The sequence below is a fragment of the Melanerpes formicivorus genome, unplaced genomic scaffold (assembly GCF_026170545.1).
Source record: "Melanerpes formicivorus ecotype bairdi unplaced genomic scaffold, bMelFor1.0.p_v2 SCAF_3, whole genome shotgun sequence".
In the NCBI taxonomy this organism is placed as follows: domain Eukaryota; kingdom Metazoa; phylum Chordata; class Aves; order Piciformes; family Picidae; genus Melanerpes; species Melanerpes formicivorus.
Window position 1 is genome coordinate 17,628,153 of NW_027142355.1, and position 288,358 is coordinate 17,916,510.

Here is a 288,358-nt window from a genome sequence, read left to right on the forward strand (position 1 = left end):
TTCATAATGTTGTTGAACTTCTCACAGGCACTTGCACAAATTTTAGTTAACCAATTTTAATGAACACTGGAGATGTATAGTAAATAGTATATATGGATTACATGTTACATATGAATGAAATTGTAGCTGTGTATGGGTACAGCTATGCAATTTGTACTTACATGATATGAACTAGTACACTTGGGAAGAATATTTGCAAAGATGGTGAAAAAGACAGAGTAAATCTGTTAGTTCACATGTGGCACTTGATTGTTTTATGGTAATTGCAACATATTATTAGTGCAACATATTATTATTGCTTCGTATTATTGACAGTCAAGAGCTGTACAGAAAAATATTAGAAGTGTTTTGCAAAGGTTCAAACAAGAGCTATGTACCTTGCACTCACTGTGAAACAAAACAAAGCACCTTATTATTTGCATAATATCTATCTGTTAAGTGATTTTCTTAAAATAGCATAAGAAATATGAGTCTAGGTTATCTAAAATTGATCAGAAAGAAAGACAGGGAAGAACAAATATGAAATTATTGTTCTCACTAAAAAGAAAAAGGTATTTCAAAATTCCTCTATGCTACGGAAAACCATTTAAGATGAAACATGAAAGATGATGTTGCCCTTTATCATACATATGTTTCTGAGTACTATTATTCAGGACATACATCTCAAAGTCATTGGTGAAGAGGTAGATTAAAATTTCCTACTGTTCCCTTATTTTCAAGAACAGATTAATGCAATCTGTGAGCAATCATCTAAACTGGAATTTTAATTTACATGAACACTGCACACTGCATTGAATATTTCATTCATTGAGTGTTAGCTGTAAGAATAATAAAAGTACGATCACCTCCCAACTTCTGCTTAGGAGTCTTTGCATCAACTTCTTTCTAAATAGAAATAACACAACCTCCATGAGCAACCTATTCCAGAGGCTCACCACCCTTGTACTGAAGTTCTTCCTAAGACCCAGTCTAAAGCTACTCTCCCTCAACTTCAAACCATTCCCCCTTGTCCTATTGCTAGATATCCTTATGAAAAATCCCTCTCCAGCCTTCTTGTAGGATCCCTTCAGGCACTGGAAGGCAGCTCTAAGGTCCCCCCAGTGTGATTCACTAGCCTCACAATCATGTTTCTTCCTTTGTTCAGCTTTCATTATCAAAACACCCCCAGCCTGGCTGTGTTTCAGAAAGCAAAGGAATGGAATGAAAAATACACAAATCACTGAGTTACAAAATCTGATGTCTCAGAGCAAATCCACGTTTTCAGGGCTTGATGTTAATCATTAATTAGCTCCTGCATAATCTTTCAGCAGTTGTTCTAACTTAAAATACTTTGTTAAAAGGTGGATTTCTTGAGTAACATAATGTGTTAATTAATCTACCCAGGTAAACTACAGGCTAACATTAATTCTTCCTTCTTCAACTATCAGCTTCATAGACTGTTCTGATGATTATTATTTTCTCTGGACAATTTTCTTTTCCAATTTTTTTAATAGGATGTTCAGCTTCTTTACTCACTGCAATACAGAGTTTGACATCTTCATGTCTTCACATCTTGTTCATTCTTCCATGAAAGTCTCAAAGATATAATGTTATATCTCAAAGATGCAATTTACTGTAATTTTTTAGTTCATTACATAGTTTACTAGAAAATTCAATATGAAGTCTATATGATCTCAATATGATCACCACAGAGATGCAAATGCACCAGCATTATTAAAATATGGTCAATGATAGCTAGTCAGAGGGTAGTTAATGATGGTTAATTGTTTTTTAAATGTGCAGATCTCTCTTCTAGTCCAGCTTGATATGATTTTGCTTTCCTACCAGCTGTTGGCCCCAGTGTGCCACAAAACATGCCTCACAACCTTGAGAGGTAGCTGGATCTTATGCTGATTGTATACATTCCCATATAGTAGCACTGAGAGGCCTTCTTAAATTTTTAATACATTCTTCATGTACATTTGGTCACAATGAAAACTGAATTTATGCTATCTCTGTTTCCCTTTATGAGACAATCCTTCCACCTCCTGGGCTTACTTTACAGGTCATGATGGCCCTTTGCATTGGCAGCAATTTGAGCTGAACAAACACTGCTTCCTTGTATCTTTTTCAAGTGGGAATCGGTACAGTGCAGTTGGCTGTTTTCCTGCTGCATCAATAGCATCCATATGTTGACTTTTTTTCTGCTCTATTTAATATCTTCTTTATTCTGGGATCTTTTCCAGTTTAGCTGTGTAAGAGGTAGCCTTCTTTAGATTGTTGCTGTGGCTAACACTTAAAAAACACAGCTTTTAATAATGGGAAGTGTGGAACTTGAATGAAGAAAAGTCTGAGGAATAAGAAATGTAACACAGAAAACACATACTGCTGCACAAGAAAAATCAACAGAAAGAAAAACTGCCTAGACAGAATCAATCATAAATGGGAGATATAAAATAATTAAATAGAAGGCTCAGACACGTGTTTTAATTACCACTGCTCAACAAGTTTCTGAGTATACACTGAACCAGTCTAATTGTCTGTTTTCTAAGCCTATGGCAACAAAACTTCTAGCAAAGCTTAAGCCACTTTCATTTCATGTTCAATCAAATTGCATTATTTTACTTTTGTTGTGTGGTAAAGCCTTGCACATTAAAGGGATTAAAACTGTCAGACATTTGCCTATTAATCTATGGGAACATATTTTGTTTTCTGATATGTTAAATAGGGACTTTTTCTTATTAACTGTAGCATACTGCTTTACCATATATTGCTTTACTCCTAACACCCACTGACTGCATATAAAGCTGAACTGACAAAACGCAGACATTAAAACCCAACCTTGAGTGGCAATATGGGTTATTGTACTGCCCCAACAATCACTGGATTACTGTATGTGAATGTTGTGACTGTGTGCTGGTAGAAAATGATATTAGAATCCTCATTTCCAAGTAGAAAAAGGTGAGATATTATGTTTTATTCACATTTACAGAGAGAGGACATGTATGTCTTTGTCAATGGACCCAAAGCTGAGGTTCAATCCAGACTAATCTTTTTCAGAGGTTGCTATGTGCTTAATTCTGGTTTTCATACATATTAATAATCTGAGAGTATAAAATGTGTCTGTCACCTCAAGACTCAGCAAATGAGAACAAAAAAAAATAAACTGAAATAAACAAAACAAAAACAAAACCCAAACAAACAAAAAAGAAAAAAATTGAACCCTTTAAAGAATAAGGGCAATGCCTTTAAAACTGAATCCTCAAAGGAAATGTAAGCATTGAAACAGACCTCTTGTAAAATTGCAAAATTGTGTTACTTAAGCTAGTTACAGTCACATTAGTCTTTTTTCCTGAAAAATGATAGTTCTTTCAATGTGTTTATCTAATTTCTGTACTGGAAGATGAAGAAATAGAATATTTGAGTAAATTGCATCAATAGCTTACGTATCTCAGTGGTCATATTGTGGTGGGTTGAAATTTCCACACACCCCCCCAGCATTAACTTTCCCAGATCAACTCAGTCAGAAGCAAATGGAAGCTGTATTTACAAACAAAAACTACACTCTACAATGGAATGCAATGAATATGTACAAAATATACAGTATTTACAATATTAGACAAATATTTACAATTAGCAAACAACACGAAAATTCCAAAGAGAAAGAATTGTTTTGGCACAACCAATCTTATAGCTGATATTCCTCCAATGAATTTCCTTAGAATAATCTTTTGTTTTCCTTTTTACACCCAACAGTGATTTGTTTATATTTTTCTACTTTTCTGCTCAAAATCTGTAACTAAAATTTAAAGGCATAGTCTAAAACCACAACATTGCATGGAGGACATTAAGGAGAGAACACCTTCTAGTGGAAATCAGAGGTTAAGGAATTTCATCAAGCTCATCATGATCAAAAACATGACTCAATCTTACTGAATGCATGGAAAATGTGCTTTGGAATTGTGGGGTGGAATAATAACAGTCATACCATCTACTCCTTAATCTTATAAGTGGAAAGTATCCCTTTTGCCCACCCTGGTTTTTGCTTTGGTTTTATTTTCCTAGCAGTTTCTGTTCATTATTATAAGTTCATTCATTTTATGTGGGTAAAAACTAGACAGAGTTGGCTGATAAAAAAAACCAAACAAACCCACAAACAAGCACATTAAGGTAATGCAACCCAATTTTAGCTGACTGAAATAACAAATCAGACTCTTCTTTTGAACTGGGATTGTGTCTGAGCTGCTGCTTTGATATTTTTCTTTTATTCCCCTTCACTTCTCCATTCTCTTTTTCCAATTGCCTGACCAGAACCCAACTGTATATCTTCATTAAGACTTCAAATAGTGCTTCCACAATTAAGATATAGTTAATCTAGAAATGTAGAAAGGAAAATAAAGCTGAGGTTGAAGAAATTTACAGTGCCAGGGAGGCCACATACCAGCATGAGAAATTTGCATGGTAAAGTAAAAATTGAGTAGGAATCTCCAGAAGGGTATAGATCAGATCTCCAGAATAAACCTCTACATAGCTCACAAAATGGGCTAATTGGCATGTGTGGTAAATATGAAGCATTGAGGATGTGATGGACTCATAATGCAGAATAGTTATGCATATGCAATACTTTTGACATGATTTAGAATAGAATAGTTTAATTTTGACAAAGTTTAACAACTGCCATGTTAGTCAGTGTTGGCAAGTATAAATGGGGCATAGTCAGGCTGAGAAAAAAATCTTTATGTGGGACACAACAAATTTTATTTTTATCATGTTAAAACTGAAATATTATCTTCCATATCAATTTAATCCAAAACTTATTTTTGATAGGTTTGAAAGTTATCTTTGAAAGGTCACAGATAACAGGAGAGGTGCCTGAGGATCAGAGGAAAGCCAATGTCACTCCAATCTTCAAAACAGGCAAGAGACAGACCACAGCCTCAGCAAATTTGCTGAAGATACAAAACTGGGAGGAGTGGCTGACACCCCAGAAGGCTGTGCTGACATTCAGCAAGACTTGGACAGACTGGACAGCTGTGCATAGACAAACCTAATGAAGTTCAACAAGAATAATTGTAGAGTCCTGCATGTGGGAAGGAATAACACCATGCACCAGTACAGGTTAGTAGTTGACCTGGTGGAGAGTAGCACTGTAGAGAAGGACCTTGGAGTCCTAGTGGGTAATAAGATATCCATGGGACAGCAATGTGCCCTCATGTCCAAGAAGACTGATAACATTCTTGTGTTCATTAAGAAGTGTGTGCCCAACAGATCAAGGGGTGTTCTTTCCCCCCTCTACTCAACCCTAGTTATACCACGTATGGAATATTGTGTACAGTTCTGGATTCCCCATTTCAAGAGGGATAGGGAACTACTGGAAAGATTTCAGCCAATAGCTATAAGGATGATTAAGGGACTGAAGCATCTCTCTTACAAAGAAAAACTGAGAGACCTGGGGCTATTTAGTGTGGAGAAGAAAAGGTTGAGAGGGGACCTTATCAATATCTACAAATGCCTGAAGGGTGGTTGTCAGAGGTATCTGTGTGTAATATCAATTTTCAGAAAATTATGCAATTCAACAGAAAGAATTAAGAACAACTGTTGGAAAAAGAAAAAAATTGGCTGATTCTTACTGTACCACTATATATATATATACACACACACACACACTTGCAAAGTTTTCAATGTTATCCAAGCTACATGACTGAAAACTCAACTCTACATATTTAAACCTTTTTGTGAGAAGGGGTTTTTTTTGGCCTTTGTTAGTGTGAGGGATTTAGTGGATTTCCCCCACCACCACCACTTTATTTAAAATCTGCTTTTGAATTTAAGGTTCTTTTAAAATGCATACTAGAATAATTAGATGCATCATGAAGCAGCTTAAGCTAATTGAAGTGGCCACAAAAAACTGTCAATGCAAATTGAGCCATCTGGATGAACAGATAAAAGCTCTGGAGACATTCAAAAGACAGGTGGCATTCAGTTACTTTCTATCTCTTCTTCACAGTATGGTTAGAAAACCAGGAGAAAGAAAAGTAAAGTTCAGGCCACTGATATAAAATCTTATGTCAATAGGATATTTCTGAAAAGAACAGAATAGGTTGCCTGCAGTGTTAAGGAAAGTTAATGTGGCACCACATAGTAATAAAAAAGGATAAACCCAAGTATATAAAACCAAAGCAGCAAAAAGCTATTATTCAGTGAACAAGACAGGATGAGTGTGAACTGCAAAATAAATCACTGTCTTTATAGAGTAATGATCATTTTTTTTTATTTAGGATACTTGGCAGGATGCAGAGTACTGACATAAGTTTCAACTCATTCATATATTTTGTGAAGGACTAGGCAAATACCCTAAGTGCTAATTTTCAAAAAAACACAAGCATCTGTTTTTCTGTTTCATGTCTGTGAGAATTATGTGTGCTCAAAGGTTGTGCACAGTCAGGCTGGAGGGATTTTGAAATCTCATTTGAAAATGATAGTGTAATTTCTTCTTCTCTTCTGTATTATATATCATACCTAATCAGAATTCCAGTGATTGATTTTTTTTTCTTGCATTATTGGTTGAGTTGTTTCTGGTTTGTGGGGGTTTCTTTGTTTGTTTTTATAAAGGATGATAATAACTGTAAAATTATGGGGGTTTGTTTATTTGGTTTTGTTTTCTTTCCTTTACAGTTCAGTTTTCAGCCAGTATACTGTACAGAAAGATACCAGAGTGGGGCAAAGTTGTTCAAGACTCTGGTTCCATGCAAATGAGCTTTATGTAAAAGGCAAGTACCTGGAGGGAATGTCATCTTCATAAAACTTGTCTTTTACATACAAGTAGATTGCACTATAGATTATTTTTTAAAAGATTCATAGAAATAGTTCCATGACATTTTCATAGAATTTCTTCTTAAGATACTTTGCATTATATTTTACCAAAATATACAACCCCCAAATGAGCTTGACTTTTTAGGTTATCATTAGTCTAAAATTTTTAGCCTTAAAAAAAAAAAAAGAAAACATTTTAAAAAATAATTAGGCCTAACAATAATAGATCATAATCACAGGAATTACTTAGCAGGTCTCGAACAAATAAATGTTCAGTTCTGATATGCTTATGGATAATATTTGAGCTCACCTGGAAAAAGTCCCTGTTGAGAAAAGTCAGTGTTTTTACAGCTGCTGTTTTTACTCAAAGATAAATAGTTCTTTTATTGCCACTTTTGTGTATTGGAATAACTACATTTCAAACAAATTTGGTTGTTTCACATGTACTACTACACACATTTTTTTCTATGAACTATTTTTTTATACGTGGAATTTCCTTCCAAGTCATATCTGACCACTGTAGAACCATCAGTCTGTTAAGTACCCTAACCCTTGGAAATCCAATAAGAAAGGAACATCCTCTCAGGTCTTCATACTCTTTTCCACATATATCATGGGTCTCTTCTGGGAAGCATTCTACCAGATGGCCTCTGAGGCTGTATGGAGATTTACAACAGAAATAGATGGGCCTTCAGATTCTGTATTTGATGTCTTCACTGGGCTAATGCAGCAGGTCTGGGAAGGTTCAAAACCTGTAATTGGTTTTGACCAGCAAGATCCCGAGATCTTGTGCACGCCTCAGCCTTCTGTTGCTGGGGGTAGAGAGGGGGGGCAAGTGTTGGGAAAGCACAGCCTTGGTGCTGTGTGAGCATTGCTCAGCAGTAGCCAAAACACTGCTGAGTTATCAAGACCATTCCAGCTCCCACTACAAAACACAGCACTACAAAAGATGTTATAGGAGAACTTACTCCATCTCTGCCAAACCCAATATAAGTGGATAAAAAGGCATAGTTCTGGGATGCAAAGGGGACACGCAGCTTTCAGACAGCTACTAGGCAGTGTACTTCCAAGCTGTGGGAGGATATATCACAGGGCGTTGTTTGCCTCATGGCCCTAGTTAGAAGGCATATGAAGAGAAGCCTGGGTTGTGCTAAATGCATGAGATATACTAGACATAGACTAGACATAGACATAGATAGATAGACTAGAGATGTACTAGATGCCACAGAGCAGAGGCAGAGGCTGTTGTATGAGTTTACACAGGTAAGATGCAACAGCTCTCTCCCTGTAAATAACCAAGGGTTCCCTTGTGTTAACTTGAGAAAGAAAGTTTAATTGAGAAAGACTGACAAACAAGCACAAGTCTATCTGAGGTTATAAATTGCCACTAGAGGGTATTCTCGCACTCTGTAATAATTTCTAGCTGAGACTATCTCAGATCATGCATGCAAGGCATGAGACAATAAAGAACAATCAGTGAAGAAAAAGTATTATCGAAGTGTGACTACATCTGTTAACAGTCTTGCTATTGAAAAGCTTCCCCAAGTCAGCTTTTTCACAGAAAAGATTCCATTCAGCTAAAATTCTGCATACTATTAAACCAGGGTCTGCTTTAGGGCATCTGTCCTTACTCAGGTGCACATTCTTTTTTCCAGAGCTCACCTGGAATAGATAGCTGTAACAATTGCACCACCCCTATACTGAAGAGATCAGGATGGATTGTGGGTGTGTTTGGGTTTTTTTTGTTGGTGCTTGTTTTTTTTTTTCTGGTTGTTGGTTTGTTGTTTGTGTGTTTGTTTGGGGTTTGTTGTTATTGTTTTTTGTTGAGTTGGTTAGAGTTTTGTTTTTGTTTGGTTTGTGGTTTTTTATCATCCCCACAACTTTTTTACTGTGAAGGTGATGGAACACTGGAATAGGATGCCCAGACAGGTTGTGAAGTCTCCTTCTCAAGAGATCATCGAAACCTGCCTAGACTCATTCCCATGTGTCCTGCTCCAAGTGGTCCTGCTTTGTGGTGGGCTTGCACTTGATCTCTGGAGGTTGCTTCCAACTCCTATCATTCTATGATCTGTGGTTCTATCATTCATTAACTAAGTTCTATCTCCCAATAAGGAGATGCCATAGTAAAAATATCTCTCTGCTTTCTTTTGGTGAAACTAAAGACATTAATTCATGCTTACTAGAAAGTTTATTGAAACAAGAGTACTTGAACTTAAAGGACAATCCCTCACATTCATTAGTGTCCTGGGATTGACAGGACCTGTCAGGGCTCCAGGCAACCTGGTCTAGTTGAGGCTGTCTCTTCTGACTGCAGGTGGAGGCTGGACTATATGACCTTTGGAGGTCCCTTCCAACCCAAACCATTCTATGATTTTATGATTCTTAGGAGCAGCTAAGAAATATTATCTGGGGAGAGGATGAGTGAAAGAAGTCAGTCAATGTAGCCTTCTTCAAGTCTGTGATAGATTTATGTCTTGTATAAACAGTATCAAGAAGTATACACATATCCTTGTTTCAGAGGAGCTCAAAATCCCTTGCAATTCACAGTGTATTGAATCTCACATCTTTCCTCCAAACTAGATGAGCATTATCCCTGGTTTCTGTAGAGGGAAATGGAGGCAAAGAGAAGCTTTATGATTTGCCTCAGGAGAAGATTACTCTTCTGCCTTATTCAACAACCTAAGCTTCAGCTTTTTAGTGGATAAAAACATTTATATTTGAGTGGGATCTGCAAGGGGATCAACATCAGGAAATTTCCTTTTAATGTAGCCTATTGATCCGTCAGTTCCTAGAGATGAATGTTTGTAATATTCTTGGTAGTTTTTCACCAGACTGCATAACTTCGTATTTCCTTTTTATTCAAATGTGGTCTGATTCTGTGCCTGTTGAAACATTAAATAGTTGAATATGGGTTTTTCTCAGTATTACTTTTAGTTTTGTGGGGTTTTTTAGTATTTTATTCTTACCTACAGTTTCATGTAGGAAGAATGCTTATCAAATTATACATATAAAATCCAAGTCAACAAGAACGAAAAGCTAGTGATGACTTAAAACAAGTTATTTTATCAGTTTAGCTTGTAGCATGTTCTATAGGTTAAGGTTAAAACAACAGCAACAAAAGAAAAAACTAAAGAAAAAAGGAATACATTTACAAAATTAATCAAGACTTTAAGAATGTTTTCTCCAAACTGATGCTATTAAATTGAATTTTGTACTAGAGAACAGCCGCTGGATGGCAGCCTTGCTCCTTACAAACTGGTGGATAAAGTCGGTTAACCAAGCTTTCTTAGAAACCCACATCACAGCCGCGTCCTTTGCCTGCGCTCTAGTAGCTGAGGTGCCTTTGCCTGATTGTTCAGAGGGATAGGGATTCTTCACGTGCAGGTGCACTTAATCTTTTCAAGATGTAACCAAGCCCCATAAAGCCGCACTCTGCTGTGTAAAACGTAATATGTCTGCTGATCTTTTATGTTTATTCAGCTTTTTTGAGGGGAGGGAGAGGGTGCCACAACAAAAGAGAGGTAAAGGGAAAAGTATGCAGCTTGAATGTTTAAGCAATAAGGAGATTGCTTCATTGTCTAGCGTAAACCCCACCAGTGTGCAATTTCCTTTTTCCTGTTTCTCAAATTAGTTGGTAGGACCAAGTTCCCCCAGGTGGGAATAAGTTCTGCGGACTTGTTGGAAAAAGTTGAGAAAAGGTTCCCCATACAATTCCACTTTCTCCTTAAAACAGCTAAGGAGTTTTGCCAAGATACCCTGTATCCTAAAGCTGCTGACATCAAAGTGGAATTTTACCTTACTGAGATTGAATCTTTTGTTTCTGATAAATATGCTTCAAAACAGTAATAATCTTCTGCTTCTAAAATAGCCAGATTTACTCATGCTTCTCAGGGATGTTTTTTCACCAGGTGAATAAATGGAGACAAAGGGTATGTCAGAGCACTTAGATTAACACACTGAAACTACAAAACTTTTGTAGGATCCAGGTGCCCCAGTACTAAATGTGATCTTGGTACAGTTCTCAGCATGTCAGTAAGATGATAGTGGAAGAAATCTCATATTTCCTGCAGTGAACACATAGCAGATTCAGTTACCACTCCCTAGTTCTTTTCCTCTGCCATGACCCTCCTAAGACCCAAGGTATCCCTGCTCTGTGATCTGCTCCTGCCAGCTGGCACAGAATCATAGAATTATAGAAGCTTTTCCTGTTGTGTCTGTCACCCTGTAAGTAGCAATATTATCACTGTCTGTGATTTAGCATGCTGCTGTCTGCTGACCTCTTGCTGCTGGGCATTTCAGCCTCAAGGAAGTAGAGACACTCTGATACCTTCCATCTCTGAAATACTACAACAAATCTATGATCAATAAAGATTTCTACTGTCACACTGTAGCTTAACATTCCTATTTAGAGCTTAATGGAAGAACTTTTTAACAACAATAAGGCTCCTGCTTAATCATTGAGGATTAATAAGGAGACTTCTTTCCTGTGTCCCCATCCATCTCCCACTGAAGGAACAAGTAAGCTGCCTGTGAATAGGCTCTTGACCCACCTTTGTTTGCATGTGGCATGTTAGGGAAATTCATTAGATGTTTTAGTACCAGTTGTAATTCCAGAGCTGATACCTGCATAACAAGGCCAATACACACCACTTAGGCAATCTCATGAAAAATCACAAGAAAATCTCACTGATTGTTTACGTGTTCCTGAAAAAGCAGTGCTCCAAAAGCATCGTTCCCTCCTGTTTCAAGTAAAAGAGAACCTGCATCAAAGAATGGGCATGCAAGTATCCAAGCTTCAGCCTAAGTTAAAAACTGCTGCATACATACCTGTTTCTGTTTGCAGTGACCCAGTGTCACAGAAGCATAATTCTTGGCAAGATAATATTTTCACAAAACAGTGTGTGTGTACTGCGTAAGTATGTTCCACTCTCACTTAGGTCTGTCAATAAAACTGGGAGAGAAACACTGCAATTTAAAAACGTATTTCTTATCCTGTGTTTCATTCTTCTGGTACAGCGTGAAGGCCTGAGACAATGTAAAGAATTCACACCATTTCAGCTGAGCTATGTAGATGAGGTGCTTGAAGTGGTGAACTGGTGACCAGGAGCTCTGCTTAGTCGAGAAGAGCACCTAGGGTATCATTTAGTTACCTAAATTAGATGTCAAAAGCCACAGTGTGAAGAATATTTCCCTTTTCACATATTTCATTAGGATGTCAAGATCTGAGTGTTTATACCAAAGCATACTACATATTTCTGTGATATTTACTGATTTTCTTGTTCCTCTACATTTGTTTTGCACATGGTAAAGCATTGTACTACACTGCAGATGCAACATGTTCAAAACTTCAAGCCCTGCCAGGTGGCTGCCTCCTAAGAGCTTTAGATTTGCTTGCAGAGTATGCATCTATCACCTCTGTTACTCCAGAGGGAGCCTCAGTAGAAAACAAAACTGGATGAAGATAAAATCCTTCACAACAACTTACTATAACACTTCTACACAGCTGACACTGAGAGCAAACAATCCTCTTGTGTGTTATCAATACATTCTGAACACAAGACACCCTGGAGCCTAACTCTACATTAGCAAAGTGCAAAAATACACTTCTTAGAGAGTAGTTACCATATCTGAAATACCTCCCCAGACAGCAAAACCATCCATTGAAGCATGGTCAAAACACATGCCAACTTCTTTCCAAGTAAGTATTTAGCACACCAGATAGGTGTATAAGAAGTGCTAAAGGAAATTTGAGTCACCATCACTGTTTTAGGCTCATGCTGATCATGCCTGGTGAAAGATGTCCATATTCTTAGCAACTTTGTTGATAGACTTTGTCAACACCATATTTAAAGAGGTAAATCTATCACCCACCCTGCAGCCTATCTAAGGCTAAAAGAATCTCAGCAGATTTTATGCACCATTGCCTTGTGGCAAACCATCTATTTATAAATATGATAGGTGATAAACTCTTAAAGAAATAACAGCAAGTCTCTCTTTACACCTTTAATATCCTAGTTTGCTCTAAACATCACCTGTGACAAGCCAAAGAAGAGAGGAAGCTTGGGAAGTGATAGGAGACAACTTTTTCTTCAAAATAGTTATAAAAGTGGTTCCAATGTTTACATAACAACAGCAAATAACATAACCATTCAGGAGAACGACTATAAAGGACAAATAACTGAGTGAACAAGTATTTATATGATAGCTTTTCATAGTAATCAAATAGGATTCAAATAATTATAAACAACACCACAGACACCAAAAAAAAATATTAATTGAATTACATATTCTGCTTATTTCTGGGCAGCATGAAAACCCATTAATATTTCCATAACATTTCTGAACCACATTCTGAGCACTTATTTGAAACACATTTTGGGGTGCTGTGTTTTTTTTTTTTTCTTACTTCTGCTGTTATATTTATTTGTTTTTCCCTTGATTATTCCTCATTTGCACCCAAAAAAAACATTCAGAGTCTGGAATGTAAGGTGTCATTAATATGTCATTTGTTTGGGCAAAGGCATACACCTTTACTCTGTATGTGTGAGACTTTATTATTGTTTCCACTATTTAATTAAGTGAGCTAATTTACCTGCAATTTATTTTCAGAAGTGAAATATACTTACTATATGCATCCTGTAACAAAATGTGGAACTGAAAAACTATTCTAAAATTGAAAATACTTTTTTTTTTTTAGTCCTTCCAACAAAGACCCAAAGACCCTTACAGGGAACTGGTTGCCAGCCACTTCTCATTTGTAGTTGAAAGTATTTTTCAACCAGATGCTATACTTCCATTCATAGCCATTTCAGAGTGCTTAACAGCAGAGCTTCTTAACAGGCAGTGTAAATTACATGTATGTTCAGTTAATAAAAGATAGTGCAGTATCTTGCTGTGTCTTATACCCTTGACCTTCTCCCTCTTCCCTACAGTGTCCCTGCCTGTGATTTCTCACATCTCAGTTGATTTGAAATACGGATTATCTGTGCATTTTGCTTTCAATGGGCAATCCTTCTGAAGGGATGTATGTTATCTGATTATATGTGATAAAAATACATTCCCTATTCCTCCCCTCAACCAATATTTTCTATAAAACTCTGGATGCAGACTTCCCAAACAATAATGTGAAAATATCAAAGACTCCCAAATGCAGTGCCGCTGAGTGAGCTATCTGAAAAGCATTGTGCACCTGTACAGCGTTCTTAATCTATTACCTCTATGAATCCAGAAAGTAGTAATATTACAATGCACAATCAAAATAGTAACATCAGCATTCATTAATCTTCACAAGCTTTTCCAAGTCTGATGTGTTAAGTATGAGAAATAGCACTAGTAAAATGATCAAACAAGGTGGTTTTATTTGTTTCACAGATCTTGTCACTCAGACAGTTCCCATAGTGACTGCATTCTCTTTTTTTGGAAACAGTCCTTGATTGAAGGTTGCTGAGGACACCAGTAGGTGAAGGATAATTTACAAAGAAAACTCAAGGTGGAAGAAAATACCAAGCAGTTCCTTCTTTTGGATCACAACCAAAATTGAATTGCATAAACAGAAAAAAAGGTAAGACAGAATAAAACACAACTGACAAAGATCAACCAACTCATCTGGATGGAAGCCACCACTTTGTGGAAAATTAAAAGCAGAAGTGACCCAAAAGTATTCCCTTTATAATGGGCTGACATCACTTGGTTTTCTGCTGGACAAGGATATCAAATTGTCTGTGCTCCCATAAGGGCTTCAAATTGTCTGTGGTCCCAATTAAGGACAGTGGGAAAAGTCATACCTGGCTGCAAATTTTACTACCATTATATTTTTGTTCTCTGGAGATTCTAGTCTGACAGCAGGAAGACCAATATTGATACTTCAATGATTGAGTATTCCTCTGGGTGATGACCTTTGTGAATACTCTTGTTCTGTCCTAATAAATAGTAATCCAGAAAACTGTTGCTATTCAGTCTGCTTCTGACAAGCAAAACGGGGAAAAAGAAGGAAAAAAAAAAAAAAAGAAAAGAAAAGAAAATATAAACCCCCCAAACACCCAGCCCTTACTTCCTGAGTCACTGGATTATCAAGAGCAGTAGGAGGTTAGTATATTGGGAAAGGAAGGAATAGCTTTATGAGGATTTGGGAATCTCTGAGACCTCATCACCACCAATGACCTTCAAGACCTTCCTATGTGAAAATCCAGCTGGACACCTGCTTCTCCCAGTCTGTGGTTTGCAACTCTTTACCTATTATATTTGTCTGAGCATATTATGTTCTCCATAGAAACACTAAACTCCCTTATGTGCAAACTAACCCATATGGAAAAATCGTATTTCCCAAATAGCTGATCAAATATATTTCATAGGTTTGAAACACTCTGTGTGCTTTAAACAGAGCTGTCTTGAATTCATACCACATATAACCTCAGCTATGGAACAAGATATGTTTTAAAATTAATTAGAATATGAAAAAAAAGATAGATATTAAAAGGCTATATCATATACCCTAAGAAAAAAGGCAGTTAGTTTTGTATCAGACACAAATTGTGGTAAGGGATTTGGATTATTTTGAAGTTGTCACATATCTGTGAATGATTCTGGGGCGGTACAAGCATGATGCATGTGGAAATACATATTGCAGGACCATTTATTTTAAAAGGATGGATAGTCTTATACTTTCAGACTTGGAAAAGCTGCATTCATTTTCCGATTGGGGCACTTATGGAATGCTACTCAGCCACTCTGCTTATCCTTGGCCTGAGTTCTCAGCTGTGGAGCCAATGCTAGAGCACTACTTCTTACATGTGTCATGAGGAAAAAAGAAATCTATTAATGAAGATGTGACAATATCCCTACATCTAAGTACCTTTATAGATCAAGTCTTATTCTGATTATATAACTGAAAATTTTGCTATGATTGCTTATAATTAATAAAAAAATCAGCTTTGTTAACTTTGTTAAGATGTGATAACTCTAAAATAAGACATACTTAATATTTCTGGGGGAAATCTATGTCATTTAAGGAGTAATGTTTTTACCTGATTACTCTTTTCCTACAAAGAGCGGTCGTCTCTTGTAATACTCAAATGAGCCCAATGAATGAAAGACGATTCATAAGAGTAAGAAAAATAGATATGTTTTTTATGTAAATATTGGAGACACTTTGGCTGTCTCTATAATACATTAGAAAGACTCATGTTTGATAAAGATCTAATAAAGCACCATTCAATTTAGTTTAAAAAATTAGTTGACATTTTATAGAAGAGGTACTTTTAATCTAATAATTAGGAACACATACCATGACAAATAATCACTGTGATTTCAAATATATACAGATGTCTTTCCTTTTCTAGCTAGGTACTCTTCCACTCCAACACTGAATTCTGATTGTGGGCAATGTACTAAAAGTTCACATACAGACACTGACATCCACTGTATACTCTTCCCCTATCACGGAAGACACAGAAGCACATACACTAAGCAAAAGATCTGAAGGCATTTTGAAAGTCACTTAGGTAGGAAAAGCAACACATATAACAAACTACATAAAAAAATCCTGCTCTTTCTGTGCATTCATTTCTAGAAGCAAAGTTGTTTCTTATCAGTATAGTTTCATTTAATTATCCACTGAATTCAGTTGTTTTAAAGAGCTGTTGGAGTGAATTAGCACGACACTAGGCTGCATTGTGCATGTAGAATCAGGTTTATTTTTCTTTCGAGTTATTTCTCATATGGGTAATCTGAAACAAGTGATAATCAGTACTTTTTTAACGAAGACTTATCGCAGCTGTCATCATAATTGGTTTCCCATGATGCTTATAAAAATAAAATGGATAATAATAGAAGTCTACTCCTATTTTTTTGCATTGTTCTTCAGAGTTCAGCTGCGCAGTTGGTTTTCTCATGCAGTCCTTGGTGAAAATGTGTTTTTTTCCTTCTCATTTTGCATGACAGTTCTCAGCAATAGCTGTTGTACTGAAGCAATTGCTTATTAGCCTAATCAGCAGTATCTCAGTATTGTCTGCTACTTCCTCCCAGATGACTGCTATATTGACCCATTCTTTTTTGCTTTAGGCTATAATCACACTTTTGGTATAGGTTATCTTTTTATTTGTGCATTATATGGTTAAATGTTGTAATTAATTTTTATGATCTTACAGCATAAACTAGTCATTATAAAATAGTATTGAATTCTACATATAGCTTTTAAATACATCTTTAGAGAGTACTGACTTTTTAATACCTGATATTTATGCAGTTGTTTTTTGATTTTTTTTTGTCATTTACAAATTAGTATCTTTATTATCTAACTGGAATCCCCGTGAAAGAATATTTATATTAGTCTGATCTGTTTACCTGCAAAATACTTCCCAATTTGGAAGCACAATAGAAACCTTAGAGCCTTATATTCAAGAATGAAATTATTCACTTTGAAACATCTATGCAGTTGCAAAAATACTATTAATGCTAAAATGAGAATCAAGCTATCATTCGATCTGAGCTGAAATACATAGAGAGTATCAGGCAGACAGAATGCAATTAGCAGCCTTCAAAAGCAATTAGATTTTGAAACTACCATGTGTGTGAAAATAAAAAAAAAAAAAAAGACTGAGTGAATCTTCTACTGTAATTATTTAAATGAGGCAAACAGAGGGTGACTACAGACTGATCATTCAATGACTGCCCTAGCACAAATTTGGGGGACGCCATTAAATTAATTTAGCAGATAAGTTCAGAAAATGCAAAAATAATGTATTACGCTTTACACAGTAAGTTAAAGATGTAACACTACTTATGAGTAAGTTACTATATTTGGGAAATTTTGTAGGGATTCAAAGGAGGTTGGACAAGTTCATGGAACAGAGGATTGTACCTACAGACTTACAGAGAAAATTCTGGACAGTGAAGTTCCTGGGCTGCACACTGTTGAAAGCTAGAAGGTTATTCTGTAGTTGATTCTTTATTATAGCCTTATGTGGACATTGACTTTGTCTAGTTGGCAAGGAGGACTCTGGTCTGACTCAGCATACTTGTTCATTATGCTCTTATGTTATGAAGAATTAATAATGATTGGATGTTCTCAGATGGATTTTGTAAAGTAACTAAGAGACTTAAGAGAATAGATCTCCTTAAAACAGTATGAAGCCTATTCTTCAAGGGTCAATAAGAAAACTAATAAGAACTCTCACATTTAATTTAGCTAAGAAATTTCTGTCTTAGATATTATCAGGAATTAATCAAATTCCTGTGTCTTCAAAATAACAGTTTCAAAAGAAAAGCAGAATTCTTGTGATAGTAGTGTTATTTTACGGATGGTCTTTCAGCCCTACATAACAAGAATATTTTCCCATGTCATATTTGGGGAAATATGTTTTTTATTTGCAAGCATAAAATTTGGGCCCTGATGGGAAAGGAATTGAGTAAGGTTTGACTACAGTTTAGAATTCACAAAACTCATAAAATCATAGTATCATTCAGGTTGGAAAAGACCTTTCAGATCATCAAATCTAATCATAAATGTAGCACTGACAAGACCATTACTAAACTATGTCCTTAAGTGCCACATCTACCTATCTTTTAAGTACCTCCAAGGATGGTGACTCCACCACTTCCTCCAGGCAGCCTTCTCCAGTGGCTGATAGACCTTTCAGTAGAGTGTCTGGGGTATAATATGACAGGCTTTATTCAGGATCATCAACTTGCTAGGAGTCACTGGAATACTAGATAATGCATCAGGAATTAATTTCCTTGGCACAGCTAAATTAAACACCACTTTGGGAAAGCAGACTGAGAAGGGAAATTCTAGGACTCTGCCTTGCCTTGGGAGAATGAGTAAGTATTCCTCAATAGGTCACATTACCTCTCTGTGATATATGTGCTTGTTCTACAGTGTAAATCTTACTGACCCAAGTAGTCTAAGAGCCAAGGTTTAGCAATTATACAGTCCATTTTATGGCCTTAATAAACAGTGAATGGTGAACATTTTCAGCTGGCTTATTCAACCTGGCTTGCAGGAAGCTCAGAAGTCTTCAATGCCTGTCACAGAAGTAACTTTCATACTGGTGATAAAACAAGAAAGAATATGTTTAAACATGGGGATTTGAAAATAAAATAAATCAAAATTACAGAAGACAGTGAGACTTGAAAAGAGACTACCATTTTGTGATCTTATTACCTATTAATATTAAAATAACATTTGTGCAGGTTTTCTTACTAAAATGCATCCAGATATTATGTTCTGATATTCATGACTATCTACAGGTCACCCCTAAACCTTTTAAGTGGCCATAGAAAGATGCAATGTGATTTACAATTTGTGAGGACACCATGTCTAGGAATATTTCTGGAGTCTTATTTAATGGTTCAGCTTCTTCCAGATTCAACAGCTACAAAAAAATAAAAAGAAAAGGAAAAAAAAAAAAAAGGATTTAGTGTTAACAATAGCTCCAAATATTTGCAGAAATGTTTTTTATCAGGCAACAGTATCTACAGCTGCCAAAATATTGTTGAAGCATAGTGAATGCCAAACAGGAGAACTTCTTGGCAATAAAGAACCATTATTTGCTGAGCATGCATGTGTTCCACTCACTGTCCAGAGATTTTTTTTCAGCTGCATTTTGACATGCAACAGGGAACTTAAATTTAAATAGTTTAATTCTTCTTTCAACTATTTCTCCCCCTCAAGCTAGTGAAGATCACAGAGATGTGAAATATTTACCATAGTTTGAAGTCCTGTTATATATTCCATTGCTTTGCACTGACATTGAACTGCTCAACTTTTATAACTAACATTTTGAGTTCTAGTGAATGGTACAAATATTGAAATTCATAACTTTCAGTACCCTATTTGATAGATTCCAGTCAATAAGGAGGCTGGTGAAACACAGAGTCTTATTTATCTGGCTAATTATACTGCTTAGTATTTAGGACAAAAAATACAACATGATTTCTAGAATCTGTGGCATGTTTAGAATAGCAGCATGTGCACATAGCTGGTAATGAAGGGAAATAAAGTGAAAATTCCACACTGCTCTGAATAGCCTCTAAATTTCCAAAAGATCCTTTAAATTTCAATTACCACAGAACTAAAAAGATCACTTCTCCTTAACTATCTGGGATGGAAAACAGCACAAAAAGTTTTTCTTCTGCACTGGACACCTAGACAGCTATTAAACTGGGATATGAGTTGAGTCTACATTATCTTTACACAGACTAATAATTAAAAATCAAATTGCATGAAAAGACTGAGAAATGAAGCAAGAAAAATTCTGCTCCAGAGCATACCATAGAAGCATCAACATGTGAATAAGTCATGAATAACTGTATGGGAATGTGCTTAAGCAGGTGTCTGATTCAGGGCCTCTGTTGAGCATGCAGATGGTTCAAAAGCAACACAAAGTCCAGTGAGGTGAGGAGCTTTCCATTATGCTCACTAAGATTTACTCAACTGGTGTTTCTTTGGGTTTTGTTTATTTGTTTGTTTAGTACAGATACTAGAACAACCACCTGACATGGCTGAAGCTGTAAATACTTTGTTTATTTTTTAAACTGAATTAAGCACTTTCTTTAAACAATTTTCTTAAGCTGTTTTCTTTTACGAAGTGTAAAAGTATTTCTTGGATAAAAGCTGATTTTTAAAATGTTCACCGTGTAGCAAATTACCTTAGGCAAACAGGACTTTATAAGAGAAATGCTGACAAAGCCCTAACAAAAAGAGGACCAGTGGCTCTACTATAATAACAAAATAACAAACAAAAGAGACAAGTTTAGCTTTATTCAGAGGAACTTGTGCAGTCTATCTGTTTGCTCTGGTTTATTGAACTATTAAAAGTGGTACTGTTCAGTGAAAGCTGAGTTTATAGGAATACTTATTTTTTTATGTAGTGACACAAAACCAGAAAAATGTGATGTGAATATAAAGGGCCTAAGGGGACTGGTCGTTGCAAAAAATAGCTGAAATGTCTGATTTCCCTTTGTCTGCTCTTTTCCTCTCCTTCCTCAGCTATAGCAAGAAATTAGAAGTTTAAGTCATATTTGATCTTTACTTGATGCACTGCATCAAGCAGAATTACTATAATCTCTGTATCCTTTTCCCATGCAAAATCATACATCTCCATTTCTCTCTTCATAAACAATTATAATTCTTGCTAACACACTTACAAGAAAAAAAAAAGGTGTGAAACTCTCACAGAAATAAGAACAATAGAATTGTTTGAAGTATAAAGGTAAAAGAGGCTGCATGGCTGCCCTGTGTTGTTGAAGGATGTAAAAAGGAATTTTGTTGCCAGAGCAGATAATCAGATTTGAAACATAACACAGTTGTAATGTTGGGGTATGGTTTATTATTGTAGGCTTTCAGAAACCTGAATACTATCGCTAAATCTGAAAATAAAAATGTCCTTACACAACCAAGAGAAATTCAGGAAGGACTGGGCAAGACTCTTGAGTTACAAATGCTAGGACTGAGAGCCTTGTAGATGTATAGAGCAGTATAGAGCAGGACCTCCCTCACACCTAAAATAGAGGGTTCTTTAATGTTAGCCTGCACCACCAGTGAAGGTGCACCATTATATTAATGGTGCCTGTCTTGCTTGCTAAGACTTCCCATCTCAAAGGGGTGGTCTGACATAGCCCCACTTTCCTCAGTCTCCACAGAGGAAGTGAGACTTAAAAGGGTATTTGTTGAGTCACTGACAGTGCCTAAGTGCATTTGGGGGCACTAATGTCCCTTTGCAACCATGGGCCTTCCCCACCCTGCCTGTGACCCAGAACTCCATTGCAACCTCTAGAGCCATCAGTGCCTGTCTAACTGAGGGCACAGGATGGCATCTCCCGTCCCACCACAGCTCTGCCCATGGCTGTGCCAAGATCAGTCCTCCTCTGGATTCATCTTCATTCCCCATCCTCAGGGAGCTGGCTGATGCCCTGGGCTGGTGCTGCCCCAGCTGACACCAGCCTGTCCTGCTCCACACTGAGGAGGATGGAACATGACTGCCAGGACCTGCCCTGCCACCCCCAGGAAGTCCTCACTTGACCTCAGCCCAGGAAACTCTCACCCCTTGTGATTCCCTGACAGATATTGGGTTGTACCTTGAATTTCAACTATAATGAAGACATGCTTTCAACTTTCCACCAAGGCCTGATTTTAGACCTCTTGATGAGAAAAGAACATTTTTAGATCTAGTAGTAACAGATATGGTAAGAGTAGACTGCACGCTGGTTTGTCTGGAGTGCCTGGATACAGAGTGCTCAGTGAGTGCTGGTTACCTGAAACTGGGTTCTCCATGTCTGTGGAAGAAGAAATTACTGTAGAAACTATGTAATGACCTTCCTGGCTTATTATTGAGGCAAGAAGAAATGCATTTTCTAACAGGGTGAAAAACTGCTGTGAAAGAAAGGGAAGTTGTTCTCTTAACCTAAGAGAAAGTTTTTTCAGTGTGGAAATTTCTTCACTAGAGCTTAGGGATTTAGCTCAGCCCATACTAAAGTTCTCTAAAATGTCAGGCTGATAAACTCCAGGACAAAAATGTCCCAACCAAGTTTCTAGCTTTTTTTTCGATGAATCTCCTCCAACCTTTCATGTTTTATGGGGAGTAAAGAAGCTGGTAGGTTCACTAATACTCTGATCTACTTATATCCTGTTACTGAGCGCTATGGGAAGAATGGTCCTTTTGTTTTAGGCTTTGGAAAAAGCCATCCTAATTTTTCCTCCCTTTAAATATGCGCTTGATGGGGAGCTCAGTGAGTGTAACCTGTAAGGAAACAGAATAGTGCATTTCAGTCTTTGCAAAGGAAACATTTATTACAATATATAGCTGAAACTGCAAATAGTGTTCTTCAGAGATGCACTAGAATTACATGTAGAGCCTTAAATACTTCAGGAAAAGAAGATTTAATCTCAGTGAAAGCTAGCTGTTTAAATATATATGTATGTATATGTATACATATATATGCATATATAGTTATGTATGAACAGACAAACATGAAACCCCAAATGTATCCTCTTTCTTCCTACTCAGTGTCAGTAAAAGTTGCCCCTAGACATTGCACATTCCTAGCAATCCAGCAAAGTAGTAACAGAGGGCAACCAGTTTAGCTGTGCTCTGCAGGCAGTTCTAGCAAAGGACAAAAAGTGGTTATATCCAGAAACAAATGTTTTCCTTTATGAGCACTTATAATCCATGCACTGGACAGGAAAAAAAAAATAGTAACAGAAATACTTAGTATGGATTTGTGGCTTGCCAAATCCATTCTGTCCTTGTATCTGCAGGTATTTTTGTATCCCACAGAATTGTCTTGATGCTGATGAGGGCTGATTTTCATTCTCAGAGGACAGTAGTAACCACAAAATATCCTTATAACATTCTTTCAAACTGGACATCTCTAGCCTTGCAAAGCTGAGATGATTAAGTACTACTGGTCATTTCCTCAATTCTGTATGTGCTAAATGAAAATAATGATACTTTCTTCCATTTCTTGTCTGGTATAGGTAAAAATCTATGCTTTCCAGGGCAACATTTGTCTCAGTAGCTGTTTTCACAGTGCCTAGTGCCATGGCATAATATTTTCAGATAGAGCCTTTAGGTGCTTACAAACAGCTGCTAAGTTTACCTAAGGATACAAGGGCATATCGATAACAGACAGAACCTGATTTATTCTACTTGCTGCCTGTGCAAGCCAGTTCCCAAAAGGAAGCAGCTGTATGAAACCATTAGGGTGAGTTTCATCAAGTACAGCAACTTACTGTCATTCACATGGCTTTGAAGCTGATGTACAATTTGGTTAATGGGCAGTGGGGGAGGGGCAGGAGATGTATATGTGGCTTCATCTGCACAAGCCCATGCAATTGTGTCAAAAGATAGGCTGAAGTTAAGTTTATAGCTTTCATTCCAGGCACTTTTAGTTTGCAGTTCTCAAAAAAAAGAAACAATGAACGACATTAATAAAACAGCAACCCTTCTGGAATACCAAACATAGTTTGTATACATACATAGCACTATATTAGCAGCAATGCACTCCATACACTCACAAAGGTTACAGAGAACAGTTCCATGTAAATAGTCATGACAGTGAACTTCAAATATTTGGAAGAAATGTTTATTTAACAACTGAATGCATGCTAAAAGAAATAATTTACAGCAGCAGTTTCATTACATTTTTTTATTCCCTCTCCAGTTTTCTAGTTCCCATCTGAATTGAAGTGATAAATACAGAAGTAGAATTATTTACTGCCCAGTGAGGAATGTGCTTAAAGAACAAGCACATAACTTTGGCACTGATATAGCAAATAAACCACCTTATCACCCGTGTGGCAAAGTCTTGCAGGTTAGTATTACGCTGAACACACTGAAATGGAGTACCTCTAGATAACAGTACTTTACACTGTACCTCCTTAGCTAGTCCAAAATATTTACATCCCTTTTGGCTAATGCGTAGGTAGCAAAAACTGAACTATTAAACACATACCATTGATATTCACTAAATAATACATAAAAAGGATCAGTAAATGCGCATTCACATGCATTTAATTTATTTATTTTTTTATATTTTTGATTTTTTTTTTACATAGTGATTCTATTCGGTCATGAAGATTAACTCTGTTCTGTGAAGATGCACAATTTTCTTAGTTTGATGTTATTGTTTAACATAACCATACAGTTTATCGGAGCCTTTCAACAAATTCCCATCTTGAGTGATCCACGCAAGTGCAAAGTTTGGATGAGGAAGAATAAGATTCAATGTATTTTTGTTCCTTGCAAATGGGTATCTTAAACCAAAATAGATTTTTCTGGTTATAAATTAAACCCTTTGCTTTTCTCCAGCTTAAACACAAATTTTTACTTACTCTTTTTCTGAGGTTTGAACTAGAGGTTTAGAGCAGTTTATTGACGATTTAGTGAAATACCATTTTTACGTTTACCTTCAAACCTTAAGTTGCTTTGTACAACGAGTTTAATAGGAGCATGAATTTTATTGAAGCTGCAGGACAATCTTCTGTACATTAATTCATTAAGGCCTATGTTAATTGGAAAAAAGTTCATTTCACATCAGTATTAAATGCTGTTTTAACTTGACCAAAATATAAACTTTAAAAAAAATAAAAATCTACTTCTGGCTTGATCTTCTGCCCTCTAATTTATATAAGCAAAGACAAAGACATTTAGCAAGAATGCTTATGTCAGTGAGCACTGGATTGAAGTTTGTATTCTCCAGTTAGACTGTGGGGTTATGGTGAAAACATTGCAACTTCGGTAATTTTATTCCCACAGGTTATCCTTCTCTGCGTAGTAAAGCATATCTTTGAATCCTGACTTCATCTGTTTCTTCTTCAGAGGTGGTGAAAGAGGTTGGTTTTGGTTTGATTTTTTGCATCAAGCTGCTATAGAAGCTATTGCTACGAGCATAGTAGAAAAAAAATAAGTTAGCAATTCTATTAATATGCAAAAAAGGAAACAAAGTCATTTAGGATCTATTGAAATCAACATGCATTTTCTCCACTGTGTGCTCTGAAGATCATTTTGAAACTGTTTCTTTTTGTAGCAAGGATTCTCATGATTTAATAGTACATAATAGCCCTAAACAAAAGGCCAGAGAGTGTTCTGTGATTACAATTAAATAATTCAGCTGACAACAATGCTCAGAAATCAATCATTAAGATGATCTTAAAAACTGATGCTTCTGTACAGGAAAGCACATAGTTCAACCTATGCTTTAATTCATCCCTATTCAGCACACCATGACAGCACAGAATATATTGGCATATTAAATTTTTAGGAGTCAAGTTGAACACAAGAGACTTAAAGATGCATGGCCTTTCAGAATTGTCTTGGTCTATTCAGAGAATTTTTTGCTAAAGAATTAAATGACAAAACATCTTGCAAGTTCATCCCCTTGCAAAAGATTCAAGGCAGACTAAAGTGACTGAGCCCTTAGTGGCTATGTGCTATGGAGGCAAGAAGCCAAGCTTTCACTAACTAGAAAGACACTTGAATTAGTGACCTGCAAGGAGACTGGGACATATTGTGAGAGAAGCTGTCACAGCAGTTGTGTTATACTGTATCTGATAAGGCTGATAGTGTAGTGATTGATAAATAATCTGGAGTGCATAACAACAAAACAGACCAGTCATCAATACAGACACATTTTTATATAAAAGCTCCTTTAACAAACTAAGAACTTTGTTCTCATAATTTTCCCCACAATGACATTACCTGAAATTATGTCATTTACAGATTCTACCAAGATAAAATATGGGAGGCTGGAGAAAGACGATCTCAAAAGAACTGGACACCATAGAACTGGGGACCAAAGGCACGTCTGCTGAAGTGAATAAATCCACTACTTATGACCCTAAACTGACACTTATGGCGCAAATATATTGTCTGGTTTACCCTGTTGCTGTCCTCTGTACAGAATAAGACAGAAGGACAGGACCAAATTATCCCTTTTTATAAACTAGTCTTAAGATGAATTTCACCAATTTACTACTGTAGCAGACTTCTCCCATATATAAAAGTATCTTTTAGATCTTAAAACAGAGAGATGGCTTTGAGTTATGAGTTACTAGTTATGTGGCCTAGTGCTGTTTTTTTGCATTTGAGTGATCTGGTCCACAGAGAGAATGGAGCACTGAGAATCTGTAGTGTGGACATGTTTCTACCACCAAGCTGGGAACAAAACTCCTTAAACTGCTACCTGACAGTCTATGAGCCGTAGTATTTAAATATCAGCATTTGCAAATATTTACGAACGCAGAAAGCAAGTGTAATTAGTAGAGGGTACTTTAATGCTATTTAATTTTTTTCCCTTTAATTAAAAGAAAATATACAACTGAAAATCAATGCTCTCGTCTTCATTGGTTGGATCAATAGCAAGGTATTATACAGGTTGAATAATTTCAAATACCATACTCAGAAGAAAGAATGCAGACAACATTCATGCTATACAACAACTTTCATGTTAAAATAGCTTAGTTTTAGATTTGTTTTACAGTTACTTGTCATATACATTACTGAGAGGGGAGGAAGTTAACTTCGGTGTGACTATTTGCCCTGGAAGATATTCCAAACAAAAGAGTAAAGCAGGTCATAATTGGGAGTTGTATTTTTTGTCCTCTAAACCAATAATTATAAAGTACAATATATCTAACACAAAAGGGCTAATCTATTTTAGAAAAGAGCTAATGTTTGCTGCATATTTTTCATGGTACATTTAAATTAGTTTTAATAAAATACATCTTTAGATCAAAGCTGAAAGAAGTCATCAGTAGTAGGCCAGTGTACTCCACATTTCTTGTTCTTCCAGATGATGGATAGCTTATGTTGTTCAGATTTCCACAATCTCATTCAGTATTGGTTTTCCTCTTCTAGTACATCTAAACAGAAGAACTGGTAGACAAAACAAGACCAAAATCCTTGTGTCCAATCATGTGTTTAGATGTTCATCAGCTTAATGAGTTCATGCAGTTTTGTACGTAAGTCTAGAAATGGAAGTGCTGATGGTGAAAAGTGGGTTTCATTTTTCTTTTCTTTAAGATGACAGCACAAAATACATCTTTTTGTTTATATCTCAGGCAAAAGTGAAAGCAAAAGTTGCCTGTTGAACACTCGCAGAACTTCTTGAGCAGTAACCTAGGTCCAGATGAGTTGTCATCCATGAAACCATGGTCCTGGTCTTAGAATCAGAGTAGAGAGGAAGGATTTACTAGGAAAGTTAGAAATGGATTTTATTTAAACCCGGTGGAAATTGTTTGAACTTTCCACTCTTGTAAACATCCACATAATGCCATGAAAAAGTTAATGAATATTGCATTTTTTTCCAGTTATCTGTCTATATAAGTTTCTACTTGGATGAGGTTCCTAGAGGTAATGTAGCTCAGACACTCCGTGGTGCCCTCTCAAATTCATGGGTCCTCCTGTTCCTACCTTTTTTATTCTCTTGTAGGTGCTTCCACTTATTTGTATTCACCTGTGCATTGGCAGGTCTTTGCCGGCGTTGCTTGCGGTCTCTTTTCCAAACCTGCTCACAGAACTCATCCATTGTGTTGAGATTGGGGTGATTGATTAACTGCATGAAGTCTCTGTACCAGATCTTTTGACTGGGGGTCATGCTACTGGTAGCATCCTTGATCTTGGAGGCATCACCATCTTCTTCTTTATGGAGCAACTCTTCCAGGTGGTCAGTATCAATCACTTCCAGGGTCACTTTGAGCAAAGTTTGAATGAAGCCATGTTCCACAGCATGACAAAAATAAGTACCAGAGTCTCTCCGTTGAAGGCTTCGCAGAAGTAGGCCCTGTTCTGTCCGGATCATGCGATCATCTGTTTTTATCTGTATTTGAAACAAGTGGTAATTTCAATAGTTATCTTTCATATACATGCAACATTATCCTCTAATTGCACTAGTTCCTTAGGACTGCTCCTTTGAGGTGGTAAAACTTGGCCAAAAATTCCAAAAAACACATGAATGGAAACCCCCTCACCAATCATCTGTCTTTATGGAAAACTCTGGTACTCTGGAAAAACTCCTGATGTACTACAAAGAGTGTGAGGGGTTAAGAGTTTACTCCTGAGTCACTGTTGATGCTGAACAAAGATCTGCATCAACCCTGCCAGATGAACTTGTTGGAAAGACTGTAGAAGATGCAAGCCTATAAATAAGCATAATCAACATGGAAGCATTTAACTATATTACCAAGGTCATATTTATCATTACTTTTTAGTCAAGCCCAGATACATTGCTAAGAAAGGTTCTCTGTACTTCTACTATTCCTAACTACAGAAACCTTTATGCACAGAAGTGGTTTCTGCATAGCTGGAGAATTTACAAAGAAATAATAAGGATTCAGACTCAAAATCTTAATATACAAAAAGCTGCTGTCCAAAACACTGTATTTTTCTGAACTAATTAATAACTATAATATAACTTAATTCTTTCAATACACATGTTGCTGCAAAGAAGGCATAAATATATATGCTGCTCTCTCCACCAAGAATAAATTCTAAATAATTTACTACCTATGCAAACAGTATCACAGTATCACTAAGGTTGGAAGAGACCACGAGGATCATTGAGTCCAACCTGTCACCACAGACCTCATGACCAGACCATGGCACCAAGTGCCACGTCCAATCTCCTCTTGAACACCTCCAGGGATGGTGACTCCACCACTTCCCTGGGCAGCACATTCCAATGATGAATGACTCTCTCGGTGAAGAACTTTCTCCTCACCTTGAGCCTAAACTTCCCCTGGCACAGCAAATAGCAAATAGTTAAAAATATCTAAATATGATAACATAACCAAGTATTTAGTACATGCTTTAAAAAACACAAGAGTAGTTTGGGAATAGTCACAAATAATTTAATACAACATACAAATATTTGTTTCCCAGCTTCATCTCCCTACCTACCAGAGTAGTTTATTCTCTTAAGATATGTATGAACTAGCTTGATAGTAACATCACTTGGGAATCTCTGTGAGTAATAACATAAGCATGTTGGTGACAAGAGGAGGAGAAAAATAAAGTATCAGCTTAGTGTAATGTCAGCAGGGAAACTCAGTGGGTTTACCTCTATGAATATTACTTTTGATGAAAAAAAAGGTATAAATTTTCATATTCTTGTGTCTGTTTCAGTTTCCAGTTCTTCTTTCTGTCTCTGCCTTATCCCCAGTAAAATCTAAGTGCATACAGTACATAGGAAGAGCTTCTGTTAGACTTCATCCCAGCCAAACAGTAGACTACTTTTCAGAGGTAGTTTTAAGGTCTTTTACTTATTTTATCCAAGATTGAGGTGGTACTTAGATAGCATGCCAATTTTTTTGTATTTTTCAGATATCTAATGGAAAATCAGTGTGTTTGCAGAGATCTGGCTAGGAAGAGCATATGAGTTTTTCTAATGTAATGGTCTGTCAAAATCTATTACAGAACTTACAGGATTTCATGGTGATGAGTAAGAATATGGCAAACAACAACAAAAATTATAAGATTCCTAAGAAATTCTGCTAAACTAAAACAATGATGGATGTTATTCTGGGAGCAGCTTAGGTTCAAATATGTATCTTCATAGAAAAATTAGTTACACCTCTTTATTTTTCTACTGTACCTCTTCTTTGCGGTCATCACTCTGCTTCTGGAATTGCCAGTAGACTACAGCACGTTGAGATTTTGGACTGCACTCAAGAAAAGTACTGCTGTTTTCTACTCCATAGATAATCTTTTCCTCCAAGGTCTGACCAGTTGGATTATCTGTAAACAAGACCCCCCCCAAAAAAAAAAAAAAAAAAAAAAAAAAAAAAGAAATGAAAAGAAAAATCTTAATTGCTAAGTGAATTTGTTTAGAAATAAAAATTTCCCCATACCTTACGTCATTTAGAAAACCTCAATCAACATAGAATCATAGAAACAATAAGGTTGGAAAAGACCTCAGAGATCACTGAGTCCAACCTATCACCCAACACCTCATGACTAAGTCATAGCTTCAAGTGCCATGTCCAGTTCCCTCTTGAGCATCTCCAGGGACAGTGACTCCACCACCTCCCTGGGCAGCCGATTCCAATGGCCAACAACTCTTTCTGTGAATAACTTTCTCTTCACCTCAAGCCTAAACTTCCCCTGGTGCAGCACTAAAGGTGTGGCCTAACCAGTGCTGAGTACAGGGGCACAATGACTTCCCTGCTCCTGCTGGCCACACTATTCATGATGTAGGCCAGGATGTCATTGGCCTTCTTGGCCACCTGCGCACACTGCTGGCTCATGTTCAGTCAGCTGTCAACCAGTACCTGCAGGTCCCTTTCTGCTTGGCTGATCTCCAGCCACTCTGAACCCAGCCTGTAGCACTGCATGGGGTTGTTGTGGCCAAAGTGCAGCACCCGGCACTTGGACTTGTTGAACGCCATCACCTTGGACTCTGCCCATCTGTCCAGCCTGTCAAGGTCCCTCTGCAGAGCCTTCCTTCCCTCTAACAGATCAACACCTGCTCCCAACATGGTGTCATCTGCAAATTTACTAATGATGGACTTAATCCCCTCATCCAGCTCATCAATAAAGATATTGAACAAGATGGGGCCCAGCACTGATCCCTGGGGGATGCCACTAGTGCCTGGCCTCCATCTTCTATCTTTGTAAGAATCCTAACAGTTTTTAACATATCCATATGTGAAGTTAATTGATATCATCGTGAAATTTTGTGTAAACCTCATTATTGTTCATCAAGGAAATCATCTAGGACACAACAAGAGTTTTTAATAGCAAACTGCATGCAGTGAGAAAACTCAGGGCATAGTTGCAGAATGTCTGTAATGATGCCTCCTGGGCTCTATGATCATAATACTTTAGCGTAAAGTAATAAAACATGAGGCTATTTAAAAGTAGTATAATGTGTTTAGCTTATATGGCACTGCAGCTTGCTGAAGCTGTTAATGACCAGGAATAATGTTTTTGAGGAAACTATCTACAATTAATCATTTCCTCTCATACTGCTATAATTTATGGAAATGTAATGAGGTTAATAAACCAGACATTATGGGAGGGAAAATAAAAAGTTAAATAAATTAGTTCCTTTTGTAACAACAATGTTTCAAGATATTCATCAACTTGCTGGAAATATCATACAGCCATAGGACTATGGCATTTGATTCTTCTCCAATACCACAGGGGCTACAAGGCATCATATTTCAACCCTCCACTTTAGCTCTTTAAAATGCTGTTATGGACTTAAGTTGCAACAGTACAATAATCCTGGAGAGTAAATGGGCAGGAAAGGGTTGGTAAACTATTTAACACTGTGTTAATCTCATGGGGTTTCCTGACTCTATACCATTATTTGTTGTTCTTTCCATTTTCTGGTTTTGATCTTTAGCAATTGAAGTCTTTAGAAAACTTTTTTTGATATATTTTAACAGGAAAATTACGTTCAATTACCATCCTCTCCAAGAAATCCTTTGTCAAGTTTTGTTTGTTCCTTTATCATATTGGCCATGCTGTTTAGCAAACATAGATGCTAGATGACTGAGCCAAAGGTAAAAACAAAATTGAGCTCCTGGTTTATGTTGATATAGCAATCATGTTTTTCCATAATGACTTGCAGCCCTGAGAGAGGATGAGAGAAAGGATACAGGACAGAATAGGAACTGGTGCTTGCCCAGTTCTCAGTAAGGAAACATCAAATGGCCTGTTAACACTAAACAAATAGGAATGGGATGGCTTGCTTTCCTCTGCTGGATTGTGAACCTTTCCAGCAAGTAAGTGGGGTGCTATATAAACAACTCAGTGAAACAAATTTTATGACATCTCTGAGAAACCACATCCCCATAAAGAACGTCAGTGAAGTATCGGGCCAGGAAGATGGGGAGCAATGGAGTATTGAACTAGAGAGCAAAGCAGCAACAAAAAGGGTAACATTGGTGTCATTTGATCCAAGGAAACAGTCTCCTAGATCCTAAATATAAATATTGGTACAAAGGGCAGAAATAGATCTTTCTTTGCCAAGGGTCCTCCTGCTCATGAGCAGAAACATATTTCTAAATATATAGAAAAGTTTCTAGTGGAAAATGTAGATACCTGGAATATCCTTAGAATCAAAGAATCACAGAATATTTCTATTTGGAAGAAAGCTTTACAAGTCATCTAGTTCAACCTCCCTGCAATAAGCAGGTACATATTCCATTAGTTTGCTCAGAGTCCTGGCCAATCTACCCTTGAATGTTTCTGAGAATGAGACATTTACCACCTCCCTGGGCAACCTGTCCCAGTGTTTCACCAACCTCACTGTGAAAAATTTCTTCTTTACAGCTAGTCTAAGTCTACCTTCCTTTGGTTTAAAATTGTTACTCCTTGCCCTATCACAGTAGGCCCTGCTAAAATGGTTGTCCCTATCTTTCTTACAATCCCCTTTAAGTACTGAAAGGCTACAATGAGGTCTCACTCAAAGCCCTCTCTTCTCCAGGCTGAATAAACCCAATTGTCTCAGGCTTTCCTCACAGAAGAGGTGTTCCATCAATTTGAGCATTTTTAGTTTCTAAGTATTCTATTATTACTATCTAATAAGCTAGATACAAGTTTTAATAGAAGTTACCTTGATGGTGAGCACGCTGATATAATTTCAAAATTTGGAATTTTCTCCTGGATCTGTCTATGGCATTCTAGAGTGTTAGAGGTGACCATAGAAAGTGGAGGGAAACCCCTTTAAATTTCTTTACAGCTTTAGAAAAGATAGTATGAATGACAGTTATGTGATGAGAGAGGAAGGATTTAACAGATCCTTCAAATTCCATTTCTGTTTTTTAATGGAGCAGAGAACAGATCCAGAAATGTCTGCAAAGTTTATGTAATATTAAGCATGTGAAGTGTAAGAAAGTAAGCAGAGTGATGGAATAATCACAGGATCAGAGTGCAGATCTGGGACTGAGGGAAAAACTGAAGAGACTAGGAGGAAGAATGAAAGTCTGTGAAGTTCAGAAGAGCAGCTGGAGGAATTAGAAAATTCCAAGTCATGAAGTTGCTTATGAAATCCAACCCCAAATCCTGTCTGAGAGCTGTAGTTCCCAAAATGAACCCAGCCACAGTATCAGTTTACTAACCTGATAAATTTCCTTTAAATATATAATTTGACATAATTGAAGAAGTATGAAACGCTAAATACTTCTACCAAGACTGCTTTGCAGAGGAATGAATCTCTCTACACAGTTAAATTCAAATTAATTTTTGAACTTCCTTTGGGATAAATCATGTGAAAAAAAAGAGGTGCTTCTTGATTTACAATTTCTTAAAAGTAAGAAACAATAAAAAAAGAACTTGATTAATTTTGTTGATAGTGTGAGTATAAAACACTTTAAAAAAAATGTCCTTTAGCTAACACAAAGATGGCCATGCTTTTAGCTTTAAGCATTAATACCTGGCCAAACATCTGTACAATTAAAAATCCTCAGCTCCTAATGTTACTGCATAGACATTTTATACTACTTACACATTTACATAGAAAGGCAACATAAAGAGCTACGAAAACTTTATTAAAAGTATTATTGTTTCACATTGATGTCAAAGTAAGATTCTGCAAAATCTTCAAAAGTGAGATATACACTACAAGATTTTTGCTTTCTTTTATTTTTCTTGCTTGTGTTGCTTCACATGAAAATCAGCTGGCAGTTACTGCAAAAGAATGATTGCTGGAGCTTCTTTTCAGCTACAGACAAACCCAATTCTTCATCCCTTATCAAGAAACTACTTGTCAGAACCAAGTTAAAACTCAGAATAATTTGGCACAGAAACTTTATGGGCTGTGCAACTGTCTGTATAATAAAAAAATATGTGTAAATTAAATATATATATATATATGATAACTTTATACATTTACAATTATTTAAAGTAAACTTCACTCAAGAACAATCTAAAACATTCATTAAGTATTTTGACAGCGCATCCTTAAAGTCTAGGATCCAGAACTTCATTCCATTAGTAATTTTTTAAGTTATGGATTCTTTTAACCACTTGGTCTTCATTTTGTCATTATCTCCTACTTGCTCTACTCATTTTGACAAAGCTGTACTAAAGCTCCCTGTGATCAGTTTATTAACACTCCTTGTGATCAGGTGTGCTATATAATAGCTTTTTCCTGACTTTGCGTTCTTATGATGTCACCAAAAAATTGTGCTTGATTACTTTCTTGCCTGTGGACAGAAGACATCTTTTAAGACAAATAGGTTTATCAAATATGGGAAGATATAAAAAACAAATCGTTTTCTTGTCTACGATGGTAAAGAACAGACCTACAGTTGTATTAAAGCACAGCCAGCCAAGAGAAGCCAAGAGAAGGTTAAAAAAAAATGGGACATGTGGTAGCCCAGATCATAATTTTACTCATGAATGTCCTGATAGCATAAAGGTAAAGCTAAGAGCTGAATTTTTGCCAGCAATAAAAATCCATGATTAATACCTGGTGGAATTTTCCTCCTGGTGAAACTGGGGACCTGAAAATAGCATCTGAAATCCAATATACGGATGGTGTCACCCACACTGTAGAAGCATGGCATCATGCAACTGGGAATTTGTCAGCTTTCTAGTAGTCCACATTGACTAGTTCCAGCTTAAACTAGTTGGCCATTCATGAGTTGTCAAAACATGACATAATCATAAGTTATTCATGCACTTTCCAAACTTTTTTCCCTGTGAGTAAATTGGGCTGAAACTTGGGCAATCAAGAACTAACAAGAAAAACTGTAGTAACATTAGATGAGAGTTTTAAATTATTAAAAAGGAAGACAGAGAAAAGTATTACTGAAATGTAGCAGTGGTGATTTACAGTTGAGACAAAAGAGCAACTTTGGACTATTTATCACTCTTGCAATTGCAAAGATTTGAAGGACGTAAGGGTTTTGAGGTATCTTCAGTTTCATCCACCCTTTATTTATCCCAGAAATTTGTCCAGTGATTTAACTGTACCAGAAACATGAGTAATCATTTTTTTCCAGCAGAGGGAAGTATTGCCTAAGTGTTCTCTTTACTTATGGCAAAAAGAGTGAAGGATGGAGGAGTTTGTTAACAAATCAGTAACTGTGAGAAGTTTATCAGTCACACAGTTCAAGAAAGGGAGTTCTATTCAATGCATGGAGAGAATGAAGCAACCCACTAATAACAAACCCAAAATATGTGAAAGAAAACACACGCTGAAAGCACACAGGATGAGCCTACTGTAAGAAACATCTTGATCTTAAGAGCTACTAATGCGGCATCTCCAACAAAGAGCATTTCATATTTAGCCAAGGTAGTTAGTTAATTAGGTGTTTGATTATCATCCTATGTAAACTGTATGAAACAATGTGTACATACTTGGTGTTCTGAAGGAGATGTCCCTGACAGAATGCATGTAAAGAAAAACATTTTCACTGTGAGGGTGACAAAGCACTGGAAGGGCCACCCAGAGAGGTTGTAGAGTCTTCTTCTCTGGAGACATTCAAAACCTGCCTGGACACATTCTTGTGTGACCTACTCTAGGTGATCCTGCTCTGTCAGGGGGTTGAACTGGATGATCCTTTGAGGTCCTTTTCATCCCCTAACGTTCTGTGATTCGGTGACAATGTGCCTAGCCTGACTGTATGGAATTACCTGAGGTAAGCAAGGCAGAAAAGTTTACATGCTTAAAACTGTTAACTTGAGGGAAGAAAAAAAACAAACCAAACAACATAACCAAACAACAAACCAAACCAAACCTTCAGTGTCTGATCCAGGCCGTTGTAAGCAATTCAAATTAGGATACTGATGTATTATATTCATCTTTCCCAGATGTTCAAGATAATTTCACCAACAAATCATTCATGTGCTTCCTGCTCTTCTCATGCACAGTCTGTAAATTATGTACAAATTAATTGTACTTCAGTCATACCCATAACTCACCATGATGCTGCAGATCTGAGCAGTGGGTAAGCGGGTCTCCATTTCGGATGTCTTGTCGTCTAGTACGTCTGCAAATACCATATATGAAAACTGTTAGTGACCTTCTCAGTGGTCAGTGTTCATATTTACCAGGACTGAAGAGGAAAAAATGTCCCATACATACAATTACGTAGGTTACAAGTGTACCTATGCAATGGTATGAAGGAAATCATATTGTTCCTACTATGCTTTATGCAAAATTACAGTTTGTAGAGTCAGCTTTTACTGTTACATCTTAAAGTCCTCAAAAAAGGGTAAATACATCTCTCTCGCACTGAGCCTATAGTTTATTTTAATGGTGCTGGCAGTATTGATCGCAGACAAATTCATTACTTGATTCATAGATACAGAGACTGCTAAAGAACCAAATATATACAGTAAAGATTAATATGCACCAAAGAAAACATAAAGAAGCTATAGCTTTTCTGCAAGTACTGTATTTTCTACAAAGTCTAAATAAAATAAACAGTTCATTTCAGCCACCACAGATACCATATCTTACAAAACCTTTTTCAAAACAGTTGGAATGGCTTTAGTTTTAGAATAAACAATAAAACACCTGGACAGGAAGATTCTGAAATGTCATTTCTTCCATCCTTTTTAGCTTTAGTCTGGGTTCTATCTTTTATTGCATATCCATTTAACATAGTATAGTCTTTCCTCAGCTAGACTTCCACTGGAAAACATCCTAATCTGTGTTAAAAATTGTTGTAGCCAACATTAGGAAGCTTTGTACTTCAATTTTATTTTGCATTTACTTTTCTCTCTTTGTCTGCTCCTATTTTTATGTAAATAGGCATGACACAATTCAACTGAGCTAGAGAAAAGTTTTTCATATAAAAAAAGAACAAGGCAAACAAAGATGTGTTTCAAGTGTGAGCACTTCACTCTAGGAATCACCGAAAGCCTGAGGGCTTGCAAAATTAGAAGAGAACAAAGAGGATTAGGCTGCTGAACAATGCTGTGATTTCAGATTATGGCATCCAGTGACGGATATGCAAAAGTCAAGTAGCCTTGTAAAAAGCACTTTTGGTCACCCTCTGGTGACAACAGCCCACATTTAAAAAAACCCATTGTTCTGCAGTACTGAGAGCACCTCTCTCCTCTTCATTAGCCCTGTTTTGCAGGCTCTCACTAACAGCCCAGCACCAGCAGATACTAAGAGTTCTCACAGAGGCACAGCTGATTCCTCTTGGCTGGAAGATTTTTACCCTTTTTGTTTGTTTGTTGCCTCACTGAAAACTACTGAAATTTGCTGAAACTAGCTGTATTTTTTTTATGTGAAGTATGTCAACAGCTGAAAGGCATTTTAAAAAGAAACAAAACTTTCATTTTTATATATTTTTGAATAAAAGCTTCTTTAAAATTATCCTAGCATGCTTTAATAAGAAAGAATCTTCTGTTAATTGATACACGATTAAAAAAAAAAGGCACTAATGTTATTTTCAGATATCATCTTCATATCACCCCTTACCAATGAATACACATATGCCCAAGAATAAGGAACAATAAAATTTTGTTACTCCTTCCTAAATTTTGAAATGCAGCATATTTGTAGGATAGTACTTCTGGAAAAGAAATCCGTGGAACAACTCCTTACTGTCAATCGAGTTTGGATCATGTTTAGCTAAAATATCAGGAAAATGTGCATGTATCAACATGATGATTTATGAAATGTGAACCAGAACACATCTGCATGGGGTAAAGTTCAGTGGTCACACTACAGGAGCTCTGAACTGTCACTTAGACTTATAAAATACACCAAAAAATAATATTTTTTAAAAAGCCCTAAATTAAAATCATGGTTAATAAAATCTCCTTTATAATAAAGAAGAAAAATTTCAACAAAACAGAAAAAAAAACCCAAACCCCAAACATGTAAAACATCTGTGCAATTGCCTCAGGACTCAACTTTCCCAATATTTACAGAGCCTAAAATTACAAAGATTCATTATTAGGAAAATGTTGGCATTTAAGCTTTTCCCAGCAATGTTGCTTTTGTCATACATGCGTTCAAAGCTGTCTTGTCACAGTGGGCACAGCAGGTACCAGGTAAACAAAGGAACCTCTCCCCCAGTAACTCATACTTTTACTCTGCTGGTGCTGCTGCTTGGGGAAAAATGTAAGAAGTGAAGACAGTAGCTTTTTCTGAGTACATTGTCAAGATCAACCTTCCAGGACTTAGTTTTTCTTTCATAGCAGCCTCAAGAGGAGTGAATTCTGCACTCCAGTGATTTCCTGTAGCCATGCAATCCAGTTTAGTCCCAGTAACCATGCCCCTTAATCCCTGTAAGAAGAGGTCCCAGCCCCTTTACCCCGATAGCAACAAAGACAGATAAAGATAAAAAGCCCTATTTCTTCCATCACTGTAGGCAGATAAATGACAGGCTGATGTGCTCCATGGTTCTGGAGATCAGCTGGGAGTAAAAATGGGTGCTAGTGAATGATAAGTAGAGATGAGGTTCAGGGGTAAAGATTAGTAGGGAGGCAGCTAAGAAGAGTGATTCAGTGATTTCTGACCTCACTGCCTCCTTCAACATAAAAGCAGTGCTAACCACACTGACTTTGAACTCTTAAAACTTCCAGATCAAATCAATCTTTCAGACTCCTTGAAGACCTCACTGTTCCCTCTCCTCTCTTCCTCCAAAGAAATTGCCATTGCCATAACGCAAATTTGAATTTGGCCCAGGCAGCTGCGAAAATCTGACCAGCTCTTCTTTCAGGACGGGTTTCTTCTTTTTAATTATTTTTCTGAAGAACTTCACAAAAGGTTTGTCTCAGATTAACTGTGTTTCCTGTTGGAAAACAGAACCTGATGTTTCATAAGCAGCTTTTTCTTTTGTCATCAGTATTTGTTTAGGATACATCCCAATGAAAACTTTGAAATTTTAATCCTCTCCATCTGAAACATCTTTGATAAAGATGCTACTTTCCACCCTTCACCACATTTCGCCTCATACAACAACAAATTCAAATCTGGAATTTGGCATTCCCATGTTCTCAACTAAGTATTCACCCTTAATTAAAAATAAATAAATAATGATAAAAAGCTTCTTTATGCATATTAACCCTTGAATTCCTTCTTTTCGGACTGGGTTTAATGTAAACACTTCATTATCATTTTAGCCAATTTAACATGGCAATCTCAACACTACACCAATATATGTTCTTATTTGCATGTGCATTCCTAACTTCTAGTTCAGTACCTAAGAGCTGTTCAGCTTATGTACTTTAAAAGTTTCAGAAATAAAGGCAGGCAAAGAAAATATTACTTTAAATCTTGAGATCAGGCAACTGAGACTTTTAAATTTTTGATTAAAATATTTTTTCACATGCAGAGTATGCTTTCCCTTAACCTTTGCATTGCAAAGCTTTAGCATCAGTGCAGAGTGAATGTGAAATGATGGTTCTGATCTGGTAGCATTTAGACATTTATCAGCACATACAAATTATGATTTGAATAATAACTGTAACATTCTGTATCACTAAAAAACAACTTACCCTTCATGACCAAATACTTTATAAATATTTGCTTTGAATTAGAGTTCAAGAAAATGCAGGGTAATTTACTTGGACAAGTAATTTTTTTTGTTTTAATATCAAACTCCCTTGTCATATTAGAGAAAAGGATTTTCTATTTGCTGTGTATTATTGAACATAAAGTTATGAATCCATATCAGAAACAACTCTTTTCTGAATGTTTTCTTACAACAGCTTTTTAAGCCACTCCAAGAAGTAGCAGTGTTCACTTTAAATCAACCAAGACTTCATATTGCTTGTAACTCCCACAACTGTGTTTTCCTTGGAAGAGAAAGGGCTCCAGTTAACCATCCCATGAAAAATCTCCAAAGCCCTCTGGTCATATTGAGACCATCAGTTAAAACAAATAGCAAACCATGCAGACATCTGAAACTGTCCCTACCTCTTAGCAGTGGGGAAGTAACGTGAGCAAGAGGAACCATCCCAGGCACAGTAAGGGTCTCTTGCAAGGCAACACTCAGCACATGCTTTTCCATACACATCACAGCGGTGCAAAGGAAGCTGTGAAACTCCAGTGGCCGAGCCAATGTAGAGCTGTTGCTGTTACAGAAGTTAAAAAAAAAAACAACTCAAAAACTGAATTAAGAGGGTTTTTCTTGGGAAAGTATTTATACATACATACATACATATATATATGTAAAAAATAACAAGTTAGGGCCATTACAAACACAATAAAGGATCATGATCCTGATATACACTAAAGGAATGAGAAGAGAATTGTCCTTAGGATACAAAAAAATTAAATAGGAGGAACATTGATTTTTGTGTGAAGCTCTCAGTGGTTCCTTGAACAGCAAATTAAGTTACTCTTCCATTTATTCTTTTCTATTCAGATACTTGCACTGGGAAAGCACTAGAATCAGGAACAGGACCCATTGGAGAGTATGCTTTTTAGTTAAAAGAAAAATAAGAACAACTTGAACATGACTTTCATTTGTGTATGTTGGGGAGGAATATAAAGTAAATTATTTCATGATGATGCTAAGATATTTCAGTTTGGAAGTGCTACCATGCACATACTTCTCTGCAGGTTTGATTAATTTTAACCCTTCATACTGTTTTCTATAGGTCACATACTTTACTTGAAACATATCTTTAATGAGGGAAGACGATTTACTTTATTTTGGATGAAAAGCACTGCTGAGAGGAATATGGAGCTCAAATGCAGAGAGAAGCCATGAAGTGAATAAAAAAACCATGCATACAAAATGAACTACAGCTTTGTATGGTATCACAATAGAATATCTTGTCTCTCTCAATTTCCTCTCTGATACCAAATTCATGTGGTTCATTAGGGAAGTTGGTCCCCAGAGGGATATAAGGAAACTGAACTACTGATCCCACGTCAAAGTCCAGAGATATTTCAGCTTAGCACTAATTCACAAAGAAAAGAAAGTATGACTGCAGTAAGTAAATACAGTTCCTTCTGAGATACAAAACTACAGAAAGAATACATAACTAGATAATAAAAAATTAAATGGTGTAACCCTTCTGACACTGTTGTATCAAAAAGTCAAACTTGGTCACCCATGGTGGAGCATTTAGTATGTTTCTCTTTAAGGTCTCACTTCAAGCAGTCCCACCAAGGAAATAAAAGCTTGGTGCTTTTGGATTTGTAGTTTGTTTGTTTCAGGTTTTTTTCAGGAAACATAGAACTAGTGAGGAAAACAGGATTTCAAGAAATGTATAAAGTCTTTATCTCCTGTATTGTCATATCCCAGAGGTTCCTTTTCCAAGGAATTCAAGGATGGAAGGTGAATGAGGTCACCTACAAATTGGAAATGATGAGTACTAGATACCAAGAGACCGCAAAACAACAAAACTCATAAAAGGTGTTGTGTTAATTTCTTTCAGAGACAGCAGCTTGGCAGTTTATGCAGACATATTAGTGGTAACAGAAACATGCCATGCTTTTATATAAACACCAGTATTTTCTCAAGGAAACATGACAAGGATAGCACTTAAAGGAAAATTCACCGGTGAACTGAAAACTAAGGGCTTCCTGAGCAGCTGCTTCAAGTCTATTATAGTGCCATAGCTGGGTTATAAACCCACATTCTCTGGGCCAGATTCTCTGACTGCAGAGGGCTCTACACCTTAACCATACACACTGGTCCCAAGTTAGTATTGTATTCTTGAGAAGCAGATGAGGGGCAGCAGGCATGCTAAGCTGATTCTCTCTAACTTAAGTCACTTGACCAAGTGCTCAGCTTAGGGGTACATTCTGCAGTAAAAAGAGCAGCAATTCAAGCCTTAGGTGACCTAACTATTTCTCAAGAGATGCCTTTTCTCTTTACTGATTATGAAGGCAGCATAGGTCAAATTAGAGCTTCAGTTAAGTATCTTAAATGTCCAGATGGTATTGATCTGAGTCCCATGTAATTGAGGCATTAATACCCATATAAGCATGTAGTAATGTGTGGTGCAACTAATATAAAAATCAACCCAGAGAAGGCACATGGGAAAACAAATAGTTTCCTATGTACCTCTGTAACCAATGTAATTTTGTCAAAAGTCTTTCCCTGATTTCTAAAACCAAATATATTTGGAATTAAAGAATGACTGGAATAAAAAATAATAAAAAATAATTTTATAAAACAGGCCAAAATAGGGTTACCTAAAGACTCAGTTCCTTGTAGGTAAGTTCAGAGTTCAGTCACTGAACTACAGCATGCGTTTCAGATGCTGCACAGCCTGAAGGCTGTTGCCCTGTTTGCCACTCTTTTGATCATGATTTTAGACTTCAGCCAGTGATCGTTCTTCTGAACACTAGTAATACATAAATCCACACAATATGCAATCCAGAAAATAGTAATAGAATGATTTGTACCAATGGTCTGACCTTACTTTGCTATACACAGTCAAACTGCCTTTTGGGCAAAGAGTTTCTCTGAAGAGATTGTTAATCTAATAAATCAGTTGATTATCAGATCAAAAGGGGGGTGGGGGGGTGGGGTGGAGCGGAGTTTGCCCTCTAGAATTCTTGCAAGACTATCAAAACTCAAAAAAAGCTGAAGAGATTAATGTTTTCAGCAATATAGTGGTTTCTGTTTGCCCCATAATGGTGTCCAAAATTAAACCATTCCCTAGAAGTCAGATACAGCAGAGAATTTTCTGTTTTCAGTTTAAGTCTTGAAAAATAACATATGCACAATAGTTCAGTGAGCTGTTTAGTGACACAGCTTTTTTTTAGATGATTCTTTCTATGTGTGCTCACTGTGAACTGAAATTGTGATCTCTGAATAAAATTTACAACTTTGTGAAAAATGTTACAAAAGTCATCACTTAAAGACTTTCTGAAAGTCTTCACCTGGCCTTTGATTAAGAATCTTATTGAGGAGGAACAAAAGCTCTTCCAAGCAGTTCACCAGACAAGGAGATGGCATCTATCAGCTAGCAATCTACTTGTTGTTTTTTTTCCCACCTTATCAAAAATCCAATGGGATTTTGAAAGAGAGAACCACAAACCTGACCCTGAGAACAATATGAGAGCTTGCCACAAAAAAGTCACCTTTGATTGAAAGCCAGGTCTGGCTTTTTGGCTTGCTTCCACATTTGTAAATCAAGGGAAAAATTATGGAGGCCCACCTAACAAGTTCAGGGCTCAAAGTCACTCTTGCACAAGGTACTCATAGAGAGAGGCATGGGGGCCTTTAGAATATTATATAATTTAAAGCTTAAGCTAAGTTCTGCACCTGAAGAGTTTGTAGATTTTGGTGTTTAGGATGAAATGATTCCTTTAAAGTTACTCAGTAGGATGTGCTGGTTTTACTGTTTACGTTCTGTGCTCCTGATTTCTACAATGCATAGAATTATCATGCGGTTTATATGAAAAACTCTCTCCTTATCAAGATGCAATGAGTAAAGTGTTTGAGTTATACAATTACAGCCTTTTTAAATCATAAGCATAAAATGGAAACATGTTGCCATATACTTGTTTGATACAGAAACATAAGTGCCAAAAGCTTGTCAAACTGCATCAAGTTTCTGTCAATTTTAGCCTGAGGCTGGTTGATTTTGCATGAGCTAAACTCTGCCTGCATAACTTGTGTCTTATGCTCTTTTTAAGCTTTAGACAATTTTAGCAGTGTAAACTTGTTTTCAGAAGACTCAGGGTAAATTGTAATCTTTCCTGAATAACTAAAAAGGCTTTGAAGAAGTGTATGAAAATGTGCGGTCCATTATCAGGTATGATTGGCTGCTTTAAGGGAATGTACTTATAAAAAGTCCAAAGCAGAGATTTTTGGTGTGATATGAACACACACACACAACCTTCTAGACTGTTTTTATTTGTTTGTTTTTTTTTAATATCTCAGTATTCGATACTACAGGGTTGGGGGTTTTTGCCTGACATTTTTGTTTGTCTCATGTAGTAAACTATGTTAGAACAGTGTCTCTAAACAAAATGTTTTTTGTCAAATACATGAACGGTTTCAGACAGATTTCCTAAATACAGTGAATTATAAATGAAATATGAGTTAAATATGCATTGCTTCAAACATAATACTGGGTTCTGTCTATTACAGAACAAATTAAATTTGTTTAAAAATATATAGAGTGAGGTAGAAGAGTCAATCTACTTTATCACACTAATTTTTTAGTGCACCCCATCCTAGAAGTAATGCCAAATAACGACAATGACATTAGTAGAAAAGTTAACGAGTGTGAATAATTTGCTTGTATTTACTGAATGAGACTTCTGAGACAGGAAATGACAGTGGCTGGGATCCATCTACCTAATTCCAGTCAGAACTCTAAGATACACCTCTAACATTCACCTCAGTCCTAGACTACAACCCAATGTTTTTTGCGCTACTACATAATTCATCATCTGCTTCACAAAGAATAGGCTGCCCAGGGAGGTGGTGGAGTCACCATCCCTGGAGGTGTTCAAGAGGGGATTGGACGTGGCACTTGGTGCCATGGTTTAGTCATGAGGTCTGTGGTGAAGGGTTAGACTTGATGATCTTTGACGTCTCTTCCAACCTTGGTGATTCTGTGGTTCTGTGTGATTTGCCTGTATTTGCCCAGAAATACAGGTATCCCCTTTATTGTAAATCAGACAAAATTTTACCCCCATCCATCAAGAAATCCAACTCATTTTAGGTATGGTTTGGTCTACAACACAGGCTATAATACATTTATTTTCTTAAAGAAGTTAGTTATTAGTTCCTCACCAGACAGTAAGAAATTCTGGTGTCTGGAAACCATATCCTAACCATATCACAGTACCAGAAGGCCATGGAAAATTTGCAGTAAATAAGATCTAGTCTCCAGACAGATGCTTAGCTTGTGTTTAGTTTCCACTCTATGAGTATGTAACACAAACTAGACCTTTCTTTATCCTTTGTATGAGAAACTACTGCTGTTTATGTACAGGAATGGGATGCTGCTGCTGTAATTAATATGTCTCTACTGACAGCCAAGTTAGTGTATCTAAAAGACAGACACCAATAAATATTGAAAAGTGATTTAAAGTTTGTGCACATACCTGTTTTGTGGAAATCTTCATTGCTGAAATAACAGTGGGTTCCTAAGGAAAAAAGAGAGGTAAAATATAAAATAAGTTCTACAAACATAAATGTTCTGCTAGGATACTATTTGCCCAACCTAGAAACTCTGAAATTTAACAAGACACTCCTTAAAAATAGTGTTTCCTGTTGTCTTTTGCAGTGGAATAGTTTCCAGCTGTAAATGAATCAGAATTCATATCAGACTGTATCTTTGATTGCTATGTTGATTGCAGACATATCATCATTTTCTATTATTTTTACAGTTTGTGATTACTTTGTTAGTAGTCTCACATCTTGAAATTACTTTATACACTTAGTATTAAAACTACATTTAATGAATGTCACAGGTAATAGTAAAAACAATGACTGTATCAAAATACATAGATACATTAAAGGTGATAACACTGAAAGAAGAAATGTTTTAAGCATATCAGGATGATAAACCCATTCCTGTAGATTTTTTTATATAAGAACAGACCTTAATACTAAGCATAATCTTGTTGACTGTACCATGCAACTGTACCATGTGCAAAGAAGTTAACTCATACTTGCAGAACACGGAACTGGAGGGGTTTTGCACCCTGGAAGACCCATTATTTAATAAGCCAAATGTGCTGCTAGAAAAGTTCCTGTTCTCCTACTCATAATTATACTTCTCTGTATCAAGCAGATGTCAAACCAATATCTATCTTCTTACAAGACAGACTGTAAGAAATATTTAACAGAGTATGTTTAGCTCTGATCAAAACCTGTTACATGTCTTAGGCCTAGCTGTTTGAATGAATTTTAATCCTGAGAGTAAAGGTGACATAATACAGCTACAAAATGTTCAAGTCAATTCTGTATGAATTTTATTCCATCTAAAAATCTGCTGTTGATCCCATGCATCATACTTTTGGTTATATACATTAATAAAGTCCTTTTTAAGACGTGTAGCTTTCAACTTGCTTCTCCTGAGAGTTTGATACGGGTCAGTGGATGTGTACTTGCCTTGATAAATGGATTAATAGAACTTATATTAGTAAGCATCAATTAAATGTAACATATGAATGAAAATGAAACTCATTAATTTGTTTGATCAGCTGTTCAGATAAGTATTTCACAAATGGGGTCAAAACATGCATTTGTTATAAATGTAACGGATATGGAAAACTTTCAGTTTCATGGAATTATAAATGAAAAGCCTTGTATTCAGGCTTTAAGCATCAAAATACATTGTTTATAATGCACATACGGTCTTCAGTAACTAAAGAAAACTCACATCTGGTTGAGGTACATGTAAAATCTATTGCAAATTCTCTACCGAAGATCTACATTTTATGCATACAAATTCTGCTTATTCCATTGAAGTACATTTATGCCTCTTTAAAACTTAAATACATGCCAAAGGAGATCAATGAGCTTTCAAGTAAACCAGAACACCAAAATCCTTTTGTGTAATGAATAGATACGCACGTAAAGTAAAATACCAGATCTGAAATTGCCATTAACCATCCCACTTCTGTAAATCCTTTCTGAAATAAAACTTAACTCCATTTATTTTCTTTCTTTCACTATCATATTTCTCTGATCTCCTTTACCATGGCACTTCTATTTGATTTAGGGAAGAAATTCCTACATTATCAACAATTTCAACAATTGCCAAATTACCCTGCATTAATGTAATGACTTTTGCATGTATAATAAAGAAAAAAAAAAAAAACTAAGAGCCACACATTACTCATCCCATTTTTTCCTTGCAGTTTCTACTTTAGTGTTCTGTCAAAAAAAAAAATAAAAAAAAAAATCCCCATTTCATGTGCTCATGAAACTGGATTCTCTGCAAGATTGGTACCAGCAAAGGTAAGATTGCTTGTAGGAAAAAAAGTAAAAATTGAAAATATTAATCAAAATATATACAAGCTCCATTTAGATACATTGCTTCTGTTCAGAAACCAAAGATAAAGGCATGGCAACTTAGCATGATGAGGACATGTCACTGGGCCACCGTGGCAAGCTTGACCCTGTGGTCAGTATATCTGGCATGATGTAATATGGGGTTCTGTGAGCACACAAACATTATCTTCATGCTGACCTCACGCTCTCAGCTAGGTATCAAACCACAAAACTCTGGAGCCTGTGAAATGGGGCTGCAAAAGAGCACTAACAAAAGGAATAACATGGGGAATGCAAATGACTCTTTGTTGTGTACAAAACAAAACATTCCTGGGTTTTGTCTACAAAATGTTTGAAAGGTTTACTCAACCTTGACTTGAACACTCAACCTCAAGTGCCAATGGAATGCTTTATGTTTTAGGTGGCTCAGACAGAAAAAATGGAAGAGATTAATTTTTGCCAAAAAAGTACTAAAGACAAGGGCATGTTTATGGTGTCTCTTGTGAAACCATGAAAATGTGATTCTATAGTCACCTTTGAAAATATAAATACTTTCTTTGTTTCTCAGATTATTAGGCAGACCACTGTTTTTCCTTAAATATCTTCCCAGTTATATTATTGCTGACAGCCTGAATAGTGTGAAGAGTTCATGCAAGTATAATATTTGTGTATTGTATATCTCTGTGGGAGAAAACAAATAAGCATTGTTCCCAGACTTGCATAGATACATACAGCATGTAATGACACAAATATTCAGAGATACTAATTTACTTTTTAAACCACAAAACGAGCCCAGAATGTAATTTCTTTTATCATTAACCTCCAGCTAGCACTGAAAGTTTCAAGGTTTATTTTGACTAGTGTCTGAGTCGCCAAGTGACAAGCTAATTAGAGGATTATGCTAGACTATTCCTTCACCAGACTGCAAGAAGTTTAGTTTGCAGCTGTCCACAGAGTAATCTACAACCTGACACTTGAAATTTAGCTGTACTTACCCGAAAGACTGTCATTTCTTCCAGCAAGACTTCCTCTAATTCATGCCAAGTCTCCTTAGGAATTGAAACCACTTTAAGAACAGTTCCAATATCTTGAAAAAAGGGAGGGAGAGAAATATAAATAAATAAATAAATACGTAAAGAAAACAAACTTTTCAGGTGCATAAGATGCATTCTTCAGCCTCGGAGCAGAGTTTCTTTGAGTATGCAATTATTTCACACATACAGATTGTTAAGCTACATATGTCTGAGCACTCATTCTTCAAAATACCAACCACATTTTAAATAACTTAGGCATTTCAATAGGACATTTCACTAGAAGTCTTCCAATTATGAAAATTCAACAAAGAATATAAATACTACTATAGTTATTAAAGAATGAAAAGAATTGAAATGCCATTTAACTGACAGTATAACATGACAGATATTTCAGTCATTTAATGAGGAATGAAATGCACTAAATGCACTCAGGCATGTTTTACTGTCCATTTTGAGTATGAGGTTTGTCATTCTTAAAACATATGTGAAGATGCTGTCAGAAGCTCAGCATGGATATAAAAATATCTGGACAAATATTGTTAGACAGATGAAGCTGCTAGATCTCTTAAGTACATACCATCTTCCCTGTGTCAAATAAAGTAACCAGGATATATAAACCCCTTAAGACATCTGTATTTCTTTCTGTGTTAGATACTGGTCTTAACTGAGGGATAAAATCAATACAGCTTGCATCTTCTGTTTAGAAATATTGGCAATCCTAGACATCAGTAAAGGCTGGAGGATGATGAAATTGAGAGGAGCCCTGAAGAAAAAGACTTACGGGTGCTGGTGGATGAGAAGCTGGACATGAGCTAACAGTGTGTACTTGCAGCCCAGAAGGCCAACTGCATCATAAGCTGCATAAAAAGAATCATGGCCAGCAGATTGAGAAAGGTGAATCTGCCACTTTACTCCACTGTGGTAAGACCTCACCTGCATCCTGCTTTGCAGCCCTCAACACAGAAAGGACAGAGACCTGATGGACTGGGTCTGAGGACAGCCACAAAAGTGATCAGGGGACTGGAACACATCTGCTCCAGGAACAGGCTGAGGGAGCTGGGGTTGTTCGCCATGGAGAAAGCTCCCAGAAGACCTAACAGCAGCCTTCCAGTACCTGAAAGGGGCCTACAAGAAGGCTGCAGAGGAACTGTTTACAAAGGTGAGTAGATTTAGATCAGATGCTAGCAACAAGTTCTTTATCATGAGGGTGGTGGAACACTGGAACAGGTTGTCTGGAGCTACAGTCCTTAGTTTTGTGAATATGAGTGGAACTTAAGACCATCTTTGGTTTACAGCTTTTGCATCTGTTTTAATTGTTCCATGAACAGAATTTTCAGGGAACAACAACAAAAAAGTATAATTTCTAGGTTGATATACATCACAGCAGGATCTGTGAAATGGAAACACTCTCTAGGTGACTTTTCCTTTTAACTAGCTTAGTGACATGTAGATGCATCAGAACTAACAACTACATCCCTGAGGACTTTTAACATTGCACATTCTACAGCTGTAATAGATTCGGAAAATGTAAGACATTTTAAACAGATAAACTTCTCAAAGTAACAGAATTATAAAGGTCAACTTTTTCAAAACAGGAAAATCAAAATGCACAAAATCAAAAACATATTTTGCATATATATTTGCATGTTAGCTGAGTATCATGATTAAAAAAGATGGCAACTCAACACTTTTGCATTGAAAATACATATAAAATTGAAACAAATAGATTGCACAGGTCGAAAATGTTTTTATAGGGTGACTAAATTAGAAGCTGTGGATTTAATGAAACAATTCTAGTATTTCCACTCCTTTATGTAGATTTTGACAATCTGATTATTATTTGATTGAAATATTTTTATTAAAATATTTTAGAAATCCTAGAATATCCTGTAGCATTAAGATTTTTATTTTCCCAGCTGCTTTCCTTTAAGATTTTGATTACTAGGTATGTATCAAGTTTAGAAAGAAATTACTTTCTTTTTGTCATAAAATATGTACATCACTGTTTTCTTTCATTAGTCACAAATTCATAGATTATTGGGAAGAAAGGAGAGAGAAAAAGAAAAAAATAAGTTCTTTCTTCAACTTCAATAAAGCAAAGCATAACTTTTTTATTTAGGCAGCTACATGTACAAATTAATACTGTATAAATTGTTTGGAAGTGGATTTAGATATGCTACAGAGTGAATATTCAAGAATTCAAGAAATATTGAGGAAAAATATGGAAAAAATGCAATATAGGATTTAAAGCATCAGAAAAAAATCCTTATTTCTGCAACAGAGTAATTCAGAACATCAGATCATTTAATATTAGTTACATTTAGAATTTAATCAATTAGTTAAATTCCTTAATTATCCTAATAAACTGATGACTGCAGTTTTGACAACATACATTGTATGGGAATAGAACTCTGATCTAATAAATATAACAGTGTAGCAATGTGTGTTGGACTGTAACTCTCAGTCAAAATCTACGAAGTGTCATATTCGAGAAATAAAGTGGGAGTTTTGATAAAGCAGCGGAAAGGAAACTGTGGGTACTGAGCAGATACGAGTTCCCCACATAGTGTTTCACACAAAAGGACTTCCTTTTAAGTGGATCTTGCAACAATTACAATTGCTTGTTGCTGGAGAAAATCTCTGAGGTCAAAGATACACTGTGTTAATCACTAAGGCGACTCTGGTCAGGCCACAGGTACTGAAGTGGGGCTTTATCTGAGTTCTAGATCAAGTTTTACAGAGTAGTATTTCAAACAATTTCACACAAATGGAATCGGGCTTTTCCTGGGCTCAGCTCAGTAAGATAAGATTACTGTTATTAATTTGCTTTACTGACAGATGTACCTTGACTGTGCCAAATGATCCCAAACATCAGACACTCAGGATATACATTAAGTGCCTATCTTAAATCCTGTGTTTTTCTGATATAATTTCAAACATACCGATATGATTTTATTTCCATTGTGAAACACACTGGTACAATCACAGTGGGAAAGAAACTGCTCTGCTTAAGATTTCACCCACAGGAAAGGAAAATGTGACTACACTGCATGGCTATTAATTACAATGTGTTCAATTATCATCAGTTATTCAATGAAAAGGGGGGAAAAAAAAAGTACTTCTTCAACATACTGATGCTCAGCAGTATGTGGGAATAATGTAGATTGCTGCAACATTAATGGGAAAACACAGAGAAATTATCTAATCTGATGGGACAGACTTGCACAGAAAAATCGAGTCATATCCCTGAGAGTTTAATTCTGGCTTTGACATAGGTTCAGAGCATCAAATGGGAAACTGGAATGTGACTAAAGCCTGTAATCTGCTTCCCCATTTGTTCATTGCTTGGGGAAGATGTAGTATGTACTGATTGTGTTTCTGTTTCTGGTTCCTTTGACCTGCAAGAAGAGTGCAGCTTTCTGTCAGAAGGCAGGCAGGGCCTCAGTTCTGCCTCTTTTCCTTTCCTTCTGTGTGGGGGATGCCCTTTCCTAGTATTGAAAACAGCAATAAGGATAGTGAGCTCAGAAGAGCATGTAGCATCATTTGTGCCTGAGGCTCAAGCACAGTTGTAATGCCTGTTCTTGTACCATAAGGGTATAACCTCCTGCTGGAAAGAGACCAGTTTATATGGACAAAAGTAATATTTCAAGAAATAATAACACTCTGCACTTAAAAAATCTCATTTGGCAAGTGCAAGTAATAGTCTTTCAATGCTTTTCTTGGGCACAACTCTCAGCAATGTTGGATGGGATCCAGCACACTTACCACATACCTGAATATTAGTGGTTTGAGGAACTGAGTGCCTAAATTCTGAACTCAAAGATAAGAGCTAAATATCATTGAGAGTCTTTCAGGGGAAGACTTTGCCTGATTAATTTAGATAAGAAGCACCATGTCTGACGATCACTATCTAGAAGGTACAGCTCAGGTTTAACCAAGTCTTCCTGTGCTGTCTGAAAAAGTGATAGAAATCCCTGTGAAACTATTCATCTAATAGAGGTCTTGAAGAAAGTACAATGAATCTTTCTCTGGAAGTACTTATCTCTCTTCATTGCAAAAGCCAAGGCATCTTTCTTAGACTGAATGCAAAACTTTGGTGAAATAAATGGCACCTCTTGTGCTCAAGAAGTAGACATAAATCAGCTCCTTATGTTTGTTCAGCATCATGCTCTGGGTGCTGAAGGGCTTGTTCCCTTGCATCTCAGCCAAAGGGAGTACTGCCATTAATTTTATTTCTCAATCAGGTCACAGAAGCCTTGTTGAAAGGCACAAAATACTGCCAATTTTGGATGGCATTGAAGTCTCTAATGTGCAATGGAAAATATATGTGTTGAGTAAAATCATATGAAACTATTTTTCAAGGTTTTATGCAAGAACATATTGTAGTAGTGGTATCTAATAACTCAGTTCACAGCTCTAAAGACCTAGATTATTTTCTTCAGAGCTACATTTCCTGCAGTAAATGTTACGAATCACTGTGTATGCACTGTGTTTAGTACACAAAGCTTCATCAGCTCTCAGTTTACTCCTAGTTTATTTCAAGCATCAACATGAAAGAGACTTTGAGATTTATTGCTTTGGACATCTGACTTTAGGGCTGGTGCATCAGAACTGTACTTACAACAAGCCTAAAACGGGACTGTTATAAGACAGTCAGATATTTTTTGGTCCAAAGCTGAAAACAAACAGTGGGGTTTCGGTTTGATTTGTTTTGACTTCATGATGTCAATGTCTAATTACTAAAAACTAGGTTCAATAGAAGTTGAAAACACTTTTCTTCAACAGAACCAAAACCAGTCAACAAATGGAAAATCTTCAAAGGTGAAGATAAAAGTTCTACCAATTGGTAATCAGTATAGTTCTGAAGGCCTGAAGCTAGGCAAATGTTAAATAAAAGGCTTTTCTGAATACAGATTTCCATTTCTATAAAATTCCCAAGCTGTACTAATTCTGGAAATGCTTTTGAAAGGATATACATTTCTGTTTGAATACCAAATCTTCTTAAAACACTGTATGTGCCAGATATCTTCATCTTAAGTAAAACAATGCACTTTTCTGGCTAAAGAGCTGAACATCTTAAGGCAATACTTAAAAGGCACACAAAACATTTCCCATACCTGGATACATGCTTCATTCATGTTAATACTTCTCATGCTGCACTCCAAAACAGGTACCTCAAAATGCTAAATTATAATTAATAAGACAAGATATTTCTAATAAAATTTCCTAAACACAGTAGTTGAACAGAAAGTGGTTTGATCTTAATCCATTTGGAAAAGACCCTAAGGGATTAAGTTATGCAGGCCATGGTTTGAACCACTTACAGTGAATGTATGTAACCAAGTCTTCCCCACATGCACAGTTTTGACCATTGCCATAAATTTTTACAGGCATACACTGGGACATAAATCAGAGTATCCACTTTTATCTGATCTATGTCTCCGTAATTCCTGGAGGAGCACAGACTCAGGACTTCTCACCTGTGCCAATGAACATCACATCATATTGGCCATCTTCTGCATCTGCTCGATCTACTACTATCTGTGTGAACTGGTAATCCACATCTGTTTTGATCATGATTGGACGGTGGTTGATGGGGTACACTGGGTTGTACATGGCTGGATGACTTCTTGCAAATGTTATAACTTCATCAGGAAGGTCCTTGGTGGAATCAAAGCCTCCAAATGTTTTACTGGGACACTGAAAATAAAGCGGAAAATTATTTTCATTTTTATTATTGATCACTAGAATCATATTAGAAATCCATCTCATCAAAATCATCCCAATTAGTGCAGTCTATAGTTATGTATGGCAGAAGACCTCAGTGTTTCATGACAGACAACAAAAGTTAATTCTGTTACTAAAAGCCTCTCTTTTTTTACTTTTATGCAGTGCAAATCCTGAATTATCTAAAATATTTCAATATGAGACAAGCAAGTTTAGTGTTTGTTTAGGTATACAATGGAAAATTAATTAAGATGCCACCACCTTAGTTTCAAAGTATCGTCCTCAGAAGTTGACTGGAAATAAATTCCTCTCCTAGGAATCAAAACCTTAAATACTGGGATAATTATCTGTCCTACTCACTTTTCAAACTCTTACTTGCCTCAACAAGCCTGTGTCATCCAAGTAGTCCCAGTAACATGGATCCTGTTACACTAAATCAAATCAAATGAGTCATGCCTGAAATGTATCTCTTCTCTCTCCCATGATTCTAAAGAAAGCCTCTTGTGAATGTTGCTGCTCATACTGTCAGTGTGAACAGTTAGATGTCTTGCTAAAGAACCAAAACAACTTCTTGCTGTTGTGTGTTGTACAATAATGGAAAAGTTACAGTCCTTTTGGGATTAAGCTGGCAAACATAACACAGTAAGAGTCCCTTTGCCCCCTTATACTGCCATGAGTAGGCCTGATAATTTTGCTTCTAATCTGTGAGAAGCAGAGAATTTTCTGCTCACATTCTCCCAATGTGAGTAAAGTGCAGAGGCTGAAAAAAGGAGGTAAGACCATGGCTTTGTTATCCACAAAAATATTCCTCCACTTTCACCTACTGCATGTCCCCATGGGCAGACTCAAGGACTTTGGCTAATCACCATGTTTGCCCTCAACTCTTCTGATGAATTGGTAAGTATTTTCTTAACAAGTAGGAGTTACTTTAAAGTAAGCATTAGTTGAATGGATAAAGGAATGAGCCACAATGGTATTATATCAGCAGTTCAAAGGTATTTGGCAAAGAACTTGGTATTTCCATCCTTAATGTGTTCAGCTACCTACTGAAGGTATATAAAACTCTCAAAATCAGTTGATGATAATTGTTTGTGGCATTCAAACTGAAATATAAAAAGCTGGTGTTAAAATACCCTAGGTAATTTGCCCTTTACATCCACATACAGAGTATCTTCCAATTAAACTGAAAATCTAGAGGACAACATCTTATTAGCCAAGAATACAGACCTTGCAGTATGCTCTGCAGAATAAATCAATTGCCTTTGCTATCACCTTGATCCAAATTATTAATAATTCATCAGAAATGAAATTAAAAAATCAATGTTGTCAAAAAGAATAGTTATACTCAGCAAAGGATTGCTTCCAACATGGATATAAAGTGTAAATTGTCCCTTTTTGGCATATTTGTTAGTAAGCAAATTCCTGTATTTTATTCCATCACATGGTATGGAAGGGAGAAAGGGAATGAGGAAGACTTTTTGAGAAATGCATGTGGTGCAGACTAAGCAAAAAGTATATTATCTGCTTTATTGTGGCAATATTATTCAGCCTTTTTATTATGATACCTTCTTGCTCTCTTATACAGAACTACTGCAGAGAAAATCAGGTAAGCTTTCTATAATCATTGGACAAACTGTCTCAAAAATTGTGTTACAAATTCTGCACTTCAAGTTTGCTTTCCATCTTGATTAATATGATAACCACTGTTCAATATTAGTTACTCAGATTAATTAGACAATATATGTAAAGTGCTTTAAGTATAAAAATCACTACACAAGAACTAAGTATTGTTACTTTCAGCTGGGCAAACAGTATAAAAAACATCACTGTTTAACTGCAGTGAGATCTAGAACTGAACAACTGTAAGAAGCTCAGGTTTTGTTTCTCATTTCCCTTTCTGTCTCTTGGAAAAGGAAGCCACACATCTGACAACTAAAGAAACTTCAAAACCTCTATTCTGTGTTCTCAACAGTTCTTCAAAACATTTAAAATACATCCAGCTTTATCACTTTAGAAGTAAAAGGCTTCTTTTTAGTGAGAAATGCCTTTCATTTTAAAATTCAGTTTTATCCCACAAATACAATAGAATGAGTTTAGCAACTGTGAGGGGAAAAAAAAACTTTTTCAAAGTGGTGGGCACCAGGATTAGAGACACTGTCAGTGGGCTAGGAGAAACTGATGGCTTCAGCCACTCTTTAACTCACATCACTTACAGTGGCATGGCCTATTGCACTACATGATACCATTGCAGGGCTATGTAGAATTGTATAATTTGCCCTTAGGCAAGAAAATGATTTACAATGAAATCTACACAACTGTGCACTTTCTTTGTGAATCTTAGTATGTTACAGTGAAATTGTAAGGATCAAATCCACTGTGAGAGAGTAGTCAGAAAATAAAGTGTGTGTAACTTAACTGTATTTCCCTGCTTTCAAAAAGGTCACTTAGCCACTGAGGGGTTGGATTTGGGTTCCTGCTTTTATGCTTGTTCTTGAGAATTTGATCGAGTTATTCTTCTGCTTTATGGATCTCAGTTCAAGACCCTCAAACAAGTCTTGGAATAACCCACAGGCTCTGAGCTGTGTTGTCAGTCCCAAGGGCAAATATTTCGTTTGTGCATTCAGAATACCAATAGAGCTGTTTCAGATCTCTGCTAAGGAATGAATGTAACAGAGCCACTCTATAGCAGTTAGTTCTTAATCTCCGGCTATTTCTGTAATAGAAACAGTCTTCTTCGTTTGAATTTTTCCATAGTATCTATTATTCGATTTTGTTTAGAAAGGTTAATCAATACTGGGATCAAAGAGGAATATAAATTAAAAAAATAAAGAACATTAACTTCTTTAGTCTGTCAAACTGAAAATAAGATGACATTAGCTACACAAGACATACCAAATTTATCTACCCATTCACATTTTCCTCAGGCATGTAAAACAATACAACTTCAAAAAAATCCTCTGGCATATCAGCATTAATTAGAGTAATTAAAAAAAAAAGAAGAGAAAAAAAAGTTCAGCATCAAGAAAGAAATTATACCTCTTCTATGCTGTCCTACGCTGCAGAGCTTGTATTTAAACTCTGGAAAAAATTAGGAATCCCTTTAGCAGTCATAATGAGGAAGTGAAGAGTGCTGAGGAATCTGGCTGTCAGGGAGCCACTGTTTTCTTTTACTTAGATGAAGTAATTTTCATTAGTCTGAGAATATACATTGTCTTAACTGTTGCATATCAGTTGAAAGATCATGTTTGAAAGAACAATTTCAAAACATACCAGAGAAAAATAAAAATCTGATGATTTAAAAGAAAGGACCATTGTTATTCCTGGTTTGTTTTATGCCTTATATTTAAGGAGGCCCTTAAAAGACTATTATAGACACATATTATTTATGTTTATATGTATACACATGTTCACATATATTTAATCTTTAGCAATGACATTTCAGAACTTAAATGGGACAAACTGATTCATGCTAGCTAAGAAGCTATAGCAATGTATACAACTAATGGTTTTTTTTTTTCATAAATGTCCCATCTTCTTAAACTATTGGTAATTTCAGAGGCTATTAAATATTTCTAGAGCGTGATGACATCCCTTGGGAATTGTAAATATCCATGTCTTATATACATTGGTATTTTAGTCATTCATAATCCAGAAGCAAAGAAACAGGTAGAAGCATAAATTTTAAAGAATGCCAGTGGAATTTAGAAATTATCAGAGTCACTCTATCATGCACTGAAGAAATATCTGTCTTACTGTACTAGAGAGTGATCGAAAGTTTCTTAACAGTCAGGCAGATGCTCTGTTTTCTGTCCATTCTCACTAAGAATGGCTCAGCCAATATTTGGAACAAAGACACATTCCAATGCAAGGATAATGCAGAGTAATTTATTAAACATTTGACTTTCAGTAAAGTTCCCCAGCAACTGCTCAAGCTTCTGCTGAAGTTGTTATTAGGAACATTAAAATTAAAATCCAAATTAAATTACTGTTACAGCTTCATACTTTACAAGAAAATCAGTACATTTGGGATCTGGAGGAATTGTTAGCTTTCCCTTCTGCCACTCTACCAACTTTATTATCTTGTTCAGTTCCTCTCCTGAATTTCAGATCACAGATCAGGTAAGTAGTGAAAATACTTTCCATAGCTTTCCCTTTTTAGATTACTTTATTTATTAGAGTACTTACTGTTCCTGGCCGTGGATATGGTACTCGCCCTTGGTAGGGAACCCACTGGTAGTTTGGGCCATCTCGGTGGGCATAGGGACCAAGAAATACCCTCCTCACATCAGTCATGCTATACATACACACTGCTGATCCCTTGAAGATATTACTAAAAATGAGGGGAGAAGAAATCAAATCAGGTTTTTTAATAGTTGGTTTAACTGAGTGGAAGAGCAATGGGAATAGCAGCTTGTTGTTTTTTAATTTATTGCATGTGTTGATTATCAAAACCCTGACATGCTCTCAGAGCAATCCTAACTCACCTCCTGGAAAAATTGAGCATACAATCTCTCAGACATTTTCCTTAGCAGATGGCTGCTATTCCACAGTTTAAAACACATTGTCCCCAGAAAGGCAAAGCCCCAATTTGAGTAAACATCTACAGAGCTGTCCCTAGAGGACTATTCAATTCTTTCCTACACTTCACATTTTTCTATTTTTTTTTTCCAGCAGTCTCTTCTGTCATTTGGGTAGCACACAGAAAAATCTCAGTGCTGTTTTTACCTTGAGATTTCTTACAGAAGACAGTACAGACTTGTAAATCCCCCTCTCTATGCCCAGTTATCACCAGGGACATTCCTTCTGTTTAGAAACTAAATCTTTTGTCCATCATAGAAAAATGTGGCAATGCAGCAAGTACTGCAAACCTTCCTCAGGCCAAAGCTGCAAGTATAATTTTTGTACTTGATGAAAGTACAATGAAACCAAAACACTCACATCACAGTTACATGTGATTCAATAACAGAACTTTTGAAAGATAGCTAAACTTTCCAGACTTTTGCAATATTTCCCAGTAATATCTCCTTGAGTAGCAAATTTCTCACACTATGGATTTTCTATTTTACTCTGTCCCTCAAGCAAGCATATTTATGCTTGTGTTATTGTTCCAGGTCTGTGTGGAAAGGGCTACACATTTTGATCTCCACAATAAAAAGTCAATTCAACAGCAAGAACAGCCTAAGAAACTGGCACTCTTTGTTATTACTCGCTTTAGAGTGATGATGTACATTGCTCATAACGAACCTAATTCATTACTTCTCACTGCCACTGACTTCGCAGTTCAAAGGTTAAGAAACTTTTGTGTGTCTTAAAAACATTTGTAACAAAGAGACCTCTTTAAAACAAGCAGCCACCCAAGTGTCCATGCAAGTAAAATGATACGTTCTGTACCTGGAAGTTGTAAACACTCCATAGACTATTGGATTTTTAGGGTCTTTGGAGTTCATTAGGAACACATCCTCTGTAATAATAACAAGAGACAGAAAAGAAAAATAAGTTAAATTCATATGGATAATACCTAAAAGCATTTCTGCATTCAAAGCCATTTCTGCCACTTACGCAGTTCATCAAAGTGTGTGTCAATACCATTGGGTCCTGGCACAGAACAAATCAGACGTGCTTTGAGGAATGTTGTCCATTTGTTAACAAGGCTCCTGTGTCCACCAAAGTCATTCTAATAACAAAAGTGTTTTGCATTAATATCTAGTTACAGTTTTTTGTTTGCAGTATCAAGTACAGAGAAAAAACACAGTAAAGAACCATGGGATGCTACTTATAGAAAACAGAAAAAAGAATTCACCTTCTACGAGCAACAGCATTATTGTGTTGCCAAAGACACTAATTCTGAATTGCTTTCATTTTACATTGAATTGAAACATGTTTTATAGTAGCATATCATTAAAAAAAAACAAAACAAAATATAACAAAACCAACAAAAAAACCAAAAGCTTTTTATATATTGTAATAATAAATAACACTGGAGAAAGATAAACAGGTAGAATATTTTGCTCCTGAGCTCCCAGGCTGCTAGGTCCTGGTAAAGCCAAAGGGATTTATTCTTAACTGGCTGGCACCAACTTACCTTGCAGATCTGCCCTATTCTGGCGTGAGTGGCTTTTCCGGTGTGCTCTCCATCAATTGCATTTTCACGGAAGAAGAAATAGATTTTGTCATCTTCTGGATTGTCGCTCTCTGGTATCAGGTGAGCACTAATAAATCTAGGATCTGAGGAGACAATGCCATTGTGCATATTAATACCCCATGAACTAAATGATTCATCTTTCTTATGTGAATGAGTTGTGATTTTGCTTCCCAAAAATGAACCCTTGCATCAAGTGGCAAATATATCCACATTAGGCACATCATCAGCATTAACATCTGACAGGTATTTACATTTCTCTTGTGAAAAGATATAGCGCATCAGACCCTTAATGGGAAGGTCGTGAGTTCAAGCCTGCAGTGGGCAGTAGTGTCCTCTCTACTCCAGTCATGAGGTCTGTGGTGACAGGTTGGACTCGATGATCTTTGAGGTCTCTTCCAACCTTAGGAATACTGAATACTGAATAGAGGTGTTTGCTACAGATATTTAATGAACAGATCTTAAGTTTATTATTGAAGCAATTAAATATTTAAGAAATTACTTTGTAAATGGTTATATAACACTACAGCATGACTTCCTAATTCCATATATTTATTACTGGCAATGTTTTATTTCTTTACATATTTTGACTTTGGTCAATAATCTTTCTCTATGTTTCGCAAATAAAATGAGAGAATTATTGAGACAAATGCAATATTCCTAATTTTAGCAACAAGGAAGAATATATAAAGGAAGCATTTTACATGTAGAAAAGTATTAATGTGTTACTGTAAAAAAAAAAAAAAAAGAGCTAAAAATTACACATTTTATAGATATTATCTACTTCTGCACTATGATAATCCAAGCCCAAACAATTTTGTCTCCTTCTAAGAATAGATTTTGTGATTTTCTTGTTCAAGCTGTTGAAATACTTTGTCCTGCTGATCGGGGTTCTTTTGTTTGGTTGTTTTTGGTTTTTTTTTATTAGAAACACTTATTTCTTGATAATTACAGCAACATCATTGTTTGGTGATAAACAGCATACATCAACAAATGAAAACACATAAAATGCAGACATTCTGATTAGTTATGCAAAAAAAAAAAAAAAAAGGTGGAGAAGAAGTTCTGGGAGAGAATTTTGTAGAAATCACAACAGTAAATTTATACCAGTGGTGAATCTGGCACTGTATTATACAGGGATACTTCAGCTGGTACATTTCACTATATTTGGGAAAAAAAAAAAGGCGGCACATCCAACAGATTTACCAATCTGTCTTCTAACCATTTTACATTCTGCTGGGATAACTAATTGTGAACTATATTTAACTACTCATCGAGTCCTGTTCCTATGTGAAATCATAAGCTAGTGTGATGCACTTCAGTGTATGTTTATTGCTATATAGTCATGGAAATAATGAATTGTACTTTGTTTTGTCAGTTTGAACTAACTGTCCTGTGAAACTCATTGCATATATATATATATGTATATATATATGCATATATTTAAGATGTTTGTATTATATGAGTACATATCCCAAAATTTTGTGTGCTTGTGTGCATATATTCTGAGGTAGGCTATGTATGGTCCTGTATCTGGGTTGGGCCAATCCCAACCACAAACACATGCTGGGTGTAGAGCAAGTTAAGAGTAGCCCTGAAGAAAGAGACTTGGGGATGTCAATTGATGAGAAGCTCAACGTGAGCCTGAAGTGCACTCATGCAGCCCAGAAGGCAAATGGTATCCTAGGCTGCATCCAGAATGGTGTGGCCAGCAGGTCAAGAGAGATGATTCTGCTACTTTACTGTGCTCTTGTGAGACCCCACCTCGAATACTGTGCCCAGTTCTGGTGTCCCCATCATAAGAAGGACTCAGAGTTGTTGGAGTGAGTCCAGAGGAGGGCCACAAAGATGATCCAAGGGTTGGAACACCTCTGCTATTGATGATAGGCTGAGGGAGCTGGGGCTGTTCATCCTAGAGAAGACTCCAGGGGAACCTTAGAGCTGCATTCAAATACCTGAAGGGATCCTACAGGAAAGCTGGAGAGGGATTTCTCTTAAGGTGTCTAGCAGTAGGACAAGGGGGAATGCTCTTAAATTGAAGGAGAGTAGATTTAGACTGGATTTTAGGAAAAAGTTCTTCAGTGTGAGGGTGGTAGGACTCTGGAAGAGGGTGCCCAGTGAGGTTGTGGATGCTTCCTCCCTGGGTGTGTTCAAGGCCAGGCTGGAGGACGCCTCCAGCAGCCATCTATTTGAGAGGTGTCCCTGCCCATGGCAAAACAATCTTACTTCTTCCATTTTTAGTGTAGCTGTTTCCCTGAGCTTTGTCGCCTTCCGTGTGCTTAGTAAGTCAATATATTTTTCATCCAGTTATCTCTCCAGAGTCTTGAACCCATGCAAATTTCAAGTATTCACAGTATCATTCTAGAATTTGTCTCTCACAAAGATCTTACTAGCCTCATTTGATGCCTCTTATTTTCTGTCTAGGAAATACCCACAATGTTAAGATGTGGATGAATTGTGCTCTTATACAAGGACTATAGAAATGCTCTTTATTGAATTCTCTGTTCTTTTTCTATTGATTCCTAGCATTTAATATGGATTTGTCAGTTCCTAAGTAGTAATCTGAATTTTTTATGGAACTTTATGCGTCAGAAGCCCTGAATCTCACTCTCCATTGGTGAGGCTCATTCTGCAGCCTATCATTTTATATGTGAAGATAGGCATGTTTTCCTCATGGTTTTCCCCATGGTTTATCACAGCATCATTCATCAAGAATAATTTACTTCATCATTTGATTGCTTAGCTACCCAGTTGCATAAGATTCTTTTGTAATTCTTCACAGTCTTCCTTTGTCTCACTATGCTGAATAACTTTGGATCGTGTGAAAAATGTTTCTCATCCTGCTGCTCAATCACTTTTTCAGATTATTTATAGACACATTATTGATCATCACAGACCACAGAACGTATCTCTGTGGAACTATTTCTATTACCTGTTTTCCACTAAAAGAAATCTTTTTAGACATCTGAAAACATCAAAAATCTGTAATCATCTTAATCTTTCCAACGCAAAACCCCATAGAATAAACTACTAAATTAATGTAATTTCTTTCTAGCATGCATTTTATACCCTTCAAGATACACTGACATGAGGCTGAAGCTAAATGGTATCTAGACTGTACTGTACCATGATAAATATCTATTATTTTATATATCGTCTAACAGGGCTTTCAATGGAATTTGTATCAGATGAGACACAAGGCTACAGCTGGAAAAAATCTGCATCACAGCCTGTGGAAGGATATATCAGAGAAAGAAGATACTCAATACTATTCTGGGCTACTGGATCTGAAGAATCTCTTGTCGGAATATACACTTTTTACAGTCTTAAAATCTTAATTAAAAGGCAGAGAAAAATAAAAATCATTCAACCAAAACATTCCCAAATGGCTGAATGATTTGTTTCTAGCACAATGGGTTTTGTAAATCACAAGATATCGAGTTCTAAAATAAATCACCATCTTACCAGGCATCAAAAAACTAACTTTACATTGGTTTACAAAAATACTACTGTGGGGAGTTCCATTTGAGTCAATAATATTGCTGATAAAGTACAGGTTATATAAACTTGCCCTCAGCTAGCATGTTATTATTCTTTTCTTTCCCTTTCATAATTTTGCAGTTGAACCTAGAAACAATAAAAGAGCCTAGTATTAAAGCAGGACTGTTGCAACAATGACAGCAAAATAATTCAAGAATATGTAAAAAAGAAAAAAATTTTTCAACTAATTATGTCAGACTGGTCAGAGGAGAGAGGTGTGAAGAAGGCAAACATAACTAACACGATAGCCAGAGTGATTGTGAATATGCTCTCTGTATATTTCTTACCAGTGCTCATCTGGGATGAATTCAAATTCTCAATTAGTGATTAATAATCCTAACTACATGCCTCAAATTAAAGTTGTCACACAACCTCATATTAAAGTATGTTCACTGTACACCATAGAAGAGTTTTTGTTGAGTAACACTGGTGTTTGTTACTGAGCAAACCTCAGACTGTTTCACCATTCAGTTAAATAGATATGTTTTAGTCAATAAAAGAGTGGTTCTTAATGTTAACAGGTCCCTTCTCTTGTCACCTGGAAGTGTTTGGGTTTTCCCTCTCATCCATATAGCTGATCTATGCTTATAAAATGAAGCAAATAAAGGAAAAACAGACTACATGTGGGATTTTTTGCATGCAGAAATATTAATTTCTGTTCAAAATTAATATAATGACCATTAAAGCAACATCATAATTATGTGTGTGTGGAGAGAGAGAGAAAGAAATGTTGTTCATAATTTCGTAAGTTATAAAGCTAAGAAGTAGGTGGTGTGAACTAGGGATCTGTAGTGTGTTCTTTGTTGTTTCCTTAGTGGAGGAACTGTTTGACTTGCCTGAGGCTTGATGAACACTTGCATTTAACCCCAGGGCTTCAGACCATGCTTACAACTATCTGTTTAGGGTCATGATAAATCAATCATCCAGATGGCCAGCAGTCACGCAACATAGCCCTCTCTATGGACTATGCAGCAATTTTTTTTTATAGCTGTTCTTTGAAAAAGGGAAGGGAGATGTCCATAGACGAAGTACTTCTCCTTGACTCTCCTAATTGCTCACTCAAGCAGCAGAAGAAAGAATGTCATCCATGAATGTGTATGTTCAAGTATTGAGACTGCTCTGCCTTACCCTGCAAAATTAAACAGGTTCGGTATCAAGGGATCCCCCTGGGAAGTTTAAAATAATTCAGTCAGGGTTGACCTATTTCATACATTCAACACAGCCATAAAAGAAATGCTGGGATGAACTTCAAGCAAGTTTTGCTGAATGAAAAGTAGGGTTTCAATCCAAACCCAGGGGTGACAACTGGAGAAGTTGGTGCACTACAGCTATTGTGGATAGATAGGATGACTTCAAATTTCTGCGTATGAATTATTTGGTATTCTGCTACCCTAAAACTGTCTGCATTCTCTGAAGCACTCAGAAATGCTGCTACAACAGTTCAACACTTTCTTGTTTTAAAGCAGTCTCATGTTTTGAGAAAATTAATTTAAGAAATAATTTGACAGCAAATATTTTGCAATGATTCATTGCTTTATAAAAAAACAAGCAGACAATGTGGAAGAGTGCTTTAAAAAACAGCATACATCAAACAAACATGTCTGAAGCATGCTTAAGCATGATCAAAGGAGAAGCAAAGCCACAGCATAAACATGATCAAAATAAAACTATAGCTAAAAACACTTCTCTGATCTTGCAGCCAATGTGAACAGGCTAAAAACAAAAACTTAGATTTTTATTTAAAACAATCAGACTCAAGAAACAAATTATTAAAGCACACACCTTTTTCAGTCTCCTTTTTCCAGTTGTCTTGGCTGTGGGGCTATTTCTCAGATCTCATGTGACACCTTTGTAGCACCACTTTTTGTGTGCCCTCCTGCAATTACCAGCTCTGCAGATATTTCACTGACAGCAGCCTATTAAACAGTCCTTCATGAGAAATCTGGCTCTTTATGAAAATGACACCTTGGTCCAGCTGCCATTATGATTTATATGCCATTGTTTGCTTAGTTAAGTAATGGAAATATGTTTTGCTTGCCTCAGCACTTTAGGTTGGGAAAAAGCTATGGAAAAATCAATCCATATTTGTTCTTTTACAAATGTTACTCTTTTGCAGCAACAACCACACAAACACACACACACCCCAGTAGCAAGAAACAATAAAACTCAGAAATTGGATTTCTAACTGAATTGTATTAGCATTTAAATGAAGAACTATAAACTTGAAGGCACTGAAATTACTTTTAGCTGTCAAGACTGACTAAGCTGAGGCATCAGAAGCTGGGGTCATTTCTTCATTACTTGACAGGAGCCAAAGGGCAGCTCTCTCCAGAAATGTTTTATAAAGAGTTTAAACTGGATTATTGCATATTTATGGTAAAAATGACTAATTTATCAGTTCACAGTAAGAAAATTCTAGGAAACTAGGGAAATTTTATGCTCAGTAAAACTGCAATTGCTATAATTTAATGAAAAGTACTGGAGGGTAACTGGGGCCCCGAGGAGAGGAAGAAGACTAGGGAAACTGAAATTAAAAATTTAACAACAACAAAAATAGACAGCTATTCAGAAGTCCTGGTGGACAACAAGTAAACAATAGGACAGCAATGTGCCTTGCGGCCAAGAAGGCAAATGGTATCCGGGGGTGCATTAAGAGGAGTGCGTCCAGTAGTTCAAAGGAGGCTCTCCTCCCCCTCTACTCTGCCCTAGTGAGGCCTCACCTGGAATATTGCTTCTAGTTTTGGGCTCCCCAGTTCAAAATGGGCAGGGGACTGGAGCACATGCCTGATGAGGAAAAGCTGAGAAACCTGAGGCTTTTTAGTCTGGAGAGGAGAAGACTGAGAGGAGATCTAATGAATGTATATAAATATATGAGGGCTGGGAGTCAAGGAGGAAGGCTCTTCTTAGTTGCACCCTGTGACAGGACAAGGGGCAATGTATGTAAACTACATCGCAGGCAGGTCCACATCAACATGAGGAAGAACTTCACTGCAAGGGTCACAGAGCACTGGACAGGTTTCCCAGAAGAGTTGTGGAGTCTCCTTTTCTGGAAACTTTCAAGACCTGTCTCAATGCATTTCTGCGCAACCTACACTAGATTCTATGGTCCTGCTCTGGCAGGAGGGTTGGAGTCGAAGATCTCCAGAGGTCCCTTCCAACCCCTAACATCCTGTGATCCTGTGACATCATAACTCCTCCAGTGTCCATTCACTGAGATCCAGCACAAAGAACCAAGCACTGTCCTCAAAAAATCTGAACTTGCAGTCACAGTTAACTCTACTACCCACAGAGAGAAGGACTTGCGGCACCAGTCACAAATGTGCACAGTAGATCTGTCTGCCATGGGCACACCTGGCAATGCCACCAGAGGACAAAGCTCTTAATATGAAGTGATGAGAGAGCTAAGCTGGTTTGTGCTTTTACACGCTTGAAAGTAGTTTACAAAATATCACAGAGTTTAGTGGTGTCCTTCCAAACTCCCTTAATTTTAATTCTTCAACTGTCACATTCCTCTTGTTGCCAATGTCTCAGACAAAGTGGAGCTCTGATGGACTCACTGCTTACAGTGAAGCTCCTCAGCAACACTGAATTACAGAATGTTAGGGGTTGGATGGGACCTCTGGAGATCATCAAGTCCCAACAGCCCTGTTAACACAGGTACACCTAGATCATGTAGCTCAGAAACATGTCCAAATGGATTCTGAAAGTCTTCAGAGAGGGAGACTTCACAGTCTCTCTGGGCAGCCTGTTCCAGTGCTCTGTCACCCTCAAAGATGACATTTTAAAGAGATTTTCAAGGAGTAAATCTATTAAAAATAATAATATATCACTCTTCCATCATTTTCAGATGCAACAGATGCCACATCATAGATGACATAGATGCATAGATGTTTATACAGAGGCAACAGCAACATAACGAGCAAAAAGACATACACAAAGAAGATGCACAATATTTTCACAGATGTAAGTTCCTCCACATCTCAGTGCTATTCTAATATATACAGCAATAGAAATCTAGTCATTGTGGTTTTTCAGTAATTGGCCTTTAGTGTCACCTATGGATCAGTAGCAGTGGGAAAGACATTAAATCTGAAATAAACGAAGTGGTTTTTAAGGAAATACTAATTTATGGCTGGGGCAAAAGCAAAGAAAGGCAAGTGTAGTCTGGAGTGTTAATAGCATATAATTATAAATATTATTAATATAATAAATTATAAAGGGCAACATAACCTTAATCTGCAGTACTTAACGCCTCTGAAGTACTGTAAATGAGCCTGTGAGTACCAGCCAAGGCTTAAATCTCCAGTCAGTGCCAGTACCCGAGATCTCCCTCCTCCCCTGCCTTAGAAGTACAATTTGATATATTTCTTGGGAGTAACATTTTAACTCATTCAAGAAGAAAGAAAATGTTGATCTCTGATGCAATTATCAGTTTCTTAAACCTTTGTTCTAAAAAGACAACAATAATTTTGATTCCCTGTAATGGCTAATTCTATGGTGAAGAAAAGTGAATACTGAAGTTCAGTAAAATTACAGCTTAATTCCCAGTGTAAATCAAATTTATCACAAAACAGTGCTTATGATCTACCCACCCTATTTAATTTAAAAGAGGTGATTATTATCTCTTTACAGAACAACAACCAAAATTAATACCTCTTTTCCATTACTGACAATGTTTTAAGGGATTGTATATCTATGAACACTGTTGATTTTAAACTGATATACCTGTCCTTCAGAGAGAATATCTGGGCACTGAGGAAATTAGTGGCCTTAACAGAACAGAAAGGAAGGCTTGCAGCATATTTTCTCCATTTAGGAATGCTTTAATCTCAATTGTCTGCATTTCATGACCTCTGTGCATAAAAAAGCTAGTAAGAGTTCCAGCTGTGAGTCTGTTCCTCTCTCACTCATTTATCTAAAGTTTTTGACATTGATGCTTGGAAATAAAAACAATGGAAAACCAGAGCCTTAACTGTGTAACCTACATATTTAGAATTTTAGGTAAGTGACAAAAACTAAATATCACAGTCTTTATGTTAAAAAGTGATCTATAAGGGGAGGAAGTGGAACACAGAGACACTGAAGACAAAAGATATTTCTGATTTGGGGTGTTACACACTTTTGGCAATGAAAGTTGTGCTCTGGGTCTGCCTTTTATAAGATCTGAAAATTCACAAGTGGCGCACAAGTCCTTGGAGATGCCCAAGCTGATCCAAAACTCAGGAACCAAACCTGTTCCTCTTCACTAATGTGATTTTCTCAGACCTTCTAGAATGCTGAGAGATGTGTGGTTACGTCTGGATTGAATTCTCTTCCTCTTGGCAACTTGGAAATTAGAGAACATAGAAAGTGTTCTGAAGGCAGAAAGAGCATTCTGCAGCAACAGCCAAACTCCTGATACATTGCAGGAGAGACGTCCCTGGCTTAGTGTGAGGAATAGCTGGGCATTAACAGGGCAAACACATTTCACTGGGAAAGTGGAACAGTCTTCATAAGTATGTTTGGCAAAAGCATGAAACCCCAAACTGAACAACGATGACTTGACAAGTATGTCTTTAGCCTCCATATATCTCCTGAGACCTAAATTCTTAAGGTTTTTCTGTCAGAAATCTGTGCACAACCCTGTCTCTAGCAGGATCCTTTGTCCACACATATAGTACTTTTTTTCCTGCCTAGACTGTGAACAAATACGGCCATTATGTCAAAAAGAATCCATTTTCAAAAGAGGAAGAATTTTTTTTGAACTTTGAGCTGCCAGGTTCAATTTGAGAGGTGTGGAAGGGGTTATGTAGCTGTAAAAACAATCTCCTCTCAACATCATGTCAAAAAAAAAGTGGACAGGGCTCCACCATCATCTCAATTCTCAGTGAGGGATGTTCATTCATCAGGAAATGGTCATCAGTCTGAACCCGTTCCCAAGGAATGATCCAGCAGACAACAGTCCTGTAGCAATTTCCTAACCTGTCCAGTCTCTCTTAAATCCTCTATATACGGCCACAAAATTGAGGTCATTTTGTCAAACTATGAAAAAGGCTTTGTTGTTATAATTAACTTTTACAGCTAGTGTAGAGCAACTTGACATAAAATCCATTAAAGTAAGATTAATGTGGGATGGCAACAAAGACTGAAAACAGGGCTGGTTGAAGAACTGGTTTTGATCTGTCAGTGTAGCCCAGCAACATAAAATGCAGTAAGGCATCTGTAAGAGGAAGCAAAATCCCTCAGCACACAACCTGAGGTATTCAGTATGATAACATCAGTTATGACAACCTCTTTCAGTAGTCATATGAGCTTTAGTAGCATAAGGTATTGACAAGATTTGTACCCAGCTGGAATAATGTACTAGTTTACTTATGAAGTGAATCTTAGAGAGAGATAAAGTATTTGATAGCACAAGTGTGATGAAGACCATGCACTTGCTTAAGAAAAAAATGTCTTGCAATATTATCATTTTACATTTCTTTGTCAGAAAGTTGTTCACACAAGCTATTTAATTAGTATGTACTTTGATTCTGTACAAGCAAATCCTCTTTTTATTTTTTTATTTTTTAATTGACTGACAGCATTTCAGAAATATTTGATATCCTTACTGCAACTTTTAAAAATAAAACCCTTCTTGGAGTAGCATTGTAACAACTCAAATTTTTAGCATTTTAAAAAATGCATTGAAGAAGGAATTTGCAGCACATATGCTTATGACACATAAGCAGCAGGGAGAAAAATCAGCAGAAACTTTAGCAAAAGTATTTAAAAAGTAATGAATGAAATGCAGCTAGGAGAAAAATAATAGGTCCTGTAATAAATGGAAAACCATGGAACAATTTTTTTTAAAGAATGGTTGGGAAAAGGTTTTAAGGAAAGGTTGGGGTGGAAAAAAAGACATGTCAAATATGGAGCAGAACTGACTCTGGAGGTGTTCAAGGCCAGGCTAGATGAGTTCTCAAGCAACCCGGTCAAGTGGGAGTTGTCCCTGCCCATGGCAGCAGAGTTGGAACTAGATGATCTTGAAGGTCCCTTCTAACCTAAACCCTATGAATCTATGAAAACCCATTCACACAATATTATGAAAAAAAGTTCATGACTCCTCCTTGTAAAGTATCTCAGAGAAAGGTTTTGCACCCTTCCCTCTCATGGAGGTTTTTCTGCCTTTGGTGAAAGTTCCTTTGGAGAAATAGGAAGATAGGAAACAGAACAGAACAGAACAGAACAGAACAGAACAGAATAGAACAGAACAGAATAGTCTTGAGACTGTTAGTTTTTACCATGTGTCAAATGTTATCATAGAGCTCAGGAAATCTGACTAATCTCACTGACATCAGTGGATCATTTTTTATACAGATACTGAATTTTGCTCAAATAGCAGTAAAAGAATCAATCAACACCAATTCTCAGATAGATGGCCATATGCACAGATAATGTATTATTACTGAATACTTTCATTTATTTCATAAAAGCTGTGGAGTGAATGGGAATAAAATGTAATCCAATCTTTAAAATAACTTTTTTTCTTTTGTTTTTTCCTTTTTTTCTGAACAATCATCCATTAAGAAAAAAAAAAAAAAAAGTCTGTCCCTGAAAGATAATTTGGTTTCTTATATCAATACATCTGATAAAATCTTTCTACAAATCTTGGTGCATTTACCAGAACAGAACACTTTACAAACCTACGAAGAGGACATGAAGAGCAGGAAGTGAAATTTATTCATATAAACATACGTTATAAAAACTGTTTTCCGTAATCCAGGAATGTAACAAAACCACAGGCCAGCCTATCACTTTAATAGGTGAATCAGAAGGGGAATAGGTGAATCAGAATGGGAACTGTTTTGTCTTCATTTACTTTGTACACTTGAGACAACTCTAAGTGCTCAGGAATATCAAACTCTGATTCTGCTGGATGCTGTACTTTTGGTACTCCCAGAGATTTACAGTTTAATCCTTGCCTGTGAAAGAAGTAATTTCCCTGATAACACTACAAGATTCACCTTTCTAACGTGTGAAACTTTCAGCCTATAGCCACCAATGATACGGATCTGAGAGGACAGGGAGAAAGAGCTTAAAAAGCTGTATTGGGCTGTTACCCTGGTGAGTATCTGTGTACTTTGACATACCTTAAGAGTTATCATAAACCTTACTATGGTGGGGCTTTTTTACTGTACAGTGTACACAAAACCACCTATCTACATACTTAGAAAATCAAATCCAACAGCCAGCTATTCAGCAAGGATAGATCAGTATAAGTCCATGGAATTCAATGAAATAGCAAAGGATGAGGTACATTACACACTGTACATTAGACACCACTTTGAAACCTAAAATCCAGGCATCAAAGCCTGCAATAAGTCATATAAGGTGTTCTGAATATCAAGGGGAAAAGAAATACCACTTTGGCAATGCACCAAAACAGGAAGTTCAGGATCTATTGCACTGTCAAAATCTAAAAGGCATCAAATGAGGAACCATTTGCCAAGCTTTTTTTCTGTATATGATCTGTCCATCATATCTGATAACTGCAGTTCTGTGAATAAGGTATTTGGGGCTTCTTTGTTTATTTGTGCTGTCACTTAGTCAAACATGCAACCTTTACAAGTGAAAAGTAAGTATCCATTTGTCTCTCCCATTTGTCTTCTTTCTGTTCTCTCTTCCTTACACTGCAGTCATAAATAGAGCTCTAAAGGCTAAATGATGCTGGTGGTGACATCTGTTTCACCCCTTTGTTCTCTAGGTGTTGCCTAGTGGAACCTGGGGAGGAACCTGGTGGAGTGGCTCACGTGAGACTGCAACAGCATCTATAATGGAAACTCTGGGTTTGCAAAAGTAAATGAAGACAAATCACTAAAAGCTTTTGTATCAATTAAAACCCTTAAAAGGGTGAAAAACTGTCTGCTGAGAAATTGCATACCGTATAAAATACACAGTTTTGTAACTACGTATTTTCTCTCCTCTGTTATAAAAATATTAAGGTGCCCTTCAGTTACATGGCCTTCATGATTGACGCATCATAGTACTTCAGAAATAATGAAACTATCAAATCCACAAAGAAATTAATAAATCTAAATTTAACTCCAACAGATGCTCTGTTTCTTGACCTCACATGCTCTTTGTGCCTCGCCTACCAAATCACAAAATACTGCATTAAGGCCCAGTCTTGCTCTAGTAAAGTCAAGAGCTAAATAAGTCAGAATATATCCTTGAGAATGGAGCTTAATATTAACTTTACAATTCTTTTGTAGTATGGCTTTTGAATAGTGCTCTTGAACTACCAGAATGTGTTATCGATGTTTTAAATACATCGATGCTTCTACTTTGCTGTAAAAATAGGCTTTTAATACAAGATGGTATTTGGCAATGTAGTACCAGCCATCAGTTTGATATCAGCCATGACATTATTTAATTTTCAGAATCACAGAGGTTAAAGCTCACTGAACTATAAACAGTTGGAAACATGGAGTGTAATCCCAAGGCACAGCTCTGCACAAGCTGTAATTTAAATCATATTGCATGCTAAGCTGAAAAGGCAGTGAAGGTCCCAGAGGGTATGAATAAATCTACAGTCACTGATTTGCCACACACATTTGTGTTAAGATTCTGTAACTGTGCAAATGCGATGTCTTCCTTTAGTGCAGAGGACTTGTCATCCACTGAGATTTGTAATTAAATAAACCAAAGAACAAAAGCAATTACTTACCCTTACAAGCATTCAGACTGGAATTTACATGATTTCATGAACAAAGAGAAGGGCAAGTTATGGAGACAAAGGGAGGCTTTGAGTCTGCACCTTAATTAATCTGTGTCTAATGCTAGCTGAGATTTTAATGTACAGACCAGGTATTCAAATACCTGGCTTACTTTGAACTAGTAATTCCATCATTGCAAACTCACTGTGAAGTGGATGTTTCTCCATCTAAGGAGCCAATTATGTTTCCAGCTGGCTATGTGCCACATCAGGTGCCGGCTTTGAGCAATCAGTTGTGTTAATTGCAAGCAATACTGAATGCCTTTTGGGACAAGCAATTCATGGTTCAGGAATGTTAGTGTAAAGGGGGTAAGGTTCAGCCCTATTATCAAGAACAAATCATAAAGTTTGTATAGGTTGCAGACTAACAATTGTAATTTTATGGAATGGGGAAAAGAGGTAAGAACAGACTAGAGGGCTGTATCCTCACATCATTACCTCTGTTAGGTGTGCTGGGCATCTCAGTTACTTGATTGGCTGAGGGCTATGTAATGGTGGAGTCCGTATTTTTAGCTCAGCAGCTCTGTCCCCCCATTCCCCTGGTTCTGTCAGGTATTCTGATCCATGCCCACAGGTTCAAGACATAAGCTCAAGAGAAAAGTATATCAACTGCCCACGAACAAGGTCTCCTCCACATTTGTTGGCATTTTCCTTTTTTCTTTTTGTTGTAGGGGAAAATAATAATTAAAATAAAAATGCGTAGGAGTTATTTGATGTAAAGGAAATATTACAAAGGCACAAATAACAGTGAATGACATAAATCAATGTTGAAGGGCAGATTTATATAAAAAATAGCCACTGAAGAAATAGAGCATACTAATGAAGCTAGCACTACAGTGAGTAGAAATATGTAGATCTTTCTTGGCTGCACTGGGGATATTCTCATTTATTATCAGCTAAAGATCTGATCTGTGGTATTTTAGTAAGTAACTTTTGTCTCAGTACCTGAATGACTTTTAGCTAGTCTATCTGTTTGCAAGGGTTGATTTCTAATACGTTTGTCTGTGAGTCTTGGCACTAGCACCATTTAAAAGATGAAACCTCACCCAGTGTTGGAGATGATGAATGGAAAGCTTGGATTGAATCTTTAGAAAAAAAGAAAGTCGGTGTGTGGTAAGGAGGAACTGGTATAAGCCTCAAAGTCTGCAGGTGCTTAGAAACAGCATGGAGGCTCAGGAAGTGTCTCTAATACCCTTTAGAGGCTCAATCCCTGGTGTTCCACATGGCTGTATAAAGAAAACTTCTTAAAACAAAGCCATCTTATTTCTCCCTTTAACACAGACTAAAACATTGCCAAACACTTTTGCGTCTGAAGCTGTGAATTCCATTAAATTCAATGCAACTTGCTCAGCACTCTCTATTTTTGTGTGGCTGAAACCTCTAATTCTCCTCCCACCGCCCCACAGCCAGCATGCTCTAGTCACATCACACTTAACCTTTGCCTTGGCTTCTCAAAAAAGAATTTGTTTCACTCTATTCACGGCTTCAACAGTTTGGCAAACTGCTCTTGTGTGCTGCGCTGGGCCTTTATATTGAACACACTAATCTGATTGTTTTTCCACTCTACAAACTTTGGGTCAACAATCAAGCCACTGCCAGAAACTAATTAATTTGCAAACAGGCCCCATTTTCACAGGGGGAGAGCTTTTGAAACCTGTGTCAGCAGAGCTGGTCACACCATGGTGACATGCATTGTCATGGCATCCACTTTTCTGGGTAATTCTTCTCACTAATTTTTCACCACACACATGAACTCAAATTACCCAGTCAACAGTAAATCTCTATTGAATGCCCACCTAACTCTGAACGTAGTGGCCTGAGAAGAGGAAATTGGTATTGACAGGGTCAACACTCATTAAATTGATGGCTAGAGCAGAAGAGAAAAAAACAAAACGAAACAAAACACAACACATAGAAACATAGAACACAGAAAAAAGGCTGAGATCTATGTCATATGTCAGTGAAGAGGGCTGTAACAGATCCATTCCGGTTTTTACAAATCCATTAGTATTCTGCTGTGTGGTTCCTTACAAGTGGATTTTTGCTTAACTTTTCCTGAAAGACTGGTTAGTTACTTTTGTAGGCAGAAAAGAAGGCATAATTTGGTAAATAGTCACTGTTTTCCAAACATTAGAGCTGTGATGAGCTGGTATAGAAATCTCAGAGATCATGAGAAACCTACTTGACTTTGCAAGGACTGTAACATAGGATTTGTCTTTGTCATCCTGCTACCTAATCTAAACCTTCCTTTTCCTTCAGTTGATTCAGATGTTTGCAAAAATCATAATTACAAAGAAATCTACATTGTGTAATTAAAGTGAGGCCTACAACAGAAGTGAAACTAATTTCAGTTTTAGAACCTTAATATGTCACCTGTTCTGGACAAATTACCTTTTGTTCTGTATTGAAGTTCAGCTCCAAGGCAAGAAGATTGGATTCCTATGAACTGATGCATGTGGGTAATATATTTATATTCATATTTATATTTATGCTTATATTTATATTTATACATATACAGATTCGTATAGATAGATACGGTCCTTTTAACCATATGTTAACTGAATGTAACACATGAAGCTTTCCAGCAGAGATCATCACCATGGATACCACTGCTTGAGTTATGTACAGAGTTTGCCAACTTATGCAAATAGACCATCACTTTACAAAGCTGTCCATTGTCAACTCTACTAGTCATCCATTGAAATAAATACATACAAATAAGCAAAACTTCTTATTGTTCTTTTTTTAAAACAAAACCAGAATCACCATGACAACAACTAAAATGAAATAAACAAAAAAATCCCAACCAAACAAAAAAACATCAAAAAACTGTCTAGAGCACATAGAATATCACTGTGACTACTGGTAATCAGACAATTACTGGTGTTGATTAATTAGTATGAGAAGACTACAGAGCTTGAGACATTCAGGAGGAAGAATGTTACTCCTAGAGTGAGGTCATGCAGCTGAGTTTTCACTCAGTTCCTACTGCTAGAGGTGGGAGATAGACTCTAGATTTGTTCATCGTGAGTATATCTATAAAAAGTATGTCACCTAGGTCATTAAATCTGATTCTGATCACCGAAGCACGATTTGCCCTATACAGCCAGGTACTCCGCTTTATCCAAATCTAGCACCTAGCCAGAGGTTGTTACAGCTGATTTGTCCACTTTCTTCCCAGAAAAGTCAGAGCATAGATGATGGGAAGGGCTGCACTTAGATCTCATCCCAGCATGAGACTCACCAGGATTTACTAGTTTGTTGACTTGGTACTGTATTCACCGCTGACATAAACTCCCTAAAATGTAGCAATTCTAAGGAGCATCACTATAGATTGTTTCAGTGTACAGGAGTGAGCCTAGATCCCCAAGCTGACAATCACTTCCAAGTTTCTGTTTAAAGAAAGACTATGCACTAACCTCTTCAGGACTGAGGTCATATTCCATAATGCTTGTTTTGAGAGCTAGGAATTCTTTTCCTAAAAATGTATTATGTGCAGCAGAAAAAATGCTCTGTGTACAAAACACTCTCAGCTCCCTCATTTTTGATCTTATATGCTTTATAAAGACAGTCATGGTATGAATTGTAGCAAAGCATGGTTTTTAATCTACATTCACAGTTGCTATGTTTTGCTGTGGATAATAAGGCTGACTCAGCTACAACCCGGAAAGGATGCCATGGTTAACAATGTAATATACCCATACTCTAAGAAAGAAATTATTATTTCAGAAAGTCTACATTTCTTCCAAGACAGAAAGAATGGGTTGTAATAAAAATGTATAGAGAAAAGACTTGTTAGAGTTCAATAAGAAAAACAATTTACAATTCATATTAAATCTCTCAAATTTGGATCTACAGTTTTAAGGGGAAAAAAAAATCTTGTAAATTGAGTTTGTATGCCATCCTATGCACACTATTATGCCACTACCACCATAGTTTCTGAGTACTTCCTAGCACTGTGTTAGGTGACATTAGCATTTGTCACACATAGAATTTATCACTGTGAAATTATTTATTACTATTCTTAGCAATGAAGATAATGGGACTGGAGGTGGGAGAATGTATTGGGTGAGAAATGAGACTTGCATATATGGACATGTTTTGCTCCTGCAAGGGTTGGAGTTATTCATGCCTGTATAAGCAGTGGTGGGAAAGTGTGGGACTTAGTCCACAGTACAGCCTTCATGACAGGATATGTCAGCTGACAAATTTGGTTCACATATAGAAATACATACTTTAAATGCAACCCCATCTCCCCCAAACCTTGCAGGGAAAAAAAAAACCAAACAGACCAACAAAAAATTGACGACAACAAACAAACCAAACCCCCAAAACAACAACAACAAAAAGCAAACAAAACCCCCAACAACACCAAAAAAGCTGACAATGAAAAATTCACACACAAAAAAATTACCCTTACTGTTTTCATTGGTAAGGTTGTTTAAATATGCCCTTGCAAATTTATGGGGATGCAGATCCAAATGAGACTTCTTGTTCGACTCATTGCAGTCCCCTGTGGTGTCAGGCAAGTGTGCTATATTACAACATATAAAATGTTATCTAAATTCCTCTTAACACCAGCCAGGCTGTCTCACTGACTACTTTTATTGGGCAGCTTTTTCTAATTTCATTCCCCCCATGATTCAAAACTTCTAATTTAAAGGCTAAATATATTCTATGTAATTCATACCCTATTTGGAGAGTGTGGAAGGGTTCTGTTTGTACTTTTTAACATCCTTTATTTCAATATACCTTTTTTGCTGGAGATTTTATTATTTATAGCATTCATCACCTCTTTTCTGCAAGAAAATCTCAGATGTATTTTATGAAGTAATTCCCAGGTGGCAGGGTGGTTGAGTCCTGTCTATGTGGGCAGGCCAGCCATTTTCCTCACCTGCTCACCTTTGATAGCATGTATTTTAGTGCTTTCTGTATATCTGGATTGGGAATGTGTAAGAGGTAAACTGGAAAGTGGGAAACTAGGAAGGCGTTTAGGGACATGGAAGAGGGGGGCATCAGTGGGTATGTATAGGTCACAAAAGGGTTTGGTGTGGGTGACCAAGATCAAGCTACAGATTGAAGGATGCAGCAAATGAACACATTTAAATCTCATCAGAAGTAATTGGAAGAAAGCAAGTATTAATTTCTAAACATCTTGACATTTAACTGGAGAGGTAAAAATCTCATAAACTAGCTGCAGTCTTGTTTTTCTCTTGCCATGCGTCCCTCCACTGTTCAATATACACATATTCAAAATTATCCATGTATGTAGCCAGCACTGGGACATTCCAAAAACCTCCATGAGCAGAAACAACATAAAGTGATGGCTGGAGTTCTGAATGAATTCCAGGAGAGTATCAAGCCTGTGTTTCTTGTCTGCAAAATTTAAGAGGGCATTTTCTTTTTTTATTGAAGAGTCACTCAGCTTCTGTAATTCTCAGCTGTTTATGTAACCATAAAGATTACCAAGGAGAATAACCCAAAGGAAGTAAGCATAGCTAATACACTGCTTTAAAAATTAAGCCATGGATAGTATGTTAAAATAATATCAGAGAGATGGTCTAAACCCATATAAAGCAAAGAAATTCCAAGTCAAGGCTGGAAGTTCAGACTGACAGTCTCCCTCATCTGTCTAGCAAAGAGGGTGAGCAAGGCCAATATTCTCTTACTTTTCTGGGATGCAAATTCGCAATACTCTCTTAAGTCAACTTTTGCGCTTTCATTTCCTTACAGATCTTCTGCAGCCCAACTCTATTTTGCTTTTAAAATAAATGTTTATAGTCCTTCATTTTACAAAATGTTAACAACTTAAATCCAGATCGCCTGTGCTCAAGTCAGGGAAGGTGAGAGTGGCTCTAAGCTTTCCTTCCACTCCCTTAATCTTCACTTTGAAAAGTGCTTTCAGTACAATGCTTTTGCATTGCTTAGCATATGCTTTGGTACACTGCACTGTCATTTCTGCCTTCTTGCCTCCAGCCATGCCCTCAGACCTTCCATGAATGTTAGTAGGATGGTGTACAGCAAAAACTGCATGTGGTTCACCAGGGATCTCTCAGGTACCAGGAAAAGATTCTCCAATCTGCTCAGGCCTCCTAATCATTGTTTAAATATATATATATATATATATATATATATATATATATATATATTTCTGAAGCAATTCATAGAAGCAGGACCTGGTCTACACTTTGGTGAAATAACACTGCTTCTGACAGCTCTGAACTGTTAAGAGGCAATAGTACGTTTAAAAGAAAACATGAATTTTGCCTACAGGCAAGACTGTAAGATGTATGTGTAACATCAAAACCATTGCTATTTACAGTAACACTGAGCATTAGCTTGGGGTTTTTTTGGTTGGGTGTTTTTTTGGGTTTCTGTTTTGTTTTGTTTTGTTTAATTTCAGTTTTTTTTCTCCTTGACCCTCACTGGGACCAACTAAAACTGTCAAAACTTTTTGTGCAGAGAAACTCTGATCTTACCAGAGGAGCCAATGTCCAGGGTGAGCACACATATGGCTTATAATAAAGTATATGATTCAGTCCAGGGCATTGGACTGCAGCTTTTTATATCCAAGATTACTTCCCTCAGCACCAACTTATTTTACTGTGTTTTTGCAAATGCCTCCATATCACATCTGGCCAACACTGTATCAATAATTAAATATACACTGCTACAGTGACTGATGTACGGCTCCCTAGCTTCTAGATGAATGCAGCTACAAGGCTATAGAATCAGTCTCCCTTGCTTTATTTGGCTTGCTGACTGTTTAATTATTTATACAAAATGAAATGTCTTTAGAAGCCTTTGAGTATTTAATATTTTTAAAAGTCTTTAAAAGCCTTTAAGAGCTGCTGGTCAGCACCTTCCCTTGGGCTGGGCACAGTTCAAAGCCCTCTTCCCAGCAACATTTAATTTCTCACAAAGGTGGAGCCTCTCCAAAAAGTGACTGTGTGATCTCTGTAGCAACTCTGTGTTCATACTTAAATCCAAAAACTTAATCACTCTGTGCAATGTTCTCCTGTTTTTACATTACTTAAAGGTAATATTTAAATTTTGGGAAAGGTTTTCAAGTTCTTCATGTGCAACTGTCTCTCCTCTCCGTTTTTGGTACCAAACAGTTGAGTTTTCCACACCCAGTTCTTAGCCTTAATATGAAAAAGAAACAGGTTCAAGTTCCTGCTCTGAATGGAGTAAACATTAGCAATTAAAATTTCATGTCTCACCACCTAGCTTATTAAACTGCATGGGGGTGAGTAGTTTGATCAGGACTGCGTTTCTTGTCCAGCTTTCAGTATCTGACCATTAGAATGGTGGCTTCTATCCTGTGGCTAAGCACACTATAGAAAGCAATTATAAAAACAAACTCACCACTACATAGCAATCTGTTTTTACTACAAACTCAACCTGCAAACTTAAGATTCAAAACTTACAGAGATCTTTAAAAAAGCAGGGTGAATCTCATCCTTCAATGAGAACTTGTTCATTAGAAGTATACACCCTTTAAATATGTGCTAATACAAAGCTGCTTTTAGAATTATGTATAAAATAGAATAACGACAAAAAAAATAATAATCAAAGGACTGGCAAGTCTGCAGAGCTTCAAACCCTAATTATTATCAGTTTTGGATTTCCCTGTTACATGCTGAAATAAGGAGTACTGTGTGGAAAGGCTGCCAGGGTATTATCACTGGGAAATTAAGAGTAGTCTTAGAGCTTTTAAAAGGAACAATGCAGTGCAGATTTTGACAACCTTTTGTCTTAGGAAGGCAAATGTATTAAGTTGCAATGAAGGGATAGATTTCAAAAATGCACTTAAGGATTATTCTCTTTTAAATTATGGACAGCTATGAGAATATTTTCTACAAGCATCAGTTTGATTGTTACCTTTCTTTTTAAATTAGCTTGAAACTTTCCATACAGGAATATAGTGTAAGGAGTACATGTACTGAATTGAAAATCATCTTCACTGTGTGCTATGACAGACACTGATTTTCTACTTCTATGCTCATTTTGGATAATACTTAAATTTTAAAGAGCTTGAAGGTCATCGGCTCTTTATATGCAACTGTCTTCTCCTCTCCCAGAGCACAAAGCTGTGGTGGTTTCTGTACCCTATCAGATGTACCCTTAGTGCTAATTTGGGAAAAGCAGTTCTCATGCTCAGTGCTGAAAGACTGATAACCCAATCCACAAACAAATGACATATTTTCAACAATGAAGTACAGGGGCTGTGGACAGTGGCTGTGCTTTCTCATTATATAAATCCTCCTGACTCAACTGTCACTGTCGAATTCTACTGCACAAAAGCAGATTTTGCTTGCATGATTGGACTTTATGTCATCGTGACTATCATAACAAAAGTGAGTGTTATCTTTAGCATATTACTACAAAGAGAAATGGATATGTCTATAACCTCTGTACTTCACTGTCTCCTGAAGTCCAGAAATCTTGTCTATTATTATAATAAAATAACCCGATGAACAATATTTCTGGGTTACTGGACAAGCGTGAACTGCAGAACTGAAGTATGACAGACTTGAATCTTGTCTCACAGCAGTCTATGTGATTACAGCAAATCTATCAGGACTAAAATCATATTCATACAGCTTATCATATTAAAATGCAGATTCATACACATCATTACATACACATTTACATGATACATATACCCAATGCATTTGTCATATATAGAGTTTATCCAACATGCAATAACAGTTTGTGCTTTCAATTAAGAGTTAGGGACTGGTCTTGCTTTGGATTGTATACACAGTTAATATGATAGACAGTATGATACTAGAAGTTCCTAAATGGAAGTAGTAAGAAACTGTTGTTAAACATGGTCTGCTCTTACACATTAAAAATGTGTGAACAGTTTGCACTAAATTGCAAAACTGCATTAAGAAACCTGGACCTTAGCACAGATATAAATAATGTGGCTAAGAAGTGAAAACTATGTAACAAAATACTTTGTGAATTCAAAAACAGGACTGCAGATGCAAGCAGCATATACAGCAAATGTGTCTAGTTAACTCTTTAAATATTAAACTATAAATTAACTCAAGGTAACTACAGTCAGTATTACTGGCTTACTTAAATCATGTGTCAGCTTTCTCAGATTGATGAATTCTCGTTTCTATAATGATCACATTTTTTGCATAGCTAAAGCTAAGTTTAATTCAATTTAAGTTATTGGAACTTTGACTTCAGTAGAACTTGGATAGAGTAGCCATACACAATTTTGGTACATGAAGCCAAACCCAGATTTTCTCCAAAAACTATCCCTCCCCATACATGCAAACAACCAACTACAGACCTGACTAGCAATATCCATGCAATGCCAGCTATTGTTCCTTATTAAACTATTGAATATTGTGAAACCAAATAGTTTGTGCCCAGGACCCTTTTCACTTTTGCCAAAGTATGGACATCTCTGACCTACTCAGGGAGGTCTGCTGATTCACTTTCTGCTGGACTTGGTGGTCAGCATCAGACTCCCTTCATTGTAGTCAAAAAATATAGCTTGTACAAGGCATAGTCCTGCCCAACTGTCTGTAGTTATTTTGTGTTCATGTGTGGCTGATGCCTTCACAAACATTAAGCTTCCATCCAACTTGCACTCTAGATCAATCTGCTCCTGTTGCAACAGCCATAGTGTCTGTATATGTTTTACATTTACTGACACCCCCCAAATCTCAATGTAATTAAACTAAAAATGCTTCTTTATAAATCACTTTGATTAACTTAACTGGTTTAAGACAAAACTCTGCTCCAAACGACAGAGGGGTGTATATGTCACAGATGTTGCTGGAACAAAGCTGTGTTACTGGTCTTTAAAGACTAGATGAATGTAATTGGATAAATTGGATAAATATATTTTACATACCATTTAGCCACCGGGAATCATGCTGCTCTGTTCTGATTGGATGGTGATGCCCCAGAGTTCGGAAAATGGCAAAATCCCTGCCCATGAAGTCTGCTGCTGTGCCAGAGTACAGTTCACCATCTGTGGGAGGACATAATTGTAAGCAACATTTCTCAATTTTCCAGTCATGGTAAGTCAGAAAAAGCTGTCAGTCCTGTATTTATATTACACCAATAGGGATAATGGGGAAATTACAAAGCAATAACCCATATGAAATGTATTGTCATTGAAAAGAGATTAGGACTGTTTTCTCACTGCAGAGCTTAACTGTAACCTCTCTCAAATGAGCTGTATCTTGTGACTGCTAGTGTAGCCACTTCTTAGAAATATGTTTGGATTCTTAGACTGGAAGAGTACACCCATCCTTGGCAATGGTGTGCAGACTCCAAAAACCTACTTAATTGTGAAGTTACCCTGTTTTGAACAGGAGTTTGGATGGAAGATCTCAAGAAGTTTCTATCAGGCTCTTGGGCTTTTATGACTGTGTTGGGAATTAGAATCCAGCTCATTCACTCTTGGCTCAGAAAGTCCTTCAGTCCCTTCAATCTTTCCTATAAAAAAGTACTTATGGCAGTTTTCTGGCTGTATGCGGTTACTTTCCTTTTCCTTTTTCCTTTTGTTGAAAACATTTTCTTACATTTTTCTTACTTTTTTCTTTTTATTTGTGTGTGGTTTTTTTCTGGTTTTTTTTTTTTTTTTTTTTTTAATAACTTGTTTTTCTAAGTAAGCAAAGTAAGCAGATCCTCAGAAAAGAGTATCTTCAAGGAGAAAGCTAGAACGTGTCTTTCTTCTCTGGCCACCTTTGTAACTGATGTACTGGTAAAAGACAACAGCTAAGGGAGAAAATAAATGAGATCATTCCCTGCTAGCTTGACCTCATGTATATTACAGTGAACAAATGACTTATTTGTCTGTGACACTTTGGCCCGTAAGAATAGAATAGGGTAGGAGAGCTTTGAAGAGTGACCTTGACAGGCTGGAAAGATGGGCAGAGTCCAAGGGCATGAGATTCAACACATCTAAGTGCCGGGTTCTACACATTGACCACAACAACCCCATGCAGTGCTACAGGCTGGGGTCAGAGTAGCTAGAGAGCAGCCAAGCGGAAAGGGACCTGGGGGTACTGGTTGATAGTAGGCTGAACATGAGCCAGCAGTGTGCCCAGGTGGCCCTAGAAGGCCAATAGCATCCTGGCCTGTATCCGGAATGGTGTGGCCAGAAGGAGCAGGGAAGTCATTGTGCCCCTGTACTCAGCACTGGTTAGGCCACACCTTGAGTCCTGTGCCCAGTTCTGGGCCCCTCAGTTTAGGAAAGATGTTGAGTTGCTGGAACATGTCCAGAGGAGGGCAACAAAGCTGGTGAGGGGTTTGGAACACAAGCCCTATGAGGAGAGGCTGAGGGAGCTGGGGTTGCTTAGCCTGGAGAAGAGGAGGCTCAGGGGAGACCTTCTTGCTCTCTACAACTACCTGAAAGGAGGTTGTAGACAGGCAGATGTTGGTCTCTTCTCCCAGGCAGCTAGTACCAGAACAAGAGGACACAGTCTCAGGCTGTGCCAGGGGAGGTTTAGGCTGGATGTTAGGAAGAAATTCTTCAAAGAGAGGTTGCTCATTGGAATGGGCTGCCTAGGGAGGTGGTGGAGTCACTATCACTGGAGGTGTTTAGGAGGAGACTTGATGGGGTGCTTGGTGCCATAATTTAGTTGATTAGATAGTGTTGGACGATAGGTTGCACATGATGATCTTGAAGGTCTCTTCCCACCTGGTTTGGTCTATTCTATTCTATTCTATTCTAAGAGGCACATACCATCTCCTAGCTGGAGATGAAATTCATAGCATTAGAGTACCCATGTGCCTCTCAGCCAGCTGAGAAGTACCATGGAGGAGACAAACAGCCTAAATTCAAAGGTCTAGGTACAGTTAAATACCTGTCAACTATCAGAGAGAAACAGAGTAAGTACAGAGTAATCAGACACACAAAAAACAACTAGAGATCAAAGCATAATATATATTTTTCTGGCATTAACATAGACCTTATTCATCAGATTACTCAGAATTCAAATTTTTTCAGGACTGTAACCATTTACACCTGTATGTGAGATATTTTACCCTACATTTCCAATGTGGAATTAAAGTATATTAATGCTTCTAACTACTATTTTCAACCTACTCATTTTAAATGGGTCTCCTGTGAAAAATACAAGTTTGAAGGTAAAATTACTCTTTCTTCAAGCTAAGGTAATATTTTTTTTCATGGTCATGATGAATTCTACCATATCCTAATTTTAAAACACCCTTTAGGAACAAGTTTATAATTTTCATGGCAATTTTAGGTATTTCCATAGTGGAGCAATCAGATCCAAGCATGCCTATTGGATATCACTAGCATCTTTTCCCAGAACACTGACACCATGAAATTATCAATTGAACCTACAGTGGCTCTCTACCATATGGTAGTCATGAAAGTCAGGAAGGGTGAAAACATGATAGTGAAAAGGCGTGGAATTGAATGAATTCACAGCAGAGATTAGAAGCAAATAGACCAGTCGTGCCCAGCAGGAGGTGTAATCAGAAGTGAAACAGAACAGCATATCATTAATTAACAATTTATCATTCCTCTATGTCATTTTTAACTTTTTTTTTTTTTAAAGTGAGACAATCACTTAATTATAGTGATTGTAATGTGCAGTGTAGGCAGCTGAGATTTTAAAGAACACAAAACCATTTGCTTGTAAAAAGAGCTTTGATGCTATGCTTAACCTTTCTTTAACCTTATCTTCGTCTTCTTGTCTTTCAGTCCCTAGTGAATTCTGATAAATCAATATAAATCAAAGGGGGAAAGAACAAAAACAAGGTCTATTTTGCTTCCTAGTTATCAACACATCTAAAGGTCAATCAAGAAAGGAAAAAAGGATATATATTTAATATTGAATTCTTAAGATTAAATCCAATATAGGTCAGAAACTCATTACAATTATACATTTGCAATACTCTGAATTGTAAGAGGTTTTGACACCTCAGCTTCTAACTCAATATATAAACACCACCAAAAGTAACATGTATTCCAGGTTTGAGTAAGTTCAGGCCAGTAATTTTTCATGCTTATGAGGCTTTTATGGCTTATATTTTTTTCATCTGTGGTGACAGAGTCAAAGTTTTTCTAATAATGGACTTCAGCATGTTCCAAAGGGGGAAAGGTCGGTAGAAAGTAGCTGACCTTTCTTTGCTTTATACCACAGTCCCTCTAAGTTTCAGTGTAGCTAAACCAGTGTCTGCAGTTTCAACTCATTTTCTGTAGTCATGCAAAAAGGGGATTTTGACTTCTCCCAGATAGAAATACCAAGGAATGCCATTTATTTTTGTAAGGGCTTTAGATAATTTTTGTTAAATTAAGGTGAGCCTCAAGTCATGGCCCAGATGTGCACATCCTTTTAAGTTAGTACTATTCAAAAGCTACATGAGAAGCTACACAGAAGTACATTCATCTTTATTACCCTATGCAGATCTTCTTTTTGACTGAAGTTTACTAAATGTTGTTCTAGAAAATTATTTGTTAATGCCATGGATAGTTTTTGCTGCACTATTTCCATTCACAGTAATTTTAAAAGCAGTTTTCACTAACTTTAAGAGAAAAGTGGAAATGAACAAAATGCTGTCTCCTCACCAATTTTTTTCTTGCCTATCCCAATACAACTTCCTTAGACTAACACATTCCATGATATTTTCTCCTATGATTACATTCTTTATGGAATACACACTAGCAGTGCCCAGGGACTGCTTAGTCTCCACATTTTCATGCATTAGCTTGTTCAAATGGAAATTGTTTACTTAGCAGCACATAGATGGGAATGGCTGAACAAAGCCTTACATTTCTAGGAACTAGTTATATTGTGTTCCCAGCTGCCATTTACTTTAGAGTAGAGTAGCAATAATGATCTTTAACAAACAACTCCTAAAAAATATAATGAAAAATGTTTGCAGGTGGATGGAACAAGGAATGTTCCAATGCATGGAAAAATATTGGAACAATTTAATAATGATGAACTGTTTGGTTTGGTTTTGTGTTAGTTTAAAAAAAAAATAAAATTGGAGAATGGGAAAAATGAAAATAATTTTTATAGGTATACAAGTTTATTTAATCTGAAATATAAAATAGGAATTCTGAGTACTAACAGCTATTAAAGGTCCTTTTTTGCAAATTAACCTTGATGTTTTGCCCAAATTCCATCTTGAGTAATTACATTTCACTTACCTAAGATTTACCTTCTAGTTATGGAGTCAAGAACATACTCTTCACTTTGCATAATCTCTGTTTAATGTTTCTGATGAAGAACAGAAGTTATTTTTCCCTTCTGTATTTAAATATATAAAATACTTTTACTTATCAGCCTTCTATCTTCCAGATAGTTATCCTGTGTTGTTAATTATAACACTGCATTATAATGAGTGCCAGAAAATTGTTTTACACACAGTTGTCCTCTTGAACCTAAGGTACCATGGTTGCTTGTGAGGATAAATAGTTCTGGCTCAGAAGGGAAGAAGCAGTCCACCCATGTTCCCTACAGCGTTAGGCATTTGTTGTTGGCTCCTCTGTCCTTCATGCTCTGTTCACTGCTTCACTCCAGTGCTACCTCCTTCAGAAAGCAGCAGGGCCAAACCTCTCCATACAGTCACTGGCAGAGCGGGCCAGTTCATTTCCTGCTCCTCACTAATTTTGAAGGGAGGAAATTATTTTGCCTTGGGTCATCATTCTAACTGTAAACATTTACCATTTATGCTATTTTTGGCAAAGATAAAAAGTAAGTTGCTCTGAACAAATAGTGAATCTGCTGTACACTTTCTGAAATACATGGGGAACCTCTGCAGTAAAGGATTGAAGTAAATGCAACAATATAATCAGTAACACAAGATGACTGTAAGGCAGCTATGAGGAGGCCGAGAAGAAAGGGTCTTCATGATCAGGATGCTGGAATGTTAATTTTAGCATCACCCTGAGCTTTGTATAAGTCAAGTAGAAATCAATCACTGGTTTTGAATGTTGAATTTGTGCCATTTTCTATAGCGTTAATGCACCCAGGGCTCTAACTGTAGCCTGATTCAAAACACAGTATCATACTCAGTCTAGTGTTTATTAGGAGGAAAAAGACATGGGTTGAAAATTATAGTGATAGGAAGTGGGCTCAAGAAAGCAAAGATGTTTAAAAGACATGAAATCTAAGCCAAGGGAAATAAGATAATCATATTTGTGCTGGACTGAGGCAAAAAAAATAAAAAAAGAAAAAAAAAAGAGGAATGTGAAAAGCTAGACGTTGTTGGCTTTGTGCAGTTGCATTCCGGGTATACCATGTAATACTGGCTTGTCATCATTCTCCTTCTTTATTGTATATTAAAGTAAATAGTAAAGCTATTTTCTTGAGAGTAGCTCTGCCACAAATTCAAGCTGCTCCAGGCATTAATTTATAAACTGGCTGTTTACATACACATTTTCTTCCACCCTGTTTGTACAGGGTACAAGTCAGAGCAAGATGTGGACGTCTTTCCTGTTTTTCCTGTTAAAAAGTGCATGTCCCCAGGGTGGCTCATCACCTGTGTTCGTTAGGGGCTTCCAAGATCAGGAAACGAGGCACACTTAAGACTAAATTTTTTTTTGCTACTTTGAATAGCTTAATTTTTAAATGTACTGTAAACATAAGGAGAATAGATGGTAGGCAAGGCCCTGGAATAAGTACAGTTGTGTTGTCATTTCCCACAGCCTTCTGAGATAAGAGAATCTACCGTTTTCTGAAACTCTTGCCCCATTGGATTTGACTGCTAGAAAAGTCCTACACCTGGCCAGAGCCATTACACAAAGAACTATTTATTTCACTCTGAATTTATCACAAAATATCTTTTTGCACTTTTTTGTTTGGTTGCTGAGGGTTTGTTGTTGTTGTTTGGTTTGGTTTGGTTTGGTTTCATTGGTGTTTCGTTTTTTTTTCCACAGGAGAAGGAAGAACAATGATCACAATTAATTTAATTAGATAAATTCAATCAATTAGATTAGTTCAATTACATTAACACATTCCAGGTGCTCTTTACAATGAAGTATTACTAATTTAGAAATACCTAATTTATTGAAATCCCTCTGTTCTGGCCAGGAGTTTAAGTCTGTTCACTGTCAGATAGATCTCTCAGATGAAACAGCATCTGAAGAACAAACCTGTGGCTGCTTGCATACCTGCAGCTCACGTTCAGGTACAGCTGGCTGACAGACCTTCATTGGCAACAAAACTGATGTAAGAAACTACTTATTCCTGCTATCGCTTTGCTCTTAGCTGTTTTGGAGTGACCATCAGCATGGCCAGTCTGTAAATTGGGCAATTAAAATACCTCCACAGTCACCTAGCTCTGAGGAGGAGAAATACTTTGAAGAATCAAGTGTTTACAGAGGTATAAAGCAGCTTTTGTGATAACTGAATCTTGGTTTATACACACCTTGTTTCTCAAGACATCTGGGTCAGCTACATTAAAAATGAAGCCAAAATTACTTTAGCCTGGAATTAAAATGCATAAGCCAAAGCCTATAGCATAGGTGCTGCAAGGAGGAGGAAAAAAAAGGTAGAAAACTGGCAACTATTTACAGCAAACACACAGCTCATTGAACTTTTATTGTGGCACTTACCTATTAAAAGAGAAGCTGTCAGCAGTTTAGGATCATAAGGGCTTTTCCCTCGGCCATTTTCAAAATGTGAATCTCCCATTCTAAAAATGTTGTCCTGTGGTGTGGAAAGAGAAATGAAATAAAAAGCCAACATTATTTGATGAAAGAACATTAAAAATAAAATTAACTAAACAGACTGAGCTATACATGACTTACAGTAAGTTTTACAGCTTCAGGAAAGTCAGATAGCATTAGGTGAGGATCTGGTAAAAGTCCCAGCGTTCTAATCAGTATCGTGCTGAAGGCTACTCAAAAGCACAAATACACATGCACAGCTTGTGTGTCCTCTATTCTACTTCACATAAAATTTACATGGTTTCACTGAATTCTTTTTGTTTTTACTGAGAATATATCTGAGTAAGGGAAGAAGATGGAATTTTAAACTTTTGTCTGAAAAAAGATAAAACCTGACTACTTTCCTGAAATACCCTGCAAGTGCAGATTAGTACACTATATGGTAAACTCTGCTTTTTGTGTCCTGAGTATTTAGTGACTTGTTTCAAACAGCCTCATGTTCATTTTTAAACACGTCACAAAAGCTTTATTTTCATTTTTCAGTACCATACAATGAAACTTTAAATATACACATATATATACACACACACATAGAGAGAGGTCGACTCGATGATCCTCGAGGTCCTTTCCAACCTAAGTTATACTGTGATACTGTGTGAGTGAGATAGATAGATAGATAGATAGATAGATAGATAGATAGATAGATAGATAGACAGATAGTGAGTGAAAACAATGAAGATCTTACAATATTGTATTGTTATTTTATAACCTTGATTCTCAGGTCCCTACAGCACTCACTGCTTCCACAGATTAAGAACTTCCTCCTTTCTTATTCTCATTATCTCTTCCCAAAGACAGATTCATAGAGCTGCTGGCTTGAAGGGCTCTCTAGATATTAAATCCAGGAGGAATTTTGTTAGCAAGAAGACAGTTAATACAGAGTATGGTCAGTGTTGACTTTGTCTTGCCAAGTTGTAAAAATCTTCAGAAATGGACTACAGAACTTTTCTGAGCAACTTCCTTTGCCTTCTTATTGAATTTTCCATAAAACAACTTGTGGCTTTTGGACCTTATTATATCATCTGCAATGGTGGTAAAGAGTGATGGCCTGTCATTTCCAGAGCTGCCCTTCAAGAAGTCATAGATTGCTCCTAAGCTGTCAATTCAGCTTCAATTGGCATGCTGCAGTGCTTTGGAGGATGCAAATAAAACAAAAAAACAAACTCCCAAAAAGCAAAGCTCAAATTTTAATCAGCAATCACTTTAGTAATGTTTATTTAATGTGAAGATCATTCAGACAAATGGCTGGTGTCTTCCTTGTGAGTACAGAATTCAAGCATTTGGAAGAAGCACTCTTGCTAGCAACCTTCCTTCCCTATCTTCCTCATCCATACTGGTCAGGCCAGATACCAAACATGCTTCCAAATGGTATTATTTTAAACCTACTGAGTTCATGTTTCTGTATCACAGGTTACAGTTTTGATTATGGTCTTGTTTAACTACATCATGCAAGCACATATCTCTGTGTGTGTATTACGTATTTTCAAAGGAACGTCTAAAAGACTTCACATGTCATTCCATTTACTGGAGAAAAAGTTGGAGGGAAAATGGACTGTTAGCAAGATGGTCTATCTGGAAGGGTTTACTGCTGTGTAAGAGAAGAAGTTTGGATACAGCTTTGTGAAGTTTGATCCCAGAAGCCAAGCTCAATCTCCAAAGTCCTGTTCTTGTGGATGTAGCCTGCCTGATTATATTTATGCAGTCATCCTGCACAGTATTAAGTTTCTTTCCCTTTGTCTTTCTTTATATCTCTTAATAGTCCAGATGCATTCCTCGCCTCTATCCAGTTTATTGACTTTGTTTCTTTTTAACCAGAAATTCATAAATAATGAAAAGTAGTTCTAAAGTTTTGCTCTAAAGTTCATATCTAGGTCTTGTGCAATAAATAAAAGTGGTAAATTGAGAAGAATACTAGGCCTCAACTACAATAATAGAAAATGGCACTAATGCTACAAGCCATTATTGAAAAATGTTATTATCAATCTATGTTTTCTTGGGATTTCTTCTTAGTAGATGATAATTGATCAACCTGCACACCAATGGATATTTGATAAGGCTATAAAGTCAATGGCATGACAGTAAAAGCAGAATATACTCCAAGGATAATCCCATGTGTCATTATAAGACAAATACGAAACAGATGTGGAAAGTGATTTGGTGTAGGAAGGATCTGATTTTTGACTGAATTCTTCTGGTTTATGTCACTCTAACTCTACTGATATTGGTGTGTAGCAGGCAAGAAAGAGTGGAGAACTGGGTCAGCGTAAGTCAGAGATGACTTACCCTTCTTTTGTGTTTGTGGTATGAAACATTTGAAAGAAGAGACATGACAAGGAAATCCCACAGTGTTTTCATAATTCAGTCAAAATGCAATGTAGAGATATGTACTATAAGTTTCTAAATGTATGGGCAAGTATTAACAACAATAAATACATCACCATTAAGTGCCAAATAAATATATCATGGTTAGTCGGAAACCCCAAGGAGTTTTGATAAACAGTCTAACCTGTACAAACAAAGTAACTTGTCCAAATAATTTTCTGGGTGCTCAGGTCAAACAACCTCCACGTATAAAATAAATATAGGCATAAATTTATTTTTTTTTCTATGTAATTCTTCACCTTCTTATTAAAAGCCTAGGAAGCAATATGACATGTGATACACACTTGTTCATACTAGTCAGTGGTCTATGGCATTTGCACACAAGTTGCGCCCTGAGATGCCATAACAGCAAGATGAGAAGTCAATGTCTGACAGCAAAATTTCTTCTCTTCATCTTTTATAAAAGGTATGCTTGATCATTTTCCAGAGAGCTAGCCTCCACATCAGTCTGAAAATTCAGGCTATGCTTAAGTCCTGTCCACATAAATGACACCTGAAAACCTGCAAGCACACAGCAGAGAGTGAGGATAGCTCTAGGGTAAAGTCACAGTATCAAAATCAGTCTGTCTGGAGATAGCAAAGACTTTGTTTAGAGTCTTAGAAGGACTTTGAACTTTTTGAGTGTGGCCTTCTGTTGCACAGTGCAGACAAGGGTTTTACTTAGAAAAAAATAACCCACTATTTCCTATTAGGAAAAAAATAAAAATCTGTTCAGTTTACACTTTTACTGCCTCTTGAGTTTCGCAGTGAATTGAATGTAGAGAATGGTATTGCACTGAGTTAGCAAATACTTTAGCTACAAACAGTGAGAAAAAGTGGGTATTCACCAAATGCTCAATGTTTTCAAAGTTTTGTGAGGCTATTATTATATAATCAAAGGCAAGAACTCATGAGAAAGCAAGCTTACCAGGGCAGAGGAAATTCTCTATAAATGACAAAAGGAAAGAGAAAAACAAAAGAATAAGAAAACTAAGGGGGGGAAGGTGGAGGGGACAACAAAAAAAAATAATCAAATAATTGCCATTTTACTCAACAAGTTCAATTTATTGTCCAAAACTCCTCTTTATCTGCACTATTAGCCCAGAAGAACATTACAATGTACTTAAAATGTTTTTAAGGATCTTTGTAGTTTAAAATCTTGTTTTATTTAGTTGATGCTGAGTTATTAAATTCTAGGTCTAGATCTCATTGATGCTTCTCTAGAATACATAATAAAACTGGAAATAAGATTCCTTAGGTCCTGAAATTCCACAGTCTGATGACAACAATTGATTGCTGGCTCATGGTATGGCATGAATTGTTCCATTTAGTAAATGGTGGTAGATTATGATTCTGGTTCCTTAAAACATGTTTTTCTGCACAGTGCATGATAAATGGCAAGACTAACACAGAAAGTACCACAGTTTGGTGCTGGTAATGAATGTAGAAGTTACTGTGATTCACATTCTTTAGCCTGATGATCTACCATTTCAAGGTGCCAGAGATTCACTTTCAAAGAGCTGAAATATGGCTGAAATATGATACTGAGTGGTGACAAGACATTGCTATTTGACAAAATTTATTTCCTAACTCACTATTGAATAGCTTCAGGCAGTCAATGTACCAATATATTACAATGTTATAGAATCAAAGAAGCATAGAATGGCTTAGGTTGGAAGGGACCTCAGAGATTGTCTATTCCAAAGTTCCCACTATGGGCAGGGATGCCTCTCAACTAGTCTCAACTGTTCAAGGTCTCATGCAGTTGGGCTTTGAATACCTTCAGGGAGGAGGCATCCACAACCTCCCTGGGCAACCTATTCCAGAGTCCTACAATCCTCACAATAAAGAACTTCTTCCTAAGATCCACTCTAAACCTACTGTGTCTCAGCTTAAAACCATTCCCCCTTGTCCTGTTGATAGACATGAAAAGTCCCTCTGCAACCTTTCTGCAGGATCCCTTCAGGTAATGGAAGGCAGCTATAAGGTCCCCTCAGAGTCTTCTCTTCTCTAGGCTGAACAGCCCCAGTTCTCTCAGTCTATCCTCATAGCAGAGGTGTTCCAGCCTTTGGATCACGTTTGTGGCCTTCCTTTGGACTCACTCCAACAGATCTGTGTCCTTCCTATGATGATGACCCCAGAACTGGATGCAGTATTCAAGGTGGGGTCTCACAAGAGCAGAGTAAAGGGGAAGAATCATCTCTCTTGACCTGCTGGCCACACATCTCTTAATGCAGCCTACCATATGGTTATATACACATTTAACCATATACAAACCAACTATATACCCATATATAAATGTGTATGTATACCCAGTATGATAACTTTTGACACCATTTGTTGTATCTCTTTCAGCAGCTAGCCCATCCAGAACTGTCTCTACAAAACAAGGACAAGAAGACAAAAGCATACATTAGGGTTGTATTTTTTTTAAAGAGATAAAGTAAATAATAATTTAAAAATCTTCTTTCTCAGTTTAATACTATTTCTGGCTTGTAAGAAAACATATGGTTAGTGGGAAAGAGCTAATCTACCAAAATTAATAGCACTGACTGCTGAGTTTCAGAATGATTTTTTTCCTGAAACTTTTCTGGCAACTGACACAGAAACCATCCCAGAATTGCAGGGCCTAATGCAGCGAAACCACTGCTGGTCAGTAATGAATCAATGCAAGATGATCTTTAAAGGCTGTGTTGATGGAGCATGTGCAGCTACTAAGGAGGTATTACTGGTTTAAATTATAAGGCATGGAAGATGTAGAGGGGTTTGACAGCAGTGATGCTCCCCACCTGCTCTATGGCACTTGAAGAAACTCATATTCTTAGTCTTGTAACCCCCAAACCACCATCAGAAAGCATGACATTTCCAGGGTAACTTCCAGTGGCTAGCTGATTTCCACAACAAACTGCCAAACAGTAACACAGCATAGTCTAGAAACATTCAAGATGCCAATAAGCCTTAGGAACTATCACTCCTTTGTTTAATATTTTTTTTTTTTAAATCAAATAAGTAGGTCACTGTTGTTAGCATTATTGATATTAATATTTCACTTGTTTTCACGGACTCATGCAGCCATGAAGCAAGTGAAAGGGAAAGCAAAGAAACAAAAAACAGCAACACCCCAAAACCCCAGAAAAAAATAAACCTGTAAGACTGGCAGCTGAGTGCCTGGAGTATAACAATGCAACATGAAGGAGCTTCCATTTGGAGAACTGAATCAGAAGTTGCTGGCATTGAAATATGACATTCACTGTATTACTCAATGTTGGTAAGAACAAAAGGAAGAATCTTGCTTCCCACTCATAGAAAAAACTTTCAGACTCATTAAGGTTTGGATTTATCTTCTCTATATAGAGGCATTAATTAGGGTGGCTGAATTTGCTGCCCTAGTCAAGACTTAGCAGAAAGCAACTGGTTCCTCTGAATGATGATTCAGACCAGATCAGAATTGCAGTTCCCAAGGGCAAGGTGTCTTTTCACTTGACCACAGAGGAAGCTTCATGTAAATTTAGGTCTGGACTAGGAGTCTGTTGGAAATGAACACTGCTGAGGCAACTGATTGGAGACATCTGACTTTGAAAAAAAGACAGTGATGGCTTTTCTGTTAGCTGTGGGTTGTTTTTGGTTTAGGGGCATTTGTTTGGTTGGTTGTTTTTTTTGTGGTGGTGTTGGTTTAAATTTTTGTTTGTTTGGTTGTTCATTGTTACTTTTTTTCCCCCTTACCCCCAATATATTAAAGTCAGTGGATTCTGATTTTCCACTTGCTCAATACAACTTTCTGTACACACATTTTATGACTATATCAAGAATATTTCACAGAGCCTTTTAAGCACATGAAATGAGATGTGATTTATTTATGAATTGTGTTACATTTCAAGAATAATTTTAAGTGGAACAACTGTGCAGGATATTGTTATGTTCTTATTGTTATTATATTTCCTACTTCACACTTAATCTATTGAGTTATGAAAACTGTTAAATAGGAGGATTTTGGATTCAGATTTGGGAATCATACTGTTATGGAACTTTTAATAAGAAAGTTTTATTAAAGTCATCCCCATGGAATGTTTTATTAAAAAAAACACACCTACAAGTGCAAATTAATATAATGTGATAAATTACCCTCAAAATACAAATATTAAAGCAAATATAAATATTGTGGCAAGTGGTAATCATTGGAGAAACAGGTGAAAAGTGATTAGAAGTTTAAATCATTAATTACTACAAACCATTAAAAGAAATGCACACAATGAACATGCTTCTGACTTTTAGTGTTCAGGTTCTGTATGTTACAGGATTTTACCTGCACTCATGTGAGATATTGGACTCTGTAACACCTGTATTATATTTTGGTTTTCCAACTTGAGGCTTAGCAAAATTGAGTTGTCGGAAACCAGTTTTCAAATCCTGTGGAAATTACTTGTAAGTGACAGTTCTTTAGTAAAATGATGTTCCCAAACAAAGATCTCCAGATTCTGTAGGAACTGAAACTGTTTCAGGCTGCTGTATTGTGCCAAAGGGGACATAAAAGGAACTTTGTTGAAGTGTTTACCTAATAAACAATCCTGAGCTCCTAAGATCTGTCCACCTCTGTACTTCTGCCATCATGCAGTTTGTCTAGTTTCCCACTCACTGAAAGATCTCTCAGTCTCTATATTAATCTGTAACATAATTTACTCAAGAAATACTCTTTCCATTCACTCACTCTGCTTGTAGATATTCACTGACACTTTGGCACTTGGAAATTTTGTTCTTGATATTCAGATAAAAGAGCTGTTGAGATGCCATCCAGCTCCATGCTTCATTCTGTAGATTAATGAAAACAGAAGAGACCTCTTCACTTCTGTATCTTCTTTTATTTCCACATGTCACTTCTACTGGAAAGTTTTCCTGGCTTACAATTTTTAAAATATGCTTTAAGATGCAGTAGACAACTCTGGTAGCACAAGTTTTGAAAACTTATCTCCATAGATAAGTTCAATTTAGACAACTCACTTAATAGCTTACTTTCAGTCAGATACCAAGAGCCCTATGTTTTTCTGCTTTATTCTGAAATTAAATCAATTAGTATCTATTAAGTTACCATACACCTTTTCAAAAGGAGAAATGTTTCACATCTATTTATCTTTCTATCTACCTATCTGTCTACATAATTATAATTCAATTCATGTAGTGAAAGGAATAATACAGCCAAATGGGCTGCTCAGGAACACCTGGTTCAATTTATTCGTTATTTCTAGTTTATGATCTGTAAGTGCTTGTGCTTCAGAATGGAAGACAAATCAAGTGCCAGTGTCAAATAGCGAAGACTTGTTCACACCTGAACATACTACTTTGCATACTAATACTGGTATTTATATGAAGAATAGCCTCTGTGCAACATATGCAAATAAAAGGAGGGCAGGCGCAGACAAACTGAGCATCTGTTCAAAAAAAGAAGTATATGTTTGTGAACTTACTTTTGCAATATTTCACCAGCTAAAGACACCAGCTTTATCTGACTTTCATGCAAAAGTTTCTTCTCATTTTCTTTTTTCCTAAAAATGTCATATACCTATTTGCACCAATTATAAAGCACTGCCTAAATTTGCATTTTGATAAAATATTGTTCTGATTCTAACACAAATAAATGAGCTGACATGAAAAATACCAATTTCACCATAGTGTCATTATATTATTTATGCCTTTAGATAAACAAAACTTGCAAATATAGAGTGATTAGAACAAAATAAAATAATAAAGCCAACCCAAATCAACCATGAATGACATGTAATCCTTGACTGATTATTAAAGACACCAAAAGTATCATCCTAATGGCATACCAGACACTAGGTACAATCAAGGATATTGAACAATTTTCAGACGACACTGAGAATTAGAATGCCTTTGTATTGCAACTTTCTGGGTTGTCAAGTGTAATACATCTCTTAAGATCACTGTGTGGTTCATATAAGATGACCTACAGAAATATAACTGCCATATGATGACTGTTCTAATCAAGTTATTAAGTGGTGTGCATATGTAAGTAATAAGATATACAAAGCTAAAACCACTACACGTAACTGGACTACATAACCTAAAAGGCTCAGTTCTTTAAGTGTTCTTATTCTTATCCTCAACATATTTTCCATTAAAAACATTTGGAACAGACTCTAATTGCTTTAGCAGATACTACTATTATGTTAAGTAAATTATTGGGCCATACTCTATTACATGATTGTACTAGTTTTCTATGGTTATTTTTAGCATTCAAGACCACTACTTTCCCCCTTTGTCTTCTGGATTTCCTGTATGTTATTAGACTGTGGTGAGGTCAGGCATCAGAGGAAATAGCAGCAGTGCTAACTCTTAGACCCAATGTTTTATGAATTACTGAGCATCATGATGTAATGGCAATAAATCTAACCCAGCCTCAGTCTTGTGTCCTGTTGTAAATAAATGAAGTTAGCAAAGGTGTTATTTTATTCAAGAGCCTTCCTGATGAGAACAAAAATGTTTCCCCTGGGGGATTGTTTGTAAAATTGCTTCTGTAATTAGGGTGCTATTTACCAAGAGAAAGGTTCTCCAGTTTTCCTGGGGAACTTTCATGTCTCAGTCAAGGGTATCTTATTTACAAGACAAAAACAACTGCAAATTGGGGAAGCAATATATAGAAAGGACTTAGTCAAGTGGAGTTAACAAATAAGCATACAGCCAAGATTTTCTAATTTCCCAACTGATCTTGGATGCTCCGGAGCTGGGCACACAATTTAAGACTTGCTCAAGGGCTCAGATTTTCACCAAATACCTTCTTGGGCAATTTAAAATTCTGGTACTTGAAACTATTAGTCAACTCTGTTTTTTAGCTTATTTGCTTTTTAATTCCTAGTATGGAAAAACCTGACTAAATGAATGACAGAGTAAGAGCAAGCAAGGAAAATATTATGAACTCTTCTTTTTCCCCCCTACACTAGGACCTACTGAGCATGCTTTCAGAGAATTTGTGCAAGTAATAAGGAAGAGACAAAGACATTCAGATCATCTAGTCCAACCACAGCTTCAAAGGAGATTCTCCTAAAGCAGGTTGCCTATGAAGTGTCAAATCTAGACCAGTGTTTAATATGTTTTGGTTTTGTTTGTTTGCTTCTTTGTTTTTAACCATAAACAAGGTTTGGAATACAGAAGCTGAAATTCCGACCCTTAGGGCAATTTTTCTTTTCCTAGGCAAAACTTCATTTTGAAATCTATGCAATAAGCACTTCTCTTTCATCTTCATTCCCTCCATTTGCTTTCAGTGTGAAACCACTCAGTCCTTTTGCAGCTTTGTTTTATTTTCTTCATTAGCAAAAAATAATATCCTTAACATGTTAATAACTGGTGTTGTATTAGAGAGCAATGTATTTGTAAAAGCTAACTTCTATTATGCACAAGGAGACACAAGTAACAGTAGATATAATTATAACCTCTCTCTGTGACAAGTTGCAATTATTCCTCATAGCACTGTGTTTAGGAGCAATGCATTTCTCATACAGGTTGAGGGTTTCTTATTAAAAAGTCAAGAATGTTTGATATTACCTTCTCAGCAAAACCTTTGCTGACACAGAAACAAATGGATATAAGTGTTTTTGATTCAGGGTGACTGAAAAAAAAATGCATTAACATTCACTTCTTTACTCACAATCTTGCCTGCTTTTCTAGCACTCAGGTACTCCCAGAAGGGAGAGAAATAAGTGACACTGCCAGTGATATGTAATGCACTCAATTCATATGTCTATATATGTACAGTCGTAAACAGGGATGCATAGTGTCAGTAGTGCTAATCACCATCCAATCAGACACATGAGTTACTGGTATTTGTATTTTCAAAGGAGAAATGGTGCCTCTCATTTAACAGAACTCTGGCTCAAGATCCTTCCTGTTTCATGTAATGAGTGCGTAGAATAGAGTAGAACACAGATCAACTTTGTTGAGTAAATCAAACTGACAAACACACCAATCTCTCATAAGAAGTAAATAGTTCTAAAAATCCTGATGATTTCTTTTATAATTTTCTGTGGCCAACTTTAATGGAATCCAAATTATTAAGTCATTCAGCCTTTTTGAGAAAGCAAGCTGTCATTCAGATTATTTCACGTTTCATCACCAACCATCATACCATAGACACAGTGTGAAGTGGTTTTTGAATTATGCAGGACCTATCCGTGCTTAGGGGAAGGTTAAGGATGATAACAATAAACCTTACAGACTACAACTTAGGGCAATGATATTTCAAAAATGGCATGATCACTGAGACCTTTGTGCACATCTTCTCAGGTCCTGCCTTCAGAGCTTCAAGCTAAAGCCCACTGAAGTCAGAAAAAAATATTTCCCTCAAGTCAGTGAACGCCAGAGGAATCTTTCTTATATCCCTCGCCATGTTTACACGTTAACTCAAGGTCACAGCAAATCCTTCCAAATGACTATGAATTAAACAGTTGTTCTCTGTCAGCATCAATTTGATAGGTTTGAACTGACAAATACACGATTTCTAAACATGCATCCATACCACCACCCTTCTGCTTTTTGCCATCATTAAAACTATGACAATAAACACTGAGAAGAAAAATCTCGTGTTTGTAATCCATACTATTTACTTGTTTTAGAATATGTGACTAAAATGTAAGCTTCATTTTCATTTACAGAAATAAATGTTAAACATTTAACTGCACTTGGCAGAAATGTATAATTACACGTAAATGAATGCTCAAACAAAAATAGTGGTATCTGAAATATTAACTATCTACCTATTGTGCCAAATTACCCTTTTAATTTGTTCTTCATGAACAGAAGCACCTCTAGACAGTAAGGGTAGTTCTCTCTTCAGCAACACTGTAAAACACCAGAAAAACTCAATATAACTGAAGAAAAAAAGGTAAACTGCTGAGATTATCAAGCAGGATTAATATTTTGTTTTAAGCTTACAACTGGGATGTATCCTTACTGTAAATTAGCCCTGAATCAAGAAAATTTGATCCTAATTGGTATAGAAAACCCACATGCCTTTGTACTTATTTATTTGTATCTTTTAAGACCATCTGCAAGATAATGCTGCTCAGCTTTCTATCACCTTGGATGTAAACATTTCACCAGGAGAAGGTGTTTGTGGTGTTTGAGGCACCTTATGAACCTTCTGGGCTTATCTTTTCTTTATAAATGAAACTTTGTTTACTTAAGATTGGAACAGGCCCCTAAGAATTAAGAGACAGTTTCTGAAACATTGTCAACTTTAATCTGTTCCTGTTGATATGCAAATCCCTCAGAAAGGGAAAAACTCAGAGTATGGTCTTGTAGGAAAAGTAATCAAACACTTCCAATGATGCTAGAATTGCTTTGTATGAAAAGCCTCATAATGCCTGCCTGTCCCACACTGCACGTTTAGAGATGCACAGAAAAACTGTGGAAACTAAACAAATCTTCTTCCTTTCCACTTTTGGTTGGTTGATTTGGGGTGGTTTGGGGTTTTTTTGGGGTGGGAGTTTTTTTGTTTGGTTGTTTTTTTGGGGTTGGGGGGTGTTGTATGCAAGAATTAAATTTACCACTTACAAATGGAATCTGAAATATAGTAGCCCAGTTGCCTTCCTGTTTTGGAAGGTGTTAGTGGTAGTGGAGAAGTCAAATTATAGGACTGGCATTTTATTCTCGTATCATCTGCTCCAAAACACATTATGTCTCTTTCAGTGGCCTCTGAATTAAGGCCTCAAAAAAACTACATATCTGACTGAAAATGTTTTATTTGTGACTATTAGAGATAAAATCTCATATTTTTTACTGAACCCAGCTAGAATAAGCCGGAACCACTTCAATATTTGCTTCAAGGACTTTCTGGAAATTTCTTTAAAGCTATGTTCACCATCTTCTTTTTTATCTTTCCATAGAAAGTAATTTCGCAAACACAAGTATACTACCTCATTTTATAGATCAAGAACAACATTTTAAAATAGCTTTTTTAAAATACATGTATTTTTATACTTTTTATGAATGAGGCCTATACCCAGTAACAGTTAAAAAGAACAAATTGAATGTTAGGAGATTCAAGGAAAGAAACAAAGGCAAACAGCATCTTGATGTTTCTATACAAATACATAGCACTCCTGCATGAAGTTACAGTCCTCTAAATTAATAAGCATACAGTATACTGGAAAAGATAGGAAGAAAACAAGACTGTTCTCAGTTTGTTCTTGAATAAGAAACTGGCAGGTAGAATGTTTAAAACAAAATAAAGGGATGTTCCTTGCATGTCACAATTTGTAGGGCATGGGATGTTGTGGATACTTAAAAGATGTATGAGCTCAAGAAATGCCAGTACTAATCCATCTAAACCAAGTCACTGAAAAGCATTAAACACTGAGATTCCACTCCTGGTTCAGGAAATCCCTGAACAACCAGTGCTGGAGCCTGGGAGACTAACTATATGGCTAAGCATTGCTGCATGCTTGCCTTCTTATTCTCTTCCATCGGAATCCATTATAGGTTGTTGTGAGAACTGAGATGCTGGGTTAAATGAGCCTTTGGTCTGAACAGATTTGACTGTTCTTATGAAATGAGGCAGAGAGAAGTTAGGTAATTTAGCCAGGAAATCCATGCCAAAGCAAAAAGCTAATGCTCTGGTTCCTGAGCCTTTTCCAGTGCCATAAACAAAAGTCCTGCCTCAAATCCTAGTAAAGCTAATGGCAACTGAGCTTACTCAGCACATGCAAACTATGCACAATGTGCCAACTAAAATTGGTAAGGATCACTTGTGATGGAGAGAGAGCATCAGCTTTTGTGCACAGTTAGCCTTTAGTCTCCCTGTGATTCCCAAGGAATATCTCTGCTCAATGCATAGACAAATTGCCATATGCAAATAGCCACTTGTGTTTTATTCACCCAAGTTTTACAAGAACTAGCAAAAGAAGCATGGAAAAAAATAACAAACAACAACAAACAAACCCCCCCACACAACCCCCTCCCCCAAGCCCTCTGCTCCCTCCAACGTCCCCCCCCAAAAAAACCAACAACACACTACAAAAAACACAGCCTATATCCCTTTCATAGATTTCCATCTCTAAAGCTACGTAATATTAATCACCTAAAAAAAAAACAAAACATATAAACAGAAATTAAAATAGGTCACTTAAAATAAAGATCAGATAATGCATACCACAAAAAATCTGAGAGAGAGAAGTTTGCTTTTTTTTTTTTAGACTTTTATGACTCATGTAAAGTGACAATATTATTCTCAAATGTTCACATCACATCTAACACTTTAAAAAATAATCTAATCTGTTTAAACATATTGCGGGGAAGAAGAGCTGATATGTAATTATCTCTTTCCCTAAATTGTTCTTTGATTTCAAGGTTCAAAGATCCACCCAGTTTTTGTGTTAATAACCAGCACTGATGTCACTGGGAGAAACGGAAGATAGAGGTGGAGGTTGAATTTGAAGATAAATTGAATAAAAACATCAGAAACCACTGGATAAGAAAAGCAAACAAACATCTCCAACTAGTCCACCTCTGGTTTCATAACTCTTCTCTGTTTCTTGATGTATCATAATATCCTTCCTTTCATTTTTTAATCATGCAAACTTACAGCTGTCTTTTTCAACATTTTTAGACTCAACTTCAAGTGCCTCACTTGATACCATATGTCACAGATTTCCTCTTTTTGTGAAATGTCTCAGACAGCATGGTTTAACATTATTTTCCTGCTGTCTGGAGTTTTTCTCTTGATATTAGAATCCTTTCTATCTCAAACACCATTTATTTTAAGTCCTTACATTAAATTTTGGTCACAGCTTTTAAATTCTGCACCTTCTTAAATAATACAAATTCTACATCTTCCTAACTAACATAAGAATTTAAAAACTCCTTTATTACAATTTGTACTGTGATGAGGATACATACCTACATAGAGCACTTAAAGGTCAGTAGAAGATTCCTGGTAGAAAATTAGTAAGTGTAAGCAGTAAACAGAAAATTAGTAAGTGTAAGCATATATATAAATTAATCTTTCAAGCAATCTGAATTGTAGAGAGTTATATTATAATTAAGAAAATTAAGTGGCAATAACAGCATGTAAAATAGACCAGACCTGCTCTATCTTGCAGTACCCAGATTCTTTTTACTTTCTGGTGCATACCTTTCTACCACCTTTACCTTGCCATCACATTACCTTTTAGTTATTTAGAGAATTTTTAACACGGTGATTTTATATTCCATCTTCAATGGAAATATGTATTCATTTTTCTCACTGTCTTTTTGTCCTTCATTTCATGACTCAGTGATTCCTGGCATTTCTCTTCCACCTTCAGAGTGTCCTGGTAATATTACTGCCTATAGAGTGCCCACAAAACTGAAAAGAAGTTTGTCCTTTTGAAGTATGTCATCATAGAAAGATTTCAGATTTGGTTTTGCTTTATATACCTGAGTAATCTTCCCTTTCAGAGACAATTTGCTTAAGCACTTTCTGACTGAGGTTTTAAGACTACTTTCCATGAAAGCAATTAAATGTACACTTAAATGCATAGGTAATTAACGAGTGGATAATTAATGCTCAAATTTGACAGATTACCACACAAAGCCTAGTCCTACCTCTGCAGAAATCAATAAGTAGCCAGTGATCACAGTGCATTAGGATTAAGTCTGGATTTGTTTCTGACCATATTGCTTACAACTCAAACAAATAAGAATGGTGTTGCAGGTGTAAGCTGAAAAAAAAATCAATCCTTTTTATTTTTTTTTCCACCTAATGAATCAATCATTTTGGACCAGGATTTGATCCCTCTGACTCCAATGGCTAATGTGGCTTATGAGAGAAAGTTGTTGCTTTGGATGAGTAAGATGTGAAGTTTTTTGAAATATTCAGCTTTTCTTACTGTCTTCTCTTATCTGTTTCAAAATATTTTGTTATTTATTATTTTTAATACTCCATGAAATAGAGTGATTGTAAAAATAATATCTAAGTCATTAAGTGTTATCTAAACTACTTGCAGCAGCGTCAGCCAAAATAAATAACATTTTAAAGGAATTCTATATCATCCTTCTACAAAAAAACTCCCCCAAAAAAAAACCAAACCCCAAAACACAACAGACATTTTCCTTTATTTTCTTTTAGCCCTCTCTTTAAGACTTTTATTTTGTGGTTCTGATATGTGACTGCTTGCATAATGTCAGGGAAGTACTTTGAGTTAAAAAAAATTGTTGTTCTATAATCTTTGTACAAGGCAACTTAGCATTTTTGTATTAAACATCCTTTATGCCGTAATCTTACTATCTCCCTTCAAGGTAATCCTTTTTACATGGGGTCATGGCTTTACTATGTCTGCATGAAAACACATTTGCACAATGAAATAAAAGCCAAATTCACAAACCTACAAGTGGCAAGCAGAAAGGGCTTGCATTCCAGCTTGCTTTCCTGCAAAATCCTTTTAAAGGCTAAACAGCCTTTTCAGTGCATGCACTAATCAGCAGATTTGTATCACTGTGTTTGAATGTAATGCGATTTCAGTAAACACGTGCATATTGTGTCGACACAGGGAGCTCAGTCCAAGAGCAACTTATCTTCAGCTACTTTCAGGAAGCTAAAAACAGACCTGAAACACTGCTTTAACTGAAATGAGAATGCCAGGGCAGGGATTTGCACTGATTTAGAGAGACATTCACAAATTTGCTTATGGACAAGGTTTAAGACACGCAGAGAACTCTTCCACCATCAAAACTTCCACTGCCTTGTCCAAACTTTCCTTTCTTGGCTCCCCTTCTTGATTGAGGTTAAACAAAGTCAACTTTCCCCATTACTGTTCTATTTATCCTCACCAAACTTTAAGAGAATACATAAATCTTGTACTCGTGGCTGAATCATTTATTATTACAATTGCCTGTTGGAAGAACCTTTGTGGCCTTGTTCCATGTTAAACAATGTCCTATTTTTCCATGTCCTAAATTTGGGTATGAGTTTCAGAGCATTTTAGCTAGGAACTGAAATTCATTATCTAGGATAAACTCTACTGACTTCAAGGGTTTTGGTGTTCAATAAGTATACCATGAAAAGAGCCCAGATATAGCCGAGTAAGCTGATAAAGACTTTCTCCTTCATTACTGCCACACTTGAATAATGAAACCAGATCCCTGTTTCTAATAACGAAAGATGACAAAACACATAAACAGTAGGATTTTTAAAAATGGAATAAAATAAACTTTTATTCAGAAAAAGCAAATTAAGTTAAGGGCTTCAACCAACTATAATTAAATTGAATATGCCACAATGATTATTGTTGATACACCACCTTCACAATCACTGATGCTTAGCCAAACAGAAAATTAAACTTGGACCAAGCAAAGGGGAAAAACAGTACTATTACTCTGCAGTTTTCTAGTGATTGACACATGGTTTGTATTGTAGGTGCACTCATATCCCTTATGAAACCCTTCTTTGGAAGCTTGTAAATAACTTGTAGCTACAGACAGTAATGCTGATTTCTACAAATGGCAAAACTCTTTCAGGTTTTCTGTCGGTTCTATACTTCAAACAACATGGATGTGTAGGATGAAATGATTGGAGCTACTGCTTTGAATAAGTAATCAATGCCATTTGTTTTCTGATTACACTTTTACCAATTCATGATTAAAATATGAACCGTGCCTCAGGGTGAAAGAACTCATTGGAAGAGAACCTTCCACTGTTAGACTTTTTTTTTAACTTTTTTTTTCTCTTTAATTTTCCTTTGAAAGCTGTTTCCAAGTGTGGAATTAGGCAGAATCAATCAGCACACATGCTTTTACTGTGTTCAGGAAGTAAAAATCTGTTCTCTGAGAAGCTGCAGCACTAAAACTGATTAATTCATTGACATCCCTGTATTAAGACTTTGGTTTTTTTTTTTATTCACACCTACATGTTATATTTTTTGATAGGGTTAGCCCTTAGCAGGTCTTTGAAGGACATCTTAAGATGATTTAGTGAACAGATAGCTCCATCACTGCATTTAACTTGTCTGGGGATTTTTTGGCCCCAAGACATGGGATCATGCTTTCATGACACTGACTGAAACTTCATCTTTCAAGCAATCTGAATTGTAGAGAGTTAAATCAATTAAGGCCAAACCATTTGGCCTCAGCAAAAGCCTGAGGACTGGAGAAGATTACCCATAACATTAGTGTCATCCTCAACCAAAATGTACAGCAGCTTTGCATATCACCGATAAGATGATGTCACCATTGCTAATTATCTTACTGGCACAAAACCACATATTACAGCATGAAAAAAGTCAGATTTCTATCAAGCATTCGTCATCTTTCCTTTTCTACTGCAAATACTTTCCTAGCTGTGTTCTGCAGCATGAGAAAAAATGTCTTTCTTTTTTAATTCCTGTTTTGTCAAAAGACATGATCAGGCAAAACATTTAAATAAGGGTAAACTTAAGGTATGTGAATAATGCCATCGCCTGGAGCAAGGACAATGTTTCAGGGGGACAGCAGCGATCTGAACTTTACACCTTCTTACTTACATACAAAAAGGTCTTGGATGAGTAATCTATTTATCTAGTGGGTTTTTTCCTCATTAAACAGAGAAAAAAGCAGAATAAACCATGTACTTGTCACTGCCAGTTGGCATAATGCAATGAAACTAATTTTTAAGTCAAAACTTATGAAATAAGATCTCCATACAGCATGGAAATTATTGTGAGGGAAAACAAAAATCCCTCATTTCTGTAGTGCTCCACTCTCACTGGTGTTGTCCATATCATATTCCCACTTGAGCGGGTGATGAGAAATGTTTATATTCAGATTAAGCTGCTTGCTCAATTTTCCTGCTGTGGTTTGTATTAAATGTAGAAGGCAGCAAGCTAGTATTCCCTGAAAGTTTCCTTCTAATGAGTCAAGCTGAGCTGTAGCAAAACTATAGTCACTGATTACCAGGCTTTTAAGTCCATGTAGCACAGCGGTGTGAAAAGGAGCGAGTGAATTTTAATACTTCTCTCAACCAGAGTGATACTACTTGAGCATATGAAATGGGACCATGATAATTTTGACATTCCCTTTCTCTCCAGCAACGTTGTCACTGTAATGTTTAACTCAATAGCATAAGCATTATTTTACATATATGAGCAACCAAGATTGTTTGATGTTTAAAAACAAATGGGCACAGCATCAAGTCGTCAGCTTTCTGTCATCAACCATATTACACATTTGTGTATCGGAAATTCTGCACATAAAATAGATTACTATGACACTGGTGTTTAATTTGCTTAATTTTATTGTAAATGCATGTTTAAAGATACATCATTGAATGATTCTTCCAAGGGAACCATTTAATAGCTAAGTAACCTTTAATTACTTTGCTGTAATGATAATGTCTAAGACAGATATTGTTATCCTGTGACATCTGAGCACTTTAACCTAAAGGTAGTTATTAGCACTCCCAAGCAAGATTCATTATGGATAGTATTTCATTAACAAAGAGTATTGCGTTTTCATCTGATTTTGTACTTTGGAACATTTTAGTAACATATCTGCCTGGATGTGACGGTGTTGTGACTCCGAGGAATCCATAGATTTTCATAAATCAGGTTGCATTTCTTAACTAAACAATAAAGAAATGAAAAGTTCTCTGACAGCTCTTCTGGAACTACTTGATAGATACAGTAAAAAGGAAAATAATTGCTTAGAGATGGACAATGTATAGAATTGTGATCCATTGTGCAATAGTTGAAAACGAAAGAATTAAAATGCAAATTAATGCTGCACTGCAAGAGTCACTTGCTGTGATTTGTATCACTACAGGTGAGAAGACAGTCCAGGTTTGAGCATGACTGCAAATGTACACAAATTAGACTAGATTAGGTGACAAAGCAAGTCGACACCAATTCTAATAGGCATGAATTCATCAGGATACAATATCCATTCTGCATAGTATCTCTTTTTATCTTAATTTTCCAGTGGAAATTGGGTTTTTATCCAGTGTGTTTCTCATATTCTTTCCTGACTGAAGAATAACCACATTTTTAAAAACAAAGTTTTCTTCTGGGAATAAATAAAAATAACCATATGCAAATTCTCTGCAGCAAATACAGAAGCTCAAGACAAAATAAAAAACAGGTATTAGCTTGCCTTTCCTTGGATTCCCAAGTAATAGTGGAAGGTTACTCACTCTTTTCCTATGAAATGTGTTACTTAGGAAATAACTAATTTAGTCAAAGTCCACAGAGGAATGAACAAGTCAGAGGCATGAATTTCATCTGAGTCAGGTCATAGTCACTACATTGTTTGTATTACATAAATGGAGAGATGAAGAAAGATACAGAATGGTACAGCACCTTTCCCTCACAGGAATGGTATCTGAGGGAAGACAGAGAGATTCTCTATGGTTTATACTTGAGCTTAAAGAGGAGCCGAACATTTCCAAACAGACATGCTGAGTGTCACAAACAGAAAGCAAGTTGTTACAAACTAGGTAAGCAAGAGCTGAGAATGAATGGAAGAGTAAATTTTTTCCCAACTGACTTCACATGATTTTATTCTTAGATTTTGAGGACAGGAAGAGCTGCCGTGATCACTTAGTCTGATTTTCAGCATCACACAAGCAGTTGGCATATGGGACAAGCACAAATATTTAAAACACTGCCTGTTTCATTACTATTCTTAATCTTCCACAGACTTTCGCAGCAAATTGATTAACTCTTCATGGCAAAAGATATACAGACTAACATGAAAAAAAGATAATTATTTATGCCTATGGACTGCTCTCATGCCTGATACTTAATTTTATGGCCAGTCCCATCTTCCTTCTGTGCATAAAATATAATCATGGTCTAAACTGTGACCCATTTCTAAAACTGGATTTTATTCCTGTTGACAGGTTCTATTGTAGAAATCGTATACATTGCTACACTGGGTCTCATTTACATAAAAAAGATACTGTTAAAAGAAAGATGAAGGATGACTTCTGACTGTTAACATATCTGTTTTATTTTATGGCAGCAAAAGATGCAAAAATATGAATAGTAGCACACTGATAAATTAAAACATTTGCTAAATACCTTTACAAAGGATAAAGAAAAGTTAGAAAGTGATGCAGTATTAAAACTCTATCTGCTCTTCTTCTGTAGAGATTCTTCCTCTTGTAGCCATCTTCACAGTATGTATGGAATGTACAGGATTAATTCTTAATCATTTTGCTAGATGGCTCATTAAACTCTTTAAGAAACAAAGTACTAATTAAAACATCAATATTTAGCATTATTTTCTTATTGAACTATGGAATAGTGCAATTTTATAGTTAGAACACACTTAGTAACAAATTTGAGACACTTTATAACACAGAACAGAGAAGAAATTAATTTTCAAAATCTTGTAAAGGCAAGAAAGCATCTGGAAAGTATTATGAAAGCTTTTCCATATAAATATGAGTCGGCACATAAAAACGGGGATGGTCAGATGAAGAACAATTACTTCCTGTTCCACCAGGCAACCACTGGACATACCTATCTCTTGCTGTTTACTCACAGAAATAGTAGCTTCACCTGCAGTTGCTCTGCTTTTTATCAAAGGAGAAGTAAGATTTAATCATTGCAGAAAAGCCATTTTTGTCATGCCAAATGTAGCTGTTGATGAAAGAAAGAGGCATAAGGATTTTGGAAGCACACCAAAGAGGCCTCCCATTGTGTAAAGTTACATTTTCTTTCCTGAATCTGTTTGAAAGATTGCTTTAAATCCAGGAATGTTCTCATCTTTCCTTTTGGGAAATACCCCCTTTCTTGGAATCCTGAATGTGCAAGACTCCTATGTCCAGAAGCAATATCAGGAGGAGATTTTGAGAGAGTCAGGCATGAGCTTCTCCATCATTACTGAGCAGCCTGAACCATGGCTATAAACAGCATCCCTGGGCCCCTTCACAGGACTAACCACAAGCCAGTCACCATGCTGCTGTACCATTAAGCTCACACAAAATGAACATGCAGAAACTATAAATATTATGTTGGTCTGACAGCATGGAAATAGGCAGTGTTTTCAGACTTGCTTGTAACTTTCCAGAGTTAAACATATCCTATGGCCTTTAAAATTCAGGCCTAAAAGGCACTTCACAACACATGAGATCTCATAAAAGTTTAGACAAAGGCCAGTGAAGTTAGTTAATGTCAATAATCTCTCGGTTAGGTCCTGATGTCTGAGTATTTACTATATCCAGTTAGTTTGCAGTTCTGCATTTCATAAAAGTATGGCCTGTATGTGGAGCTTCATCCACAACTAAAGCCTGCTGCGTTGTGAACTTGGTTGTTTAAAGACTGTTTGACAAGATGTTTGTACTGAGCTACAAACACAATACAGTCACTTCCTTCAGCAGCAGAAATCACACTTAAAATGTGATTCTTCTCCACGAGGTCACTGCCTGTCAAACGGAGCCTCTGACATGCATCTCACAAAGAATAATGTTGTTTTGATGCTGATCTACCCACATCTGAAATCAGTAATTCCTTCTTTCAGTTTTGCTTCCTCCTGCACCTCTAAATCAAGATTTAATTCTATTTATAAGTCATTTCCTCAATTAAGTCAGTCTATGCTATAGGCTGGTTTTCCACTGTTTTTATTACATTTGTTTCCCAACAGATGTGGGTTTGTTATTTTATTTTTTTCTCCTCCTTGCCGGTTGAGAGATCAAAGGATTCAGCCATACTTCTCTTTTGTTTCAGGAGGTGTGTAGATGAAACTTTGCATATGTTGCATGACTGTGAAGCTGGGCTGATGTTTTCAGTTGTTACTCTAACATGAGGTAAATGCTGAACTTCTGTGCTACAAGAAACATGGTGAGCTTTGCTGATAAATTAGCATAATATTCATAATAAATTGGACCAACATTTTTATATGATCACTATTTCTCTCAAAAGTATAGTCTAAGTCTGTAATGAATTAGGGAAACCGTATCAACTCATGGTAAAGTAAGGTAATCACATGCCAGTAGGAATATTTACATTGTGGACATAAATAATTAATCATAAAATGCTCTAATTGATAGAAGAAATAACAAACATCCAAGTGCAAACAGTTGGAGGATTTTCAGGTCCTCTGCTAGCCATCGCTAAAATTAATTTTCTTACAGCACAGAACTCAGTCATCACTCAAACAATGATAGCAATTAATGGGTTTTGTCTGACTATACAAATAAAAGAGTGAACCTCAGTCTTAGATACATCAGTACAAGCCATAGAAAACTCCACTAAAAACAGCCAGTTCTAGGGAAAAAAAAAAAAAAAAAAAACAAAATAAAATCACATTTTAGAAAGAGAAAGTAAACCCAGATCCTAAGAGTATTCTTAACTTGAATCCCTCCTTTTCTGACCATACTCAAAGTTAACAATGGTATTAAGATATGGACTCACAAAGCAAGACATAGCATGTGGTGTAAATGAAAATCCACACAGTCTGCATGTACATATGTGCATGCTCCACTCTGCAAATTTGCTTCCATGGAGGTCTCTTTCTATCTCAGTCTTTTTTTCTCTCCTCCCCTCCAGTAGCATAAACAAAAGTTTTCCCACAGTTCTGCGACTCATTTCTTTGAACCTAATGAATATGTCGACTGGCTTTAGTTTCTTATTCATGGAAGTCATTCAGCTGTGGCGCACTGTATACAGTTCTCCACTGTAATCAACCAGCATTTCTCAGCCACAAAAGGCGAAAACCATGTACAGTGAAGGAACAATGGTCTTCTCAGTTATCCCACTGGAAGTATGTTAGCACGTAGATTCCTCTCATTAGGAGGCAGGAGGTTCAAATTTGACACTATCATTCACATTAGACTTTTTTTTGCAATAAGAAAATTAAAAAAAAAAAATAAATCTGTGTTAGCAATTTGTAGGAGTTGGGTTTTTTCCAGCAGCGGCAGAGAATATGCTGGATCTTGCAACTATCAAGCTTCGTTTTGTGCCATTGTATCTCTCTAGTGATCAGGTTAGAACCACAGAAACATCTGTGTTCCTACAGACCATATTCTTAGCAGTTCTTTGTCATCAAGGAATTTTTCAATTAAAACCAAACTGTAGTGTGCTAGAACATGACCTATGGAGTGACTTCCATTTACAATTTCTTTGAAACATATATGTAAAGTAATATGGTTTTGGCATTGTGGTTTTCTGTTTGGTAGTGTTTTTTTTTAACACTCCCCCTCCCCCCAGTTTAAAAATAATCCAGGAGGTCTCCCATAGCAATTTGTATATGTTTATCAAGCCCTAAACAAAAGTTATTTGCTGGACTGATCAGATTTGAATAATAGCAGGGGGTTCATTAGAAGTTTCTGCTGTGCAACAAATGGACTTAATGATTGTAAATTCCATATATTTGTTCCTCTTTTTATACCTCTCCGCTGTATGGCTTTCCAAAGAACCATACTTCCATTTTCCCATAACCATTTAAGGCTGTAAACTGAGAAATAAAGGTGAAGAAATAAAATAGCCAACCACACTGTTTTGACTTTGTGATAGTTTAAAGCTTGATTTCATTTCCTGCATGTACATGTTCAGCTTAAAAATCTCAGAGTGAATCTCAAATATAATGACTTAGATTCTGTCACTTTAGATATAAACAGATTTCAGATTGCTTAGGTGTAATTATGAAATAAGCAAGGGTAAGTCTGAATGCACTAAATAACAGCTGAAAACCTACAATGTTCACATTTCCTGTAACCATTTAAGAACAACTCCTTTCTTAAATACTTTCCTTCAAAAATGTTGTTTGTACTGCATCCAAATTTAAGATACTGAGCCAAATCCTACTTGCAATATAGGATATTATATTATTATCTGGAATAGTCCTATTCTAACAAACATAGCATTACATTGGTAAACAGCAAATCAAATGGATGAATAAGTTGTCAAATGTTCACCTGTGATAAAGGCATCTTAATTGAATATGTTAAAATAATGAACATTAGCAACAAATTAAAATTATTATATTTTAACTGTGTGATTCACATAAAAATTTAGCATGCATTATAATTTTAATTTGAAAAGCAATCCTTATCTTGTTAAAAATAGGTATTTGGGAGAAAAAAAAAATCTTTCAAGATTTTTCTCTTCAGTGTCTCCCTTTGCCATGGATGAAGTATCTGCAGCAGCTGTTTAGACTTTTGCAACAATGTGGGTTAAGAAAGATGTCAGCTATTGCTGTTGTGTGTGCTATTCAGCTGAAGGAAGTTTACTTCAAAGTAAACTATTCCAACAACTAAATTATTGCATAAAGCCTAATCATCCTACTTTAAAGCATCTACCCTACATATAAATTTTTATTGTAATTACATTTTGCTTGAGGATATACAGGATGACATTTTGGAAAATCTGAATTTTCCTAGTCTAACGGTTTTAGCAAACCGAATGTTCAACACAGCTAAAGTCAAAGGAGATCTGTAGTGTATTCAAAGACAGGCTTTCATGAATAGTAGCATGTAACCCTGAACTTGGTTGAGCCCTTGGTTTATAAAGGGCTTCAGGATTTTTGTTTGTTTCGAAAGATCTTTTAAATGGGAATCAAGTAACATATTTATTGTGACCATCTAATTCTTTACCACAAGGTAAATCCACACAACAAGAGGCACCAATTGGTACATACCACTCAGCCTGTAGGAAACTCTTCTGTATTATGGCGCTTAAAAAATATGCAGAGCTTCTAAACAACTTTATCTTAATTTCCTTTCAGAAATATTTGTCACACCTTACCAGTACAACTGGCTTGCTTAGGTTGTCTTACGAGGAAAGGCTGCCATATTCTCTGTCCCTTCCTGTACTCCTCTTGTAAATACTGTCTCCAGGTCATTGGAAAGTTTCCATATTATATCCCTTCCCAACAAATGTCATAGTGAATTATGGCTTGGACAAAAAAATAAATTACATGCTATATATAGCTACCGGTAACTGTATATAAAATACATCCTTCCAAAATACTAGGAAGGTTATAGCTATGCCAAGGTTTATCCTTTTAAACAATTGGAGGTAAATTGTGTATGTGTGAAAAGTCTGATCTTATGCAAAGAATTTTCACACAGGGTAGCCTAAAGGACTGGAAACTGATGTCATGTGGAGGAGGAATCAAGCACCTTTATTCTGAGGTTTTGGCTACTGACCCTGTGAGATGTCTGGACAGATATGACCCTAACACTGACACCTAACATGTTACCTCTGCAGACATCAGTCTATCTAAAAAGTCCAGTAGCTGCTGTTTTTTGTTTGTTGAAACAAGGTGAATCAGTGAATCATATCAACATTTAAAGTCTCAAGACCTTCCCCCCCCACCCCGTGGCAAAACCACCCAGGCAATTGAAAGAGGTGCTCTAAAAGGTCCTTACACTGTACCTAAGCTAGGGATCTGGTTGTTCAGTTTTATTTTCAAGTGCTACAGTAATAGGGTATCTAGTGGTTTAAAGGGTTAAGACATCTCTGAACTAATACAGACTGCTACAATCTATAAATTAGATCTCTTATTGGAATGCCTTTGTGATTACTGTGATGCTTAGAACTAGTATGTCACAACTAATAATCCTATTGCTCACACAGAAGAAATTAGGATCATCCTTTAACAGTAGCTTTTTCCTTCATATTTCGTCTATGTATTTAGTAAGCATATAAATGCCACAAAAAGGCATATCTAGTTAGATGGAAAACAAATTAGCCTGAAGTGGTTCTTAACTTAAAAAATAATTTGCTCAAATGTTTCACTTAAAACACACAGGTCAGAATCCTAACTGAAGCAAATTAAGACAGCTCTGCTGTCTTCAATGAAGTTCAGCCAATTCATGCCACATCTGCTACTACTGAAGTCAATGTTTCACCCCAAATTTTATATTAGATAATGAAACACAACATGTTTTCTACCAGCAGTAGCACTGGTCCTTCAGGTAATGCATGCCTTCAAAGTCATTCTCTTAGGGAAAAAAAAAATGCTCTTCCATCACTATATACATATATAATATATACAGACATATATACGAACAGACAAAAAAGACAGATGCATAAATGTATCAGAACAGGATGTCCATTACTTAGAAAATGCACTCTAGACCTCTTCTAATGTGAAGTACAGAAGGGATAGAAAAAAAATAAAAAAAATGTGGAAAGTATAATTCAGCAAAACTTTATGAGCTGAACCAAAGATTTTTAAAATACACAGAGTCCGGAAAAAGTAAATATGTTACAGGTGGTAGCACTATAGAACTTCATATGCAATAACCAAATGTTTTATGTACATCATAAATCTGATCTAAATTTAGAGTTTCTTTATTGATTAAGAATGAGAAATAACCTGCAAGCAAAGTGATCCCAGATCTTTCTAGTTCCTCTGGTTAAAAAGGAGTTTTAATCTGTTGAACAATGACAAGAAATTCGGAATTGGTGACAATAAAAGAAGCAGGGTTAGTTCTTCAGACAGCGTCTACTGATTTACCTCTCTTGGAGAAACCCTGATGTATTCCTGCTGAGGATCTGGCAAACAATTTTGCACAGCTCTTGCAACATTTATCTAAGTGTTAAAAACAGGGCATTCTCTACACCTCCACCTGTATGTAGGGGTTTAGTAAATGGGAAATCCTGTTCTTTCCTAAACAGGACTGTTCCCTGCTAGGTCACACAAACTACCTCAAAGGGACCCCTGGGAAAAGGGAGCAGGACTCCTTTCCCCTGCTCAGGCATGTGCAGGCAGGTGCATTCTGCATCCTGTTGTGATTTTCCAGTAGGCTTAATGCAACTCTGGGTCTCCCTGCAGTTCGATTTCTTCCTTTCAAGCACTGATCCTACTTGTGTAACTCTGCAGCTATTATGTACATTCCTACACATCCAATCCTGTTTCCTCAGAATTCAGTGGGAGCCAAACATAGCTTTACTAATTGCTTTCTTGTTTTGTTTGGTAACTGGCTTCTTGTATTATACCATGTGGTGTTGCCTAACCTCGGATCCCTTAAAATTGTGTAGGTGTTAGTGTTGTGCCATCTCACCTAAACTTAGGCTCATACAATACAAAAGTCTGTATATCACAGAACATTAGAGGTTGGAAGGGACATCCAGAGATCATCCATTCCAACACCCCCGCCAAAACAGGATCACCCAGGGCAGTCTGCACAGGGTCTTGAGCACAAGCCCTATGAGGAGAGGCTGAGGGAGCTGGGATTGTTTAGCTTGGAGAAGAGGAGGCTCAGGGGAGACCTTATTGCTCTCTACAACTACTTGAAGAGTGGTTGTAGCCAGGAAGAGGTTGGACTCTTCTCCCAGGCAACCAGCACCAGAACAAGAGGATACAGTCTCAAGATGAGCCAGGGGAAGCTTAGGCTCGAGGTGAAGGGAAAGTTCTTCACTGAGAGAGTCATTAGCCATTGGAATGGGCTGCCCAGGGAGGTGGTAGAGTCATCACCCCTAAAGGTGTTAAAGAGGGGATTGGACATGGCACTTGGTGCCATGGTTCAGTCATGAGGGCTGTGGTGACAGGTTGGACTTGATGATCTTTGAGGTCTCTTCCAACTTTGGTTGGAACTCACCAGTGATGAGAGGAGGATCCACCAGCCCGGGTGGGCTCTGCCTTCGTGGCAGGAGATTAAAAAGGGGATTTGGTGGGGAGGGCAAAGTGGCCAAACCTGGGGTGGGAGGAGACTCCAAGAGAGCCCAGGTGCTCTGGGTTTGAGGGGGAAGAGGGGAAAAAGGGGGAAAATGGGGTGGAAAAGGGGCAGAATGTGAAACCAGTGTTATTGAGAAAGAATGGAGATTAAAATAATAATCAAATATGAATTGTTGACTTTTAGTGATTGCGAGATGCTTAATATGGCTACTTTCAGGATGTTCCACTACTCTTGGATATTAGACAATTTATTGACAAACCCAAACATGACTTTGATAGGCAAATATTAAGTTCAATAAACAAAAAACCCCAAGCACCTTCTGCTAAGGTAATTGTATAGCATCCAGTTTGCACCATTCAGTGAAAGCACAAATACATAGCCTCTCCAATGGATGATCTCAAGATTTAAATAAGCCTCTTCTCAGGTATGTTCTCTCTAAATTTGTTCTTTCTTGCTTATTCATGGCTTGTGTGCTTAAATCTGTTCAAATATTAACTTTGTTCTTCTTTCTAAATACCGCAGTTATACACTTCCACATCTGGAATGGATTTAAGTGAAGATTAGTCTGCTTTACTCCTTAGACTGCGGTGTAATTCACAACATACTAGGTTGTATACATTTGTGCATATCACTTTTAATCAGATGCACAGCATGCTTTTCATATCCTTTTACCTTTTTATTATTATTTCTGATACTGTACTTCATCAAACTCAATTAGACCTGCCTAGTTTCATCACTAGAAATGGTTTTCTTCAAGTATGGAATGGGGCTGCAATATGCTGCTTCATATTGAAGAGATACTCAACAGATATAACAATTCGTATTTCCATTACTTTATGACTGTCATGCAAGGTGGTTTATTTCCTTTCCCCAGTCATAAAAATGGAACCATATTCCAGGATCCTGAAGCCTATTCCAACTGCTTTTGGTGCATCGCTTGCAACTCTTTTCTTTTAAATTTCTCTTCTCCAACCTCTTCCATTTGGCACACAGCAATTTTCACTCCTCTGTTGGACTCAGGCAGGTGGGTTATATTCAGAGCTCATATAAACAAGTAATCATATTAAACAGTAGGTACATTCCCTGACTGTTCCCCTAATCAGTTCACATTTACCTCTCTAAGTGCTTGAAAAATAAATAAGCAGATGGTGAAGTCAGTTAATTTTCCACAAGTGTTGTGTCAGAAAATGAATCTTCAGGAAATGTTTTAGATGGCAATTTTTTAACTCAAAATCAACCACTTGCCTTTGCTTACACTTTTTACCTTTTTTAGTATGCTAGGGAGGTATAAACTATACATGATACAGAAGCAGTGGCCCTTTGACACATCCAGTGCTGCTGTCTGACATGACAACATAAACCATCTGGCTCTCACAGATGCAGAGGTGCAGAGGTACAGGGGTTACTATTGCATCCCCCACCCATTCATGATGTCTCTAATAGCTACTGTCAATCAAGCCCCCTTCTCTTCCCCATCTCCAGGAGGAGATGCACATTTGAAACTTTTGGCTAGGTAGTAAAGGAAGAAAAGGAGCAGGCTTTAGCTGAGAGACAGACTAGATTATTTTTTCACGGCAAATCTAATAAATTCATTTATTTATTTGATTTTTGCCTTTGCAAGGGACAGAACCCAGGATGGCTGTCAGGGTTGTCAAAGCCTGAGAAGAGGTGGGTATGCATCCTTCTTGCCCTGCTTTCTTTCTGCATGGGCAGATCTGGGCTGAGAAGACAGCAAGTCTTCCTGCACTACTGTCCAGAAGATACAGAACCTTGCGCCACTAGAAGACCAGGTGAAGATGACTTCATTGTTAACTTAGGGATGAAAAAGAAATCAAAAGCTAAGTGCCTGAGGAAGTTCAGTTAAACATATTTCTGACTTCCCTGGTTTGCAAAGATGAAATCAAGGGTCAAGAGCATGATTCATTCATAGGGGAATTAACAAGTTTACTGCATAAATGACCAAAATGCAACAATTTAGATTTTCTTTATAGCTAGGGGATGCTAGAAAGAAGGTAAAACAAACATCCTCTTTCAGCTCCAGGGTCAAACTCAAAACTTTCATTGACTCAAGACTTTCAAAATCCAGAATGATAAACCAAGGGTGGATCTGGCCTCTCATCTCTGATCATCCTTGCTATAAATCCTTGATAAAGTGTGTGTTAGTTTTATGGTACAGTCATAAAACGGCTAAATGTAGAAGTAAATGACCTCATACCAGCTATCTCTCTGCAGAGAGATTCACTTGGCAGATTGCCAAGAATTGATTGACACACATCTTACGGAACCACAGTTAATTAATACGTGTACCAATTCCCAAATGGATCTCAGGAAGCAGAGAATCTGTTTAATGCAGTAAGCAATGACATACTGTGTGTGGTCAAGAGACAATCATTAATTGCCAAGAATGCATTCTGGAATAAAGCATTAAAGAATATGAGAGAAAAACATTTCTACTTTGCAGCTCCTTTATCCCTTCAAAACCTTATGCTTAGTACCTTGTAAAGACTCATGTTTCAAATATCAAAAGACAATTTTATAGGGAAAAAAATTTTCCCAGACTATAAAGTCAACACTCAAAAGGTTTGTTAATTGTTCCACATGAAGAAATTCTGATTTTTAAATAACTGCATCCTCATTCATTTTACAATGATATCTTTATTTTCAGGGAAATCTGCAAACCTGAATTGCAAAACCATAATCTAACTTGAAAGAGTTCTTTGAAGATCACAGAAGCTACAAGTAATACAACTATGGATTCACCAGTAAAACATATCCATAAACGAATGAGTGCGGAAAAAAAGCCCGAAACATAGAGTCTGGTTGCTATACTGCAACAGTCCACAGAGCAATACTAAGGTAAGAAAACCTGAAAATGAAGTAAAGTGAACTAATTTATATTAGATACTTAACAGGAAAATGAAAGATTTACTTTTCTGACAAGTAAAAACATTGCAAAGGAACACAGAAATATTTTAGTAGCATTTTTAGCCAGGAAAACCAGCATAGATTGCACTGCTTTCTGCGAATGATACTGTTTTTACCAGGGAAGACCATGCTTACCTATTTAGTTATGATGAACACTGACAAAACAATACAAAATCTACCAGAAGACTTCTGCAACACTAAGCAAAAATCAACAAGTTTCAGATTTTTAAAAATAGGGGAAAGAGAGAGGAAAAGTGATTAATTGTTTCACTAAAAATTAAGGAAACAAAACCTAGGTCAGATACGAAAATCTGTCAGTGTGTTAGGACGAATCTGAGAAGTGGGATTTATGAATGTGACACTATTGTAATTCCAAAGTGGGAGAAATCACCCTGGGTGTCATTGTACTGACTGGTATGAGATTAACAGACAGAGCTGGCCCCAGAATAAACACACAGGCTCAACTACCCCTCTTATAGTTAGTAGCTGTCCCAACCAAAAAACAGTGAGTGCTTTTTAACTTCATGGACCAGGTAGAATGGGCTTACTCATATTTATTTAAGCCCCTGAAAGAAAAGATGATAGGTAGAGAAAAGAAGTACAGAATCTGCTGTGATTTATCAATCAGCACATCAGCACCTGATTCAGGAGCAGGTCTTACCAAATCTTCTCACCGAGCCACAGAAAATGATGAGTGCATTGTGTGGGAAGAAATCAAGGCTAAACATCAATAAAGATTAAGAAGAGAAAAAAGAAAAACATTGGTTTAAGATAATTTACCTCTGGATGACTTCCAACTTCAATATAGGTGCAGACTGGATGAAAAGCCCCTGTTCCACAAGCGTACAAGTGGGTTTGGTTGTAAGCCTTAAGCACCTTGATGAAATTAGCACATTCTCTCTGCAAAGAAAAGGGGGGGAAAATTTATCCACAGAGCTAATTCAGTGATTATGACTAATGGGAGCTCTTCTGTGTTAAGGATGCATGGCTGAATTAGATTTTAAAAGTGTGATTATTTCAGGCTGTTTATAGGCTTGTTTATTGCTAAGCATTTAATGAATAGCTTGATTTAGGTTCTCATTTAAATATCTTTAGTGCTCATTTAATAAAGCAGCCACCTCTGAATAAAAGACTACAGAAAAAATATTTCCCAATTTTTGTTTCAGACATGCTTCATCTTTGTAATTTATGCTATTGTCATGTTTGTAAGACAAAACGCATTTACAGAAATGTGTCAGAATGAAATAATGAAGAAAAATGGACCAACTGTTTGCTTGTACTCAATTAAGTAACAATTAGAAGAAAGACAGGCCAGATGGAAGACATGATGAGAAACAAATCATTGATAGAACACTTCTAACAATATGAATGCTGCTTCACTCCCATTATCTGTGTCTAGGGGACAATTTTACAAAGATGAATACATATGCTAAACTTCAATGCAACTATTGACAGACCCTAGAATGTAAGCTTTGCAAGACCTGGGCTTTACATTTTCAACCTAAGTAAATTATCTATCCTGAGAAATTCTAGTTTTCTGTAATCAAAAATACAATAACAACACTAGCAGTCCCTATTACAAACATTATCTGTTACCTGTTAACAAAAATGTTAACACCAAATAACTTATTTAACCTTTTCCCAATTACTTAAGATTTTTATTTCACAGTATCACAGTATCACAGTATCACTTAGGTTGGAAAGGACCTCGAGGATCATCGAGTCCAACCTATCAACACAGACCCCATGACTAGACCATGGCACCAAGTGCCACGTCCAATCTCCCCTTGAACGCCTCCAGGGTCGATGACTCAACCACCTCCCTGGGCAACCTGTTCCAATGACGAATGACTCACTCGGTGAAGAACCTCCTCCTCACCTCGAGTCTAAACCTCCCCTGGCGCAGCTTGAGACTGTGTCCCCTTGTTCTGGTGCTGGTTGCCTGGGAGAAGAGGCCAACCCCTTCCTGGCTACAACCACCCTTCAGGTAGTTGTAGAGGGCAATGAGGTCACCCCTGAGCCTCCTCTTCTCCAGGCTAAACAATCCCAGCTCCCTCAGCCTCTCCTCATAGGGCTTGTGTTCAAGGCCTCTCACCAGCCTTGTTGCCCTTCTCTGGACACGCTCAAGTGTTTCCATGTCCTTCTTAAACTGAGGGGCCCAGAACTGGACGCAGTGCTCAAGGTGCGGCCTAACCAAAGCAGAGTACAGGGGCACTATGACCTCCCTGCTCCTGCTGGCCACACTATTCCTAATGCAGGCCAGGATGCTATTGGCCCTCCTGGCCACCTGGGCACACTGCTGGCTCATATTCAGGTGGCTGTCGATCAGCACTCCCAGGTCCCTCTCTGTTTGGGAGCTCTCCAGCCACTCTGACCCCAGCCTGTAGCTCTGCATGGGATTGCCGTAGCCAAAGTGCAGCACTTGGCACTTGGACTTGTTGAATGCCATCCCATTGGACTCTGCCCATCTGTCCAGTCGGTCGAGGTCCCTCTGCAGAGCCTTTCTACCCTCTAACTGACTAACATCTGCCCCCAACTTTGTGTCATCTGCAAACTTGCTGATGACTGACTCTACCCCTTCATCCAGATCATCGATGAATATGTTGAAGAGGATAGGGCCCAGCACTGATCCCTGGAGGACACCACTGGTGACTGGCCTCCAGCTGGATATGGCACCGTTCACTACCACTCTCTGGGCCCGGCCCTCCAGCCAGTTCCTAACCCAGCACAGAGTGTAATGGTCCAATCCACGGGCTGACAGCTTAGCCAGCAGTTTGCTGGATCTAGCAATTAAAAGAAATAATCAGTCCACTGACACAATTACACATAATGCATTTCAAATAGGAGAAAAATAAGAACATAGAAATAAACATTTGTGTTTAAAGTTAATAAAACTTTGCTATGCATATTTGGTAACTTTTGAGGTAGACCACTCAGCTGTACTTCCCTAAGGGAATAAAGGCCCATGGAAACACTACCTGAGTTTCCACCTCCACAGAAATCTCACTGGCATCATCAGTCTCTGTAACTTGCTTATTAATTAAACCAGTTACTCTCAAACACAAAATGATGGCCTTACCAGGAAAATGCGCATGCAGTTTGAGACACGTCTTAGGCCACCACAAGGAAAAGTAACAAATTTGCAAAATTAAAATAATGATTTCCTGCCTAACACATAGGACTGTACTGAAATTGCTCTTCCAATTTTATTTTTTTTTTTAATTTTGTTTGCATAACAGATAATGCATCCAGAGGAAATTATAGACTCTTACTACATCCTAACAGCTGATCATTTATCTTTCCAACTGAGATGGAAGAGAAAACATAAAGATAGTTAAGGTAATCCAACAGGAAATTGAAAGAAATAGAGATGGATGTTACTATAGGTTTCTCTTAATCTTCCCATTCTGACCTTTCTTAACAAAAACACACACAATTTCTGGTGCATACATATTCTTTCTCTCACACATGCATAAACATAAACAAACATTTATTATATGTATCCACAGAGTGCTTTCCACTGTCACAGTGGTACTAAGCAAATACCTGGCATAAATCATCAAAACTACAGTCTAAGTTTCAATAATTTTCTTAATGTTGTTGTCCTTTGTTCCTTTTAATAGAAGAAATATGGGAAACTGTGTTAACAATTCGATGCTTGCAAGAGTAAAAATGGGCAAACACTGCAAATTCATGCAACATTTAAAATTAACAAAACGGAAACTTTCTTAAATTCTGATATTCTGTGTTTTAGATGGAGCGTCTGACTTTAACTCTGCATATTTTAAAACTGACCAATCATTTGTGTATTATTAAATAATACATAATTCTCTCACTTAGACTCATAGAATCACTAAGACTGGAAAAAGACTTTTAAGATCATTGAGTCCACTCATAACCCAACTACCATGACCATTAAAACATGTCCTGAAGCGCCACATCTACATGCTTCTTCAACAGTTCCAGGAATGGCAACTCCACCATCTCCCTGGGCAGCCTGTTGCAATACCTCACCACTCTCCTCCCCTGGCACAATTTAAACCCATTTCCTCTCATCCTGTCACTGGTTACTTAATAGAACTTGCTCTTCTTAGATTTGTATCTGGCCAAATTTAATCACACCTCTGCATCAGTAGGACTGCACTTTTCCCCTGTCTGGTTTGATGTGCCATGATTTTAAAAATACTGTTGTGGTCTACTACAATACTTTATTAAACCTTTCAAAAACTGCTTACCTGAAGAAGACAAAATGTTAGAGGCCAGTGGACATACACCTCTGCAAGATGCTGTGAGTATATGGGCTAGACCCACAGAATCAAAGCAGACTGTGCTTATCTCAGAGGAGTCATTCTGATTTACAACAACATGCCACCTGTGACTCTATATGCACTCACTAAATACTGTTCAGCTACTTATCTATAATATACAGCAAGAATGTATTAGATAGCTAATACTTTAGAGGTGAGATGGGAAACCCTACTTAATTAGCCTGCAGTGAGGGAGGGAAGAATTAACTCTATCATAGCCATATTTTAGTTTGATGTGTTCAGGATTGATAATAGTGTAACTGCATTACTATCAGTAAAGTTACTCTGGATTTATAATATAATTCCAAAAGCAGATTTGGTTTAGTCATCTTCTGCTTTTAAGCTCTCCTTAATTCCCTGTACAACATGATTTTTACCATAGATGTCTGAGAAATACACAACCTGCTTAAACAATGGGGAAAGTAAACAACTACAGCAATAAACCTTTGACTATGACAAATACATTTATATAACATTTGAAGTTCCCACTCCAGTTCAGGCTGCTCTTATAGCTTCCTTGTGTTTTATCGTTGCATAAAGGAACCATTAAGATCTATCCAGTAAATTCTCATACACCTCCCTAACAGATTAGGTTTCTTCATATATTTCACATGACTGTAAAAAAATAAATAAAGAGGGGTATTAAACTACAATAAATGACATCAAAGAAAAGTTACAGCTCTGATTTAAGCCCTTGTCAACTCAGAAAGTTCAAAGTGAAGTTTTAGCCCTGCCTGGGAGATGATGCTGTTCTCCCTGAAACAATAGCAACAGGCACATTGATTTAAATCACAGAGTAATCAGATTCCTTCCTTTATCTAATTTTGCTCAAGTACAGCTGCACAGATACAGCAGCATGTGTAGAATTGTTGTACCTGTGTATCTGAAATTCTAAAGTTGTCAAAAGTTTGCTTCGAGATGGTGAATATTAGGTTTTTATGGTTTATTCAGTTCTGCAACAAAAAAGCTTCCTATAAATCTGCAACTTTAACATCTTTGAATGGTTTTCTCAGACTATAAATCTCAACACATGCGTATGACAAAGAAGATATTCTGATCAAGGAAAATATGTGTGCATTGAATGCAGTTTGGGTCTGCCACTACATGAGGCTTTGGAGACAGATGCTCATTTTCAATTTCTGTTTCCCCATTCCTGCCCTCACAACAAGATCACTACAATGGCATTCAGGTACCACCAGTTGTGAAACCTGGCAGACAGCTCTGCTGGTTCCAACACCAGTGGCTATGTCAACCTGACTACAAAGCAACTTCCCAACCCCCTTGGCTAGAGGGCCTGGAATGACTTAGATGTCTCCAACTGAGCTTCCCCCACTTGACAGCACAGGATTACAGGATCACAGGATGTTAGGAGTTGGAAGGGACCTCTGGAGATCATTGAGTCCAACCTCCCTGTGGCAATGCCAGTGACAAGCAGTGTGAGCAATCTGGCATTGTAGGCCTAGAGCCTGACATGGTGGTAGGCCATGCTCAGCATAAGTGCAGAGCCAGCTAAGCAGTGTAGCAAAACAGTGCTGTGCCTGCAGCATGTAACTAAAACAGGACACTGGTAGCTATAAACACAGAAAGTTATCTTGGGACAACAGGACATGCACCTGTATCAACAACCTCGCGTGTCATCAGTAGTTGGACCAATAGTCTATAATAGTGCAATGTGTGGTCACTCATAGGGAACCAATGAAGCTATGCCAAAGAGGCTCTCCAGGTTTATATAAGTTGTAGAAGTTCCATTGCTACGCACTTCTACCTTTCCTGTCCCTTCTTCTTCCTTGCTTTACTTTACTGTGCTATACTCGCACTATAGTTCTGCAATACTGGAACAATAAAGGAACAATACTCGATCACATTGGTCAGCTGTATTGACTCCAATCTCCATTGTCTATACCCCCCTGCCAGAGCAGGACCATAATCTAGCACAGGTCCCACATGAATGCATGCAGATGGGTCTTGAAAGTCAGTGGAGAAGGAGACCCCACAACCTCTCTGAGGAGCCTGTTTCAGTGCTCTGTGACCCTCACAGTAAAGAAGTTCCTCGTCGTGTTGAGGTAGAACCTCTTGTGCTGTAGTTTATATCCATTGCCTTTTGTCCTATCACAGGATGCAACTGAGAAGAGCCGTCCTTCTTGACACCCAGTCGCCATATATTTATATACATTTATTAGATCCACTTTCAGTCTTCTCCTCTCCAGACTAAAAAGCCCCAGATCTCTCAGCCTCTCCCTATAGGGTGTGTGCTCCAGTGCCTTAATCATCCTTGTAGCCTTCTGTTGGACTGTCTCAAGTAGATCCCTGTCCCTCTTGAACTGAGAAGTCCAGAACTGGACACAATATTCCAGGTGAGGCCTCATTAGGGCAGAGTAGAGGGGGAGGAGAACCTCCCTCAATCTGCTGGACATACTTTTCTTAATGCAACCCAGGATACCATTGGCTTTCTTGGCCACAGCACCATCTCTCCATGCCAGACCACCAGGTCAATGCTATTTTTAGTGTGAAGGTCTGTGCCAGAAGAACGAATCATTTCACTACATGATACCAGAATGCAAAGCACCAGAAAGGAGACAAAGACAGTAAAAGAAATACAGTATCTTGATAAAACAGAGCAGAGGAAAAAGACTACCTACTGGAGAAGCAGGAAGTAACCAACAGCCAGAAGGTGTGGGGAACAAATCATCAGGGTACTTAAAACACTGTGCCTCCAATTGAGTTCAGTACCTTTGTAGCTATTTTCACTTTCCCCAGGAAAGGGATGTTATTTAAAGGGAACATCTTCTGGACATACCCATTTCCTTTGAATATTGGCCTTTGTCAACTAAAAGAGCTCAAGGAAGAAAGATAAGATTTTAAAAATTGTTTCTCAGGGGGAAATCATGTTGTTTTTTTTAATCTGTGAAAACAGAGTGATGTGGGAGTTTAAAATACCTGTAGCTTAATAATGTGAATGAAAATTAATGCAAATTTTAAAAATTCTCCCTAGGCAGGAAAGCAGCACTTGGATGGGTTATGAAAATATTTTTTTTAGAAAAGAGGAGCACTGGAATCACCACAGGAAATCACTATAAATTATTCAACCTAGTAATCCTGTTTATTATAATTAGTAGCTTAATATTAGGAATTTTTTTCTTGTCTATATAAAACTAAACACCAGTTTATACCCTGAAGCACGAGTTTATATATATACGTACAGCGGAAAGCAGAATCAATTTCATATGGTATAGAATGACTGAGGTAAATATTCAAAGAGAAAATTAGGAATTAGGAACATCATGTAAGTGCTTCAGCAGTCCTCCAAACCCCCATTCATTTATCCTGCTTACCCCTGGAGAAGACTAATCTTCATTTATATGTCTATAACTGGTGTAAGATTTCCCCAAGAACTGTAGGTTCTGCCTTTGTTCTCATACAGAAGTACCTCTGTCTTAAAATCCAAGCAGCTATGTCCCTGCATCATGTCTGAGACTTTTAGCACAGCCTGTGAGGTCGTCTTCTTTCTGTCCTGGAAGAGAGAACTTCTTTCTATAGCTACCTTTTTATGCTTTTATAGTGCAACTGATGGATCTGCTTCTGCAAACAGTCCTGTGATGGTATGATTGACAATACCCTCCAAAGAAATGGTTCATGCCCTGTCCTGGTCCTGCCATGTGCAGCAGCTGAAGCACTCACAGGGCACAATCCAGTTTGTTTCTTGGTTTGAAGGAATAAGGACCATATTCCTCAAAAAAGCCAAATCAGACACTATAGACTTTCCTGAGGTTAGTTTGGAATACAGGGACATGAGGACATGTTCTACCTTTCATACAGTACTGAGAGGTTCATTTGACTGCCTGGAGGGATCAGTGCCCCAGAAGTTTACTAGGGATTCCTGAGTAACAAAGAGGTTTTAACTTCAGGTAGTAAATTAGTAGGTGTTTATGCTTCCTCTAAACTTGACTAAGGAGGTTATGGGGTTCAGATCCTCAGCTCTAGGCTGATTGTTTATTGAAATTAAAGTGGCTAAAATCATTTGCATTGTACTATGGCAAAGCAGCCAAAGCACCAACCTCTGCAAATTCTGCTGTACTATATTCCTACATTTAGAACAAGACACTTACATTCCGAGTGTGAATTGAAGTAAAATAGGTCCGGTATGCCTGGACAGAGAACTTAACTCTAAAATTCAATCCTAAATATTATATACCATCTATAAGTGCAGAGGGCCTGCCTTGAGAAAAACATAAAGTGTTAATCAAGTTTTCCAGAAGGGCACCCACTATACGGAGAGCAATTTGTCTGACTTACTAACCAAACATGCACATCTATTTTTTAAGAGTTTTCTAATATTTATATATCAAATTGATAGAAGGGCTTATGCAGAGAGAGATCAGGCTGAAAAAATAAATTGCAAAGAAAATGTCTGCAACCAAAAGCATAGGAGCCAAATGCAGAAAGATTGAAAAACAAACACGACAGCTATGTAACACTGATTAGACTGTGTTATGCAGACTTTTCCCGGACAGTTACAAAAATAAAGTCCGTCCATCTGTCAAAACATCTGCTCTGCATATGAAAATTAAAACAGAATTTAGGTGGGTTTTATGAGTTTCCAGTAATTATGTCTTCTGCAGAAATCTGGAACTTAGATCTTTCAATCTGGATTACTGATGCAGCAAATATTTTTTAATGACATCTTTTTGAAGAGGAAATTAAAGGGTAAGTCCCTGTGATCAACTAATATCCAGAATTTTCTCCTTATTTTAAGAAAGCTGTTTGCTGTTGTGGGGTTTTTTAATCAACACTGATGCCTGTATTTTCTCAGCTATTACAGCAAATTCAAATGGCCAGATTATGCAGGGTAATAAACAGAAGTCTAAATAATCCATTACAATATCATTAGCTTCAGACCCCGTAATACATTCTTCCATTATTCCAGCCTTCCCATTTAGTCAAGTGATTAAAATATCAGAAGGTTTTGTCTAAACTGGATGGACAAGCACATTTTAAGCTGTCATCCAATAGCTGGACGAACTAAATAAATACATTTTGTCTTTCACATCAAAATGGGTGGAAATTTTCCATATAAAGTCCCATATATGAGTTTAATTAATATGTTTTGTTTCTTCCTCTTCTGTCCAATTAGTAGAATTCTTAAGTGACAAGGTCAAGGATATCCATGGAGAATAAGTAATCCCTGGTATTTCTGTTGTGATTCAAATTTATCACACTGCTGAGAGATGTTCTGGACTTACCAGGGAGCTTTTTAACTTCTAACTTTTGGTAGTGGACTCCAGCCAGCTACCATCAGTTCAGTCTGTGCTGGATAGGTGTCATTGTCAGTATGCAGCAGCATTATTTGAAGGAAAATATTCCTGGAGTGTGACAGGACCAAATCTGTGTATGAGTTCCATATATACAGATGACTGAGTCTCAGCTTGATCCTGAAAACACTTTAGACTGTCAGAAAGCATGTGCAAGGAAGTCCTCTTTGGAGTGAGCTCTATAGGGCACAAGCTTTCACAGCTCCTGCTGCTGTTGTGCAAATTCTTGCAAAATGAGGTAATATTATTTTTAAAAATTGCTATTACAATGACACTCACAAAAATATTACCATTGACGACAGTGTGCTTAAACGAGCCCAGAAAAGGAAAGGAACAAGGTAAATTATTCCAGGCCTGTTATAATTCAAGGATCTTATTTTATTGGAGTAAGCCACCTGGCAACACTGCTGCAAAACTACTGTGCTAAGTGCTGCATTGGCAGCAATGGAAAAATCCTGGAGTACTAGGAGCTTCATATAGTCCCTAATGGGTGGGGAAATCATGCCTGGCACCTGCACTTGGTGAGATAACCTTCCAGCTAAACCGGTATAAGCAGTTGCATGACTTTAGAGCAGGGGAGGCTAGCTAGCAAGAAAACACTTGCACACTATGATTTATTACTCTGCACCCCTTGCAGATGGGATCAATAACACCATTTCCATCCCTATTTTGTCATTATTATACCTTGCAATTATCAAGATCAATGTTTTACTGTTCTGGCGTCTTTTGAATAAGAGTCAATCTGCAGTGCTGAATGAAGTTAGTTGAGCAGTTGAAGTAGCAGAATGTGTTGCAGGGGGAGATTTCTATTAAGTTCCTATTTGGAGATTACTTCCCCATTAGTCAAAGCCTTATATGCAGTATGAAGTGTATCACTTACACACAAATCTAACATAAACCTAGAATATGTCTAGTAATCAAAATATCTTGTCTTTTCTATAAATCTGTGATATTTCATGGCCTGAATTCTAATTGTACTTGTCTTTCCACGCCAGAGCTTTGAAAAACTGATAGATTCACAGATTCAATGACTCTTATATTGAATTATCATCTGGAAGACTTTACATTGGATCGTCATCTGGAAAAATTGACCTTTCTGTCAGGAATGACACTACTCTTAGGCATAGTGACACCTGCGAATACTGTAGAGAAACCATTGTTTAATTGATTAACTTCTTATTTCCCTCTGCTGTCAAGATATGGCCTGAGAAATATCACACTGGTATTTGTGTGCTGATGAGGATTGATAAGACATTTTTGGGTGGTTAGTACAGCTCATTGTATTTCTAATTATCTTTCCAATTAAGTGATGCCTGTTGACTGTCTGGGTTTTTCATATGACAAAGTTCATGAGATTATTTAAAATGTATAATTTACTCAGGTTTCAGGATGTCTGCATTAAAGCATCAAGAAAGGGAAAAAAAAAAAAAAAGAAACCAAATACATTAAAAAAAAAAAAAGGCACGATTATAAAAAAGCCACTGAAATAAATCAGAAGTATTCTGATTCCTTTAAGCCACAAAACTACATGCCGTATTAGTAAAATTTGTATGGTCAGCACAATTGCCCCTGTACACTGCACTGGTTAGGCCACACCTCGAGTACTGTGTCCAGTTCTGGGCCCCTCAGTTTAGGAAGGATGTTGACTTGCTGGAATGAGTCCAGAGAAGAGCAACAAAGTTGGTGAGGGGTTTGGAACACAAGCCCTATGAGGAGAGGCTGAGGGAGCTGGGGTTGCTCAGCCTGGAGAAGAGGAGACTCAGGGGTGACCTTATCACTCTCTACAACTACCTGAAGGGAGGTTGTAGACAGGCGGATGATGGTCTCTTCTCCCAGGCACCCAGTACCAGAACAAGAGGACACAGTCTCAGGCTGCGCCAGGGCAGGTTTAGGTTGGATGTTAGGAAGAAGTTCTATACAGAAAGAGTGATTGCGCTATGGAATGGGCTGCCCGGGGAGGTGGTGGAGTCACCGTCATTGGAGGTGTTCAGGAGGAGACTTGATGGGGTACTTGGTGCCATGGGTTAGCTGTTTGGGTGGGTTGGATTGGTTGATGGGTTGGACATGATGATCTTGAAGGTCTCTTCCAACCTGGTTTGGTTTATTCTAATAAAGGTTTATTCTAATTGTAGAGCAAATAGAAAGCTCCTCTGGTTCATCCTTTGTGTTCGTGAGGGTGAAACACAAAATGTCTTCCTGCCTGTCTACATGCCTACTTACAAATCTGGTCACTACTCACTTTGTCAATTGGCCCAGAGTTTACCACTAAGACTAAGCATGGAGGTAGCTAAGACAGGTCAGATACTCCCTACAGTCCTTCATGAAAATAGTCTTAAGCCAGAAGCCATTAGAAGAAATAATAAGAAGCCAGGCTTTAAAGATGACTCCCTTGACTGACAGACTAAACATGTTAGGCCTTCAAGTCTAACCATCTTAGGAAGTAGAATTCTTTCCATTTTTTCTGTATTCTGTATGTTTCCAGTCCTTAAATCTTCATTCAGCAGATGCAGAAAATAACTGTACTGGACCTGTGAAGGCTGAAGCACTAAATATGTTATTTAATGACCACCTCATATTTTTTTGTACATCTGGTTAATGTGCAGATAACAAGATAAAACAAAGCCTTTTGTGGATGCAGTCCAGCAAACAAGTAGCTTTTCAGGATTTTGCAACCACAGCATGATTGCTGTACATTAAACCTTCCCACCCATGTTAGCAAGCTTCCTTTATTTTGAATTGTTGTGTTTTCAACAACTACTACATCACAGGATGAATTTACTTTAGAAACAGAAGAGCATTTTAGGAATAACTCAAAACATTGGGAAGCATTGAGGTCACACAGATGGCATTTTTCTCTGACCATAATTTTAAAACAAAATTGGTTTTGCTCATCAAAGTAAACCTGTCCCACATTTTGGGCATAGCTTTATTAGCAAAGAAATGAACAATACTGTTCATTGGTTTCAGCTCATGCAGTATCACCAAGCCCAGCAGCAATTTAAGTTGCAACCACAGTCTAGATGTAGAGTCACAGATTCTCATCTGTGTCTTCTATCTGGGTGAGGTAATTGCCTGTCCCCTGGAGAAAACAAGTTACACCTCACCATTCCAAACAGGATCAACACCTGCTAGCATTTCAGGTAAACAGGTTGTCAAGCCTATTATAGGCACATAAAGCACTTAGACTGCGTATCAGTCAGTTTGCCATTATTCAGCGTGTCATAAGCATACCCAGTAATGACTTCCACTCACAGCCACCTAAGATAACTATGCTAAAAAATACTGTGTTGAAACTGAGTGTAAGCCCAAGAAGTGTTGAAAGGAAGCAAAAGGCCATTTCATCTGTAAGGGACAGTTGCTTAGCAATATGTGTGCCCGTAAATAAACATACTCTGTAAACTAGAATGTAAAGTGTGCCTTACTGCAGAAACCTGGAAATTTGTGTGTGGATATTAAAACTATTTTAACACCACAGGGAAATGTTGAACAGAAGCATAAAATTTCCACTGATTAAAAAAATGGCATCAAAGGTAAAACGTTCAACTGAGAGTTAGTTTGCTGAGCGGTTTTAAGGGGTTATGTTAGTTGGGTTTTCTGGGGTTGTTTCAGTTTGGGGTTTTGTTTGTTTGAGTTTTGTTGTTGTTGTTGTTTTATATTTATGATACATGAATAATAACCTAAAGTTCTGGAACAAGTTAATCAAGAAGGAATTACCAAAGTAAAACTAGATCAATGCATTATTTGAGTTGACACAGATCGTATCTCTCATTCATAAAAAGAACAAACTGAAAACAAAATCAAGAGAGATAGCCATAGATTCTCCCTTTATTTATTGCTCTTACTTTTATTTTCCATCACCTTCAGAACAAAAACCTTTTCTACTTGTAAAAGGTTGTGGGTTTTGTTTTTCTTTTACTTATTATGAAAGTAAAAAGACAATATTTTAGAACAATGTCTAACAGGGAAGAATTTGATAGAACTATTTTTAAGTAACAGCACTACAGTAAAAAAATATAAAATTGTTGTGCACTAATTTAATATTGACATAGTGACCACATCTCAAGTTCAGAGGAACTGTGAAGCATCTTTCAGAGCAGACCTATCCTTAACTTCTTAGCTAGGCTCTTTATTAAAGCAACACAAAATCCCCCAGACTAAACCAAACCAAAAATCCACTCCAGTTTGTTTGCTAAAGTAGAATGTGATGCAAACTCAGAAAAATAAAATAAAAATGAACAAAAAAACAAAAAAACCCCAATCATATGACTGGTACCAAAGAAAAGGCTTTTCTCCGGCTTCATTAGCTTCAGTCTGAAGCTGTGAAAGAAATGAAGGAAAATAGGGACTAGTCATTCAGTGAATGTGTTTCTCTGGAAAGACATATAAAACCAATTTGTCCTTCCTGGGATGCAGTAAATCATAACAAAGAATTACCCAACATCATTCTGAAGAATCATTATCAAGTAACATAGCCATAAATACACGTAATTAGGAGACTTTGCCAAGGCCAAACTAGAGCTCATAAGGAACATCTATTGAAAGAAAATTAAACCCCATAATTTGGGGATGAGTTTCCCTTTATTTCTCCTTGACTTTGTCTTTCAAACCCCCACAAAGAAAAAATTTCTGCAAGACTCCATTAAATCTGCCAAACATTGTTACCTTCAGAAGCAAATTTCTATAGTCACACCTATAAACAGAAAAATAATCCCCGAACTGGAAAATTACTTTTCTCCTTGATCTGTATCAAATTGTTCCCCATACTGAAAGACTTACATGACTTCCCATGACACATAAGTGGGTAAAATATGAAAATCAGAACAATTTCCAGCTTAATTCTTCCTCTGTGTAAGTACACAAGTTATTGCCTTAGAGTAACTGATTTGCCTTGGTCAATTCACATAAAGAAATATATGCAAATGCCTAAATGAACAAAAGCTGTAGGTTCATCAGCTGAGCTAAGAGCCATAAATAAGGCTTTATGCTGGTAAATGTGTTGTGGGAGTCCATCCAAGAGCTGGTGATGACATAACCAGAATTTCCCAGGGAGGAATATTCTGTTAGAGAGCTCCACAGGACTTTGAAAAATCCCAATACTTTCTTTTTATCAAGCTCAGTTCACCTCTAAGTGAAGGTGCTGTAGGTTTGTTTTAAATATATTTTTTCCCTATACAATTGGTTTTTTTTTATTTGCAGGCAACACAAAGCAGCTTAACACAACACCAATATTGAAGGAACACAATATGAACAAAATGCCTCACATATCTCCTAAATATTATATAATTTAATAGGAAATCAGGCCCACATCAGAGATCATGGACAAGATTAAGGAGTGAGCAGCCCTCAAGCTAATATACCCAACATTCTAACTGGGACAGCTGATAGAGTTGAGCAGGACATACAGTGACATTATTTATCTTATAAATGGCTCAAAAAGTAAAACTTCTTCTTGTACTAGGTAACACTGAGAGTAAATTCTGTCTCTAACCTTACTGTAGGCCCATTGCTTTTGATTTTTGCTCACATTACCCCTTCCTAATCCCAGAAGACATTCATTCAACTTTACTCTTTCCCCAGGATGTGTGGGAATCCTAGGTCTTTATTGTCTGTTAAAGGATTTCAGGGCTATGCCAGAAGCAGCAAGCCAAAAAAATGGGAATGGTGGTGACGGTTGGTGACTGAAAAGCTGGAAACCTGCCTGTAGATATCCTCCAAAGGAGAAATCCTGACAAAGCGGGATGAAGTTCTCTTTGGTACACCCAAAGGCCCAGATGCAATTTGACTGGAAAAACTGTGCCTGTCAGATGAATTTAGAAGCAGACTTTCTAGATCTAGCCAACATTGTGTATTTAATTCTCAGATTCTCTCTTCAGATCTTTGTTTACAATAACAGATGAAAATAATTAGTTTTACTCTCTGCCTTCATGTTCTTCTATTTTCCTGAAGGCAACAATAGTAATAAAATGAGTTAAAAACAATAGTGCTCATTTATGGCCAACTTTGCTTTTTTTCAAAGTATCACCAGATACGGTTGAGGGACACTTGTTAAGTTACATAGAATTTTCTTCTTATTTTTTCCTTATTCTTTCTTTCCAGATTTAATTGCTGCACACTGACGAATCTATGACTACCAAATCTTCCTATGACTTAGGGAGGGGCTGGAAAACATTAAAGGAAGCATAAACTGAGATGACATATAAACATTTTGGCCTAAATTAAGTATTATCATAACAAATGAGATGGTGAATTAAATTACAGCCATGTGATTCTACCTGCATGAATAAACCATAAAGTCAGTGCCAGCCACACTTAAATGCAAAGAAGCATGCACTGAGTATACCTATTCTATGTGTACTGTAAAGATGCCTCCTTCTTCTTAATTGGGAATATGTTTCTGATGTAAAGTGATCCCAGATCACCACCAAGAGAACTATGAAGTATAAAGAAGTCATTCACAGTGGATTTCAAATAAGGTGAATTCTGATAGTAATTAAATAGCCCAAGTAGATATCTATTTCCAATAAAATATAATACAATTGGTGCTAATACACACACAGTTGTGCTGATACAGTTTAGCTGTTAAGGGAAATAGCAGGAAATATAACTCTGTATAGACCTGTTTGGTACTCCTTTTATCTGTTTGTATATTAGCATTTAGTTTTCACCAGAAAAAGCATGAAAAATGCGTATATGTTATCATGTAGCTTGTACTGTTGGCTTTGTTAAAGTACCCACTGAAATTTTAAAGATTTATACATGTCAAGTCCAGAAAGGCCCATTTCATGAGCTCACATCTTTAAAAGTAGCTGAAAAAAATTTAGATAGTCAAATCACACTTGGAAATAACATCCTAAGGTGCCCTTCAGAAACGCATATTTAAAGCTTTCAAGTCATAGAAATCTATCTATCATACTCTTTCATAGAGATTCCCTGATTGTGTATTATGTGAACTACTGCTATGGTGTACCTCAGCCAAATCTAGAGTGGAGATGCAACAAGTAAAAAGCAGCCAAAACTTCAAAAACAATACTAAATTAATAGTTTAAGGGCTAGATGAGCTCACCAGTCAACACACTATCCCTAACGTATTCCTACCTGCTTCTGGAAACTTTTGTAAATCACTGAAGCTTTGTTTTGCTGGTTTATGGTATCACAGAAACATCAGAATGGAATTGTAGCAGCTGCTTTTTTTTTCCTTTATTTTTCCCCCAGTTATTATTATCGAACCCACATATCATGTAGAGGGTGCATGTGTTTCCACTGGGTGCAGGGAGCTTGTGAGATCTTAAAATGAAAATACTGAAAATACTGAGGACCACTAGTGAGGGATATGACTAACAGCATGTCCGTACTGTAAGTTTAGAATAAAAGCTGAGAAATATTCGGTAGAGACTTCGTCTTCTTTGATCATTACCAATCTGTGGTCAAGAATTGTGAGAAATATTCATGGGATTTAACATCAATCAGAATAGATCAAATGAGAGACTGAAGTCCAGAACAGCAAGAAATCCTCACAGAATTGCTCATTTTGTTGAATTGCATAAGCAAACATCTTGTTATTTATAGTCTTTAATTTTCCACGACCAATGTTACTTTAGTGATACTTGTGCTATTCTATACTGAGAAAATGGAAATATATTGCAATACTAGTACTTACATGGAGCAGTAATTACAATTTTATTAGAAAAAAAAATTTATTTTGTGAGAAAGTGTGTCAGCTTCTATCAGAGAAGTCCTGCTGTAGAGTAGGTAGTGTATAGCAGGGGGCATCTTTAAGTCTCCCTTCTCAGCTTACTCATATTTAAAAAAAAAATTAAAAAATTGAAGCATATTTTAAATGGTTTATCTATCCATACAGTGAGAAAAGCTTAACTAATTAACATATACTAACCCTTTTAAGAAGCAGAAGTAAAAATCCCTGCTTAAGGAACAAAAGTATATGAGGAGAGCAGGAACAGTCCAAGTCAAGCTATGCTCCTCAAATCCCACATGGATCATCCTGAGCTACAAACCTTCTGTGCCTAGAATGGCATGACTGACAGCATCAGTATAAGGAATCCCTCTGAAGGAGTGAAAACGACAGTAAATTACCTCTTATAATTATGAGAGGAAATCTCGGAGGTCATAGCTGAGGTTAGCAGTGGGGCAGAGCTGGGGTTATACTTGTGCTGCAGCTGCTGCAGCGCACCTGGCCTATTAGTGAGGACTTGCATTTTTAGCACTGAATTCCCCTGGAGATCAATAATTAAAATCAATTTTTAAAAAGACCTCATTGTAAAAGTATAGACTGTCATGTAGAAAGTTTTGAACCTCCACAAATGAAGAGTATCTAATATCTTAGCAGTGGTACATGCTGAAAGCAATATTAAATCAAGCATGCTTTATATGCCACTTTATTTGTCCTCTATTTCTTTTCCTCCCTCTAATGAGAGTCTGTTGAGTTATTTTTATGGCCTTTACATTTCACAGTCCCAAGGTACTGACAATGGCCTCAAGGAATAAATCAGGGAGTAATAGTGAGTTTCTTAAATGATCTGTAATCTTTATCTGTAATTAAAAGTTAAAGAGGTTACATTACTTTGGCTGTAATGCAGTTTTATGTCAAGAATAGGTAGCTGTTAATGTTTAAATATGATGACCTGAACGCATCAAGATACATATTCTGTCTTTTTAGTTGCCTGATAAAACTGGACCCACCTATTAATTTCTCTTTTTTTTTAATGCTTTTTTTTTTTAGTTTGTTTGGTTGGTTTTTTTTAATTTCTTGTGTACACTTGTAGAGAATTCTAAAAGCTAAAAAAAAAAAAATAAATTAAAAAATACCCCCAACAACTCACATATGTCAATCAATAACATTTATGAAAACAAATTATCTGATTCTAGCAACATTGTGCTGTACTTCTGTTATCCTTAGTTTGGGCCACACAATATCCTGAGCCCTGTCCTCCTGCTCTACCTTACTCTTTTCCACCAGTTCATAGGAAAGCTTCTACTAAAGTTCAGGATCAGAGCAAGCAGCTAATGCACCAAGGTCACACACATCACTGGGGTGTGTTATTGGCTTCACTTTTTATTCATGACCATAGAATCATAGAATGGCTTAGGTCGGAAGGGACCATAGAGAACACCTACTCCAACCTCTCTGCAATGGGCAGGGATTCCTCCCAATTAGATTCAACTGTTCAAGGCCTCATCCAACCCAGCCTTGAACAATCCCAGGGAGGAAGTATCCACAGACTCCCTAGGCAGCCTATTCCAGAGTCCTACCACCCTCATACTAAAGAACTTCCACTTCAGCCCTTACCCCTTGTACTATTGTTAGACACCCTCATGAAAAGTCCTACTGCAGTCTTCCGGTAGGATCATTTCAGGTATTGGAAGGCAGCTATGGAGTCCCCTGCTGGAATCTTCTCTTCTTTAAGGTGAACAACCCCAGCTCCCTCAACCCATCCTCATAGCAGGACTGCTCCAGCCCCTGGATCATACTAGTGGCCCTCCTCTGGACTCACTCTAACAGTTGTGTCCTTCTTATCATGGGGACACCAGAACCAGATACATTATTCAAGGTGGGATCTCACAGCAGGTGTAGCTGCCCTAATAAAAGGGGAATCAGGGCAAACAAAAGTTACAACACAAATTGCCAGAGAATGTAGACCTACAGTTTCTGGCTCACTCCAGAATAACAGTGGCTCCATTTACACCAAAAGGATTATATACATATATATATATATATATATATAAAAATATATATATTCTATTCTATTCTATTCTATTCTATATACTGTTTCTGACTATTGTGAATTTCTAAAAGGTACTTATTAAAAAAAAAGAAGTATATTTTCAAGTGCTGAATTTCTTATTAATTTCCTGGGTTTCAACCCTAGCTATAAGAAGCTATTTAATGTAATATCGAACTATCTAACCTAATATCAAGCTGCAAGGTTAGTTAATTTGCTCAGACATCTAACACTAGCCCTGTTTTTCCTTAACCTTAATTTTTAGTTATTCTAATCCTCACCTCACAATATATGGATTAATTTAAATGTATTATTTCTGTATAATGAAATAGCCCATGTACCTGGCACTTTAGCTGTCCCATCACATATATAAAGCCCATATTTCTTATTTTTTACCTAATCCACCTCTACCATTCCCAAATGGCTTTTTATAAAGACAACCATCCTCTACGGCCTAGGTAAAGACTGATGAAACTATTTTTATTATGACCTAGGAAATTATTCAGATGAATCTCTCTAGAGGCTTATGATTGCAGTTATGAATATTTTACAGAATCATCTCTGAAAATCAGGCCAATAGCATATACACACGGGGCCAAGTTCCACTCTCAGTTATACCTTGGCAACCAGAATGATTTCCCATTTGGCTGTACTATGCAAGTATTTGTTTGGCTTATTGCATGCCTGTATTTTTTATCATTTTTTCCCCCATCTTCAGCCTTGTCTTCCTATTTCCCATATTGTTCTTGTAAGGAAGACAGTTATTATTAAGTGTGGAATGATTATTATTGGGAGCTACTGGCTATGTTTCTCTTACTTCATAACTACAGCAATGAGGTGTACACAAGAATGAGGGAAATTGTACAGAAAATCATGCCTTTCCTGAGACATCAAAACTGATGCAGAATGTTAAAAACACTTTGACCTCAATCTCGCCCAGAGAAACTCACTAACTCCAGTGAGAAGCCACAAAGAGAAAGCACCTCTTGGAATTCAACGTAGGACTTCGACCTGGAGCAGGTCAAATTATATGCCCTGAGATCAGGAGACAAGTACAGCAGCATGCAAGTATATAAAAGTTAGTATTTTTCATTCTGATGTTTCTCCTCCCTTATCTTTCTTGCTTGTTTCTTGCAGATAAATTTAATTTTAATTTACTTTATTTCCACATATAAATTTAAACTCTCGGTCATGAAGACAATATTTCATTATTTCAAATAAGAAGGCTGAAATAACTCAAAACTGGTGTTATAATCAGACGTGTGACGTTCCAGAGGAGGAAAAATACTTTAAGGATTAACACAATAAGTCACAATAAAATATTCACAATGTTTTATGAAAGAAAAAAAAAAAAAAGTTAGAGAGATTTGTACTTACCACAATATCTTTTCCAGCCCACTTGCACTCATCCCTTCGGGAATGAGATACAGGCCAAACAATCTAAAGACATAGAATAAAAAATCACGTTGTGTTATTTCATGCTTCAATAATCACAAATTGCACACCAAATGCTCAGTGTCTTCAACCAGTTTCTCTTTTCCCTATTCTTTTCCTTCTTCCTTTTTCTTCCATAAAATTTGACACCAAAAAAATATGATAGCAGCAAAATAAGGGTAATAGAAATCATAGTAAAACCAATCTTGAAATATAGTCTGTGTTGTGAATCTCGGCAGCCAAGGCTCCTAATGATAAGAGGGTTGACTCTCCATTAAGTGAGTGTTCTTTCACTGTTTTAAATCTGATAAGTTGGACCTATGTGAAATGTGATCTCATGCTAGATTTACAGTATCAGAACAAAGATATTTGCCTCTTCAGGGGAAAAAAAAAAAAAAAGGCCATGGTATTTGAAAAGCATCACACCATCAAAATAGAAACGTTTATGCTGTTCCTATAGAGCTATCCTAATACAAGTAAACCTAATCCTAGGTTTACTATAATGTTTGCTTAGCAGAAAATGGATCTCACCTCATACAGAGAAAATCCAGAGACCCTCACAGTCAATTATTCATGTTTTTCAAAAAGCTTTTAGGAATTACATATAGAATAAAACATGATCTTCCCATAAAATGCCAGGCTATTCATTTGGGAGCCTCAGATAATGCAATATGAATGGCCGTAAGTCTGGATTACATCCTTGGTGTTCAATATAGTTTGTTAAAAGAAAGAAAAAGGCAAACTATTCAGAAAGAAAAGGAAAAAGACTGAATGTGGATGGCAGAAGAGGTCAAAGAAGACGTTATATATAACATTTGAAAACACAGTTTGTAACAATGTTTTAAAATTAAAACATTTCTTTAAAATAAAATTAAAACAATAATCAAACAGCTTAAGTCTATAAGATCAGGCTGAAAATTTTATGAGCATGTTCTCTCTCAAAGGATTCCCACTTCTTCCTGTTTCTATTCTCAGCTTAAAATGTGCAGAGATGAGAAATTTTAAATTTACTAAGTTGAAAAACATTAACAAAATTTCAGAGATCTCCCAAAAGGACCAGTTCAAGTTCAGTTCAAGTTTTAGGCAAAGATTTCTGTATGATTCAAACCCGGTTTCTACTTCATAAAATAAATGGCTAGATGTTCTTCTTCCTTATTCTCACAGCACACTATTTTCCTCTCATTTGATTTAAAAGTCAGTTATATTGAACTGTTTTAATAGACAGGAAAGTCTGGCTTTTGAGTTCTGCTTGTTTGGAGACATATGTTGCTAGCAACGTACAGACAGAAACCTTTTTTTCTTTTTTACATTGTGGAATCAACAACTGGTGAAGTTTGAGCTCAAGGACAACACTAGCTTCATTGTATTTTCGATTCAAGTGTCTTCATGACTGTCCTGTCTTTAAAAAGCAGATTCCCAAATTATTTAAGTCCCTTGTCTACTTTTAAACCTAAAGTGTGAATCTGTTCTTTTAAGCCTGTGCCAATATTCAATTCCCTGTTACCAGGATCAATCCTTTAGTTAATAGAGCTATCTTTGTATATAATTTCAAATAGTGTTCTAAATGAATATGTAAGTATGTAAGATACAATTCCTCCCATCCTGAAGAACTGTTTTCTGCAATGGAAACACCTTCTTTCTGTTAATTATTCCATATGTTTTGCACATTAAGCTATCAGTCCCTCAGAGAATTCAAATAAATAGCTAGTTTCCTTTATAGCTGCTCTGAAGAGAATAGGAAAGAAAATACCCAGTTTTCTTTTTATCCTTTTTCCATAGAGAATACAAATGAATAGCCTGTCTTCCCGATGAACAGAAAGCATGAGGTACTTATGGCTATCATCTTAGGAAGCTAATCATCAAATGGGCAAAAGGTCAGGAACACTACGAAAAAAAATACATTCCTGGGTATTGAAGCAATATATCTCTCATAAAAGGGTACTCTCTGTGTTTTACAGTGTGCTATCAAAATATTTAACATAACAAATGAAACTTCTATCCCATTCACTATCTTCTTAGCATTTTGTCTTATTAAAAGAAATGAAAAATTGAGTTATTTACTTAGACTCCAACAAAAGAACACCACTAAACTGTCTGTTAATCTGTCATCAGCTTTTACTGGAAAAATACATTCTCCATCAAGGATGGCAAGATTTTGTAGATCTATTAAGCTTTTATTAATACTGAATCAGTTTTGGTTTGAAAGCAACAGAAGCAAAGGGCCTACAGGTGCTAAGTTAAAGGACAGAACAACACTTTAACTCCTAAACAGCTTCTTTTTATCTGTAAACAAATACAGCATACTAAGACTTAGTGTGTGTGTGTAAACTGTCAGAATAGTTTATTGGGTTTTTTAGCAGTAAACATGAAAGTATGTCTCATTTGGAAAATGGCTGAATTATCCAGCTTTTTAATTTTTCAGTCTAAGAAAAAGCTGTAGTAGATTATACAGTCATAGATTACAGTCTAACTATAAATTTCTCTTAATAGTCAGCCTATGTGTTTGTGATAGTAGTATTCCTCACAAACAAATACTTAGTACTAACTCATACATTACCCAGCATAGTTTGAATAATGATTCTGCAACTTTAGAAGGATATATTTACACTGTACAAAACATGAATTAATGTACCTTTTGATATTCTCTTATGTTAACCAGGTTGAAAGAAAATATGTGATCCTTTGCTCCAACATACAGCCGACTGCGTTCTTCATCCAAGAGGAAAGTATGGTAACTGGAGCTATTAGCTAATCCATTGAAACTGATTATATTGTTGGATTCCAACATTTCTGTAAGAAAAAATAATAATACTTTCATTGTTAATATGGTCATATAAAATACACACTTATATTTTGACTTGTGCAAATTTCATTTTCGGACATGATACTTACATAGAATAGAAAACAGTGAAAGTGTTGTGTACCTGAGCCCATGAATGTTTTTATTTCAAGCACCCAAACCCAAACTGCTTGTGAGCTTCAGCTCTGCACAAACAAAGGTTGAAACATCAGTGAAATCAATTAAAAGACTGTATGAGTCTTTAGATAGTAAAATTCTACCCATGTAACTCATCAGCTGTTGGACAAAGTTCGGTCAATGAGATTTACAATGGTAAACCTGTGGAGAACCAACAGATAAGAATAAGACAAAAAGCCACAAACAAACAAAAAAAAACCCAACATTTAAACAGAAAATCTCCTACTTCCAGCATGTAAAATTATTTCATACAGATCTGTTAAGTTTTGAGAATGGGGATAAGAATGACTACTCGATGAGATAAAATAACACGTACAATCTATTCTCACACGCATTATTATCTTTGCATCTTACTGACAGAGGCAGCATATTGTTCCCTTGCTTGGAATTGTGTATTTATCCATCACAAGAATAAAAATAGAGAAATTTTGCTTCTATTTAAACTCAATAATAATTTTCTTGTTCTCATACTCCTCACAGAGCCATTGTGCTTGCCAAGGACAGGATTTAAGCACAAGGATACTCAGAATCCTCTTAGCTATACATAAACATTAGCAAAGACATGCACATTTTCCTGAAACCACTTTAAAATACTTTTTCCATAAGATAATACAGATTATATTAATATAAACTTTTGTTTTCTTTATTCCTGTCTGTCTACATTCATAATGGGACCAAAGCCAAACCTTCTAAATCATTTTGAGGCATGTCTGTACTAGTAAGTCATTGATAAGAAACTTTCCCTGCGATGAAAAATCCTACATGCTTCAAGCCCTGACCTTGTGATGATGTACGGAGGCAAACACACAGGTTTAGAAGCAGAAGTTCCATCAATGTCAGTACAGCTCCTCATCCAGCACCCACGAGGACATATGAGAAAGGGAGCAAATACATCACAATCCAGTGGCTGAGGTCTAGCAGTCCTGGTCAGACCTTCAGGCATCTAATGTTTGTGTTAGCTCTTCCATATATGTAAGCTAACATGTATTTATTCTCTCAAAAGAGATGCCTAGATGTCTGGGATTTGCTTAACAGTGCAGTTACTAGCTATGACATTTTGGCTTTCAGTAAGGACTCCCCCATTTTCCACCATTACTCCAGCTGATGAGTAACATAGCATCCCCTCTCTTGCTAAAAATCAAGGATGTACATAATAGCAGTATTTATGATTTTACAGAATATCAGCACATATATCTTAGTAGTCCCACTATTTTTCCACATTCATTTACACCAGGTGGATTCAGAAGCAGGCTGATACTCTGTAATAGCAAAAATTAATAGGTAACACATTCAAGGAAAATAAAACCAACAACTGAATACCTTGCCAGCTAGTTTTGCCCCAGTTTCTTTGAACTTATTTGGAAAAACCTGTCACTACAACCAAGAGGAGTTAATTTGAGTAGCAGTGTAATAAAGTGTCAGAGCATGGACTGCATTTTGTTCTTTATCGTACATTTTTCCTTGTCAACTATAAATACACATGTGCATTGTAGAATATTTTTTAAAACTTGCAATGCTCAAGACTAAAGATCTCAATATTTAATATTTTATTTTTTATTTTTCTAAATATAAAAAGGAGACACAAAACCACCCCAAGCAGTTTTGTCAAAATAACTCTTCTGGCTTCCTGCCAAGTTCTAGAATTTGACTGTATTGTCCTCCAGTTCACTTATTTGCATTTTGTTAGAGACTTTACTAATTCTCTTTACATTGTAATGACTGATTCAGATGTTGAATGTTGACTTGCTGAATAGCAAGTGATGCATATGATTGATTGCTTAACTTGTCTTAGATCTCTCTTGGCTAGAATTGCATTGCTGTCATCTGTATATGACAATTTTTCATATTATATAGCTGTCAAAAACCTTTGTAATTTTTTCACCTTTCTTGGTTTGAACTTGCATAGGTGTTATTCTACCCCTTGTGACTGCAGCAAGTGTCTGCTGAAGTGTGTTAACACAAATGTAAAACTGATACAAACTAAAAGAAATTCAGCTAGCACACAGCTACTTGGTTTAAAACAAGCCTAATAGGATTTTCCTAATGCAGAGTTTTAAACATTGACATCTTCATATGGTGATTGATGTTTTCCTTTCTTTCTAATATTCAAAAAAAATGCCATTTGATTCTAAGGTTTATTATGGCCAAGAGTAAATTACCTCATCATCTTCACTGTTCATATGTCTCCACAGTGTAACTTAAAAGGACCAGGTGTAGTTGTGCAGGGAAAAACATATATATTTGATTTCTTTTAACTTTCTGTGACTCTTTAGACTGTTCAGCAATGCTGAAGGTAATAGTGGTGAGGTTTTCTGGGGACATGCAATTTAAAGCCACCAAAAAGCTAAATCCCATTTCTTTCTCTATGATTCAGACATTTATCCTGGGTTTTAATCCAGTATCTCTCATACTGATCCATTACTGACTTTTGCAGGAGATGACCACATTTCCAGAGTCTATTGCCCAAAAGACCAGGCCTAAGTATTTTCCAAGATGTGTGTTACAAATGAGGTAAAATCAGGTTTTTGCCTATGAGTAATCAGGTTGAGAATATAGGTTGAGGAGAAAAATGTCCTTGAGAGCTGATGAATTCTCATTCGCTACTAATTTAGTTAACATTGAATTCCATCACAATTAAAAGGTGAAAACCTAAATAAACTCTACAGTTCCTCTGTTGTTTATTCTAACTTACATATTTCACCCCAGTGATGAACATGTCTTCATAGGACATTCTGGAAAGGACTCTGGAAGAGCAAAGCAATGGCATTTGCACAATCAATACAAATTAAGTATTCCACTTCCTCAAATTAATTAGTTTCAAAGTGTTTACCATCCAGTGATTTTTTCAGTATCCAGCCAGAGACTATGGCTGAAAGACAGAAACAGCAGTGACAGGGCATACTGCCAGAAGGGCATTGATATCCATCAATTCTGTTAAGTGTCGATCAGTCATGCTGGCAAGAGAGATGGCCAGTCAGGGCTAAAATAAACCAAGATTTACAACAGAGATTGCATTGCAATAACAAGAGCAAAATGATGAATGTTTTCAGTAAGTTGATGCATACCCTGATTATTTTCCTTTTTTTATTGATGTTCTTATTAAATGTTGATGTATCTATGACCTATGCAGACAAGCAATAGTTGCCTGCATGTAAAGGCATTTTTTTGCTACCTTTATGATTTGCCCAGTTACTTTTATTGCAAAGATGGTAACATTACTCCATCAATTATTGGAGCCAAGTACCATTTCTTCAGTAATTGCTCAGAGGGCATTTTCTTATTTCCTTTTGACATATCCTCAGCTGTAGTTATGCCTGTTGTTCTGCACAGAAATGAATAAAACCCACCCCTGAATGTTTTTAAGGCCCAGTTGGATTTGGCTTTAGTGAATGGTATCCCTGCCCATGGCAGGGAGGGTGGAACTAGATGATCTTTGAGGTTCCTTCCAACTCTGACAATTCTGTGATTCTGTGAACCGTATAGAGCTAACCACTGCACATTATTGCAGCATTGTCTATAAAATGTTGTGAGGTAGATTCAGAGCAGATTGTGGAATCTGGAAGGTATTAAAGAGTGCATTGCTTTTGCTATTGGTGCTTGCTTCCCACATTCATTGAGTGTTGCAATTGACCAAAACTATCAGTGTAAAATACACCATATCTTAAAAAAGAAATAAATAATAAATCCAGTTACAATGGGTTTTCACTTGTGATGATTACTGAAACCAGCCAGAGATGGAGTTTCTCAAAGTTTGTGGTCCAGATTCTTCTATTAACCACTTTACTTCAACCACCTTTAATTCACAGTCCTGACTTATTTGCTCCATCTTACTCTCCTTTTTCTGCTAGAGTCCAGGCTTGAAGTATTTGACCTTTTCCAATGCGTCTTTCTGTAGACTCTGCATGGTCTTCTGTTAACTGATGCTTCTGTTGATCCAGTCTGGCTTGTGTCAGAACACTCAGTTTGCCAAACTAAACTGGCAAATTTACAAAAGAAAAACAGTCCGTAAGTCTTGTCTCCTGTTTAATACATATTTAATTTGCTAATGGAACTTAATAGTATGTACACACACAGAGGGCTAAATTCCTGAAGTGAAACCCATGCAGATATGTATGCACAAGGAATGTAGATTTGGTTTATCTTTATGACACTTTTTTCATTAAAGAATAAGCCAGAAAACCACAGCTATGGCTAAGATGAATACTGCCTTGCAGATCCTGAGATCTGCTTTATCCATAGTTGGTATTCCACGGCAAATCTTGTTTCATGTCTGTGTTCCTTCAGCAGATTTTGTCTAGAGGAGAACATAACAAAATAAAACTATCTTGTTTTTACTTATCTACTACCAGGCAAACTATCTTTTTAGTGAGAGGGATTTTGTCTGTGTAACAAGTCAGAATATTTGTGAGCTTTGCCCTGAATTCCTGTTACAGACTTAACAATAATATGCCAGCCAAGATTATTTTTGTTGACAAGGATCAAAGGTCATATCAATTTCCAGAAAAAGCAGAGGAAAAGCTTCCCAGTTTCTTCACTAGGATTCAGAGCTGGCCCTGTTCTATTACTGGTGACTCCTCAGAGTGACTGGATTACAGAGACAGTTCTGCTCGTCATAACATGCTTACAAATTAAATGAGTGGGCTGCTGGTTGCACAAAATTCTCAACCTTCATTCCTTTGCCAGTAGTGATAAGATCTCACTCTAAACATCATAGAAGTAGATAAAAGATGAGTCAATGTGTATTATGCCATCAAACAGCGATTTTGCTGAATTGTTAGCAATGCCTCCCACCACGTCATGCTAGAACATTTCCTCCTTCTCTCGCCAGGCTTTTACTTCAGCTGTAGTGTATCAGGTGGGTGCATGTTTGTACATGCATTTGTAGCTTACACAGATACATGTTGTGCCTGTTCTGTATATCAGCATGTTTATCTGCCTAAATAATCACAGGTATAAATTAATTATTACTCTTCAGGAGATTATTTTCTGCATTCTAAGATACTATTTTTATCATACAAGGAAAGAAGTAGATATTTTAACTTCCAACTTGCTGTAGCTTCCCCATTTTATTCCTCTGAGTGGATAGGGTGAAATCTGCCCCTGTCAAACAGGTAAGGAAAAGGCAGGGACTGGCAATAAATCAAGACAACTTCCTGCATGGCATTCACTAGCAGAGGTTATTTGGCAAAATCAGGAATACAAGCAAGGAAAAGGCACCAGATTTGTTATGAGTCCATTCCCCACTCAAAAGAGACAACAGCTGCTGTGCACACTGCTGCGCATACTTCAGTGGGGTATTTCTATGTATTATAAAAGTTGACAGGAACAAACTCAGATGGGAGCTTGTCAGGTGTTTGAAATCAGGTGAGCTCGACCCTAATCAAATGCTTAGTAACATGGCCAGTAGCCTGAAGGAGAACTTTTAATTTATGTTTTTTTCTCACTAGGATTTAACTACTTTATACCTTAATTGCATTCTTCCACCTACACCTCAGACATCACTGGGACCTTAGCATCTAGTCCATAGTGAAAAGAATGGTTCAGCTGCCCACTCAATAAAATAGTGAGAAACTTGCTAACAGTCTCTCATATAATTCCAACTTCTACAAAGTAATTCGTTAAAACAAAGGTCAATTAATTTATCTATTTTTAATATTTCATCTGAGAAAAAAAAACACAAAAGAAAAACAAAACAAAACACCTGCATAACCCTGCATTGTGTTACATCTTTAACTGTCAGTCTGTCAGCCTTTTAGCAATATCCAAATTGTTCCAGTATTTCAAAATTATATTTAACAAATACTTTGATTTCATATTAGGAGGGGAAAAAAATATGAAAAAATATCATCTTCCCCCCTAAAATTTATGCTTTCACATAATTTTAGAGCTGCAGTGCTTGAGTCTATCAGAAAGTGATCATTTTATCTGAATTAAAACAAAACCCAGGTTTATAAAGTGTCTGAGTTCACATTTTTAGGGAAGTGACATGACAGTTTTTGTAATCGACACCTTCTGTTTTTTGCTACATTATGAGCCAGATAATCTTGAAACTCCATAGCATTTGTTGTTGAAGGCAATTCAGTGTTATTGTAATTCAAACAAGATAAATCACTGAGAAAAAAGGGAGAGTTATCTTATCAGTAATCAAAATGCAATTGGAACAGAGCCTCTCACAGCTGTTCAATCAGTCCCAGCTTTCATTCCCTTCATCTACCTTATCATAACAGTTGCCAATCACCTGGTTTCAGTGAACTCTACTGGAAGGAGAAAAATTCAAAACTTCTGGTTTTGAGAGAACATGTAGTTCAGAAATATAGCTCAGAGAATTATGTTTTCATTATCATCTATCAGCTAGAAGCAGTTAGGACAAGATATACAGTTTTTAGTGCAGTTGTGATGTAACCAAGTATTTTAAATTAAACACCCCAGCCTACCTTCCACTGCAGCAAAGAAAACTTAAGGGCCGGGAGTATAGTTTGATTAAAAACAGATACATGGAAGGAGGAATGTTGCACCAATGTTTTCTTTCAGTTGCACTGGCATAGGCATGGACTCCTTTGACTTCAAAATACAGATGCATATGTTTTTTATACTGTAAAACTGAGAGAAGATTTTAGCTCATTAAAATCAGCACCATTTAGCTAAATGACAGCCCTTAAAGTGTTCTTGATATGAATAACTGAAGGCATCATATGATATCTCAAAGACATAAAACATTACAATTTTTAAAGGCAACCCGGTTTCCTTTTACTATTTGCATTATTTGTCCTTTTTTTTCCCCTTTTTTTTCTGTCTGAAAGTGAATCTAGGTTACTCCTTGGTTATTATTATTTTTTTATAAAACGTGAGAAATAGTAATCTCTGAGTAAATAAAAAACAATTTTTAAAAATTAATTTAACATTTTTCATGTTTTTGTAAAAGTACTGCAATATCCCCTAGTCTGAATATGGCTTTTTGAGAAAAGTTACAACACATATTTAACTGTGAACTTCACACATCTTTAAGCACACTGTTGTTACAAAATCACAGACAATAAATATCACCACTTTTTAGTGTGTGTGATGAATCAGAAGTATATGACAATGAAGAGAGACCAGGATCTAGTTTTACTAAGCAGTTATCTGTGTAAGAAAAAAATTATCTGGCTCAGTATTTGAGTAGGTAACATCTTTGTTACTTCCCATTTTTGCTGGAGAAATACTGGAAGTGATGCACTGTACCAGTGAACTCACAGTTGTTAAAGACAACATCTCTAACTCTCAAGGTTTTCTGAAGTGTGGTAAAATAATACAGACAAATACTGAGTCAATAAGAATGATTTCTAAACATGCCAACTCAAATAGTATAGACACTGTAGACACATTAACTCAACCTTCTACTTGGCTAATATATCCTCACTGAGCTTGGTTATCTCAACATGGCACCGTAAATTGCACCATCTGAGCTATCACAGATAAATAGCCAACTAAATTCCATTCATTAAGAACTGAGTTATCAGATCTAATTAGCAGTTCACCAGTTATCTGCATAATACTACTGGAAAGACAGTGTTGAAAAAGCAGGATCAGCACCAGTTATGAAGAAAATTAAATTTTGGATAATTGCTACTTCAAGGATGACTCTATCTATAAACAGTACCATCCTTGTCTCATAAAATATCAGATCAAAGAGGCTTGACCACCTTTCAAATGACTAACAGCACAGATAGCTGTTTTCACAGGGCACAAATGTATTTCATTTGGCCAAGCTGGAATGACTTGGGAAGACTGCAATGTTATTCTGTCCTCATGGCCTATTACACATGGGGTCCATGTAGCAGTTTTTATTCACTGTTTGTTCCCCAAAAGAGCAAAATGTAGAGTTCCAGTTCGTGAACTTTTTCTCTCAAAATAAAAGCAAATCAGGAAAGGAACTGTTGCTCTGCACGCACATCTATTTGTTCACAATATTGACCATGCTACAGCACAGACACACCTGAGCTAGCCTTAAATTTGCTCATGTATTTGTAGCATCTAACAGTGGCTAAGAGGCTAATAAAGATTAATTGACTTTGCTCCTCATCTAATGGTGCCTCAATGAAGCTGCATGTTGAATGACTACAGTGCTACATTAGGCCAAGCAGACAAGTTACTTTGAAATTAGCTCAAGGGATACAATTATACCTTGTCATAATCACAACAATGAAATGCAGATGTATTCAATGCAAATACAAAATGTCTACATGCTGGATTTTGCATAATGATAGTATTATCATCACTTTTTTCTTCCAAAGAACCATTACTTTTTTTGGGGGGGAGGGAGGTGGGCTGGGGGGGGGGTGTTTGTGAACAAACAAACAAAACCCCCACAAACACACACAACAACTTAACGTAACAACTTCTCAGGTGAAAATAAAACTGCCTGGGTAACATCAAGACCCATCAAGACATTTGGAGACTATTAAGCAACAAACTACTTATAATACCATGATGACGTAGAACATTTCTTTGTGAAAAGCTGGTCTAGTGAGGTCAGTTCAGTTTATCTCATTTATTTCTCAGAAACACTGTCCTTTATTCTAAATTCCTAACAACTGAACCTGAAAGTACAAAAGCTAGTCAGTATCTTTATGATACACATATCATGGACAATTAGGAATCAGAAGTAACATTGTTAACAACTGCAATGGAGTTGCAATTGTGATTAAAACAAAAATCCTTCTGCAAGCATATTCCTTTTTCAGAGTAAAGAGTATCAAAATCTTTTCTAACTATTAAAGAATTTTGGTTTCAGGTATCACAGAGTCACAGAATAGTTTGTAAAGACAAGCAAAGTCAAGTGAGATCATTTAAAAGAATGAATAAATATGAAGTGCTAAGTTTGTTAGGGATATCAGGGGAAATTTTCAGAAAGCCCAGTGGTTCTATTTTCAAGTGTGATATTTGGTATTCGACAAGCAAGTTACCACTAACACTGTGAGACTTAAAGAGTGTGAGACAGGATGATCTGCAGTGAGTCAGCCACCAGTGAGGCTGTGAACTCTCTGACATGAGGCTGCAAGAAACAAGGCCTCTCTACAGTTTAAAATACCATGATGTAAGGGAAAATCCATCAGAGCTACATCTCACCTGAAATTAAGCAAGTCTTTTTATGATTTTTTTTTGTTTGTTTGGCTTATTACTGAGCTGACAATATAAAACTGCACCAATTTTTTTACTGAGGTGAAATAGTTAATATGCACAGTAAGTTAAGAGGATTCCCTGAAAACTTAGTTGCAGTTAAAAAGTTGGAAAAAAAAAAAAAAAAAGAGAGAAAATAGTACCTGAGGTTTCAGAACTTCAGGGACAGATTTATTACGGACAATGCATTTGACCTGCTTTAAAACAGTCTTTTTGTGCTTGAAAATCATGTATGATCCTCTTGTGTCTACCTAAGAATGTAACAACTCCTCAAATGTTGTGATTAATAAGATGCAAATAGACTTAGGAGTAGTTCTGCTTATAGGTAAATCATTATAGTTTATATAGCAGCTGGCTTAGATGGATTGTGTCCAGGTTTTCTTAAATGGGTACAAATCAGTGACCTCATATTTTCAATTTCAGACATAGCTATCAACACTCCTTCTGTTAAAATTTGTTTTTGCAGAGTAGGATCCACCCTTCACTTTGATCACATAGCCAGCACTTTTGAGGAATTATCTTTTCACATTAATAGGATGGATGAGTAAAATCCATGCTTGGATTTACATCCTTTAGTCTTCAGATAGTTTCTTCTAATCCACAGGGGAGGGTTTGGTTGAATTTCAGCAACGGGCTGAAAACACTAACTGCAGTTAAATAGCCTGTGCAGCTCACATACAGAAACAGCTCTGCTAATGCACTTTAAATGCAGCAAAATAGAGGCACTTTTTCTAAACACTGATCTTCCTTGCACAGAATTCAGTGTCAAAACAAAGTAAGTGACGATGCCCAATTTTGCTCTTAATTTACACTAATGAAAATCAATGGACTTGCACCATGAATAAAAAGAATCTGGTTGCTGTGGTTCTGCAATATGTGGAATATATTTAGTGTCCATTAGATTAAATATTATTTCAAATTAGTTACCATTGTTTATCAAATGCTTCCAGTTATGCTTACAATCTGTTAGGTTAGGTTCTGTACATCAGAAAGGAATTTCCAGTTCTTCTCTTCCATCCAAATGTCATAAACATAATTAATAATTAAGCAGCAGCAGAGCCCTCAATATCATTTTTCAACTCAAAGTGAATTTTCTTATGCTTAATGCTGCTCTATTAATCAAAGTTTAAAATTTATTTCTGTTCTACTTAGTTATACTTTCAATGTTTTTGCAATTATTGGACATTTAAATAGGAAACAAGACATTCCAACTTAAGTGCTAGATTCAAAATGGAAAATAAACTTTTAATACAATTTTTACATCAATTTCTTGGATTCTGGACATACTCTAAAGGGGCTGGGTGGGGTGTGTGTCTACCTAAAATTTCATGACATGCAAGTAATGTTTAAACCACAATGCCAACACCAAGAAATTATAGTGTGAAGTGATTTCATTAGTTTTAAAATCTCCCACAAAAATATCTTAATCCACTTTACAAAACACAGTTAGGCCATGGAAATGGGCTACTGTAAGTGGTAAAATTGTTTAGTGTCAAGGGGTAAACTGATAAGATCAAGAAAAAGAAAACCTTAGAAGGATATTAAATTCAGAGACACAGCTTCTAGCTCATCACGTTCCTGAAATTTAAACTGCAGGAGACTTAAGGGAGTATGCTAAGAAACCATCACTATCTGATTGACCTAATCCTATTATCTTCTCCTACTATGGAGAGTGTCCACCATGGAAACCCCATATTGCTCTGGCTGTGATTAAAGACAGTTTATTTCCCTACTAGTCACATAGAGATCAAAGTGCAACTGCACTTGAGTCTAGAGAAGAAAAGTGAGGATGCAAGACATGAAATGTAATTCAGTAAAATAACTTGTTGTCACACCCTTCTCATCTAGACCATGCTTTGAGGCTGCTAATGGATCCTCCCCGACCCATCCTCCTCCCCAGCCTGTCTCCCCTCCTCAAAGCCTTTGGAGCCTCTCTGGGTGAGTGGAAGTATTTGCAAACAGCTTCATTTCATGCTGATTGAATCAATCTTCTCTAACAGCATTTCACCTTCTAAATCCTTTTAAATGTCTTTTGAAGTAACTTGTCCGTATTTGATCATTTAAGTGAACACCAGAAAGACTCATCAGCAAGTTCCAGTAGAGATGGAAGAGGGAAAGTGAGTAGATTACCAGCACTCAGGTAGCACCTGCTGTCTGGATGGGCTTAATGTATGACAAGATTTGGATACAACTTTGTGGTGCTTGACCTCAGAGCAGAAGTTCATTTGCTTAAAGACATGTCAGTGTAAATACAGTTGGACTTGTTTGAACATCAAATCACCTGGTGTGTCAGGCTGTATTCAGACCAGCCACAAAAGGTATTCAAAGATAATTGAGAGTAACTTCAGGATGTTTTGACTCCAAATACACTCAGCCCATCCCACCTGAACTAGGTCATAGCAGGTTCTTGGTGGATGTCATCAGCTGAAATGCCTGAACTGCAGCATGTCTAGCCACATTTTCTCCCATATTCCGCAGCATCAGTAAGAAGGAGGTGGAATGCAGACAATTACAACTGAAAAAGTGAAAATACTGTTCAAAAAATAACAGAAACAAGCAATACTTTGTTCAAATAAATTAACTGGGAGTAAAGCTGATGTGACTGCCTACCATGCTAAAAATTCATCTATCCCCAGTTTTTATTTTATTTTATTTTACTTCATTCATTCCCTCCTTCTTTGTGCTAGCACAAAGGCAGTCTAGTCCACATCACTAATCCTAGGTGTCTAGTCATTCTAAAAGAATGAGTTTATTCATTGTGTCAACACAAGAGAATTGTTATCCCCAGTGTTAGCATTAGAAATAAAGTTCATTGGCATTTTGCATCAGGGAAGAGAAATGAGTTTTATGTTTCTGAGGCTCTGATGGAATATCAATGAGAATCTTTGGGGGGGGGTTGTTTTGTTTTCTCAAGCTGCAAAACCTGCACTTTTCTTACCAAGAACAGAAATCAGAGATCACATTCATATAATTTCCTTTGGGTGCCTGTCAGAACAGAGTCCTTTGGAAGATGACCTGTAGACTGAAGGTGCTCATGAAATGTCCCTGGCACACTGAAATGGACAACAGGGTTTGCTTTCTTTATTATGTAAAATGAGAATTAGTAAAATGTAACATTTTCTGCAAAATGTACAGTGAATTTTAACTTAGTTCATTGCTTCACACTCTACATTTCTTTGCCCTTTGAGTGATTTAAAACAGGAACATTTTTAACTTGAATTCATGAGACATTCTTCATTGAAAGCAAATTGCCACACCTGCACAATGACCTTAATGAATTGCTTACACAGGTTGTGTAGCCTCAGTCTAAGTTTGGTTTATGTAAAGGACACATTAAAAATTGGAATGTTTTGGGGGAAAAGGCAGGGTACTTTCCACTTACCCTTCCAGACCAAATGATATTATTCATTCTCAGCAGCTCCACTGGTTACTCTGCTAATTTCCCTCCAAAATAATGTTCCTTTGGGTGCAATATTCAAGTGTATATGTATGTCAACTGCCTTACAGGCTTCCAAATGCCCACATTGATCCGAGGTACCATGACTCACTGTTGACAGATGAGGAACATTCACACAAACCCCCCACTGAAAGTTAGTGAGAACTCACATTTTTCCTTGATGGTCACACACTAATACATTGAGGTTAATAGTATACTGCAGAGATTTTTGGGGGGGTGGGGAAGGTTGTAATTCACCTAAAATTGAACAAGACACTGATTCAGTGTTTCCAAATTAAAGCAATCCTGGGAGTTTCCAAATACGTTCAGCTAATCGAAATCGGTGTAACTCTACTGCTTACTGCTCTATTGTATTTAGTAAACCCAAATTAATTCACAGCAGATGTGAATATAACTTACAGTGTATTAAGCGTGTTTCTAAAACTCCCTATCATCCAGCAAGATTTTAATTAAATCTGGAATAAACTAACATCATGATAAATTTTCTACATGTTTATAATGTTTGATGACTAGTACCCATGAAAGATACTAAAAAGCGGCATCCTGACATTATTGTTGCAGACTACATTCCTATTTCTAAAATAGCTGAGGAAATTACTCCTTGTCCTGCTAGTGAAGGGGTTTCCTATTAAGACATACATACCAGAAAATCTTCATGAATGAGTATCTCAGTCTTGATATCAGCAAATTCTGAGCCTCCATGAAGCACTACCAATCAGTGTACAATCATTGCACTACTTTTTCCAAAGTCAAACTATTTCTGTTTCCTGTGCTGCCAAATAAATATTCAAATAAAGTCATTTTTTGGTTGGTTTCATTTTTTTCCTTAAGCAAATATAATTCCAGCAGCAGCTGACACGACTCCTCATGTAATGGCAAACATTAAACTATTAAAATGTTTGTGTAAATCTAGCTAGTCTAATTACAAAAGGCATCAGTGTAGATATATTTTCTTTTTGAAGCCATTAATACTGATTTGACCTACTAGGGAAACAATTTTAAAATGTCAACATTTGAATGCCTGAACCCTGCTATGAACTAAAAGGAATTGTATGCAGAAGTCCTGCCTCAAGCTGTGACACAATACTTACCTCCTCAGAGGGAGTTAACACATTAATTTGAACAAATTAAATTATAACAGCCAACTCTCCATGGTGGTCAGAGGAAAACAACCCTGACAATAGTGGCTGACTGCATCTTAAGTGGCATATTGTCATTAAACTATAGTATGACAGCTGAATAGAAAATGCATAAACACCCTACAAAGTAGGAGGACTTTAAGCTTGGAGGTAAATATGAATGTAGTACCCAATTGCCTAAGAGCAAAGTTACTATTGCCCTTCTTAGAAGTATAAGCTTTGAGATTTAAGACAATAATTTACACATTTGCTGTACATGCTGTTTTCTGCAGATGTGTATTCTAGAAAGTACTTTTGAGATTCAGATGCTGACAAGTTTGAACAGAAAACTGGTAGAAAGGTTTGCAAACTGAGGAAGCTTGCATCTGCTCCACTGCTTAGTTCAACCAGTTCACGACCCTTGAGGGCTAATCCAAAGCCAAGTGAAGGCAGTGGGATTTTACTGATTGTGCTGAAACCTGAATCAAGCCAATGGATTATGTGTATTGTTCCTACAGGACCTGTGTTTTCAGGAACTTCCTTCAAAACATTTACCCTTATAACCTCAGAAACATTTTTTTTAAACTATGCACTTTAAGCTAAAACACAGAGTCCCAACAGACATCACTAGGTAACACTTAGGCACAGTGCTCCAGCTACAGCTCTTATCTTGTGATTAAATGCACAATTCTACATGCTTTGCAAAAATCTCTGTAGCCAAAATATAAGCAGTGGTAGTTTTCTATTTTTCCTTCATCTGTATTATTTGAGTTGAAAGTGGGTTTTGGGAAGTGAGATTTGGTGTTGGTTCATGCATGTTATAAGCATGTTGTACTGTCTCCCATGCCATTTGAGAGCTCTGTTTCAGAACAATACTAAAGTAATGGGCGGAATGCAGTACACCTATCTTGGCTATCTGATCTGCACCTAAGTTTTAGTTATGTCATGAAACAATTTACCTAAAATAAGCATTATGTAGGTCAGTGGAAGTTGTGAGATGCCCCTGAGGACCTCCACAGAAAGATCAAGTCTGTCTGAATTTAAGAACCTAAATTAAATGAATCAAGTCCCATTTCATTCTGCAAAACAGATATCAACATTAAACTGGACTTTGAAATTATAGATATTTATTAACTGTCATTACTTAGATTAATATGTTTGGGGTGGATGTTTTGGTTTGGTTTGCTTTGGTTTTCCTTTTGGTTTAGTTTTGTTTGGTTTTGGTTTTGGTTTTTTTTTTTTTCGCTGTTATCCTTACTTTGCTCGTGTGCACAATGGATGTAAAATCTTTTTTTTTTTTTTTTTTTTTTGAGCTTTTCCAGTATTTTCCCTAATGACTATGGTAAAAATCTGAGTCAGAAACATGATTTAATGAAAGAGAATCTGTTAATGATTCTTAATTTATGTAGATATAGGAAGAAAGAAAAGTACCCTAAAATAAAAGGTGTTTGATTTGACTCAACAAGTCCCAATCTTTGAGAATAGTTAGCATGACGAGATACGTGATTTGAAATCACAGCCTCAAAACCTTGGAAGTGCAAAAATATATCCATGGATCCACAGGGAAAAGGTAGCAAGATATCCAGAAAAGTAATAAATTCACTCAATGACCACCACACAGCACATGGGAATGATAAAGCAGCAAGATAATAGTCTATATATGCAAGAGATTAAACAAGTGCCTTAGTCTTTTTGTCCTCTCCCTCACTCATTACACTGATGCTAGACTGCAATAAATGAAGCCAGGGTACTCTACACAAGTACCTCTGATCTCACATTGATGCTTTACCCATCCCCATCCTGTACATCAAGAAAAGCAGAAGCCCCTCAGAAATAACACCAAAAAAAAAAAAAGAAAAAAGAAAAAAGAATCACAGGTTGATGGGCTTGGTGTAGTTTCATTATGAAATGGGCTGCTGCATCCTCCAGTCATGTAAGGACAGCAAAGCTTCTTTGCAATTCAGACCAAGTGCTAGTGGTAGCCCAGGCCTGATGCCATAAATTATCATTCAGAGGTGATTGTGTTGGCCAAAAAATTCTAAACAGAAAGAAGCAGAACACTCAGAATGTAAAATTTCAGTCCAAATTATTACAAGTATGATAAACTAAATCCATTGATTTATCACAGGAAGTAACAGGCACATTTAATTAGTGTTCAAGTAATATGGCATTTTCTAAGAAGTGTATGCCTTTTTCTGGTCTTAAAACTTAGCACACAGTCTCCTACTGAAGTCAACAGCATTTAACTCTTTATTTATATTATATACACTGTTTGTGTAAATCAGGGATATTAACTGCTTTATAATTAGGTGAACATACTTCGCATTTGTGGTGGGGTAAAAGCAAAGTGAAGTGGACAACCTCTAGTTTCTTCACATCAGAAACTTCCATATCTGCATGCACATCCTAATTCCTGTATGATCCTGAGTGGTTTACCTCTTAAAATAAACAGACTCTACCTTATGTCCTTACTGGATTACTGGGAGTAGGATGTTTACATAAAGGATATAGTTAAGTATTCACTGAACATAACAAGAGTGCAATTCATTCCCATGCATTAGAGCCCATTATAATTTGGTGGCTATATTTAAATAAACCAACATTTAACCATGCCAGCATTTACTATCTAATGTTAATACTGCAATTGTGTCCAATCCTTGTTTGATTCACTGAAATGTTATCTGCATTACCACTACCCAGGGAGTGTAAATATGAAGATGAGCATCTGGAGTGAGAGAAAGTAAGAATAATTTATTGTCTGGGTGTATTAGACACCAGTTTAGTAAACATTATTATTTTCACCACTAATAATAGTAATTATACCATGCTTTGTCGTTCATGCCACAAAGATCTAGCCACACTCTAAGATTAAACAACAGGACCCGAGTCTCATTCTCGGTCACTTATTTGGGCAGTGCTGAAGTGTTTCAGAATGAAAAGAAGTGCTTTAAAGCTTATCTGTACCATCCTAATTGAGGAGTATCTCTACATCAAGAAATAAATCCTAAAGTTGTGCTGACCTGAACCATGGGGAACTGCCACACTGAGTTCCAATTTAGGATGACACAACACCACAAGACTGGAACTTAGAGCGCCTGTGCAAGGAATGTCTGTAGAAAACAGCAATGACTAAAGGGTGATCTAATTGTTGTCTCCAATTACCTGTTGGAGGATTATAAAAAAGAGAACCAGACTCTTGCCACAGGTGCACAGAGAAAAGACAAGACATAACATGCACAAGTTACAACAAGGAAATACTGAATGGGATATAAAGGAAAAAAAATCTTACTGCAACAATAACCTTGCTATGGAGTCTCTATGGTTGTGTATCTTCAAAATTTAACTGAATCAGACACAAAACCCCTGATCTAATTCTAAATATGGTTTTGATTTGAGCATGGCTTTGAATTAGTCCCTTCCAATGATTTTTTTTTCCTGTGAATTAAGTGTACAGATTCAGCTTTGATAAATTAGAATCTAACAAGTTAGAGCATTACAAGCATCCCCCTTCTGTTACTAAAAATAAACCCCATAAAGCTTATTTTAATCTGAGGTCAGAATTTCCTTACAGTAAGAAAGAGCAGAAAGAAATCAAATGGGCAACAGAACACATGAAACATGTTGATCTTTGCAGACCAGTTAAGGAATACAGTAGAGTGTAAATACTACTGCTTCTGCTTTACTGAGTAAGTAAGGATCCATGTCTTCCACTGAAAGAGACAGAACACATCACATTGTTACTAGTGCTGCTTGCCTTTACTAAGTTACTACATTAAAAGTCCATGTGGAAAATTTTCATGAGACAACATGGTAAATATCAGATAAAGGGGGCATAAGTAAACACCTCCTAATGGTGATTAAGTAACAATTTTAGCACACTGAAAAACATTTGATTCTTTGACTTCAGTATTCCCCAGATCTTACTCTGGCTGCTGGACAACATGTGCACTGCAGCCATAAGGAGTACAGTGAGACTTAAGCACAACTACTCTGTTTTCAAGAATAGACTTGAAGAAGCAGTAAAGGTACTTAGTTCACAAGGGAAAAAACAACAAACCAACGAAACAAAGCATAACAAAAACCAACTGTGCTAACATTGTAATACATTATTGCTATTTAAGAAACAAGGGAATGTTGACATAGAAAGATAAAAGAACTGCAGCATTAAAAGTAACTCATTTTCCTTTTATGGTCTGTTACTGCATGGCTGAACATTGCCACTAACTTTGTGTTTTCAGAACATTCTGAATTCAAGAATACTCTTTTGTTCCATTTGCAGCCCACATGCTGACACAGCATCTCATCTCCTATTGTTCTAACTTAACTATTATCTGATACATTTGATGTCCTGAAAGATAAAAAGCACAAAGATTCCAGTTACCTTAGAGATAGCAAAAGAAGAATTACTTAGCAAAAGAACAACTGAGGAGGGGCTGTTTCTGGCAGTTTCACTCTAGTGTGTGTGTTAGACCCATAAATGTAGGTTCAAACCCTGTAAGCCAGGAGTCTTTGTTGGGGCTCTGCTGTGCACTGAATGATCTCACCCTCTCCTGACTCCCACACACGGAGGTATACAGGGAAGAGCAGGCTCAACCAGTCTTAAATTCCTTTGACAGTTCAGACTCCAGATAGACTCTGCAGCAGTGAGGAAGATGCATGGCTCATAGCAACAGTTAGAGAGAGATGTTTTAAAGAAACAGATTTATTTATAGTTAATAAATGCTTCTACCATCATTTCCCATGGATGCTAGCTCTGGTGATGAGCAGTGATCTCACAATGGAAAATGGGCTGCTAAGAGACATTTTAAAAACCTACAGCATCTGATAAGGTACAGTACTAGGCAAACAAAAATATAAATTTGATTACCATATAGTTGCCCCAAACATTTTTGAAAGACAGACACTTCTTGAAGTCTGAACGCTTGTAGCTCCAGCTTCAGCTCTTTTTTGCTAGGACAGACATAATCAAGATATACTTCATGAGTATTATGTTGACTCACCTTGTATCAACAATCTAGGAATCTCCCAAAAAGTCTTGTTCTATCAAATTTATTTTAAAATTATAAACTGCACTGTTTCTCCCATGAAGAGTAAGTTCCATGGATGTGGAGGTAAAAAAAAAGAGAGAAAAAAAAAAAAAAGTGAAGTAGATGATTTGAATAAAATCAAAATCTGTGACTGGTTTTTGTTTGTAAATTATCATTAGGATTAGAGTAGAAACCAGGGACTTCATAGCTCTTTAAGTGACTGTTTTGCCTACTTAAAGATAAATTTAAATGAATAAATAGTATAAAAAGTAAACTGCTAGAGAGTAAGAGCTCTTTTACGAAAACCAAATTGCACTGTGGTTCCAGGAAAGACAGGCATTCTTAGCTATGTTCATGAACAAAGGATATCAAATGAAAGCAGGAGGAAATAAAGCCTGACTCTACAAGATGTGTGCCAACTGTGGTCTCATAAAGTTACAAAATCTTGGAATGCTTTGAGTATGTAATATTTTTAGAGCTCTAATAAGGCACACCTGAGCTCCTCTTTACCACATTTAAAGATATGTACCAAAGAAGCTAGATTTTGCTATGCATTTTTGCCTATTCCAGTAACCTGTAATTATTAATAAACACTCATGTGGAGGAGAGCGGAACACTCAGTTGCCTGTTCAGATTCCTCTGAATTACTCCCACATACTTTTCTAAAGTGTACAACATATAGTAATGATCTTGAAATTATTCTTAAGTCATTTGGCTAAGAAGAGAAGACAACACTGCTATGTCAGCCTTGTTGTAATCAAATATTCTTCTTTCTTCTACAGATGTTCTTCCTCAAATCGTTGACTTATTGGAGTGTCTGTCTGAACCAGCTGTATCCCTTCAGCATCTCCACAATTCTGAGTCAGAGTGAGAAACAAACCTGTCTCTACCATTAATAAGATATATTTTCATTTTACCTAAGCAGTGCAATGTAAGAGAAAACTGTAAGAATCAAGCTCCTCCATAAAAAATATACTCAATAGGATAACATAACTGTCCACCCTGCTATTCATGTATTGGTATCAAAACTCATACCATACACAGAGAAGTTAAAATGAGCTATGAGAGTAGGAAGGAACCGAGGGAATATTTGTTTTGCTCCATGCAATTTGGGTGCAGGAAGAGGTGATGTTACCCAGAAGTCCAATGCAGACTTAGCAGCTGCCAGAATAATCGGATATGGTATATGCAGTAGATGTGAACCAGAGATGGAATATACAGAGCCAATCATTTGGAACAATCATGGGCCAAATAACTGTGGTAGCACAATTGTAGAGAAAAGCATGGAATCAAAATACATGCTGGGTGGTATCAAAACACAGGAGGACTAAAAAGAAGTTTAAATACTCCAAGTTTTACAAGGAATCCAGTTACATTTTGATTAAAAATAATAATCATTTAAAATTATATTAAAATTAAATGCTTTCTGCTTTTCTATCAAAGAATGTAGTTTATACATTATCCAGGAGTCAGTATACTAGTCCAGAAGGTATATACTTAACTATTCTTTTACAGTCAGAAATTGAGCTGGCACTTTCTGTACTAGCTGATCTCCTATAAACTTTAGGATTATTTTCTGCTAGAGTATGTTGCATTACTGATCCCCAAATACTCACACTGGTTGCCTGCTAAGGCAACGTCTTATTGCTAGCTATAACTACTTAATGGGATGCTACATAAGAGGCTGATGCAGACCTTCCCTGAGGTCTGAGCTTCCCCACGACAGGAAAAGAGGTAGCATAGCACAGCAAATTTTAATTAAAAGCTAGGACAAACTTCTCAGCATGAAGGTGGCACAAAGGCCGAGAAGGGCTCAGTATTTCCAACCTGAAGATACCCAGAAGTTGCCTGGACATAGTTCTAGCAACCTGATTTAGTCAGTCCTGCTTAAGACAGAGACTGGATGTTAAACTAGATGACCTTCAGAAGTGACTTCCAACCTAAATTACTCTGTGATTCTATAATAACTGACATCATCTGTCTTTCAGGAAAAAGCAAAAGGATTAGAATCATAAAGACATCTCAGATACACAGTTTCCCATATAGTTACTTCCATTATCTTTTCAACACCTAATGCAGTTTTCATATAGACATTCAAACCTTCATTTTTTGATAAATCCCACCAGTTAGAAGGCACAGGCAAGATGATGAACTAGAAGTTTCTGTCACACCACATAAGCACCTAAAACAGTGAGCTAGAAAAGCAAGGAAAAATATCCAAGATAATGGCAGTGCATTTGTACAATGTGTTATGCAGCTGAGAGCAGACACTCTCATCTAGTGCCACTGAAAATGAGACCTTGTAGTTCAGGGAAAACTCTTGCAACTTGTTAGGATTAGTAACTCAGATGAACTAAAAAATTTTCCTCGGTTTTCTGCCATTGAAAACACCAGTAATTTTGCTGCTGCTGTTGTTGAAATAAAGAGATCTCAGGAACACAAGAACACTGTGGGGGTGGATACAGAGAAAGTGGCAACCATAGACACAACTTCAAGCAAGCAGGTTCAAACTTTAATGACCTGTGTAGGAAGATAAATGAGACTTCAAGAAAAAACAGCACTGTTAGCATGAGGATGTTGTTAGGTGTGGAAGGCAAGCACTCTCAGCGCTGATGAATTGGTAGCTGAAAAAGAACTACATCTTATAATGATAACTGTATAAAAGCCATGATTTTTTTTTCCTGCAATGTTTTTTCTTCTCTTTCATCACATCTGTTTGAATGAATCCTTAATGAATATCATGCACCGTTTGAAATTAGACAGGAAAAACAACAGGCACACTATTGCCACTTATCAATCACATTATTTTATCTCTCAATTATCCTTAATTTAATAATTGTATTATTTTCATTTCTGTTTTAAGTTTAAGGGCCTGTATTGCAAATGTGTATTTTTGCAGGTGGTTTAAGTTACCAGCAATTTTCAGTAAGAGCTACATTCCCTTCTCCCCCCACCCCTTTTTCTTTTCTGAAAGCTCTTCTCTCTACCATTATTTTGGTTAATCATCAGCCTTCCTGGAAATATTAATCATTATGTCTACCAGACTTTCAGAAAAACCTGCGTCAAGTTTCTTCAAATTGCTTCTCTGTTTATTTTAGTCACAGTCTGAATAAAATTATTTGAATAAACAGGTCTGAAGTATATCCTGAATGGTACGGTTGGGATATGAAACTGAAATCCAACATATTTCCTGGTATTATAGTAATAATATTTAGTAGAAAGAAAGAATTGTATTAAATTATAACTGCATGTGGAAAGGGATTCTGTACAGATAGCTATATTTTTCAGAGCAAAATGCATTTTATTATCCTTTGTGTCTTATATAGAAGAGCATGAGTCTAATCTGCTAAGAACTATTAGACTGGGGTCTGTGTTGATAGGTTGGACTCGATGATCCTCGAGGTCCTTTCCAAGCTAAGTTATACTGTGATACTGTGATACTTTTGCCCTGGAATTTTTTGACCCATCATATATTCCATCATTTGTATGTCATTTTGAAATAGCTGAAAATATGAACTTAATTACACCACGATATGAAATTTGGTGACATCTTGCTACACAGAAGAAAGAAGGTTCAGATTATATCAAGTCTTTAAAACCTGATGTCAAACCCAACCTAAATCATGGAATCATTAAGGTTGGAAAAGACCTCTAAGATCATCAAGTCTTAACTGCCAACACTACTGTGACCACTAAACATGTTCTGAAATGCCACACCTACATGTTTTTTTCTAAAACCTACAGGGATGTTGCTGAATTCACCACTTCCCTGGGCTGCCAGTTCCAATGCCTGACCACTATTTCAGTGAAGAATTTTTTCCTAATATCCAATCTAAATCTCCCCAGTCTGGCTGAACACAAGCCAGCAATATGCCTAGGTGGCCTTATAGGCCAGTGGCATCTTGGTCAGGATCCACAGGAGCAGGGAAGTGATTCTGCCCCTGTACTTGGCCCTGGTGAGGCTGTAGTTTGAGTCATGTGCTCAGATTTGGGCACTGCAGTATCAGAGATGCATGGAGGTGATGAAGCAGGTCCAGAAAAGTGTAATCAAGCTGGTAAAGGGTCTGGAGAACAAGTCTTATGAGGGGCAGTTGAGGGAACTTAGATTGCTCAGTCTGGAGAAAAGGAGACTGAGGGGACACCTTATTGCTCTCTGCAATTGCCTGAAAAGAGGTTGTCTGGGGTGGTGGGTTGGAAATACCACAGTGCTTTGTGGGACATGGCACATCGATGGCTGAATTTCTTACGACCACCTTACTCCTGTTTAGACCAGAAGAGTGACTACAGTTTTGAAGCTCCAGTGTGAGGTTACAAACGGTCTAATTTACCATCATTTCTGTGCAATACATGGCATAAATCCCTCTATATAAGCCTATCAGAGATGGATGGACCTTGATGAACAAGCACGTGTGTTCATTATCATTTCTGTTTAAGACCCCCCCAAGAGAATTTCTGCATTACTGATTTTAGTTTTCATTTAGTTCTGCATTCAGGACTAATGTGCTCTGATCTAAAACTCTGTATTCCAAAGACATATATATTTATATCTCCATAGGGACAGAAAGTGTTAATGAGAGCACAGTTCTAGTTCTAGGAGCTCACAAAACTTATGTAATTATTTTGGTGGTTCAGGGAAAACACAAGGACGTTTGGAGCACTAGATTAATATGGCTTGGCACAGAAAGTGCTTTGACTACTGGCTTGTTTGTGCAAGTGGTTCAGCCTGCTCTGTGCAAGGGATGAGCTGGATAGAGCTGTGGCAATGCTACTCATACTGATTATTAGGCTTTAGCTGTTGCTCATAATTATAAAAACAACAGGCTTGATATATGTCTCATAAAGTAACGGATACAAGAGTTGCTACTGACAGCTCACACACAGTATTTACTATTTCAATTTTTTACAGGTTCAGAAAACAAAAGGATTGGTTAGCTAAACAAAACCAGTGTAAAAAAAATAGGTCAATATAGTCTGAACAACAACAGCATAAAATCAGTTAGTTGAATTACAGAATAGCTTCATTTCACCCATTGAGCGGTATTGATTTGGCATGGAAGAAGGAAAAAAAAAAAGAAAGGACAGATGGTGAAAGAAATAAATTAAGCTGCTGGTGATGGAATACAATATCACACTGAATTATAAAGAACGATGAACAAAAATCTCTTTAAACGTGCACTTACACTCAGTGTAAGATGTTCATATTGTTGAAGTTCATATCTGACTATTTTGGTTTATTTTCTAGTTATTAGAAAGTTTATTTTCAACATAAACTTCAATATGAATTCAAAACAGAATCCAAGGCAATGTATAAGAAATTCACTTTGTCTAACCATAAGCCAGAGCTTCTAGTAATGCTCTAAAATGTACAGCACTGTAAAACTAATCAAACAAAAAAAACGTATACATTTCCTTCTCAAAAGTCTTTACTCCTTATTGCAGATTTGAAGAAGTGTGTGTGTATGGCAAAAGCCTTGATTACATTTTACAACTCTTCCAGTTTTAGTGAAAAGTATTCTCTCTCCTCTAAACATCTTGCTTTGTTTATATCTGCAGAGAGTAATAAATTGTTAAAGATCAATGCATTTAAGGAGAAAAAAAAAAAAAAAAAGAAAAAGAAAGTGTTGACATGAGTGGTAAAAGAAATGCTGTGCAAGGTGACCTCATGTTCAGAAGCAAAATGACAAAGTCTAACTTTGTCCTGCTAAAGTGACTGCAGTTCTCTTCATTTCAGTAGACAGCATAACTTTGCAGAAATTTTCAGTTTGACTGCAGTGATAACACTCTGCTTGTTTAATATGACTTAATGTTTGGGTCACAGGCCCATTCATTATCAAATATGGTGGAGAGGTTAATTTTTCACATTATGATTATTTTGCCTTACAGTGCTCTCATCTTTCTGTAAATTAATGTTCCCCCAAGCCACAACACTATGTGGTAAGCAGAAGTCTAATATCAGTGTAATTGCCTCAAGAGAATTATGGCTTTTTCCTAAGTTACTGGAGATAAATCCCCTTTAGTGTCCATGGCTATCTTCCATTATTAATAATATCAATGTTTTTCATCCTTTAGCTGCCAGACATGGTTTAAAGATGACCTGGTCATACTACCTCTACTTAGGAGTCAAAGCATGAACAAGTTTAATTTGGTTTTGAAGGTACAAATCATGTCTGAGGATTGCACTCCTCTTACTGAAAAGTTGTCTGAATCCTTGCACTCAATTTCTGCGACACTACAGCTTTAGACTCTACGGAAAAGTCACATTGCCAAGCCCCTACACTCCTTTTGCACTTGCTTTTAATAGAAATATAGTGAAGAAATTTACATCAGTGTTTGAATATACTTTATTATAGATTTTTAAAGTATGGGGTCATATTTCCAAGGTGTTACACTATCCAGTTTCACTGTTTATTGAGTTTATTTTATTTATTGTATTTTATTTATTTCAAGACCCATTTAGAGAATCTATATTCTCATTTCAAGGAACCTTTTAGGCCTATGTCTCTAGTTACAGAGCACCAGTTCTCTATTCTCTGCTTCTTGCTGTATTTCTTCACAGCTCACAGGGTTGGGATGATCAATGTCAGTCAATAGGTACTACCAGCCCTAACCATCAGTCAACACTTGCTTCAAACCCCACTAATAGATGCTATCTGTATAACTGGAATAATTTCCATATTCTGTCTGGAGACAGGCATCCTAGGATGCAATATTTTCTCTATACCTGAACCCTATAGTAGACAGAGTTCCTTATTCTTGAAAAACTTGTACTGCAAAAGCAGACTGACAACTGCATTAGGCAGTTAGCAAGCTCAGAATAATCTGTGAGCACATTCTGTGGATGCACCAAATAGAGTGGGGATAATACCATGTATTTCTTGGGAGTTTTACAATTGTGGAGAACAGTAAGCTTTGCCTTACTAAATGTAGCATACCTGTATATGTTTCCTGCCAAGCAAGACAGACTAACGTGTAAAGTCATTTTCCATCACTCATGCAAGAAAACAAGATGTTCACTGAATATTCAGGATCTTAACAGTAGCTTCAGTGGATCCTGTATCAAACTGCTTTCCCAGACCTCTGTAAAGTGTAGGTTTCTTCTGGCTGCCCTGCCTGTGTTTGTCCAGCAAACAGGCAAATAGCCAAAAATGCATAATAGCTATCCATGCTGTGAACCTCGTCTAAGAAGCATAATTAAACAGGTTTCATTTGGGTTATGCAGTTGTGACACATGGATGCCTGGTGCTATGGGACTCCAGTTTCCTGATTGACCAAAACCAACCTTGAGCAAACCTACAACAGATATAGAAACAGCCACCCATATTCTAAGGAAATATGTGCCAAATTCATTGGGGTCATCATATGCCACACATCTGCTTGTACAACATAATTACAACTCAAGGAGTAGGTTACCATTGTTGTGAATAATTAAGAAACCTCTGCTCTGAATAGGCTTTGCAAAATCTTCAATCCTTGAGTTAGAAAGCATTTCATATTTCAGATCTCTGACAATTGAAATCTATCTGCTCTCCTGACTTTTAGACTCTGTCAAAGTACTATGTACCAATCGTTGGAAAATGTTTGCCATTAGATTCTTGCCAGACCTCTCTGATAAGCACAGAGAGGTGATCTCACAGATAAATAATCAATATGACAAGACAGAAAATTCTTACATGAGATGCAAACAGAATCTCAAGGCAAGAGAGATGAGAAGACCTCTGAATCAGTGGAGTGAAAAATATCAGGAAATTAGTATGGCCTACTTCTCCAGGACAGTGAAACCCACTATGTTAAGCAAAAGAAACTACTACCTAAGAAAAAAAGATTGCATAATATGCCATAATATGCTTCCAAATCTGAGATGTTCAGAATCTATTCCCCCCCACCCCCCCACCCGATTTACTTCTATCTCTCCCTGTTATCCAGGAAACATAATATAACACACTTGCAATATTTTTATCTTATCCTATAATACATATATTAGAATATACACTTGCATATATACGCTGCAAAGTACAAAGAGTGCCTCGAGATCTGATTGAAAGTGATCTTTGAACCATGAAGATGATTTTTAAAATTTATAGTGTCGCGCAGAGATGAGAGGAACTTCTAAAGGATGAATGAGTAGTATTATTTTGATTTGGCTTCTCTCTCATAAAAGGCAGTAGTTTCAAAGGGGTTAAACATCCAACACTTCTGCTGACTAGACACCCTTGAAAAATTGAGGTTCAGAACTGCATTAGAAATATCAAAGGGTATAGATAAAACTGAATGTATTTTGAAATCAGTCAGTCAAAGAATCTAGAAATTAATTATCACTTTGTCTTGGTTTTGCTTAGAAGAACTGGAAAAAGAGCTGTAGAAGAAAAATGTCAGAAAACAAACCCTAGCAATAATTGGCAAGGAATTGGGCATGTTCAGTTCTAAAGAAACACAGTAACTTATCATCTGCTTCCAACACCGGTTGGATTGTGTTGGTGGTAGAGAGAATATAAAAAGGGAAAAAACTGGTATAGACATACTCTGAAACAGAACTGTGCAACATTCAGCTCTTGTTCCTGTTTGAAATGCCTTTGTAATTTGTTGCTCGGCTTGAAATGATTCAGAGTTGGTTTAAGTGCTTTCGTTTGCTTAGACCCAGTCATGTTTGGTTTGGAAAAGCCCACTATACTGATATTCTCTTATGATTACAAAAGAAAATTTTAAGACCTTATTTACTGAAAAGAAATAAATACAGAAATTATCACTGCTTATTTTCCTTCTCTGTACTTGAACTGCTTTTTCTCAGCTGCCAATTGCAGTAGTATCTGCTGAAGCTACTTATTTTTACTCCTCAAAAATAAAGTAAGTTAATATATTTTTTTTTTCCCTCATTCAAAACCACTAATGTGGTTGTGTCTTTTTTTCCCCATGTCACGGAAAAAAAAGCCAAAGTATGACCTTGGCATGAACATTTATCCTACAATGTCTCAATTCCCTGCCTACCTTAGGGTTGGTTCATTAAATGGACTGTCAGGTTTTCCACATAGAAACACTTTTTCACAATCCAGTGACATCTACACTTCATTGAGAGACTGTCATACAAATAAGAGCACAAAAGTATGACAATAAGTGGAAAAATGATGAAATAAAAACTAATAAAATCTCTACAGATATAACACTCAGAGCACTGTCTTCCCTGAAGTCGATACATTTTCTCCTTATACTAATCTACTTCTGCTTATAATGTTATCTGTTTTGTGCTAGAGAGGTCTCCAAACTATTGCCTTGGCAACCAAAAACATTAATCCATGTGAGATTTTCCTCTTGAAATCCTTTCTATATTGGAAATGTTATGTAGGAGGTAAATTTCACTGGAACTGGAAAAGATGTGCTGATGATTTGATTCACTTTTCTTTTTTTTTTTTTTCTGTTTTGGATTTTGCAACAAAACACAGTCCTGAATATTTCTTACGTGAGAACAAATTCACTATCACTCTGATGGAACTGGCAGGCCTGGATTGTCCATTTATCTGTCCCAGAAGACTTGCAGAACACTGAGTAATCTAACAAAAGACACAACAGTGTTCGTCACAGCCTGAGGTAGTTCGTGTAACACCAGGCCCTACTCTGATATTCTTCCTAGTATCAAGCAATAGACCGTGAGGAAATGGTCTGAAATTACATCAGTAAAAATTTAGATCGGCTATAAGGAAAATTTCTTTACCAAAAGGGTGATTAGGATTTGGAATAGGCTGCCCAGTAAGGTGGTGGAGTCCCTGTCTCTGGAGGTGGTAAAAAAAACCATATTAACATGGCACTTCAGGGAGTGGTTAAATGGCCACAGTGGTGTTATATCAATGGCTGAACTTGATGATCTTAGAGGTCTTCTCCAACCCCAAAATTTCTATGATTTTATCATTCTTAATTCTCAGCTATCACACATATTGAATAGATCAGTTTAAAGGGATTAAATCAAGGGTTGCATTTAAGTGGCAAGCACCTCTGCAAAAATCATCCCTTACATCATCCTGTATGTTAAAGCACTTTCGGGCTTGCACAGCAAGGCCTACCACAGCTGGCATATCACTTGAAAAGATTTTGTCAGAAATCCTATGCAAGCAAATAACCCTGCATCTTGCCCCATCCCATCAGGTGAGGCCAGTTGTTTGGCTTAAGCTCACAAAGAGAACTAGTATTGTAACATCAGCTATAACCAAGGACTGTGGCCTGGTTTGTAGGATACCAAAATCAATAGGAAGACTCATACTGAATTTAGTAGGATTCACATTGCACCTCCATAGAGCAATGCCAAGGGCTTAAATTGCACCCAGAACCTCATACAGTCCAAGGCAGTACCAAGCTAGCACAACCAGTTTAAAGGACTGATCACAGTCAACTGATGTCTTTCCAAAAGCTTTGAACAGGTGACACAGAAGTGGGAACAGCAATCCAAGAGGAAGGTAAGAGAGGTTTAATAATGACTGTAGAGAGACCCACGCTGTTGCACAATGCAAGTTGTGTACTCAGTTGAAAGTTGAGTTACGTGGAGGATATTTTAAGTGCAAAAACTTCAGCGCATTTGACAGTGCAAAATAACACAATGCTTAGCTCTCTGAAGACATGATGTGAGCCATAATGTGTGTTATTTCAAAATGACACATAGGTTGTCACTTATTATTACTCTAATAATCTGTATTTGAATGAATCACCAATTCCAGTGTGTACTTACATCAAGGAAGGAGTAACTCCTGAAAAGGAGAAACTCTGGTTTTGTATTCCTTGTGAAAAATAAAGGAAACCTTTTGTAAATAAGGACCATTGTTCCAAGACTTACCTCCTCAGGAAAGGTTAAACCCCTCAGAATGAAAAGATGGTTTCCTTAACATTCAAACACAACATGGGATTAACTTTTCAGAAATGTTTTCTATGCCTAGTAACCCTCATAAATTCATCCATGCCAGAGTCTAGGGGACTGCACAGCTTGTTTTAGAAAACAGTCATTCTTCTTGTGTGACACTTGGAAGTCCCTTGATAATCTGTAGTGTTCCAGTTGACTGATATAACAAACTACACCTGAAACCACATTAAAAAGAAAAAAAAAAAAAGAGAATGGAGTTTCATCACCAATCTCCTCAACAGTAATGTGAAACAAGCATGTCTTTTCATAGTGAAATGAATGTATGTAACAAATTTGAATAATTTTGCAGCCTTTAAATCTAGAGGACTGCCTAACATAAAGATGACATGTAAAGGAGACACTTTGAAAATAAAAACTGTCAGCTTTTGAATTTTATATGTGGCAGAATAATCACTTAAAGACTCTTTAAGATCAAAAGGAAATAATCAATGATGTTTTCAACTGAAAAAATACCTCTTTTTCCCCTCCCTCTAAAAAGAGCAGGCATCTAAAAACAGTTGCAAAAGTAATGCAGTCAGAAAGGTATCTGTCAAGTGGCTATATTTCTCAGGTTTATGAAATTAGGCTGGATATATAGGTAAGGAATTGTGTGTTGGATTCACACCCCCTTGTTGTTGCTGTTATGAAAGGATGAGGGAGCTCTTGGAGAAGAGCTTGGAGGAGACTTGAGAGCGTGACCTCAGTAATGTTTACAAAGATGAGAAGGGCGAGTGTCAGAAGGATGGAGCCAGGCTCTTCTCAGTAATGTCCAATGACAGGACCAGGGACAATGGGTGCAAACTGGAGCATAGGAGGTTACACATGAACATAAGGAAAAACTATTTCACTGTGAGGGTGACAAAACACTGGAACAGACTGCCCAGATATGTTATGGAGTCTCCTTCTCTGGAGACATTCAAAACCTGCCTGGATGTGTTCCTGTGTGCCCTACTCTGGCAACCAAGTTGGACTAGGTAATCTCTCAAGGTCACTCACAACCCCTAATGTTCTGTGACTCGGTGATTATTATGTGCTTTCTTACCAGAAAGTAAGTTGGCTTTTTTTTTTTTTTTTTTTTAATTGGTACTGAGATGTTTGAGACTTGAACTTAATGTTCCTGTTATTTATCAGTCGTACTGCTCGTTCTAAATATTACAGATAGAATCTCATTGCGTAAAAACATAGTCCTTGCCTTCAAAAAACATGCAATGTCAATGGAAAACAGAACAACTGAACAAAAAATCATTGCAGATTGGAAGCTGAGGCACAGAAATACCTGATGTCACATAGAAAGTTTGTATGAGACCCTGGAATTGAAGATCATCTACCAATTCACATTTTTAGCCACAAGATCAATCTTCCTGACATTGTTAACATCCTTGAAATGTGAATGCAAACACATATTTTGACTTATCAATGTCTTAAAAGCTTTATTCTTTAAAAGGAGTGCAACAGTTCCGTTAAGGAAACTAATGAATAATACCATTTTAAAAGAAGTAATTGATTAAATCAATTTAAAGAATCATTTTGAGTGATGTTTTTGCTGCAATAAATGTTGAATACTATGTTTTGACAGTAACACATAGGTGCACACGTCAAGATGGTTTGGAGCTTGACAACTCACATAGGAACTTTATGAAACTGTTTTTCTAGGACACACAGTTGCATAGCAGGAATAAGTAAAGCTGAGAAAATCAAGGATTTTTTCTTTTTCCTCAAGGGAAATTACAATATTCCAACATGTGTTTTACAATTAAGAAAAAGAGTCGAAATGTGTAACTTTTCACAGAGTGAAAAGTTAGGAAAATATAAAATGCAGTAATTAATTTTTTTATCTTTTTATCTATTTTTGCTCTTAGCTGCCATAGTCTTTAACAGAGAAAAAGGTGCATATAGTTCACAGCCCAGACATGGCCAAATCATATTCCCAAATCAAGAAGCCTGGAAATGCTTTTCAGTGTGTCTTGACTGAACTGCAACTTATACAAAGGATAAAGGTGCCTCATCCGTGATTCAGATCTATTGGTCAGGATTTGAGACTGGTCTATACGTTTCATGCTGTCCTGCTATCATATAAGCCTTATGCTGATGTCTGAGGCACTTTCAGTGACTTATGGTCCAGTTCAGAAAAGAAAGGGGAAGAAAACAGTAAAACCACACAAAGCTCTTATAAACCTTCCTGTTACATTGCACACACAGAGGTTAATGTCTGACGAATACATTAATGTGGGCCTCAGATCAGCACAACGATCCAAAATAATGTTTTCAATTGGATAGAACTGGTGGAAAATTTTGATTAAATGGAACCTTCCTTTTTCATGACAATACATTTTGATAGAAAACGCCTGCCTAATCCTTGTAATACACTATCAGACAGTCTCCTAAGGCAAATTCTCCTTTTATGCCTGACTTTGAGAGAATGGTCATCAGCCAGATTCCTTCAGTGCTTTGCCAGCTCAGAACTTGGTTGAAGGTGAACAGTGTGAACTGGTCAGTCACTTGTTTCACACATCCCACAGACCAGTTCCTGTATGACAGTGCTTTTTCATTTACCAGATATGCTGAACTACATTTGACCTGGTGGTGAAAGGTTTCATTTACCATTACACTCACTTCAGCTGTGCAGCCTCCAGTCTGTACGCTGATTTATGGATGGATGGATTTGCATATGGCAAACATCCACACAGCTTTATAAGTTTGCATTTATGCCAATAAATGCAAAGCCAGGGCTACGATACTAGTATGAGTAATGTTTTTATTACAAATAACTCTGCTTGGGTTTTTTGTTGTAGTTGGGGGTTTTGTTTTGTACTTTTTAGAAAAAAAATGCAATTAAGGATAAAATTTCATTCCATTTCCAGTTTAAGACACAAGGACATTGCTAAAACCCCCAACCCTTCATTTCTTATTATTATTTCTTCTTCTTTATGTCTTATATCTTTCTTATAACAATTTCTTAGCAGGTATATGTGAGGATTATCTTCTCCCTGGGGCAGGACCGAGAACAGATCCTGACAATGATGGTGAAATTTCCAGGCTGATCTTGGTGGAGATGGGAACATAAGAACAAAGATATCCTGTTAGACCCAAAATCAGCCTAATGAAGTTACTACTGATGTCCACAGATGATTAAGGGAAGAATATGAGAACAGAAGCCTGATAGCGCTTATGTCAAAGATGAATAAAATTGTACTGGGCTTTTTTTTTGGGGGGGTGGGGCATTTTCAGTTTATCCTGTTTTGGGCTTTTAGATACTGTTTTTTGGGGGATTTTTTTTTTGGGGGGGTGCTTTGTTTGTTTTTTTTTTTAATACCATTTGATCTCCTCCATATCTAGCCTAATTAACAGACTACTGCAGAAGACTGATGTTTGTGTAGCTTCTGTACCAACACTGTTAACACCCTGTAAAATACAAAAACCAATGTCTTCATTTTCAGAATTTTTTACTGTAAGCAAGCTGTCATTCTCTCCACAATGTACACGTGTATCTTCAATTAATATTAACACTGTCTTGATGAAACATGACAAATATTCATCCATTCTTTGTTTCCTGGTATGAGCAAAGGAGGAAAGATCCACCTACCACCCACATTCTGTAACAGATTTAGGAATGCAAGATCTGTCACGCTTAAATCACCCACTAAAAAATGCAAACGTTTATACCCACTGAAACACAAAACACATCATTCATTATTTTGAAGCTTAATTTTGAACTAGACATTTATTCTGAGGAACAGCTAAAAATAACTCACAGCAGGGTGTGGCATAATTTTTCATTGTTTATGGATCTGGTCCAAGTAAGGGTGTGTAAATAGCTTCATATTTGTATACATTGTGTAGGTAAATGCATGCATGCACCTAAGGATACTTTCAGAATTCAGACAATTTGGAAAGTTTATTCCCTTGTCTTAGCTTCACAGAGGGACAGGCTGAACTAACCATAACCACACTCCCTTTGGAAGAGTAATCAGATGGGTGAAAGCTTCTGGTGTTACTAGGACAAAGCAGGGAAAGAATATCCCCATGTTGAATTTACAGCTCCACATACCCTGCCACTGGTTGGCAACTTCATATAGATGTCTGATGTCTGTGTGTTCTTAAGTTATCACTTGAACAGCTTCAGATACTTTTTTAAAGTGGCCTTTTTAATGCATTAATCTGTTGTATGTATGTTAACATATAATGTAATTTCAACCTTCCAACATCACCCTTGTCCAGCACAACAGAAGTGGTAGGATGTTTCTGTTCCAAGACATCATAGACTTGTTTACTCACGAGTTACTCTGCAAATTTTTTTTCTGACTGCTAACATAGTTAAAGTAACAGCTCCAGTTCATGGCATTGATGCCCCTCACAACCTATTGAAGGGCTTCACAGCCAACTGTTCCAGAAATCAGAAGTTGTGCAAATGTGTTTCCCATTGGATTTTATGCCAGAAATGGTTTCCAACTCTATTTTTAATAGAAAACATTCTATCTGCTTCCGTCTTTAAATGCATACCTATCATAAACTATGAAAAATTTTATTGCCTTCTACTGCATTTGAGACTCTGCATTTTCTTAACACCTGACATAGGCTACAATAAATTTTAGGATAAAAGAAATGTCTGCACAAGTGGCTACATCTGAGTGTCAGCAATTTGAGATTCTCCTTCTTGTTTTGCAAAGAGCACTGAGAGCCCATTGACAAGATGTCTGGGGTGAGGAAGCACGTGGCCCCGTGTTCGCTGTCCCACTTTGTCAGGCTGATGTTTGAAAAGGAGCAGGAATTCCTTACTCTCCTGCTAGTGCTGGCAGCTATTTGGAGAGGCAGGAAAGCAGCTCTTGAATCTCCTGCTGTGGGGATATCTCCTGGGCCCTCCCCAATGAACTCATGTGAGAAGCAGGCAGTAGCAACTTTCATTCAAAGTGCCTGGAGCCATAGCTGTAGTGAGTGATGTTCCAGTAAAGGATAAAAGTTTCCACAATGCAGTGCCCTTTTTAATGGATACAGGAACAGTTATTGAAATGAAACAACTGCGTTATGGAAATTCTATTCCAACATTGCAGTATTACTTATCTAAAGCTACTGCACTTGAATCAGTGCAATTGCTTCAAGGCTGGTTTGTGTCTAAGACATGCTCTGTTACATTCACACCGATAGACATCAGCACAGAAGGTTTAAATGGAAAGACCCATTAACAGGGAAAATGGGAGAGGACTTGGATAAGATAAGGTATTCCTTTGGATATTCCTTTGCTTGAAAACTCATTTTTAAATTTGTTTGGGCATTCAATATTTTATATTGATACAGACTCCAAAGGACTCAAAGATCAAGCAGACTGAGTGAAGGTCTTTCACAGTGAATTTGGTTGATGTTGTATCCTACTGAACATGATGATGCAATAAAGCCCAGCCAGGGAAGGAGTACTTCTCTTGTGGAAGAACACAGTGGAGCCATGGGATAAGCAAGATCAAGAAGGACTGCTACTGAACAAAAGCTTTCTTTTGGGAACAGAAGAGTAATTTTTGACAGGTTTTGCCTCCTTTCTTCCTGTTAACGGGGTAGAGTTCAAAAGTTTCGAGTGATTGTTCTAATTGCTTGCTTTTGTTGGTTTCATAAGTGAAGAAGAACTTCTACATCTTTCGAAACAGGCACTTCATGCCATGAGTGCCATGTACATTGAAATCAATGGAACTACTCATGAGTAGGAGTTTGTAAGATCATTCTTATTTTGCTTTGTTTTGTTTTGTTTTCATTTTTTAATCTCCTGGTAAATACCAAGACCAATCACATTTCATTACAGGAATATTAGTGCAGTGGAGCAAATCCCAGAGCCTTTGAATAATTGTTCTTTAAAAATTATATTGGTAAACTACAGGAACAGTCCCATGTTATCTCCTTTGGAAATATTTTCTAGTCCTTGTGCCTGCCTAACCACAGTTTCAGGCATAAATGACTTAGTCAATCTTTCTCTCTCCATATATACACATGACAATTCTATCTAAGCAGACAAGAGGCACAATAAAACATGTAGAAAATTGTCTGGATCAGAGCCTATTATGATGTATGTTTTACTCTGTGTTCCTCATTTTCCTATTTCTTCCACTTTTCCCCACTTTTTGCATGCATGAAGAAGTGTATCTTCAAGAACAGATTAAGTTTGACACTAAAACATTCCCTCATTCTACCTAGCTGAGCATGTAGTGAACTACAACAGCAAAGCACGATACAGAAATGCTGAGTGGTTTTCAAGGAATATTAAACTAATGATTATTTTGGGTGCCTCCTGGGTCAGATACTGACATAATTCAGAATAATACTCAAATCCTTTACATTTCTTCCACTCCTATCATACTTGTCTATCAGACTTTCAGTGAAGGTCTGCATCTGCTTGCTGCTTATATCTCATGCATTATTTTTCCTCCCTTTTTCTTCCTCTATTTATTTTTCAGTGGAGAAGGAAATTCTCTTTTTTGAAATACTAGAAGTATAAAATGTATAGGAGTGGGAGACCTGAATCTGCTTTTCAAGACTCATTTTTCCCTGAGTGGTCATCATTATAGCAGATCTATGTAAGGCATGGGAGTTGCCATACCTGTGAATAGGTTAAAGTTTTATGGTGCACTTTGAAATGCAATGATCTTTGCCAGAAGCTAACTAAAGAATTACTTACATATCTCCCTTCCTAGCTCAGTTGACCATTCACATGCAAATAGGAGCTTTGACAGCTTCTCCACACATTTATGAAACAAAATGATCTGTTCATTTTTCAGCTCAGAATGAAGTCTGACAGTGCCCCTTTTTTGCAATACTGAATACAAAAAATAATAAAACAAAAATTTAAAAAAAAAAAAGATAAAATAGAAAATAAAATCTAGTTTTCTTGGAATGGAATTTTTTGAGAGCACAGTGAATGCACTGGTCATAATATAAGTTATCTTAGAGAAGAGCCAGAAGATGCCAGTTTTACAAACTATTTGAAAGGCAGAGCTGACTTAAACCTTCGTTTTTCCCTCCCTTGGTCACTCAAAACCCAACAAAACAACTCAGCCCCTCAAGACCCCTGATTTTTAGAGTAGGTTCAAATCATCACACAATGGACACAACCATGACATCAGAAGAAAAATTAATAGCAGAAACTTAAGTTGGCCCTGCCTGTTAAACCCCATGTTTGAAGAAACTTGACTTGTATTACTGAGCACTTGCCCATAGGATGTACCCACTTTTAAGTGGGTCCCAGAGCAATTCACCTCTACATAGAACAGGTTCACAGTCTGGCACTGCACATGCAAGCAACTCCCTCTTAAAGCCTGAAGTCCAAGAGATCTGAGTGGTTCAAGGAGGACAGTATTGTGCTTTCATGATGGTTTTCAAAAATCTTCACTATTCTACCCAGCCACCAGTTGCTATTTTAAAGGAAAACTTTAGACCTAAAGTCTACTTTTCTGGTGTGGTTTCAGTGTCTTATAACCAGAAACAAGTGCACATTTCCTAGTCTAAAAAAGCTGTATTTCACCTCTTGTCATGTCATTTACATACACTGATTACTTCCATATGTCTGGCATAAGGTAAAATAGTTTCTATGCATAGTAATGGAGGTCAACCTACAGTGAAACAAAATTCAATGTTTGTCATATTCCTACATGCTGATAGAAAAAGTTTTTATGAGAGTGGCACTTGTGAGAAATTACCTGAAAGCAAAAAAAAAAAAAAAAAAAAGCTGTTTATGGTGTCAGGTACAGAAATGGTGTTAAAAAACTAGGTGCAATGTCAATTTTGCAGTATCAGTGATGTAAACATGCACCGCTGCAGTCACAGCCATTTAATTAAGTTACACTCAATTTACTCCAGAATAATTGATAATAGCTTAAAATTTCTAATATAATAATAGTAATACACATGAGACTTAACACTGCTTTCTCTGAAGAGAAATGAAAAAGCTTCTTTGCTCAAATAAACACAACCTTTTATGTTGGTCTCTGTTGGTTTCTTTGCCATCTTCAAAATCTGGACTTAGTTCTTCTAGCACCAGCAAACATGTCAGAAAATTATGTAGCACATGGTCAAGTAAGACATCATAGCCTAACACGTCAAACTACAAACTTGTGCCTGAAGTTCAAAGGTTCACCAAAATCATACAAAATCTTTTGTTTGCTCTGTGCTTCTTAATTAATGAGATGAAAGCAAATACTTTATTCTGGAAAAATACTGTTATTCAAAACAATAATTACATTACATAAGTGGCATGAGGAAGCTTAAAAGAAAAAAAAAATAAAATTCCTTGAGTTAATTCAGTGAAAGGCATATTTTAGCACTGCATTGAAGGTATGTGGAATATGTGAACAAACACTTTTATTTTCATACAGACCAAACTAATGGAGGGAACAGGTGCTTTCTTATATAATTTAGGAATGAGGATGCGAATCGTACAGAGATGCAGAATTCCACTTCTGAATTTATTACAGCAGTTAATCCTCATTATTAGCTTTCAACTAGAGCTGTCAAGCAACAGTGCTCTGGTGAGTGAGTCACAAATAATAGACAATTATAACTGACTGAACTGATTACTGAATATTTCCCCAAGTGGCTAAGAAAGGCTGCCCTCATCCTGGAGAAGGCAAGGAAGCATTTTGGGTATGGGAAGTGCTGTGTGCAGGAAGAAATAGAAGATTTGTGTCCAAAATCTGTACACCCGTAGGGGCAGGGAAGTATGAAACACCAGTGTCCTAGTAAGGTATGTGCAGGCTGGGTGGAAAGGGAAGGAAGTGCCCAGAGAGAAGGTTTCAGTTCTGGCTGATAAGCATAAGAAAAAATTACATTTTTTTTATCTTGCTCTTAATTTTAAAATATTATTATCAGCTATGATTAGAAAAGAAGACAGGACTAACTTAAACTCTGAGAAACAGGTCAAATCTTGCAAGCACTTGCATACCTTTGGTAGACAGTACTTCAAAGACTAAACACAAAGGGTCACTTCACAGTGTATTAAGTGTGAAAAGCAGGCAGGTACTCCAAAAAACATTGTGAATGGTTCCTGTATAGAACCCTCTGGAATATCTAAATTGAATTAAATTAGATAAGAGGCATGTGTTTCATGTCACAGATGTGAATATAATTACTACAATCACTTTCAAGTACTTGTAAGGCCTTTTTAAGTTGATCAAAAATAAGTTCTAACTGAAGTTTGAATACATACATTAATGGGATTATTCTGAGAGGAGGATACAGCTCTGAATAAGCATTGCAAGTCTCCGACCTTGAGCCATTCTTCAAGAGATCACTTAATACCACTTTAGAGGTGACAAAGGTGACACAGAAGAGACAAAGAATTAATAGGATTTCACATTTATGGTACTTTCTTTGATTCCTCATTATAGTATAGACTTTCTCTGTATCATCAGTTGCGGTGCTGAGTTCCTGTTACCCTTTCCTAAATTGCATGACTGTAGTCTAGGAAAGAGTGTGAGTTCCATTGGCGTTTAAAATAATGACGAAAGACACAAAATTGCACAAGGATGCCAGAAAAGGAAACAGAATACCCAGCAGATTACAATTCCATCCCAGATGGGAAACAAAATCTGAAAAAGTAGAATTAAAAATATATGTTAAACTTGATCTCAATACACCAGGCTGCAGAGAAAACAAAAATTTTCAACATTTATTTTGTAACCCCCTCTAAAAAGAGCTATAAGGAATTTTCTTTCAAATTCAATAAATTACTGGATCTTTTCACTTGAGTTGAACGCTTGCTTGTCTATTTGCTGGAGGTCAGGTTTTATGGCTGGAGTACAAATGACTGACAATGGGCACAGGGTTACTGTACTAATAACTGCAGAGATAACATCCTGCAAACACCTTTAGGACATTTCAGAGAAATGCCAACTAGAGATCTTTGAACATATTACTATACCCTCCTGTACATCTGAATATGCAATTGGTCTTGGTGGATGGACCCTGACACAGCTTGGAACAGTAGCAATTTAGAAATAAAGCTATTTTCCTAACCACACAACTTGCAGTTAGCTCAGGAATGCACTTATATTGGTGTCATCAAGGCCCACCAGAGCAAGAAATTTTGATGCAGACCTTCACCTGCTGTAGTAAAAGGGGAATATGGGGGGGAAAAAATCTAGACATTTTCTCTCAGATCCCCAGACATCATTTCTGCTGTCCCTCCTATCATTTGACAGGAACTAGCATTTACCACATGGGCCTACCAGAATGGAAACTTCGTACAGGACTCGTAAGAGACTTCACTCCATGCCTTGGCCAGGCATAAGATCCATATCTAGCAAAGGACCATCAGCAGGTGATGAAAACTGTACCCTGCACTCACTGCAGCTCTTTTGAGCTGTATTTTTCCTCTGTTGCCTCTAGAAAAGGCCACCAACCCCTCCCCCTTGGAAGGCAGCTCCAAATCCTTTAAATTATCTCACAGAGCTTTTTTGTGCCCTTTTCTCACACAAGGCAGGAATTTCAAAAGGAGCCAAGAGGGGCCGTCAGAACCAACATGAGCTTTGCTTCATTAGAGTGGAGACTAAAGGAGAGCTTTCTTTTTTCTTCCTTCCACAAGTTAGATGAAAGCAAATAACTACTTCATTCCTCGGATTGTTCCCTGCAAAATCCAACTTTGCACAAAAATATTTATACGAGATGAGAATTGTATTTGGCTGCTCACTTCTAAAGTTTCTGCAACATCCATCTTAAGAGATAAGTAGGCTGCCCAACAAATGTCAACTTTAAAACATTAGAAGAATGGCAAAAACTTAATACTTTACTGCGTTTGGCTATCAAACAATAAAGGATGAAAATAAGATGTGACTCAAGTAGACTAGTGCTCACATATTTCAGGGACTGCTGTAGATGTATCTATGTTATGGGGAACTTGTAATCCCCAAAGTGAGAAAATAATTCCTCAACTGCAAGTCTACTTACAATTTTTCTAGAAACGAACCTAAATTTGGGTTCATCCTGCTCTCATTATTGAGATAGTTCCACTAAAAAGAGGAAAATCAGGGTCAAAGCACCTGTCCTCTGAGTTGTACATATGCATATTTACTTTTATTTACAAACTACGCAATATGAAATTGAGTCTTGAATACATTTTTCTTTTAAAGTGTAGAAATGTTCAGAAAGTAACAGAGCTGGCCAGAGGAAAGTTTATTGAAAGCTCCAAATGATTAAACTGTTAAATTAGTAAAGCTCTGCTGCACCAGACAGTCACTTCCACCATGTGTCACTGGATTTGGGATGAGCTTATTAAGGAGGAGAGACATACGAAATGTGAAATATAAGTTAGGTAATTATTTTGAAGAATGTAGCAATAGTGTGTATTTCTTACTCTTAACAAAGTTTGATGCAAATACAATCTCAGGTAACCTCAAGATCACAAACACTGAAGAGATACTTTTATCAGTTGAATTTTTGCACAACTTTAAATACTCATTTAAGCAGAGACAGGTTCTTAAATTAGGATGCTTTGTTCAGAATACAGCCTAAATTGTTCCATAGCATTTAATTGGTGCCTTCTTTTCACACCTTCCCAGAAAGAAACTGAATGAATGAGGAGCTTAATTCCTTTTACAGTGACAGAAAAGAGATGAGCACCCTTAAAGTTTCATTCAGCCTGCCTAACCCAAGATACCTCTCCTTCCATTGACAGTGAAAAAAGCCTAATGTGGCTGACTATGTCACTCAAAGAGAAAGAGAAAGACACCACAGAGAACCTCCTGTGGTGCAGCAGAAAGGCTACAGCCCTCTCAAGATTTCTGATGCTCTCAACAGCTGTAGCCATCCTTTTCTCTCTTGTACACTGGGGCACTATCCACTTGGAAAGAAAAAAAAAAAACCAAAACCACACATCAGGAAAAGTCAAGTAAATGTACTATCACCACAGTTATTCTCACTATCCACAGCTGTTACTGGAAGAGAGCAGCTAACCTATATGAAGACTGCATGTGGGAGGACCGTGAACTTGCAGACATTCCTGAAGGGAGCTTTAATCCTGCCAGGGAAGGAATTTGCTGAATCGCCCACCAGCACCAGCACAACACCAGCAGCAACTTTCACGTGTAACCTTAATTAACAAGAGCACCAGGACAAACTACAGAACTTCCATTTAAAATTTTGACATAGAGCTGCCAGAGACCACCCCACACATTTGCTAAAAAATAAACGTGTGGGAGTCTGAAGACAATTTCACTGTTTTTAGCTTTCAAACAACTGGAAAATGTCACAACTATTGACACCACTTAGAAGGATTTGGTTTCTCCTCAATCACTTAGGCACTGCCACAAGTCATGATGTGCTTTTGCTTCAGACTGAACAAGGGTCAAGTCGGACTCCAGCTGATGTAGAAAACATTCAGAACATTGGAGCAACTTTGTATTGCTTGTACTTCCACTGCAAGGTTCCAGGTATACACCTGAGAGTAAAAGCCCACAGGCCAGAGGAAGTAAGTAAAAGGATGTCTCCCATAGCAGCTGTATGTAGAATCAGTGACCAGGCAAACCTAAAGCATATTAAAAGCATCACAGTGCGGCAATAAATTAAAAACCATAAAACACTTTCAAGCAAAAAGGAAGAGTTGAAAATACAAATCATTTGGTGGTTTCTTCTCAGGTGAAACTCCATGTAAATGCTTTCTGTACAGAGAGGCACACAGAGAAGAGATTATCATAAATAACCCATTCACGTTTTAACAACCTGAAAAGACTGGGTTTCTTATTTAAAATGCTGTTTTGATAAGCCTTACGGGCTAAATACTAACTTGAATAAACCCTAAGCAAATAGATAGGTACTTCAGTCCTGATCAAAAAACAAGCACAGAAGCAAATTTTAAGGCAGACTCCATGTATCAGTAGATCCATTGAGCTCAGTTTAAGTTCCTCAGTAGGTGACAGTTTTAAAGATGCTGTTAACAAACACTGACAGTAAGTGCTGCACACCTTGTCCACAGCAAAAGTGTAGTTTCCATTGCTGTCAGTAGGGAACCTTCCATGAATAATTTTGTTGTTAGCAAATTGTACAATACCAATAATTATAGAGAACTCCAGCTTCTCAGAGAAAGGAGGTTCCATAATTCAGAAACCACTTTTTCCAGTAGAGTTAAATGGGAAAATTGGAAACACAAAATTACACTGTTCTCATTACACTGCCTGTCTTGGCCCTAATTAGCTATCTGGAAATTTCTCTATACAGGCAAGATGAGAGCTTATGAAATTCCTTCCCTAGTTTCTCCTTCCTGTCTGCCTGTGGGCCATGTCAAAGGCAGGCAGGGAAGTCCTACTGTGCCCTTTGACAGTTCTCAGGTCTCATGAAGACCCTAGTAAACAAATGTTGGATGATCTCTGAAGGAATGATTTTGAGGTAAAAAGGCTGAAGAGGCTTTGGCTGTGCCTGACATCTCAACTGCCTCACAGCCTCCTGCGCTGACTGAGGGTAAGGTCTGTGCAGAAATGCCATCAGGAATGGTGGAAGCTGAGAGTATTACAAACCAGTGCCTCAACTGCAAACATCACCAGTTTGCCTTCCTTCACAGTCTTCTTCGTACATCTTCTCTTTCTCAGGCACACTGAAAGTGGCCTTTCCCTCAGACAGTACTCTTACAACATGGTTTAAACAAAATTATTTTTAAACAGATACCTTGAAATTTGAGAAAAACTCCAATGCTGGTCCCAACTCAAGAGAGTCAAGCTCACTTGAAAATATTTCTCCCCCCGTTTCCTTTTCCCACTTTGTCCTGTATGCCCAGTGTTTGTCATGGTATTGAACTGTGAGATATAGATTTTGATGGAAAGGAAAAACCCTAGTCAAATCCACTGGCAGGTCATCAGCTGCAACCAGACTGGATCAACAAACAACAAACCAAGTATCACATTTACACTAGAGTACAAACAGGTAGTTCAGTGCAGTGTCATTCCTCCCGCGTCATGGCACATTGAACAGATTGAAATGGACATAAGTTTTGCTGTTGCTTTCACTAGGGACAGGTTTTCATCTATATAAAAATCCATGCTATAAAATTATAAATCAACCACATGCCAGGGATGCAGTATTTCTCGCTATCACTGCAACTTTAAACAAAACACTTATTTTTAATATGGCTTGAACTGGAGCCAGGGAGTAATAGAGCTAAATCTGTCTGCAATGCTTTTCCAGTTACTTATTCTCAAGTAATATGTATCCAGTTGAGCAACAATAATAGAGAAGAACATGTACTCTTACAAAACATACTTACAGCATTTAATAATTTTCAATAGACAAATACAATGTGACAGATGGATTTGAGAAAGTAAGGTTCACAAGATTTACTCACTGGGGTTGCCTTAGGAAAAAAAAAAAAAAAGAATTCAAGGAATCATTAATGGAAACTCTCTCTTTTGGGGGTCTTATATGTTTATATTTAAAGATTACTGCAGCTGGTTCCATCTCTATGTGTCCTTACCTCCACACATAGAAGACAGCAAAATAAAATAGGAAACAATAAACAATACAAGAAACCCATCTGGAGCTAGGACCATATTTATTATTTTAAACTTTGCACACTCAACTTGATCATCATCTTTCTGAGAACTCTGTGTTCAGTGGAAGTTTTCTGAAAAAAATCTGTGACCTAGTGACATAAACTGTCACTGATCTTGAAGCTGGTAAGATTAAAAAAATGCAACAAACAACAAAATGTGCCTCCCCCCCCAGCCAAGGAAAAAAAACAAAACACAAAGAAACTCCCTACATTCTTTAAGAAAATACTTCTTTCCTTTTGACATATCAATAATGACATTTCTTGTTACTTTACAATAAGGACACAAAGTGTTTGAAGGGCACAAAAAGAAGAGCTCTGAGGTTGAAGGGCTCAAATGAGCTTTCAGTTTTATAGATGGTTTTACCACACTTAGGCCACTATCCAGAACTTACTGACTTCAATGAACTTTGGATCAGGCCTTTAATCATATTAATTGCCTTTGACTGAAATAAGAAGATAAATATCATCTGTGAAAAACCTTTCCAACACATGCACTAAGATCAAAATGTTTGGAAACTTTAAAATGTACGAAGCAAAATCCTGATGCTACCGAACAGGAGTTTCATCATAGACTTCACCTGGACAAGGATTTCCCTAGTGCTCTCCTCAAATTTCCTTCCTTTCATATGCCAGCAAAATCAAAGTGATATAAAACAAATAACCAGGACTCTGCTTTACAGTAAGCAGAAGGAACACTTTCAAACCACAGATGTGGCCTTAATATATGTATTTATACAATTCCTCTTCCTATTCATAACATGTCCCATAGGATGCTTCTAATCTTCTGCAAGACTGAGTGACAAGAAGTTAAGAGAAAGCACTTGAAACTTCTGTCCAGCAACCTGGGAAACAGTAGAGCTAATACTGGACCTTTGAAAACAAGTGACCATAGGAAATCAAGGTTGGCAGGGATTTAACCCTTCATGACTCATTTTGCTAACTTTTAAACTAAATGTTTGAGCTTTTTAACCATGTTTGACATCTAATTAGCTGAGAAAAACAAGAAGTTAAAGTACATCCTTGCTGTTCTTTTGAAGTAAAGCACCAACAATTAGCTCCAAAACTTTGTTTAGCAAAAAAACAAGCATGCATGTTAAAAAAAAGGTTTGTGACAGCCACTGAAAAGAGAAGTCATTTGGGTTACTCTTTTTACCTTGTGTATTTTTTTTTTCAGTATCATACATTTAGTTTATTCAACAACAACTCTTTACAGAATGGATAAGTAACTGGGTAGCTTCTTTTCCTAACAGCTGGCATTTTTCATGAGGATGAATCATGTAGTATCATACAGTCATATGGCAGTGAGGTATACCCTGAGAGACACATATTAGCATGCAACGTATTAAGACAGTGCTTAAAAGACATATTTTCAATACCTACAGCTCTTAAGGCTGTTCCTACCCAAGGTGTTAGCATTGATCTGTGCATAGAATAGTGAGCTAGAAGAGAAATTTGTCTGGAAAAGGCCCAGCTGATAAGGCTGTTTCCCCTGACTTACAATGACATCCTCATACTTTAGGATCAATGCAGTAGCATAAGCAACACGCTCCTCTTGACCTGGCCAAGCATTTACACTGGTACTTAACATTAAGCATGTGAGCAGTCTGATCTGAATGTTATGGTTAGGCATGTTTTAAATCAAATATGTGATTAACTATATGTATGAATCAAAGGCAGGAGTGTGAATTCCTGTAAGTCTTCTGACTTTAGCTTGCCTTGAATCATCTATGCATTTACTTTCTCTACTAGATAGGAAATAGGCTTGCTTGCTACAATGATCTGCCAATCATAAAAACTCCAATGTTCCTTCCAGTTTCCTGTTTTCATCATATAGGATTGACTGCATATCAAAATTTGATGCCTCGTGCATTTAAAAATTGAAAATGAGACCTTTTTCCTTAGCAAGAGCAGAACTGGAAAACAGACAATCAGCAGGGTAGCAAAATGGATATGGATACAGCACCAGTGGTGTGAAAAAAAAAAAAAAAGAAAAAAAAAAAAGAAAAAAAAAAAAAAGGAAAAGGAAAAGAAAAAGAAAAAGAAAAAAAAAACACTATCAGTCAGGTTTGGTCATCCTTTGAAATTAGTTTCAGTGAATTTGGTCAGTATGAGCAGGGGTAGTAGTCTTGAGCCATCAATAAACTTTAAAAGGGTGAAAACCCCCCCCCACAATAATTAATTAGCCGTTAAATCCCTTTACAGGATATTTTTATAGCATTTTTGCGTCTCTATACTAATCTGAGTTGCAGTGTGATTGTAAAAGTTTGGAAACAATTAGGAGGTTTTTAATGAGATTTTGACATGACATGTAGTTATAGTAGAAGCTTCGTTCAGACCCCATTATTCAAAATAATCAATTTTGTGATAAATACAAATGGCTTTTCTTATGAAAATCAAATTAACAGATTCTGAACTTAAACTGTTCTTTCCATACATATCTTTAAACACACACAAATCCGCATATATATGTTCTTTAATAAAACCCTGCACATGCATTTACTCCATACAGTGCCTCCAAGTTTTGCAGGTGTTTAATTTTTATTTTCTCATCTGGAGTGTGAAAATGATGTCTGTCTTGCATCAGACAGGTCTTTTCCCCCTCTCATTTGCAGCACCAGAAAGATGAAAAAAATTTGAACAACATACTTCTACTGGCAAGAGTATTGACACTGCACTGTAAACTGAGATTGACATCTACGACCAGGCATGCACACACATGTTCTCCTTTTCTTTCCACTGTAGGACCAGTGTGTTACTTTTCCTCCCTTCTTTTAGAACTGTAGCTGCTGCTCCTTCTCTCAACCTTCAACGGAGAGGCAGCTCTTCTGAGAGAGAAGTATCTACCCATATATGTATAGATCTCCCTTTTAGAAACAATACTTTACAGCTCTTACACTTTAAACTTCTTTCCCAGTTGGACATTCTCCAGATTTAGTGAATTCTTCTGAAAAGGTACTTACAGTGGAACTATGCCGATAATGAAAAACTCTGCCTACTTAAGAGTCCTCCTTTAATACTGGCTCTATTATACAGAAGTTAATTACTGATAATTGCAGTATGAGTGGCATTACACAATTTCAAACGTAAACGTAATCTCACAGCTCTCTTTCTTCAGTTACACCTTCCCTGTGATCTCTAATGAAATACATCAGACTACACCAAAAACAATCCCAGTTCAAACAAATTGCACTGCATTACACATCCAATAGGCAGTATTTTCTAGGGCATAACAGTCCTTTCCTCCTTTTCTGGACTGATCTGTTCTTTTCAGTTTATAGTTTCTTGGCAAACCCACCATCTACTGCTTATGTTAGGCATCTGATTGTCAGATTTGTACAAACTGAATATTCATGACTTGAAATTTAACCACTTCATGCCTAAAAATAAGGGAAATACAAATTTTCATCTATTCCATGCTGTTTGAAACAGATCTGGTATTGTGGCTGAGCTACATGCCCAGCACGGGAGAGATTAGCTGGGTGGTCAAACACGTCTCATCGTTTTAAAGAGTAAAGTCCGATGAAATAGCACAATACTGGAAAATGCTCTTCCACGGATCCTCATCACGATCCGGAGTCCTTGTCTGCAAATGCAACTAACTCTTCTTTGTCTGTGTCTAAACTGCGTGGTACCGACCCTAGCACGGAGTGGCTTTATAAGTATATTTTTTTTTCATAAATTTATCTTGATGCCAATTTCCCCTTTAGAAGGCAAACCAGGAAGGAAAGTAGGGAGAGAAGGGAACGACGGGGCAACGAAGAGAGATTTTGAGGAAAACCGGGGATAAGAGAGGACAACAGACTTACCTTTATAAGATAATTTGAGCCTTGGCACATTATTCTTCACGTGCTGGCAGTTCACTCTTCCTGCTAGTAATACTCCCAAGGAAAGCAAGGCAATCCCCCTGAGCCAGCCCATGCTGCAGCAGCCACTGTAGGGTCCCTGCGAGCCGGAGCCGCGGCGCTCCCCGTCCTGCCGGGCGCCGCCGGGGAACTTCAGGCAACCTGGGGAGCGGAGGTAACAGGTGATGGGGGTGGGCTCCGCGCCCCGCCGCGCCCCGCCGCGCCCCGCGCCGCCGACAGTTGCTCCGGCCCCCAGCCTCGCCGCCGCCGCCGCCGGGGCAACTTCAAGACCCTCTCATGCACACGCCGCGGGCCGGAAAAGGAGGCAGCCCCCGGGCGCGAGTGGCGTGCGGGCGGGGGGGCGGCATGATGCGGGCGGCGGCGGGCGGCGGCGCGGGCCGGGGGCAGGGGCCGGGGCCGGGCCGGGGCCGGGCCGAGGCTGGCCGGCGCCCCACTCCCCGCGCGGCGGGCGGGTCCCGGGCGGCAGGGGCGGGCGCGGCGCAGCGCGGCGCGGCGGCAGCAGCTCCGCGCTCCCGGCGCACATGGAGGCACGGGGGACACCGGTTCTCCCCCGCGCTCCCGAGAGCGCCTGACAATAGGAGCGCAGGGAAGCTCGACAACCCCCCCACCCCCCCCACCCCTTCCCCGGCTGTCACACCACACATTGAAAAAAAAAAAAAAATAAGGCAACACATCGCAGCAGCGATTAGAGAACAGAAACCTTCACCAAGCTTGTGAAAACTATACATTTCACCAGCTATTTGATGTCATTGTCCAGGTTCTTGGTTTTGAGGTTGTTTGGTTGTTTGTTGGGTGTTTTTGTTTGTTTGGGTTTTTTTTCCTCCCATTTTGCAGTTCTAATTAAAAGATGTACGTCCCCCTTAAAAACAACAGCAAAACACAATCCACAATGTTGCTACCCACATAAATAACATCTGCCCATATTGTAGTCATCTTCGGGTTGCTCCTGGTTAAAAACAAGTAACAAAACCTTCCGTCAGCATAACTTTACCAATGAAGCTTTTAAAGCCTTGTTAGGGAAGGTTGTTCTAACCCTTCTACCCTCCCCACCTCCTGCACTACTCCAGTACAGCAACAGAAATTCCTAGTAAAGCCCACTTCAACAATCAGCTCAAGACATGTACAGGTCTAGAGGGGCTTATAAATTACACTGGAGTATTCTCTGAAGTGTTCTTACAGGTTACAAGTGTTCCAAACCTTCCAATTTCTAGGACTGTATGGTTATTATAATCTTATATTTTTATGTAGTTTAACTACATCATTATTTGTGTTTGCTTGTTTGTTTAAACAAAAGGACATAAAATCCCTAGAGGTCTTCTGAATGTTAAGGAGCTGTAAATACAAACATATAAGCAAACTTAAGTTCTCCCCTCCCACACATCTGAACAACCGCCTTCTAGTGAGTGATGGTTTATTACATTTTCTGTGCTGTGCTGAATATCAATTTAACTTGCATTTTGCAGTATAATGTCTTGCATAGATATGTACCCAGGATTACATTCCTAATGCAGTATTGACAGAAATGCTGGCAATCGACCTCTAAACACACTGTCATCGCCAAAGAAGTGTGATGTCCGCTTTTCATTTTGTTCTACACTTTTCTAGAAAGAAAATGCCGGTGGGTGCTTTATGGTGACAGAATCTAAGGTATTTCAGTGAAATCTCTTCCCTTCTTTTACCATTATTTACTGTGGGTTAAAAACCGGTTATCTAGTCTCGCTGATAGAGACCACACTACACTGAATTTTACTGAACACAGCATCTCCTTTCTATCTTCAGACCTAGCTGCTAAACCAGCACCTAGGAAATAGTCTTAACTGTGAAACTGAAGTTCACAGTTGAAAATGCGGGTGTCAGTATGGTTCTAATTAAAATGTAAAGACTCGTGCAGAACAAGGCTTGATGCTGTGGTAAAGCAAGGACTAAATTTCTGTCATTGCTGCTTTCATTGCTTAATATTCACACACCAGTGGAAAAGGCTTTCCCCTTCTCCTCTTTAACAAATTCTTCTGCTTCCTGAGCTTTATTCATTAATCCTGTGACATTGTATCTGCTAAATCCAGCAATTCTATTGATCAGCAGCATTGTTAAGAAAATTAAATGAAAAAATAATGTTGGTTTTGCTCATTCCCACACTTGTTATCCTGAGCATTTTCATGCTCCAGGGCAGTGGATTAGAGCTCCAAAATGACAAGAGACGCCTGTCTGTTTTCCATGGATTACTTGCTACAGACATTCACTCTGCAAAGGAATTCGTGTCACTTTGAGATTATTTGGAGAACTGGCCTAATGAATTATCCTTTTGTGTTGAGCAAACAATCAGAAACAAACCACAAAAGATTCACCATATTCAGGACTTTATAAAGCACATCATTTTACAATGCTGTTACACTCAATTTACTTCTGGTTGTATAAAGAAGACACAACTACATTTTTTTTTCCCCTTTTCTTATAAGGAAAAGCGAGTACAAGGCTAACAATCTGTCTTTCTCATATAGAATGAATGTGTAACACTCCAAATATTTCATAGCAACCAAATAAGCAAATCATGGTCCCTAGTCAATATATAATACGCCCAGAAAACATATGGATAATACACAGTGAGTACTAACTTATGTAAGATTGCATCCGAGAGAGAAAACACAACATCATTTTAGAAGAGATGAGAGACACATTTTGCATTCTTCATGTGAGAGACCACTCACGTTTTGCCTTCTGCTGTGGGATATGCCAGTCTAAAGACACAGAGAAGGGTAAAAACTGATCCTGTGGGTTGTTCTTCTGCTATTTAACTCTAAGCAGTGCTAATCAGCTACTCAGGCTAGCATATGCTACACTCCCTTATAAGGAGAAGAGCAATGGCAGCACTTCAGTGGTTCTTGAAGAGGCTTTATATCTCAAAGGCACCCATTGCCATATGTTGCTTCTGCCAAGGCGAAACTGGGCTCAGCTCGGAAGGCATGATTTGGCTAATGCTACTACAGCAAGTGCCAGAAATGTCAGCCCTGGAAATTCAGGGTGGGCAACAGCTTACTTTCAAATTACAATCTATTCACTTCTCTTCCTTTGGTCTTTTGAAAGTGATCTAGCTGCTGACTTTAGAAAGAGGGAAAAAGTAAAATCCAAACATGCCTCAGTTCTTCATATAATCCCCTTCTTCCCTGAGGAAAAGACCACAATTACTAGCTTAATAAATTACTCCATTACAGCAAGTTCAAAAGGAATAACAGTTTTTCTGCATCATCTTCCATATTTGTTGCAGATTTTACATTTATTTTCTGTAGTGGCATTTATATGACATTCTGTATAGTGGTTTACATCTCAAAATGCAGATAGGCACTTGAGGGCTCTGGTTTACATTTCTAGTTTCATACTGCATTGCATTGTGATTTGCAGTTTTTTTATACCACCTTTCAATATGAGAAGCAAATTCACATTGATAGATATTACAAAAAGTCATATTTGGATGTGTCTGGGTTTTCACTGTTGACTATTCATGCAGAATTCTTCCAATTGCTTACAAGTTTGCATCATTTGATGCTTCTCATTACTCAGAAATAGTATTACTTGGCTCACGATTGCTTCAAACCTTGCTGCTTCTGTGATTCTTAGAAGTTCTTGAAAGCTTAACTGCTCTAAGAAGGTCTTTAGTGTGCTTTAAAATTGTACTTATGTTTTCAAAATTGTTTCCTGTGTTTTAGATGAGTCATTACTTGTTTATATTGATGTGATCAGGTCCTTCTCAGAACCACACAGGAACTATCAGAATCCATTTTTGATATGCAATACTAATCCAGTAATCTTGGAGGGTAAAATTTCTTGGGTTGAATGTGCAATTTCTGGTTAAAATCAGAGAAAAAAGAAAACCTCTCAATCTGTATCTGATTGCTAAAAGCCTCCCTAGAGAACACACTTCTGGAGGAAATGTGAAATCTTAACTCAAATCACTCCCTGCTCTTTTCTTCCGTAGCAGGTGAGTTGTTTGATAAGCAGCCTATTTACAATCTTGCAAAGAGTTCCTTTGAAATTGCTTCAGTTGTATACATAACAATACTTGTAACATGCTTTGGAATAACTGAATAATTATTGGCCCAAAATGAGGTTCAGTCTAGAGGCCACTTATTAGTGCATTTGTTACGTGACATGTGAGCAACCCAGGATGCACTTTCACAACATTCACACTTTGGAAGCAGAATCCCATTTGAGACTATCCAGACATTATTTACCACATTTTGCTTATGTCATGGACTGCCAACCTCCTCATTTGGGATGCTACAAACTTTTTGTGGGGACATACTGGAAACAGTGGAAAAGCATGCTTAAAATTAATCCTTGTGTGCATATTAAAGGGGTTGATTTTTTGCATAGATATGGTGCATGCACTAGCTAATGGAGTAGAAGGAGTTGTAAACTGGCACTGGGGAAAAGCAGCAATGCAGAGGAACTTTCCATGTTGGCCTTACTTCTGAAGTCAACATATCATGACACCCAACCTCTAGGTTCAAATCCTTTGCCTGTATCAGACAGGAATCTAAAGCTGGAATGTGTCTGACATAGAGCTTAATGCTGACACACTTGTTCTGCACTTCTTTTTTACTAGGAAAAAAAGAAAAAAGAATGAAGCCTATAAAAGGCTTATAGAGTGAAGAAAAATGCTTCTGATATCCAGACCTGCTAAACTGGATACCAGGTATTGTTTTTACAGTGTTGATGATTATCACATTAGCTCAAGAGGTTATAAATAGCTGCTTCCACCTGGATTTTTATCGGATATAAAATTCTGTGGAATGGCACTTTTGAAGTTCTGAAGCAATTGCAAATTTATGTAAAAATGCATCAGCAAAAAAGGGATTTAGAGGTCTAAAGTTTTACACTGTATCAAAATGGATTTGCCAAAACCACCGGCTCACATCTAGATCTGGAAATATTCTTGTTGTTGGAAGTCTAGACATGGTTTTCCCCAGCGTTCCCTTGGGCTATGTTGTATTTAGTAGCCTTATTCAGGTCTCCTGAATCTACATAAATCTGTAACATTTCTTATTATTGCATGTGATCAGGTTGCTAACCATGCTAGTTGGTATCTGCATTCTCTCAACAACACTGCATCTCTCAACAACGCTGCATCCTACCATCTTGTCACAATCAACCTTTTCTTCATTTCTGAAGACTAATGAGACTGTAGTCTATATGGTGCTTGTACTTTTGGCAGCATAATAGGATCTGTATCAGTATGATGTGTTTTATTCACAATGCTTTCAGGTCTATTAAACACCTCATCAAATTCTTCAAAATATTCTTTGCATCCTGTTCTGTAGACAGGTTATATGCCTGTCTGAACAACAGCGTTTTCAGACTACTCTTCAACCTAAACAAACCTTTTTGATTTTCTTGACTTCTGCAACCTATAGACATGGTAAGAAACCTACCCGAAATTGCTCAGTTCTAGGCATGTGATATTAATAAGAGTTACAAAAAATTATTTTCCCCAACTCCTGGTAGGGGTCACTAGCTTCTGTTTCAAGGGGATTAGCTCTGGGGTACACAGCCAAATTGAACAAAACATACCAGTCTACTAATTTTCAAGTATAGAGACTTCTGTCCTTCTGATTGCTTGTATTTACTGTCTCTCGGGCCTTCACTGACAAAATACTGGCAAGGACATATGTTTGGTTTTGGGGTTTTTTTACAGGAGATGAGAGAAATGCAAAAGAATATTTGATGTTCTAATTCTTCAGAGAAAAGACAGTTTATGAAAAATCATTACAAAAGGGAAAACAAAGCAACAGCAGCCATGAAATGTTTGTGTCCTTAAATCCTGTTCCAGGCCTGATGTGTTGAGTTCAGCTGACGGAAGTCTAACCAAGCTGGAAGGTTTCCTCCCAAATGACTAGTTGCAGAATGACTTGCTCCTCCAACAAAACAGATTAAATGATTGGTAGATCTTAGAAAAGATTGATAATAAACTACTAATGTAATTTTCCCCACTGCTGGCTGAAGAGCCAGGTTTCAAGGTGCATTACACACAAACGCATTACAGATTCAGTTACTTTGGCACTCAAATCCAATTTTGGCTTTTAACACCCATATTCTTTCTAAATTGGAACAATTTAAGGTACATGTTTCCTGCATGAAACCCAAGAAACTTCTACAACTCAGAAAATAAGTCATGGATCAATATGAAAACATGGTTGCCATGATTTTGTACTTGAAAGTCCTCTTATGTTACGATTTGCACCTTTAGACCCCTGTGTACCTTTCAAGATATGATACTAAGGGATTTGCTCAAGGCCACACACAAAGACGTTAGCATGACAAGAAACTGATCTTGCATTTCTTATGTACCATGCCAACAGTCACATCCTTACCTCTTCATTTATCATAGTATGCAAGTCATTCTTGTCAGTCCTAAAAGTCCCTGCTTATCACTCCGTATACAGAACATCCCCAGTTCTATTGTATCTGGGATCCATCATGGCCAACCTTTTGGCCCTATGTATTTTTGCTTAGTAACCTTTACTGCCAACTGTCAAAGACTTGAAAGACACAACTATCTTGTGTGCCACCCATTCATCACAAGCTTTTAAATTATCCAGGTGAATTGCAACGAACAACAAACTGAAAGTATATACAGCATCTGCTGCAATAATTTTTCTGTTCTGGACTTTTCTTTTTCTCTCTCTATTGTTTTGTTTTAATTTTCTTGCGCTGAGTGTTTTATTAGGATATGATAAAGATATAAAACCAATGAAAGCACTGGCTGTCATCTTCATACATCTTCTCTCTTTGACTTTCTAGACTAGAAAAGCTTTTTAATAAGGATGTTTTGGTTTTTTTCCTGGAGAAGTTTCAAGTCTGATTCTGCTGAACAGAGTGTGTGGGTGCAAATTTTCTTTGGAAGATCAAACAATATCAAACAAAATGTAGGGACTAAAAAGTCAGTTTACGATTCCTAATGCCAAAACATATCTATGTAATCACTGCTTGGATAGTCTTTGGAAATGCAATGGTAGGTAAACTCAGATACTTAGGAAAACTTGGTTAAATTTTGAATAATTTGACCCTTGCAAATGCTTTTAGAGTCAGCAATATATAGAAGCATGTGCTAGAAGAGGAAGGGGGGAATTCAAAGAAAAACAAATTCTAAGAAAACATTAACTAACTCTCTCTTTCCCTTTCTGAATCCCCAGTGAATACAGATTTCAGCAGGGGAGCAGAACTTTATCCCTCCTTTGGACTGGATTTGTAACTATTTCAGAAGAGCTTTTCACAACATTATTTTCCTATTTGTTTCTCTGACATCAGAGTTTATGATATTTTAGGAAGGCAAATATAGACAAAGAAAAGAAAGGTTACTCCTGTCTCCTGAAGTTTTGAAATCCAAAACAAAGTTAGAATGGAGCTGAACCAGTCAGTCACATAAATCTTGTTTGCATATATTCAAACTTAGGTTGCACGCATGCACACACGTATAACATTCTCTCAGAAAATACCTGAAAACATCTTTTTATTTTGTTTCTCAGGGAATCTAGAAATACTTTAAATACTTTGCTGCTTTGACATTTGTATGTGCATACAGAGCAGAGGTACAAAGAGCATCAGGTAGAGCATCCCTGATCTATAATGACTTTTTTCCAGCAGTACCTAGGCACCAAAACTTGACCAGTTGCAGTTCACCTTCCCGCTTCTCTTCTAAGAGGGTATGGAGCTGCAGTTTAAGTGATCAGAGCTCCCTGGACTAAGGACTAACAGCAGTGGTAAAGGTGGTAAAAGTGCAAAGGAAACATGGGCTGATTTGGGGAGGAGCACTGTCTCGTGGCACTTGAACACCCTGTTTGAGATTATACAATTAATGGAGATCTGCTGACACTGTAAAACATCTTTCTGCTCTCCCTGTTCCCTATACCTGAGGAGACAAAAAAAAAAAAAAAAAGCTGGTACTGCACGTAAGTGTTTCCCAGGACAATAGAAAAGTACAATTCTGGACAAGAATTAGCTACATAGCAACACTTTAGTGACTTATGATCAGACTAGAAAGAAAAAAAAAAAAATCATATAGTAGTAAGCTAGGTATTCTGTACATGTAAAATAATGTAATTAAAGCATATTTGATGTTATAGCAAAATAGTCATGGGATAAGACTGGACTCATACATGCACATTATCTGTCTATCTATACACACAAAAAGCATGTTTTATATAGCCAGTATAACCTAAAATTAGCATAATTAGCCATCTTCATTTTCCCTGGCATTTCACAATTTCTCACAGATGGATTCTTCAGGTTTTCTTTTTTTTGTTGTTATTTGGTTTGGTATGGTTTTTCTTTGTTTTTTTGGTTTTTTTTTCCTTATCTTTTCCTTTCTCCTTGTACGGGTTTCATTAATCTCAGCCACATTCCAGAGTATTTATTAATTTCTTAAATCTTTACACCACAATCTTATAAACTATAAATGTAGGTTGGTTTTCTTCTTTTTTTCTTTTTCTTTTTTTGTTCATATTTGTCTTTACCTTCAAGTGAAACAGAAGCAGATATGTTCATAAAGACAAAAATTCCATTGTTTATACTGATCAGCACAGACTAGTCAGTGAGGGGGAAAAACAATGCATCTGTTGAATACAAATTAAGACAGCAGGTTATTATTTGGAGCTACTTGTCATTTGCTTTAAGTAGCTGACACTTCACTATCCTATTCTCCATCCCATCACAGGACAAAGTTATGAAAATTATGGTGACTTCATAAAGGCAACTTTACATGAAATTACAAAAGCTGATGCACATAAACTTTGCCCTTTTGAAGCATTGTTCTCCTTAGACCTAAGTGACGTTGCTAACAACAGGGAACAGTATGCTGAAGCCTAGAATTAGTGTACTTAAAGGGTTTATTATGATGTCAAACCCAACTGTTAGGAGAGCTTCCTTGTATCCAAAAGGCCTATACTGTACTTCAGCAAAGGGCAGCTTCACAATGTGAAAATTGGAAGGAGAAGAAAAGTTAAAAATCATCGCCTCAGACTTCAAACAAATCTTGCTCTCTGTTTTTCTTCTGATGTGTTGAATGATACATGATGTCATATGATGTTCAGTAATTCCCCTTTCTCTCTTTTGAATGAAATAAGTGGTTTCTGTTTCTGAGAAAATGTATTTAAGCCAAATTTTACTCCCAGTTATCCTGATGTCAATCCCAAGCAACAACAATTCAAATGCAATTTCTCTGACTTCACACTGATGTAATAGATATCATAATGTCATTCTTGAAGAAGCAGCTGTCACCTTATGGAATACTTTATGAAACATCTTATTTGGCAATGGGCATTCATCTATGCAACACATTTCCCTGTACTTCTCCCTCATTCTTTCCTTTTGAAGACAGTGCTTTTAAACAGAATCACTGTTGTTGCTTAAGAATTTATCTGCTTCTGCGCTTAGTCCCCACTTGACATCATAATCCTCTGTTTGTGACATAATAATCATCTTTACAATGAACGATTGTGATACTACAAGATGGGCTTAAAATCTGATCTGAAAAGTGCTTTTTATTCTGATATCTTACATAACGCCGTATCAACTTTCAGCTCAAGAGATAATAATTTCAGCCAAGTGACATCAATTAAATTTTCATACAAGGGAGTGGTACACTTGATACAACTCTCTAGAGATAATTCCCTCCGGAGTGTACGGTTTTATGATTTGACCTTTAAAAATATTTCCACTCTCTAGCCAGTGCTTGGATATGCAACACTAATGATTTTGCTGAAGTAGAAAAGCTTTACGTATACAATTCAGTCCAGCCTCCCATAAAAGTTTAAAGCTGCAACAAGCAAAAGCTTAAAAAAAGGAAAACCAAATGTAAATGTATTTCTCATGAATTGTTCAATGACTTTCAGATACCATAATGTGTTATGAGAACAACCTGAAAGGCAACATCCTTTTTGACAAGTGCTGAGTGAGTAGCCTTCAGTCTTAAGTTTGAGGATACAGTTTCATCCTGTATTTTCGCTCTGAAATTCAGTGGTTTCTCTGTTCATCCTACCATCTTTGGCAGCTTTAACTGGAGTTATTCATAGGTTTCAAATTAGGCACACACTTTGCTGGATCTGTGCCCATGTGTGCTGAAATATTTTTATGAGCAGGATAGCCAACAGAATCCAGAATCATGGAGAGTCACTTTTTGTTTTTCAGCACATTTTGAACTTTAAGGGAGGACCTCCGAGAAAAATTGGAATCTAGAGAAGAAGGTTATCAGATGATGTGTAGCCCAAGTCTTCTATTCCTGATAGTTGAAAACACTTCAAAAATGGCAGACTATGCTTAAACTTGAGCCTGATGACTAACTCAGCCAGATACAGGATCAAGATTTCTAAAGTCTTTTCTCCTTTAAGTAAACCGCTATACAGAGATTTGAGCTATAAATTTTTTTAAACAAATATTATAGACTGGATATTTTAATGAGTAGAATTTAAGATGTTTCCTTCAGTAATAGATATTTCGAAGGAAATTACTTCCCCAAATTAAATATTTAGCTTTTTAAAGGGTATTTAACATACAAACCAACAGGTGGAATAAATAGTATTATGTGAATATTCTCTGTAATTGTTACGTTAATGTCATTATTTCTCATTAAAGAATCCAGAAGTTCCCACACTTCCACAAGTCTTGTTTTCTTAAGTCAAGAAGACTCTTGCTGGTGAAGGAATCATTTTCTTCTTGGTAAAGTGTCCTGCTATGGTAAAATGTTCCATCTGGTGTGTTGAGCTACAGAACTGTAAAAGCAAATTTCTCTGTGCTATCATCTTGAAAGCCATGTGCACACAAGATGAATCTCTTACACCATAAGATGGATTTCTGATGACATGAATTAGTACATAGCATGTGTTGCTTTGGAAAACTTTGTTTAATATTGAACACTGGTTGATGATACTCTCCAGTGATATCCCATTACAAAACTGATTATAAAAATACCACAGCCACATTCTGGATAAAGTTGTTATCCATTCTGTTTGCCACACCAATGCCTTACTGTGGAAATCCATCCTAGATTTATTGACCACAAATTATTCTATATGTGAAATAAATTACTTGGAGAAAGAAGCATATCTTTATGGCTTTCAGCACATCTCCTGTGGAAACAGCATGAAAAATGCAAGACCTATTTCAATAATCTTTTCCAACATTTTGTATATGCAACAGCCGCTCTCTCAAAAGCCATATTTCTTCACTGATCACATTTTCAAGACTCTTGAAACAAAGCTTTCAAAGCACAGTTTGATAGAGACAATTCACTTGCTTGCTTATTTATTTGGTTGTTGGGTTTTTTTTTAACATATTATATAGTTCAATTACTGGAATGGATAAGTTTGAGATGGTTACTGTTGTTATTGCATGAAATTGATCTGGGCTCCAGCCAAAACCGAGTCTCATTAAGATGGATACATTCAGATGGAAATTAAGACCCTTCTAATGAAATATGCTGGAGGATTAAGTTACAAGTGGCAGGACACGTTACCTTATTTATCTAGTTGTGCTTGCATGACTTGCTAGGCCAGCAGTTATGACAAATATTCTTTGCGCAACCCACTTTCAAGACTATTTCCATTAAAAGTAACTTGACTGAGTACACTGCTTTGCTCATAGTTAAGATATGCTTCAATGTTTATATCAAACCAATTAAACCCTGTTGTTTTAAAGCAATAAAAATGGTTGTATAATTGCCACATGTTCTCTACCATCTTCAAATCTGGAGACTAAGAAATAGTTTGCAACATTTCTAACAATGCTATTTCATCCTCACACATTTGACCTTGTATTGATTTGTGTGATAAAACATTCTAGACCTTTTTGTGTGTTTCTGTAGTTCCTCCTTATCTTTTTCTAACATTTTAAGTAAAGATACCTGATTATTGTGATTATTGTCATTTCAATAATTTTTTTTTTTGTTCATGCATTGTCATGGCTGTACCTAGCATGTTGCAGGCAAAATCACTGAGGAGCTTAGTTAAAACACCGTGGTTGCACAGAATCACGTCATTAACATACTCTTACTGGCAGCTGAAAAATGTGTTACACAGCTCCCTTTGACACATCTGTTCTTGTGCAATATGTCCCATCATATTCATAACTGTATTAATTCTGAGTGCTTCCATCTGAACCAAAGTAAAAGAGCCTGTATTTCAAATAATGGTGTCCTGAAAAATGACTTTCATTAAATATTTTATTTGGAAGCAAGTAAAGTTAGCTACCACTTCTGAAAACCTCTTGGGAAGCATTATTTGTGGGTTTAAAGTTGGGGAAATTAATCTATTTGAAATCCTGACACACTTGATCTCTGCAAGCAGACAAATAAGAAAGGATCTTCTTTTCACTATCTGAAATTACAGGGAACAGTTTTCTGTATGGACTTTGGATATCTTCTACATTTTCTTTGCATTCATGTAAGCTAGTGCATAGAAGGTCTATTCAAGTCTAGTCTGAGGTAGAAGCAAGACAGGGGAGGATTTAGGGCATGGAGTTACCTGTAAGGCCATTAGGACTATTTGTTTATGCTAAGTGGGCGGTAGCAAGACTTCTTTGAGTGTCAGGCTTTAATGGCACTATTATTGCCTGCCTCGAAACAGCTCTGGATGTATGGAAATTGTCTGGAGATCAAAACAGGAGCTTAGCACTCAGATAGTTAGATTATTTTTATTTTTACTTTTTTTTTTCTTTCTGAAATATAGAAATGTCTCAAAAGTAATCATCAGTCTGTGAGTTTTAAGGCTCAAGATACAGGGTTGGGATATAGAACCATGTAACTGTGAGTTGTTATTATCTGACTACGTGAACATAGCCGATCATTAGTACTTGGTAAAAATATGTGAGCCCACACTTTTGTCACCAATGTAAAAAGCATCTATGGGAACATTTCATGTCCTTTCATTGCACAGTAACTTCCTTCCCTGCTGAAGCCTTACTTTTCTCAATGCAGCTCATCAGGGCAGCAATTTGCCTAGTACAAAGGATTCTAGTTGGAAGTCTCAGCCAACAGGAGGGAAAAAATGGAGAAAGGATTTGATAAAATCCCCCCAAACCTAGTGAAGTTCTCTGAGTTCAGAGGCTGTTTATGTGACAGGCAAAGAAATTGAAACTCTTCCCAAAAAAATGTTATGATTAATAAAGACATTGGTGTTTGTGCTGGTATTTGTATTATATCTTGTATGCTGCCTAAGACCCTCCTCACCTCGAACCTAAACTTCTCCTGGCGCAGCTTGAGACTGTGTCCCCTTGTTCTGGTGCTGGTTGCTAGAGAGGGTGGCTTTGAACTCATTTGCTTGCATGAGATAAATACATTTAAGTGATACATTTAATGACATATTTATCTCGTGCAGAAGTGGAAGAGTTGGCTATGATCTACTTCAGACTTCAAATTTTACTGCCACAGCTAGTATCAGATAAAAGCTGTTTTCAGAAACCAAGAAAATTGTGTTAAAGCAGCAGATTCTGCCTCATTTGTGGCAGTTGTGAGTTAGTAGAAATAGTGCGATTTCATTTTAGCTATTTATGCTAGGACACCTCTTAGTCAAAAGAAAGTCTTTTATGCACATGTAAACCAGGATATTGGCAGTGTCTGGAACAGGAGAGGTTAATGATATAATGCTGATGAATAGGTAACACAAACTTCAACTCAGAACAGCCAGTAATATGGCTTACACAACCATCAGTCAGCTAAAGAATCTGCTAAGGCAGATGGCATTTACCATTTAAAGGATTTTCTAGTAGTTTTTGGGGAACAACAGTTCATAGTACAAAAAATTCTGTCATAAAACTGATTGACAAAGGAGAGATGAGAACTATACAATCATAGAGACAGTCTTATGCTGTATTACCAGAAGGTGATGCATTCACAACATAGATTAGCAAGTGAGACAAGATATTTTGTATATATTTCTATACCTGATGCTTCTTTCCATGTATTTAAAAGGATGTCATTGTTCAGTGAGTAATAAATTCCCTTTAAACAACTAGCTTAGCTTCACTAGATTTGTATTTGTGAAGAATGTTTCACCACACCTAATTTTTTCAATGGAAAAGATGCATGGAAAAAAAAAACAAACAACACATCAAATCACTTCTTATTTTTGAGGGTGAAGGTAGTGGCTGCTGTGAATAATCTGTATGTTGCATTTATGTATACCCCAAATCCCATGAGCATGAAGGAACCACATACAATAATGAAGCTAAAGAACTCCAGAGTAACTATGAGCCAGTACAGTTACAGTAGAAGAATGTAACTGAATAAGTAGCTAAATGAAGGAAGGAATAGTTCTTAGCTTGGATTCACATAAAATATCCTCACTCTATACTGTAAGACTCACAAGTCATTTGAATATAAGTAACTGAACAAGAGCACAGAACTTTTCAAGGTGAGGGAGGATTTTTCAATATAAATATAGAAGAAAAACAACATTTTAAACTTTGTCAGAATAATCATTGCTGATATATGAATTAATGTGTTTTGATTTAAGGTGGGGATCTCAGAACATCAGAATAAAGGGTAATAATCACCTCTTGCACTCTTATAAGAATAATGCTGAGCAAAGGACAATTTTCAAGGTGATATTCACGGTACTCTTTGCTGTCTTCTTTGGTACATCTGAATATATGTCCCTGCCACCATTGAGCTGATGTAGCATCAGCAGCTAAAAGATGGGCAATGAGGGGCCTCAGTGCGCTACACTCAGTCTTCAGATATACTTTACACTTATCGCAGGAATGTTAGATTTGTTATGCAAGTGCAGAAAAAAAAGCACAGTGCAGGCTCATTAAAATTTGCCTTCATGAGAAAAATGGATTTACAAAGAACTTTAAAAATAATAATTACATGAATTATACACATACAAAATAATATGGCAGAGAGAATGAGGAAGGTAGAGACCTGGACCAGTGCATCACCTTGGAAATCCCTCTGGCTTACAGATTGTTTCCATCTTATCCAAGAAAAGAGAAAACATACAAAGGGGCCAGAAACTACATGATACAGTTCTTTAGGCTGTAATTAGCTGGTTTAGATAACACAAGTTGTGCATGAATAACAGACGTAACACATCGAGTGGAGACGTTAACACAGCTAGGTATATGTGCAGATTATAGTAAGGCTGAGGTCATCACTAAAATGCTTGATGCAACAAAGTTTAAGTTCATCTTAATACTAAATTGTACAGGGATAAATCTCGATGCCTAAGTTAAATGGTGGAGAAAAACACAATGCCTTTCATAAAGAACCTTAAAGAGGTTCTGAAACTAATGGGTTTATTAAAAGACCCAGTGATACATAGCTACTGTGCCAGAAAGGAGGAATGTAATATTTTCTATGAAAGTTCTAAGAAAGGCTCTGGCAGAATCTACGTACAGTACTGTGATTAAAAAGAATCAGCACTGGTTCATGTGCCACACTAACCACACTAGCCACTAACCAAAAATGAGTTTCAGTCTGCTTAAGCAACAAAGATAAGAAGGCTTACTTCCTTCTTTCTGACTCTTTTTAAAATTAAGCTGATCAGACATTATTTACTACTATTAGAAGTTGATTTGGCAAAACTTTCCAGTGTTTGAGAACCTGGAAAAGATTACTTTTTTTTTCAGATACAAAGCTACTTTTTCAAACTGATACCATTGTGGGAAAGATTTAATAATTATGTTAACAATGTATGGGAAAACATGCAGTAAATTAAAGTCTATGACTAGGTGACGGAGTTGCCAACATATAAACCAACTCATCAGGTCTCAGGTTAGGTGTGGACCGAGATTGCCAGATCAATTTGCCATCTAAATATTAGATAAGACTGTGGAAAATCTTCAACGTTACCAGCATGGGATGGTAGGATCAGAATTTTCCTGGAGTTTTTTGAGTGAGACTATTCAGTCTAAGGGGTTACGGGAATATATATATATATACATATTCAAAGGGCTGTGTAAAAGCCATTTTGTGGTCATAAAACAACTTAGAGGAAGGTAAAAAAAAAATATTTTATAACAACCCAAAGTGAACACTTGAAATAAAGAACATTGGCAGAGATTGCCACATGAGGCAAATTTAAGGGAAAAAAGTGATATAGTCATGCCAATAATAAAGGTAAATGGGAACCTTGAAAGTAAGCAGACAGATGATACACTTTAAAGTAGTAAGGACAAACACACTTACATTACAATATAATACTGATTTACCAGAGATGAGTTTAGCAGAAAATATCGCAGCTAAACATCTAGCCCATATGTATTAAGTGTTTTGGGTTTGTTTACTAAACCAGCTATATGTCTAAAAGAAACCTAGTGCAGTAAATTCTGCCACAAACTATTTTAGGCAGTTCTAGCACAGGTTTGGAATGCAACATTAACTGATGTTATCCCTAATGCTATAGGTAATCAAGAAAATGGTGCTGAAATAAAAAAGTAACAGACAAAGCAAACTAAAACAGCCAACAACTAAAAGACCTGTGGAATCAGGCCTTTAACCATGCTAAACATGACTGACTTGTGGATTGCTACCAAAAGATCTGTCATGGGGTGCTATTTATTCCACAGGGAATAGAAAATGATATGTCAGACCCAACATTAAAAGTAAAGAGACAGGAAAGACCGCATCTTAATTTGACATGGTACCACCAAGAGAAGTCACCATTTTATGAAAATGAAGTGAGACTATGTTGTGAGAACAGATTGTCACCAGTGGCATATTTTGGAAGAAACTGTCACTCCAAACTGACACATACCTTAAAGCAGGGGTACTATCTCTACAAGTCTTGGAGAGACATTTGAAAAGGTCACTTACCTTAAGGAAGTCTCACTTTGGTAAGAGTTGCAGCAAATTGACACAGTGAAATTTATGGACATGGCATAACCAAAGATAAGTGGGACTGATGGTCCCAGTGGGAAGGCAAGATGATTTCTGGGACAGCATGTCAGAAGCTGCCGGTCACTTTAGAGAATTTACAACTAATGAATAAAATATAAGTAAAAAAAGAGGTTATAAATATTTGAAATCCTTTATTATGCTAATGTTGATTCCTGTTGTCGGGGGGATTTGTTTGGTTTTGGTTTTTTGTTTGTGGTTTGCTGCTGTTGTGATGTGCATTTGTTTTGGTTTGTTTTTATGTTTGGCTGGGAAGAAAAGAAAGAAATGGCATTCTGTATTTTTATTAGTCCTTTTCACACATCTGTTAAACTAGTGGTAAATTTAAGTGGTGTCTCATTTAGGTAGTACTGCCCAGCTAGAAAACCTGGGAGCTAAAGGATGCACAGTTTACTCAAATATCTGGACTGTGGGCAATTTTAAAAGAACATAGCAGCAGCAAAGTCATAAATGAGCTGTGACAATGTTGTCATTTCTCATGTCTTTCCCATCTGACAGTGAGTTTTAAGAAAAACACAATAAAGTAGATGAATGGACTCAAAATGATTGTTAAAACATCATCAGTAGAGGAACCTGAACAACACGGGGAAAAAAAAATTAAAAGCCACCCAGAGAAACTATTTAATCTTTATTTTAAAAGATTTATCTTAATAATTTTCCTACACCTTTGTTAACAGTAGAAATATTTAGTGCTGCTGCTGCTTTGGAAAATGCTACTCTGACTTGCCTTTCCAACTTCTATAATTTGTTTTCTCATTTGTATTCCTGTAGCATTAACATCACCCAGATAAGCTGCTTGGTGCAGCGTGAATCTCTTTTTGCTTCTTTGAAACCCACTGACAAGTATTGCTACTCATAGGTAGAACGAACTGAGAACGAACTTTCGATTCACTAACTTTTTCATTAAACATCTCCCCCAGAATGGTTATAGTTAATTCATATATATTCATAGGCCTTTCATTCCATCTTTCATACCAGGCTATGTCTTCTAAAAAAATGGTACCTTTAGTCCAAGAGTCTAAAACTTGCTAGTATGCCACTTCCATCGCAATTATTCCGGTAGTAGTTTCTACAGTTCACTTAGCTGGAGCTTTTATCGTGCTGTGGAAGAGTCACTCATGATCTCTTATCTTTGTTTCTCTAGATCATTAATAAAAAGTCCTTTTGCTGTTTTCACACTAATATGATATTTTAGAAGGGAAATGTTAGCAGACCTAATTAAAAAAAAACCCTCCATGTAAAGACAAATTCAAAGAATTATTCAATGACTAAACTGTAAGTCATTATCTACTTTTATTGACCTTACAGTCAGTTACAGTTTTAGCTAGAGCAGGAAGCTAAGGTGACACCTTATGTTTTAGGCTGCTCCCATTTATGTTCAAATATTTCTAATGTGTACTCTATGACTGTGCTTCTTCCAGAGAGCTTGTTTTATCCTAGTTATGACAAGAAAATGCAAACTAGAGAGGGGTAAATGAGGTCAGTAAAACAGATCAGGTATTATTAGGTAGGTAAAGTCTGAGTCAAGGATTGTAAGCTCCTCATGCAATCCCTAGCAACACTATTAATCCTAAAGACAAATCTTAAATAGAGCCTGTAGATGTATGAGTTTTCACAGATTAATGAAAGTGTTTCCCTTTAGGGAGGAGGGTAGTGGATACTTTTGTGATTCTGACAACTATTCCCATCACTTTGGGTAATATGAGCATTTCCAGTTGCCACTGGTAACACAAACAAACCACCCCACAAGCCAAAAACCTTATCCAACTTCTAACTACAGAAGTTTTGACAGACGTCTTGTTTGCTCAAATTAAGATTAAAAAAAAAAAAAAAGAAAAGCTTTTGTATAGCATTAGAAGACAAAAATAAAATAAATGCATTTGTTACAAATTTCTATCTCTTACATTACATCAAGTTGAAGCACTTTCTAGTTTTTATTGCTGTGTTTTGCTATCAGTTGCATATTTGCTTTAGAACATGAGCTCTACAATTCCTTTGATGCTAAATATATGGCAGGTGTACGCATGTGTTCTGCACCAGCACTGAGCAAGCTACAGACCTTGTTTGATGAAATAAGGGGACTATTTGGGCAGTGATGAGAAAATGTTTGTTTGAATTCCCTCAATGCCATTGAGAAGGCTGGTGCACATTGCCTCTTTTTTTTAAATGTATCTGAAATATCTGAGAAGGGAAGCTCTCATGCTAGATGGTAAAAGTATAATTTTTACTTTGAATAATAGCCCAGCAAAGATTGTACAGCCTGGGATCATTTCTAGGTATGAGTCTTCATTACACTTATACTACTAGTGTATGAAGTGTGAGTATGAAAATCCCCCTGGGGACCAGCAGTTTGAATCTAAATACACCTGGCCACTGTGCTTATCTGCATGTCACTTCAGAGTAAAGCTGATAACCTAATTAGATGACGTGCTGGGTGAATCTCCACACAGCAATGAGCCATATTGCTTCACCAGTTCTTCCTCTGTGATTCATCATTATGTCTGAGCACATGTGTGACCCTAATAGATGACTTGAGAGGAGCTTCTCTGTATCAGCATCACAAATTGACCTTGTTACAGAATCATCAATGTATGCTGAGCCAGTACAAGTTAAAAGCAGGGGTCTGTGTGGGGTTGGAGTTATGGTTAGACAATGTCAAATAAACAGAGTTTTCAGGTCAGGAAAAGCACAAAAAAAGGCAGTAACTAATAATCCAGCTATGGAAGACAGGGCCTGTACCTCTGTGCTTTGCAAGCAGACACATCATATGCAGCATGAACTGCATGGACCTTTGTGTTTGAGAATACCATTAAGGTGTATATATGATCATATTTACAAACAGGGACAGCAAGAGATTTTCTCTGTACACACTAGCATAACATCAAATTTCTTTCCTTATTTGTCCTGGTAAACAGTGAACAGTCTTGTTTCTTGACTGCATGGAGAACAATGAGGAAGGAAATTGTATCTTCGTCTTTCCTAGACTGCATGTAAGAGACATTGTACATTTTACTCTAAAGCTAATAAGCTGATTGCAAACCTTCCATAGACTTTTGAAGCATAGATTAAATGTGACTTAGCATATTTTTGTGTGACTCACTGGAAGCAATAGTAAACAGTTGATTATACAATGGCATAGAAGCCTCTGGAGTCAGAGAAGAATCCATTAATACTTGGACCAGGGATAATGAGTGGATCAACTCTCCAGGAAGCTTCCAAATTTAGAAATCAACTTCTTAAGATGTATTAAAAAAGAAGTTTTCTATGACTTACAAGTCATGACACAAAATGTCTTTCATGCTTTGATATTTCATTTTACAATGGTTTTTATTATGGAACAATGAAGCAAGTCATGACCAAAACTTTAGTCATTAACTCTTTTGTGATCTATTACCAATTTGGAAAGTGGTGACCACATGATTCATATATATGATGCCAAAACAGGAGCACCATGAATGTTAAATTATTTGCCATGTTCACAGACTGTCAGATGGGGCAGATAGCCAGCTTTTCCAAACAATCACAAAAAGATCAGCACAGCTGTATCACATTTTCAGCTTGTACTCCTTTACTACTGAAACCAACATCCAGTGTTCTCAAACCAGTGCTCTCTGATGAACATGGTTTACAATTCATATTTCTTCTTGCGTTAAATAAAATGAAAGAAAAACAACCAACCAAAACAAATAAAGAAACAAACAACCAAAAAACCAGACAACCTCCCCCCCAACACCCTAACAAACCTGTGACAGGCTAGGTAGTCTGGTCTAGAATTTCCTCCTAAGCAATACTGTAAAAATGTCACATTCGTAAAGCAGGAATAAATGAAGGTGCTAAACAATGAGAGTAGAAGGGCTGTGTAGATGACATGAAGAGATGAAGAGGCTGAACTAATTATGAGAAATGAGATATATAAATTGGGGTGACAACACATAATCAAGTTCTCTTTTCAGTCTTTCCTGTCTCACTTCTGCAAAGTGTGTTGAGTTCATGAATGTCTATCACTAAAGGAACAAACATTCGCCTTTATTATACCCAAACTGCTTCAATTTCTATTATCAGTCTGTTTAATTAATATGTGAAGTGCTGGTTCCGGTTGTCTTGGAAATGCTACATGATACTCCAAGGTTATAAAGTAAGAAAATGCATTGGCAAAAATGTCTTAACATAACATAATTACATTATTGATAATCTGGAAAACAAATCTATCATAACTGTTCTGCCACCCTCACACCCCAATTAGGAACAAACACTGTGCAAAGCACTGCAAGACACCCTGCCTCAAAGAGATTAGAGTCTGAGAATATGGTAGGAGACAAGTGGATATAGGCAAACAGATGGGGAAAGCAGAAGATAACATTGAAATGATTATGATTAGTGTAACAGTTTCCAATGATTTGATCGGAAGCCTGCCACAGGGGCAAAGAAAAAAGCCTTTATTTTATTCTTCCATAAAGGGCTGCCTACATCAGAGGATGTTAACAAGATAATTAGGGTAATGATGTAATTAAAAGAGAAGACAGAGTCCCAAAAGATACAGTTTAGGATATGGGTGAGGAATTGCATCCCATATTATGTTTTTAATATTCAATACAATCTGGCTTTGCAAGACATCACAAATGCTTCAAGGCAGATAAAAAAAACCCAAAAACACACCAAAAAATGGCTTCCAGAGGCAGAATTTAGCTGTTTCTTAAATAAATATCATAGGAAAAGGCAGTGCATAGAGCAAATGGTTTATCCAGCTTGCAAGGACAAGCACAACAACCACCTAACTGTTCCTAAAGGGGCATTTGGCAGACTCTGGAGGTCATGGAGAGAGAGAGAGAGAGTGGATACAAGCCGGAGAATTCCCCCTCCCGGAGCAGTTTGACTGTGTTTATGGAAGTGTGCTGCAATTAATGTGACTCTTGCCATCCAGAAGCCCAGTACAGCATTATTAGGTCTTTCTGGAGGAAAAATATACCTCAGTTCTCCCAGCTGCAGCAGAAAGGAAAGTTATGTTAAAACAAATCAGTCAAGCACTTAATAAGAATGACCTGTGAACTCCCTTTCCTTTTGAAATGGTCTTATTGTCAAAAAAAAAAACTGTTGCAAAGGAGAATATTTGCTCCTTGAGATTTTTGTCATGGTTGCCTAAACTGACTACCCTTTTTATCCCACAGTCTCATGCAAAGTGTGCCAATGTGTTATAAAATGGCTTTGTTTGCTAGAACTGTTTGACCACTGAGGGTTTCTGAGTATGCATATCTCCTGGCTCATTGTGCCTGTATTGATTGGAATTCATTATCCTCTATGGTATCCTTAACATCAGTTTGTTGTGTCCATAATATAGCAGGAAAAAACCTCCAACCCACACACTAAGTAAAAATATCCTTACTTCAGGAGCATAATTAATTAAATTTCTGTAATATTGAGATAACTTTGAGGTATCTCTCCTTCCTGTAAACCTCTGTCTTAATATACTAGATTACATAGACACAGATTCTCAGTCAGTAGGTTTTAACTCTGATAGTGTCCCCTCTATAGACAGCCTAAGTCAACAGAAAGACTGTCACCTACTCAGAGGGCTTTGGATCAGCTTTGGGGGCTAAAAGTTTTCCTGAAGCCTGACAATTTAAGAAAAACTACACCTACATAGAGATAAGATTAAAACTGCTTGAAAAATGATACATTCTCCCATTGTAATTCACGGTGGGGAAAAAATCAACAAACAAAAATGCCCCACCAACCAAACAAAAAGCCAATAGTTTTTTTGGTTTTGTCCATATCTAGTCAAGAAAACCTTGATTCACAGCTCTTCCTTCAAATAAATGGGCCTAAGTTTAGAAGAAAAAAAAAAAAAAAATGCCTAGAAGAGTGTGAAAATCTTTTTGCTTAACTTCTTTAGCATTACAATTCAGCATTACAATTTTCTAAATTATATTATTTCTGCATGTAGAATCAGGAAACCCAGTTGAAGAGATAACATGAGGGCTTTTAAGTTCATCTTTTTTATTTAATTTTTTAATTTGGATCCACTTTACAAAAAAATAAACACAATCCCACATGAGAAGAGAGAGATTCAAAATTCTTTTTTTCTGATCCATAGCCAGGATTAAAGGCAGGAGTCTCATCTCCCCTGAGGCTGCTGTAATCATCACAATCTACAGTATTATTCGAATGCATTTTTTTTCTCCATTTCTCATGCAGAAGGTCTTTCACTTTGCATAAAATAGTTTAATATTTATTGAGCTAGTGAGAGAGTGTGAAAATGACTCTGTAAGACAGTGGTTAGACCAGTCCCAAAGGATGCGAAACACCTGGGTTCCTCTTCCCAGTGCAATGAATTTTTAATTGTATTCTAAAAAGTGGAACAGCTTTAAGAGGACAGAAAAAGCCTGACTCAACTTCCCGGAAAGCAGATGACCTCTATTCAAAGCCCTAATAATAATCAAGCAGAAGGAGTACTTAAGCCCCTTTTCCTATGTTTGTATGACTGACCTGATAGCTGGGCCATAGGGTTTAATGAGATACGATTACAATAGAATCTCTCTCTGGTTTGCAAAGTAAGATGATTTGGGAGTGTGACTGCCAACTGGAAGAAACTGGGATTGCTTTCAATACAGGTAAACACAAAGGCAATAGTTTTTCAAATGTTCAAATATCAAAGTTAAGATTTTGATTCCTAATACAATATGGCCAAGATGAAGAGTCAGGCATTTTCACAGGTTAAGAAATCTTTCACTTTATAATTTTCCAGAGTAGTAACTAGTTTGTAATTTTATTCGGGTTTTTGGTTTTTGTTTGTTTGTTTGTTTTTCAAATAAAACATTCTACATAAATTACATTCATAAATACTCATCTACAGTGCAAAAGGTTTTGATCCTCCTTTCCTAATTCTTGCAGTTGTGTACATCTATAGCGTGACGGGATGCGAAACAAATTCAGCACGTGTAACACTGGTGAAAGGCAATGAACTTTACATCAGGAAGGACCTCAATTCGTGCTGTATATATGAGGAAGCAAACAGCCTTCAAACCTGAGTTTCATGAGACACAAGAGGTATGCACCTTTTTCATTATAATTGAACGTAAGTGCTTGTATGGTTTTTAACAACCAGTGATTGCTCTTGTGGTTTTATGGCTTGGTTGTATGCCCACTGAAATCAACAGAATGAACTGTGAAAGGCTTCTGAGCTTACTTAAAAGTGCAGCTCAGTGACACAGAACAACCCAGCTGCCTTATCAACCAAAAGGATTTGGACAAAATGATGAAAAAAGAAAATTTTAAAAAATTACTAAAGCAAAGGTGATTGCTTACAGAGTTTAAAATTTTTAGATCTACATGGTTTATACTTTCCCATGCTCCTTTTCCCATCAATAATCCAACCATTCATCTTCTGTGAAATCTAAACCTTCTGTGCTTCATGTTTTATTCATCCTAAGGTGCTTAATTTATACCAAAGGACAGCAGAGGGGCTAAGAGTAGCCTGTGTAAGGGGAGATGCCTTTAAGGCTATTATTCATGCCCTTTGATCTTGAGTTTTCACTCAGGAAACTTTGGTTCTGTGGGTAATTACAGGCTGCCACTAACTTTTACTCTATAAATTACAATAAATCTGAAGAAAGCCAAGCATCTTTGAGACTGCAGCCATGTTTCAATAGCTGAAATACTCAGAATAATTATAAATATGTTCTAAAGTAACAAAGTTAGTTCTGACTCAAGGCTAGCTGTTTTCTTTTAAATCTATTTTTTGTAATGTAATTGATAAATATTACCAAATCCAAAAGTATTTATGACTGTTTATTCTACATACCGCTTAAGCTAACACCTAACAAACTACAATATGATGGATGAAGAGTGAAACTAAACTTAAACTTTCCCATGGAAATATATGTTATGAACTATACACAATCAATTATTTCAGACAAAGCCCATGCTGTTTCCTCTTCTCTTAAGACACTGCTACATATTTAGGTTTTCAGCTTGAAAGCCCATTTTGGCACCACTAATGAAATAAATTATGTTTCTTGTCAGATCTCCCACTGGGTGGCGTGTGGTACCTCATGTATGTTCATTTGTCACCCTCAAATAAAATAATACTTCCTGCAGGTTCCCAGAGCAGATAACTGCCCAAGTGGAAGTTAATTAAGTCATTGGTTCACTTTGCTCTAGAGGATGTTAAACCACACTGGAGACACATCCAATAACAATGCCAGAAGAGTTCAAATGTGTATAGAGCTGTCCTCACAGATTATGGTGAAGAGCGTTCTAATAGGTAGAAAGCCATTGAGAAGAAAACATGAAACCAGAAATTAATTTTAAAGGCCATGGAAACTGTCTCCCTTGAAAAATATGCCATTTTCTTCTATTTCAAAATTGAAACTTGACATGACAGTTCATTGTGTCATGTCTCCATTATTGAGTCTTCACATAATTGCAGTAAATAACAAGAGAATCCCTCCATTGCCAAACTAATCCAAGATCAAGAAGTTGGTTTATTTCCTTAAATATAGCCTAAAATAAATGTTTACAATTTCTTACCTGTTTAAGAAGTGATGTCAATAAGCAGGTGGCATACTTAGAAAATGTTTAAAATTAATATTATTATTCTTTTTTTTTTTCTCATGAAAGAAAATGTTTCTGTTGCTTCAGCAGTTAAGGGGGAAAAATGTTTCACTTCTACAGAGGAGTATGAAATAGCCATGTAGATCAGAGTGCATTTCAAGGTGGAATGCAAAGTTCACCAAGAGTTTTGGCTCTCTAGTAGAATAAACCTTTTAGAATAGAATAGAATAAACCAAACCAGGTTGGAAGAGACCTTCAAGATCATTGTGTCCAACCCATCAACCAATCCAACCCACCCAAACAGCTAACCCATGGCACCAAGCACCCCATCAAGTCTCCTTCTGAACACCTTCAATGACGGCGACTCCACCACCTCCCCGGGCAACCCATTCCATAGCGCAATCACTCTTTCTGTATAGAACTTCTTCCTAATATCTAACCTGAACCTCCCCTGGCGCAGCCTGAGACTGTGTCCTCTTGTTCTGGTACTGGGTGCCTGGGAGAAGAGACCATCATCAGCCTGTCTACAACCTCCTTTCAGGTAGTTGTAGAGAGTGATAAGGTCACCCCTGAGTCTCCTCTTCTACCCAATACGACAACAAAACCAGGAAGGCAATAAATGCTAATATTTTGCTTTATACTTTGCTATTATTATTTTTTCCCCTTCTGACAGTAAAACTAATTGAAGACCAGTGAATTGCTTGGAACAAAGGAAATTGAAAGTCCATGTGTTTCTGCGTTGCCAGTTAAAAATTATATTCCATTTCCAAATGGAAACTCTATTTTGGTCGAGAGATGGCCTTCAGTGGCTCATTGGAATAAGTCTGGTGGCATTTATCAAGCCCTCAGTGGTATATTGTAAAATCTCAATAATAGGAAAATAGTAGGTAGCTAGCTGTAGATGTAATGAAGGTTCTGTGAGGAACTATATATAGTATACTATATATAGTACACTATATATAGTATAAGGAGAAGCTTTGTCCTGGAGGACACCAGATTGACAAAATTCATATTAAAAAAAAAAAAAAATAAAAGTGAAGAAAGAGAAAACTAAAATACCTGGCTGCCTAATTTAGCCTATTGACACAAAAGAATAATGGAACAGTTTTGCTGCCTTCAGAGTAGTTTCCTGCTACATTCATGAGGAGTGTACAAGCTGGATTTAGGATTTTCCACATCCCATTTATATGAGAGAGCCATATTCAGCCAACATTATTCATTTTGTACTACAGTAGTTTAATGAGTCATTGTCCTGAAATGAGCACCTAATTTGAAGATGAAATTGGTGCATACGGAAAGCACTGGCTACCTTACTTATTCTGCATGGCACTGAACAAAGCTATCATTAAAAGTACAGATTTAAATTTCTTTGGCTTTCCCCAAACTAAATGGCAAATATGTAACATGCAAATTTCAGTTTATTTGAACAGATACCTAGCTGGCCTTCTAAATTTTCCTCCACTCGATGGATTCAGTTCTCTTTTACCAGGAAGCACAAGTGAAGATGGATAGTGCAAATGCAGGCTTTACTCCAGAAAGAGAGAGTGGACAGAGAGCTCAGCCAGCCAGCCCTTATGCAGGGTTTTAGATTTTCATTCTAGTTTAACCCTCATGTCTCTTCAAACTCTGTAGAATGTGAACAGAATTTCCTGCCTGTCTTTTTCTTACAGCCTGGAAACTTTTCCAGTTATCAACCACATGTCCCTAAGTACAGTCCTCACTAGACTTGTCAAAGCTGGAACCTTGCTGCAAGAAAAGAGACCATAGTGCAGTGTAACTTCTCAAAATGATTATCACAAACACATTACTGCATCTGTAAAAATGAAATCCACATTTATGGTGAATGCCTCCAGATAGTTTCGAAACTTTTCCAAGAAGAGTTGCAAAGAGAGTGTTATTACTTAATTGAAGGGCATTTATAGACATAAGGTTATAATGAAATTAAATTAAATTCAAACCAACAAAGAGGGATATATATTTCCAAGAACAGTACATCCTTAACAAAGACCCCAGTGCTTTTATCCTCAGCAGTAGGAGTTGAGGATCCCACATAAGCTTTGATCAATCTTAATTAACTCTGGATTGGATCTGTTTCTGTGAATTGTTTATGTATCTTGGCTGAAAGCAAGACACCAACCAACATATTGGGGGGGAGCAGGGAGAGGAGGGAAATCCCTAAACCGAAAGTTTGGCTTCCTGAATTAATACTATACCAGATAGGTTGTAAAATAAAATAATTTAAAAAAAAAAAAAAAATCTTAAATACATGACTGTTTCTTTCATTAAAAAGAAAAAGGAAATCCTTACAAATTAGGATTTGTGACAGTGTTGCCCATACATAGTGTTTCTGTTGGAAACCTTGATGAGAAGCTCTTGGTGTTGCTCTGTGGCTGGTTTATGCCCTGCAGCTGTGCCTGGAGCTGAGCGTCAGGCACTGAAGCTCCAGTTGTTTTGAGAAGCCAGCTGGGGTGTCAGTGGGTGGTTTCCCAGATGGCATTTTCTCATGACTTTTGGCGGAGAGTCCTTCTGGCCGATCTGGCTGCTCAAGAGTTGAATGTGTGGATGGGATAACATCATCTCACTGATGTGCTCAGCTGACCTTCAGTGTTTTTGTTTTGACTCATATTGCTTGTAAGGAATTTTCTTTTTCTTTTATTATATAAATACACAGACAGACCCAGGCCAAATGCTTTGCAGGCTCCAAGCCCAGCCACAAATCGAAGCCCTGGCTGGGATCTGCACCACACAGTTAGGCAAATAGAGCATCTATGTGGCTTTATACACGCTCGTGTCTGACACCTCTCCAAGGAAACCTCCTGGAGCACAGCTACCTGCCCTGATTCTCCTGCACAAAACATGTAGGGGCCTCACTGAGAGCTGAGATAGAATTAGGTCAGCCAGATTCCTTCCTCTCAATATCCAGCATGACTGACCAACCTTTGTGAGCTGTGAGAAATCACCTACACCTCAATGAGTCCTGCAGTGTTTTAATTACATGATGCCACCAATATCCACTCAGCCGGAAGGGGAACATGCCTTCTTGTGGGGAGTTTACAGTTTCATTCACAGATAGGATACAGCATGGGCTTAAAGGAAAGAAGTAGCTTCAGACTGCAGATGCCAAACAAGAAGGAAATGTAGGTTTCTGAAAGTGCTGATGCCAAGGCTGAGATCCTAATCATGGCTGTGTTTGTTGTCTAGTTCCCATACACTACTGCAGGCATCAGTCAAGTCATACCAGTGCTTCATAAGTAAATCCAGGAAATATTGCTTTATTCAAGGCTTTTTGCACCTCTTAGACACAAGCAATCCCAGTGACCAATCTTACCTGCCAGAATCGCGTCCCAGGACTGGCTTTACCCAATGATTTTGAAACTGTGGTTCCCCAAAGTGCTGGTAAATCATCTGTGTCTGGTCTCTGATCTATTAAACAGCATGATCTCATCACCCATAAATAGCTGAGCTAAACTCTGTGAGAAACTTTGAGAGCTGACAGCAGACTTAGTACAAAACCGTGGGCGTCACTGTCCTCCACAATACTGTCATTAAAGCAGATTGTGGGTGGAAGCTTGGAATCACCACTACTGCAAAGAGAAAAGATATGCTATGGCAATATCCACATTAAACATTTGCCCTGGACTGGTGCTCTGGGCTCCACCATGTTGAGCCCACTGTTTTGGATGTGCTATGAAGGCAGGCAGACATCATCCTGGTGGGCTATGGGAGATGACAGCACCAGCTGCCAACACTCTTACTTATCTCTGAAAATGCTCCTGTTCTACTCTAAAGAGATGGTTGATTTCAGACAGATATTAGGATGTGGTAGGTTTGACTTTAAGCACTAAGGGGCATCAGTTTGTCTCTAAGACAAGGCGTCACTCAGCAGTGCTGCCCTTAGCTGCAGGCATGAGGTGAGTCTGGGTTCTGTGATGGTCGTGCTTGAGCAGATTCTGCACTCCTGCTCTTGCTTCTGCTTCTTAAAATCTTTGTCTGACCCTCAGAGCCCTGGAGGGTTTCATCATGTGAGCTATGAAGCTCCAGCTTCAGCTTCATGGTTTACCAAAGAAGTGAGGATAAAATGATATCCTGTAGTCATGACTGAAGTCGAACGCACAGAAGCATTAATGCATATAACACAGAAAAAATGTAAGTATTTTTTCAATGGAAAAGTTCAATTTTTTAATTTGCTGACAGTGTTTCAAATGTGCAGTAATTACCAAAGTTTAACTTTACCTCCCTCCCCAATATAGTCACTCGTCTAATGCAAGATACTTCCTCTTTTTTACTTTTTTATGTAACATGCTCATAGATAAGATTACTAAAAAAAAATCAGATGCCTGAGAAATTAGATCAACCAAAGCAAATATGAAAAACCACTCAAAGAAAGAAGACAAAAATAAAACACAAGAGAATGAAAAAAAAAAAAAAAAAAAGAAAATATAATTTTAATTATTTCAGTTGAAAAACAATATTGGAAGAAGGTTGCTTTTACCGATAGCTGAAACACTCACCCAAAGAGAATTGAGTTAATATATACTAGCCTATTCAAACTAAAATGTTCTACAGAAACATCTCAATATGGGTGATATTTTTAAATGAGAAGGTTTCTGAGGTCACTTTCTGATAAGAAAAAAAAGAGAAGGAAAAAATATTACAGAAAAGCAGACCTTTATGTCAAGAAAACATCTTTTGCAACATTTCCAGCTTTGGAGGGGTGGAGGATATTTCTTTTTCATGAAAAAGAGAAAGTGTATTTGCTATAACATTTTGGCGTTGTGAGGTTTTTATTTGTTTGTTTTTCAACCTTTTTTTTTTTTTTAATGCACACCTAAACCACTCCCAAGCTGTTTTCTGGAATTGGAGTTGGAGTTGTCCATTACATTTCTCTGATCATCTTCAGCTCATTATAATGTGACCTGTGGGCCTGTATGGTGCTGTGCCCTGGAGTCTTACCACTCTGAACATTGTAACTAGGGACTTGCTGGGACATGCAGGCTGGATGGGACCTGCAGCAAATTTCTTTTGTGGGAAACACAGGGCATAGAGTGGGGGACCGGAGGCGCCTGCTCTGCCATGCTGTCTCTCTCACCAGGGAGCTGGGCTGCTCCCAAGTCTCTCAGTCTGAAATGTGAGCTCCATTTGCCATTTCCCCCCCAGCTTTATTTCAATTTGCATACACCTATGCTTGAAGAATAGACGTTCTGTGCATAAATGTCCTAACTGGCATACAAACAAGGATGTTTATACATAAGCAAATTCATCCTTTGTTGACTATTAGAGCCATTTGTCTCTTTCAAACACTTGAGTCATTCCATTCATGGAGCAGAAAGAGTACCATGACTTCAGCAACCCATCACAGAGAGACCAGTGAGCAGCCTGTGATGGATAAAGAAAGTAAATTCTTACTTTAAAGAAATAATCGATGAGCTTAAATTTGTTTGCGTAAACCATTCAAAGAATAGTAACTCACAGCTTAGTGAACAAATTAATTTGTTTTTAAATACAACCCTGACGAAGGAAGATCAAGGCCTTGTTCTGAAGCTCATTGAAGTCAATGGAAAGAATCACTATTTAGTGGTTTGGGGAGCACTTCCTAATTTCAACCATAATTTGTAGGCTTTTCAACAATACAAGGAGGTGGACCACCATCCAAAACTCTTAGAGATATACAACATCCAAAGAAAAGGAAAGTCATTTTGATGAGATATGTCAGAGTATGAAGGGAGAAGGAGTGTGTGGGGAAATGAAAGAAAAATAAGACATTATTTCTTCGTGTCCCTGCAGAGTGGGATGCAGGACAGAGAACATAAATTTAGACCTGTGCTGCTGGGAACAGGAGAGGTGTCAGAAATCACACATTTTTCAGTGTGTTCCTCTACAAGAAAGTTCTTTGAGAGAGAAGCCCTAAGTGTGTGAGCAGAACCAATAAAATTTTACACCCACCCCCCAAAAAAAGGGAAGAATCAAAAGTCCAAGCCTGCCACAGCAACTTCAACCCTTGGTTTAAATTTGTCTGCAATGCTTTTACAAGGCATAGCTTGAAAAAGGCTGCATGCTTACAGTAAAAAAGTTACATCTATAACATTTTCATTGTAGCAAGATGTTGTTGCCCAGTGCCAAGATACTATTTCCTACACTTACAATAGCATGTATGTATGGTTTTATAATTCCACACAGTAGTTTCATACTAAATTGTTCAGTGTTTATATAGTTTTTCCTGTCAAAATGCATTCTGTGTTCCAGAAAAAAATGGAATATATGGTATTTTGATAATTTTGCATAAATTGTGAGTGTTTACTGCAGGTTTTAAAAGAAAAAAGCTTTTTCCTTCAAACTACCAATCTTATTGAAAACAGTTATGCTTCTGGCACAGGACTCTGAACAATATTCAGCACAAATTACATTTCATTCTGTTATTAATAGATATGATATGTGAGAAACGAAGATGTACGGCTACTTGTTTCTGCTTATAATTTTAGTAATGTCATTCCTGTTTTGCCTCTTTTATATATGTTTTCTACAGTCTTTGGGTTGGATATCTGTGTGTTAGTGATCTCTTATCCAAAGGGCAAAATGACAATGAAAATAAAAGCAGCTATCCTGTTACAGGATTAATTTGGGAATGATAAATGAGTGTTTTTAGAATAAATTACATAGGTTACCACTTAAACAGGTCTTGGCAGCAAACCAGCCCCTTTCTTCAACAAAACGGAGGGAAAAAAAAATGTAGAGAATGTATAAATGAGTTGATTGCCCCAGGATGTCTCTCTCAAGAAGGATTAGAGAAACCTACTGGGGCATTTTCTATCCCTACAAAAGCACTATTTGTGCTACAAAAGTTCACCCTGATAATCATGTTACTACAGAGAAAAAAAAAAAAAAAAAAGGGAAAAAGAGATTTTCTGCTCCTGTACAATCTCTTGTCAGACATTTGAAATCATAGGTGCCCTCGACTCAGCTGTATAATGCAGGCTCAGCCTATCCAAAGAGTGGGAGTGAGAACAAGCTTTCTCAAATACTTTTCAGCATAGACAGGGAAAACCAATGTATTTTCCTGGTAACATTGAAAAAGCACTGTGAAATCAAATTCCACTGTCTGGACACAATTTTATCAGGGCTATGCAGGTTTTAACGTCAGGTTTTAATGGTATGCTGCCCTTAAGTTCACACTGCACTTGTCCCTGCATATGTACTTTGTAAGGAAAAAAACAAAGTAGTATTTGAAGGGCAGTTTCCAGTCACACACATTCTTGTTCTTAAAGCTGCTTCTTCCAAAGGGAAGATAGGGATTTCTGAAATGCCCAATCAGTTATATGTAAGACTCCAGCGTGGCTTAAGGCCAGTCATGAGATAAGATTTGATGAGATGGGACATCTGTGCTTCAGTTTGGTCTCTTTACATGAATTTATTGGCAGGAGTAAGTCTAAACCCTTGCACAAATATTACTTCTACGTGACAAGATAATTGGAATATGTTTAGTGGAGCTTTGTAATTTTTCTTCCTTTTGTTTTGTTTTTCTTGTAAGATTTCATCCTCTTCTTAACACATGTATTTAATGAAGATGGAATGTCTTCATCATCTTAATCATTGCATTTTTTACTATTGATTTTCTGCACTTAAAACTGCCATAGCTGTTCAGATCAAGAGCCTGTGGAAGATATCAGTAGATATTTATGAAAATAATATAACAAAAAATTGAAAGAATGAAGGAAGCCATCCTCCCAACATTGTGTAATCAGATCTTCTGAGTGTGCAGCTGGTAGGGTTTTCCATGTGTTTGTTGGTTTTTTTGTTGTTTTTTTTTTAACCCATATTCTCTTTGCTTGTCTGAAGTTCTTGAAATCTAGTAGCAATGGACTTCAGATTGTATTTTTGTGTGTGTGTGCAAAGATACTTCACTAAAAATTCTAAGTGCTGTTGTTGTCTCTTAAACAGTTATAGGAAATGGTATAGGGTTATAGGAAATGATAAATATAGTTTGACTTTTCCTGTACATTTTTGGCTTAAAGACTTGAACTGGTCATGGTAAGAAAAGGCCAAACAGTGAAACAAGGTGGAACAAAACCAGGGAACAAGAGAATTGTCAAAAACATTATAAACAAAAGCAAAGATGAGGAAAAGACTGATGATGGTTGTGTGCTTACAATGGAATGAAGAGGCTTTCCAAAAGTGAGAGAATTTAAATGTGATCTAATTAATGTGAACACGAGCATTGTCTTGTAATCACTAATCTGTGTTCTGACCAGATATTTTATTCACACCAGAGAGCTCTGTTCATTGAAATTCATACATCTCCAAACAAGCAAAACAAAAAGCCCAAACCATCTAAACAAAGCAATTAAATGTTGATGCATAACTGGGGGAAAAAAAACCCACCAAAACCAACAAAAAACTCTCACACACGCAGAAAAAAAAGAAAAAGAAAAAGGAAAGATTCTCTCCCCAGTCCTCCCTGGTCCCAGCTGTTCATATTTATATTCACTTGGCAAACACTTGAAAGAGTTCCTATCTGATCCATTCATGAATGTCTGGGGGGGGAAAATAGATCCTGGGTAGATTCGTACAGAGATATTGTTATAATTTGTGGCAATCACAATCGTCTTGAGGACATACTATGTTTCTGTTATTCTGTGTTTGAAATACATGAGGCATTTATGGAATAGAAAGGACAAGGATGTAGCTTTCAGAAGCTGTGGTTTTTTACAGGATATCCTGTGTGAAGGGTTGCCAATCATTCCATGGTATATGGTACATATTAGAAAAAATCAAGAAAGGATACAACTACTTTGTAAGAGGAAGGATGACATAGCCATGGCCATGGTCATGGCCAAGGCAGGTGCTACAGAAACAATTCTGTTATATGTGAATGGAAACATGACTTTTCTGCAGAGCACCGTGGTCACCCTTCATGGATCAGTCTTTGGATATCAAAGTACAATCCCAGCTACTTTGCTCTGCTTGCACCCAACACAATACTTTCAAATTATGAACTGATTTCAATTTAAACATGAACAACCCAAAAGAGCTGCTGCTTAAAGTTCAGTTTAAGCAATGTGAAAAATTTCACTGAGAAGAGAAGAGAAGAGAAGAGAAGAGAAGAGAAGAGAAGAGAAGAGAAGAGAAGAGAAGAGAAGAGAAGAGAAGAGAAGAGAAGAGAAGAGAAGAGAAGAGAAGAGAAGAGAAGAGAAGAGAAGAGAAGAATAGAATTAACCAGGTTGAAAAGACCTTCAAGATCATCAAGACCAACCTATTACCCAACACCATCTAATCAACTAAATCATGGCACCAAGTGCCTCATCCAGTCTTTCTTAAATACTTCCAGTGATGGTGACTCCACCACCTCCCTGGGCAGCCCATTCCAATGGCCAATCTCTCTTTCTGTGAAGAATTACTTCCTAACACCCAGCCTAAATCTCCCCTTGTGCAGCTTGAGACTGTGTCCTCTTGTTCTGGTGCTGGTTGCCTGGGAGAAGAGACCAACCCCCACCTGGCTACAACCTCCCTTCAGTTGGTTGTAGAGAGCCATCAGGTCTCCCCTGAGCCTCCAGGCTAAGCAACCCCGGCTCCCTCAGCTTCTCCTCATAGGGCTTGTGCTTCAAACCCTTCACCAACTTTGTTGTCCTTCTCTGGACACTTCCAGCAAGTCAACACCTTTCCTAAATTGAGGGGCCCAGAATTGGACACAGTACTCAATGTGTGGCCTAACCAGTACTGAGTACAGGGGCACAATAACTTCCCTGCCTCTGCTGGCCCCACTGTTCCTGATACAGACTAGGATGCCATTGGCCTTCTTGGCCACCGGGGCACACTGCTGGCTCAAGTTCAGTCTACTACCAACCAGCACCCCCAGGTCCCTCTCTGCCTGGCTGCTCTCTAGCCACTCTGACCCCAGCCTGTAGCACTGCATGGGGTTGTTGTGGCCAATGTGTAGAACCCGGCACTTGGTTGTGTTAAATCTCATGCCGTTGGACTCTCTCCAGCCTGTCAAGGTCCCTTTGCAGGGCTCTCCTACCCTCTGGCAGATCACCCTTCCCCCAGCTTGGTGTCATCTGCAAATCTACTGATGATGGACTCAATATCCTCATCCAGATCATCAGTAAAGATATTGAACGGGATGGGACCCAACACTGATCCTTGGGGGATGCCACTAGTGACTGGCCACCAGCTTGATGTGGCACCATTCACCACCACTCTCTGGGCTCGGCCATCCAGCCAGTTCCTAACCCAGTGCAGAGTGCTCCTGTCCAAGCCACGGGCTGACAGCTTGGCCAGCAGTTTGCTGTGGGAGACAGTGTCAAAGGCCTTGCTGAAGTCCAGGTAGACTACATCCACAACCTTACCCACATCCACCAGGTGAGTCACTTGATCATAGGAAGGAGATCAGGTTGGCCAGGCAGGACCTGCCCTTCCTAAATCCATGCTGGCTCAGCCTGATCAGCCATCCTGTAAGTGCTGTGTGATAGCACTCAAGATGACCTGTTCCATAATCTTGCCTGGCACTGAGGTCAGGCTGACAGGTCTGTAATTCCTTGGTTCCTCCTTCTGAACCTTCTTGTGGATGGGCATCACGTTGGCCAGCTTCCAGTCATCTGGGACCTCTCCAGTGAGCCAGGACTGCTAAGAAATGATGGAGAGCGGCTTGGCCAGCTCATCTGCCAGCTGTCTCAGCACCCTAAGATGGATCCCATCCAGTCCCATGGACTTGTGGGGATCCAAGTGGCTAAGCAGGTCCCTAACTGCTTCCTCCTGGATTACAGGGAAACTATACTGCTCCCTGACTCCATCTGCCAGCTCAGGAGGCCAGTTGTCCAGAAGGCAACTTATGCTGCTATTAAAAATTGAGGCAAAGAAGGTGTTAAGTACCTCTGCCTTTTCCTCATCTTCAGTTATAATATTCCACTCCATGTCCACTAAGGAGTGGAGGTTGTTCTTGCCCCTCCTTTTGCCATTAATATATTTATGAAAGCATTTCTTGTTGTCCTTCACAGCAGTGGCCAGTCTAAGCTCTAAATGGTCTTTTGCCTCTCTAATTTTTTTCCTGCATGACCTAGAAACATCCTTAACCATTTCATGGGTTACCTCTCCTTCCTTCCAACAAGTCCAAGTGCCGAGTGCTGCACTTTGGCTACAGCAATCCCATGCAGAGCTACAGGCTGGGGTCAGAGTGGCTGGAGAGCTCCCAAACAGAGAGGGACCTGGGGATGCTGATCGACAGCCACCTGAATATGAGCCAATAGTGTGCCCAGGTGGCCAGGAGGGCCAATAGCATCCTGGCCTGCATTAGGAATAGTGTGGCCAGCAGGAGCAGGGAGGTCATAGTGCCCCTGTACTCTGCTTTGGTTAGGCCGCACATTGAGTACTGTGTCCAGTTCTGGGCCCCTCAGTTTAAGAAAGACATCGAAACACTTGAGCGTGTCCAGGGAAGGGCAACAAGGCTGGTGAGAGGCCTTGAACACAAGCCCTATGAGGAGAGGCTGAGGGAGCTGGGATTGTTTAGCCTGGAGAAGAGGAGGCTCAGGGGTGACCTCATTGCCCTCTACAACTACCTGAAAGGTGGTTGTAGCCCGGAAGGGGTTGGCCTCTTCTCCCAGGCAACCAGCACCAGAACAAGGGGACACAGTCTCAAGCTGTGCCAGGGGAGGTTTAGACTCGAGGTGAGGAGGAAGTTCTTCACCGAGCGAGTAATTCGTCATTGGAATGGGTTGCCCAGGGAGGTGGTTGAGTCATCGACCCTGGAGGCGTTCAAGGGGAGATTGGACGTGGCACTTGGTGCACGCTGGACTAAGAAGCTATCCTCCATACACTCTAAGAACCTTCTAGACTGCCTCCTCTCTTCTGTGTTAAGTTCCCAGCAGATATCAGGCAGGTTAGAGTTGCCCATAAGAACAAGGTCTGGTGATCTTGAGACAGCCTCTAGCTGCCTATACAATAATTCATCAGCCTCTTCATCCTGGTTGGGTGGTCTATGACGGACTCCAACCAGGATGTCAGCCTTGTTGGCCTTCCCTCTAATTCTCACCCACAGGCACTCAACTTGATCATCCTTAATCTCTAGTTCCATGGTGTCTAGAGTCTCCCTGATGTACAGGGTCACCCCTCCACCCCTTCTCCCTCGCCTGTCTCTCATGAAGAGCCTGTAGCCATCAATTACAGTGCTCCAGTCATGTGAGTCATCCCATCCCATTTCTGTGTGGGCAACTACATCATAGCTTTCCTGCTGTAACAAGGCTTCCAGCTCCTCTTGTTTGTTACCCATACTGCATGCATTAGTGTACATGCACTTCAGCTGGGCTGCTGGCTTCACCCCGGACTGCAACTTACCACTCCCAGACTCCTGCCTGGGGGTAATTGGTTTCAGTCACTTCGCACTTTGAATCTAGTTTAAAGCCCTGTCAATGAGACCTGCCAACTGCCTTCTTAGAACCATTTTCCCTCTATGGGATAGGCTATTCTCATGTGCTAGGATTTTTCTCCCTCTCTGGGACGGATGTACTCTATATGGTTGTGTTAGGTCTTGTCTGGCCATTAAACTATTAACCTCCCTTCTTTCCCAAAGGGGAAGATAAAGGGAGTAAGGGAGAGAGACCTATGATTTGGGAAACAAAACTAAAACTACTTTAAAATAATAACAATACAATGAAATATATACATATATATATATAAAAGTAGTGTTGACTCTATTCCTCTGATGGCAACCAGTCACAATTACCACTGATGCTGTCTGAAGTCCCAGACTGGACTTGGTGGCAGACAGGAACTGGACTCAGGAGCACACAAACTAGGGTGGAATAAAGAGCAGGCACAGTCTTCCTTGAATGCAGGAAACTGAAGAAGAGAGCTTGACCCTCATCATCCCTCAGATTTATACCAAATAGAAGGTATATCCAATGGAATACCTAAACCCTAGTTTAGGGTCTTCTTTCCTGCATGTGTTGCCTTTTACTTTCTGCATTCCCAAAGAAGTACACAAGATTTAGCAGTGACCTTGGTCTGTGCAGCAATCCTTAGTACTAGCTAGAAACACAGCGTCTTATCACAGACACTGTTTGCAAAAACATGCCATTAATTTCAGAAAGTTAAGTTACTTAGAAGAGAATAAGCTGAAAAGTAAAATCACTAAACAGAATTGGGTCTGTTCTAACTCAGACCAGGACATACCTAAAAAAATAACCAAACAAACAAAATTAACAATGAAGATTGTTAATTCTGTTTCTAATTTGCATTTCAGTGAGTTATATTCTATTTGCTTTCAATCAACACTGGGACTCAGGGTTATTTGAGACTTGGATATTGCATACATTTGCTTCAAAAAATTTGCAATATATGCCTCTGAACCATTAATGCATAACTCACACACTTTTGAGGCCTACAGATACAATTGCAAATAGTTGCCTGTGCCTGAAAGCTGAAGATAGTAGCAACATTAGGAATCAAATGAGATGAACAAATGAATAATCATTATTCACAGATTTCAATTATCTAAACAAAATTATCATTAAATCTGGTCATGGAAAAATCCTTTTTCACATCTAAGTTTCATCTTTCCAGCCCAGATCAGATGCTGATGTTGTTGCCCTAAAAGTAATTCTGCTTCATACAAGCTAGAACACAGGAGGTTCCACCTCAACATAAGGAGATACTTTGTGGTGAGGTGATGGAGCACAGGAGCAAGCTGCCCAGAGAAGTTGTGGAGTCTCCTTCTCTGGAGAATTTCAAAACCAACCTGGGTGTGTTCCTGTGTGACCTGGTCAAGGTGATCCTGCTCTGGCAGGTGGGTTGGACTAGATGATCTCTGGAGGTCATTTCCAACCTTTAATATTCTGTGATTCTGTGACTCTTTGATTTTGTTTTCACAGAACCATAGATTGGTTTGGGTTGGAAGGAGCCTTTAAAGGTTACCTGGTCCAACCCCTAAAAGAAGAGTTTTTAAAGAGGATATATGTCACAGAGACACAGAACAATTATGCAGGGACATGAATAGTATGTCACTTTGTTTAATGTATTATAGCTCCAATATCTATAGAGTTTTGCATGGATAGGCAGAAAGATAGTCCAGGCCTCAAAGGTACATATGTATGAAGACAAAGTGTATTTCCACTGATAGTTTCTGACAGAATGAGGTGGGTCAACACTGCTAGTTATAAATTGTTCTGTTCATAAGATTAAGAACTAAGAAACTTAAAAACACAAAAAAAAACCAAAACCAAGAACCCAACACCCCCCCCCAAAAAAAAATAATGCAGGAAGTCCTGTTAAAAATATTAAAAGTGTTTCGCTAATTTTGCCTTTTATTCTTTCTTCTTTTTTTGTTTGTTTTAAGACTTTGTTGATGTATATCATCAGTTGATGTATATCATCTACATCCCCCCAGGGATCAGTACTGGGCCACATCCTCTTTAACATCTTCATTGATGATCTGGCTGAGGGGATTGAGTCAGTCATCAGCAAATTTGCAGATGACACCAAGTTAGGAGCAGATGTTGGTCAATTAGAGGGTAGAAAGGCTCTGCAGAGGGACCTCGACCGACTGGACAGATGGGCGGAGTCCAATGGGATGGCATTTAACAAGTCCAAGTGCCGGGTACTGCACTTTGGCCACGGCAAGCCCATGCAGAGCTACAGGCTGGGGTCAGAGTGGCTGGAGAGCTGCCAAACAGAGAGGGACCTGGGGGTGCTGACTGACAGCCATGACCTAAACATGAGCCAGCAGTGTGCCCAGGTGGCCAAGAAGGCCAACAGCATCCTGGCCTGCATCAGGAATAGTGTGGCCAGCAAGAGCAGGGAGGTCATTGTGCCCCTGTACTCAGCACTGGTTAGGCTGCACCTTGAGTACTGTGTCCAGTTCTGGGCCCCTCAGTTTAAGAAGGACAGCAAGACACTTGAACATGTCCAGAGAAGGGCAACAAGGCTGGTGAGAGGCCTTGAGCACAAGCCCTATGAGGAGAGGCTGAGGGAGCTGGGATTGTTTAGCCTGGAGAAGAGGAGGCTCAGGGGCGACAGCATTGCCCTCTACAACTACCTGAAAGGTGGTTGTAGCCAGGAAGGGGTTGGTCTCTTCTCCCAGGCAACCAGCACTAGAACAAGGGGACACAGTCTCAAGCTGCGCCAGGGGAAGTTTAGACTCGAGGTGAGGAGAAAGTTCTTCACCAAGAGAGTCATTAGTCATTGGAATGGGCTGCCCAGGGAGGTGGTGGAGTCACCATCCCTGGAGGTGTTCAAGAGGAGATTGGACGTGGCACTTGGTGCCATAGTCTAGTCATGAGGTCTGTGGTGACAGGTTGGACTTGATGATCCTTGAGGTCTCTTCCAACCTTGGTGATACTGTGACTGTGATACTGTGATACATGGTAACCACTTGCAAAGAAATCTCATGTACACTGCTGTCCATTCAAAGCAATTTCCTTTTGTTTGTCTGTTTGGTTGCTTTGGTTTTGTTTTTGTCTTTTTTTCCTTTCTTTACTAATAACTACTGTTCCTACTATAATGCTACTTCTGAACAGCTGGAGATCTCTGTAAAGTTAGAGGGAAGTCCAAACATCCCCCTTTCAGCTGCACCTTGTGAGACCTGTATCCAGCTCTGGGGCTGAACACATGAACTCCAAATTTGTGAAAATTATTGTGCCAGCAGTTTGGCAATGCTAATGATTACAGGGATACCATTTCACTCAGCTTCTTGCAATCACCTGTAAGTAAACAAATTTACTAACACTGCAGTACTAAGAAATGTATATAATTGGACCAACACATTGGAGTATTTTTCCAGCGTCTGGTTGTCACTTGAACTACAATGCAGCTCCAATTATATTTTATAGAGAGCAATTTCACTTTTATAGTTTAAAAATCCTTTGGAATTTGTCTGTGAAAGGAAAGCGGGAGAAAAAAAAAGGAAAAGAGGAAAAGAAAAAAGAGAAAGAAGAAAAGAGAAGGATTGACTGGCTTCAGAGTGTCTAAATGCAGGATGAGATCAGAAGGCACAACCCAGACTGACTGTTTTCAGCGTCTGCTACTGAAACTGTTAATTCAGTGCCCTGTAAATATCTATCAGTTTTATCCTCTCTGCCCATGTAAGGGAAAAGAATGAAATCTCAAGAAATTATTATGGAGCTATGCAAAAGTCTCATCTCTCCTCTCTGCACAAACTAGTATGTATCAGAAATAAAGCCTTCAACCAACAAGATTGCTTTCTTCTTTTTCTTTGCTAAATAAGACTTCCCTCTTGTTGCTAGAATCAAGGACAAAATTCCATCTCTTATTCTGACTGTAGTATCCCATTCTGATCTCGTGTTTACTAGATATGGATGTCCAGCTTGTACAGAGCAGGAAAATAAGTGACAGTTTCAGTGTTTATTAAGAGCAACCTGGTTTATCATGTCACACATCAGACATCCAACAGGCATCTTCAGTGAATGTTTGGCAAATTTCCTCTTTGTAAGACCTCAGTATAAAATCCATGTGTGGTTCTTAGAGGTGCTCTTTGCAGAAATTAATCCTACTGGTAAGTTTAACCTGTGCAACAGCATTTTCTGGTGTGTCCTATTCTAAGTTAAGTTTATTTTGTGTAGTATAGCAATTCACAGTGACTTTTTAACTGGGTGAGGCAGCTGCTGGATCATGAGTTCAGCAGCAGGAGTTGCATTGGTGATGGGAAGCTTGCAAGAAAGTTCACTAGCTCTTTTTATTCTTGTGGTAGTAGTGAGACAATGACAGTAAGTTACAGTCTGGATATCACTAAACATCACTGACCCCTGCCAGGCTTCTAGGCTAGCCCTCAGTTACATTCAGGTTACTATAATTTATATCATAGGACTGTACAAGGAAAAAACATTGATAGGAATATGATATAAAGGTCTTGTGCCAGGTGTGATTAAAAAAGCTGCAGAATCTGCACTTGCACAGGTTTCCTAACTCAGACATAGTGTCACACAGACTCTTATGTGCTACACTGACATGGCATAAGAACATTGTGGTCACTGTATAATGGAATTAATACCTGTTTCTGTTCTTATACCTAGTTGTCTGCTTCCTGATTAAAACAGTGTACTATGACATTTATATCCTATGTGCATCTAAGGAGCCAGCATCAGAAAATAAATAAATCATGCCATAGTCCACTAGTTTATTCATTAGGGAGAAGGGAATGAAATTTATTTAATTAAGCAAATGGCATACTACACTGCTGTTACATGGTCTGCTGGTATTTTGGTATTAACTTTTCAGATTAAAATGATCCTGAACTGTAGCAGAAAACATTTCTGCAAAGCATTCTGGCTATTTTCTCATAGACAAGTCAGAAAAAAAAATAGGCTTTTATTTTCCTTTCACATATAAGCCACAACAGATGCCAGTCTTGCCCTCCACCTATTCAGAACACTAGTCAAATCAGTGCCCCTTTACCTGCATTTTCAAAACAGCTCCACAAAAATGATAAGCTCTGTTCTAATAGCACACTGCAACTTCAGAATTTTAAATGAAGAATAGTCCTATTGAATCTGACAGATTTCCATTGGTCTAAATCTGGAGCAGGAGAGACAGAAATATGTTTCTTCATGTGCTAGCTGTGGTTAATTATCAGAGATGCACAGATATTTCTGTAAGAGTATTATTTAGCCTTTACCATTTACAGTAATGTTTTGAGAAGAGCCTGATTCATCCCTGTGCAACTCCGCTTGTATTACTCGGGAACCTATTAAATCTTCTTTATATTTGAACATTTTGTTTCTGTTGACAAGTTGTTTTTATTGCTTTCTCTGAATAAAAAAAAAGGGGGGCGGGGGGGGAGGAGATGAGTTTGGTTTTTTTTGCCAACAGAAGATACACCACTTAATTGCAAGCTCTTCTACAAATTGTAAACAGTGTTCTATCCTTTTTCCTGCTGGTTTTGTCCTTAAGCCTCACAACAAGCTTGAACAAGATAAACACTTCACAGGATACAGAGAACTCTTTGAAAGAGTCATCTCTTGTTTGGAGGTGTGACAGAGGATCACAGAAATATTTCACCATTAGCTTCGGAAAGATTTGCATCTATACAGGAGCTAATTCAGTAACATTCCTTCGGGGTACAGAGAAACCATTTATGAAAACATCTTGCATGGCAATAAAATTAGGCATGCAGTTCCTCATCTGGGTTATCTTTAGAAGCTCTAGTCCCTTTTCAGACAGACAAGTTTCAATAAACATTGTCAATGCTTGCTTATAGAATTAGGAGTTTTTTTCTATTCTTTTTCTTTAAACACACCACTTTCTAGAACAGTTTGATGTATTCTTCTGCTTAACAGCAATGAACCTGCAGGAAATTCAATAAAGGCTCAGGTTAGACCCATAATACAGCAGTGCTCATACTGTAAGTAAAAGCCAAATTTAGGCTACTACTTTCCATTTTCAAGGAACAAAAAACCCAAAACTAGTAAAGAGCAGATCTCATCCCATCACATGATGTAGGTCATGGGAAGGCCAAGTTTGACAATTCAGCTGTGATATAACCTTGAATGGAGTAGAACAGTCAATTCCCCATCTTTCAATTTAAAACTTGGAATGGGCCAAATTTGCATTCCCCATCATACTGCTTTTCTACATAGCCTTCTCTTTTCCTTCCAAGTCACTAAGTAGAAAAAGCTAAAGGCATAACTTTTACAGGCACATCTCCAGCACAGTGTAAGCACTGTCCTGCAAAGCGGCTTGCAAAGTGATGACAATGCTGCAAAGATAAGATGCTGAATAGGGGCTGTGTTGGGAAATGTGAAGAAAATTATATAGTTTAAAGCAGTGACACTCCCAAGAAGATTTAGGTGAAGTAGTTTGGGTGAACTTAAACAGATGCATTTAATGATTGCAAAAAGTCAAGGATCGTTTTTTCTTATAATACCTTTTTTGTCAGTGAGGGTTAAAGAAAACAGCCCTCCACGATCCCACTGTGTAATTGCTTCCATTTTGTTTAGGCAGTTTAACCTCACTTTAACCCCTCTGACTACTGTTCAAGATGAAACAAAATGACTTTGATGATCTTAGACCAGCAATAATAATAAACTCCTCTGGTGTTGTAAACCTCTTTGTGTTAAGGACAGAGAGACTGATTGCTCCTCCAAACTGTTTGTGCTGTGTGATTGATAATGAACAGTTGAAATTCCCCTCACTTCTCTCTGTGTACCTCCATACAAGGGTGACTTAATTCACCGGCACTTGGGAGGAGTTTACCTCAAGGCACAGTGAGGGTTCAAAGGCACAGTGAAGAATGGCTTTCCATAGACAGGTTTTGGGGGGAGAGCCTTCTGAAACCTGCAGTCTCCTCACCTGATAACAAGCAGGGAGTTACAACCATGGCTAGCACAAATAAGACCAATGAAAATGTATTAGTGTTATTGCCAAGTCATATTATTTTTCTTAAAGCTTTTTTTTTTCTCATCACTTTTGGCTACTGACAGGTCCAAGGCATCTCCAGACTACTCAAATTTTATCACCACTCAAAGCATCCATACCTGCAATTCCAGTGTGACGGCATGCTCTGCAATTACCACAAGGTGCAGGAGTCTAGGAGAAAGACATGTTGTGGCAAGAGGAGTAGTTTTAAAATATGCAGAGTAAACAAAATTATAGGTTAAAATGACCTGATTTGCATTCATAAATTAGTAGGGTGAATACAATTATTCTGTGGCCATGAACTAAAGGTCAAATGTCATGATTTTTAATTGTAAATGAACTACCAGCAAAACAGCAGTGATATACAGATCTGAGAGGCCAACTAAAGTTTTTAAATCCTTAAACTTCCCACAGAAGTATGTGCATGGTATGGGAGAGAGTGGAGGAGTGAGAGTCCTCTGTACTTAGATTCCAAGATTCTTCAAGTTTGCACTATTTGGAAACATATTATTAGCCATATTATGTGTTGAAAGTGAAGTTTCCAAAGTAGATTCCCATTAAGTTAATATTAGTGCTAAAGATGACCCAAATTCTTACTTCAAACCTATTTCAAAACCAGAAATAGGCAGATTTGATTTCAGAGGCTTCTGCAACTCTTGGCCTTTGCTTGTTGCTGCAGGATATATCTACTGCTTCCACATACAAGTGGTCACAAATTTTGAAATAAAATACATGTATGAATTATTTGTAGGCCATTATATTAAACATAAGAGAAATGCCTGTTTGTTTTTTTGAGTGTGTGTGTGGTGCTATTTTTTTTTGTTGTTGGTGGTGGTGGGTTTTTTTTGTGTTTTTGGTTTTTTGTTGTCTTTTTTTTTGCACATTTACTTGGTCCCTTACTTGGTTATTAGGGTATCTAGTAGGCAGACATACTAACATAAGCACATTTCAAAATAATGATGAAAAATGCTTTTACTCCCACTGCTGATAGACCCAGAGTGCCCCTAGAATAGTGCAGAGCGGATGGTCTTGGGATCTGTCTACACTGGGTTGAATTTACTTAGTTTGTGAGGTTTTAACTGTGCACATCTGCTTCTGCTGAATCCTTTAGAATCTGGATGGGCTGTAGTTAACTCCTAAAAACACTATCAGAGACAGAAGACACATTAAACCAACTTTCCTTCCTTCTTTCCTTCGTTTTTCTCTCTTTCTCTCTCTCTTTCTTTCTTTTCCTTCCAAAGAAATTCCAGAAATGCCCACACCTGGTTTTAGGCTTGCATTGTCATACTTGTCTTGGGGTTACTAGACTTCAAAAAAGTGAAAAGTCTGAAATTTAAACAATATATGTCTTTTAGCAATCAGGAGTTCACCAGTTCATATGAAGAACCAGAGAAAAAAATGCAAACTGATAACATATATGACACAATAATGACCACATCTAAAGTACATAATCCTATCACAATCCAATCCTGTATCAAAACTTTGAGTGTATCTCTCTGTGTACTCTGTTTATTGGGGCAGGCTGTTCTCTAAACTTTTGTCTTCCTTGCTGATCCAGCAAGTTATGAACTTTTAAATCAGACTTGGGCCTGGGGACAGCCCTGACATCTTCTGAGGACAAAATAAGGTCCAGTAAGTATTTCACTCCAAAGTGAGATCAATTAATTATTTGAAATAGTGTTTCCACAGCTGTAACATTCTTTACCTGCAGCTAAGACAGGTACATAATTGTTCCCTGTCTTTGGAAAAGGTTTTCACTTCTAGCACTTGCTTTAAGACTGTAGACCTCATTGATCACTATGAACAAGAATAAAAACAACATCACACTAAGGAGTAAAATACCTGAAGAGCATGATGTTAATTCACAGCAGCAAGGACTGTCAACATCCTGGAAATCCATTTTGCAAGAAGATACATAAGCAGATTCTTGGTTTCAGAGTTCATTTTGCAATATCAGATATATTAAACATAGTCTTCTCATGATTCAGATCTGGATTCTATACTGAAATGACTTCAGAGAGGTCATATTTCAGGCGTTAAGGAGATTTCTGTAATTTGGTCATCTTGTGATTATTTCTCACACTGCTTCACACATGTGTCATAAGCCTCCTGACAAAGTATTCATACAGGTGGAAAAGATGTTTTCAAGCAAATTCCTTTCTCAATCTGAACATCTATTTAAATGCAAGCAGATTTCTCCCCCCACCCCCCCACCCCTGCCCCCTAAAACACCTAACAAATTAAAACATCTGCTTCCAGGGAATCACAAGTTTATTACTGTCATAACAACCTGACATTTGACATGCTGGATTTTGCTGAATTAAAGCCACAGTACACTGTACTCCAGGAGAAGCAATGAAGGGTTATAGTTTGCTATAACATCTGTAGCATACAAAACACAGGTTTGATCTCAAGTTCAAAGAGCTTTTGGAACTCTGTTCCCTGGAAACACAAACTGGAAGATGGTATATGGTTAGCTCCTCTTTTGTTTTATTTATGAAGTTGTTTGTGAGATATAAATATACTTAATTCTGAAACCTAGAGATCTGCCCCTGAACATAAATATTACCAAGTCAGACCAAGTGAAGGATCCTTCCTGTAACATTGTGCTTTATGAAAAAAAGAAAAAAAAAGTATGTTCAGAGAAAGAAGTGAGAGCTGCTAGATAAGCACCTCCTGAAGTGCTCTCCCAAACAGTACTTTACTGATAGACCAAGGAAGAATTTAATGCATTGTTCTGTTAGTGGCTTTCTTAGATGATCTGCTCTGCCATTTACAGAATCACAGGATCACATAATCACAGAACTTTGGGGGTTGGAAGGGACCTCCAGAGATCATCAAGTCCAACCTCCCTGCCAAAGGAGGATCACCTAGGGTAGGCTGCACAGAAATGCATCCATGTGGGTTTTGAAAGTCTTCAGAGAAGGACACTCCACAACCTCCCTGGGCAGCATGTTCCAGTGCTCTGTCACCCTCACTGTAAAGATATTTCTCCTCATGTTGAGGTGAAACCTTCTATGTTCAAGTTTGCATCCATTGTTCTGTCTATCCATTGTTCCACCATCAAAAAGAGGTGGAACTTGACACCCGCTCCTCAGATATTTATACACACCGATCAGATCCCTTCTCAGTCTTCTCAAGACTAAACATCCCCAGATCTCTCAGTCTCTCTTCATAGTGGAGATGCTCAAGCCCCTTAATCATCCTTGTGGCTCTTTGTTGGACTCTCTCTATCAGATCCCTGTCTCTCTTGAATTGGGGAGCCCCAAACTGGGCACAATATTCCAGGTGTTGTCTTGTCAGGGCAGTGTAGAGGGGGAGAAGAACCTCTCTAGACATGCTGTACATGCTTTTCTTGACGCACCACAGGATATCATTTGCCCTCTTGGCCACAAGGGCATGTTGCATGGAGAACTTGCTCTCTACCAGGACTCCAAGTTCTTTCTCCATGGAGCTGCTCTTCAGCAGGGTATCCCCTAAATTGTACTGGTGCTTGCTGTTATTCCTCGACAGATGCAGGACCCTGCACTTCTCCTTATTGAACTTCATGAGGTTTGCCTTCACCCATCTCTTCAGCCTGACCAGATCTCATTGGATGGCAGCACAGCCTAATTGGGTGTTTGCCACCCCACCCCCTATCCCGCCCCCCCAGTTTAGCTCCTCAATAGTTCAGTTTCCTGTTTGCAAAACAGAGACTATAATTGTCTGCTCTCTGAATCTATATAAATTGGCATATTGTGTAGAACCTCAGGAATGGAGACCATGTAAGCATAGAGAGAAGAGGATGGGTGTAAATGCATGAAGAGAGCAAGCTATTCCATTTCTTTCTTTGTTGTCTCAGATACAAAGAGCAGGAATTGTGGTGATAGGTTGGACTTGATGATCTTTGAGGTCTCTTCCAACCTTGGTGATACTGTGATACTGTGAATTAATGAATGAAGGAGTAATATGAGAATATCACTTGTCTCTTATGTCTGCTGTTAATCCTCGGAAGCTAGTAGACAAGTCATCCTGAATCACTGAAGGATTTCTAACAGAAAAAAAAAAAAAAAGCTAAAAGAAGTAATAAATGTCAAGAACACATCAAAAAAACAGGCTAGGGCTTGGGGTTTTTCTATTTGTTTTTCATAAGGGTATGCTGGAATTCTCTGAAATTTTTACTTTTCAGTGAATAGTCCCTATACAGTTCAACTCTATTGTATATTGTTGTAATGTGCTATCTGATTAAAAGCTTATACATTTGACCCAGGGATTAGTTACATAGGGTGTCTATAATGGAAGGAGAGAATTTCCTTAAGGATTAGTTACATAGGGTGAAATCTTCCTCAAGGATTTCTGGAAATATTATATTCTAAACTCCTGTAATTTTCTTTTGGTTAATTTACACAAAAGCTTCAGGAAGGGACTGGCATAATCCTGTAACATTTATGTTCTTAGTAAATATTGCATGCAGAGAGTCAGTTGCATCCTCCCCTATCTTCACATATTCTTGAAAAAGTGTGTGGCATCTGAATGGGAAGAACAAACCCTTCAAGGGATGATTGGAGGCCTTCTGCTAAGATTGAAAACATTGAATGGTTTTCTTTGAAGTAATCAGTTACGTCAAGTTGTATATGTCCTGACCCATCTCTAAATAGAAAAGCACGAAAGAGCAACTAAAGCTTGGGGGGGGGGGGGGGGGGGGAAGAAATAAAGCACTAAAAGGGAATTAATTTTGATGCTGAGTCAGAACTTATGGTAGCTCTGCCTCCTCTCTCCAGCACTGTAAATAACTGAAGGACTGGCAAGCTCAGAAAGAATAATATGGTAGTGACAGCTTGTTACGTGGAAAACAGAGTGCAGATGAAAGCAAAGAGGTTGACAAAGCACACAGAAGATTTATGTTCACATTGTGGGTACAACATTTTGACGGTACCCGTTGTGCCTTTCTTCGCAATAACTGCAGTCAGCATTGCACACTGTGTTGTGACTTGGCTGACATGGCAGGAACAGCAACTGCTGTAACACTGATGCAAGATAAGGGGAGCAGCTGCTCCCATCTAGACCTAAAGATACATTCCTTTTTCCCTTCCTCTCAAAAGTCAGTCTCTACCTCTGTTCTGTCAACACTCCCCTACTAAGGGTCAGGGAAGAATTTATTCCACCTCTTTTATCACATACATTCATATGTAGCACTTCATTTACTGAGGTATTTTTTGGGAGAGATGATAACTCTTAACTCCGAAAGGTTTGGAAGACTAGGTCTTCTGATCATAAGTTCTGGCTCCTAAAGGTCAGATGCTGCTTGCTTAGTTATGTCAATTTTATTACAGTCACCTCACTTTCCATGTGCAGTGGGCATCTGATGATTGATGTTTCATAATGGGACATTCCTACTGAACTCTTTGAGAAATTCTTTCGCTCCATTCAAGAGTTCAAAGGAAAGAGAAAAATTGAAAGAGCAATTGCATAAGATTTATGCACTGTACAGTGAGAAGCCAAATACTCTCCTGTTGAGCACAGATATCTAGCAGCAATTGGGAACAGCATGTGGAAGCTGACTTCAGATATTCTTGACCTGAAATTGCAGTTTGTTTTTATAAAACAATGGAAGATAATGAGAATCTAAAAACCATATTATAGAACATTGTAGTTTGAAAGTATAACTTAATTATGCTATTTATAGCAATAACATACCCAAATACATTTATATCTACAAAGGACTTCATTCTTCTAGAGTCTCAAATAAGAAGCTCATGACAAATAATTTCCATTTTCTACCAACTGGATTTTGGGTTAGTCAAAGTTCAGTTTCCTTCCATTTGGTAATGGCTGCTAAGAGCTGTATTCACAAAGCCAGTCTTTCTACACCATTTCTGGAAATAATAAAATTTACTATAATTCATTTATATATTCAACAGAACAGACATCATTATAATCTCATCTGACCACTTTCATTTTCTGATATAAAAGAAAATTCATGGAAAGATAAGAACTGACATATTTGCCAAAATAGGAACTGAAAAATAAAAAGTCCCACTCTGACTCATTCTTTGTGGAAATTTAGTTATTTCTGTTACTGAAAATATGATGTTGTATTTTGGCCTTTGTTTTTTACAGAAGAACTAGTCAAGAGTGTATGCTCTTCAGACCACCAGTGTCTCAGTGCTGTGATAAGTGATATCTTTGAAGTTTTTTAAAAGAGGCTCACAAGTAAAGTTTAATCAAGTGTATTCTTTACTCAGGTGCACATAAAGCTAGATCTTTTTGCTACACATGCTAAAAGTTTTGTCAGTGCCTTCCCACCTGCCCTCATGAAATGATACATGATTTTCCAGCACAACTTTTTGTAATGCCTGCAATGTTTGAAACGAGTGGTTTTGAACTATACAGAGTGCCCATGATTTATATGCTCTCATTCCATATATTCCATAAACACCTTAGCAATGTGAATTTCATTTCCAGGACAAGTGCTGCCACTTAGTTGCAAGCACACTGTTTCTTTCTGAAGCATTTTTAAACATCTAGTAAAGAGCTAAAAAGAAAAAAATCTGCTAAAAAATACTTTTAAAGTATTTTAAAAGGAGAAAAAGAATCTGCATTTTGATCATGTAAGAGTACACAAAGTTCAGGTGTTTCTAACTTTCCAACACTTAGTCTTCTACCTCCAAAATGAATCTCATTAAAAAGTAGGAGGACGATAATATGTTTTTGGGTTTGGTTGCAGCGGAAAACAAAATCTAAGATAAATATCATACAGAGATGATCAGAATTATATATCTGTTAAAGCAAGTTACAAAGGCCTAGACATTCTGCTGTAGTCTGCCTAGGCTTTTGACATCCTTAACCAGTAACCCAGTCTCTCTCAAAATAGTGTTAAGCAGTGTGACTGACACCCATCCTGGTGACTCTTATCTTCTCCTCACAACTGCCCGTGTTGTGTTGTGTTTTGCTTTTTCCAAGTTTTAAAAGCCTACACTGTTCAAACCCTAGGTAAGTAGAGGGAGTATTTAAAAAAGAAACAGAAACCAATGAAATTGTTCATGGTTTATGAAGAAGTAATTTTACACCCTGAGATTAATCTAGAACATAGCTCAGCTTCCTTATTCCAGCAAAGATGGAAGTAAAATGTGGTATCTGATAGTAAAAGGCAAAGAATAATATTATCTACCCCTCCTGCAACAGAAACAAATACTCTCAGTTTAAGCTACTAGCCCCCTAACATAATGAGATGAATCTGTGCAATTCTCTTTTATGTGAGTTTGCTGATATAAAAATGCCCTATGATCTCAAATTACTTCATCTTCTTAGGATCTCCCATCCCTCAAAACTGTTTTCTGTGTATATACAGCTATGACACAATTTGTAAGCATTTACTAAATAAAACCCAATAAATATTCAACATTTTATGAATTATTTTTGTAAGATTAATTTCCTCAAAGGACTAATTATTTAAGAGACTTCGAGAAAGTCCTTTATAAAAGCAACCTTCCAGTTTTACCTTCTTCTCTTTTGCAATTTTTTCTGGATGATATCAGCTTTTATATGGAAAAGCAGAAAAACAGTTAACAGAGCTGTGTATTGTCTTACAGGAATAAGTAAAACATAAAATCAAGGTGAATATTTTTCTGTGCTTTAAAGACTGTTTTGGTGGGGGTTTTGTTTGTTTTGGTTTGGTTTGGTTTTCTGAGAGAAGGCATCACATTTTCAACTTCTGAGTATCCATTTTTTTTCAGGACTTAACAAGAACTTTAGACGTATCTTCAGCACAACCTTTGTTTTTCAAAAAAGCAGAAGTTGAAAAGCAAGATTTAGAAAGAGAAAAGAAGATGCAAATTAGAGCTGACAGTGCCCTTTCAGACCACAGAGTGATTTTTGCCATGTCATGCTGACCTTGTTCACAGCACAAAATGCTTCAGAAGCACAAAAGCTATTAGCAAAGAAAAGTTGTCTTTGGCTGAATCAATGAATATCCCTAAGACTGTCTCTCATTTGATTGTGTACAGGTGATTGTTTGAATTTCTAAAGCTTGTTCCTTATATAAGGACTGAATTCTTCTATAAGGATTATTGTGTTACAGATCTCCTCTATTCATCATGAAAACGCTGACATGCTATTGTCACAAATCTAAAAGGACCTGCTTTATCCAACCAGTGTTGAATTCTGCACCAATTAATTTTGGGTGGGTCTCATGTTTACAACAAAACTCAAGAGTCAAGCAGATGCTGGAATTGAGTTTGAATTGAGACACAGAATCACTGGATGACCTTTCAGGCAGTCTCTTGACCTCTGTGTGGCTCAGCAGTCCAACAGCATCACCGGAGGAAAGGTGGGGTCTCACTGGTCTCATCACCAGATGCCATGTCCAAGTCTTTCAGGCTAAGCTACAAAACGGTAAAACAAGTATGCTAAGAGGGAAATGTTTCCTAAATGATTCACCTGTCCCCTTTGACTTCTTCAAAGCTGGAGAATGTCCAGGAAGTCAGTAGGGAACTAGGATGATTTCATTTGTTCTTGCTGGGTGGGCTCCACTCATCCTGTATCTGTGGAACATCCGGGTGGGATTGCCAAAAATCCCAACTGCCCATAAAACCCACAATGCTGGTATTGGCAAGACAGAAAGTACAAGCAGAAAGACCTGTGTGCCTAATGAACAGAGCTGTATACAAGCTGCAGTAGAAGTTTCCATGGTGTACATGTCAGACTGCTGCCAAGCTGTGTGTCTAGCTGGGAAGGAATGGAAAGGCAGCAAGTTGCAGCACTGTTCACATCAGTGGAAGACAAACATAGAATCATAAGAGTGGTAGGGTTCGGAAGGCACCTCTGGAAATTATCAAGGGTAACACCCCTGCCAAAACAGCATCTCTCACTGATGTTTTCTTCACACGGGTCTGCACAGGCATTCCTCTCTTCTCTGAATTTGCCTAGTATCTCTAGTTCTCTATCAGTGTTATTGACTCTGCACACCTCCACTGACACATGCAACTCGTGATCAGACTTTCCCTGAGGAAACAGCACTTCCACTGTAAAATACTGCTTTCTCCACCAGTTTGTAGCCATCACCCTGATGTAAGTAATTACCACTGGAATTGAATGAGCAAGTGTTCTGCACCTTTTTTTTTAGAGCAAAATCACTCAGGTCTGTTTAAGAAGCACTTTGTTATCATCTAAAAGCTAGTTAATCTGTTTAAAGAATTATCTTTTCCCCCCATACATTACACCCCTAAGACTAAAAATTAAAAAAAAAGATGATGAAGAGCAGATTTCCCCACAGAAACAGAACTCTTCCCAGATGAGTGTTATCATTTCAAGATATGGACACCTATGTATCATGTCTCTCTGCTCCTACATTGCTGGTCATAAGTTGTCTTATGTTTAACAGAATAGATGAAAAATCCCTTCTCCCAGAAGAGAGAAGGGAAAACTGACTGAAGGCAGCACACTGTGGTGTGGCAACAAGCAGCCTTGTTTTCCTGAAGTAACACTGTAAATATTAGGTAATTACATTAAAAAAGATATTCCAACACTGATCTAAATTAATTTGATGTGACTTAAGTCAGGTGTGATCCAAAGGTGTCAAACAAGTCAAGTCCACATATAGAGGTTTTTACTGCACAGACACTTCCCTGAACACAACATCACATTCTTGCCTAGCAAATTAGAACACATTCAAGCAAAACACAGTAACAGAAGACAAACCCAAGACTATATTCATCATGTAGGAATCTCTCTGTAAGAGCAAGTTCATATAGAAAGGCCTTTTATTTGCTAAGCATTTAATAGTGCACAATGAAATTGAAAACAAGTCTATTGCTTGTCTTAACAGCAAAGACACGTCCTTATGGCTTCAGATCAGACTTGAATACTGCTTTGAACTGAATGTAATTTTTCCTTCTGTCTTTAACTTCTTCACCTCTCTTTATCACAAGTAACAACAGCTGAAAAAACTTGCTTTAGGTATTCATAACTATTAAAAAAATGCCAGGCCACTCTGCATAAGCAAAGCCTGCACTCAATGAATCACATTTATCAGTTTTCTTGAGTTACCTGTATTTTGGATGTAACCTAAAACCACAGCTCTGGACCACTTTTAGAGCTGGAATGCTCCCCCAGTTCCTTTCATTTAAGCAAGGGTGTTAACCCCAGTTTATGCAATTGTATTATTCTTGCTTAAATTGTCCAAAGGGTCCCAACTTCACTTTCTCTTCCAAGAGATCCTTGGGAAACACTGCTACCAGAAAACATCCACACTTCTTTGTCTGAGGGGTGACTGAATTTCCAAAGTGCAGGAAGTGATCCCCATCTATAGGTATATTAACTTGTACATACACATACACACACACACACATATTTATGTATATAAATATTTATTTGTACTAATTGCTTGGCTATGTGAGTAGATGTACATACAGACATTTAAAGTTGCCTTGGGATAGTCTTTTTATCAGGAAGAAATATTTTTCAGCTTGGACTAGTTGTAGCATTTTCCAAAGAAATGGGTAAAATGAAAAGCAGAAAAGAACAAAACTTGAGAGGGTTTAATTAAGTGATACAAGATGCCCGTGGCAGAAATAGGAACTTAACCCAGGTTTCAAGATTTCAGTTTACAGCATGACATCATTCTTTCCCTGTAGAAACTTTTTGTAATATAATGCAAACTACATAACAATGATATATGATATATGTGATATAATGAAGAATATGTAACATAATGAAAAATATATAGTAAACCAAAGAAATGCAATGATCTAAACTAACCTTATATTTGAAAAGAAACTTCTTTTCTGTGGAAAAGAAAGTCCTAAATCTATCATGGTATCAGTAGAACACTGTGTCTGCCATCTGATGCGTCACTTGTGGTGAGGAGTCATCTGACAGGAGTAAACCAGGTGCCCCAACCTTCACTCTATTTCTGCCCTTCAGCTGGTTGTTTCTACATTAATCTACCCTGCTAAGTCTAAGGCTAAAGCTATCATATCTCCATAAGGGATCCTTTACTATATTGAAGAAGATTACCTCTTTCTCTGTCCAAACCACAAAAGGATGTACTCAGCTTCCTCCCACTGAAACTGATCACCATATATTTCATAATTCGTATTATTAACATGTTGGTGTTGCAATCCTCTAGCAATATGTTCCTGTGGTTTTCTTTAGAAAGAAAGAACATCACAGTTTAGCAGGTCTCTACTCTCTGCCCATACAATTACTTTGCAACTAGTTTGGCAGAGGGTAAACAAGAAAGGATGGTTTATTGCTAGGACAAAGGACAGGTACTTTGAAAATTCTGTGTCCTGATGTTTTTTCTGCCAGAGACACTCTATGTTACCCTGTTTTTCCCATCTACGAAACTGCAATATTTTTTAATGAACTCATAAGAGTATTGTGAAGTTGAACAGAGTATTGTGCATTGTTTGTAAACTACTTAGAGATTTTGGGCTAAAAGGTGCTGTAAAAGTCCAAAGGAGTTAATTGAAAGTACAGGAGTTGATTCCTAACGTGTATCTGTGTGTTTACGAGTAGATTTTTCACCTTGTCCCCATGGAATTTGGAAATGTAAAAAACACATTCAGCCCCAAAAAACAAACAATCCTAACAGAAAGTGGAAATGAAAGGACAAAAGAAGTTAAACATTTTCATCCCCCATTTTACAGAAGGAGAACTAAAACTTGAAAAACTGAAATATATTGTTTCAGGATGCACAGAAAAAGACCAACAAATGCAGGGAGATGAAAGCAGATCTCCTGAGGCCCATCTCAAGTGTGTTGTATAGGGGATATTCTGGTTAGCACAGTCTTTCTACAGTCTTCCCACTGCCTTGTCAGTAAGTCTGGTTACTGATTTTATTGGTGTTAGAAAAGTAAGAAACGGTCAGTTGAAAACGTGCATCTAGCTTGAGAACTGAACAGAGCAGCATGCTTTATGTCTTATCACCTTCTTTTTTGGTTAATTAGTTTCTTTTTGTCTTATTTTATTTTATTTTTTCCCCTTCTTCTCCATGTGGAACTCATGAAACTCCTTGGCTTTGATAGTGTTTTCTATTATGAGGGTTTCTTAAGGTAGCTGAAGTGACTGAAAGGAGTGCTTGCTGAGGAAGTGCTCAGCCATGGCCCACTGGTTGATGTCAAGAGGCCAGCATCTGGTACCATTCTCTTGGTACTCAATTGCTTCTTTCTTTTAGCTCTTTTCAGACCAAGGTACAACTTGAGAAGTATACTTTGTGTTATAAAAGCCCTAATAGAATGGCAGCTTTACATGCATAAATCTGTTCTTGCTGCCAACACCAGAACTTAGCCGAATAGCAACTGCAGCCACAATACCAGGAGGCCAAGGTTTTCTAAGACTGAATCTGTCACCTTGTTTCACACAACTAGCTACCGTAGATTTGATTCTCCCATTGTACACAACCTACAGAGAAAATTACAGAATGTTGACTTATTGTACCATAGATTTTCTCCTTTTTTATTTGTTCTCATGTTCTTAACAAAGTTGTATATGTTCATTTAAATATTAAAAAAAAATCGACCAAAACAATGACAGAGCCACAAAACTCTGTCACAATTTACTTGTTTGAGCAAAAATAATTTAATTTTGATTTTATTTAAATATAAAATTTCCTCAAATGAAAACCAAATGAATACACCTTTATAGTAAAATGGAGACTCAACCAAGGCAGGCAGCATCAAGTGCTAGTTCATATAGTGGGGTCAGCAGTCTCTCTTCACTTCATTTACCAATGTTTATGGTGTTTGGGTGGAGTTTTATTGCTTTTGTTTGTTTGGTTGGTTGGTTTGTGTGTGTGTTTTGTTTTGTTTGGTTTGGTTTTTGTCACAGGAGAAAAGCAAAGCCATGTGGACATCTACAGGGAAAACAGCAGGTGTCAAAATGTTGTTGATAATGCAAAATTGGTGATTCTCCCATGGCACTTCAATTTTTGTCAGCTTTGTCTTTGTTTCAGCTACATTTTAATGTTAATTTATTTTATTTTGTAAAGTAGTTGTGTCTGTGTCTCATTTTTAATTGAAATTTAGTGCAGCCATTCCAAAGTGGAACTCCAATAAAGAAAAGCATTTTTATTATTAGTCTACAAGCCTAAATCTAATATATAAGCTCTCCGTTCTTCTAAGGCATAAGCTACACAGCAGGTGTTTCATGTTCCTGGGAGATGTATAAAATAGGCACATTTAAGCCATTCATGAAGATTTTTTTAAAATTTATTTTTTAAATTTTGAAGAGGAGGAGATTGTGAAATTGCAGTGACCATACTATAAATGCACCTTTAAAAAATAAACAATCCTCATAACACCTGTGGTGGGGGAAATAGAGTAATATTCTAAAGCGTGTTTAATAGAACAAGTCAAGAAAACTCCCCACTATTAAATGAAATATTGAAATGCATGTGCATAGCAGTCATAATTCTTAAAACAGAGACTCAAAATAATGAGCAAACAACCAATAACTAGAAAATCACCTGAAGTGATTCAAAGGGCTTATTAAAAATATCAAATGTACCTTTTTAAAGACCTGTGCAATAACAAGCATCATGATCATGCAGGGCACAAAAGACAAGCACATGTTGCGTAGGCCTGACAAACCTAGAGTTGTACACCTGCAGAAAACACGGCAGGTTGCTGAACACATGAATACATAGCCGTCCAGGAGAGGGAGCCTGAAGGCAGTTTGCAAAGCGTCGTTATGGACCGGCCTGGCTTTGAAAGTTTTGTCTACCTTGCAATTTGGCAGCAAAGGACTCGAACAGTTCAGGGGCTAATGGCACAGGCTACAGGTTAACCCCAGTTAGCACGTGCCTCCAAAGCAAGCCACTGGACTGTGGGATATGAATTCTCTCTTTGCAAGGTATCAAACCTCTTCTTTAGGCACTAAGGTGATATTTGCTTTTGTCCTCCACTCTTACAGTCTTGTGTTAAGCACAGCTACAGCAGGCCTGAGGACCCACAGCAGAGCTCTTGGTCATTAGCTTCAAAGAAAAAGAAATATATCTAGGAAGAAAGATACTGGAATTTTTGTTCCATTTAAGTCAGAATAGTTAAAGGGGGGATAGATTCCAGAGTTTATTCATGTGAAAACCACAGTATAAATAATTTGAAGTTCGCACTGTATTGTATGTGCTTAGACCGAGTGCTGGGAGAAGTGTATTTATCCATTCTATACTTTATGGCATGCTTATCAAATAGTAGCTGTAGGTTGGACATTAGTTAATATCAAGTCTTGATCTTTTGAGTGATTCATGGTTATGCCTTGTTCTAGATCCCTGTGAGTCTCTTATAAATCCAGTGTGGGGGTAGTTAGCATCTTGCTTTCTCATCCCATTAGTCTACTGACAACGCTATTTGCCAGGAAGAGAATTAATCATGGTGAGTCACAACTTACAAAGAGTGTGATTTTCCAAGGAGTCTTCAATAACTACAAGCCAAATCCCTAAGCAAACTTTATGATATTACAAGTGCAAACCCAATAAATAGTAAAAAGAAAAAATACTTGTGGATTTTCTAGATGTGAAGGAAGCTACAAGGAGTATATAAAGAGCCCAAACAACTTTGACTTTCCTTTATGTAATGGAAGTATCAAAGGGGATGGTAAAAGAAAGAGTTTAGGCTGAAGTGCCTCTATGCTAATTCATGCATCTTGGGCAATTGGAGACTTGATGGGGTGCTTGGTGCCATGGTTTAGTTGTTTAGATGGGTTGGATTGGTTGATGGGTTGGACACGATGATCTTGAAGGTCTCTTCCAACCTGGTTTATTCTATCCTATCCTATTCTATTCTAATAAACAGAATGAACTAAGAGCCACTGTGCTGCTGGAAAGCCATAACATAATGGCTATTACTGAAACTTGGTGGGATGATTCCCATGACTGGACTGCAGAGATAGACAGATACGAGCTCTTTAGGAAAGACAGGCAGGGTAGGAGAGGAGGAGGTGTTACATCAGTGACCAGATGGAATTGGTGGACAAGGATGGTGAGCTGGTTGAGAGCATATGGGTTAAGATTAAAGGGAAGACAGGGGAACACTGTAGGGGTCTGTTACAGGCCACCTGACCAGCAGAACCAAGCACATGGGGCCCTACATAATTGGATAGAAATGACTTCTCATTCACAGGTCCTGATCTTCATGGGGTATTTCAATCATCCTGACATCTGCTAGAACAACAACCCAGCAAGGCACAAGCAATCCAGGATGTTCCTGAAATGCATAGATGACAACTTCCTCCTCAAAATGGTGGAGGAACCAACAAGAAAAGGTGCTACGCTGGACCTAGTTCTCACTAACAGGAAAGGGCTGGTGACCAACATGAAGCTCAGGGACAGTCTTAGCTGTAGTGAAGCAATAGAATTTATGATTCTCAGCTCATCTACCAGGATGTATCCCAAGCTTACAATGCTGGACTTTAGGTGTGCAGACTTTAATTATTTTGGGGATCTGCTGTCCAAAGTATCATGGGACAAAGCCCTAGAGGGAAGAGGGGCCCAGGAGAGCTGGCCAGTGTTCAAAGATCACCCTCTCTGTGTCCAGGAGTAAAGCATACTGACTAAGAGGAAGGCAAGAAAGAATGTTGGGAGACCTGCCTGGATGAGCAAGTTGCTCCTAGACACATTGTCATACAAAAAGAAACTGTACAAGGAGTAGAAGAAAGGACAGCTAGAATGGGGGGAATATAAGGAAGCTGTCTGAGCAGCAAGAGACCTGGTTAGAAAAGCTAAAGCCCAGTTAGCCAGGGAGATCAAGGATAATAGCAACGGTTTCTGTAAGTACATTACTGGCAAAAGGAAGACTAAGGAAGGTGTGGGCCCCCTCAGAAAGGAAGTGGGAGAACTGGTGGCAAGTGATCTGGAGAAGGCTGAGGTTCTCAATGACTTCTTTACCTCAGTCTTCACTGACAAGGGCTCCAGCCACATCATCACAGATGATGGCAGGGGCTGGAAAAAGGAACTGCCCATTGTAAGTGAAGATCAGGTTCATGACCATCTGAAAAACTTGAGTGTACAAGTCCATGGGACCCAGTGGGATACACCCACAGGTGCTGATGGGGAATTGGTGGACAAAGTCACTAAACTTCTTTATTATATTCCAAAAGTCATGGCAGTCCAGGGAAGTCCCCACTGACTGGAAAAGGAGAATCATAATCCCCATTTTCAAAAAGGGAAAGGAGATGATCCAGGGAACTATAGAACAGTCAGGCTCAGCTCTGTGCCTGGTAAGATCACAGAGCAGATCCTCCTGGAGGCACTGCTGAAGCAGAATAATAATGAAGAGGTGATTGGGTACAATCAACACTGCTTCACCAAGGGCAAATCTTGCCTGACAAACCTGGTGGCCTCCTATGACAAGGGCACAACATCAATAGTCAAGGGGAAAGCAACCAATGTAATTTATCTGGACCACATGACATCTTGATCTCCACGCTGGTAAAACATGGAACTAGATGATCCTTGAGGTCGCTCCCAGTCCTGAAAATTCTGTGATTGTTTAACTGGTGTGAATGAAGCACTTCTGTAATTTGCATTCTGAAACCTAGTGGACTCTTCTCCCACAGAGAAGATTTGTAACCACTTGAAAGATATCTACTAACCAAAGCACATTTCTCTTGATCTTGTAAGATCTGAGATCCAACAGGATTCAAAGCTTATCAATATATGCTGTTATATGTATCAACATTTTGCTGGCTTTGAGAGTTAGGGACATTATTTGCACAGAATCACAGAATAGTTTGGGTTGGAAGGGACTTTAAAGATCACCTATTTCTGACCCCCTGCCTCAGGCAGAGACGCCTGCCTCTAGACCAGGTTGCTCAAAGCCCCTTCCAACCTGGCCTTGAATTCAAAACTTAATTTAAGGTTTCACTGAAACCTTCTCCTTTTCAGGATGAACAATCCCAGCTCTTTCAGCCTGACCTCATTAGACAGGTACTCCATCGCTCTAATTATCTTTGTGGCCCCCCCTTTGAACTGTTACATCTTATGTTGGGGGGCCCAGATCTAGGCACAATAGTTCAGCAGAATGGTGGGGTAGAATTATGTCCCTCAATCTTCTGATCACACTGCTTTTGCTGCAACCCAGGATATGGATGGCTTAATGGGTTGCAAATCACATTGTCAGGTCATGGCAAGCTTGTCATCAGCCAACGCTCTTAAGTTGTCCTTCTCAGAGCTGCCCTTGAACCAGTCTGCATTTCTGCTTGGGATTGCCCAGACATGTGCAGGACCTTGCATTTTCTCCACAGATATTTTTTGACATAAGACATAGTTATTTAAGACAATTTGGATGAAAAAACAGTGAGAAGTTAGTTATGAATGTTGGATTAGATACATCAAAGTAAGGTATAGGTCCATAGTTCAATACACATAGTGGGTTTCAAGCGATCTCTAAAGAAGCTCAGAGGAAAACACATAGAAATGCTAGATATTCATGTTCATACAGAGAAACCAAGAAGCATACATAAAAAGGATGTGGTGTTTCTCCAGTTATCTAAAACAATATTTCATTAAAAACATTTCCATGTGATTTTGAAGCTGAAATCTCTTTATGCAAACAGCCATGACACATTTAGGGACAATGAATAAAAAAAAACCACCAGAACAATAACATTGAGATTCTGATTACGGAATATTTTGGGAAACAGACATATCTTCAGGGCAGTTAGCTAGAAGGGAGGTATTGCAAAGCAGAGACAGCAGTGACACATTATGGGAGGAATGAGAATATATCACCTTTCAGGTCAATAGAAGCTTAATTCAATGACCAGTATTTGTGAAACAATTTTAACTCAGTTAAAATTACAAAAGTGTCAACCTGATTTACAGTGACTTGAACCTCTATGGAAGGAGACACTAACTGGCTTGAACTCTTTGTTTCTTTTTGAATCTCCATAATATACCATGTCTAGTGCATGACTTGCAGTTGACCAGATACTAGACCAATTATTATTTTTTTTCCCCTCTTCTTGCCAAACCCTCCCCTCACTCCCCCACCCTGGTATTGTAGATCAACATATCTCCGTATACCTCAATGGAGCTATGTCAGCTTACACAAATGGGGCACATTCATTTATGCCCTGCAAAACAGATCAGAGATCATGTGTATTTAATTCACCATCCTGATTTGTAGATCTATCTCCAGTGCATCTGACAGTGCTCTTGGTAAATTAAGGGCTTTGAGAGTCATGGTTAGTTACAGATCAAGAATCCCAAAGCCTCTCTGCATAGAAGGAGTAACAAGAAAAGCCATGGACAAAATGCTGAACTGTAGAGAGTAATAAAGCCTCGGCTGGTTACATAGGAGATGAATGTTCCTGTTCAAATATTTCTGATGGCTCCATTCTGTAATATATCAGATGAGCAGGGTCTTCCTGACATGGGGGAACTGAGAAAGGGGAGGACTGGCAGTAGGGCAGGTTCATTCAACTGCCTGAGCAGGAGAATGAGGCAGTGGGGGAGGGGTTGCCACGGTAACTGCACGAGTTTTGAATGTGGAGAAACAGAATCCAGTGTGCAACACAACTTGGAGAGGCAGCAAGGCTTCCTCACTAACGAGAAGCAAGCTGTGCACAGAGGGTCAGGCAGCAGAGTCAATAAAAGATAGGTAGCAGTTAGGCAGGCTAAAAAAAAAGGCAAAAACAAATGAATAAAAACAAAACTAAACCAAACAAAACCCCAACAACAACAAAAAAGATCAGTTGCTCAAAGAGATCCAGCCATGGTTACATCTCAGCCAAAGGCTGTTAGAAAAACTGGGTATCCAAACGGAGGCCGCACACAAGCACACAAGCATCCAGGCAACTGGCTGCAGAGACTGCTGGAGCCTGGTACTTGAAATGTAAAACTATGATATATCTGTCATCGCAGAAACATGGTGGGATGTCTCATGTGACAGGAGTGCCACAATCAGTAGCTACAAACTCTTCAGAAGGGACAGACAAGGCAGGAGAGATTGAGTGTTTATGGGTAAGATTAAAGGGGAAGGCCAACAAGGCAGATATCATGGCAGGAGTCCGGTATAGACTGCTCAACCAGGAAGAAAAGACAGATAAGAAGAGATGAATACTCAGCCCCTTGAGATGAAAGATATAGATAGGGAGCAGAATGAAGCATCCATAACCCAGGAGCTCCCAGATTCATCTCTATGATACTGTTGTAGATTTCTGCATTCATAGAACAGATTTGGTCTTTTACTATGATAAGAATGTATTAACTAATCTTTCTCACTTCCTGCTACTGATCTCAGACCTGAAAAGTTAATTCTCAAGAGAGGTGGAAACAGTGTCACCAGTGCTCGTTCTCTTAAACTGTGTATTCCCTTAGGCAAAGTCATCAGCTAATATACCTACAGAAAGTGAATAGGGAGCAGAGGGGACCTGGCAGAGACAATCCCTGAAGCCACAGCTGTGCTTGCTGTCATTGGAATATGCCCAGTGTGTAATGGCACATTAGGTAGGCATTGATCTCAGCCAGTGTATGAGATCTGTTACAGAATGGAATCACTTGCTGCTGAAACCCATGGAGCAGTAAATGCTACTTCCTAAGGTAATCCATTTTCAAATTAACTTCCAATTATGACTAATGAATTCACTGTGAATCACTTTACCTAATTGCTAACACTCACTAAGGGAAGAGAAATCAATCTTTCTATCTCTTTATTTGCCCTATTTTTCTTATTTTTAAAAATTGCTCACAGCTTCCTTTCACACAGTTTCAGCTGGGAAGATAGGCTTTATGAAAAGACTAAGACTGCTTAATTGTCTACTCATAGTCAAGAGACAAGATGGGTAAAGAGAAATCAATGACTGACAGTGCCTCACTGACAGGAGAGTTGTGAATGTGCATTCATTTGTTTAGGCAGATTTTCCAAATCATTACTTAGCATGTACATTGAAATGAGATACAGAGACTCCTGCAAAATAAGCTCTATTTTTTGATTGTTATCCTAGGCAGTTCATTTTCCAGGTTATAATTCTAAAGATAAGTTTTACCATGAGAATGGGCACAAGAGCTGATGGAAATTGAGGATTTGATGTCCATGTAACTTTTAAAAGTGGATAGCAGAAGAAACCACAGGTTGTCTTATTAATCTGTTCTAGATGAGATGTGTGGAGGGTGTTTTTTTTTTGTTGTTGTTGTTGTTGTTTGGGTTTTTTAAACTAATTTCAAAGGAAGGCTATAGGTAGAGATGACAGTACATCAAGAATACCCAGCATAATTCAAACTGAAGAACATAAAAGACAATAAAATTAAAATACAGATACTCCCCATTAAAAAAAAAAATAAAAAATCTCAGACTTGTCAAATAACAGAGACCTTTCCTGGGACAGAAAAAAAAAATAAAAAAAATCTGGTTTGAATCTTCCCTAAATTCCAAGCAGAGGCCTCTTCAGAGCTAAGTGATATATTTGTATGTAAAATATCTTCTACATGGTATGATAAAGTGTGCAGCATTGTAGAATACAAATAAGCTCTAAGAACCATGGAAACCTCTCTCTAAATTTCCATTATTTTATTATGAATCATGTAAAACTAAGAAATTCTACCAAAATAATGGAAGAGGAAGGGGGTGGGGTGGGGGAGGGGGCACTTAACACTGATTTGGTAAAAGAAGTTCTGCATGCCCTTACTCAAAGCAGTCAGTATAAAATTAAGTAACCATTAAATTCATCCTACATTGACTCAAAATAAAAGGCAGTCAGAGAAGGATCTCTGTGCAGCTGAGTAAGAGACGATCCAAATTCTCATTTTGCTGTGTCAGCTGGCTTGGAAGCAAATCTGCATTTCCTACTGGAGAGATACAGACGTAGTTTTTTTAATAACAAAATAGCCAATATGTCTCTAAATATGATTATCAGAACCACATATAGCTTGTTGTACAGCTATGCTCAGCTCCCTAGGTAGGGCAGAAAGCCAGAAAATGTGGTGAACATATCCTCTTCCTCAACCCCTTGACCTACTAGCGTGATGTTTATCTTCATGCTGACATTCCTAAAAATCTATATTTCCCCATTGAATAAAGCTACCATATATTGAGAACAGAGTAACAATGAACATTCTTTTGGCATTTTAGAGACATTTTTCCTTTGCATAAATTGCCTTCCTTTTGTTTTCCTTCTGTACGCCTCTGTCTTAGCTGAGTCCACCTTTTATTTCTGTGTGACACTTTGTAGCCACTCTTGGTTACATGTTAAAAGTCTGAAGGAAATGTTGTGGCTTGTGGTTTCAAATGTCAATTTTACTATGTCCCCAAAGTTCAGATGTGAAAGAAGGGTTGACTTTGAAGTATTATTGTCCTGGGATGTAGCTGAGATGTTCTGTTAGAGTGAAGTTTGTCTTTAACAGAAGAGGAGTGTTCAGATAGACCGATTCGTACTTTGCCCCTGGCTAGGCTAAAAGTATAAACTTTCCCTCTCAGGCCTAATTCCTAGTATAGGAATGCAGAGACAAAAGGAAACACACAGAGATAAATCTAGCAGAAGTTCATCCGAACAATTCATACCTTATAGTTTAAACTATAGATTAGAACACGCATTTCTTCCCTTGGCTGTTGAATCCACTTTCAACTATGCTTAGTATATCATTGAAATGTGCTATGCTATTCTGAAAAAGTAGATAGATTTATTCCCTCCACCATGTTGTTCCCTTCTCTCTCCCCCCCCCCCCCCCCCCCCCCCCCCCCCCATGTGGGGAAAAATGTAAGAGCGCTAAAGTAATAGGACAAGTTACATCTTGTTTTCTTAAGAGTTAGAATCATAGAATGATCTGGGTTGGAAGGGACCACCAAAGGTTTTCTAGTGCAATCATCTCTGCAGTAGGCAGGGGCATCCTCAACTAGATCAGGTTGCCCAGAGCCCTGTCAAACCTCACTTTGAATATCACAGGGATGGGGCCTCAACCACCTTCCCAGGCAACCTGTTCAAGTGTTCCACCACCCTCATGGTAAAGAACTTGTTCCTAACATCCAATCTAAATCTGCTCTTTTCTAGCTTGAAGCCACTGCCCCTCATTCTATCACTACAAGCCTTTGTAAACAGTCTCTCTCCATCCTTCTTGTAGGACCCTTCAGGTACTGGAAGGCCCAAGGCTTCCTCTTTTTGAGGCTGAACAACCCTAGCGCCCTCAGCCTGTCTTTGTAGCAGAGGTGCTCTAACACCCTGATCATTATCATGACCTTCCTATGGACTTGCTCCACCAGTTCTCTACTAGTTCTCTAATCAGTATTAACATACAACTCAGATTCCAAAGTATTTGGGCCCCCACTAAAATAAATAGAAGTGTTGGAGAAACAGAATTGCACTAGTGACTTCTGAGCCATTTAAAATATTTTTAAGTGTTTCTTCCAGTATTATAATTTTTTTGAAGTAGCATCTAGCTATTTTTCTATGATATCTGGAGGCAAACTATTTTTTTGTTTATCTAAGTAGGAGTTCTCCTTCAGTGAGTCTCATAATATTAAAGAAGTTAATTCAATTAAGTAATTATGAGGGATATTAGAGACCAAACCCACAAAACTGAACTCATTTGCTATTAAGAATGCTCAATGCTCTTATAATTTTCCCATCCCATTTCAAAGTGTATTCAGAAATGATATTTAGTCAATATTCCTGTACCTTAAACTTTCAGATAGAACCTCCAATAAAATGGTAGAGAAATTCCTATCAGGAGCTAGGAGGATATCACCAAAGTACACTAATTACTTGTAATTGCTTTCCAGCAGCTATCAGCGACTATGATTGTACACAAGATAGTGATCTATAATATTAAAGTAAATTCTTAAAATGTTTCAAATTCTATAACTCCCTTCCAAATTCCAAGACTGCAGCCCAGAGGTCACCTAAACAAACTGAAGAGCAGAAAGCAGTGCTGAGTTGGAAAAAGGAGAAAAGCAACAATGTAAGGAAAGACAGCAAAAACACAGGACCCCTAAACTACTCTCCATAGGATCACATTAGTTCAGAAGCCATTGCACAATAACCTTCTTGGTTAAAATATATATATATATATATATATACAGGAAGGATGTGGTTGATTTTGCAAATATCTGTTTGAAAGTCTGTAATGTGACATTAAGAAAAGATATGGAATAGGAGAGGGAAATCACTAACTTCATTTTATAGCTACAGATTATCACAGCACTTAACTTTTCCTGTACACAGACAGTTGAGCCTTAGTCTGCTAAAGCTAGGAAATGATTCTCCAGAGTATTCTGCTCACTAACCAGACTAAATAATCATTTGTAATACACTTCCCTCTCCAGGCCCCCCCCCCCCCCCCAGCTTTTCATTTAGATTCATATACCTGTCAGTTTATCAAATACTTTAGTTGCATACTGTGAGAGGACTCACAGATGCTTGGTAGTACTTTAGAACCAGAATATAAAGCAACAAATTTTGGGGCAAAAATGAAAGAACTCTCAGAAATAGAAGCATGCCTCATCACTGTAAGAAAAACATTAGTTTGCCATAATTTTTAATAAACTGCAGGTTGGACAACTGAAACTATGGATTTAGTAGAAGAATATTCCCCTTCTAGAAAATACATAGAAAATGTGACTTGCTTATAATGCTAAACTTCACTGAAAGATATCAACCTGTCAGTGACTACAGCAGCCATGATAGCAAGGTAGTATGCTGGACAGTAACTCTTTCTTCCCACAACCTTAGCACCCCCTAAAATAATGTTCTCCACACTTCCCCCTATATATTAGCGAAGAAAGTTAGGAAACAACATTAAAAAAAAACCTGAAAATGCAACTTTCTCTGATACAACACTTTGTGTTAAAGAGCTCAGTTTTGATCATCTAGATAAAAAAAATGACAAAATATGAAACGACAACAAAAAATACCCAACACCCAAACTAAAAGCCAAAAAAATTACCACAACCAACAAATAGCTTCTCATCTTCAATTGCTGCAAATGGTACAAAAGTGGACATGAATCATGCTAACTTTGGAGTCCTTTTACTCAAGCATACTGATGTGAAATTAAAATCAGACCTGTTATCATTTCTGCATAAAGTGTCCATTAAATATTTTTGCTATGAATTTCAAAGCTAGGGTCTTATCAGAGATTCTACAGGACAGTTGCAGGATTTTTCCTATTAGACATTATCTGACTTTTAACAGATTTCATAATTGAGTCATAATTCTTTATTTTGCTGGAGTACAATCCTGTAACTGCATGAAAGATGGATTATTCTATTCCAACATTTGTAATATAATAAATTATCTACTGCAGGTTTATAGGACAATAATAGTATGTATAACCAAAGAAGTGCAACTACTGTTTGAAAGAAGTTAGAATTTCTGGAGTTCAAGAGTTCACTCAAAGTTCTTGGAACTGAATTTAGTATTCTACTATGCACAGCAGCAAACGATGAGGGTGAAATATCTATATTCTCACTCTCTTTTTTTTTTTTTTTTTTTTCATGAACTATCCTGAACATACCAAAAAGATCCACATACAAGAGAACAGAAGGAGAAACACAGTATCTACAAGGCTGCTGTCATGACTGACATTTTAATTGTCTCACAAGTGTATGGGGATTGCAGTATGTTTAGACTTAATTTCCACATGTACAGTACAGCCATTACAACTAGACTCTTCTACATCTGGGAATTAGTTTATAGCATTGCAACTGTTGCTCATCTGGTCTTCTGCTGTCTTTGCCATGAACATGAGTCTTGACAGAGAAACTGTGGCTGGATAAAATAGCTAACAGATATTAATATAGTCCCCTTAGGTATACTAGCTGAGAACATACCACTTGAAACAGAGAGAAGCCCAAACCACAGTGTTTAGAACTAGTGCTAGATAAAATTGGGATTGCAGACTGAGTGCAGATTCTTATGTTGGGACAGGAAAGGCAGAGTGGGTGAAAGGTACATTAGGTACAACAGCACATACCAACAACTACCATCTTATGTTGAAACCCATCTTATGGAGGCTGCTGTTCAACTACATCTTTCAGAGTACATATACAGAGCAAAAGCCATCTGCAATGCAGCTGATTGTGACTTCTTCAGTGAAGTCCTTTTTCTATCCAAAATTTGTCAGAACAAATTTTGCTTTCTTTTCCTAATGAAAAGTTATAATATTCAAAGACATCTTTATCTGAAACTTTTCTATACATGTGGACAGAAATTAAGAAAGACTCTGTCACTCCAAGGATACAGAGCATGCAGAACAATATCATTTGAGACACTTCACAAAAGGACTTCACCCCATCCTGTCTTAAAGGATCATCATGAACCAAAACAGACCAAGAGTTTAACTGCAGTCCCCCACATCCTCTGAGTTACAGAATGATCCTCCATAGAAATTTTATTCTTCTATTACTATCAAGCCATCCAGATCCTGGCTCAGTATCTAAGTATTTTCACAAACTTAAATAGTTGCAATGAAAGCAACAAGAAGAAACTGGTTTTATGCCAGGATTTATCAAAAAGGAGTATTTTATTTTCTCTTTTTAATCATAGGTAATCTTTATGAGTATTGAGCTAAATTAAATCATTCACATATCAGTATTACTAGGAAAATAAGGAGGTAGGTGTTTGGTGGCTTCCCCCCCTGCCCTTTCTCCTGTCCTCTTTTTCTTTTACACAGTTTGATTTAGCATGATGAAGAAAATAAAACAAATCCCCAAACCCTGAAATCTTTCAGAAACCAGTTTCCTAGCCAGACCTCATCCACATGGAGGCCAAATGTTTTTGTCATATTATTAATTCAGTCTGCACAAGAAGTTGTGGTCCTCTTGCTAGAGGAACTCTGCTATGAAATGTGGTGCCAGAAAATCTGACAAGTGCCCTCCCTCCCGATACAATATTTTGGAGAAAGCAGAAGACAGACTCTATGAATTGTGGGGGGATGGTTTGCATAGTGCTTACATCCATTTGTAGTGCAGTTTGAAGGGGAGAAAGTTGGAACGTTTCAACAGCCCTTCTCTCTCCATGGCCTGCAGTTTATACAGGACATGGTGAAACCTAGCAAAGAGAAAAAAACTCAACAACAAAACAAACCAAAACACAATACTGTCACTTTCTTGGCTTTTACAACATCTAATAACAAGCAAATTCTAGTAGATCATGTGTTACAGCCAGCATCTGGGAAGACATACAAGGTAGATTTTGGCAGTACAATAAAGCCAAATATTTCATGAGAATGAGTGCTTAGTTTCAGATGTTTTAAACCACACTATATGAAATATGTGACTTTCTGGTTTTCCTCCATTCTAAAATATCTGAAAAATATTTTTAATGCTTCTTTCACCTTCCAGGTAAATATATTAACAGTCATAGTGTCTACTGTGAACACCAGCATCTTGGGAAGATGATTGAAACACCAATAAATTTGAAACAGTTTTCAATTAGTACACAGGAAATTTACTTTGTGAGCCATGACTTGTTTTATTAGTGCCCTGGAGGACAATTTAGATTGGAAAAATCAGGACATCATTGTTTGCCAAAAAAAGAAAACAGATACTTAGCTTTCATCTATAGTCTGGGATACAGCCATGAAAATAGGACTAAAATATTACTGAGTATCAAAAAATATTTATACATTGGGGTCAATCATAGTTTCAGAGTGTTAGAAATGACATTCATCCCATCCTAAAACGTGTAGTAACTTGGAAGTCGGCCACTTGCTAACACAGTGCTTTTACTTTTAAATGAATCAGAAGTAAATCCTTTATGCTACATTTTTTAATAAGTACAATTAAAGTATGGGAAGGGTTTCTTAAAGAAGCAGAAACCCCTTCAGAATTTATCAGACCTCTCAAACTTTAGTCACCTTGTGTTTTCTGTTGGGTTACATCATATATCCCATTCTCTATTTTTCTTTGCTGTTTCTCAGGTTCTGAGCTATCCAAGAATAATAATAATAAAAGAAAATAAATTTAAAAAGTCCAACCAAATACAACAAAAAAACCCAAACAAGCACCAACACAACACTAAAAACCAACCAAAAAAAAAAAAAAACCCAAAAACCCCACAACACTACCTACAAAGGCATAGGTCAGAGAGAAGTAGATACAGGGGAAGGCTCCTGCCAATGCATAATTTCTTCTAAAAATAAGAATAGCAAGATCAGCTTCTATGACTGCAGAATTTGTTCTGCCAAGTGTAGTGTGGCAAGGATACACTTGAGGAAATAACTCTTACTTGTGTCTCTGAATGATGCACACAAGTATCAAGTACAAAAGTGTTCCTTGTGTGTTAAGCTGTCTTGACCTCATCCACCTGAATAAAGGTCTATAATTTTTCAATACTTTTTAATCATAGCTATGTCAGTGTCTTTCACACTTCAGCAATCTCCTTCAAATGATGCCAAGCTCAGTTAGATTGTGCAGCACTGAACCATGGCTTAAATACTTAGGGCTAAAATACCACAACTCTTTCTTGTTTGTGCAAAGGGTAGAGAAATATCCCATCCTTTTTCCTTCCACTGTGAAGGTGACTCCAGAGAGTAAGGCTAAGATTGAGAAGACCCTGGTGCACATTTCTCCATATGCGGCAGCTGATACATAAATTGAGGAAAAAGCTTCTCCAAGAAATGAGGCAAAGGTCTTTTCACCAAAGCATATACTGGGAAGATATGACTCCAAATAAGACCTCAAACCATTTATCATTGGCTTTCTTCTCTATACAATGAGTACACTGTAATTAGATAAAAGAAGCTGCTCCAGCAAATAGTTCAGGATAGCTGAATAAAGCTAGTACTCAAAGCCTACCTGTGTAAGAAGAATCTATATGAATACTGATCATAATTACTGCAGGGTTCACACAAATGAAATTACTTCATAGTTAGTCACAATTCATACCAAAAAAAAAAAAAAAAAGAAAATATACAGGGCCATTCAGTAATGAATCTCCAGATATATAATCTTTATGCAGGTATTAAAAGGCCTTGGAGCATTTTCCCCTCTTTTGATTTCTTTTTAACCTTCAAAATTTGCATTCTTCAACTCAGTTATGAAATATCTGAGCTCTTACACCTGAAACTATTTCAGACATCCAAATAATCAGCCAAGAGCTGAACTCTTATAATGTTGCTTCCTCCAGAACAAAAACCTACCAGGTGTGAAAACAGCATATACATTTCAGAGCTGTAGTGTACTTACAGTCCTATCATAAGTTCAACATTCTGGACATGTCTGACCCTGAGGCAGAAATGTCATAACCTCAATTACCAGCTCCCCAGGTGGGAAGGACTCTGACATTCATCCACCAAAATTTCTGAAATACAAGTAAAATGCACAGTGTCCTAATGAGCAAGGTATTACCTCAGTAATGACATTGCCAGGCAACATACAAAGGAACAAAACCATAAGGCATGTCATAGACTGCACCTGTGCCTTATAATAAGCACAGTGTGTATATGTCTCCATTGAAGAAACCGTGTCATTATCAAACTCTAGCTGAGGTTTCAACAAAAAAAATTAATCAAAATTAACATTCTAATAATTTGTATAAAATTCAGAGTATTCAGAGTACAGGCTAGGATCTTTAAGCAACATGATAATTTTGCACAGAATTCTTCATCACTGGGAAACAAACAAGAACAAACAGTTAAAGTAATTTTTTTTTCTCCTTTTAAAACTGTATTTAAATAAGGAAAAAGAACCTACCTCACACAGCCACAATTATTTAACAGTCAAAATAAAATTATCCAGTTTGATTGATGTCTCTTTTGATACTCCTAGGAGAAAATAATTTTATGTTTGAGAAATAACTAATTTACAGGGGAAAAAAAAAAACACCCAACAAAAAACAGACATTAAAAATTGTCTACATCTTTTGAAAACTAAATTAGAGCATCACTTTAAAACATCCAGTGCCTTGACTATATAACAAGATACATTCTGCATTCAATGTGATTTGGGAAAGTACATGGCAAGGGACTTTGAAGAAACACAAGTATTGCTCTTGTATTAAATATTAACCTTTTTGCTGTGATAAAGTCTAGTCATCTTGGTTTTCAATTGCAATTCATAAGGATTGCGTCATGAATAGGAAAAAAAACAACCAATTCCTCCAATGCATGATTTTTTTTATTGGAATTCACTTACATGTCCTCATAAAGGCAAACCTAGACAAATGATATTGAACCAAACCAGTATCACTTTTTGAAATGCTATAGTATGATTTTACTTTAGCCCACTCAATTAACCTTGCTTAGGAACAGAGGAGGGAGGGAGCACTGATTTGAAGAGAGGACATGCAGTTTTGCAGCACTGTATGACTAATTCACAGTGCAGGTGTGGAACATCACATAAATAACCCTAAGAGGGGGGGAAAAAAGCAGCAGAAAGCAAGAGTAGATGACAGGGAGAGCAATCTTACATTAGCCACAATGCTGTAATGAAGATGTCACACGACCTTTGCTTAGGCACTAGGCAAAACTGTTATGTACTTTTGGACTCACGGATCTACTCAGGCACATAAGTGGACATCCACAAAGGCTAACTCCAGACAAGGAAAGTTGAAAAGAAAGACAAATTCCTATCAGAATAGTTCATAGCACATCACTTTAAACCTCAGATGTAAAAGAGCCTCACTCTGCACTGGAAAAATTCAGAAGCTAATTTACTTTCCTACAATAACCTCAGATGTATGAAACTCCCTCACTGTATCCAGTTGTTGGTGGGGTTTTTTGTTTGTTTTGTTTTGTTTGTTTGTTTGTTTTTTCCACTGAAAAGGTGCATAAAACAAGCTAAATGAAAAATATTGAAGGCTTTCTACAACCCAATGACAAATTTGCTTACACAAATGGACCTTCCAGGCACTGGAACATAACTTCTACTAGCAATATGACAAACTTACTGCTGCCTGATGCCTCTCACATGAACACCTTGGGCTGTAGTTTCCTGCTCTAGAGCCTAGAATACACCCTGTATCAAGAGGTGCTAAAGAGTAGCTGTGCTATTGATGAAAAGTACTTTTCAATATTCTCTGTATGGATTTTTTCCATGAAAGGTCAAGTCCAAATGGAACCAAACCTTGTTTGATCTACAGCTCGTTCATTTCACTGAACATTTCAAACTCAAGGTTTCTGTTTGGAACACATGAACTGCGTTGGTTAATTCTTTTGCATTTCTGACTGCAGATGCTATGGGATCTTTCAGATTTGGAGAATACATTGTGTGTTTTAATATGTGCTTACACAATCCCTTGGCAAATAAGTTAGTAACATTCTCATGCAAACTTACGCAAGGTTTGCCTTGTTACATATGAGGATAGCTAAAAAAAAGGTTTCTGTATTTGGATCAAAGCTTACAGTTTCACTAAGGACTTTCTAAATGCAGCTGACAAAAGAGGAACTATGCTAAAACCTTTCTTGAACTATGGAAGAAGTCAATGAGGTTGAAGATAATTTTTCTGTATAAATACATGACGAGAAGTTTGCAGAAAAACAGTCTAGCCTTTAGTTTTAAAGAGATGACAGAAGAGGTAACTCCTCATCTGGTGGAAGAAACCAGTCTCATGAACTTGCCCACATCAGCTGTCAAAGAGAAGACAACATGCACAATTAAAGCAATTAGAAAAAAAGTTTTAATACCTCAAAAATACAAAGGTTAATGTTCTGTAACCTAGACTGTCAAGGATTTAAAATTAAATAAATTACTGTATCTGCTAAAAGGAACAAAGTTCGTAAGTATTTCTTTCTCTTTCCTTATCCCACCCACCCCTTTTTTTTTTTTTTTCTTTTTTTTCTTTTTTTTTCAAAAAAAGCCATACAATAGCTGCTGATTTACTCCCCATGGGTTCTGTTCATATATTTCCCTAGTGTTCTTTTCAGACTAAAGACAAATTTCAGACTTTACTATGCCTTGTGTTAAAACCCGAACAAAAGGAAATGGAAAATGATTCAACAAGCTATGGAAGAAAGATCCAAATTTGCTGCAAACCCATCGAATACCTGATCTGCAGAGGTTGACACATACAACTCAAAAAGTAAACTGAGAATTCAAAAGAGGCACCTCTATGGATTCTATATTTTCTTCACCTGCTTCTAACCAATTATTTGGGAAGGCAACTGAGATTATCCTAGAAGTATTAAACAGATTTAATATTTCATTTGTCCTGGAGTTTTATTAATCACTATCAATATGACAGCTCTGTGAGCATCCTGCTAATCTCGTCCTATCTGCATACAGGTGTGTGTATATATATATATATATATATATATATATATATATACACATACATGTATATGTATTCTTTATTCCTTAAAAAAAGGGAAGAAAAAGAAGCAAATATAAAATTGCTTAAAAAACTCTTTAAATTCAAAGTTTCTCTATTTCCCCTGCTATGTATGCATATAAATATACTACACACAACAGCTGAAGAAAGCATATTCTTAATTATAGTAGAATTAAGTGATATAAAAATACCATTATTGATATTTTCATTAAAGTTCTATCAATGCTTTGTAGAGATATGGTGACAGCTGTATTTTTAGAGTTTAATCATCTGGACACAAAATCATTCTCCATTCTAAACTTTCCTGTTAAAATGGTTAAAGAGACTATGCTTTTTAACTACAGATATGGAAAAGGTCCAGTATTTATCTCTAAACAACAAATTCATAAAATAAATTATTTAGCATCAACAGTTTCTTCCTGTTTTTTCTAACATCGAGGAAAATACACAGATAAAAACAGCAGCAACAACAAAAAGAACATTTCAGGATTCCTTAAGCTTTTCAAGGGGGACATCAGAAGTTTATGCACCCAATATTATTAATCCCATCTGGAATTCCTATTACAAGTGTATATATTTCTTTCATATACATGTAAAGCCCAAATCCAAACCTCCCAGGCATAAACAGAATGAGTACCATTGATTTTAAATATCTTCACTAGTCCAGCTCTGCAGGCAAGGAAGGATTGACAACATTCTTGTACCTCTTTCAGAAATTTTCCTCAAGCAAATATTTTGTGACTCAGAGGGTGATGTGAAGACCAACTCACCCACACTTACTTACTCACACGCATGCTTGCATGAAGGAAAACTAACCTTTACTAAACAGTTCATAGGATCCTCAATACTCTTTCTTGTATGCTTCAGCTACTTTAGGGCCAGTTACAGAAGTCAAACTCCCTCCTGCTGATTTTTACTGCTGAGGTTTCTCAGTCCTTTATAGGCACCACTTGACCCCTTTCCAACAGGCTCTGATAATCAAATATGGGCAGCAGAGTCCAGCCCTACCTTTCTGCTCCCTGAAGAGCATCTCTAAGATTGAAAGGAGTAGACCACCCTGTTAAATGTCATACAGTTAAACCAACAAAAATTCTAAGAGGAAATTCTGGTCATTTTATTATTTCTTACAAGGAAAAAAAAAGGTAGAGAAAGAGTAGGGAGGGGTGTTTTGTAGATGTGATTAACTTGTATTCATTTGAAAGTCCATTTTGGAAAGAAAATGTTAAATATTGAGCTTTTGTAGACATATAGGAATTTTGATGTGAGCAGATATTTTATATACACTTATGTTAGCTTTGTCTGCAGAATGCTCCACATATGAAGTGTTAGTTAGGTAGTTATTTTGATTAATGGATGTACACAGACTTGAAATAAATTCTGATGAAACAACTATGGATGTTATATTCAATATATGATAAAAAGGTCCTAGTGATAGACAGAAAGATTTCCATGAGCTTTCAACATCAAAACAAGTTTGACTAGCAGTTTGAAAGAGGTGATTCCTGCTGCTCTGCTCCACTTTAGTGAGACCCCCACCTGAAGTACTGTGTCTAGGTCTAGGGTGTCTAACATAAGAAGGACTTGGACTTGTTGGAGCAAATCCAGAGGAGGGTGACAAAGATGATCAGAGGTTGGGAGCACCTCTCCTCTGAGGGCAGGCTGAAAGAGTTCAGACTGTTCAACCTTAAGATGGGAAGGCTCAGGGAGACCTTACAGCAATTTTTCAGTACCTAAAGAAGGCCTACAGAAAAGAGTGGGAGGGACATTTTACAAGGCTATGTAGTGTCAAGACAAGGGGTAAAGGCTTTAGACTGAAAAAAAAAAAAAGGTAGATTTAGATTAGATATAGGGAGGAATTTCTGCACTGTGAGGGTGATGAGGCACTGTAACAACCTGCCCAGAGAAATTGTGCATGCAGCCACCCTGGAAGTGTTCAAGGCGAGGTTGAATGAGGCTTTGAGCAACTTGGTCTATTTTTCTCTCCAAGACACCTCCAAAGGTGTATTTCTGAAAATGTGACTTTTCAAAATTATGCTCAATGTCTGCTTGTGTTTGGACAAAGTATAGGCAATTCTTTTTAGTTGGGTTTCATGGTGTCCAGTTGTCTTCAATGTTCTCAGAAGCTATATTATGCATAAAATTTTGGCATCACATCAGCAGGAAAAGATATGTAGAAATATTTGCTGGTCTTTGAATTATTGGTGAAAATGAACACAGCCATGTTCAGAATTGTCCTTATTAATGAAAGCCTTTCCTGGCTGGTATATATGAGGGCAAGCACATTATTCCCAATGAAAAACAGCTTTGGTAAAGTGGAGGAGAAAGCCTCATGGGTGGTCTTACAAGAAAATAAACACAGACTTTTATGCTTTAGCTGCATTTAAAAGCAATAAAATAAAATAAAGTAAAATAAAACAAAACGAAAGTGGCAAAAAACTGCCTTTGGGGCCCACAGGCACAGGAACAGGTTTCTATATTTTGAGTCCAAGAAAACCTATATTCTATCCTCTTCAGACTCATTTGGGGAAATGTGTGTTTCCCAAATCTGCTTCAAAGTCAATAAAAAGGTAGAGAGTTTCACTCCCTGAACTGGCTGAAGCAAGATTGCTCTGGAGGTGAAGCACAACAGAAAGTTTCTTGTATAAGCAAAAAGAACTTAAACTGACTGTTACAGGCCTTGTAATAGGCTTTTACACTTGAGCAGAGCTCTCCAAGATACTGATATTCTGGCATTACCACAAGCCCAGCCTTACACTTGAGCATTTTAGTACTTTGTGGAATATGGCATTCTGTGTCTGATTGTCTGATTCATATTTTTTAACTGTTTGCCCCTGCTTCCTGTCATCCATGCTACTATGTCTTTACTATGTACATATGACCCATTTCTGCTGTCTTTAAGATGGGGTGATTAAATTTTCTGGTATTTTTGAGATAAATAGGGCCATGTATAGTAGAGTTGTCTTGTCATTCTAGTATGAATTTTACTCTATTTCAGTACTCAGATAAATAATATTTGAAGGAGAAAAAAAAAACCCTAGAAATTTGTAAGTGTATTTTACAGACTTTAGCAGAATAGAGAATGGCTTCTAATGTTCTGAGGTATTTGTCTTACAGCAGAGATACGAATGAATACATCTCTCATGCCTCCTACTCTGGCTAAACTTCCTCTAGGCTAATCTAAATGCATTACTTCATAAACATCATTGTATAACTTTGGCATGACTGTAGAATTACTAATTGACTGCTCTGTTCTTGCTGATGCAAGACCTTCCCTTTCTTTATTAAGTCAGCTTTCCTGCTGATAGATGTCACAGGACATGCGATTTCCTTCCGAAAAGGTCATTAAACGTGACAAATACATAAGCACAATTTGCTTCCTCCCCAAGGCAGGGATCCAGAAATTTTACTTGGGAGTCTTTTGCGTAATACTCCCTGCTAGCTCGTTTGTCAGGTCCAGCCAGCCCTAGCAGCATAAACTGACTCGATGAGATGTACCTCTGAAAGTGATTCATTGCAACTGTAAACAAGGAAAATCAGTTTTAAGTTATTAAAGGAGTGTGGACTTTTTTAGTTCAGTGAAATATTCTTCTGCCATGCTGTTATTCCCTGCACTACAGAAGTGCTAACTGCTGATCAGTAAAAGATATTTCAACTCACATTCATGACCTTCATCTCAAATTAAGTTAATAAAAAGGCTTAAGGGAATAGGAAAACATTGAGACTTAAATGACTTAGTAATACACACTTGAAGATAAGGAAATCTTATCACTGACTTCAGTGCAAAAGTTTCATGCCCTTCTGTTCTAACTCAGATGATTCTTATAACCAAAGCCACTGAACAAAACAAAACAAAAGAAAACAAATAAAAAATGCAGTCTTATCTAGAAGCATATGGCTTCAAACATATCCTGTATTAAAGAAAAATAATGTAACATTAAAGAAAAATAATCTACATCTTACATTAGCTTAATTACATGGTCTCCATTAAATTCCAGTACTGATACTGTCCATACTGTCTATGGTTTGTTATTTTATTTTAAATTTTATCAAATAGATCTGGAGCTGCTGCAACATTTTTTAGCCCTTAGAAATGTCTTGTTCAAAACTAAGAAGTGTTCAAAATGGAGTAATAATAATAATACCAACAACAATACCATCTCACTCTACATACAGGGACTATTCTTTTGAATTGAAATAAAAATTACTTAATCTCCATGACAATTAATTCAGAATTATATATATATTAACGGAGAGGCCTGTTCTGCCTTTAGAAACCAAACAGGTTAAGGAGTACTGCATCAAGAAGTACTCTGAGCCTTTATACAGAAAAGATTGATAAGGATTTCTATATCAGGTATTATAGATGTATGATAGCTCTTAGAAAGCTTGGTGGAAAATAAAATATGTAAAAAACCAAAATATGCTGTGCGTATTTGTAGGTCAAAATATCTTCTTACAAGGAGGATTTTTTTTTTAGAGAGCAGTTTATTCTCTGATCGTGACCTGTCATAAATCATACTGAGATGCATGCCTTAGTCATGCATGAAGGTTAATTACTATTTCTTTAAGTTTATACAACACACACAAAAGGTTAGACTTTTTTTATTGAAACTTTTGAAAAATCTTATAGTACAGAAAATGTGATATTGCATGCATTTTTCCTTGTTGTAGAACATAGAATAGAATAGAATGCACTAGGTTGGAAGAGACCTTCAAGATCATTGCGTCCAACCCATCAACCAATCCAACCCACCTAAACAACTAAACCATGGCACCAAGCACCCCATCAAGTCTCCTCCTGAACACCTTTGATGATGGTGACTACACCACCTCCCCAGGCAGCCCATTCCAATGGGCAGTCACTCTCTCTGTATAGAACTTCTTCCTAACATCCAACCTGAACCTCCCCTGGTGCAGCCTGAGACTGTGTCCTCTTGTTCTGGTACTGGCTGCCTGGGAAAAGAGACCATCATCCGTCTGTCTACAACCTCCCTTCAGGTAGTTGTAGAGAGCAATAAGGTCACCCCTGAGTCTCCTCTTCTCCAGGCTAAGCAACCCCAGCTCCCTCAGTCTCTCCTCATAGGGCTTGTGTTCCAAACCCCTCACCAGCTTTGTTGCCCTTCTCTGGACTTGTTCCAGCAAGTCAACATCCTTCCTAAACTGAGGGGCCCAGAACTGGACACAGGACTCGAGGTGTGGCCTAACCAGTGCAGTGTACAGAGGCAGAATCACTTCCCTGCTCCTTCTGGCCACACTGTTCTTGATGCAGGCCAGGATGCCATTGGCCCTTTTGGCTGCCTGGGCACACTGCAGGCTCATGTTCAGCCTACCATCGACCAGTACCCCCAGGTCCCTCTCTGCCTGGCCGCTCTCTAGCCACTCTGACCCCAGCCTGTAGCGCTGCATGGGGTTGTTGTGGCCAACAGAACCCGGCACTTGGATGTGTTAAATCTCATGCTGTTGGATTCTGCCCATCTGTCCAGCCTGTCGAGGTCCCTTTGCAGAGCCTCTCTACCCTCCAGCAGATCAACTCCTGCCCCCAGCTTGGTGTCGTCAGTAAATGTACTGATGATGGACTCAATGCCCTCATCCAGATCATCAATAACGATGTTAAAGAGCACAGGGCCCAGCACTGATCCCTGGGGCACACCACTAGTGACTGGCTGCCAGCTGGATGTGGCACCATTCACCACCACTCTCTGGGCTCGGCCCTCCAGCCAGTTCCTAACCCAATGCAGTGTGTTTCCGTCCAAGCCATGGGCTGACAGCTTGGCCAGGAGTTTGCTATGGGGGATGGCGTCAAAGGCCTTGCTGAGGTCCAGGTAGACTCCCCAGGCCTCCCCACATCCACCAGGCAGGTCACCTGATCATAGAAGAAGATCAGGTTGGTCAGGCAGGACCTGCCCTTCCTAAATCCATGCTGGCTGGGCCTGATCGCTTGACCATCCTGTAAGTGCTGTGTGGTTGCACTCAAGATGACCTGTTCCATGATCTTGCCTGGCACTGAGGTCAAGCTGACAGGCAAAACCAATATTTGCATCATATAATTTTCTACACTTGTGAAGAAAAACATAGTCATAACTGAGTCTGTTTTTTCTCTTCTCAGAACACATTTTTGGGGCATCCTCATTTATGTTAAGATCATGCCAAAAAAACCCCATTGCTTATTTCGTTACCCATATGTCTGTCTACTTTTTATATTTACAAAATTGATTGATCAAGAAAATCTTAGAATGTGTGTATAGATGGAAGTATCTGAAGAATAAATGTTTGCCAGTTTAATAATTAATCCGTGTTGAATTCCTGCAGCCATGACTCAAGGACTTTTAAATGTCAGGGCAAGTGTAATGTTTTTTTCAGCTTCATTATACCAGACCAGCCTGAACTAGAAGCAGGATCCTTCTTCAGTAGGGTTCCTTACCAAAGAAAACTGTGGGAGGAGAATATATACATGAGGGATAGTGATCTGACCTCAGCTGTTAAAGCTAGTCATAGCTGGATTCAAGAACATATTAACATGAGGTTACTCAATATTTCTATTAGATAGAGTTCAGATTTGACATTAGTCATGGCTATAAAACAAATTTTGACTCTGCTTTGGAATTCAGGCTCTCTTAGTTATCTGCCATCTCCAATGAGCTTATGAAAACAAGACTGTTATATCACAAAAAGGAATGAATATATGGCTAAAAAAAAGAAAATCTACGATTTGGCTGAGGAACTCAGAGTGAAATGATCAAGGTTCATCAGTGTTTGAAACTTATGAAATCAGATTTATTTCTTTAGAAATGAAAAGCAAAGTTAAAAGCCAGTTCATCATTGAAATATCAGTCACTTCATATAATTTCTGGTGGTAAAATGTTTGATGAATGGTTCTCTTAGACAACCTCATGATAAATGTTGTGCATTATTACCACTATCACAAAGCGATTTTCTAGTTTTGGATTTCCTTTCCAGAGAAAAGACCAAAAAGACAACAGATGTGACTGCTTCAAGTTTGCTAAAGAAAAGCATTTCCTGTACCAGTCCAAGAATGTTAAGAAGTTAATAAAATGTGAGTCAAGGAGTGATTTTTTATTCCTATCAAAATAAAGTTCTTAACATTGTAGATCCTGGCTCACTGATATTTTAATATAAAAAATAACTAAGGTCCTTAGTGCTCCTTTATTTCTTCTCTTAGTCTAAACAGAAATGGGGCAGTTATTTTAACTGATTTTAGGCTTTTGTATTTAATTCCCCCCCCTAAACCCCAACAAAATCATAAAACAACCTCTGGCAAATAGATTCAGTTTTTTTGTTTTTAATTTTTTAACATGAGGGTATATTTTTCCACATAGCTGTGATGTTTATGTTCACTCTGACTCGCTCTGGAAGGAAAGGAGGTGTTAATATCCATGATCAAATCAGTTCATAAATTTACTTCATTGCATAGTCACACCATCAACACTTATTTTTCCACTGAATTTGTTTCTTATTATTTCCTCTCTTTGACCTCATCCATGAGTGGTTGTAAACCTATATCAATTGAAAGACATTTGTAAAAACATCCCCACTCAAAGAAGTATTGTAATAGCAAGGTGACTTACCTTTTGAAAATTCTCCCTCAAAATGGAAAAGTTTTGCTCTTATTTTGAGCTAAAAACTCCTCAAAGCTCTTCTTTTCCCCTGTTTTATGCTGTGCCATCATTATAATTTCCGACACCAAGGAGTATGGTGTCACAACATTTTCACATTATGATGGACCTCTCTGAGTTCTGAATATAATTACTACCTTTCTGGGTGTAGCTAGGTAGTTGTCAAAGGAAAAGAGCTAATATAAAATGAAGGAAATGACAATTCTGGTTTTTGACCTATTTGTTCTTTATGTTCTGTGTGATGATGCAGAGTATATAATATCTAGTTTTTGGCCTTCTTTGTACCAATTAATAAAATTTCCTGCATAAAATACTTTTGGGACTGTAAAGTCACTGGAAATTTTCTGGTAAGAGGAGCTCTGCACAAAGAAACATTTTTATTGGAAGCCTCACCATTTCAAGTAACTTGGTCAGTCTCCAGTACTCCACAGTTGCAAAATATATTTCTAAGTTCTTCTCAAATAGGGAATCCTAAATTAATCAGCTATGCAAAATATCAGTGCCAACTGATCAAGGCTAAAATCAAAGCTGAGATCAGGCCAGGAAAGTGTAACCAAGAGGAGGCACACATCCTCACTGAATGCTGAAGATGTTTTTGTTTTTTTTCCCCCAGCTGGAGTTCTCCACATCTCCCCTAAAAGCCATAGTTGGGATGACAGTTTGTCCAAGCAACTATGCAAAATGCTATGCTAAAAGTGCATAATCTTTACTGACATGTTCTGGCAATAAACACACAAATGGTGGCAGCCCTGTTTCAGATAGTCTTATGCTCTGTCCTTCCCTCTCTGCCCACACTGAGAGGAACACAACTAAGGATAGTGTAATTTCTCTCTCTGAAAAGAATAAGTGTCTCCATACACCTTATCTTGTAGTATACTGTAGAGGGTTGAGAGAGAAGGGCACCCCTAGTTATGGGGAATATGCCCACATGTGCAATGAGCACAGTGTGCAGTGTTAGAACTGGAGCCACTGTTGGAGCTATTATAGTTGTTCTGGGGAACTGTGGAAGTAACAGCTACCCTTCTGGTATTGCTGCCTTGGGTTCTGCCACTTTGCAGTTCCCTCAGTCTCCTGAAAAAATTAGAAGTTGGTTGACCATCCCATCTGTTCATGTTCTCACCAAACTGATCACGCAGAGTTATCCAAATAGTCCTACGTGATCATCAGTATCTTGCTCTTCTCCCCCATCAGCTCCCGGATCAGCTTTCACTTTTCCTCTTCTTGTTTTTAAAACTACTACTTGCTTAATTGGAGCTGTGTTTGAATTTACAGCTGCCTTAACAGAAGCTGACAGGTTTTGAGACAGATCAGCTGCTTTGGAGGGCGCTTCCGGTCCTGCCGAGAAGGAGGGCGGAAATGACTTTGCCTTGTTAATGGCTGCTGAAGACGGGGGAGCCGCCATGTTGGAAGCTGCCGCCGCCCCTGGCTGCTTGCCAGAATCAGCAACAGTACTGTTCAAAGCAGCCTTTCCAATAGACTTTTTAGCTTTATCTTTAACTGATACAGATTCTCCACTCTCCTCATCACTAGAAGTCTCTGAGGCAAAGCCAGAGGTATGCCTCCTTTTCTTTGATCTATATTTAATAATGAAGCAGGTCCTAGATACTTTTCTCTCCCGGCACAAAGCAAATAACAAATACACAATCACTATCATCATCAGCAGATTCAGGCACATCAAATAAATCACCTTTGGATCCCAGCTATCACTTAAAATTACTCTTTCACCTACTGGAATCTTAAACTCCCTTATCTCAATTGGCAGAGTGGTTGAAGTTATATTTCCATATCTACTAAGCTGCAAAAACCCCAGACAGTGGTCATACAGAAACTGAATTTTATACCTAAACCGTAAATAAAATGTATGCATTATATATTTACCTATTTGATTGATAAGTAAACCCAAACAATATTTGTAGTCCCAAAAACTGAAAAGAACAGATGCTCTAAAACCCAAAACACTTTCATGTTTGCTATCCAGACTCAAGCAAGGAATAAATCAAGCTATTCTCGGGCCCCACATTGGGTGCCAATTAAAATGTAGCGGGTTGAGAGAGACCTAGCTCTCCCTCCCCCACAAAGAGGGAAAAAAAAAACACAGCTAACTCAGTCAGAAAAGCAAAAGGGATGCTATATTTACAAGCAATGTGAAAATGCACGTTATATATACACAATATATACAGTATTTACAATATATATACAGAAATATACAGCAAAGAAAAATACAGGAACAAAATTCCCTCCTCCGGATACAGGAGGGTTTGCCCCCTGTACCCCATTCTCTCCTCCACCTCCCTTTTTTCCCAAAAAGGGTTAGAGAGAGAAAAGGCAGTTATTAAGGAAGAGGCTTCCAAGCACATGCAGGATTAGTGTTTATCAGGTATCCAATGTCAAACTCCGGCTGCTCAGAAGCAGACGGGCTGGAAAAGCACGACAGAGAGAAACTGAGAAAAATTCCAACTGCACTAAAACTTAAAGCTGCATTCTACCAATCTACCAATGAAAGTCGTTTAGACCTGTCTTTGTTTACAAAATATTCAGCCAAAGTGTTCCAGCACTGTCCCTTTCTTAAAGGCACAGCCTCAAATGGTCACATATACAGAACTTATCCTTGATGATTACCTACAGATTGGATCTGAGTGTAATCAGAGAGTGAATGTGCCCTGTGTGGCACACAGAGGTGATGAAATCCTCAGCAGTAACCTGGAAATGAAGGTCAGACATTCAGGCTTAGTGGAGCCCTATGAAACAATTTAAGTTTACTTGAGGTGCTTTGAGTCACAGGGCCTCAGAATGAGATCATCAAACCCTGCAGCAAATGATAAGTCAAGAGCTATAATAGCAGGTGTATGTATTTCACAGTTGGCTTTACAACTGAGACTGGGCTGTCATTAGTAAATGCAGTCAGCTGTCATGCAGGGAACTTGTTTGTGCCTGGAATGATCGCATTTTAAGTATACTGGAAGAAGTGAGTATCACTACCAAATATCTGCCTGTTGCATAAATAGTGTTTTTATTGCATTAGTTCACAATCAGGTAGGAGATTGTTGGTCTTCCACTTTGAAATAAAACTCAGGGAATCTAAATCTTTACTGAACTTTTTGAACATTATGGCCTCTTATTTTCTTGGATATTTGCAGCTTTATGACTTCAAATATAGAGGGCGGGTATGTTTAAACACCCTACTCCCACTCAGTCATTCCTAAAATGTATGTTCATTGGCAGTTCCTCCAAAGTCCCTCTGGATTTGTGTCACTGCAGCAATGCTATGCCAACTCTACAAGCTGAGAGCAAGGGCCCTGCTCTCACTCAGCTGCACATCCTCTAAGATGTAAAGGAGTACAGTCTGTGACTAATGTGGAAGTTCCTTCAAAAATGCTTACAGAGCTTTTCTTCAAGACTGAGCCATCAGACTTTCCATCATATTAACAAAAATGCTTCATTAGACTTTGTTCTACCAGTTCTAAATAAGAATGTTACCATATAAAATCATTTGCTTTCCTTGTAAAAAAATAAAATAAAATCTTGGAATAAAATAATGAACATCAGATGTTAATTTCTTGTTAATGTGCTGACACTGCATAAAAGAAATACTTCACCTCTCACCCCAGAACAGCATTCACCACCGTTCATGCCATGGACCCATAAGAAACATCCATCCAGACTCATGTCAAGATACATCCAGCCTTCAACTTAGCCTTAGACAGATGTCCATGTCTTCTAATAAAATTTATGTAGCTGCTAAACAGAAACAGACACAGTCCACCTCATTTTCCTTCTGGAGGTAGCTCTCTCTTATTAACAGAAATCTCCTTCAGTAACCACTCTTCTGTCTTCACTGTCTTCATAAAATACCTGAAAGGAAGATTTCATCTCTGGCTTTTCTAACTTACTCTTACCCACATTCTTTTTCATCTTGGTGTTATATCTGGTGGAAATTTAAACAAGTAATAATCGTAGAATCATTTACATTGGAAAAGACCCCTAAAATCATTGACTCCAACCATAAAGCTAACCCTCCTAACTCTGCCATGAAGCCATGTCCTTCAGCACCTCATCTGCATGTCTTTTCAATGCCTCCAGGGATGGTGACTCAACTACTTTCCTGGGCAGCCTATTCCAGTGCTTGATAACCTTTTCAGTAATTTTTTTTTTCCCCTAGCATCTAATCTAAACCTCCCTTGGTACAACTTGAGGTCATTTTTTCATAGAAAAGCTCAGGAAATGTGCCATAGACAATTGGTCCATGAGGTGGACTGGAAACTGGCTTGAAAACAGAGTTCAGATGGTTGTGATCAGTGGCACAATGTCAACTTGGAGGCCTGTGACCAGTGATGTTCCCCAGGGATCAGTACCCAGTCCAGTTTTGTTCAGTATGTTTATTAATGACCTGGATGAGGAGATTGAGTGTACCCTCATTAAGTTTGCTGGGGCAGAGAGACAGTCAACACTCTGTTAGGCTGTGCTTCTATCCCATGAGATCTCACCAGGCTGGAGAGCTGGGTGAAGGCAAACCTCATGAAGTTCAATAAGGACAAGTGCAGGGTCCTGCATTGAGGGAGGAATAACAGCAGGCACCAGCACAGGTTAGGGGATGCCCTGCTGGAGAGCTCCTTCATGGAGAAAGACCTTGGAGTCTTAGTGGACATCAAGTTCTCTGTGAGACAACAATGTGCCGTTGTGGCCAAGAGGGCCAATAGTACCCTGGGGTATATCAAGAAAAGTGTCCAGCAGGTCTAAGGAGGGTCTTCTCTGCCCTAGCGAGACCCCACCTGGAATACAGTGTCCAGTTTTGGGCTCCCCAATTTAAGAGAGGATCAGGGATCATAGGGGACTCCTTTTGAAGAAATACTGAGAGACCTGGGGCTGTTCAGTCTTGAGGGGTGTCAAGTGGACAGGGCCAATCTCTTTTTGGTGGTGCACAGTAATAAGACAAGGAACAATGGATACAAAGTGGAACATAGAAGGTTTCAACTCACATGAGGAGAAACTTCTTTACAATGAGGGTGATGGAGCACAGGAACAGGCTGCCTAGGGAGGTTGTGGAGTCTCCTCTGGAGACTTTCAAAACCTACCTGGATGCATTCCTGTGCAGACTGCCCTAGGTGATCCTGCTTTGGCTGGGAGGGTTGGACTTGATGATCTCTGGAGGTCCCTTCCAACCTCTAACATTCTGTGATTCTCTTGTCCTATTGCTTCTTACTTGGGAAAAGAAACTGACACCCACCTTATTCCTGTTCTGTCTGGCAGCTTACCAGCTTCCCCAGGCCTGTAGCACTGCATGTAGTTGTAAAAACTAGTTTTTGGGCTTGTGGAACCTCATACCCATTGATTCAGACTGTTCAGATCTCTCTGTAGAGCTTTCCTATGTAGCATCAAGCAGATCAATGCTCCCACCCAAATGATGCAGTATCTTTTCTTCACACTCTAATCTCTCAAGATTTTAACCTATAGGGTATAGTTTGCAATGTGAAAAGAACGTTTCAGTAGTTGATTTTGTGTGCAGTATCCCCCAGTATGTTTCATAACTATTTACTGTATCCATTCCCTGCATAAAAGATACTGGAGATGTCTTGCAAATTTAGACAATCCCATTGCTCTGCTCTTCCACTAATACACAAAGACAAATCTATTGAACTGAATTGCTTCTAAATTATGCAAGAGGAAATTAATCTACCATGCCTCAGCCCGTTTAGGCATGAGACAAATTGAAATTGGTATCAAATTAGATGTGAGAGTGACAGCTAAGAAGTTCAATACATGGTGAATGAAGTAAGTTAAGAACTTATAGAAGTCAGATGCCATGGTTAATTTTGTTCTTCATTAAGTAACAGCCATTTGTACAATAAATATTCAAGGACTTATTGAACAATAAGATTATTTCTTAAAAGTCAAGTGTTTCAAATTACTCCTGACCAGACCTTAAAGCAAAGTATTTGTGCATTTGTTTTTTTCAGTATTTAGATCAATATCACTTTCTATTTGATCTATTTTTATTGTATGATCTTACTTTCATGGACACTCAAATGAAAAATCTAGGATTTATTTACAGATACTCATTCCATCTATTTCAAGATTATTTTTTTTGGAAGCATGGTATTTGTTTATTTACTTTCAGTTTTGTACATTTTATTGCTTCCACTTCCTTTATTTATAGGTTACCTAAATTTGAGAAATTAGTTTCTTACTGTATGCTTAGGTGTGTACTGCTTGTATATTATAACTCTCTTTATTTGTCTCCATCTAACATCATAGATAATGTAAAATGTGTTAATTAATGGTCATGATTCCATTTAATAAATTTTGTCTATTAGTTGTTGGGGTTTGTTTTTCAGTTTTGTGGTCTTTTTTTTGTTTGCTTTTTTGTTGTTGTCAGTTGTTGTTTTTTGAGAATAAGTACCTTCGTAATCAACTACTGTTCTGTATGCAATCAACCTCTTCTGAAGTTGCAGATTGTTAGTTCTGGTTATGTATTAGCTAATATTTCTTCATTGCTTCCTTGAACCTTCCTTTCTGTGTGTTATTTCTTCTATTAAGACTGCAGAATGTTTGGAGAACCATGTTATGCTCATATTTTATGTATAATCTTATTGAAAATGTAATCTTTGTTCCTTTTAAAAAGTTGTATGTCCCCCACAAATACGTTTCTACTTTCAGTGTTAATATTACAAAAACTCATGCAATCACATCATTGTGCTCAAAATTTCATCTTGTAAATCTAATGTAATTAGTATTAGTAAGGATAATGATCTATGAAAGTGATATTTTTAATCTCAGACAGAATATAAAGATCAATGTACAACTCACATTTCATGCTGAAATGTGTTACTACTGACATGAGGCACATTCACAGGTCTGCAGGAGGATAGGATGTGCAGAGTGGATAAAGACAGGTATTTTATACTAAAAATAAATCTGTGGTGTTAAACTGCAGGCTTAGCCTAGGTTTTCAATAGACACTCATAAGTCATACTGAGATGCTTTGCAAGCTGCTTTTGCAAGACATAAGCCTGCTACTGCAAAACTGAAGTTGGCCTTTTGTCTCAGAGCAGCTACACAGTTACTGAGTACTGCCATGTTATATGAAGTGATTATTATATTGAAGCCACCTCTTGAAAAGCCTGAACCATTTCTAACATATAGCTCACTGAATTTATATTATTATCCTTTAATATATTAGATTTTTCCAGGAATTAACTACTACCTTTTATTGTAGCAGTAAATTATATAGTGAGTGTGGCTTTTACTGTCTTTTATTGACAGTTTCTAAGAATAAGCAAGGTTAAAGAACAAAGCTAAAAATATCATTGCATGGTGTACACTATATGGTTATATTTAATCTCAGGGTTAAAGACCATTTTTTCAAATGTAATTAGGACTTGTTTTTCTTGGCATTAAATAATCCCTCTGTAAAATGAGGATGGAAATATTAATCTTTATAGTGATGAAGGAAAGTAAGCTCTGCTATTGAAAAGCTAGCTAGGTACTATCATCTTCCTCCTCTTTAGTGGAATAAATCTTTGTATATGTTAAATTTATTCTACATATAAATAATTTTCTGTGCATTTAATGAAATAGCCCTTGCAGTCTGGAAAAAAAAAAAAAAAAAAAAGTGTGTTTGTTTCATAACACACAATGATGTCTGTTTTTATGCAGAAGAACAGAGAAAAGATCATTACAGTTCTTGTGAGTAACTGAAAAGTTTATGTTTTGCATTCATCCACAGAAAAACTTGGAGGAAAGGAATAGTCTGATTTCTACATGTTGTACTGTCCAAAGATTTCAAAACTCTTTCACCATACCTATGAAATATATACTACATGTATTTTATAAATTACTTTTGTTTTCAGTAAGCTTTCTCTGATTTTCATAAAACTTTCTGTGTACTGCCATGAACAATTTAAATGATTTTATCATTTTACTGCAGTCTGCCTTTTTACACTATTTTGGTAGAATGATTTCTCTGTCCCAGTGGTACTTAGATGAGTGTTTTTAAAGAGTTTCTTGAATTCAAATATAAAATGTAAATGAGACCCTTAACTAAATCACAGATGCAAATAGCATCCAGATGGATCAGTACATGTATTTCATAAACAGTCCCTATCTTTGTAATGGGTTAAATTAAAATCCTGGATCCAACATGCAGTAACTGGAAGTTTCAATCTTCTCAAATCCTTATTTGGATCCAATCTACATGGCTGATGTCCATCTCTAGTCAAAAATCTGTTTGCCCAGAGGAAAATTATTCCCACTGTAGTCACAAATAGTTACATATGTTTCCATGGGTGCCTTTGAAGCCAAAAGTTTACACAGGCCAGAGAAGCAAACCTGTCAGAGCAAAAAAATATACAGATCCCATGTTGCGGTTGTTTCCTGAATAAAATATTCCAAGCTCTGGCATGCCTGGACTGCATATGGAATAAACATATGCATGTTTATGTGCACATGTTTATGTTTGTATGTATTTTCCAATTCTAATACATTTATACATATATATAGAGATGTAAAAAAGAAAACATTTGACATCACCAAAAGCAAGAATAAAAGACCACTTCAGGCTGCAATTGCAATTACTTTCAGTACTGAAATAAAGACAATGATTCTGTGTTGCAAATCTACATTAATTTTTGTGTATGTGTGTGTAACAAAGTAGATTTATAAATGTATGATTTAATGGGACAGGGATATTTGTTGGATTGTTTGGTTTGGTTTTTTTGTTTAGTTTAAATGTACTGTGATACTAAAAAAACTCAATAATGGAAAGACTCAGCGGCAACACAGCTGAAGCGCTAGACCCAACAATGGAAACAATGGGAAGTAAATGGGAGTTACATACAGTGACAGCAGGGCCAAGCACTTAGTGGTACAGCAGCTTGAGAGGCCCAGTTTAAGCTTTAAGAAAGAAATAAAAACTAACCAGAGGTTAGTGTTGGCAATAGTTCCACTTTGAGAAGGAAGCTGAACTACATGCATCCAGAGTTTCCTTCCAACTGGTATTTCTATGGTTCCATGAAGTGCATTAAAAACTATATGTGCCAGGTATCACATCTTGAATAAAAGAGTGTGCTGATACAATAACCCAGATGAATTACGAAGGTTTAGTTATATATAAAAATTAGAGGAAAAAAGAGTAAATTATGTTTTGATCTGGTTCACCAACATTTGTGAAAAATATTGATGGGATTTCTCCACTAAAATATTTTACAGCATTGACATACAGTAACTTATGCTACAAGACTCTCCTTGGAATCTTTAAAATTTAATTTTTCTTTGGTGAGTACTGCAAGGTTAAAAAGTGTTAGACAACTGTTAGGAATTATTATCTGTATCAGCACCTTGGGTTGCATGTCTGGTTCCAGTGGTCAGATCTCCCATGCCATAGGGTAATGAATTGTTAGTTTCTTTGTTCAGAGAAGATATTCCATTACATAGGTGTCAAAAATGAACCTGTATGTAATAATGCTCATTTAACCTAGCAAGTTATCATTGAAATATAACTACAATAATAATTACCAAATAGATTTTATTTTAATATTCATGTGTAATGCTATTTTAAAAACATTCACCTTGCACTCTACCAAAACAGGATATGAAACATGTAGTTGATAAAAAAAAAATAAATTTTATGCATTTGAAAACACTTGCAAACATTCCAAAGGCTCCATTTGTGGTCCTATATAATTCTACATTGTCGCATCCTTTCTTGTAAAATAGAGAACAATCTTGTGCTTGTCATTTGCAGGTTCAGACATTTTGACACACTCCACAAGTTCCCTCTGTTACTTGCTTTTCTGCTGGAAGATTTCTAAATGTAAATGTAGGTACTTCAAAGTGTGTTCTGATTGCTTGGTAATAAACAACCACAGATGACTTCTACTTACTTAGGTACTAATTATAGATGTCTAGCTGAAATACACCCAACATTTTGAGCTGCCATGGGAGGAGCTTGGATATTATTCTGGCAGGTGTTAGAATAAAACTTTCAGACTGACAAACGGACATCATTTAGGGTAGTAATGACTGAAAAGATTGACTATAACTATCCTTTGCTCTAGTTATTCAGCTGTACAATAGAGAAAATAATATATCTCAGGAAAGTCATCACCCTTTGAAGCGTTAGAAAGATATCCTGATTTTGCAGGCCACTGTGAGTTTCTCATTTGGAAGAGGTTATATATGGTGAGAACAAGTCTTTGCTTGCTGTCTCCTATCGAAGACAGATGCATAGCTAATCATGAATCCCATACTTTCATCTTGCAAGCCAGATGCAGCTCATATAATTCTTGCCTTCTGCTTAACAAGCAGAATTACTGGTTTCTTAATGAATTGTATGAGCGTGTGCCTAAATCCAGTATCCACTATCAGACTGAAACATTGGTTCCCAGTACCCTGATACAATCTCTCCGGTCCTTTCACATTCACTGTGCATGTGTATTCTTAAAAAGTCAGTGCACACAGGAAAAATGTCACTGCACATTTACACATCAATGAGCCTCTTTTCTTTTCTTTTTTTTTTTTTTTTTTTTTTTTTTCTGCTGTACTGTTCCTGAGGAAAACTTGTTTGCCTGCACTTATTATTGTAATATTTTTTATTTTGTGATGAGGAAAAAGCATGAGTCTATTTCTACTTACTGCACTGTGTGGTAACTCTCAACACCTTGTGAAGATTAAAAGACACGAAATTAGTGGAGACAAAACGAAGAAAAGGTGCTCTCGTTGGTTAACGAAAAATAAAAATTCTTAATCTAACAACTGCAGACTTTAAATTTTCCCATATTTACCAATAAATACCTCAGAATATACTAATGACTCAGACATGGCCTTCCATTTCTAGTATAAAAAACTTTTAAAAAACTCCACCACCACCACAAAACCAATTAACCAAAGCAAAGCAAACCAAAAGCCACAAATAAAGAACCACTGTTGTCTTATTTTGTTGTACCCATTTATTGGGAATTTACGTTCTGATAATATCTACATTTAAGAAACAGCACTAGATTTCAGGATTTTTAACTGCTAGCCTTACACTGGGAGACAATTGGCTCATTGCCTCCTTAACCTGCTACAGAATAACTTGAGAAGTTTTTCAGGACTAAGCATTTCAGCAACTGAAGAACAAATTAACCGTAGGGAGTGTGATATTTTACACTGCTTGATTTTCAAAATTAAAGTGGAACTACTTGAGAAATACATGCTCTTGCCAGAGGCAAAGGAAAGGGTAAAATAAAGAGTAGAAAATACACTGAAAACTCTTGCATGCTTCATAGAAACAGTTAAACAACACAAAATAAAAACTCTTAAGTCGCTTCTTAACTTCTGAAATTAATACACCATTAATGTGTTTACGAAGCAGCTGCCTGATTGCTTAGAGCCAAGCATGTTTTTGGAGTAGAACTGGTGTTCTCTGCACCAGGCAGCATCACATCCTTCCAGAACAGTCTCATGACCCTACTCTATGAAGAAATTCATAAGAAACACTTGATCAGATAAGAATGTTTTCAAGCAATAATCATGCAAAGGTTTCCCAGATGGATGATTTTGTGTAGAACACTGTGGCACACTTTTTAAAAAATAACTTTTATCTTTCTTTTTTTTTTTTTTTTTTTTTTTTTTTTTAGCACAGTTGTCTTTTATTTCATTGCCATGTTGGTGGTAGAAATTGCTCTAGGCATCACAGGAAGCAACCAGCCAACTTGCAGTTTCATAAAACACAGTGTACAGGCTTAAGCCTGCCCAGATACACTGTTAATCACATACCTGAGCACAGGGCAGCTTTGTTGGCCAGCATCAAGCATTCCTTCACCAGGAAACCAAACCATAACATAATCAGATTTAGTATATACCAACACAATGCAATGTCCTTTTTGAGCTATCTCAGGTGCTGGAAGGAATGAAATGATCAAAAATTAGTCCTTTCATCTAATATAATCACCTTAACAGCCTACCAATTGGCCTAGACAGAAAACAGTGTTAATGAGTCTCTTCTACTCTCTGTATTTGAACTTCATCAAATATCATAAAATAGGATGGAATTGTTATAAGCAAGACCACAAATTGGTCTCTTGGATGCAGTCTGAGTTCCCTTGAAGGCAGTAAAAGTTTAGTAATATCATCAATGAAGA

The 288,358-nt window shown here is 37.4% G+C and overlaps 1 protein-coding gene across 1 annotated transcript; it reads right to left on the reverse strand.

Moving 5' to 3' along the window:
• Positions 1-23,858: 23,858 nt before the first annotated feature.
• Positions 23,859-192,903, reverse strand: SEMA3A (semaphorin 3A). The gene is made up of 17 exons (XM_068167882.1): positions 192,585-192,903; positions 144,291-144,448; positions 141,602-141,664; positions 121,652-121,771; positions 89,887-89,980; positions 83,191-83,310; positions 59,975-60,117; positions 59,452-59,566; positions 59,284-59,353; positions 58,078-58,222; positions 53,646-53,865; positions 48,127-48,218; positions 45,235-45,276; positions 40,126-40,283; positions 36,165-36,232; positions 29,881-30,023; positions 23,859-28,107 (listed from the first exon to the last, which is right to left on the reverse strand). The coding sequence occupies exons 1-17, from the start codon at positions 192,694-192,696 to the stop codon at positions 27,652-27,654; spliced, it is 2,319 nt and encodes a 772-aa protein (XP_068023983.1). The 5' UTR covers positions 192,697-192,903; the 3' UTR covers positions 23,859-27,651.
• Positions 192,904-288,358: the final 95,455 nt, after the last annotated feature.

Coding starts and splice junctions, on each gene's coding strand:
- SEMA3A (XM_068167882.1), bottom strand. CDS start 192,696: ATGGGCTGGCTCAGGGGGATTGCCTTGCTTTCCTTGGGAGTATTACTA. Junction 121,772..141,601: donor GGGCTGGAAAAGATATTGTG/GTAAGTACAAAT, acceptor TTTTCTTTGCAG/AGAGAATGTGCTAATTTCAT. Junction 48,219..53,645: donor TGTGATGTTCATTGGCACAG/GTGAGAAGTCCT, acceptor CCTTTTTTCAAG/ATATTGGAACTGTTCTTAAA.